Source organism: Corvus cornix, chromosome 3 (assembly GCF_000738735.6).
Source record: "Corvus cornix cornix isolate S_Up_H32 chromosome 3, ASM73873v5, whole genome shotgun sequence".
Lineage (NCBI taxonomy): Eukaryota > Metazoa > Chordata > Aves > Passeriformes > Corvidae > Corvus > Corvus cornix.
Window position 1 is genome coordinate 54,734,283 of NC_047056.1, and position 285,483 is coordinate 55,019,765.

At 39.9% G+C, this 285,483-nt stretch overlaps 1 protein-coding gene across 3 annotated transcripts; it reads right to left on the reverse strand.

Moving 5' to 3' along the window:
- Positions 1 to 46,676: 46,676 nt before the first annotated feature.
- Positions 46,677 to 200,558, reverse strand: SCAF8 (SR-related CTD associated factor 8). Of its 3 annotated transcripts, none has more exons than XM_039568858.1 (21): positions 200,134 to 200,558; positions 179,212 to 179,295; positions 177,670 to 177,714; positions 173,947 to 174,108; positions 171,017 to 171,173; positions 169,724 to 169,854; positions 166,684 to 166,860; positions 163,283 to 163,362; positions 162,764 to 162,881; positions 159,960 to 160,091; positions 159,722 to 159,834; positions 159,044 to 159,237; positions 156,736 to 156,836; positions 154,998 to 155,111; positions 154,199 to 154,355; positions 152,887 to 153,017; positions 151,751 to 151,895; positions 151,148 to 151,228; positions 150,333 to 150,554; positions 147,965 to 149,687; positions 46,677 to 46,751 (listed from the first exon to the last, which is right to left on the reverse strand). In XM_039568858.1, the coding sequence occupies exons 1-20, from the start codon at positions 200,161 to 200,163 to the stop codon at positions 147,979 to 147,981; spliced, it is 4,083 nt and encodes a 1,360-aa protein (XP_039424792.1). In that variant the 5' UTR covers positions 200,164 to 200,558; the 3' UTR covers positions 46,677 to 46,751; positions 147,965 to 147,978. The 3 variants fall into 3 exon arrangements, with proteins under 3 accessions (XP_039424792.1, XP_039424791.1, XP_039424790.1); XM_039568857.1 differs by lacking the exon at positions 46,677 to 46,751 and adding an exon at positions 110,030 to 111,194; XM_039568856.1 differs by lacking the exon at positions 46,677 to 46,751 and having other exon boundaries at positions 139,495 to 149,687.
- Positions 200,559 to 285,483: the final 84,925 nt, after the last annotated feature.

Genomic DNA, 285,483 nt, shown 5'->3' on the forward strand with positions numbered 1-285,483 from the left:
CACTTGTGTGAAGCAATTTTATTTCTGTTACTTCCAATTAGTGGGAGAAGAGCAGAGCAAGTCAGCTTATACCCAAAGGCTGCATGATACAGGAGCAGGGTGGTGGTCATGGACAAACTCTGGCTGTGCTCGCTCCGAACACTCATGTGCTTTATACTATCTCTGGAAGCCCTGGAAATTACAGTGCAGGGGACAGAGTTCAGCTTCAACTGTATTTCTCACAGCTATCCACTGCTGCAGAAGACATGCTTTTCTCGTTTCCTATGCAGAGGGATGAACACTTCTTGTAAACAAAACCAGTTTCTATGAATATTTTCAGCAATTATAATCAACACAATTAGAAAGCAGTTCACCGTGCCTGAAGATGACTATTAAGAGTTTATTTGCTTTCAATTATAACCACATTCCCTAAAAAAGAAGTTTTCAATCTTTACCCTGGTTCCCCTTGACACATTCGAAAAAACCCAGCTATGCAAACATACTAATCCGGGAATCCCATGATCCCCACCACACCCAAACATTAACACCAGTCATAACCCTAGAGCTAAAAATGTATTTCCCCACCTTGAGGCTTCTCCACATAAAGCTCTCCTAGACTTTTTTCACTTCACAACACAAACATACAAGCTCAAGCGCTGTTTTGAAGAAGCGCCTGCAACCTCTATTCCCTCATTATTACCACCACAGCTGGACTGCTTTACAAATGCTAGAGGAGAAAATTACTTTCTTTAAGGTGAACACACATACAGGTAGTGCTCAGAAATTGCGGGGGTGCTTTCCTCTCCAGTCTTAATCTCCCAAAGGTTTCCAAACTTGACTCACTAACCATATTTCAAGCAAAACTGAATCATAATAATAATATCCCAGTACTAGGTTTGCTTATGAGATATAACAAGGAATTATTGTCTTATGAATTGGTGGGAGATCTGAGTCAAGGGAGACAGGCTCCTGCACTGCTCTCATCTGCTATAATGGGAACACATACCAAACATGATTTTGCTACTGTCACACACCTGCTTCCCATACAGTCACACTAACCGGGCTGAGACTCTCCAAAACTACAGGTCAGAAAATGGCAAACTTCCAGATGGGAAGACATCAGTAGGCTGAGTGCTCTACAACCACAGTCAGCATCAGACTGTGGCCATAAAAAGGCAAGAGGCTGTGGAAGCATCTTCCTAAGGAGGTTCAGCAGATTTGCCTGACTGGGACTGTCTCAGTCCCACCACCCAGGATGTTGAAAGAGCTCAACTAAAGTCAACCCTAGCAATGTTAAACTTTAGTCTGGATCATGAAGTTACCCACATGAGACAAACACATGTACCAAAGCTAAGTGTCTGATGCATTTTGATGCCTTTATTCCTCTGTGTGGCTGGTGAAAACAAACTTTCACTGGTAGATGAATAATAAGTGATCTTCAAACCACTTACCCCTGCTGAAGTTTCCCCAAAAATCTACTGAAGAGTCACAGAGAAGTTGAGTCTCACTTTACTATACGCCATCTGTGCCAGAATGGCAAAACCAATAAAAACTAAAATAAAACAAAACAAAATAAAAAATAACAGTATGGATGAGTGCAGATGAGGCTAACATCATCCCATCAAATTGGCACCACTGAGGGCTCATTAAAAAATGCAGGTACTCCTGACACTCTTTAGTGCTACCAAGAACAAAACTCTTCATGCACAGTAGAAGAGCTTACATTTAATACCCCCTATCATTAACAAGGAAAAAGCATTTAAAAGGAGAGCTAGATTAAGAGCTAAAAAATAGTTAAGAGCTAGAGCTAGCTGTCTCATCCCTGTAAAATAAGATCCTACATAGAATCATAGAATCATTAAGGTTGGAAACTATCGCTAAGATCATGTTAATCCAGCACTGCCAAGTTCACCACTAAACCATAATGTCTCATCCACATGCCTTTTGAACCCTTCCAGGGATGGTGATTCCACCACTTCCCTGGTCAGCCTATTCCAATGCCCGACCACCCTTTCAAGTGAAGATTTTTTTTTCTAATATCTAATCTAGAGTTCCCCCTGGCACAACTTGAGGCCATTTCCTTTGGTCCTGTCACTTGTTACCTGGGAGAAGAGAGCAACAGCAGGACATAGTTTTAACTTTTCAAGAAAAGCTTTCCTTGAAGAAAGAAAGAAAGAAACTAACCAAGTATTTTATTTTTACTTGTAGCTTTAGCAGCAAGCACGTACCACAAACTCATTGGACTTCCTTCACGAACAGGACTCCTCTCACCTGCCCTGCTGCAGTTCCTTTCAAGACAGGATAGGACCAATCCTGGAATACCTGTCACTGGTCAGTCCCTCACAGCTACCTACCCAGGTATGAGCACTTACCAAAGAAAGGCAGAGCTTCAACTCACCCTGCAGTGACAAAAAGACTTATACAAAGGGCCTATACGGGCAGTGTATATTCCATCAACTACTCTCTAGTGATGAAGCAAGAGGAGTCACGTGCTTTCTGCTGTGTTTAAACCCCACATTTCTACAAGGACAGGTAAGGGCTCCCAGCCATGGAGTGGGGCCAGTACGGCCACCTCTGGACTGTGCACAGAGAGCGGGGAGGCACAGAGAGGAAAAAAGGCAGCACCAGGGTCCTTACACAGGCAGCTGCCCTCAGTGCATGGCTCCTAAGTGCACCTCAGGAGACTGTCATCAGAACTAGAGGAACTGGGATAATGGAGAACCTGAAAGTATTTCAGAACTATAAAAAATGAAACAGAAAGTCCCCTGATTTTTAAGAAATTACCAACTTGTTTTCCTTTAACAGCAGATAAGGTTAGAAATGTTGCAGGGTTTGATGTACAGCAATTACGCTGGCAATTTATTACATCAGGAAAAGCTTTTTGTGTTATTTTTTGTTTGTTTGAATTGCCTGAGCAATTCCTGTACTTTCTTTCAAACTACTTTTACATCCTCTTTCACCTAATGGTTAAAACGCTGTCCATTTTAAAAGGCTTACAAAGTCTTTGAGATTGTATATAACTAACTTCCAGATATTAATGTGCTCATAAGTTTTCCAAGGAATCGCTGTGCTTTGTGAATTCTTACAGGGATACAGAATTACAGGTTTGAAGCTTTAATTAACTTTTAATCTACTTTGGCTTTTAATATGAAAGTAATACAGAATGCTAGAATGTGACCTGCCCTTCCCTTCCTGCATGGCTGTGTATGGACGGATATGTGAAATTAATGAGGTTAGCACAACACTGTAGCTGGATTAAATGTGGAGTTTATTACTGGAAACAATCTACTGTATTTTTTTGAACTACGCACTTTGGTCACATGCTTCCACAAATCAGAAGCAGATTTCTTATTCCTGCAATCTCAATCACATTCCTATTATAAAAATATACCATAATAATTATACCACGGTACTCTTGGCAGGATACTTTGCATTATAAAAGAATGAATAACCAAAACACCACAAGTATGCCTCTATTAAAAAAAAAAATAGGACTACTTTGCCTTAAAAATTCAATTTGAAGCCAGAATACCTCACTCACTCATTAGTCTCTGTAGAGTTCTAGTCTCCTCTATTAGGAACTGTTTGGTAGCTTACACATCAAATTAAAGCAGATTGTTTTTCTCATTAAACATAAGTAGCCTTTATGACCCCAAACACTTCTTTTCACATTGTGAATTATAACTACATCACAGATGGACTTCTAATTTCACAGTTTAAGCAAGAAAGGGACACTCTCCTTTTCTGGTTTCTTCTCTTAAAATAACATTAATTCCAATAGCTCTACAGTGCTCCACATCTATATCACATCAGAATTACACATCCCGTACCTGGGATGTGATTCCTTCTTTCACTCAACCCATCACTCTAGGTCCAAGACACTGGCAGCTTTATTAAATTAGGCTTTATAGCTTTCAAGTTAGTGCAATATGGAAGGTTGAGTCAAGCCTGAAGATCCTTATCATATTACACCAGCACTGATACAATCTAAATCTCTAGGGACTTTTTTTTCTTTGGCAGGAAAAACAAATTTCACCATTTGTAAATGTTATTGAATTTATACACAGTGGCTAAAGTGCACATCCATTTAAATAAAAGCCATTAAGCTTGTTTGGAAAAAAAAAAAATAAAACCCACCAGAAACACCAGCTAACATCTTGGCTTAATGCAGTAGCTGCAGTAGTTAGAGAGTTGATATATCTAAGGGTCTATTTCCTGCGCTCAGAAGGAAAATTAACTCAGTGATCTGAAAGATCTTCTCCACCTGCTTGGGTTGTAAGCACACGGCCAGGTCCTGGTGCAGGTTAACACCGTGCTTTCAGGAGATTTCAAGGCCTGAGGCCTCAGGTGGGAAGGATGGTGCACCTGGAAGAAGCCAAGATACTCCAAGCAGGGGAGCCTGGGCTCCAGCATCGCTGCCCACCCTGGGCTGTGGAGCAACAACACTGTGGAGACTGGCCTCAAGTCTGCAGGCTTTGCTTAGACAAATTCCTGAAGAGGTCTCTGCCTCAGCCCTCTTTACCTACAGTAACACCAGGAGGCGAGACTTGGACTTTCTGGTCAAGCTGGGATTCCCAATTCTCCACTAGGAACATTTGCTCTTCTCCTCTCTTGTCTGTTTCAGCAGCAACCAGTTAATTCTATCAAATACAGCCACAGTCAGCAGGCAGCTATGGGGATATTCTCTCACATACATCTCCCAAAAGCTGTAGGTGCCAAAACATCAGCTTTGGAGAAGACAGGATAAAGGTTATTTTTTGCCTAGGACACAGTTCACAACACCATGAGAAGCCCCATACACCCTACCAAAGAAGAGAAGCAAATGGCAGAAAGGAAGAACAATCCAAGACAGGCACATTAACACATTCTGCCCATAAAGACTCTTTCTGGCATAACACATTCCAAGTCTATTGGAACAACTCTTAACCCACAGAACCAGAGAAAAGCCTCCTTTAAGAGCTGGCAGAACAGCATGTTTCAGGCTGAGGGACAGGGGCTGGGGTGGCTGCAAAACTCCCTGCTTGTCACCTATTACACAGCCTGCTCCATAAGCAGGAGGGGGAAACCAGGCTACGACTAGCATGGTCTTTTCTACTTCTCGGTTTACACATTCATAAATACCTGAGCGTGTCAATTCCAAAGTAAATGCTTTCCTACCTTCAGCCCTGGGACTTCCTGAAGAGGACAGAGGATCTGGGAGTTTGACACCAAAAGTAAACTTGAGACACAGTCCCTTGGAAAATTGAAAGCAGACCTTGATTTTTGCATGCCAAGAGCTCTACAGCAGTAACACAGCTTCAGGCTTCCTTTCCTGTACCCCTGTAGTACCAGCATGTTACTCGCACATTAAAAGAACAAAAAGAGTACACTGAGAATTAGGTTTCCTCACTAAAAAACTTGCTTTGTAGCTTCACAGCTACAGACTGCCCTATTCAGAGTCCATCCTCCCATGGTACGCGGATACCCCCTTCCCATTGAAGGTGAGCAGATAGAAAAAATTCCAGCTCTTGCCTCTAAATTGTAACTTGCTATGCATTGTACAACTTTATCAAATCATCCATCCTAAAGAGAAAGAAATGCATGATTTCCAGAGTGAAGTCGCCAGTGTACAAAATTAACTCAGTGTCCACATCAGCAACAAGCATAAACAAAGTTGCAAACTGTGATTGCATTGCAATAGCAATTAATCACCACTTGAAAAAAAAAAAAAAAAAAGGAAATCAAAGGAAACCAAAGGAAACCAAAGGAAACCAAAGGGGCAAAGGCACCTCTCCATTTCTTGGGCATTTTCCTCATTTTCATTTTGTGTACAATTGTGTATTAAAAAAAATCACGTAGAAAGATCAAAACCTGTGCCAGACTTACCTCTGGCAGATGCAGAAGCTTTGGTTTTCCATACCATCCCAGTTCAGCAGTGGTAGTAATGCTGACTGAAACTTTTTCCTCTAACACTACAGAAACATAACACCCTTGCTTGGGCACACTGTTTATTGTAAGTCACGCTAAGTATTACTGAGAGTAGACAGAAGAATAAGAATAAGAATAAGAATAAGAATAAGAATAAGAATAAGAATAAGAATAAGAATAAGAATAAGAATAAGAATAAGAAAGATTCAGAGGGATTATTCAACTGACTTCACTGGAACAGTCACTTTAACATAACAGAAACCGTAGTACTATTAAACACACTTTTTCATACTTTGCCTTAAAAAAAATCCAGCCCTGTCATAACAGAGATGTAAAATAATCCCAGCAGTGGTTTATTTAGCAATTCAGGCATTGGAGTTCGACAGATGACCACCAAGAACTGTTTTCTGGAGGAAAACCATTCACCTTTGCTGTAGCCACCGATAGCGGAGGCAGCACAGGGGCTGCAAGTCCTGGCACCGCAGCAGCCCAGTCTGCCCTCCGTTTTCAGAGACTTCCAAAGTCCTTCCCCACGTTTCTTTCAGTGCTCCAACTCTGGCCGGCAGCCGGAGAGCAGAGAACTGGCGGCTCTCCCCCAGCATCTCCCTCCCGGTCCCCAGTCCCGCTTACCTTCCCCAGGGCGCTGCCTGAAGCCTCCCGGGCGCCCCGCGACTGCCACGGGAACAGGGACACGCAGACACACAGCCTCTCCCTGCCCTGGGCATGCCAGGAAACTGTGCCTAACACTTCAGAACGCTCAGCCGTTGGGAACTAAAAACAGACCCTGCGCGAGGCTGGATGTATTTTTGTCTGCAGGCTACACACCCTCCTCCCGTTCAATTTTTTCCATTGGTGGAACAGCATGATGCAGGCTTAACCAGAGGGTGGTTTTCCACGGGCCGCCTGGAACGATTATGCGGGCCGGCCTGCCACGATGCCGGGCAGCCGCCGGGGAATACACCGTGACTGAGCTCTTGTCTGACCCCACATTCCTGAGCCTCCAAGCTGCTTCCACAGGAAAGCTGCTTGGAGCTTGGAAATCTGCTGAATTGCAAGGCGTTTGTCTGCCTGAACGTAGCTCCAGGGTCTCCTCCTCCCTTTTTTTTTTTTTTTTTTTTTTTCCTGGTCGTCTTTTGTGGGTTTTTTTCCTGGCTTTATTTTTTTTTCCCCAGAAGCTTGTTAGGAGGGAGTAGGTATCCCTAACGTCCTTGAGTGAGACACCCTGGCAAAAATGTAATTCCTCAAACCACAGCAGAAATGTTGTAGTCATGAAAACCCACTCTTAGCAGCAGCTCCCGGTTCTGTTTTACAACTCTGCACAACAGCATCACGGATACAACCACAGACTGGCGCTCTCTTCCTTGCCACCTTCTTTTGTTCGACATTTACACTTTCCCATGGACAGAATTAGTTGGTTTTTAATAACTGACCTTAGATAAAATGTGTCTCTTCATATACAAATAGCATCACCAAGTTTCAATATACAGAGCTAGGCTATTAATCTGTAGTTAGGTGCATGAACAATTGCTTTATTACCATAAAGCTCAAAACTTCACTGATTGCAGCAGGGGTTGGTGAACAAACTCAGCCAAAAACCAATGTATTTATTCAAATATTCTAATAAAATTGCAGAGTTACATTCAAGTGCCAAGTGTGAAAATACAGCCAAGTTACACTGCAGATGACGTGTTCATTTGAAAAGAAACACATGAACACTGTAATAAAAAGCATTAGTAACCCACAAAAGCCCAAATCAATATATATGTTCACAAAAAAGAAATAATGATTTGCACAGTAACAGAGCAATTGCCACCTGAAAGTAGACCCCTGTTTCACTGTGTCCATTATTCAGACTCACTACAGAGGAAACTCCAGAACCCAGTAGCTTTGAAGTAATTTGGAACAAAATTCTATTTAATCTCCAAAGCCCAGTTATAACTAACTCATCCACTGGAAAACAACAATTTGGATCTCTTCTCAAACTTCACAGGTTAACAATATTATCACTGAATACACTCTCCTCATCATGGCAAAGGTCAAATTCTTCCTTGAATTCTACTGACCTCCATTAAGTTTTCCATAAGCAAGTTCCACAGGCCAGTTTTTGTAAAACTTAATAGAGCAGTACATGACTTATGCCCATACTCCTAAATTCTACAACTGAAAATAGGTCTGCATATAGGGCTACATATCTGCTTGTTCTGGTAAAAAACTTCTCCCTCTGTGCCAAGCAGACTATTTTTCTTCTTCATGTTCCTGGTACAGTTACATTCCTTTCACTTAGAATTGCTGTGGTCCCATTATTTCACTAACAGGCCAGATCCAAATCCTGGGGCTAACATGGAAGCAATGACAGTTCACGAGAATAAGTACCAGGTCTCTCTCAGGAGAAACAGTTGGCCTCTGGTCCTATCCCCCCTTCTCACACAGAGTACAGCATTTCCCCCCTTGAGCCCATCTCTTAGGTCATTAAATAAACCATGTTCAAATGATTCCTTAGATAAAATTAGTATCCAACCAGTCCAGAAGCCTTTCATCATCAGCTATTCTGTTGAATTTATCTTTCTTAAGGATGAATGTTCAGAAGGGTAAATAGTATTCCCAAAGATGTCTCTCCACCACCCTTTTCAAAAAACAGGGATTCTTCCTCAACTTAATGAAAAATACCTAGATCAACACAACCTAGGACCCAGCTGATTCCCATTAATGCTTCACAATCTTTCAGTAACAGGTAATAAGGTTGTCTATTCCCTTCCACTTCCATTTGCAGAGGGTTACCCCCAAATGTCGACAGACATTCTTACTATCAGTGCAAAACACTCAGTCCTGTACTTTCTCCTTCTTTAAGTTCACTGCATGTGATCATTCTAGCCCTAGGGGTCGTTCAGCTATTTACACCATTATTTCTAGTCTACCTGTGTATTCACTATGCCTTCCACTTTTTATCATCCAGTTCCATCAATGTATTCCCTCTCTTTATGACAAGACAATCAACATTCATTAAATTTGGTCTTAAGACTCCAGTTGATACCCTCAAGTTCTCTTATTTTCAAATAAGGTTTATTTTCAAAATTTCACCTCTAATATACCTGACTACTTTTAGCACATGGACATTGCATGCTAAAGGTGTACTTTTCTGACTTGTACTTTACTTTTTTGACAGAGTCTAGCTTGTAGGTTACAATATGAGGGTCCTTATTTATTACACTCCCAAAACTGACTCTCCACATCCACCTTGTCCCCCTTTTCTCACCTGCTGCCTTGCCATTATCAACTTGGGACAACCTGATAATGAAACATTCTCTGGAGAACCACAAGGAGTAGGCAAGCCCCAAGGTGAGAACAATAGATTAATCTCTTACTACTATGAGAAGTATTTACGCACCTCACAATCTTCCACAAATGTATTATCATCACAACATTGCTGGGAAAGAGAAGGGTGTCATTATCCTTATTTTCTAAAGAGCTGCTAGGTCACACAGGAAATTAAGGGGTATTTCAGTACAGCAAGAGGAACCCCCATAGCTTGTGTTAACGTATGTCTCTGATAGTTTAATGGCTCTTAACATCTCTGTTTTGCAATAAAAACAAACTGCAGTTTGTGCAGAGAAATCCATAACGGAATTAGAAATAAAGTTGTGTGTATTAATTTTGAAAATTCATTTCTCTCCATCTATAAAGATGTTTTAAAGCCACTTACTTAATTTTATAGATGGAGAGAAATGAATCCTCAAAATTAAAGACAGGAATTTTAACCTATCTTTCATGCCAGTTTTACACTACAAAACCTTAGATTTTACTTCAAAAGTGCAAAGACACACCACTGTCACCACAGTTTTGTTTCCTAAGCAATTGAAATCCATGAAGAGAAAGATAGAAAATGGACATATCCCCAGCATTCATGCTGAGATGATCACACGCCTCCTTCCCTAACGTCAGCCTACTTTCAAATAACTATGCCACACCTATAAAATACCTTTTCCTAGACATAGTCCAATCTGTTTCTGAGATGCCAGTTCTCCACTTTGCCTCTTGCCCTCTCCTGCCTGGTTCACCTGACATTGATACAGCTGAGCTGTGTGAAAATCCCTGATCCATAAGGTCCCTCAACTAATAATCAACAGATGGGTGCTGGATGGGCACACGTGGAAAGGTATCAGTGTCTTGCCAATCAAGGCTTAACCACAGACTGTTACAGTACACAGATGTGTAGAGAGTCTTCCCATGAAATCCAAAACAGGTTCCCATGCTCTCTGAAACAGAATCTGTGTAGGAATTAAAGAAGTTTGAAGTAATAAATCTGGGTTCTCAAATCAGAAACCTCTAATGGAGCTCTCAAGAAAGCTGGGAAGCTATGCCATACTAAGTGTAACTAATGCTAAAAAATAATTGCTTGTTATTGTCAACAGGATAATAAACAGAGATGAGTTTCAAAGCCTTGCTGATCTCATGACTGAAACATCTGAATCATGTAACATCTGCTAAAGGAATATTCTCATTAAACTGTACTTAAGATCCATTCTTGATATGTTTGGCCTTGAAGTGGAATGCACAAGAAACACAGTGGTCTCCCATTCAACCAGCAGTGAAGGCAAACCTTATACCCCATGAAATTCTTCCATAAAGACATCAGTTCAGTTTCTGAGAACTCAACTTTCTGCAAGCCGGTGGTCACACACTCAACTTTCTGGTCTCATCTCAAAATGCTTATCAGATGCAAAATGACAAAAAATGATTGAAGTCATTCACTACTTACTTCTGATTCAGAGGAGTTTGGGAAAAGAGTAAACAGGAGACTGTGTGTTAGCCCACTCCTGCTTGCCAGAAAGCAGTGATGATCTCTTACTGAATGAGATCATCAGCACAAGTTTAACAGCTCTGGCTATAGGTCAGAAGAGATGTTAAGCAACGAAAACATGATGTACATGACCACAGTTATGTACATCTTGGTTATCACAAAGACTTAAAATGCCCTAGGTGCCTACTATGTTTCTGTCAGTCTCCTGTTCTCTCTGTGAAATGCTGTGATGAAAGAGATCAAAGGGATTCTCCCCATCCCCACCTCCCTGTGGAGTCAATGTGCCCTTGCCCAGCTCAGCAGAGGGGCTGCTGTACAGACACTCTCCACACACACCTTGTGTCCAAAACAGGGAGAATCCACTGCCATTTAAGGCATGCAATAAAACACATGATGTGTTCAACATTTGATGTTGAAAGCGAGATGGAATTTTTCCTTTCTTTTTATGTTGCACGGTTCTTTAGCACTGCCATTGACGAGGGCTTACTATTTGTGGTTATGATCTATTTTCAAGTGTTACAGAGAATAGTTGGGGAATCGAAGTGCCTCTAGTCACTGTCTTATTCCTTTCAGCACAATTAAATTAAGAAAGATAAAGCATGATCACATGATGGCAAGGCACATGGCATGAGCGTTACTGAAAAATGGGAAGATAGGAGAGGGGAAAAAAAAGCTAAACTATGCAGCACACTTATCTCTTCAATTTCAACAACTAAGCATGCTGGATTTGAGAAGCCTGGCATGCAGTGATCCACCAGTAATCCTGCACTTGGGACTGGCTGGGATAGAGCTAATTTTCTTCATAGTAGCCCCTATGGAGCAGTGTTTTGGATTTGTGACCAAAGCAGTGGCGATAGTACACGATTGTTTACGCTGTTGCTGAACAGTGCCTGCACAGCATCAAGGATTGCTTCATTTCTCACTCCATCTTGCCAGGGAGCAGGTTGGGGTGGGCAAGAGGACACATCTGGGACAGCTGATCCCAACAGACCATGTAATCCCACACCATATAATCTCATGCTCAGTAATAAAAATGAGGTGCTGTTTTGACAGGGTTCTCATTGCAGCATCTGAGACCAACAAGGCCCTCACAAGGGTTAACCCCTGAGACAAAGGTTGCCCGCAGAAGCAGTGGTACCCACATTGACAGAGAGGCTTGCCCTGCACAACTGCAAAGGCTCACACTTTTTAATAGTCTTTTTTTCTTTAGAACTAACAGTAAAAGCTGAATTTTTGAAAAACAAAGTGAGAAACACTGATACACAAGAACAAGGTTGGAACCTGTCCTAAACAGTACTTGCTACATCCAGTATCACTAGAGCAGAACTGATACATCTCTTTTTGACAAGCACTCTACTTCAACAATACACTTTTTCAATATACAACAAACAGTAACAAATTTGAGTTAACCAAATCATTTTAATTAACTAGGCATTTGTTTCTTCTAAGATGTAATTAAAAGCTCTTTTACTGCAATAGATACACATAAAAAGGTTCTCAATTTAGGACAGTTAATTTGTAGGAACAAAAATCTAAAGCTTGGACAAATCTCATAACAATATGAATGCAAATGTTTTTGGAATACATTATGTTAAAAAATGAGAACTGATGCCTTCCCACATGCCATTTAAAAAAACTTTTCTATTAAACATGTAAAAATATTTGAAGGTGGAGTCATTTGTCACAAGAATATACTAGGAGATCTTACAAACATAAATATTTACAAAGCACACATGTTATTTCACATTGCATTACTACCATTGCTTGTTCCATTAACTGATCCAACAGACCAGCTAATTGCTTGTGCAAAATTGACTATTTGCTGTCACCCATTCAAGACAGAAGCACAAACATTTGCTGGGGGCTAGGAAGCTTTAAGGGGTTGTTTTCCAACCAAACCTATTAAATAATTATTATATAATTTTTCTTTAGAATACTGATCATTGGTTCATCAATTAACCTAGAAAAATCTTAATACATAAATAAATGTTACAGAAGGATAAGTACAGCAAAGTTTCTAAGAAAATTGTGTCAAAACACTGTTTGCTTCAATAGCATGAACCAAAAGGCATATAAAACAGATTGCTGCATAATGAATTTCAACTAAAGTAGTCCTGAATATGCACATGATTTTATGGGATGTTTCAAGACATGAATGTTTCCCCAGAAGTTTCAGATCCTAGAAAATTCTGCCTAACAATACCTCTAATAATTCTGTTTGTAGAGAAGCACTTCAAAATGCAAAATAGGAAATTAACACAACAGAAGGAATATTAAAGAAGTCAAGTTTGAGGAAGGGAGGTTGTTTACTTTTTTCGAGTCTTGATAGTGGTTTCTCATTATAGCTAGCTGGAAAACATACTAAAAGTGGTAAATGGCAGTGTTAGCAGCTTATTACAATATCATTAAATTAACTAAAAGAAATACTGGGGTGTAAAAGCTAGATGAAGTCTGGCTAACATGTGTTGCTTACACCCACACGCACTGCCTCAACAGAGCAATGCACAAATCCTGCAAAGCTATTTGCCTGAAGCAGAGTGAACAATGAGAGCAAGTTCAACATCTGCCAGGGTGTCCAACTGCTCAAAACCATTTTTCTGGTCAGAGGGGGCATTGTTTAAGTTGACAGGTTCCTAATGGCCTGAATTATTTAGCATTTCTCAAAAGACTCTTTCTACTCATTAGAGAGGAAAATGCGAACCACCCCAGCCAGCATTCCCTTGCTCCCCGGGAGCCGATCATGCTAATTGAGGAGAACATCACAATGTGTCCCATTTTAATCACATGAGTTAAGCAGGCAGGAGGCTTCTATTATCCCCACCCTACAACGAAAGATGGAGGGCGCCAGCTCCCACAATAATATGCACCTCGGTTTATCATCATTTCGATGTTTTTTAAAGCCTTCAGTTTGAACAAAGAGGGTAGATATGTGTTGCTGCTAAGCACTACACCCACCAAACTAAGCAGAGACGTAAAATACATTAAAGAGAAAATTGAAACACACAGCTTGAAGGCCAAATGCTAAGTGAGCAAAAGTAAGCATCTCAACATATGGGAAGTTAGGGGAAGGCAAAATAGCTGTTTATTGATTTTTTTCCTTCTCATCTACCATATGATAGATGACAGGTATAAACAAAATAGAGTAGCAGCACAGTGGTTACAGACAAGTGACACTCTTAGCTAAAGATCCAGATCTTTCAAACATATTCCCACTTCTAATATACATAGAAATTAAGGGGAATGCTACGAGTAGCAGCAGATTTACCTATAATGGATTCTTTCTCAGTCACTTAGGAGCAATCAAACACACTCTGCAGCAGTAATTATCTCATCTAATCCTAGCCTTTCTCAACATGGGAAAAAATGCAAGTCTTACCATCAGCAAGAGTGTCTTATTTTCTTCACAGCCTCCAAAATTTGGAATCTCTTCAAAACCTAAGATCTGAACAGAGTTCCTCATGTAAACTTCGTAAGGAATGTTAGTGCAGTAATTAGGAATGCCTGCAATAGACCTCTTTTACCAAAACACAGACCATGTGTGAGAAGAAAGAGATTTACAAATGCATTCAAAAGCTATAAGGGAAGAAATGTAAATATTTGGTAATTACCATACAGAACACAACAGCTATAGGGAATTGCCAATTTGATGGAAGGACAAATGGAAGGAGAACACTTCCAAATTAATATTATTACTTCTGTTCCTAAGCAACCACAATATGAATAAGAAACAGCAAAAATTAATTACTTTAATGCATATAATAGGAATTCAGGAAATTCCTTTCTTATTCTTTAAAGAGGTGCTACAAAGATAAGCCTTTCAATTAACATGATCAAAAAGTAAGCCACCAGTTTACTTAAAAAATCTTTATTTTGTCATCTGCATATAAACATTTCCAGAAGCAGAAGACTAAGTCAGCGAGCTAAATGGAAAAACATAAAATCTTCTGCCGGCATGGCATTGGGATTAAATAACTAAAAGCCCAAAAAAGCAGAGAGACAACATGATGCCGGCCTATTCAGCCATAAAATTCATTTCCAATAACCACATTTCAGCATGCAGCTTAGATCATACATAGTATTTTCCTATTTGAGAGCGTGCAAGATTGATTGTTACAGGCACAATTGTCCCATACACAGGCAAGCAACATGTAAGGAATGATTAAATCAGCAAGATTCCCCCACTGAGCCTCCTACACAAGCTTACACTCAGGCAAAGGAGAGGTGGGGTCTCTCAAGAAACAAAAGCAGAGGATTATGCGAGAAGCCCAAGACCATCTGCACAAAGTCATGTGGCTAGGGATTTCCTCTTCCCCTTGCTGTGTGCTGGCCATCCTTTCCCACTTCCAGTCTGAGCTGGATGGTGGGCAGCAGAGCTGGACTTAATTCCCAGCTCAGGGACAAAAGAGAGTCAGGGACCAGGGGTTTTTGAGGCCCTCTTTGCCCATACTTACTGCCTTCCAAGCTAAGCCACTTAGGGATGTAATCCTTAATACCCCAATGTGCAGAAGTTCATAATGTCTGGGTCATTGCAAAATTCTGCATACCCTCGTCCCAGCCCAGCCCCTCTTGCATTCCTGAGAGTGGAGTCGGTTGGGCATGGTCACCCTACTTCCACCCACCTCCCAGGCACAGAGCAGGGGGCTTTTCCGTGCAACCATTCTCAGAAAGACACAAGCCTTTTCCCATGTGTATCCCAGCTTCATGTGAATTAACAAGTGGAGCATCAGAATTTTGTGTTTTCTATTTTCTCTAACTCATATAAGTTCCTTTCTCCTCACCTGAGGTAGAAAGATCTGGGAAGAAAAAAATTGTTCTTGACCTCAACAGGATATCTTGTTAGGTTATGGCAGCCTCAAGGACTCCTTCCTGGCATCTGAGAAGGGGGTTACAACTAACATTCCTGTTGTTTCGCTTTTTCCATGAGGCCCAGAGGGTAATTCTACTGCATTTTTCCAAATATAATGAAACATTAACTCTATTTGCAGTAAAGGCAACTCACAAAGCAATCTTCGGATGCTCTTTGACTTCAGTATCCCTAAGCAATGTGCTGCCGCCGACCTGTTTTTCAAAAGTGCTCAACACTTTCTAAACAACACTCATGCTGTGTGAACAGTCTGCTCTGTGGCAGCAATTTCTGAGTCCTGACTGCTCTCTCTCTCCTTATCAAGCTGCGTTTTCAGCTTCCTGAAGTATTATTGCTGACATAATAGCATTGCTGAGATAGAGCCCAATCCAAGCCAACCACAGATAAGAGAAAGACTTCAGTGGGCTTTGGATCAGGGCGAAAGTAGTGAAAGTACCCAGAGGAAGAAGTCCCTGCTTTTCATTTCAGAATGGTCCTTAGAACATGCCTTGCTTGAGGTATTTTATTCTTGACCTTATGGCAGGCTGGTAAGATACACTGAAGCAATATATTGAAATGTATCCCTCATCATATCCTTAATTCAGATTATTGCAACTTTACTATCTCAAATTTGCAGAAAAATAAAGAAAATTTTAAAATTAAAATAAATATTACATTAAGCAAACTCTCATCTTGTTTAACTGTGCTAAATACAGAAAAAGAATACTCTGTTCACCCAACACACTCACTACGTACTGAGTTTATCAATGCTGGCATCAGTTTTGCAATACACATGAGACAGTCTGCAACCTCTTCTTGCAGGCTGTATCTGTGAAATGCAAGATGACCTCAGGATCCTCCCCAGGAAATCCTTAACTCCTCTCTATTCATCAAAAATATTAAGCAGTCATTACCTTCCAGGTCAAATCAAACCTTGTTAAATACCCCCCAGAGAGATATACAAATCGGTCAACCTTCCAATGCAAGATTCATGTCTGGACCTAGATTTTGAACAATATTCAAAAACAAGGAATGTCTGGATCTCAAGGTTTTACTTAATTGTGTCTGGAATAAATCAAATCCACAGTCTAGTTTGCACTTCAGCTCTACATTTCTGAACTGCTTCCAGCATAATATTTTAATCTGGTCAAATCACTATTTTTAGTAAGTAGAGGTAGTAAAAAGTTTTCAAAAATCGTGTGTTTGATAAAATAATTTTCTTGAAACGTGAAACTGGGGTGGAGGAGGAAGTCCATATAAAAATCTGCAAGATGTTTTGGTAACTTATCATTTTTCATTTTTCCACAACAAACTTCTATGGCTGACAACTATGGTTTTGATAAATGAACACATACACAGAGAAAAATATGCAGAGTGCCTCATTTTCCATGTGGTGGTCTGTATTGCAAAGTTAAGATCAACTGTCAAAGCTCAATGTCCCTGACAGGCAGCAAGCCCTCTCTAGCAGGGACACTTGTTGGGCCCACCAGCATCTGAAGAAGTGAGCAACACTACAACAGTGTGACAACAGCACAGTGCTTTGAATATACCATGTCAGTCCCAGTTATAAAGTTTGTAGCTGCTACAGCAAACTAACACCTCAACATGAACAAAAGTGAAAACTCAGCAGTGACCCCTTGCAGAATTCCAAACATTTTTGAGTTTGTTCATTGTTACTTTGTCAAGGTACACACAAATAGACAATTTTAACTAGGAGGAATTCCATTACTAGGAAATGAGAATGGCCAATTAACCAATGGTCATTCCTCACCGTAAAAAAAAGTGTTTCCCGATTCTCAGAGAGACCCTCCTGTGGCTTCAGGTTGTGCCCATTGTCTCTGGTCCTGATGCCAGGCAACACTGAAAAGAGCCTGACTCCATCTTCTTTGCACCCTCCCCTCAGGTATTTCTACATGTTGGTGAGACCCCCCCTGAGCCTTCTCTCCTTCAGACTGAACAATCCCACTTCTCAGCCTTCCTTAATCCAAGAGGTGTTTCAGTCTATCATCCTTGTGGACCTTCATCAGACTCTCCCCAATACCTCTATTTCTCTTTTGTACTGGGGAGCCCAAATGTGGACACAGTATCTCAGATGTGGCGTCACCAGACTTTAGAGACAGAAAAGCAGGAGAACTGCTGGTCTGGTGTTTTGGGGGGTTTTTTGTTGGTTTTTTTTGGTTTTGTTTTTTTATGGTTTTTCTATCGCTACTATTGCTTAAGAAAACTGTTACTGCAGAAGAGGTGAGGTTCAGAAGTAGTTGCACAAACATGCAAGAGAAGGAGGGAAACCAGAAATTCATCTTCACACTTTCTGGCACAGAGGCTGAGAAGCCCTTAAGCCAAATGCCTATCACCTTTTGCTAGCCACAGGCTGATGGGGAAATGGAGATGACGGACAGCACCACAGCAGGAGTCTGACTAGAGCTTTCTGGCCAAAAGCTCAGCTGCCAAGCTCCCCACGAGGCCCGAGCTCCTCTGCCTTGGCATGGAGAGAAGCCCAGCACCACTAAAAGGCAAAGCTAGTAAATGTGGCTCACCGGCTCACCCATTTAGTGCCCTTTATCATGCCTGCTTCCTACAGGTTTCTGTGATGGCCATTATAGACAGTGAAAGAAAGCAGCTGCTTTATTTATATCCTTTGTCAGGAACAGGCAAAATGTCTTTCTCTCCTTGGCTCTGAAATACAAGGAATTACAAACAAACACAAATGGTTGTATGTGCATTTCCTAAGGACAGAATTACAAACCCAACTTTGTTCCTGTGAAGGAGATCCATCTCCCTTTCAAGTAGTCCCTACAGAAGACCTTCTCATTCTGCAAGTACAGGCTGAGCATCAAATTTGACCTATCACAGCACGTAGCACTTTCCCCCTGCTTTGTACCATCATAAATGAATGCACAAGACAGAAGGATCTTGAGAGATGTTCCCTGCTTCAATCACTTTTTGTTCAAGAATAAAGTGCAAACAGCAGATCTGGTCATGCCTCTGTCATTCATTCTTATTGGTTGAGGAAATAAGAAGTAGTTATAATAAAGCTTGTCTCAAGTACAACCGGCAGGGAGAATAGTCTTTCCAAAATACTGGAAGTTGTTTTAATTAAACACCTGAGTTCAGAGCACTGACTCAGAGGATGGCATTTCTGGCAAGCATACAACGTGGACTAAGAAACATGTGTTGTTACTCTGAGAAACAGAATTCCATATGACTCCAGAAGTACCATTTACTAGCCAGGAAATGCAATTTCTGTGGAGAAAAGCATTGTGTGGCTCTTTGGCTATGCAAAGATTTATATTTAGAACTATCAAATTTTCCTTTCTTTCTGTATCATTGCATTTCTCATAATACACCAAGCTTAATGTAGGTACTCTTAGGAAGCCCATAAACAGCAATTTTCTTCCTGTACTTGGCTGGTACTGCTCAGCCATTGTACTGCTTTTTCCTCTCCCCTCCCTGGGGACTAGAAGCACCAGGTCCTTTCACTTTCTCTTATAATACAAGTCTCACTCAGTATTGTTTTTTCTGGTTTCTATTGCTATTTTTTACTCTATGAGGTGATGTAGCCATTTTGGATACAAATGAGGTGGCAGATGAAACAGTAACTTTATCCTGCAAGTTCCAGGTTGATAGCAGAACCGGGGGCAGCTAAAACAGTGAAAAGATGAACCCCTTCTCAGAAAAACTAAGTGCAAAACCTATGAATTCATATTTGGCTGACTCTAAACCATGAGGTCATATGTAAGATTTTTCTTTTAAATTAATATTAGGTTAGTCTTAAAAAAAAAACCAGAAAAACTAACTCTTGTGCTATTTTGAAACAAATTGGCTGGTAACACCTGAAAGTCCAGCTGCAGGACAAACAAAGACAACCACAATGCCAGACTGTCATCCCTACATCAGGAGTAACTTCAATGAAATCAATGCAATTATTCTGAACAAAAGAAAGAAACGCTGGGAAAAAAAGGACAACCAAGCTCTTTTGCTGAATTTAATTCACCTGTTTCACACAGTTTCATCTGTTTCTCTGCTTTCTCTGTATATTAGATGAAGACTGAACCTGTGAGCACCCTGGAACATGGGAACTGAGAAACCTGCATTTCAAGAACACATTGAAGATGTTCATGACTTATGTAAGTTAGTTACATTATTCCCCATCGTCACTGTTCCCTATTTCCTTCCAAAAAAATGGTCACACCAGATTTTTCTGAAGACAATGAAGGCTATGTGAAGTAATGGACTATAAGGTCTCCTTTTTCTTTGCTAGAGTATTCAATTTTCAAGCTGTGTCTGTCCCTTTAGAAAACACAGTATAAAGCTGACAAGTGGGAAAATAAAAACAAAACATTTCACTTACAGAGTATTAATCCAGCAGGAGCTTCACGAACTGAACAAACTGAAACTGCGGCAACCCCCCACTCATCCCAAAAAAACCCCACAACAAATGACAAAAGTATTGAAATTGTCTCATTTTCTCACTAACATTGCCTGAAACCAGATGGGGTTTCCCAAAGACATATGGTCCTACTTATATTAAAGTAAAATTCAGATCTGATCATTTTAATCCCCCATAGCTAATCGTATTTGCCTAACCAAGAGTTAAAATAACTAGCACAGCTCTCCTTCCTCTGCTGGTTCACTGGGAGGCATCTATTCTGCTTTCCCTTGCTTTAAGCACTCAAGATAAGTAGTTCTTAAGGGCCACAAGACATTACCCTACAGATCATATCACTTGAATATTTGTCCTTCTTCAGCTTTTGGGAGAAAAGTTCTCCATTTTACTTTCTCTTCTGAAGTAGTCCCTTAAGAGAATGCATTTTGGGGTTTGGTTCTTGGTGGGTTTTTTTGTGGTTGGTTGGTTGGTTGTTGGGTTTGGTTTTTTTTTTTGCAAAAGCTCTATCTGTTTTACTTACAACACCAGCAGACAGAAGAGGAAACCTGCAACTACAGCAACATAGGTCATTAATCAGTCCATAAAATTGTTGCCAAGACCTGGACAGAATTCACAGACTGCTCAGTGTTCACAAAGTTTTCACCAAACATCTGTAACAGCATGGGGTGGGGGGAGTCTAGAGCACTTAAGACAATTGACTTTGCCAAAATTATGTTATGAAAACCCCAAAAAACTAAATATACAGTCTGAGCACCTTGTATCTTAGTGTGCCTCCTTTCTATTTACTTAAAAAAAAAATTCCACCTGGCAAATTTTAACTTTTTTATTCAGCTCTGTCCCCAAATACTCATCACTGTCCTACTTGCTCCTTTTCTCCCACAATAAATTCCTTTTAGACCAACATCACATAGCTTCCAGGTATCAATAGTTGTCTCCACACTTATCACTTAGACTTTTCTAAGGGACTGAAGGTTAGGACATCTTCAGTGTCTATGCATAGTGGTCCTGGAGCACTAGGGCTCTGCTGATTTCTAGCTTCTCTCCCCACTGGCAGCAGCCTGACTGAGCAGCATGAACGGGGCTAGTAAGGAGGGCAACAAAGTCACACTTCCGTGAGGCTTTTGAATTAATTTCTGTTAGTTCCATTAAATAACTGTGTATTTTGAGACACTTTCTCCATTCTCTCTTGCAGCCACCACATTTAAGACATTCTGGACAACAAAATAGAATAAATACATTGTTTGTCTGTTTTATATATAACTTGAATCTCAAAAAAAGTAAAACTTACACTTAGATTAGGAAGCCATAAAAATGTCATGTGTAAATGTACACCAAAAAGTGCCAAATTAAGAATTGTCTAAAATTAGGTACAATCATACAAATGTTTAAATAGGAATGGTTCCTTATAACATGACTTACTGATGTGCAAAGAAGATAACTATGATGACAGCTTCTCAGTCGCAAAACAAAATTTATCACAGTAAATAACCCTGGAGAACCAACCCAGCCCTAGGAAGACAGCTTATACCCAGTACAAAATGAGTTTAACACACTCACTACTACCATATGTAGGTGACTCTCAGGATGGCAGCACAAGTCACTCTAAACCCTCCCATGCTGAGGAAGCCCAGTTTCCACAAACATACAGGATGTGAACACGGCAAAAGCCTGCAGTCAGACACACCAGATGCTGGTCTGTTTTTCTGCTACCCCAAATCAGTTCACATTTAAAACTCTGGTTTACCACCAGGGAGGGAAGTGGGTTGGTTTGTTCTGCCCTCCCTTCCCACTTCCCTCCCAGGCCACACATGAAGGTAATGAAAATGCATAATAAGAATCAGACAAAATGCCATTTACTGCTTCATGTTCATACAATAGCTGCACTCAGTCGAGGGCCTCTTTGCACAGGCACGTAATGAAGAGGAAACCCCAAACCCCTCTTTTTCCAAGGCTGTTCCTCTCACAGGAGCAGTTATATGCAATGCCATTTAACTCTTAGGTATCTTATATCCACCTGAAAAGTAGACTAATGTTTATTGTTGTAATTTTTCCATAACAGAATAAACCCAATTTTGAAAAGAGAAGGGAAGATTGAGCACAACCCCCAAGGGCAGGGTACAGTCTCTTTATGTCCATTCATACAGCAAGGGAAGTGATGAATTCATGACACTCCTACTTGCAAATTAACTTTCTAGATGAAAACAAACATTTTCACATGCAGCTAACTACTCAAATACAGATGAGATACCACAGCAGCAGAGATAAGAACATTCCAGGGCTCCATCTTGATACCCTAGGAAACAATTTCACTTACAGTGAAGCACGTACACCAGCTTTTACATTACAACGAACCTGCCAAAACTAAGGAAATAAAAATATTGTTGAAAATTGCTGAACATAATTGCCCTCCATCCATGTACAGCTCTTGGAGTAAAGCATTTGAGCTGCCAGGACTGCAAACAGAGACACTTTAGCAAAGCCAGTCAGTGGCTGGGCTCTGCTTCTGCTGGGAAGACGACCACATCAAGCCTGAAACATCAAGCCAGCAGATGGAGGAGTCTTTAGAAATTCAAGGTCATTGAGAGAAATGCTTTTATCCTGGCCATGAGATAAATCAAGACAGCACTGTCTCAGTAAGGTGATAGTTGAAAAGTGGACTGAGATATTAAGGAAAAGCAGAAGATCAATCCTACTACCTCCCGCTGCTGGATTCCAGCTGCTTGCTGAAGGGAGGACTTTATATATTCACCATAAAGGAACAATTCTTCTTAAAAGAAATACTTCATTCTAAAGGTCACTCTACTTCCTGATGTAAATAACCAAAATAGCAAACCAGCACCAAAAGGCATGCCGGTATTTAACACAGGAAATGTTACCGAGATCAACTGCTGACTTTCATTTAAAAAGCCCAGACAGCTTAAGGACTGATATCTGTTTGTTGGTCTGACCTCTTGGGTCCTTGAATCCACTTGATTATGTCCAAAGAAAAGTCTTTTAAGGACACTTGAAAATATAGTGGCACATACTTCATGATGGAAAGTTATTCTTTTGCTCTTCATTCCTCTGACAGACAATTCCAGGAAGCTGCAACTCTTGAGATCTCTTGATCAGCTTCTCCTGTAATCACAGTCAGGCAGCAAGGTCAAAAAGGAAACTAGCTATAAACAATTTTTAATACTACTTATATATTTTTAATTATTTTTTTGTTTTTAATAGTTACATTATACAGAAGACTAAAGAAAATGTGTACAGTTTCTTGCAAAAGGGAAACATTTATCCACTTCTATGTTCTTACTTTTTCGCTTTAATGCTTTCTTCCTTCCAGTGAGCAAGGAGAAGAGGTAAAAAAATAAATAGAAATAAGTGATGCATTGTGATCCCAGACAGCTTCCTGTCCTGGTTTGCATCAACAGTGTCATGAAATGAAGAATGACACAATATGCAATAGTTCTCTCAGCTTTGAAAAACATATGTTAGGGTGGTGCATACACTGCAGAATACTGCAGCCAGAGTACACAACTGGACCACTCAGGTTTCTAGATACAAAAAATATCAGAAAAGCATTTTAAGCACAAGCTTAACTTTTAACTCATCTTTATCCCACTGAAGTCCTGTACCCTGAACTACTGCTTAAGGCTTAACTGATGCTTACCCCCTTCAAAAAGCACTGGTTTTTTTTTTTTTTCCTAAGTTTCTTTCACATTCCTGAAGGTGAAATCCTAACTAGATCAAAGTTGGCATGAGGTCACTTCCTGCAGGGCCAGGATTTCACTTCCAGCTATGAATTTTCTTCAGATTAGCCTGGGACAAACTGTGTTCCTACACTTGTGAGATTATTAGGTAACTGGTACAAAAACCTCTCCCTGCACTCCCTGTGGAGGGGTTCGACTATGCAGGGAGAAAGCAGCAAGAAGTCCAAGGGACAGCAGTTAAAGCACATTAACTGCACAAATTAATGACAAGCAGGTTTTTGTCAACTTTGTTTGTAAGGTTTCGGCCCTCCCGCCTTTTTTTTCCCCATTAACAAAGATCATGTGTGAAGTCCTTCAAGAGAAGAGTGCAGAGACTCTCAGGATGAACTGGTACCTCTTCCTCATCCTCTCCAGGCAATGTCCCAAGAACTGGGGACCCAAACATGGCAAAAATCAGTATAAGCCAACAAATTGCACTTCTGAAAAACTTTTAATTCTTAAAATTCTTTTTAAATATTCCAACTAACTGATGCTGCAGCTTCTCCTTTTCATCAGTAGCAATCTTGATGTATCCTTCCTTACTGAAGTCTGACGAGGACTAGGAGACAGCAAAGGTAGTCAGACTATCACTTAACAGCCCTAACCTGCAGAATCCCTTATTTTGATATGGATAAATTTATCTTGCACATTATTTCCTGCATTATGTATCCGTTAACTTGGAGGAGCTGCAAACAGGGAAGGAAGCAAGGAGCATGGAGATAGGAGTGCTCCAGATGATGATTTTTGCAAGGCTGCAAAAGTATCATGAAACTCAGTGCATGTGCACTGTGTGGGGAGGGGGTGACAGAGAGGAGGTGACAGCTTTAAGTCCCTTCCATCCTGCCCAATAAATCTGTGTCTGACAGATCCCCACAGGCCTATATATCATTTTCTTTTTCTTTAATTAGGAGACCAGCTGCAACTCCTTGGCCAGAGCCCAGCCAAGCTTCCCATGCTCCTTCTATAAGTTTCTCCAGCAAATAATGCTAAGAAGCAAAGAAACTGAATACAAAATTTAGCATGTGACAAACTCTTCCATGTGTGACCTCTGTACTACCAGGCAGCCTGAAAATCTACATCAGACTGACTTTCTGCATAAGGTCACGACAAGGCAAAAAAAAGAATGGATCTAGACAGTCTATGAACTTTATTTCCCACCCAGTCTTTCCCCTTTTTCCATATCTCCACACATTATGTACCATTTTTGCACAATCTGAATGAACAAGAAGCACAGACTTCATGATAAGTATGTGCCATCTACAGTGAGGTAGTCCCTTGTTTATTTCTGATGAATTTGCAGTTAGTTAAATATTTACTGGAGGGAAGCACACTGTCCCAGAGAATATTTTTGAGAACTTAATCCCAGAAGCAGGGAGAGGCCATTGTCACAACTTACTTCTGTTCAATATACCCAAGATAATGAAATACAGCTTCCCACAACCCCTTCTCTTCCTCTTTCCTCCAAGAGAAAAGTAACTCTTTCAGAAATTTGCTGGCTATCTTGGGACTTTCCACTGGAAGCAGCAATTGCCTGCAAGAAGCTGAAAATCCAGACCAAATCCAAACGGCGCATGCCAGTCTGTTACCAGTGAGCTGAGGAACAGAGAAGCTTTAACTGCTGTGCCCTGTGTATTGCACATCTGCTGCGGCTCCTCTTCCCCCAGAAATAATGTTTTGAGAAACAAATAATCAGGAAACAGAATCATTCTGCAGCAGGCACTACAGTTCTGTGCTATACAGGCACCTGAGGTGCAGAACTGATTAAAGCTTGTGAGCTCAGGTTACCCTCGAAGCTTGGCGCCGTTTGCATTTTCTTCTTTCAGAGAAAGGTAAGGAACAAGGGGCTACTGCCACTGCCTGGAAACCTCCCCAGCCTCACTGCTGCCACTTCCAGTTCTGCTCTGCTCTAGTGGCACAAGAAGTAAGATGTACCCATCCAAGTCTATCCTCTTTGGAAAGCAACAGTGGGGATGCTCCTAAATCCATTTTGAAGCTTATTTCACAGTAAGTCTGTATAGCTTCCTGGAGAGGCTGCATATTGTATCATTAGCTTAACTCTGAAAATACCAGACAGTTCTGAAGTAGCTTTTTTAGCAGGACAGTGAGCTGGCAGTGCAAACAGGAACAGCTGAAATCATCACTCTTTCCTGCTCTCATTCTGAGTCCCACATCCCATTTCCTCATTCTGTCTTCAATCACTGTGTCCCCAATATGTTCATCAGGGAACAGCAGTCAATATTAAATGCAGAGCCTCTTCAAATGTAATCAGATGGATAATAATAGGTGGCATTATAAATTAATCTAGCGAAAGCCATTCAGGACAGTGGAAGAAAAAAATGTGTGCAGTAAACAACCTTTGATTCACCTTAACCTTTCAAGATAGTGATCAGACTGGATGCTAGTTTTTACAGGACACAGTGGGGGGGGAGATCATGCTCTACACTCCTACAGACTGGTTTGATGTTCTGCTGTTACAGTGATAGCCTCAGTAGCCAGAATGAGTTAGAGAAAAAAAATAAAAGAAAGGACCGCTGTGAATGACAAGTCTCTCAAGATGGTAGGGAGCACATTAGGCTGTTACCAAGTAAAGTGCACTTAAAACCAGTCCATGCTATGGTGCTTTGTTCTCTCCTATAACAAGGCATGGCAGGTCAGAGGTTTGGTGTAGACAGAAAATACTGGTAAAGGCTCTTTCTAGGTTTCTTGACAGAAGCTTTAGCCTCTCCCAGAGCACCACAGCAGGATGGTGAAATAGTGTTGCTGTGTTCCCCTGGAAGGTGCATGCTCTGCGCTGGGGCACCGGCGTGGGCAGGCTGGACCAGACTCTTCAGCTGCTGGACCCCTCAGGCACCGGGATGGGCAATGGCTGTGTGGCAAAGCCGGTGCCTGCTGGAAGTGTCACGGTGTGCCAAGAGGGAAGGCCACCACGTTCAACCATCAGCAGGACTGGCTGCCTGGCAGGAGCACACTCACAGGGGAGCGAAGGGTGAAGAGGCAGCCAGAGGGTGATGAGGGGCTGGGTGTGCCACAGGAACGTCCTGTCACCACCACCCCACGTGCACCAGGGGTCCATGAGCAAAGGTGCCAGCTCCTGGTCTTTCCTATAAACCCTTAATTCATTACACAGCTCTGGCCCTCCTCAGCTGCACACAGGCAGGGCAGATAAGAGGGCAGAACACATTAACAACAGCAGGTTCCTGGGGTGAGATTAGGCTCCACCTATGCCTTAGGGGATATCGGTCCCATCCAAAATTGCCCTGAAGTAGTTAGCTGAGGACTTAGATAATCAATTTGGTTTGCTGCTCAGACTGTCCTTTGCTCCCAGTTATTCATCACTGCCCTGCTTAATTCACCATAAAGGAATTCCTGAGGAACTGCCCTGCCGTCAGGAAGGCTCTGTTTATTCAAAGGGAAGACCAAAAGTGCCAATAATTGAATGATTTCACTTGGCACCGACTGCTTAATTTAAGCAGATTTCTTTAGCAGAGAAACAGCTTTGGGGGGTGAAAAAAAGAAAAGAAAAGGGAAAAAAAAGAAAGAGAAGAATTAAGATCAAGAATAATGAAGTTTTTTGTTAATTAGCCACCAGAAAACAGGCTCCAAAGCTACAAAGACCATATGCAGTAAGTACCATGCTTTGCTGTGGACTCATTGGTGTTCCTGCAGAAAATACACAACGAAGCAAGAGGAACCTCCACTAGGTCAACACTGCTGGTCCCCTTTGGCTTTACAGTTTATACCATGTTCCTGGAGAGCTGGGGCTGACCAGTGGAGAAACTGGTTCCTGTCCATATCTTTTGATTAAACTTCTGCTATTTTCCCTTATTTTCAAATGTTAACCTGGGTCCCTTCCTGTCACAAAATTTCTGAAATATATTGGCTGATACTAGCAGAATACAAATTATTATAAAAAGAGCACATGCATTGACAATCATATTGTCTTTTTAATGTATTATAACAGTATAACAGTATTTCCTTTCCCAGCATTTTCTATCCCACTCTAAGCAACAACTCTACACTGCAAAAATATCAGCTGCTATAAGACGAATAAACTGTTGATGCTTGGAAATGATATCAGAACTCAATATTTGTAGAGCCGACGTATAACATGTTAAATAGAGTTTTCATTGCTCTACTTGGATGATTTCTGTTTAACCCTTTTATTCTCTCCTCAGAAATTCAGAAGAAGAGTGACGGAGCAAACTTGTAGCAGAGCTGAAGAAAGAAAGGTGTACATTTAAAATATTTCAACTCCAACCCAGTGATTACAGTACAAACCTAGCATTTTATTTCTCAAAACGTAACACAGGACAATATGAAACTGAAACTAAATAAGAGGACATTCGATATAACTGGAAGCATAGCCCACAAGTTTTGCAGCATAATGATCTCTCTGATATCTTTGTCTTTCTTGCAAAGTCACATGAAAACATAGGTTGCACCGACACAAATAGCTACTCCTTTACCACACACACTTGGCTTTCTTTATATCACTGAGTTTAGCATGTCACTAGTCACATCTCCAAAAAAAACATCACTATAAGAATCCTTTACAATAAATCCTTCTGCAACATGTTGTTCCTGGCCTGTACCATGTACTTAATGTCAGAGACACAAAAAAATCTTTTCCAAATTATTTGCATGAAAGCTTCACACTCTATCAATTAAAGCAGGAAATGGGATGTTTAAGAAAAAGCCCACATTCTGATTTTCCATAAAACCTCTGCTATAAATACACCCAGATTCACTTCATGCTGTGTTTGTGATTAGAATCCTTTGCGGAAACATTGGCTGGTTAATAATCATCTACATCTGTCACAATATCCCATTTATGCTTCAGCCTACATCCTTCCATTGTTTTATTAGCTACCTTCGATAAAGGATTGTCAGAATTATTTCCTCTTTGTTTGCAGGAATAATCTGAGGATGAAAGAGGAGAAATTAAAACCGGAAAGGTGACACTGACTTGTAGTAAAACTGGGATGGCAAATAAAGATTTTTAAAGGTCTTGCACATTGTTCAACCACTAAAGCAGCATGTTTATTAACTAGAATTTACAGCCTAGACCACCCCCTGAGTTTTTAAGGGTCTGACCTGACCAACCCCAGGTGGTTTGCCCTTTCTCAGGGTTCATCCCAGGAGCGAAGTCCTGAGACCCTGGTGGCAGAGGGCACAGCTGTGTCACCCCGATGCAGTGCCGGCTGCATTCCCAGCAGCTGGCAGGGACCTGAGGCAGCAGGTCTCTGCAGGGCCCTAATCAAACCTCTGTCCTGGGGCTACTTCTGTATAATCCATGATGACACAGCTACTGAGCCTGCAACAGGCACAGGGACCAAAAACCTCTGCAGATGTTTGCAGCTAAATGTACAGCTTGGTTCATGACCAGCGTCACAAAAAACACAGTTCTGCTGCTGAATTCATAAGTTAAAAAAAAAAAAACCCTACAGATCTCTTTTTGCACAGATTGAAATGAATTGGTGGGATAAAAATGCAGTCTCTAACATGAAAAAGGGGTGAGAAACGGACAGTGTACATTTTACAGGCAACAGAGAACTAGGATCCCATTTATAGCCAGGACAGTTTCCAAACTGATTTGCCCCACTGCAATTCTTGTTTTGATATATTAAAAAACACACACTACCAATTTCTTACCAGAGGTAACATGTCCTCCCCTGATTGCCCTGGGTCTGAGGGCTGCCCTAGTGGGCTGAGGAAAGCCCAGAAAGACTGAAGGGGAGCATGTAGGCACAAGGCTAGACAGCCTTCAGCTGAAGACCTGCCAAAACCTTTGCAAGGAAAAAATCCCCTCATGCCTACCTTGCAGGGACCCCTGCTCCCCACCTTGGGGAGGTGTTGGTTGGTTCTTGTCTTGCTGATGTCCAGGGGAGCAAAGAAGCTGGGGTGCTCTGCTCTAAGGCAGACTGGGCTGACAGGTAATATTACCCACCACAAAATACTAGAAGAGAACAATTAGTGCTACTGAGAGTTAATGAGTAGCAATGATAACAGAGGTAATGTTGCCAGTTGGATGCCCTCCTTTAAGCAGCCAGATTGCAGAGTTAACCAGAGGCAAAACACATTTCCAGCTGCCAGGTGAGAAGCAGAGGGAAAATGTTTTTTGAACACATATAACAGGCATCTAAGGGTGATCCACAGTCTTCTGGAAACTTGTTGCTGAAATTACTCAACTGATCTGGCTAGCTTTTGATGGTGCCTGCTGCATATTAAGGCATTTGATGCATCCAAAAGCACTAAAAGGAAAGAAAACCATAACAGTGTGCCAAGTATTAATCTGACCCTTCATTTCTGAGCAAGACACACACTGGCTCCATTCAAACTGCCTCATGATTTGTTTTGCCATTGGAAAAGGCAAGCTCTACTTCAGTTAAATTTGCCTGAGTGCTTTAACTAATCAAGACTTACACATTAACATTTGACTAAGTCAGAAGAAAGCATGACGACAAAACAGCACGGCGCAGACCAGGAGAAATATCTGTGAGGTACAAATAACACATGAAAGAAAACAGCATATTCTGTGCTGGGGTGGAATTGCCATTTTCCCCAGTTGGTGTGGGATGCAGCCCACCCAGTCAAGCCTTGTGCTGAGCAGTGAAGGTGGTGGCATTGCCTAATCAAAGGGTACTAAGAACAGATTGAGTTTTCCCCCCTAAGCAGAGCTAGAAGAACACGCTGCCTGAAACTGACTTTTGAGTAAGTCCACAGAAAGGGTAAAAGCACCTTGCCCGTTGCCTGCAAAAAAAAAGTAATCACTAAAACAAACACCTTTGCCCACATACTTGAGAAAGAGAGGAGGAACCGAGGAGGAGAGAGAGGAGATGAAATAGGAAAAAAAGAGACTGTGGTTGTCACCTGGAACCCAGCAGGGAAGGACACACAGAGTCAGCTGTACCTCAGGACCTTGGTGGCACCAAGCCCTGTGACTGGCACAGCACTCACCTGCTGCTCCCATGGGACCACATGGCTGTGCTCCTGCTGTATGTTCACTTCTGGCAACAGGAGTCCGTGTTCACTTCTGGCAGCATCACAAGCTACACCACTAAGAATAAAACTACTTTTTGTTCATTCCTTAATTATATGTGCAACAATGTTCAAGTCCAATTTCCATCAAAACTTATATGTCTCTAAAACAAAGACGTTTCATGCTGTTGCCCACCCCTCCTTCTCTCTGTTTCTCTGCAGTCTGATTGAGCAGCCCCACAGCAGGAGGACCATGGTTCCCAGTGATCAGGAGCCAGGCCAATTAGAGGAACAGGCAGCAACCTCTAAGCCAAGGACGGTCACCAGCTATACATTGGGTACAGCCACAGCCACTTTTGCACTATTACCTGAACCCAAGAGCTGGCTTTTGGAAAGGAAAGCAGAAGCTATTGGTGCACTACAGACCTCCCCAGGCTGGGCCTAGAAGCAACACGGCCACAGTAGCAGATATCCAACTCCTGACTGCAGCAAAATGCAAGCAAGAAGCCCATCAGAACACTCTGAGGCCAGGATTGCTCCTCTACACCTCGTTACCCCTCCAGCACTTCTGCACCATGGGGGTGGCGCAGCAGCCCACCCAGGCTTCTGTCCAAGCTGCACAAAAACATCCTGGGAACTGCACTATAAACCAGACAGTCTGTGAAAAATAAGAGCTGAAGACTCACTACCCCACCAACCAAATACTGTACCTCTGAGCACCATAACTACATCAGTTAATCCTGCTCTAGGATCTTATGAGGTAAGGAGAAAGACAGACAGCCTGCAACAGTTAAAGCTATCGCTTTGATCAGTATTTCACAGAAGTAAACTATAAAGCCACATCATCTATTCAGACTCATGATGTCCTTGTCAGTTTCCAAACAATTCAGAAGAAACATCCAGTTCCCACATGCCTGCTCAAATATGCAGCCACAGCAGGCAGCGGAGGCTGCTTTGCACACAGCCACTTCTGGCCAGGCAAATGAGAAAATATCAGTGTCCTACAACAACCACCCACATTCTGGGTTTAGATTAATTTCACTTTAAAGGACTTAGATTTGAAAAACCATAGCTACAAAAGTGGAAAACACAAATGAAATAGTAATGACTTGCTAAAAATCCTGCCTATGAGGGAAGCAGCTCCTGCCTTCATATACCAGATTCAATACCACTGTTTTGCATCTTTGGTTACATTAACCTTCTCCAACATCGAATTGAAAAGAACATTACTTAATCTGTCTGTTAAGAGGGTTTGATTAACAAGCAGGTCTGACAAGTCCAGCCAGATAACTGGACAAGACCACCTCTTGTAAATACAACAGGTAAGCCCTTCTCTGTGACAGCATTAGTTCAATAGACATAACATATTCTGCAAATAAAATATAACTCATAAGTCACACTGTGTTCACATTCATACTGTAATTCATTTTAAATATCTCTACCACAGTTCATGTAGTCTATCAAGAGGCATCTCAGCAGAAGTGTGATTCACAACTTCACAGGAATGCTGGGGGAAGGTTTTTGCTAGCACTGTGAATGTTGATAATTGTATCACTACTGAGAATAACTTGGAGGAAGGCACTGCACAGTAATACTAGATGAGTTTTCTGCATCTAAAAAAGGGAGAGATTTCCTCTTTTGAGTCCACCACAAATGTATGAACCTCCTTGATCAGTTCTAATCATCAGGTTCTTGACACTATGTGCAGATCTATGTTTGCTGCTAACATACCAACAAGCTGCTGTGGTCCATAAAAACAACCCATTGGAAGATGTCACCTTGGTAATTTTCAAACTTCTTAAAGAAAAAAAAATCTCTGTTAACCAAAAGCTTTGATTAAACTCTGCTGGTTAAGCCCTGTAACAAGTAGAGAGTGATAGATCACAAAGCAAAAACATATAAGAAAACTAAAGCTTAAAAAAACCCGCCAAACCCACTACATCTTTGCACCATTTCTGTGCTGTCCCTGTGTCAGACAAATGCTTTGCAGCCCTTCACACACCAGAACAATGGCTCCCGAAGTGACGGAAATGGCATTATCCAAGAATTTCAGCAACATTAGTAGTGCAGTGTTTCCTGAGACCGCTACAAGCCATAAACAACCATGGAGAAGTCAGCCTGAGATGCCATTTTGACTCCATCTGTGCAGCAATTAAATGGTGCATGAGAGCCAGTATTCACTCCTACTCAGAGACAGAAGCTCTGCCACACAACCCAAACCTTCCCAAAGCACTGCCTGGACACCCACTGGATGGCTCCTCTGCACTGGGCACCTCCAGTGACAGGCAGGGAGAGGGTGGGATTCATATTCTTTGATCAGAGCTAACTTGGTAAATTAACCAGTACTCCAAGTTCCTGCTGCAGTTAGTGGAATGACGCAGGCATTTCAGAGACTAATTCATCTCCTTTTCAATAAGTGTCAGAGATAGCAGGGTGCTCATATTAACTCTCCTCTTCTTGCAGCTAGAATATGTGCATGCCTCCTCTCTTGCCATGAAAATATGAGATGCAATCTATTCTGCGTGATTGTTTCAGATTTGGTTTGTTTTGTTGTTTTGTTTTTTTTTTTAATCCAAATAACATACTCATTGACATTTTTAACTGCTACTTTTCCTGAAAATAAGCCTTTCCTCTCTACTGACAAGCTGCACATCTTGCAGTAATTGAAAAAAGGACAGCACTAGATAAGTGCATCCTGTCTGCCTTGAAATCAGTCTGCTACTTCCTTTTCCAAGAAGATAAGAAACATCTGTATACAGGCATTACTACACAAAAGCTACCTCTCTGTCAGGAAAAGCCTAATTGAAAATTCAAATAACATATATACCTCATGGACACAACCCGGTGTAGCAATTCAGGTAGGTATGTTACAACCTGAGCAACGAGGGGGTGCCATCGAGCTGTCCAAATTACATACAAGAGCTGTGTCTCATTCAGAGACACAAATCTCACAGTCACCTTTTTCTCACCACATAATTATAAAACATAAACTACACCATATATTGATTCCTTTCCTATGTTTCCTATATTCTTTTTCTAGCTATTCTTTTCCATCACCTCTCCTCTTCCTATCTTCCATTATTCTCGCATCAACATCACAAATTTTATCTGCTATACAACTATTCTTCATCCCCATTCTCCCTCCTGCAGATGTGTCTCTTCTTTAATACAAACCTGCTTCCTCTGGTTCATGCAAGCCACCCCACTCGACTCCCCAGATCCCTGTTCCTGCTCTGACTGCAGCCCAATAATGAGTCCCCAAAACCCATCCAGTTATCCATGTGAGGCAGGTCAGGTGATGCCCCACTTGGTTCACCAGCAGCAGTAGCTTTCTGCTGCAGGCACTGTTCTGAAGCTGGATGCTCAGGAACATGAGCTGCAAGTGGGGTTAGATCCTGTCAAAGGGGAGGTACTCTGTCACACATCCTCAGCTATCACACCCGCCTAGCTCTCCCCACTCCCTTATCTCACTGCATCACTCTCACAGTCCATGTGACATGCCTTAGGAGATGAGTAACGTTGTCTGCTACAGCTGCCTGCTACCAATCTCTCGGGCACAGAGAGCTGAGGATGTCCTGGGTCCATGCCTGCAAGACAGACGGATGGCCATGCTGCCATCCTGCAGGTTTATGTGGGCTTTCTTCCACTCACATCCTTGGACTTCCAAGTTCCTCTGCCCACCCTGACTAGCAGAGCATCCACTTCTGTTACATTTCTTTATTCCACCTGTGCCATGGCATCAAAGCTAGCTTGGAGCAGTCTTTGAACAGCTAGGTTTTCTTCCACTGTAACAGTTTATTACAGAAAACAAAACACAGCAGTGAATATAAACTAGTTATTACGGAGTTATTCACTGATGCGCTGAAATCAGACAATCAATCAGTATCAGTTTTCCCCTGCAACAAAGTTATTTGTAGCTAGCTGTCTCCCTGCTACAGAAAGTTTCCTAGGCTAAATGCACTGATGACGCCCAAGTCAACGGGTGTTTGTCACCCTGAAAATAGAGATGACAAGTACAAACAGGTCCTAACCACCAGCTGAGAGGAGCAGGAGAACTCTGCAGGTGATACAAACCATCATGCAACCATGTCATACAGGAGAACAGAGAGAGCAAGGTGCTGCTTGCCTGGCCCTGCCTGCACTCCTTACACCAGACCCTTCCACAACCACTTCAAAGATTTGAACTTGGGAGAAGGCCACAGCCAAGTCCTTTTCTAAGGACGTTAAGAGTAGTTCACTCAGAAGACAACTCTTCATGTATTTGAGCACCCCACCTTCCAAAGAGGGTTATCTTCCCACCAGCCCAGCCCATCTAACAGGTGCTCCAGCAGATGCCAGCACCAGAGGGGCAAACCTGGGAGGGAACCCCTTTCCTGCAGATGCTCCAATGGCTCCTGGCTGCTATCTGGTGATCCAGGCAGGCCCTGGCACCAGCTGCAGCTCCAGCTCCAGCAGGAACCCCACCCAGGACCACTGCTCCTCCCTGACACGCCCGATCCTGCACAGCCTGTCTCCAAATGCTCCATTATCTTAACCAAAAATGTCTGAATGCATTTTCATGTGAAAACTCTACAGCAGCACAACATCCAAAAGCCACATTCTCCTCCTCGGAAGTGCAAGGAGGGAGATTTGATTTGTAGAAGTCAAGTACAGAAGTGTAAGTCCCATCATCCAATTAAACAGGTAATGTATTACAACTTTTTGTAACTTCATTCATTTACCATCTTCCTTTCCTTATCCAGCAATATCCCCACTGTGTATTTACAAATTAAGTTGCTGATTTGGGGTGATAAGCTCCTCTGAACATGTGATACATTCTTGATCTTCACCAGAAAAACAACAGCTCCATCCTGTATTTTTCATATTGGTGCAATTGTGAAGCAAAACAAAATCCACATTTTTCTATTTGGCTGGAAAGCCTGCCTTATAAATAGTCACAGAATAAAACAGAATGATGACAGCAGGTGTGGAAAAAAATAATGAGCTTTGAGAATGGCTCAAACAGTTTTCTTAAATAAGCAGCAATTAATTTACATTTCTTCTCCATGTGCAAATCATTACTTTTGTGTTGTTAGTCTTATTTTTTCCTTTCAGTGTATTTTTTTTTCAGGCACACATGAGGAAAGTTGAAATGACACTACAACTAAAAAGATATAGTCACTAAACAGTATGAGCCAGCAATTTTTAAACAAAAATAAAATAATCTTTCATTTGTTAAAATGTTCAAATACAATCATTCTTTAAGCAATATTGTTGGAACTTTCACAGAATTACTTTGTTCAGTTATTTAAAAAGAAGACATAGACAATTTGAAGAAATAAAAAAGGAAGGACAAACCTCTTTGGAAAAAGAGAACAAAAGTAAAATGAAGAATATTCTTTCTGTATATAAAAGGCTTGTATAAAGAGATTTTGCATCAGCTCTTGGTCAGCCTCATCAAGAAGACATAAGAAATCAATCAGCTTGATTTTCAGCGAGGAAGCTTTTGTAAAGATGTCAAGGAAAGCTTTCTAAGTATAAGGACAGCTAAGGCCAAGCTACTTGAGGAAGGTTAAGCATACAGACAAATTAGCAAAAAACAGCAATGTGGGAGGAAAATGACCTTATTATCCCTTACAATGGTGCTAAAAGCCTCCAGTAACTGACTGTGCCAAAATGAAACAAAAAATGATTGTTGCAAGTGTCAGCAGGTTGGATTAATTTTTACCTGAAATAGGCAAAAGCAATATTTTCCATATAAATAATGCACAGTTTAAAACTAATGGCTTTGAAACTTTTTAATATTGTATTGCTTTAGAATAGCCTTCTCAGATTTAGACTACATTTTGGGAAAATTCACAGTATAAATTTTCCATGCACTCCTTGCAGAAGTGTTTGGAATGAACATTCACTAGCTGACAGTACAGTTGTGCATTTATATATGAACTGATCTTCACGACAAAGATAGTTTTCTTAGGACATTTTGTTACTTCTTGCCAAAAACTAAGCTACCACTTCACAGTGTAACACTCACTCTTTTCTTTCTACAGTCTAGACAGAAGCAGTGACTCTCTAACTAAGCTTTCCAAATCCTGACAGTTATAAAACCTCGGTATTAAAATTTCACAACATTTTAACTAATGAAATGGTTCTGACCAATACTGTTAAAAACCCCGTTTGTTGCAGGAGGCAACATTCAGCAATACAATCAGATTGGCATCTCTGTCCCAGGAGAGCAAATCTTCCTCAAAGTTGCCAAGGTCAGGGGGAGAAAGAAAAAAAATTAAAAAGCAGTGAATGAGTGCTGACCCAGATCCCTTTGATGGTGGTAAAATCCCCACAGTGTTCAGTGATGCCAAGACTTTGTCTAGGGAAATTATTACAGTTTTCTGCTATGGTAACTAGTTAAAAAAATCAGGCTGTTTACTGCAGAATGCCACCTGCTACTGCTTGGCAAAGTACGTCCAAACAATCACATAGGGCATATTACCACAACAAATGGGAGTTTTCATTTACAAACCCAGAAGCGCTGTGCTGAAGTGGTATCCTTATCCCCAGTCAAAGGCAGGGGGAAAGACAAGGAGAAGAGAGATGGGTACATGGACAAGAGAGCTTCTCCAGGCAGAATGATGGCCAAGGTGTGGATGGGGCTCAACTCCCCCAAGCACTATTGCTGCATCTTCTCCTATAGGGTGCATAATTAATTCAGCAGGAAAGGATTTCATGTGGTGCATTGTCTGTCAAAACACATGCAGAAAAGCAGAAGCTGGTAAAGTACCATATACTGCTTATTTCAGCACATTCTGTGAGGTTCACATAGTGAACTTGGAAGGGCACGCAGTGGGCCAGGCTCACTGGTCCAGTTAGGAGAACCAGCCTCCAGTACTGACCAACGGCAGCAGAAGCAAAACAGGGTTTGGGGGGAACTGCAGAAATACAGCAGTCATGAAGTGGTCTATCAAGGACTGAAGTCTTTTGGTTTTTCAACAAAAAGATGGGAACTAATGTTTCTTTAGATGTCGGGGTCCCTCCCCTACCATGTAGCCCTGGCAGAGGGGCCCTGAGGGCACAGACACGGGGTTTCCCTGTCCCTGCTCAGCCTCGTTCCCATGGGTTGGTTTGTGTTCCCTGCGCGGGCAGAAGGACCCTTGGTCCCGTGACTGGAACAGTTCCTCAGCAGAGCTCCGGCCATGCGGCTGGAGAAATAAACATCTCTCTGAAACAGCTATCAAGAATCGGTCCATAGACATTTCTTTTCCACAGCCTCCTTGTTTGATACATCGTGTTACAATATCCCCACTGTAGCATTTAGGAGGAAAAAAAATTTGGTCACACAATCTGTGTTATTCAGGAAATCAAACGAGATGATCACAGGGATCCCTTCTGGCCTCAAAATATATTGATTTTTAAAATATTGTCATTCTCTCTGTTTTTCCCCATGAAATCCAAGGAACTTAGGAAACCCACCCTTCATCTCCTGCATTTTACAATACATCTTTCTTTACTGATTCTACAGAAGACTTGGAAATCAAATATCTTTTCATTTCCAGCTTCTGGGAATAATCAAAACTTGTTCAACACTATGGCTTTTATTCCAACACACATAAATAGCTTCTTGACTTGCACAAAACCTGAAACCACTTTAATCAATCAGCTATATATAGTCTGGATAAATACTGAGTCTGAGATACTGGGTAAAAAGCCAATCCTGTGCTATTTGCTAATACTTTGATCTAATTTCACATTATTTTAAGAAGAAATGAAAAATATTCTGGTGAGGACAAAGGCAACAGTAAAAAAATTACAGCATGTAAAAGCTAGAGAATACGTACATTAGCTAAAAATTCAACTTGTTCCAAAAGCATTTCAAAAGACAGAAATACATATAGAGTTATCAGAAAATAAGACAAAAATGTCCATAAATTTGTTATTTTGTTACTCCCAGAGGAATTCACTCTTGTTTTTCCAGAAACCTACCACTATATAAAGTATATTTAATAGCGTTAGTAGACAGCACTACAGTCTCATTGTGTGTATAATGCACTGCTCCATTTTCTATGGAAGCATTATGGCACAGGTGATTTATGCCTGTGCCACAGAAAGGGCTATTCTGTAGAAATATCACAGGAAATGACACATGGGAAATAAACCAACACAGACATCTTACAATCATTTCCTAAGCTCTAGCACAGCAATCTGCTGAGCTCCTGAAACAACCCAGATGCTGCTGACGCAAGGAATGAACAAGCACCAAAAAGGCCTCCCTCTTCCCAGGCTTCTGGGTCCCAAGAGGAGAAAAGGATGAACGAGGCAACAAGGTATGGAATAGTTGGTTATTTGTGACCTGGAAATATGCTTTATTGGGTACTAGCTGCTCAGTCCTGTCATGGTTCATCTACAGTGGGTATGGACAGATGGGGGGGACCTGCCACAGCTGTGAAAACAAGAAAACTGAAGATTAGTATGTGGTGAAGGCTCCAGCAACAGCTGGGGAAAAGAAAGTCGTGTAGAAGCCAAGTGGCAATAAGCCTCCTGCCAAAGCTTTCTCCTCTTCCTCCCTTATGATAGGGGGCTTATAAGAAAAATGAAAATAGACTTTTTTGCAGGTCCTGCAGTGACAGGACAAGGAGTAATAGTTTTAACCTAAAGAACAGCAGATTCAGACTAGATATAGAGAAGACATTTCCTATGATGAGGGTGGCGAAACACTGGATTGCCAGAGAGGTGGTAGATGCCCCATCCCTGGCAACATTCAAGGCCAGGCTTGGATGGAGTTCTGAGCAACTTGATCTAGTTGAAGATGTCCCTGCTCATTGCAGGGGGGTGGACTTTTAAGGGTGATCTTCAAAGACCTCTTCCAACCCAAACATTTCCATCATTCTGTGATTCTATGAACTAACCCTAGCACAATTCACATAACAAACATCCTGTTAGCATGTGTTATTCTGCTAAGGCTCAAAAGCATCTGTTCCCTTCCCACAAGCTCCAACTGTGTCAGGTAATGGATAGAGCAAAAATTCAGTTCCTGTCCTCAAGAGCACTTATTATTCATGTTACAGCAAGATATCAACAGATGCAAAGAAATAATTGTGTTTCAGTCAGGTTTGCCAACGTGCAACAGAAGACCACATCCTGGAAACCAGATGAACTCAATAACATTTTAACATGAATTTTATTAAGCAATGCTAGGACATATCTCATGAGGGTTTAACTGAATGCACACTATAGAAAACTGCTTTTCATCCAAGTAAAATTTACCAGTTAAAAACAGCCAGAAAATGAAGAAATAGCTCAGTATACTATTTCATTATTATTTAATATTCTACAATTCCTACCCACCCTTAATAATACAGCCTTTTAATGGAAAATAATACAGACGAAAGTCACATATGCAGATCTCTATATAGTATATTAAAAAATATATCTGATATTGGTGTCACACACTAAGAATCTATGAGGCATCCCTAGGCTATTATTTTCTATGGAAAGTAGAGCAGAACTATTCTATACTAATTTGAATACACAGGAGTCTACACAAGCAGATTACACTGACTTCAAATGTAATTATTTCTTGTAATTCTTTTTTTTATCCACTAGAGGAATTAGGAGGGCTGGTTCAAGACTGCAATCAGGAGAACATCTATATCATTCCACAACACTTTTCTTTTTTTTCAGACAGATGTTTTCCTCTAAAGTTTTCATGTCCAATTTTACCATTAAGTACAGTGAAGTCACACAGCTGGTGAAATACCTAAAGCATGTCAGCTAAGCAGAAAATAAATAATACTTGTTTTATTACTTATGTATAACTTAAAAGTCAAGATAGTGTTAAGTTTTCTCTTAAGTTAGTCTGCCAGTAAAAACGCCCTTTCCTGTAGACCAAAAAAAAAAGGAAGTTTTCAGAAAAATCAGTACAAAATTTGCTGTAATTACATGAAACTTCCCACTGCAAAAATAAATATGATTTTCTTAAGGTAACTGAAGAAAGATACCTAATACTTACACTCTTGCCTTCAAATCAAGTTATTGTAAAATACAAAGATGCTGTATTAATGCTCAAACCACCTCAAAACCTGTAAGTGAAATCTTGGTCCCATTAAAGCTGATGTCAAACTTCCTGCTAACATCAATAGCAACAGAATTTCATCTATTGTGCCAACTCAGAAAGCAGAAAAGGCTTCGAGACGGAAAACTAAAGCAATAAGTAAGATTGCTTTAATTACTACTTCTGATGTCTTCGACCATGCAATTTCTGGCCCTCCCCCTGCTATGCCAACAAGCTGAGGGTTCGGTGCTTGGGTAGTTGATTTATCACTCCCTGTGACAAAGTTTTGGACATTGCCCTTCCCACTGTTTCATGGCCAGCAAAACACAACACAGCAGCTCTTGCACCAGTTGCATTTTAATAGTGCAGGAAAAGATCATTAAAACTCAGCTTCGCAGCAACTCAGTCAAGAGTACTGCACTTCCTAAAACTGGGGTGGGTTTGGTGGTTTTTTGTTTGGTTGGTTGTTTTTTTTGGTTATTTTTTAAAGGTTTGAGGTAAGTTCCTCAGTGATCAGTGTGCAAGGGATCTTGCAGGAACGTGGGTGGCACCATTTGGCTCTGGTCCCAAGCCAAAGGGTGTTTTGCAACTATATTGTCACCTCTTCAGATATGCTGCGGAGACTTCAAAGGAACAGCATTTCTGGAAATCACATGGCTCGGTAAGTCCAACAGGAGAAATATACCTAAAGGCCAAATATCTTTCATAAGACACTGGACTCCAGTGGCAGCTGTTATTTATACACAAACTACCCACTCTGGGCAACCTAAACAGCAGCTGTATCCGTGTATGAAGAGCAGAGCTTTCACGTGAGGCCTCAATGAATAAGCTGAGGCAACACTTAACTGGCCCAGCCACCTGAAAACCAACTTCTGCAGGAAGTTATTTCTGTAGAAATATCTACCAGATTAGCGTCACTACAGGGAATTGTAGTGAACTCCAGTACTAGTGAATTATATGCATTAGGTTTTCCTTTTTTAAAAAGAAAAAAGTACTTTATATTAATTTTATAAAAACTTCATATTTGGCACACCTGTTCTGATCAATTCCATTACTAATTATTTTTTCAATGCCAAGAACAGGCAGACAGAACAGTGATTAAAATTTTGGTTCACACAAATGTATGCAACATTAGCACTGGACTAAGCACCAAGTTTGGTTGCAACAGCAAATACAAAGAGGCAACATTTTCTTAAATGTTATCCTTTAGAGCAATGAAATCCCCCACAATCTGCTTTTTGATATTGTCCACAGCGCTCTTATAAGACATCTAAACTGCGCAAGGCATGAGCATGCAAAGAAGAAATACTGACTCAGTTTTGAAGTGAGGATTCTCATTACCCACTACCCATGATTTTCTTTTCTGGATCTCCAGTTTCTGAGACTATTTTGATATCCTATTAAATATTATCCTGTACTACACAGTCAATGATTTTAAAATGTCATTCTTCAATATGAACATATAACATGGTTTTCAAGAGCCTACTCTATATGCAAATTCAGCTGAGGATTGTAGGCAATATTTGATGTACATAATTTCAAGAAAAAAAAGAGACCTCTCTGATATATCAGGGTAGAAGACATACACCAGTAGATCACACTGCAAGATTTACAGGACACCGGAATAGTGGAGCACAAATGACAGTCCATTCTCAATCAGGGATGTACATCTCTGAGTAAAGAGCAGCAGCTGTGAGAACATTGAGCAAGGATATCCACAGACTGCTGATGACAGTGCTAAGGCTCAGATGGGAGAACAAGCACCTATCCAGACTAACAGTGACCTCAGTTAAATGCCTCTCAGAGAAATATGAACACAAATACTCCTTCTGCTCCTGTGCTTAAACACGGAGCACCACTCCTTCTGCTGAAGGCCTGGCCATACAGACCAGGAAAACCCTGGGGTAATGCTTACAGCATATCAGCTGCACTCCCGACACATACCTTGCCCCTGCCACCTCTTGTGATAGCAGGGGAGGATGGGCTCTCCAGAATGATGGATGAGCTACATCCCACTGGCTGCAGAGTGATAGCAGACACACTGCTAATTATCCCAGTGGGGTCACGGGTCAGCACCCTGTGTGCTCCCCTGGGAAGCAGTGTTCCCCCTTCCCATGGTACCATGGTCCACAGACCACGGTCCCAACAGCTCCACAGGGAAATGGTGACATTTTGATCCTTTCATCCCAGCAGTCTGTCAGAAGTGCCAGCTTAAAGAGGTGTCAAACTGGATACACGTAACAGAGACAGCTGCCCTGTGGATGGAGGGTAGCATCCTTAAACTTTGTCATGCACACCTAACATTTAGTGTCATCTTTAATAAGGCTGGGGATCCTTGCTGATGGTGTAGACCAGCTGTGGATGTGCCTGTACATGTGTAGGCCATGGTGCATGAGGTTGTGACAGAGAACACCAAAGAAATGGGGAAAGCAACATACAACTAGGAAATAAGGGTAGGCAGTAACTACAGATAGCTGGCTTTGGATACAGTAATATTATCTTACCTTGAAGCCTTAAGGGCCTTATAGATTTCTTACAGGATAATACTGCAAAAAATGCATACATCAGATTGATTTTCTTAGGAAATCAGTTTCTTAGGAAATTACTGAGTTTATCCACTGTTGTCTGTCAATAAGAAATTGTTTCCTGGATACAGAGCTTAACAGCAGGCCACAAGACTTCCATCAGTACACCAATGTTTTCTTCTGCTTCCTCAGCCTGTTTTGAACATTTCCTCTTGTACACTACACCTGAACAGGCACAGGGGGCTTGCCCAAATAGCCACAGAGTTTCTTTCTGCAATGTCCCTGCTTCATTTTTGTATGAAGGCTGAATGCACACTGTCGGTACCAACATTATATGTTACTGAAAGAGTTTTTAAGATTACTCCATTCCATAGTTTTCATCAAGATACTGGTGGGTCGTCTTCTTCTCACATTTGATTTGCTTCCTGATCATTCCATCACAAACTTGGTGGGGTTTTTTTCCTGCTCAGTCTACAAACTTGTTTGGCATTTTCTCCTGCAATCAACCACATGAGTAACACTTTCACTTGCAAAGGAGATAAATAACCAGGTCTTGCTTTTAATTACATTAACCAGGGAACAATTTGTTGCAAAAGTCTACAGATGGAGTGCTGCCCCCTCTCCAGGCATTCTCTAGGCTGGTAAATCAGTGCAGGGCCTTGTAGGGTATCAATGCCTTCCTCATGAGATTAGCTTTTAATCCAGCACTATTTCCCAAACATACTTTGCTGGAATACTTCAGGAAGCCCAAGCAATTACTAACACTAACACAACCTGCACAACTCTGCCTGTATGGGTGGCTGCTGTAACAAAATTCAGCTACAAAAATGCAGGAACAATCAAACTTGTTACTGCGATTCACAGAGTAATTTCAGGTCGAAAAGCTGAACAGATGGCATTTGTGAGCTTTATTCAATATCTTGGGCCTTTTAATTAGATTCCTGTTCTTGTCAGTCTGCTGGTTTACAGCAGGAGACCCCAGATTTCAAAGTAACCTTAGGAATCCCATTGCTCTGTCTGATAGAAACCACTATGCCAGGAAACTGCTGCAGGCACAGCTCCTGCTGCTTCCACCACAGGAACTCATCAGCAGGTAATTAAAAGAACCGAATTAAAGGGATAGTCCAAAAATGCAGCTACGCCTTAGCCAAAATGCAAATTAGAGCTTTAATGCACCACACTGCTTTATAATTTTAGGATGCTCTTGGTATGTTTATCATTAGGAATCTGTATGCCATAATTTTCTCCTACATGCCTTCACGTGGTTCTCAAATTTACCTTCTGCCCCTGACAAACTCACCCTGGATTTTCACTGCTTTTTGGAAAGCTGCATGTGGGCACAATGAAACAAAATGAAACAAAACATACCTACTGCTAAAAAGCTTAAGAACTTGAAAGGGAATAAACAGCACATTCCCTCCCAAAGCACTGAAACGTGGCAAAAAGCACCAGCAGGCTCCAATGGTTGTGGGACCAAATGCCCCAACAGACAGTAGCATCATTAAATTTTAGAATCAGGTTCAATACTTCCTTTTACCAAAACAGATCAAACAAAACCAATCAAACAAACAAAAAACACCCAAAAAAACCCACAAGCCCCCAGCAGATTGACTAATACAGCCAATTAGGACTTTTATGAGTGCTGCAGTGCATAAAATCTCAGTGACACTTTTAACCTATGGCAATAAAGAATGGCACAACACACTGGAATATAGTAAATCTAATTGTATCAACCAACAGCACAAGTTCACAGCTGTCCTTTTACCAAAATCAGTTAGAAGTTGACTATTTTTGAGTTGTTTGTTTGTATTACTTTACCTTTTTGAGGAGGGAAACTCCAGAAGTTGGAAGACCTTCTAGACCTGTTATAATCTTGTTCAGCAGAACACTGACCACACCTCCAAATCCATTTTCATTTTATAACATATCCTGAATGTATAAGCTAGTATTAAAACTAGCCTGTTTTACAGAAGAAGTGACCAAATACTCTGCTAGCCAAATAACGGCAAATGCAGGGTTCGTGCATATGTTTGTGCATCAGTGCCCTAAATCCCTTGCATGTGGCAAAACTCTAAGTTGTTACAAAATGTAGCACTGCTCCATTATGCACTGTTTAAAGAGATGAGTGGGTTACTACGTAAACTGAATACACACATACTAATTTTCAAGTGTTTGAATACTATGTAACAATCAGCTCTAATAGTCACCTGCCTGGTATGTGTCCATCAGGGAAAAAAACCCTGTAACTCTGCAACAGATTCTCCTTGTTTATTCAGCACAATTTTGCCCTGACATATTTTGTCAGGAAAGAAAAGCAATTCTGTCCTAGCATGGAATGAGACCGAATCCCTCTGAAACTGCATCCCTTGCCAGTGGATCTGATTGCATTGGACAGACTCCTGGGGAATGAGAATGAACAGGATGCATTGAGGTCTAACCATTTTCCTTCCCTGTGATGCACAAACTGCCCATAGCCCTAAACTTCCTAAAAGGTGGCTTTGTCAGGGTTGTGCAGTGGATTCCTGCTACAAAGTCCAAACAAGTCTGGATTTTGTGATAACTAGCAGCGTATATGGCGTAGTAGATAGCACAGTATTAACAACGTGAAGTTTCTTCTATTAATAACAACAAACAATGCTGAAGCAATTAAAAATAATGAAAAGCTGAATAAATGCTCTCATCACCTGTTTACAAAACATCATGATTGAGTCTTTTAAAATCTCTAAAACAACCCCTTTATTTCAGATGACAAAACTAAACAGGATGGAGGAAACTTGCCCTATCATAAGGTAAATTGCATCAGGTCTTTCAAACCCTCAACCAAAGCACCTCCCTCTCTCTCTCATGTGCCATTCACAACATTTCTAACTACAGCAGACAGACTCCTGATGATCTCTGGAATTAAACTGCAACACCACTCTGTCCTTTAGGTGAGACATCAGGAGCAGGGCTCTCTTTGCTGATAATTTTCTGTCTAATTCTGGAACAATGCGCTCTACACCAGAAACTGCTCATCCATTCCCTCTCCTTTGATAAATTTACCACATCATAACACTCTTGTGAGCTAAGCAGAAAAAAGCCCAAACCCCTCCCCTTCCCTGCTAAGTATAGAAAACTGCATCTCTGCTGTTTACAGATTTGGAGGCTTGTCTGGACTGAAGCTTCGTCAATACAACCTATTTTGAAGTCATGGGCATTAAAATTTGGATTAATGCCTTGAAAGAAACAGTTCACATAGCCTACATTTCCCTCTGTGCTGATGTTCTCTATTGGTTGATTCTAAAGCCTCAAAAACACCCAACCAATACAAAACATTAAGACTCAGGGACCAAAACAAATTTTAACCTGGTTCTATCTGGCTCTTGGCCTATAATGTTTCATAATGCAATTTACCCACTCAGAAATAAACAAACCAACAAAATATAAACAAACAAACCTTGCATGATTTATTTGCTCTCTAAATGTCTTCTTTCCCTCTGCATCATGAGTGAAAGCACAGAGAGGGGGTGAGGTGTCCTTTTGGCTTCAAGAGCTGAAAAACTTCTTGCTGGAAGTTCCTATTTTTGTAGCGCTGGCAATCTGAAAAAAAAAAATTGTTTTGTTAACACTTGTATCCCTAGATACAGAAAACAGAAATAAGGTTTGTTCTGAACCACTGCCAACTACATCATTAACCTCTCCTATGAGCAAGGCAACAGCTCTCATGCAAAAAAAGCAACTAGAAACATCTCCAATCAATTCATACCTCACTTACGCATTCTGCACTGACTGCTCACAGCTAAAAACTTCTTTCTACATACAAATGGAAAATAATAGAAACCAGTAAAACAACACATTACAACCATGTGCTTCAAGAAGAGCTGTTGCTAAGCTGTCCAGGTTTCCATCTAGGAAGCACTCAACCAGGAAAACAGGCTTGAAACAGGCAAGCACCATCACAGTCCTTTTCTACAGTGGTGGCACTAACCCCGAACTGTGCCTGTACCACAACAGGATTGCTTGTTTCCATGTGTTCATATTTAAAGCTGCTATCAAATCCCAGCCAGGACTTCTGCAAAATATCTGCACATCAGTTACAAAGATCGCCCATGGAAGATCTTGCACCAACCAAGCCAGGCTCTGAAAAGCCAGACACTTTTGGGGAGACCAATATGGAGCAACCAGCTGCTCTTGTGCCCATGTTGCCTGAAAATGCTAAGACCGACACCATCCTCAGTGTATGTGCCCTGAACAAGTAGAGTGGCTAACTGAGCTCCCAAAAGCTGGCAAGGAGAACTTCATGCTCTACAAAGTCTGTCATTTTCATTCTGCAAAGTGTCAGACTGTATTATAATGTTTTCTCTGATGTTCAAATTGGCACAGCTGATTTTAAACAGCTTCTTCACGGCACACAGCACCTTGTCACAAAAATATCTTGATTTCTACAACAGTTAAGCTGACATACAACAGAATTAAAACTAACACAAGAATCTTATGATACTCATGCTTCCAAAGGCAGTGGAGTTAGAGCAAAGTCCTAAACTGACTTCACTGAAAATAAAGTCTGTTCCATTAAATAAAATGCAAACAAAATAGCAAATAATACAAGCTGCATAACTACCATACAAAATGGACAAATTAACAGCGGGCCAGCAAAGTAAAAAGCACTATCAGGCTGCAAGTTATGCCCAAGAGGAAACGTGACTAATAAAATGTAACTAAGAGAATGTAACTACTAATTCTTAGTTGTTACACAAAAAACTACTTGTTAAATTCCAAATACAATACACAGACCTACTTTGCTGGTGGGGAAAGGTGTGTATGTATCTACCCAGAACATTTAGAGCACAGACCACAAAAGCCTTACTAACCATGGCTGTAAGAGACACAAAGCCAAGCGCTGCAGGACAAGGCTTCAAGTGCCATGATTATGGCATCCAGATAACACCGTCGTGACCATGCGTCACAGATACCATCTTTCCCAAAGTTCATAGCACTGCTACCATGCCCAACCTTTATTTTTTGTCATACTTCCTTTTCCTACACAATGGCACAGCATGGATCCACTTCTCAAAGCCACACAGGGCTTCCTTCACCATGGGCCCAGTTCCTGAGCACCAGCAACTAAAACTCAAAAGACTAGGGCAATAGCTTGCTCTCGTCTGCAAAATCCCTGAACTGAAAAGCATCCTTCTTCTTCCCATGTTCCAGCTCACTGAAGAGTGCAGCTCGAACATTTTCCTTCCCAGCTGGAACCACATTTCCAGCTCTTCACAGACATGGCTTCTTTACTAATGGTTTGATAGACATGAAATGACACCTAGTACACAGCTAAATGCAACACCTGTGTCAGGATGTACGTGTCATTTCAACAATGCAGAGTTAAACTCTGCCCTCATGGGCAAACCTGACCCTCCTGGATTTTTGCTGGCCCATAACTACAGGGGAATGCAGCTGGCTGTTAGCTGATACAGCCAGGGTGACCTCACAGTACTCAATCATCACAGATTTGTAAATGTACAGCTAAAACATTTCTATCTGCACTGGAACAGGCAGAAACAAGAACACAACATTTATAGCAGGCAGATGGTATACTACTTTTGATACAAAAGAACCAGTTTATGGCAAAGTATTACAAGAGCTCCCTACCAGGCAGGTCTTACTTGAATACTCATTAAGGATGATACCCTGCTCTGTTTGAAGAAAACTTCCTGGCCAGGGTAGAGGGCCAAGTTTTTTGAAGTGCTTCCAGCACTCCCAGTTAGCGACCTCTTAGGGAGGTCACAATGCTCCCCCTCAAGCAGCCCATCAAACATTGAAGGAAGTTTGCCATAGTGAATACAAACTTCCCAGCAATGCTCTGCCAGATCTGCAATATCTATCTCCCCAGATCTTCACAGTTTTGAATAACAAGGCTTAACATAAGAAAAATCTATAAGGTAGAATATTGTTCCATACATACAGATCTTTACACATTTAAGTATCTTTTTCTAGAAGTCTAGGAGGAAACAGGCATCTTATACCAGTGATCTTACAACATGCCTCTCTTTTTCCTTTCCCCCAAATGTTTTTAATAACAACAATTCCCACTAAACTTCTACCAAGGGCAAAGCACTTCCTAAGGAATCAATTTGAAAAAAACCCAATCTTTCATGTGTCCAAAAAAAAAAAAAAAAAAAAAAAGTAGTACTTAAAAGAGAAAGTTACAGTCACATAAACCTCACACATCCCAGACTGGGATTTTTGCTTCCTGCAAACTAACAAGGACAAAAGTCCCGTGCACTAAACATGGCATGTGCAACACCTAGACTCTGTCATTTATTTAAGGACAGGTAGGCATAGCTGTGAAAATCTTAACAGCATAAATTAGGCAGTATGTGCTATGGTAACAACTTTGGTTTGTCATTCATCTTGTACTCACATTTTCATTTTCCCGCTGAACAGGGGGGTACACAAAAATAAACACCAGCAAATGGCTAGCAGGCATGGCGCTGAAGCAAAGTCCTTAGTACAAAGCTACCATGGGCCCTTCCAGCTCTACTGTAAACAAAGAGTGAATTACATTATACACACAATAGCAACACTTAAGTCACAGATGTAGCTCCTCAGCTGTGATCTGGGAAGGGCTGTACAAACTCAGGGCAGGTGCCGTCTGCACAAGCAGGGAGCAAACACTGACTGATGAGTTTTTTGGGATTTTTTGCTGGGTTGCCAGACATCATCATTATAAACTATAGCCCCTGGTTAAAGCCAGCGTCCAATGACGAGGTGCTGCGCAATTCCAGAAGACAACTCTACAGACACCTCCATTCCCTTGAGCTGTAGTACACCATCTGTGTGGAAAAGGAGGTATGAGCTGCTACCAAACCTCAACAGGTCTTTCAAGACAGGAGCAGAGAAGTGACGCTTATTATTCATGTGGTTCCCCTGAGGGTTAGCCACTGGTAGCTAAACCAAGTACAGCACAGTGCCCTCCTATAAAATGCACTGCAAATAGGTCTATAGGATATACATCCAGACCTTGCCTTGTCAATCATGAGAGAGGTTTTAACTTCTTCTGTGACATCTGTGTTCAACCAGTGAATAGCTCGTGGCAGCTGTTGCAGCTGTCTGTAGCAGTCCATCAGTTTGCTGGACATGGTTTCCTTGGGTTGCCATCCCTCCCCTTTCCCCTACAGAAATTTGGGGATAGTCTGCAGATCAGATGTAATACCATGGAAAGCTGCTCCTGCTTACAGATAACAAACAAACAAAAAATCCCACCACTTTTTCAGCCCTGTTGAACAACTCTAAATGCACCACATGTCATACTGGACACAACAGAGTATATTCACACATTCAGCATATAACCAACTCCTGGGAGCCCAGGCTGCCCAGTGGCACACTGAGCTTCAGCTCTGCTCATGGGCAGCAAATCCTCTGGTCCTTGGGAAGGAACCACTGACTGAGCACCTCCATTCAGCCTGTCCACAAAGGCAGGGCCGTGCCACAGCATGCAGCTCTGCCCAGAAGGCAGAAACTGCCTGCACAAGGAAAGCTGGACCTCACTTCCCTGTGGTGGGTGTTTGTTTCAGGAAATTTCCCATTCCCAAGCCAAGTTTCAGGATCTACCCTGCTCTGTCAGATGCAGAACAGAGCCAAGCAGATATGTATGTCTGGGATGACCCAAAGCATTTCTTTCCCCACCTTTCTTGCTATTTTCAAAACATATTTCTGAAAGCGCTTGAATTTTTTTTCTTATTTTTGTTGATGATTTACATTTCAGAGGCAACACATGAACAAAAGTTCTGACCTTTTGCCTAACCTTTGACTGATCCTATGAGAGAAAGGAACATCTTTTTAACGCTACTTTCCCTTAATTCACTGATTCTACACAAAACTAATGATCATCCTCTAAATCCTCTAACTCTCTACTCAGCAGTTTAATTAGAAAGATGATCATTGATTAATGCACTTGAGTTACCTGAAGAAGGTGTGACTGAACACAGATCACTCAACCCCAGAGAAATGTACATTAATTAGTTCTGCACTGAACTGCTTTCCTCTTTATTCAACTTCAAATGAAGGAGCAAAACCCCACAACACAGCAACAGAACACCAAATTTTCCATCTTAAACTTCTGAGATACTTTTAATTTTACTTTATTCTTTAGGGAGTCTCACATTTTCTTGCCTTGAATTTCATAGTCATCTACCTTTTTTTTTAATTATTGTAATTTTACAAAACAAACACACCAAGTCTAGAGGTTCAATACACATTCACAAAGCTCTGCCAAAGACCTGCAGTCTTGAATTAGTTGGCTCGGGCAAGGAGGTAGGAATGACACTGATACTCGATGGGAATGTGCGCAGCATTAAGTGCATACCACAACTGAAACCAGGTATACTCCCATCCAGCCAGCAATTTCAGCATCCCCACCTAGGAAGACATTCCCTAGAAAGGGAGAACATTATTTAAAGGTTTCCTCACTCTTTTTTAAGATCCCACCAAAATTCCTCTAGCCACAGCCTGATCATGAGACTTTTAGCCCTGAAAAGCAGGTAAGCCTTCCTTGATTATATTTCTGCACTGTAAGTCACACTGCCCTTGGTCTGGAAAAGCTCATGCTTCACCTGCCCTTAGAGCCACAAATCTGTCTGCAGATGTTCTGAACAGCCTCAAGGACTGGCTAACTTTTCTCTTTCCATGAAAATCCCCTCCTCATCTCTATAAATGATTAGAAATCATTCCCATATCATGACTTTCTCCTTGCCCACTGCCCTGTGACCAGGGTAGACACCATTTCCTTACCACAGGTTGAGTGACAAAAGCCCCAGGTGATTTCAAGCAAATAATCCTCCTGCTGCTCTGTCTCCCTTTGTCCAGGAAGGTCTCCTGAAAAGTGGCATGTAGAGTGATGACTCAGCTTTAGGAGCAATCTAATCCTTCTCCTGGTCACCAGAAAGTGACACTAGGAAGACAGACATGGGGCAGACCAGACAACCACGCTAGGCAGAGGGGGAAGAGCAGAGCTTTCTCTTCCATGTCCTAAATTATATGCTTCATATAATCCCTTCTCCCGTGCATGCTTCTTCCCATATTTGGCATTATTTATTCACTTTCAAAGCACAAGCCACCACACAGAATACAACACAGCCCCACAGGCTCCTGGTACGTGGTTAGAAAGGATTTTTACATTGGCCTCTGTCAACTTAATACATAATCAATACATGGCTCCAGCAAAAGTCAAGCAAGAAAGCTGATGCTGCATTTTAAGGTTTACATTTAAAATTTACATTTTTAAGAAAACTGATGCATAGCATTTTAAGAACATCCAGAAGCAATCTACTGCGAATCCCTTCACTTCTGTCACTATCCCTGATGGTGGAAAGGCTTTTTCTCAAATTGTTTATTTCAAAGTTATTTCATCATCAACTATGGAGAAAAGAAAATAAGCCTGTGTTATTGCAAAGGACTAGGAGCAGTAACCAAATCTTACTGAGGCTTCTGATGGTTTTGCCAACACCCATAGATCAGTTCAATGATACGGTTTTAAAAACTGGATGACCGATAGGGAAGAGACACAGAAATACCAGAATTGAGCCTGATCTATGTGAGGTCCATCACAAAACCATAGCTTTCTAGTGCTAAAGGGATTAGAGCTGCATAGAGCACAAGCAATAGATGCATAAACCCCATCACCAGCTTGGGACTCTCAATTTCAAAACATTTTTGCAGTGAGGCAACTTAAGAAAAATAAACATTCCGAGCCAGGCAGAGATCAGTCATAAACCTTTTCTGAAAGGGAGATGAACACTCTTATTGTTATTTAAAGCAACATTATAAATCAGGCCAGATCTATATAAAGCAACACTATGGGCTTAAAGCAACAGTGGCATTATTCTGTCAGAGCTCGGGCTGAACACCCCAGGAAAGACAGACGATATCTGGTAATCTTCAGGGCCAAAAAAGAAGATAGCCCAAAAAAACCCAACTAACCCAAAGTAACAAAACCCACAAACAAACAAAAAACCCCTCCCCAATTAAAAAAAAACCCTTCAAAAGAACTGAAAACTGAAAAAAGATGGGGATTTCTGTGAATTCTGCATGAAGCGAACAAAAATCAGCAAAAAAGCTGCATATATAGAAAGGTAAGCCTCATATTTTTTGTAAAGCTACCAACGTTATCAACAGCTCATTGCTCACATTTGGTGATGGATACCATATTTCACACTTAGATATCTACATTTTACAGATCACATGCAGGGATATATGCTTCAGAAAATACTCTATTATCTTACATTTTCCCAAGTATTTCATTTTTCCTCTTCCAGAACAGTCATCTGGTAAAAATTTTTGGACCTTACATCATGCACAAGAAAATAGCCTAGTATTTTAATTCTGCATTTACATCAGGACATTCATAATTGATCAAAAGCAACAGAAATGGTGGGAAAAAATAGCTTCAAAGTATTAACCTGAAATATAGACTCAAGTTCAGTCTCTTTTGTTTAAGTGTTTTGAAAAAAATTCAGCACATCAAGATAAACATTAAAGTGAAACACTGGAGCCCTTCCTTCTCACTTCAGCACCCAAACTCCCTGGGTCACCCACCATTAATTCCATCTGACAGGCAGACAAACCTATAATTTGTCACACTGATTAACTCTTATCTACAGTTTTATAACACAGGATCCCGAACTGCTTAATTGTTTTAGATAACTCCAACAACCCTTATGTTTTTCTTCAAAATAAAGAGACTGAAGTTGTCGCAGATGACATTTCCACTCACACAAGTTTTAATTAGTGGCATTTTTGTTGGGAGCATGCTTTGAGATGGGCAGTCGTAGTGTTAAGGGACAGTCTACACAGACTATCCTAATTATCTGAAGAGGCTGAAAATGCTAAATAGTGTATCACAAATACTGCAAGGACATCCATGGCAACATGCACCTTTGGGTGTGAAATGTGAATGCATGCTTGAAGGGCGACAAAATATTTTTCTTTATCATGGTTAGCACAACAAATTAGCAGAAAGATTGTAAGAACAACCCAGTCATTTACACTCTGCAAACAATTACCTATTTGCTGCAATCCTGATCTACTTCTTAGCCTGCATACCTGGCCAGCACTAGAGGCTGGAAAGTGCTTCCCTCTTCCTTTCCACCTTACTTGTGTAAATATAAATTTTCCCTTTCAGAAAAGCTCCTGTTGCCTCTCAAAGATCATGATTGAGAAGGCAAAGATCTAAAGCACTTCTCACTATTTTGTGTTTTCTGAGCAAGATTAATATTTTAAAAGGGCTTGAGATAGGGAGAAGCAAGACTTCTCAATGTCCTTATAAATTATAAATAATTTTCTCGCGAGATCAAGAAAATGGGAGGAGGTAACGCAAACTCCATGAAGCCTTTAGACTCTGGCTATAGCAATGCTGATATATCAGCAGTAACTTCATTCCCACCCTGCAGAATGACTAAGACATAACCTTAGTCTTGCCATCACCCTCAAGTCATCAACCTGTGTTATCCTGATTTATTAAACAGCTTGAACATATCATGCATTAGATTCTTGGTTTTGTTGGTTTATTGCAGCCTTCATAAAATTCCCCAGTAGTATTTTTATGCTTAGCTGTTTTTAAACAAAATAGATACATCCATCCCCTCTACGGAAGTCAAGATTCCAACAGTTGCTCCTTTAAAGTAACAAAGAATTATCAGTACAATCCTATATAGTCTCCTGCAACCTGGGAGAAAAAAACGTATAAGACAGAAGTTCTTTTTTGAACCTTGTTCCCAAACTTTGGGCATCACACCTCTCAACCCTGGCACCCCTGAGAGCAGTGTAAGGACTAAAGCATAAATTCTACTCTCAGCTTCATTGGAATTAACTATATGAATGATGACTAGTAAAACAGTAGCAATTTTTCAATTATTGCCTCAAGTATGCCTTGGCATAAAGCTTTACTGAATTTGGAAGACTATTAAACACCCAGATACCTTTTCCTCCAACAAAGCAGAGCTAGCAGGAATCACGGACCTACCCAGCTGGGTGTTCAGTACCACCCATCATAATCATCACCCCAGGCACAGACAGAGGCTGGTGAGGTTGAAGCCCTTTTTATAACGTGGGAGTATTCAGTGATTGTATCAGCAAACCTTTAACCTGCTCTTGCGAGCATGTGCAGGTAACAATTTTCACCAACTCTGGTGGGTTGGTAGATCTGTATTAATTTCCACTGGGCTGCAAAAAGCACCCTGACTCCTCCCTGAAGGTATAACAATGCTTTGAAGGAATGATTGGCTAAATAAAGTTGACAAATCTCTCTAAATTTTTGTAATGCATTCTTTTAAAAACAGTTGGAGTTCTTCTGTTGAAAATCTTTCCAAGAGGTTTCTGCCTGAAGCAAGAAAAACACTCCGGAAATTTTTTGTCTGAATGACTGAAGGCTGGCCAGAACTAAACAGGTGAAAATATGATGTTAGGATATGTGAGGCATACTTAAGGGTGCTCCTACTACCTCTATCAACCATATTTTATATAAAATAAAATGTAATGCAGTTGGAAATGTAAAGACTTTAAAACCCTAATGGCCCACCCTTTCTGCTGTTGTTCCTTCAGTATCTTAAACAGCAGAAGGCTGGATTACTGCAATTTTCGCAATATAAAGTATAAAACATCCAGAGTCTGTGCTGAAAATCCCTCTCTTGGGATCTGAGGCCAGGAAGGGACCACCTGGTTCAGCCAGTCCTGCTACAAGCAGCCAGGCACTGCAGGCATCTGGTCACATAATCCATCAGTCCACATCACAACTCACAAAACACTTCATGAGATCAGAACGAAACCTGCAGCCTTCAGAAGTGGACCAAGGCCAGAGACATAAAGCATACAAGAGACCAAGAGAGACTGAAGACCTCACAAAGGTCCCATCACAACATGAGATTTTCTATACTAAAGAGCACAGCTCTACTGCAAATCCCCATCATCCATGGAGCAAAGACAGACAAAAAATTAACCTGCTAGCTCCTAAAAAGGTATTTTGAAACAAATTATATACAACTCATATCATAAATCATAGAGGTCCTTTGCCAACCAACCACATCCCTCAGGGTTCCTAAACCAGTGCACGCTACACCATCCCTGGGCATAACAGAGTCACATCCAAAAGAAAACATTGAGCAAAATCCCCTCTGGATATAACCCTCTCCACTGTGCACATGGAGAGGCTGGAAGACTAAGTTCCTAATTTAGGCACCTCAGTAGGTTGCTTGCCTAAGGTAAAATAAATCTGAGCCACAGAGTATCTCTTCTACTTCTTTTCGAGGAACAAAAAAAAGGAGAAAGAAACAAAAAGGAAGAAACTGGTTTTAGTAAGGAAAATGTAGTTTAAGAGGCTGAGACCCTGTTAAAAACTTAAAGTTATAATGAATTCCAGGATTCATTCAAGTACTCCATTCTTAAAAAACACTCTAATGAAAGGCTTACATATGAAATTTAGTAGTAATAACTTTGGGGTCAGATCCATAATGATTTGTTTGGCAAAGCTTTCACTGACGACACTTAAATGTGATTTCAGTGGGTGTTCTGCCTGCGAAAGGGCTTCGAGACTGGCCCACACTCTGTATATTTAAGTCACCTCAGCCCCAGCATTATACAGCGCCAACCAGACACAAACCCCAGCATTATTTAAACCATTTGCACACCAGAGCCTCCAATTGTGGGGTGCAAAAGTCAGCAGGAAGCATTGATCATTCCTTTAGCAGCAAAAAAAAGCCATCTTTTTTACTTGGCTTTCTTATGATATCATTTACCTTCTGTAATAGCAGTTGCTTTTTTTAAAATGTGGATTTGCACAGTATTCAATTTGCCAGTTTCCCCATATAGATGTAAATTTACTGAAATAGCTGTTCACAAAATCCAAAGCCCAAGGGTGGAGTCCTAAAAATAAATATATGTAGTTTAAGTTCTTTTATATCCACACATGATAAGAAATCTGGTTCTATTCTGGTGAGCCATAAAAGGGGAAGAATGGTAAAACCACAAACAGGAAAACAGAAAATAAAAATCCGTATCTTTTGCTCTACCCTCTCAAATTTGCATGGATACTTCAATGCAACCATTTGGCAAAATGTTTCACATGTTGGTTTTTCAAAGTATTTAGCCATATAAACTACCCTTTTGTTTCTGTTGGCTTCAAATGTTACTAGGCTCATGAATTCTTCCTTACGTCTTATTATTCAAAAAAATACAGCCAACACTGCCTTTATGGAGCAAGAAAAACCTGAGTATCATTTTCCAGTTAACTCTTCTGGATCTGCATGAACGTGAAATCAGCAACAGCAATTTTAAGCCAGGTTTTCTAACCACTGCACCTAATCACTACCTTTTGAAGTATTTTATTTCCCAAGCAGTACCACAGAAAAATCTCTGCAGTCACAACACAAACTCAAGTCACAAGAGTGGCAGAGCACATGCTCAAAAAACTTATAATAGTCTAGGTACCAAAAAAACCCAAGAAGTAGCAGTAGGTGAGACTTACTGCCCTGCTGAATGCCAGAATGCCAGAAATATTTCAAATAAAAAGCAGTCCCTTAATTTGAAGGACTTACACTAAGCCAGACCTGATCTCCCACTTTCCAAATGCAAGTATTTCAGTGAATGTAATCGTCAATGGCACATTATCATAAAAGGAAATTTTATAATTGTCACCTTCTTAATCTTTCAAGTATTCAGTCTTTTATCAGGCTTCTGTAATCTGGGATATCGGTGACTACACAAGCAATTTGTCTGCACTTCCATATTTTCCACTTATTCCATCTCACACTCCAATTGCCAGCAGGTTAATGACTTCACAGACAACAGCTGTCAGTCACTATCCTTTCAACAACTCCACGAAAAGGCTTTTTCAAACACCAGCCACTCTAGAAGGGATAAAGAAAAAGCAAAACTGAGGTCTACCCCCTTAAATACCACATGTACACGATTTGCAGGTCTTTCCCTTCATTTACCAGGACCTTTCCTCCTGTTGTGTTCTTCAGGACCAGAGTAGCCAGCCAGGAGGAACTCCAGATGACTCCAAACAGAAACATATTTTCCCTTGCAAGCATCTAAATTTCTCCACCCGAGCTGAGGAATGAACGCCACAACACAGCAGTGAAAATGTGCACGCTGCTATTTTTCTCAAGAAGCGCTGCCCATCCCAACAATTCCTGGATGAAAAAACAGTATTCAAACAACAAAACCATAAGCTTATGAGTTGAATCTTTAGTGAGAGAAACAAGATTTCTTCCAACTTTAAGGAATGTGACAATAACAGCAAATCTAACGCTGCTTGATAAGCGGCAGGCAATTCTCCATATAAGGTGAAAAATGTGCTAGTGTAGCTCATGCAACACTGCTAATTCTCTCCCTGTTCTCAATATTCAAGAACATAAATGAACATATAAATCAATTTTGTAAGTAAACCTTTTGCTTACTTGCAGCTATAAACTATCTAGACCCTGCTCGGCACATAAAGAATTTTGAACTTAACTATTTAATTCCTTTTAAACACTTGGTATTCATATCATAGCAGTGCATAAATTAACGTGAATGTGAGAGGTTCCACCCCCATTTGATTTCTGAATCCCCTTTATACTTTACCACTCCCCAGTCAACTTGTGCCTTCCAGCCCCTGACTAATAATGCTGCTGATGGCAGGCCAGGAAAGCAGCCAGGGGAGGGCGAGAAGGGGTTGAGGGCTGGGTGAAGCCCGGCAGCCGAACACAACCACCACTCACACTCCTTCTGCAAGTCCCCAGGCTGATGAGTGGTGGAAGCACCAGGATATCGGCACAGGACCGCTGCTACTACTGCTAAGAACTTTTATCTCGGCTCTGATTGTCCCACAATCCCTACGTAATAGCAACAGAAACACAAGCAGCATGTACCTAGCTGTGCACTGCAAGAAGATTGCAGGCATCACTCATTAAGAGACTGATGAAAAGACCTCCATTGATTTTGATGAGCTCTACATCAGAATGTAAGCCCAGAGGAAAGCTACTTTATATGATCCCTTCCCCTAAAAGCAAGTTGCAACATCTGCAAAAGATGTATCAGTCCTGGTACTGAAATTTGCTTTATTTTGTAGTTAGTCCCACATCCCAACCCCTCCCACACTCCCCTTCACTGTTTTTTACACATTATTAGTTATTTTAATGGTCTGACAAACTGGCCGATGAACCCTCTGGAAGGGTTTTTTTCCTCAGGAATGATGTACCAATGACCAATAGGGCATAAAAGACAGGAGATTCAGAACAAGATCCTGGAGGTCTTTTGAAAACCATTCAAAACTAATGGGATTATCAGGGGACAAAAAACATCCTAAAATCTAGTTGGCAATGGTGAGAGGAGGAAAAAAAAGGATTAATATAATTAAGCTATTAAAAAAAACCCCAAAACCCCCAAAGTTCATTAACTAGTCTGGAGGAGTTGTACTCTAGAAGTCAGTGACTTGTATGAGAGGCACAGAGGGGAAGTTTCCACACACACTGCACATATACATATCAAATGGAACAGTAGGAAAAGGAGCTCACTATTTTCTTGATCTTTAACAAGAAGACACAGGAAAGTTTGATTATTTTAGCCACTGAAATTTCAGAAAAATCAGATGATAGCCTCAGCTTGCCAGTCTTCCTAGTTTATCCACATTCAGCCATCTTGTAATAACTCCAAGGCAAGAAAACGTAACATGATGTGCTAAGAAGGCACCGTAGACCAATTAATTGCTACCAAAAATGTAGGCTTCTGTTAGTCAGAGATTCTGTTTTGCTGACTTTTTTTGCATATCATCATCTATTGCATTACCATGTAAAGTAGCATAGCCCACAAAAAACTGAGTCAGCAAATTATAATAATGATATGCATCTGAATTTAGAACTTGAATTAAACTGTTTACTGTGTTCTGTAACAGAAAAAAAATCAGGAGAATTAACTCTAAACGTTATTTAATTCTTACAGAATGACCCTTTTAAGCATGTTTACAGTCATTCACATCTAAGACTCTCATTTCCTGGAACCTTATCTAATCTAAATTCCATATGGAAGATTTTAGTGGTATATAAAGTTGCATACAAATTAACCACACTCCAATTCATTCAGATGAAATAAAACTGTAAATTTAATAGTGATGAAACTAGACCTGTCAAATTACATCTGAACTAACAACAAAAAGTTCAGACCTTTTTGTACAAATTTAGTTTTAAAGGACCTATTATATAGCCTTAATTCAGAGGCTAACTCTGATGTGGCTTAGTACAAACATACTTCTAGTTGACTTGCTTTGTATTCGGGGAATGCAAAAGGGAATGTCTATTATCCATGTGATAGCAAAAACCTCACATGGCTAAACCACGAACTTGGAGCTTTTCAGGGTTTAGCGCTTAAAGCTTCTGAGATTATGGCTCCTTATCCAAAACCAGTTCAGAAAGCATGGCAGGAACCAGGATAAGATATAGTAGAGAGAACTTTAGTGTATCTTTACAGACATGGCTTCTCCATAAACTTCCCATGAACTTTCGAAGACACCATTTAATCATTCCTATGTTTTCTCTGCAAAACTATACATACATATATATATATATACTCAAGAAAGTGTGTACATCAATAATACATGCAAGAATAAATAAAATAATATGTACAATTATTATAACATGCCAACAATGAATGGAAAAAATTTAAACCAATAATGAGTAATTATGAACAATAGTCTGTACCATAATACTAAGCGCAATATGGCAAACAATGTATTATAGATTCAGTTTCTACAAACAACCTCAACTACAATAATTCTACAAAGAAATTCATAAGGATGAAAGGAAAAACCCAACAACAAAACATAAAAGTTCCCCATGAAAAGGTCTTTGTCTGAGGAAGATAACTGTACAATAAGAACTTCCTATCTCAAGAGGATATAAAGAATACAAGTGAACAAAAAGTTAATGTCAAGCTCTCATCCTGAAATCCAAAACGAGTTAACTCCACATAGCTGCCCGAAGTATTTACCAAACAAGTTTTATTTGGGAGAGTGTCTTCCCTATAACACACAAGTCCCACTGAAATGCAAAATGCTGCAAGAAATAAAAACAACGTCACCATGTGGGCCAGAGAAAATAAAGCACTGTTCCAAACTGAAGTATATTGTTATAAAAGAAAATGTTTAAATGGGCTTATTGGTCAAGCACAGCTCAGACCCCGGAAAAATCTTTTATTATGACTTTGTGGTGGGGAAAAACTAGTAGTAAAGGTAAGTATTTTAAATAACCTGGACACTTTTTTTGATGATTTAGCCCCATTTGTTACTCTTCATAGCTGGCAATCTGGAAGTCTTAATTTCTACACTAGTTTTATACAAGTAAGAAGTAGCCACTGATTAAGAATCATCTCAGTCTGAATTCAGTGATTGGAATATCTCCCCTCCTTTATGTCTGGGATTTAATGTTCATAAAGCTCAAGAGAGCAAATGTAATTGACTAAAGGCAAACTTGAAAGCAGCAATAAAATCCACCCTTTTCACCTGTTCTTAGCTCTGAATACACACCCATTTACAATACAGGGTTTAGTGAATGATTTATCAGTATCGGCCTTGGGTGACACCCTCTCCTACAGAGATACCTGTGCACGTGGACATCTTGCAGGACATGTTCTCTAAAAAAAATGTTGGCTCAGAGATTTGACAGTGACAATTCATCACAGATATTTTCACCCCTAGAAATATACCAACAAAACCTAAACTGTTTTATGGTACCAACCTCCCCATGTATCATTCCAGGAAACATTTCCCAATAATAACATTGCTGATGGCCAAATACTGAAGCCAATCCTGATCCTGCCAGTGAAGAGTTGCCTCCCAGCAATGCATATTCTGATCTCCTGCCTAGCCTAAATTTAAACTCCAGGGACAGAGCTCCCATCCCTTCCCCGAAGAAACGTTCTACTACTTACGAGATCTGACTGTAAAGATGATCTTTTTATTCAGATTACGCTTCCTACTAAGCTTACTACTTTCAATTTTTACCCTTCATAATCCCTCACAGTGTCTTAAGTAAAAGTTATATGAATAAGAGTATATTCATAAGAGTTACAGCTTTCAGGGATGATTAGCATGTGAGCCCTCTCCCCATGCCCATTAAGTTAAGCTATTCTACATTCACATCTTATTTTACTCCACCTGAACCAGCCTTCAGTGTGTAATCATTTGTTACTCTCTTACAAACTCTGCCCAAAATAAACACGTCCTAAACACCACAAATTTTCAGACTGCTGAGAAGGGCCTGATAGTTTATATACACTATATTCCTTCCTACTTCTGCAATGCCCAGACCTGAAGGCAACAATCCACATGGAGCCCTACAACAGCTGCAGCACCCAGCAGTGTTATACCCTCCCTGATTTCTGTAATTCAATTTCTGGTGGTCAGTCTACGTTTCCATAAAATGCTAGTTTGCTGTGCAAGAATATTCTATGTCCCTACAATCACTGCTGCCAGACCTCAGTCCGGTCCCATCTTCTCGTTGCTCCAGTTATTCTCAACTTCAGCAGCATGCCTCAAATTCAGCTCCATCTCTTTGACACCTAGATCATCCTGAAGGATTTGCAGAGCATCTTGAACCGTTTAGAAGTATCAATCATTTTCCTCATACCTCTGCAGAACAATCTTGTGTGACTTTTAAAGAACACACTGGAGACCATCAGGCACGTCCCTCCATTGCCAACAGGGAGGGCAACCAGCACTGGGTGCTCGGGTCAGGCACAGAGACTCTGCTGAAGCCTCATCTGATGCCACAAAATTAATAAAATCTTTTCCATTCCCAGTGGCAACAGGCAAAATACAAGGCAGCAAAAAGGATCTGTGGCTTTATAATATGCTACTCAAAATATCTGCTGATGGTCATAAGACAGAAAGAATATGCCAAAAAAACTGTATGATGTAGTCAGTTGGCAAATGCGGAAAATCACACACAAAATGAAATGCGTTCAGCACTGTAAAAGCAGGGCTGTGGGAAATTGCTGGTTCTCCATATAAGGATCCAATATTTTTTCAATTTGCCAGCATAGCATAAAGCACATAAAAAAATCTTAAAATAAAATTCTAAATGTTAACCATGAGGAACACTTTTTACAATATTTCTTAAGAATGTTCATTCTGTACACCCATGAGTCCTGATTTTATAATTTGCAGCCAGTCTAAATGAAAAATAAGAGTTTTTAAAATTCTCCATATAAAATGTCAACCACCTTTTTAATTGAGAGCTAGAAAAGTGTAATTGAAAATTACTAACCTCAAGCGCTCATTAGTGACAAATCCAAACCCCAGCTGAACACAGCCCTAACAGGATTAAAGAGACATTCAGGATGATGTATGTAGACCTGGTATGCAAGAAAAGCTGAAGAAAAATCTGACTTATCCATAGAGCAAGGATCAGACAAAGCTCTGGGAGGAGCGGTACTTTGGTAGCAGACATGCACACGCACTTCTCCTGGTGCCTCCCTCCCTCTGCTGTTGGAGATGCCGCCCACAGGAACCCTCAGGACCGCAGGAGGTCGGAGCCTGCCTCACTGCAGCCTGGAGACATCACTGCTGGGCCCAGATGCTGCAAGGTCACCCCAGCTCCTCCCCGAAGGAAGCACGGAATGGCTTGCCATGCACCTCATGAGAAGGCATTTCCAAGAGCACAGCCACCCTTTGTCCATTTTTAACGGCCCTTCGCCACTTCCCCCACCACCATGAAGCTCTTCAACAAGCAGGCAGTTCGGTCCACCACAGCTACTAAAATCGCACATACAAGTAAACAGGACTCAGGCTGAATTTCATGGTCTCAAGGTCCTTCTGTGAGCATCAAAATCATTGAGCATGAGATTTCCTATTGATCACATGCCACTGGCTGCACATCTAAGGAGGCTCAGGAGGGTAAATGATTTTTTCCCAAGTCAATTTTAAATTGGCTTCCTAAATTGTCTCCAGATTCTTTCCAGACAGCAGAATGGAAATAATTAGAGGTGGTTGGAAAATGGAATTTTTTTCCTGTGGGGAAAGTCTGATAGCCCTGTACTTATTTTTATGCTAACACAGGCCAAAGTGTAAAAGCCTTAAAATATTTAGTAGAGCAAAATACTGTAAGGTATTTGGAAACAACATCCTGCATACACTTTGACTTATTTTGTTGCTAGAGAAGAGCCCATTCCTCACATGGGCTCACCAGCAGCCCACATAAATGGCTTAGTTTTAGCCCAAGATTCTTTCTACTCCCCAAGACCACATGGCAGTGACTAGTACTGTTGACACAAGCTCTCCATACATCCTACTCCTCTCACTGTATGGGTGAGACAAGAAGACAGCAGGAACTGCACTTAATCGCTGCTCCCTTGCTCATCTTCTGAAAACAAATTTAAATGACATGTTTTGGAGGTTTGGGTGAGGAGGTCCCCCCATTTTAAAACAAACCTTTGTCAGTCTGAAGTGGTTTATCCTATTTTTTTCTGATGCTTATTGTGGAGCCAACAGTTCCCCACCACCCAGATGCAAACTGAGAATAGTCATAGAGCTGGGGGCTGAGACACCATGGGGAAATACACAAAGAAGTGACCTGTAAAAGTCGTACACAAACTGCAAACAAGAGTAAAAGGGACATTCACTCTCAACACCTCTTATAGACAGGAATAACACAACTTCCCTCCTGTTCATGTACAGCACTATGCCTTCTACTGCCTAACCAGAGATACACTGTCAAGCCAAGCACCTAGATAACTAAGTAAAACTCTTTCTTCCTGACACCATGGAGATGGCTGCTTTATGCAAGTCATGCAAGTCATCCAAGTAGAATGCCTCATGGGAAAACCTTCAGTACCATCACTCTGTTAGGGTTCTTTTCTGCAGCTGTTTAACTGACAGAGCCATGGAAATCCTGAGTACTGTGAATTCTACATCATTTAATTCCTGGCTTCAAGTGCCTTTGACTAGTGCTCCTGATGAGGATGACACCTCTGTCTGTAACTTGCTCTAAGTTACCATTCCCTCAATGCAACTTTCCACTGTACAGCTAAGGAGATCTTGGCATCTCTTCCTCTCCAGGTCATCTGGCAACTGTTCCCAGAGGAACCTGCAGCATGCTGTCCAAGCACAGCTGAAGCAGACAGAGCCTGAAGCACAAAATGGCTAGACATGAACACCAGAAAAATTGCTTATCCCATTGTATCTATCTTTCCCCAAATTATCTTTCCAAGCCAGACCAAGGTAGCAAGGGAAACAAAGGAGCCCTTCATTATGCATGGGGAAGGGAGTGATTGCATCATTTCAAAATTTTCACCTCTGCTAACCTTCCCACAAGGAAATGCTGCTTCCAGTAAGCTTTATACTGAAGACTGCAGAATCTACAAGTACAGGGCTCAGAAAAAAAGGCTTGATGAAGAAGGTGAAACAGTGAAGAGAAGTTTTTTTTATGCTTTTGACGTAGCTGGCCACCAGCTCGGGAACTGGATGGAAAGCAGCCCAGCAGAAAAGGACCAGGGGGTGCTGGCTGACCAGCCAGCTGACCATGAGCCAGCGTGTGCCCAGGTGGCCAAGAAGGCCAGTGGCATCCTGGCTTGGATCAGCAATAGTGTGGCCAGCAGGACCAGGGCAGTGATTGTCCCCCTGTACTCAGCACTGGTGAGGCTGTACCTCGAGTGCTGTGCTCAGTTTTCCCAATTCAACAAGAATATTGAGGTGCTGGATTGTGCCCAGAGAACAGCAACAGATGTGGTGAAGGGTCTGGAGCACAAGCCCTATGAGGAGCAGTTGAAGGAGCTGGGGTTGTTTAGTCTGGAGAAAAGGAGGCCCAGGGAGACTTTACTGCTCTCTACAACTGCCTGAAAGGAGGGTGTATCCAGGTGATATTTGGCCTCTTCTACCAAGGGAACAGCAACAGGACAAGAGGACATAACCTTAAGTGGCACCAGAAAAGACTGAGGTTTGACATGAGGAAGAATTTTTTCACTGAAAGGGAGGTTGAGCATTGGAATGGACTGCCCAGGGAGGTGGTGGAGTCACCATCTCCAGAGGTTTTCGAGAAATCACTGGACACAGCACTACGTGTTGTGCTGGACACAGCACTTAGTGCTATGGTCTTGACAAGGTGATGTTCAGTCAAAGGCTGGACTCAATCTTGGAGGTCTTCTCCAACCTTAAGGATTCTGTGATTCTGTAATTGTTTCCTCCTCTTTTAATTTTTCTATACAGTGAGGCAAGTTTTGCAAAGTTAAAAAAAAAAAAAATCATTAACAAGCTCAAAGACACTCAAAGAGAGGCAAGATACTAAACCTTGCCAGTTTCCTTTCATCAAAGACACAGATCCACAGGATCTATCTATAGGTTATAACACCAGCAGGCTCAAACTTGTTCTGAACAGACACAAGAAATCCCTGCCCACGCTTGGAGATAACCAAAAATCTTTTGAACACTTCGCATGGCTCTGGGCCAAACTAATAAACTCTGCTGAGCCGCAGGGACATCTCCGTGCCCTTACCTCAGGCTCGGCACAGCTGGCAATGCTCACAGTGCTTCGTGGTGGCACAAACCATAGGCAGAGATCATTCCTAGCTGTCTTCACCACAGCATGGAGAAGGAAATGCCACCACACTCACAGCTTTGTCTTCAAGCCTTGACTTCAATCTTGGGACTGTTCATACCCATTATCTGCATTATCCATCTAACAAGAAGCATTTTAGGCCAGTTTTTGATTCAAGTGTCAATATTTTGATATGGACATAATGTTTTTCACCTGAAGCTGATGAAAAGAGTTGCAATGAGAGTCTAACTAAACCAATACACTTGGTTTTAGCTTTGAATTACACTGTTTTACAACAGCTTTTTCTGTTTTTCTGTTTACACATTTGCACAACGCTTCTTAAACAAAACAACATTTTTTTACTCAAGTTTTTCTTTGGAATGCTTCCTCAACCCTTTGAAGAGCATCTTACTGGGTTGGGTGGCGGAGCAGAAAAGGGAATGATGAGACTTACACGTTGTTTACAGTGGGTAGAGCTGCCAGGCTTCTATCCAGTTTTAAGACGTACAGCCTTTGAAAGCCCTTATGTCTGGTCTTTGACTCAAAAATGACATCTCTACAGACAGAGGGGTATGGGGCTGTAAAACCAAAGCATATTTTCTTAACACTGCTCCAGAAATATCCTCTGCTAAACGTGTAACAGATGCATGTTCCTCATTAAAAAAGTGTTGCTATACATTATGTCTTGGCTGCAGACAGATTCTGGCAGAGATTGATACACTGTGGACATATAATTCATGTGTCTAGTATGTGAACTCTGGACCCTGCTTAACCTGCTGAGGTCCTGTTGTGGATCTTGGGCCATGGAAATGGGAGCAAAGGGAGAAAGCAGACAGACGTGGAGGACCAGTGCGGAACTGAGAAAACAACAAAGCTATTGGACGTACTTTTCTCAGCGCCATCCCCAGGCACCCAGCTTTTATTCCCATTTGTATAATGAACTGGAAAAGCAGCACCAATTCCAGCTACCTTTCTTTGAGAGGAAAAAGAAATCATCACTTCATGGTGACCATTTTCTTCTTTGAGTAATCTCTTGCCTTTTGTTGAAATTTAACTTTGGGGTTTTGGAAAGGTAAGTCCTCATGATGAATTACAATATATTTTTTTGGCTGATTGGTGCTTAAAACCCGCCCATGCTAATCATAACTTCATAATCCACAGGGAGACCCTTAGTTTTATTCCTTGCCTGGTATTCAGACTTCCATTTAATTACTGGTTACTTAGATTTATAGGCAGATTTGCTAAAAACAGTGACTCTCTGTGTGCAGACAATAACCTTTTGATGGGTAAGGTAGTAAAACTGAAATTCCTATGTAAACAGCACCAAATTTTAAAAGTAGCTGGTTTAGCTCTCTAATGAAATTGGCAGCACTGTGTGGGTACTTTGTCTTGGAGAATGCTAAATGGTGCACAGCCAGCATTTGCTCCATAAACTGTCAAACAAGAGAACCGCAACTGTTCAGTGATTTGTTTTTCTAATGTAGTTCTCTACTATGGGAAATGTCTTTTCCATGACCAAATGTAGAAGCTGTCATGATCCAAAAGAAATAGAGGGGAGAAAGATGATGTCTAGAAAGCATCTAGAGAGAAAAGGAGAAGGAAAACATTTCTCAAAGACCCAGTTTTGGTAGTATTATGAAAAAGCAAAACACTTAGGAAATAATTACTTCAAGGATGCTATCATTAATTGTTGGGCATCAGTTACAGTACTATAACACTCAAATTTGTCTCTCTCTTCATCAGGTAGTACTGATGATAATACTGCTGCATTTCTCCATAGGAAGAATAAACAACTCTATATATCTGGTAAATTTCTTCTCAGGGCCTTCTACTACTTTACAAAATGAAACTGACTTCGTCACCTTAGAAAGGTAGAAAGCCCCCCTTCCATTACTGAAGAAACAAACACTCTGCACAGAAGTGATACCTGAGCTCTATGCCTCAGCAAACAAAGCAGTACATGAGCACTGTTCCTATTTTGTTCTATATTCCTTGCAGCATTTCACTGCTGTTTTAGCCTTACGTCAGTACCACAGGCAACAAAAGCAACATCATTTTGTTCATAATAATAAAGGGTAGCTAAACAGGTAAAAGTTTCCACCACTGATGAAAGGACATCCCCAAATCAGAATTTTAAAACAAATCAATATGGACCAACTATTTCAGACAGGTGCTCTGGTGAAGTCTCTCTCTCAATAATGGAAAAAGCAGCACAGCTCTCCTTTTCCTACTTCTGTTTGGACCAGAGGAAAAAAAAAGAAAGAAAAAAAGACACAGATTTCATCATCTGAATTCAAACCTCATCTGATCTGGTCCTCAGGAAGACACACAGCATTTAAATATATGCAATGGCTATTAAGGGATTGACTCTGGAGAAGTAATCAGATAGACAATCTTTTTACCAGGGTTCAAGTGTCCACAATACCTAGTAAAATAATCAAGGCAACTCTGAGCAGACTGCAAGACTCCTCTGTGAATGTAGATACTTCCCAGTGGTGCAGTTGTAGCTGTTAATCAGGCCTTGCCGATATCTGTTGCACACTTCCAAGCAGCTGATGTAAGAGTTAAGTGCCCACTACCCCACAATTTCCCTCCCTGCTGCCAGCCTAGGAACCAGTTGTTCATAACAAGAGCAATGGGAGGACGGGACTACTGCAAGGAACTTGGGAACTATCAGCAGTAATATGCCAACTACATCAAATCTGCTCTACAAGAAGAGAGTGTCAACACACATCAGTAGCCTACATAGCAATTGTCGAGAATCAAAGCTCACATCGTTTTATGTCCCTAAAATGTCAACTCAATTGCAAATTCAAAACCAATAGTTTTATCACTTTGCCAGCCATAGGACAAATCGTACTAATCTTGGTTGTGCTGACCTTGACCAGGCTTGAGACAAGTAACTAACAAATGCAGAGAAAACCAGAAGCCCAGAGAGTCATTACAAAAAATAAAAATCACAGCCATGGTATGACACACTAAAGTCCTGTTCAATCCCTACTACCCATTGCAATCTGTATTACTCTTAGGGAATATTTCTAGATTAAGCTGACTACTAGCAGCATCTTTTTTTATCCATAGTCTAAAGCATTATTGCCATTCAATAAAGAGATAAACCTTATGGGTAGGAGAGTATTGTGAATGTTCTGCAGATATTTCCCTTTACTGTTGTTCACTATTAGATTGTGATACAACTTAAAAATTGTCCCCTCACTTGGAGCTACATGAGTCCAATCCACCTAGTTAAGGCAAAGCTTTTTTACTTTCAGTAACAAAATCAATGCTATCACTAAAAAAAACATGAAGGGAAGGGACAAAGATTCCTAACAAGACCATGATCACGAGGTCACAAAAACACCAGCATGAATATTTATATTATTTTAAAAAAACCTTTATAATTATTTATGATGACTTAGCTTTTCAGCTGCTATTTGTGCTTTGTGATAACGAGAGACTACAATAGCACTTAGCACCATTTAATGTTTTTCCATACAGGAAGCATTTTATAGGTACAGTATGCCAAATGGGGATCACGGTTACACAGGTAAATAGCTACACCATAATCACTATTTGTCTGTGAAAATGAATCTCAAAAAAAAGCAGCCCCATAACTGTTTCACCATCAGTTTCTGGCTTTAGCCTGTTACTTATCTGAAAACTTGAACATCTTTAAGCAAATATTTTTCCCTGGAGAACTGATAAAGTGGTATATATACAAAGTATTTTAGTTCAAATAAAACATTCCTGTTGGTTTAAAACCACAAGAAAAAAAGTTAATTATTGTAACAGTTTCTTTTTTCAAACAAGGTGCCTTGCAGTCAGTTGGTAAAGCCTGAAAGTTGATAACTGCTTAACAAGCTTTGTATTCCAAACAAAAGGATCTTAGTGGTTCAAGTTTCTCTTCTTTCTGCTGTCCTATATACAATGATCAAACAAGTTAATTATAGAGCATTTACTCTGACAAATATCTCATACTAAAATGGTGATATAGTTCTATTAGAAATCACAAAAACCCGCTAATTATTGGTACTAATACCATGTTTGAGTGTAATCTCTCTGTATCTATGAGCAGATCACATCTATGGATAGTCAAGATAAAATTTGTACCATCTGACCTAAAGGAACACTCTGCAGTGGGAGCATGGCTACACCAACATCAGTTCCGGATCCTGGACTCAGTCTTTCCACAGTAGGCTAGTTTCTTGAACTAGAAAGAGAAGTGAATGTCCTATTTTAACAGGGCTGCATTAAATGTTGCCTTCTAAAAGCTATTTTAATAACATTGTGGTGCTTCACAAAGGAAACTCATTCAGCATATGGTTAACGCATATGAACATGCCTCCTACCTCTGAAGAGACACAGGTTTTTTAAGAGCATTTTCAAGTGACTAATATCAAAATAAATCAGCAATTTAAACTTTACAGCATCAATTGAAGATGACATTTTGGCATGTAAGTACACAAACTCTTCCTGGTATCCCTGCAGAAGCCATCTATAACTCAGAAGATGCACAGAGCCTTTCAAATGACAGCAATGGAATCTAAATTATTTAATTAGAATAATATGCTCTAGTCCTTGGCCACTCTCTCACTATAAAGTAGGAATTTCCTCTGGGCAGGCACAGCACACAAACCAAGCTGCGACTGTTTGTCCCAGCTCCAAAACAACGTAGTCTTACTTCCCAGTCCTGTGAGACACCAGAACGGTCTGCTAACTTCTTTTGTCAAGTTTCCTTTCTTCACTAGGTCTAAATCCATTCTAACAGTACAAGGAAAACAGAAGCAGTTGTTACCATGACACAGAGTTTAAATACTAATAAGAGCTACTGAAAAGCATGCACATTTGTACTACCTTCTGATTTACTTTTCGAATCAAAAGCAGAAGTTCATTTCTTCTGCCAAGGCAGTTTTTCTTTTTTAATTAAGAGCCTTTAAAATCTGAATCACTCTTTTTCTGGGGAAGGCATGGAAAAAAAAGACAAGGCAGACTATTACCAACCCAAATTTACCTCAAACCCTATTCCTTGTAATTATTGGGTTCTCAAAAACTGGATACCAATTTAAAAAAAAATTTTTTTAATTACAGTAGAAAACTGTTTTTACAACCTTTCCTCTTTAGTGATTAAATACTGAGAGTACCAAAGTTGAATTTAACTTACTACACTTTCAAAAAGCAGTAAGGAACTAAAACCAAGCAGGAAGACCAGTTTTCCTGCTTTTGATTTTTATTAATGATTCCGAGAAATTCTTTTTTTAACCTATATGAGAAAGTTGCTGACTTCAGTGAGCAACAAACTTCCGCAACTGACTTCAGTGGAACCCCAATTAATACCCTCAAAGAGAACATTTGTCTGCTCTTTCCTTACTGGAGATAAGAAGTTTCCTTCTAAATTGCATCCTAGAGACATTTGACTAAAACTATTTTCCTCCAGGCAAAATGTAAACATCTATAAATATTTTATACCAACACTGCAAAGAAAAAAAACAGACTAAGCACTATTAATGTGCGCCTTTTTTTTTTCATCACATTTATAAGAAACAGGCAGTGATGCACGCCACAAGGCTGGGATCTAATCAGACACAGTAAGGCCCTGTCTAGACAGGTAAAAGTTATTACAATCAGTTAGCGTGGTTGAAGAACTCCATTAAGCTGCAGGCCAGCAAGAAAGAAACCACATTAGCAAATGACACAGCACAACCAGGCACCAAGGCAGCCAAGGGGCCTCCTGGCACCTTCAAAATCAAGACTCTCTTCAAGTAATTGGCAAGCTGGCATGTCACAGCGCTGGCTCCTTCATCAACACTGATGTGACAGACACATGAGCGGTGGGCGACTGCATAACCCCACAGTGCTCTGACCCAGCCACAGCATCACTCAGGGAAAAGGAGCTCATGGGTGAGCAAAGATGAGCCAGAGTGCTATTCCATGATGCTCTGCCCAGGCACTGTCTGACCCAGTCCCCATAGCAAGGGACCAAGTGCCCACAACAGAAAAGATAATTTACTCATGATCACGATTTGATCACGTGCTGCGCGTGTTTTTCTCACCCTTCATTCCTTGGGATGATGTCACTGTTGCTTATGGAGAAACACACTTCCGTTATATTTGGGATATAAGCACACATGCTAGGAGTAAGAAACACTATACTAAAGAAGAAAGAAAAGCAAAACTAAACAAACCAAGAAAGAAATGAAGAGTTAAAAATTAAGTGATAAGAATTACATATAAAGCAAAGCAAACTCGCTTCCTTTGCTGTCATCTTCCCCCTTGATCAAAACTTTCAAGGCTTCTCAATAACACCTATTTGCTTTGCAAATGGTATATCACAACATACTTGATACAATGCCAGATGCAATAAAAAAACCACGCACAACCTATTTATTACTCTTACTTGATAACTCTTTTTCAAATAACTTGGTTTAAAATAAAGAAAAAAATACACAGTTCTAAAGAGAGAAATAACACAGTGACATCACCTAGGAAATTATTGTCTCAACATCTACAGACATTAGAAACACTTCTAAATTTAGACAATCCAGCATTTAACATGGTCCAGAAAAAAGAGAAACAAAGCCAGAAAAGTGTTCATACTTTAATTACTATCAACAGTAAACCCTGTTTTCAACTATGCTATCCCAAGCAATGGACTACAAGCTTTAAAACTGCCATTAAAGTCCTCACAAACTATTAGCTGAAGAGGAGCAAGCATATATTTCTGTGGTTGCACAATATGACACATACGGTTTTGGGATGGGAGAGGAAGTTATAAACTATCCACAATCCACCAGGGAAAATCTTTCTTCTTTGAATCAAGAACAGGCTTCATAATAAACTCCTTCACTATTGTATTATATAATCTCATTGGTAGCATTTGTCCAAACTTTTACAGTGCATTACTTTGTGTCACTGCAATTTACTTTCCAGAAAGGGAAAAAATCCCACAGAGAATTTAGGAGTATACATAGAAACTGTTAGAACTTCTCCAATCCATTATCATTATACTATTACTATTCTTAAATTTTTAGAAGCAATTACTTCACTTTGGCACCATCAGAATCTCACCTTTGGCTCTAAACGGTAAGGCAACCTGTCAATCCATAAAGGGAGTTCCACAGCAGCATGAAGGATCCTTATCAATGTGCCCAGGCACTATCAAACGCAAGGTCAGAGTAAAATTGTAGCTGCAAATGTGAGTAGACAGCACCTGGAGCTCACCTGTGCAGTCAGTGGGCAGGGCACTCACATGACCCCTGCAGACATCCTACTGAAGGAAATTCAGTGAGGCCTCCAGCAGTGCTTGATGGTAACATCTTTAGCTGAGCATGGAAGAGCTCAGACCTGGATAACAAATGCAGGTTTTGGAAGCACATCTGCTATTAAAAACAAACAAAAACCTGTCTTTCAATCAGGTCTTAGTCAGCTCCTCTATGAGCTGTACTGTGATCCAAGAGGAAGAATATCCAAATCCCATAGATCAATACCATCAAGTCCTGGAGGTAAATGTATCATAGAATCATAAATTAGTTTGGGTTGGAAGAGACCTTAAAGATCATCTATTTCAATCCCATGGCCATGGGCAAAGTAGACTTCCTCTCTTCTGTAAGTAAAAACTGACAACTAATTAACACTTGCACTTGCAGCAATTTATTCCAATCAGCCAGAATACTTTCAGTAGGGATCCAACATGAGACAGTGAGGCATGCCCAGGACCTGAGCACCACACGAATACCTTCTGCCAGCTTCTCAAGGGACTGCAATAACAGGAATGGAAAAAGTTACTGCACCATCAACTCAACATCAGCTAAAACTACACTGCTACGCAAAGGGGAGGTCTCACAATATCCTTCATCTCTGGCCATCAATTGCCACCTCCTGTCTTCAGATGACACTATTGCAAGTGTTGAAACAGGACAGCAGTTAGTATGCTGATGGTTTTTTCCCCAATCATGAGCACTAATTTTCAGCCTGATCAGTGATCTGATCCAACTCATAGTCAGCAGAGCCAGTATAAGCAACATGTGCGGATGGTGTAACCAGGAACAGAAAGAACAGATTCCCCATCTTCTGCTGCAGCAAACACCCTGCTCTCTTCCACTGGGATTCAGTTTCTACTTTTCCATCAGCCCCAGGATTGAGAAACACATACATCTTATTGCATCTGGCTGATTAGCACCCTTTCCTGTCACAAGCCCATGAGATAAACACTTACTAATGCAAGTTTCATGACTGACTGTAAAACATCTGGCTCGCCCTGTGCATTAAGTGCTAGACAGACACTGCAGAGAGCAGCAAAATCCAGTAAGTGCTTACAAACTCACACACTTTTTATAAAGCCCTGCATGTTGTGCTGCTCTACCTACAGCACTTATTGTTGTCCAAAGCAACAATTATGCAAACACTTGGGCACTTGCTTAATTTTTCTGTTACAAACTACTCCATTACACTTAATGGATTAATTAGCAAAGGCTCATCTTTACCCAGAGAGTGAAGGCTCCCAAGGCTACATGCAGAGTCATGGGACAGGCTCCCAGAGGGACGCAGGGAGGGGAAAAGGCACCTGGGAGCACCTACAGTCACACTGCAGCTCCACAAGCAGTTTTGGCAGCAGTATCAAGTTTTCCCAGTAAAAAAAGCTACCCTACCTTCTCCACATCCATTTTCCTCCTCTCTTACCTCCTAATGAACCAAATCATGGAACTGACACAGATTAAAATTACACCTGTATTTTGCTCAGTGCCTAGATCCAGATCACCACAGGGCAGCCTAAGTGTTTGTGCTGTTATGAATGGGGAAAAGAATCAGAGGTAGGCAGGGGCTGCCAGGGCAGCCCCAGGCTGCACCAATTTAAACCACCCAAAGCACAATCAGAGCCCAACTCTGTAGTTTCAGCCCTCCTACAGTTACCTGACACTGAAATTAGAGCAGTAAGGGTGCTCCCACGCCCACCCCCCTTCCTCCCTCCATCTCCCTTCCCTCTCCCCACAGCACTGGGGCTCAGCGTCTCTCCCAGACACTCCTCTGGGAAGGCAAAGCTGCAAAGAAATCTTGCAAAAGAAGCTCTGGGGCTGGGTTAGGTTTCTGCTACACTGGCTCCTGGAACTGGCTGTCCATAGGGTTGGATGAACTGGCATAAAGGAGAGGGTGCACTGGGTCCACAGCAGAGCACCCAGAGCAAGAAGTCTATATTTTTCCCAACTACAGAGAGCAAGCCTGGCCAGGACCAACCACTGCCTCCCACAGGGAACAGCCACAGAAGTAAACCCATTTGCCGGATTGGAAGTCTCACTCATGCCAAAAACATAGAAGCACATTATTGTAAGTTTAGTTAGATAAAAAAGGTCATACAAAGTACTGGTTTCCTTTCACATTCTTTGCATATACAAAGATCCCAACGGTTCCAGGAGGATTTTCTTGTATAGCCTTACTGAAAGCTGATTAAAGAAAATGACCATTAATCCCACTAGTAACTTAAAACAAAACGTTAAATTAATTTCAGTGGGAGTTCTGGATGCGTACAAAACCCAGCATGATACCCTCAGATTCATACACATTGCTCTCTTGGGAAATGACAAGAACTCTACAGACATACAAAAAGGCGAAATTTACTCCACGTTATTAGAACTCGGTACAAAAATCTCCAAACGATCTGCACCAGGCTTAAAACTACTTCCACAAACCCGACCTTTTGAAATTGTCATTGTTCACGCCGCTGTTTCCCTTTTCACCTCTTACTTTAAAAGCTCACCCCCCGCGATCATCTTTATCCAAGATCCGCGCCAGCAAACCTTTTCATTTTGCTAAAATCCTGACGGGCGTTTTTCGAAGCTGCTGAGCCCAGCGCGGCACTGAGGGAGCGAGGTTCCCCTGTGAGCACCCCCTGAAGTGCCGGGCACAGCACCAGCATGTGGCAGCAGCCGGACTCCCTGCAGGGGCTCCAGAGCAGCCCGGTTATCCCGTCTAGAGCCGCCGCCGCGGGTATCCCGCCGGGAGCCGGGGACCCCCGCGGCCGCATCCCCGCTCCCGCCGGGCGCCTCAGCGCTGCGCGGGGCGCGGACCCGAGCGCGGCCCGCGGCTCTTTGTTCGGCGGCGCCAGAGGCAGGAGCGGCCGCGCCCCGCGGAGCCGGGGGGAACGCGGCTCAGCCCGGGGCACCGGGGCGCGCAGGCCGGACAGGGCGGCGGGAGCCCGCGGAGCCGGGCGCGCCCAGACCCCGACCCCGACCCCGTCCCGCGGCCGCGCAGCCGCCCGCTCCGTGCCGCAGGGACGCGCAGCGGCGGACAAGCTCTCGCCACAGACGGGCACGTGGGAGCGCCCGCCGGGGGCTGTCAGCCCCCTGCCCACCACCCCCTTACCTGTCCGCGGGCGCGGAGCAGCCCCGAGGACTTTGTCTCCGCGGCGCGCCCGGCTGCCGGCGGACAAGTTTCTGCCCCTACTTCGCTCCTCGCAGCAGCAGCGACACTTTCCCCGCCCGCTCCGTCCGTCCATCTGCCCGCCCCTCTCTGCCTCCCTCGCTCCCTCCCTCCAGCAGGGGCGGGGGCGGCGGTCCGGAGCGCGGCCCAACCGCGCCCCGCGGTTCTCGGGCTGTGCCCGGGCTGGGCCGGACCGGGGCGTACCCGCGAGTTGTGTCCGAGCGGCGGAGGCGGCGGCGCAGCACGGCCCGGCCAGCGGCGAGGCTGCCGGGCTGGGGGATGCGCCCGCCCCGGTGGTGCTCCGGGCAGGGCTGGGCGTGCTCACCTATACCTGCCGGCCCCTGCAAGGGCAAGCGAAGGGTGCGGGATCCAGGCGTTGCCACCCCATCCTCCTCTGTTTGCCCGAACAAGCCCTCCTGTCTTTTAGTCTTCGTTTATTTACAAACTTCCTGCGAGTTACCTAGCTGCTTAATGCAACAGCAGGAGAAATTAAATCCAGGAGGAACATCACACCTCTTGGGTTTTTCCACACACAAGAATTTAATGGAAGAGAAACCACCTGGGGAGCTCTTCTAAGAGGGGTTACACAGCGGAACGAATTCCAAAGGGAACGGCTCCAGCAGCACAGTTACAATTCTTGCAGATATTTAGAAAGGCTGGGACAGGCCCCTGTCTCTGCACAGCGGAGGTGTGAGAGCAGAGAGGGGCAGGCACACGGCCTGCAATTGTCTGCTGCCTTCGATTCTCCTGGTGTGTTTATTACCACTATCGCACCATGCAAGCACGGCTCTGATGTGTGTTACATAATTAACCATTGTTATGTTGGTAACCCTGTCATTCTCTCTGCGGGGCAGTTGTGAGTATGAGCAGAAGGGCTTGATGTTGGGATAGTCACCTGTTGATCCCCTGACAATTTTTTTTGTTTTCCCTCCAAGAAAACTAGATCAAAAAAGTTCTTTGCCATAGAGAGCAACGTGGTGAATGTTGTGGTAGTCCTTTGTTCCTCAGCTAGGCAGTGCCACAGTCAGGCCTTAAAGTTTTGTTTCCTCCCTGGCAGGCTACACCCTATCTTCAGAGATGCCGAATGCATCAGAAGAGCAAAACTGGGTGGAAGGGAATCTCTACAGGACACTGAAATGAGAAGAAGAGGACATGCGTTCATAGTAGGCTCAGCTGCTTAGACAATACACTGTTAAAGTTTTCTGCTGGCTTCCTGGCTGCAATATTTTTTCTGTAATGTAGTGAGAGATGGAGTCATCAGAATTGTAGTCTGTCAGGACAGAAGAGACTCTTCTAGCCAACAGTTGTTTTCTGTCAGAAAACACTGCCTGTCCATCAGAGCACACCTAAGTGTGCTGTCAGTGAGGGATACTGACAGCACTCCTGCCCCACAGCCTGGCTTAGCCAATTGTGATTATGACATTTCAATGAAGAAATCTATCCTGTGACTACAAACTCTTTAAATATGAAACATTAAATAGTTATAGGATTAAAATGAGTGGCAACTCCCACAAGTATGGTTTCTCCTACTGATCTTGCAGAGCGCATTTAAGCTAGATGTACTGTCTAGAGAACTGAGAATATACCTGTTTGTCATTGCTGATGGAAGGAAGCAGAGGAACATTGCAAAACTATTATATTATAAGATTTTTTTATTGTTTTGGGGAAAAAAAGAGAGGTATTAGGTCAAGTATCAGTCAAAAATCAGGCTCTTTCATTGTTCTTAAGGTAATCACTCAGAAATAAGTAGACTTTACTCACAGGGTGGAAAGAGTCTGCTGAAGGTTATGCAGGGACCCATCTGTACCATGCTCTATTTTAACCAGTGTCTCCATGGATAGGGGTCTCTTGCATAATCAGTACATTTACTTGGGGGTTGGGGTGTTTATCCTGTTCCAGATCACCTTCTCCCCCTCTGCTGACAGCTTTTCTTCTTTACACAACTGCAATTAGAATATCACTTTGCCTTCGTGCAACACCCCTCAATAAGGACTCTAGTGACAGACTATCAGCTGGTGACCATGGTGTTGGCTCTGTGCACTGAGCAGGAGATGGAGTAGAACAAATCCATGGAGAGCTGTTGGAAATAATCAATGGCAGTACTGCTAATATGGCATATGAAAAAGTCATACAAAAAGTCATATGGAAGCTCTTAAAAAGTATTTGTTCTTCAACAGCTAGCTCTCGAACTTTTGGATTGTACCAGGATTGTGTTCCCAATTTATTTTGCACAGGCCTGAGAGCTAACTAGTTACTTTTAAAAAGAAATAGAAGCTTGAATGGTCTCATATTCAAACAATTTCTGGAACCAGGAATTTAAAAACAAGCCGAATATCATTAAAAATGCTCATATCTGGCATTGGCAGCACTGCAGAAGTGGTGAGGGAGGCATTATTGCCCCTCTCAGCTATACACCTTTGTTTTGCTGTAATGGATTATGTTTATGGTAAATTCATATTAGTGGTAAATCCAGTTTGTAGTGTACTCCAGAGATTAAAATCTTTACATTTGCAAAGTGCTGAACGAGTTGCCTATCAAAAAAGACACAAGAAAATGTCATACCAGAAACTATCATCTGCTGTCATGAATATTTAAAGCTGGTGTCACTGTCACATGCTACATACTGTAAATTTACTCTTAAGGCCACCATTAAAATTCCTGAAAACATCACAAAATAATACGTCCCTTGCAGACTTGCATATTGCAATGTTTTGTAGTCTCAGGTCCAGCCCTTACCTCATGACTCACTCAAGCAAAACATCTATTGAAGTAAATGGGAATTTGGCAGGAAAAAAAGATGGAGATGGGCCAAAATCAAAACAGGGATGGAAACACTCTGGTGTTTTAAGGCAGTTGGATTCCTTATGCAGACCCAAAGTTTGCTGTTCAGAGCTTAATTCTCCTGTGAGATTACCGAAGGACTTCTGATGGGCCTTCAACTGGCATGTCTACCTCACTAAGTAGGCTTTAGTGAGCACCATCTGTGGTTGTTCCTCATGCACACCAGGTTCCCAAGGCACACAATAAAGTCTTATTTGTGTAAGAATATAAAGTTCCCCCTTTTGCCCCTGTATTCCTTGGCTTTCCCTCTCAAGGAACTGTTACATTAGAAGTTTCTTCAATCTTAACCACTTTCATCCTCCTGCCTTTGGTTTGCTCTGGAGCAGCATGTCTGACTGACTCAGTGCTTGCATGGATTTCCTCTCTGTGGTTGGTGTTCCTGTTTGTCCTCCAAGTGTCTCTCTCTCGCCCTTTTAAGTACTGAAATCCTTTATCTGTCCCTTCCTGACCTCCCTGTATGTCTGGCTTCTGGGCATCTGCTTTACTTTTGTCCTCTGCTCTCCGGCAGCCGTCCATGTTCCATCCGGCTGCAGCAGCTGGGCATCACTGGGTCTGCCTCTGCCTGTCGCCCTGGCTGCTCCTGGGACCCCACATCCCCAGCACAACTGGTGCAGACTATGGAGATGGCTGTTCCCTAAATTTCAACTTACGGTGTTCTGCCAGTCAGGAGCCAAGGACCCCTTAAGTATTTGGGATCCTTCTATCCCTCCTGCTCTCCTTGTCAGAAGAAGCACACAGATAATTTCTAGGTCTATTATTGAAAAATTATATACATGATGCAAACCATCAGATGGCAAATGCTCTACATCCTCTGCAAATGCACTTTCTTTCAACATATTTAATGAAGCACAGTTTCTAAGAGTGTAATTAGAAGAGAACACATTTTCACTGAGGGTAAATTAGTAAAGGTAAATTAAGGAATATGAAATGTTTCTCTTCTATTCTCTGCATGAGCACACATGCACAACACACACAAACACAGGTAGGGGAAAATGCCCATCTCTGATACATCCCCAAAGCAGTGTTTTGGCTTCTGTGCCCCCTCTACTGGCTGGCTCCTTTATGTATTAACAAATGTACTTTAAAAAATTATATTGAAGTTATTGATGATGCTGGTGCCTTAACAAAATTGGCCACACTAATAAAAATATTGCAAAGAATAAGTATCCTTACCAATCCTGCACAATGCTAATTCATGATTATTTGCTCCAAACATATATTCACACTCAAAACAACTTTAAAATATTAAGAGATGTTGAAAGCTGAAAGATCAGTGCAAAAATTCCTACAGATAAGAGCATCTTCAAAACACAGATGGGTGTGAATAGGAGATTGTATTAATTTTCTTCATAATTTCCAAGTTTTTGATGTAAAATCTTCCTCCTTTTGTATTTTTCCCCATCAAAAACAAGTTATGTAAACTTATTCATGACTCTGTATGCTATATACATCCAAATATACACATATGTATATTCAAAGATAAATTATAAAAAAATCCAGAGAGATAAAATTAAATATTTGATACAGGCAAAAGTATGTGCAGAGGGAAACAGATGAGGGCATAGAACATTGTTCCACTAGAGCCATGCTCAGCATCTTAAAGGCCTGCACTGAAACCAGCATGGGTCTTACTGACATCAGCGTGACTGGGCTTTTCCAGGCAGAAGCTCTCAACAGGAAGGCAAAGCAATAAAAAGCATATCCAAAGCCCTGCGGCCCCACCAGCTCCAGTGCAGATGTGGAAAAGGACCAGAGATGACCTAGCTGCAGGGCTGAGAGGACTGGAGAGTAACATCAAGCTGTCTAACAGCTTGAGCTGGGACATTTGAGAGAAAAAAAGTAGATTGTCCCACTCACCAAGTAGTTTTCTTGACTACTGAAAGAGAATGTGTGTATTGTTCAAACAGATGAAGTACAGTTTAATTCAAGATGTTGGGTGTCAAGAACGAAAGGTCTCTTTCTTGAAAAATGTACATAAATGGAGGTAGCTGTTCTTCAGCTTTATAATTTTTAAAACAGCTGAAAAACTAGAAGGAAATAGAAAGCTGATGGCCTTGAAGGGAAAATGAGCAACCTCCCTAAATCCCTCTTGTTCATGCCCCTCACGTGAGACTTACCGCAGAGAAGGCCCATGGCCATGGCATTATTCTCAGGGAATATTTTTCATGTGACTAGGTACCCAGGACTATATCACTGCAAGACAAAGCCTCTTCTTTGCATTGATGATGCAAATGAAAGCAATGATGCTGTGATCTTTAAAATAAGCAATACACAGGCTAATTTCTGCTGAATTGACTAAAACCTCTTGTGGTTCCTGCAAGCACAACCCCTCCTCCCCTGCGCTCACCCTGCAGCATACATGGTTCAGCTCACCACCAGTCTGGTATTATTTCAGAACCCCTTGCTGTTAATTCATGCAAACAATACAAGAACAATTTTTTTTTTTTACTGTCCTTTAGCCACTGCACCAGCCAGGGCAATCAGGGAGCAGTGCACTGCAGGCATGTGTGGAGTCTCTCAGGGACCCCCCCTGCACGACTCTTCCAAGTCCACGTGTCCTGCCTCGGGCAGGAGAGGCTCGCCGAGCCTGTCAGGTCCTTCTCTCCTCAAAACTCATTGTCTGCACAGAAGATGCCCTGGCCAAAGTGTTTGACCAACTGGCGCTCCAAGGCCGAGCTGGGATGCTAGCGTTTTTCTGGCAGAACAAATCCCACTCAGTCCTTGTCTGAAGCCTGTAAAGCCAATGCAGTTTTATGCTGAATTGTCATGTTCATCTTAAGCTCAAAGAGGAACATCTTTTCAAAAATGACTGTTACGTGACTGCAACCTCTGGTGAAGACTGCTTACCCTGTTTGGAAATGGCAACCTCTGGAAAAGACAAAGTCATCCCCAATTTCAGTTTCCAAAGGGCCTGCTTAAAAGCTTCTTGTGTACAATGCAAAGCTGGGCCTCTCAGCTCATTCAAAATGCTGATTTCACTTCAAGATACCAATCTTACTTTAGGATACCAAAACTTAGAGTTTAAGCACATTCTCAAAACATTTGAGAGATGACTGGTGAGAGTCCGTATCAAAGTCTTTCTCAAGCTTTTATCATGTTTGGACATTATCATTTTTCAAGTCAGAAGTGGCAGAACCACCAGGACTGCTGACCCAGCCCCTCTCTCCTAACCACTTGGTGCTGATACCATCACTGGTACAAAAGATACCACAGTCACATCATATCTTATCTTCCAGGGCAGGGTGTTTACAGACTCTTCACTTGCCTTATTGTATTAGCACATGCCAACCTGCAATACAGCTCCTAAAAGTGACTGAGCTTTCCATCACTTCATTTACTTGTCAGCATTTACTTTCTGCACTCATTCTGGTCTTTTCTTCATCCCCTTCCATTGATTCCTGTTGTTACGTTGCCAGTGTATAAATCCAGTTCCCGCGTGAATTTATTAGCCCCTTATTGCTAGGAAAAAGAAAAGAGTAGTCTCTGCTTTCTCTCTTGGTACCAGCAGACATGACTGCAGGTAGAATGAAGGTGCAGATCTGTTATACAGAAATATGGTATTTTTTTACACCATTAACTTCATAAAACAAAAATATGTTTAAAGGAACTTTGTAAAAGTGCTTTCTTCCTTGCAATTTCAGATCTGTATTTATCTGTGAAGAAAGCAATGTTATATGACTAATGTTCTAGATAATTTTCCTTTTGAGTCCTCAATATTGCCAAAGCATGTTTAAAATATTATTTTTAAATGCATAATCAATGTTTCTTGAACATATCTTTCTTCATATAGACATGTCTTTGTAAACTGACTAGAACAAGGTCTCACTTCTTTCTACAATCAACACCATCTGGCCAAGATTTTTGGCATGAACTTTGAGGCACAGTAAAAAAATTGTAACGTTATCACTCATTTCCATGGTTTTCGTTCCCTGTTCCTGTCTGTTCCAGCTTCACAGTCAGGCAGCTGTGACTTGGTTTTTACATTAATTCACTGCTGGCTCAAAAAAAAAGGGTGTGTTCTAATTAGGTTCCAGGTTCTAATAGACCAAAGCATGTGCCTCCGTGTTGTCCTGAACCAAGATGTCATCTGCAGTCCAGCCCTAAACTGCCAACACACAGAGAGTTTCTTTGAAGGCCTCTTAATCTAAGCAGTAACTGTCTCTGAACCCTATTAGCATGTGCAATGCAAAAAGTAGGAAAAATGTTGAACAAACTCTGACCACTTATATATGCCAAGTAGAAGGCTGTGTGCATCTCAAAAGCTAATGGTTGCTTAGAAAAGTTAAAAAAAGAAACCAACCAACCAAAACACCTCAGCCAGATACAGACACAGGTTGAGAGATGCAAAACTGCGCATATTAGAGGAGTTCTAGACATGCCACATGTCCTAGCCTAACCTACAGTACATGACAAAACTTCTTCCTGGAACAGGAAAATTATGCTATAGCTCTTTCCTATGTACTGTAGCATTTGGACTCATAGAGCTGCTCAGCGGTGACTTATTTCTTCTGTTTGCCAGCAGTTGCTCCAGAAGAGTGCTTGAGCAGGGAAAAGGGTCAGCACTATGTGCCTGAGAGCAGGCTGGTAATCTTTTAGATAACAAGCCTGTGCCATTGAATCCCAGACCACAAGTTTCTGCACAAGGCAGATTTTTCAGAATTAAATCCTGATGAGGAACAGAGTCTTTGAAAGGGTTGTGCTGGTCTGTGCAGTTGCTTTGCAGACAAGCATGGAGCACAACAGTAAGAGTCTAGTTGTGTGTGACAGATGACTCTGACTTTTACTGATTTGCACCAGGAGATCAAAAATTAAGGCAGACACCCAGTTTTCCTGCTGTTCCATTTTGGATTCACACTGTAGTTGTCATTTTAGTCCTTTCGAGGGCTGCCAAAAGGCAGACTGGCTGGTTTGTTTGCTTCCCTTCCTTCTTAGGGATTTTTTATGGGTTTTCGTCACCATAAAATCTGAGTACCTATTTCCTTTTTGACTTTCAGAGGAAGAAAGGGACATGTGTATAATTCTGGTAGGAAGTTTGATGGAGTCCTTGTCCGCACAAGGAATTCCTAGAGGATGGGAGACAAGGACTGACAGTGGGTTCAAAGAAGAGCATTTGGCTGGAAGCCAGGGGCAAGCTGGAAGCCACAGGCAATGCTGTAATTAAAGCACATCCTGAGCAGCAGCAGTGGATCGAACTTACAACAACAAATGAAGGTCCTGTCAACATGGAAGAGATGACACGTCATGGCACTGACCACTTGTATTAGGTGACCTGTGAGCCTTTTTACTCACTGTTCTCTGTGTGAAGGGGGTAGTTTTACTTGGAATGACTCACAACCCACAATTGCCAGCTAATTGCACCTTCAGTGTCTGGGCCAGGAGGAGGAGTTGGTGCGAGAGCAGTCCCCAGGAGTGTAGGAGGGAAGGTGCTGCTAGGTAATCCCACACAGGCCTTTGGTAGGCAACTGCCTTTTATCTTCCTTTTATGTTCACTGAGCTTAATTTACCAGGTTTTTGTCTCCTTTGCTGTTCTAATCATTCATTACTTCATTCTTCTGTCAATTAGAAACCTTGAATAACAAGGTTACAGCCATTCATCATCAGTTAGTATTTATCTCTTCTTGACTGTGATGTATTCTAGTTTAAATTTCTTTTCTGGTCTTTTTTTTCTCACATATTCACAGACAACAAACACATCACTCCTCAGAGGGACGGATTTTAAAGAATCTTCTTTGGGAGAAGATTTTTTCTCCACTTTCTGGAAAGATCAGCATTGCCAGGAAGGCACAGCTTGCTTGTCTTCCTGATGTGGTAGGAATGAGCATTGCTACTACGCCTTCGACATTCCAGCAGAAGTACCCCAAGGCTGAGCGAGCTTCCCAGGCTCCTTTGAGGGTATGCTGGTGAGCAGGCGGGTCAGTGCTGCTGTGCTCCACCCAGGGCTCAGTGAGCTCCAGCACACCCAGAGGGACACGAGGCAAGTACAATGTCTGGCCAGAGAGAGGAGTCTGGACAGTGTGCATGACAGGAGAACTTGGCCTCCTTTTTGCTCTTTCTTGGGAGCAGAGAGGAAGAATGGACTGTGGTAAAATGAAGATGAGTACAAAAATTTCTGGATTTAGCAGGACTGGCTTGTGCTAGTGTTTCTCATGGGCCAGGGCTGATCAGAACACATTCCGTGCCTTTCTCTGAACCACAAGTCAGTTGAGCATGTTAATTTGAGATTGAGGCATTTGAAGTCAGCATTAACTAGAGCACAGCATCATATCCCCTGGCCTGCATGGAAGTTGATGTGACAACAGACCTACGTCTTATCTCCTGGCACTAACCCTCCCTGGTGCTATTATATTATGGTACACAATAACAATGTCCCCATAGCAACAACAGCGTAAACCCCAGATCTGTTAACCACAAAGCACAACCAATAATCACTTTTTTAACATTTCTAATTTGCTTTCAGTCTGGTTCCTAAGGAAACAAGACTTATGTGAACTGATATCTATCTACCCATCCATCAGTTTTCCTCATCATCCCTGCTGCTACTTGCAACACCTTTTGACCTTTTTAACCAATTTCAAACAAATGTAGTGAAAGATATTTGAAAACTGCCCATATTTAGTGTCAAGCTCTTAATGAGATGGAGAAGTGGCACACTGACGCTTCTAGTAACGGAAATGCAGTCATCACCTTTTTCTTTTATTTGCTCTGAAGGGATTTAGGAGAAGCAGTTGGCCAATTAGCAGTAATGTAGGTGGCTGCCTGCACAGCAATTTCTGCATGGCTTCTGAAAAAGCCACAAAACACTGCTTTTTGCTCAGTTGATGGGATAAGTAAAGGTAGAAGAAGTGAAGGGGCTGGAGGTGGTGGAGAATTGGCCCAAGAGAACTGTTAATGATACGAGAATGGTGGACTGTGATGGGGACACAAAATGAGCTGCTCATGCTGTTTTTGGAGGTGGAGTTGAATATAAGAAAATATGATGCAAGTTTATAGGGAGGATACAGCAGAGACCCAGAAAATAAACCCCTAGAACCGATAATCTCTCTCCTTCACCTGCCTCAGATTCATTCCCTTGCAGAATTCCACAAAAATCCTTCTTGCTATGTACCACGGCTTTATCACAACAACTCCAGTTGTTGAAAAAAAATACTGTCAAGATTTGACTGCATGTTTAATTTTCCATCTTGTATGTGCTTTGGAAGCTCTTGAAAAGCATCAGCCTTAAATATTTTATGTTGGCTGGAGTTCAAAACCCAGGAGCAGTTCAGGCCCTTTGGGTTTTTTGCTTCTTTTTCCCGCACTCTCTCAGACTTGTGTAGTGAAAATAAAACTATCTGTCAAATGAATATATGCTACTTACTTTGCTAAAAAAGTTCAGTTCTCAAGATGGTTGTTAATAATTACATACACAAATAAATATATAAATATTAATATATGTATATAAATATTAGAGATAGGTGGGGTATTGGTTGGGGTTTTTTTCAAGAGCACCCCTCCACGTGGCTCTGAATGGTTTCAGGAGGAGGAAACAGGTTTGCACACATTTTCCATCCATGGGTGAGGCTTGGTTTGACAGGAGACAGCTTGAAGCAAAGACTGAAACGCCAAGTGTGTCAGCACTGGCCTCCTCAAGGGTACAGTCTCTGCATTGAGAACAGCAAAGGCTGATGAGTTTTGTCTCCAGAAAGCCCCAACCACAGCCTCTGAGTATTTATGGAGATGAAACAAGAATGGTAGGAGAAGTAGGAAACAAGCACACAACACCCCTACCTATTTCTGGGAGCCTTTGCTTCTTCTCACAGCGGGGGAAAAGGGACCTTGTGCTATTCAAGGCAGTTTTAAAAATAATGGAGTGTAACTGTGCCTCTTGTGCTTTCATTTTATAGGTGTGCATATATCTAGGGGGAACAGTCCGTGGAGATAGGCAGCCTTTTAATGCTGCATTAAGAAAATCTAATCCTTTATGCACAGGACACAAGCAGCCTGAAGCACATTTCATTATCAGATCCCTTTGCAAACATTTGAATAACCAGTTGTCACAAAGAGCTACAGGGAAAGACAATCAACCTAAGTGATTGAGATTTTTCCAAGCCTCAAGTAGATGGTGTTGCAAAGTGTTATCTAAGCTCCAGACTATCTACAAATAAAGACCTCTAAGATTTGTGTGTAATTTGTGATCACACAGTGGATTTCTGAGAAAGGGTTTCACCATGTAAGTAACAGGAAATGCCCTTCCCAAATGTATCATTTACCACTGTAACTGACATTAAAAAATCATGCCAATGTATGATTGGACAGGGATGGATCTAACTCAGAAATGGTGTGAAGATGCTGATATCTAGCACTGTTGACCTTGTAGGGTTGGAAACAGTTCCTTGCTTTCTCCAAGCAATATGCTGTAAAGCCCATGAGATGGATGAAAAAGCCCCTGACTTTAATGAAAAACTAATCAAAAAATTTCTTTGCTTAGCTAGGAATATTTTTCTGTTGTGCTGGTATGCACGTGTTAGTTCAGTAGCATCATTATTTTTGGTCACTTATTATTATTCCTAGACCCCACAAGGGTAGAACAATTTAAAAATAATAAACTGTTGGTTTCCAGTAAATTTCTTCATGGTGACAGAAAAATGTTCTTGTGTGTACCAGGCACATTTCTAGTTCTCTCACCCTATAAAACTGCATAAAGTGTCCAAAGCCATTTTACTTTTCATAACTCTGACTTGAAATAGTTCTAAAGGAAGCTCTAAGTCTCCCTTGCCTAGTGAAGTTCCCCTGTGCTGAGTTGCATTATTGCTGCCCTTCCCTTGGCTTGGAGAATCCTCAATTCACACTCTGTCTTCAGTGCAAGGAAATGCACAAATAGCTTTATTGCAAAAGGGCAGAGTGTAAGTGTCTGAGATATGTACATGTGAGCATGCAGCTGTGCCTACCTTTGCTGAAGGTACTGATTTAATGCACTCTTTATGGTTATTCTGCAATAGCTTAATGGGCCATAAAACCAGTCCCACCTGCTAGGAGGCCGTCACAATTATCTTGCTGCCCAATACCCAATATCTAAAATTAACCAGAAAATAAACAGCCTCATGCACAGATAGAGACTTCTTGGCTAGCCAACTTCCTCCGCAATCAAAATATTTCCCTCGTTTTGTTTCTTTACACTCTGCTCCTTCTTCCTCTTTTGCATGCTTTGTTGTCTCTTCTGAAATGTCATGACAGCAGACAGCCCACAAAAAAATCAATGCCTTCTCTTCAAGCACTCAGAAAACTTCTCTTCTCTTGCCATGATAATTAATTTGAATTAGATGACTAATCATAGGGAGTTCTGCCTAGAGCAGGAGGACTGTGAAAGGGCTATATAGAAATGCAAGTGTAAGTGAAATGTGACTCACAGTCACACTTGGACTTTTTCTGCAAATGTGTCAACACAATGCCCTTTTTATACATTAGTGATGGTGAATTTAGCTGCTCAAGTACAAGGATAATCTAGCCTAAAGCCACATACATGCATCTTGTAAGGTTATACACCACCACACTTTGGCTTATTTACCTAATGTCTGCTTCCTTTGCTCTGAATAGACACCAGGGTTTGCAGAATATAGCAATGATGTCCTAAAATATACAGTGGACCTGAGGTCTTGGGCCATGAAAAAAGAGCTGGGATTCAGGAGCTGTGCTCTGTCATGGCACAAGCTCTCTCTGGTTGTGTCTACATGGCTAAGTTAAGCTGCAGCAGGAAACTCTCCACTGCAGTTGGTTGGTGGGATTTGAGCTTGATTTTATTAAGTCACTTGAATCATGACCAGCACAGTTTTGACTCCCAAACTATCTCTGGGCACATGTAGGATAGGCCAAGCACCACTCACCATAGGCAGTTTCAGTCCAGCATCCTGTTTTTGGGAGCAGGAGAATTTAAGACCAGGGACATGGGTGGCTTCAGTCCAGAGAGTGGTCCTGGGAATTAACTTACAAGTATAGCTGTAGCCCATGCCCCCTGAATCAGTGAGTATACAGTAGATAAAGAGTAAAAAGGTGGTTGGGCACTGGAACAGGCTCCCCAGGGAAGTGGTCACAGCACCAAGCCTGACAGAGTTCAGGAAGCATTTGGACAATGCTCTCAGGCAGGTGGTGTGACTCTTGGGGACGGTGGTGTGCAGGACCAGGAGTTGGATTCAATGAGCCTTGTGGGTCCTTTCCAATTCAGCTGATTCTGTGATTCTGTGGTGAGATTCATGTTGCTTACCTACTTTACATGACTTTGGGAGCATAATGTATTCAAGTGCTCTGAAATTTTCTGTCAGGAACTAAATAGTCACTATTTGTCCTCAAATCTGTTTCATATACATATATTATAGAATACAGTGTCTCTTCCTAAGTAAAAGCCTTAAAGGGAGTGATACATGCTGCTGTTTAAGTAAGGTTTCTGTGAATGCTTATTTCCTGATAAAAATCCAGCCATTTCCAAGCAGGCATGCTCAGTTACTTGCTTATCTTACATTTGAGTTAGTTCTTTTTTTTCCTTTTTTTTTTTTCTTTTTCTTTTTTCTTTTTCTACCATGCAAGAACTGTGCATAACAAAGCCTGCAGGTAATTTATAGACTCAAAAGGAAACATACTAAATTACACATATCAGCAGTCTCCAGCTCCTGGCAAAGCAAAAAGTAGGGTTTTTGGAAGCGGTGAACAGTAACTGAATTCTGCAGTGTGCTGTTATCTAGAGAGATGGGAAGTGGAGAGGAAGGATGTTGTTGGATCACATGTTATGCTGCACCCAGGAAACTGCAGATAATAGTAGTGATCCTGATATTTGTAAGGGCTCTGCAGCCCTAAGATAGGGCTAGGACAAAGCAGAGGAAGAAGAGGAAAACTATTGAATAGAGCAATCAGATATTACAGGGGTGGGTACTAAAGAAATTGCCATTAAAAAAATGTCAAAAAGCACCCTAGTCTCTTGTCAGCATATCTTTTATACAGCTGAGATCACTGTAGTAATTTATATTTTGTCTTTGCTTAACATGGCATCTGCCATTCTCCCTTCCTGCATGTGCTGCTCGGTTACTCTTGTCAGACTATCAGAGAAGACTTTATGGGTGAGCTGGAGCTCATTGCAGGTGTTGAAAGGCTTAGAGCTCACATACTTTTGTACTTAAGAATAATTCAGTTGAAAGCTGGAGTATGGACTATTTTTTGAGAGAGGTAAAGGGAACACACATAATTTGTCTGATTTATTCGGATTAATGTATGGCTTCACTCCCTTCCCTCCTCCCTTCAATTTGGTTTTACATCCAAACCAGCCTGGAAAGGAAGGTAGCACACTGAAAGAGCAAAGAAGCTTCATAAACAAGGAAACTATATAAGAAATACATAACTACAAACAGGTGGGTGGGAAATGATCTGAACATTTCCTCCTCCTTCTTCTTTCCTCATTTTCTGCATGGGGCCAGCCTGAAGAAACTTAAGAAATCAGAACAAACTCTGGACAAGACATTCCTCATCCTCAGGTGCTTTGGGGGACCCTAATGAAAAAACAACTTGTATGCAAGAGTCTTTGCTCTTACAAATCACCACATGGCATCTGCTTTGCATTCTCTTGTGTCCTCTCTCCGCCTCACTCTGAGCAGCAGTTCCATTACAAGGAAACCACAGAACAGATACTGCAGAAGTTCCTTCTTTCAAACACTTTGTAAAATGCTTTTATCCGAGGCTGAAAGGTAAAAGGACGCAGAGGTGAGGGGAGACATTGCTCTGAATTGCTATCAGCCCAGTAATTGCCACCAGTCATCGGGAACAGGCCATCACTTCCTCTTGTAACCTGTGCCTCCCATAGAAAACTGGACCCAAATCAGGACCTGCTATAACACAACTACTGCACAATACCTTGACTACATCCTTCTGTTCCTTGCCCTAGAAATAACCATGCTTCAAAGTGCAGTGTCTGGCTCTACTTTTCATTGAGGCTGTACTTGGGAGCACTGCTATTAATGCAGCAGGGCCTTGGAGCTCCATCTTCCATCCTCCGGAAGATGAAGAACTTGCATCTTCATGCTGTCATGCTGGTTTTAGTCTTGGTGGAGCTCATCAGTACTCAGTAAAATTGCACCAGCATAAAACTGGCATAATGGTGCAGAGAATCAGGCCTGCAGGCTGCAATTTGTTCTGACATAATAGGATAAAACGATTTGTCTTCTATGTACTCTCAAGTGATAGCGCTGATGAAATATGTCAGAATAAAGCCCTGGAAAGTGAAATCCTTTTTCTGTCCATTAATCAGGCACCGAATGGATTGGAAAGCAAAAGGTTCACCAGCCAGGCTACGTGCTGTTCTCCCAATATGCCTGCACTGAGACCTGAGTGTGCCCTCTCCCATGTGACAGAGTAGTTTTGTTTCCTTGTCCATTTATTTCCTGGCATCTCCGTGGATATCCCCAGGGGGAACACCAATCAATGTCAACGTCAGTTGTGTTGCTGCCTTATTTTGCTCTGGAAATGTACCCTAGAAGTGGATGGGCAGCCCTCACCCCATATAACAATTGGATAACCTACTTCCACTCCTTACTGACCTACTTATTTGCACACTGGTGACCTAGATATGGTCCCTCTAAGGCTCCGGGTCCTTCCACCATGAATGAGCTGGGATGTTACGTGTATGCACACTTCACCAGCATGAATTTGGTGCTACAGAACCACCCACTCAGAGAGAAAAATCACATGAAGAAGAGTAGCAATCAAATGAAGGAAAACATTATCTTTGCCTCCTTATGTTTTTAGACAGGGATCATTTGCAGCAAGAGAAAGGACTAGGATGTAAAGAGTAGTGATAGATTAGCAAACGGTAGAGAAGAGTCAACAGAACATGAGAAAGAGAAATTGTTATGATTCTGCAGCTGAGTAGTGCCTCACTCATACAGAGTCTTTACCAAGTATTATCATGTTAAGTCTGAAGACCATTTGTAGTTCACAACTCAAGTTTTCAACACCAGTAAATTATGAGGAAAAGTCTATATGGTGCAGTTTCACACCAGACATACTGCTATTTTAGCCCAGTTATCTATTATCTGAAGCAATTATCTTTCTCTGTTATATATTGAATTGATAAAAGTTCTCTAGTTACTGACATTCCTATTTCTGGGTGGCATGCCTCCTCAGGAAGTGGAAATTAATGCCCTTCCATCAGTCTGGATTACTGGGACAGTCTGGTTGTTGCTACAGGATATGCAAGAAATTAGACCCGTTCTCAAACACTGACCTTTCAGTATTTGATGTGAGAATAACGATCAGTTCTGTACTCACTGTATTTACATCAGGAGCAGGTCTACATCAGGGCTCACAGTGTCAGAACTGCATATGCAAACCGGGGTCTCCAAACCTCCTGAAGTCTCACGGAGGGAGAAAAAAAATGAGTTTCTAAGCTTTATACGGACTCATTTCTGTACACTGTGAGAAACAGATGCCCACCCTCCCCTTTCTACTTTCCAGGTCCTTGTCGTAAAGGAGCAGTTTTTGTAGCTCATGGTATGTAAGAAACTGGTACTGCTAAAGCATCGTATCTGGTGGCCCTTGGTGGCCCAGATACCTGTATCAGTGCTCTCTGGAGAAACCCTTCACGCTCAGCAAGCAGGGGGCTAGCTTCGGGTTTGTGGTGAGATAATTTCACTACTCAGCCAGTGGACTTCTCACTTTGCACTTGCTACATGCAACCTTTTTACTGTTCATCTCTCTTGATTTTGGAACACATTTTAAATCCATGTTCTCTGTAACATAATTTAAAACAGGAGCTGGGAGCCAGTAAACATCAAGCTGGCCAGAATGACCTCAGGTCTTTCTGGCATTGTCTGTTCTCATCTATGTCACTGGTATGATGTTCATACATTGTCCTGTGCCTTGGCTGTTTATATATGCTGAACAGGAGCTCATGAGATCCCCTTGGGTTGGCTGCCCTGGGATGCACATGGTTATCCATGGTTGTGACCATCCTTTGGGGTGAATGTGGAAGAATGCAAAGGTGAACACTGCCTTTTGTGTCCTCATAAGGCTCTAGAGCCAGATCCAAAGACAAATCCAATCTCTTTCCCCAAACAGTAACATTTGCTTCTGGCAAAATTCTCCTCAACTGACTTGCTTTTCCTGACAAGTACAGCTGTATTATTTTGAAGAAATTCTAAAAATTACCAGATTGTTACAGCTTCTCACCATGCTGCAGCACTGTAATAGTGAATGGGAGAGGAGATTGGAGAGAGATGTTTGTTTACCTGCTTCACTATAAACCGTCATCCCGAATACACTTTGAAGTACTTTTTCCAATTTTATGCTACTCCACTCTATTTTCCTTATCTATTTTCCATCTACAGTTATTCATTCACAGAATTTCAATGTGTAGTCAGGGGGAAATGAGTTTTGCAAAAGCCATTTTTCCGAAGGCACTGGCATGTGCCTGTAATTTGATGTATAACTTTGTGAAAGCTGTCACAGAGGTATCCCACATGCTCCAGCACTGATGGATCAGCATGCTGGCATGATGACACAAATACAGTCTTTCACCACTGGCAGTGCCTTTTGACTCTGCATTTTAAACACAGACAATTACAAGCCCTGATTTTCCATTGGCCTCTCACGTACCCTCTGCCTGTGCTAGAACAGACTTAGGGGTATGAGTCATACACCAAAAGCCCAAAATTTTGCAAGGCTCACAAAATGCATAATGGGGTGGCTCTGCATCACATGGTGACATGCTTTAGGATTACATGCAAGGGAAGTATTCCTGCTTCTATATCACTCCACAGTAAGGACATAAGATTTTCTTTAACACTTTTGCCCTAGAAACAGAGAGCTGTTGTGACAAGTGGTCAGCCTATGGTGAAAGGTTTCTTCTGCAAGATGGAAAGCTCACCACAATGATCTCCTGTCTGGACTTTAACTCTGGTCACCACATGTCACTCCGCTATAGTTACTCAGACACCTGGTGTGAATTGCAGTTGTATTCTTTGGCAGAAAGTCGACCTTCTTTATAACCAAGGTGAAGCACAGCCCAGAGAAATCCCTCCTGCAATTGCACTATTGCAATGACGTTCCCTGTGACCTGGCAGGCTGGGGCACTGCAAAGAAATTGATGTTCATGGAAATAGAAGTCTCCCCTGAGCACCTGGGGTGGCAGTCCAGTCCAACAGCAGCACATGCTGTGGGCATCTCCAGCTCCTGCCCCTGGTACCACTGCGTGGCAAGTGGTATATTTTTAAACCAGAAGCAGGACAGGGTACTGTCACAGCAGCTGGTTGCAGATATCAGACACCAGACTGCTCTCAGAAGAAAAAAGAAGCCCCTGTTGCCACTGAGTGCTAACTCAAAATTGCACACAAGTCTTCTCAATATCAAATGCTATTGCAACTTCCCAGCAGCACTGGCACAACAGCAAGAGATTCCCTTCGCCTCAGACAGGCTTTGTCACCTTATCAAACCAGACACAATTTCTCTACTCTTTTCCCAACACACACATCTCCCGTTTTTTTGTCCATTTAGTTCAAACAGTGTAGGAGGTGGGGGCAGCTTAAGCAAAATGAAAATCTCCACTCAAGTTGCCAAATAAAGCCAGAGCACGGACACATGAATAAATTTGCTTTCCCAAAATACATTTGCAACAAAATAAAAAGGAAACAAAAATCTGCTGGAACTTTTTACCAGGGGTAAACAGATATTATTAGTATGGAGTAAACCTATCCCTGTTCAGTGTCTACCGTATGCCAGGCCCTGCAGACCACAGCTCCACAGCTGGCTCCCAAAGGACTAAGCACTTAGCAGCTCCTCAGAAATGCAACACTGCCTGCACTGTTTCTATATCAACACATCTTCCCCTTCAGCAGTTCAGCAGCTGGACATCAGAGCCTGACCCCTGAAAAGTCTGCAGCCATTGTCAATCCTCCCATGCCTGCTGCAGGGATCAGTGGCATTGCAAGGAATGGCACCAGGCAGCTGCCAGCAAAAGCCAAGGTAATGTCACATGTAGCAAGCAGCATAAATGTCACCTATTGTAGGGAAACAGAGTAATCCCAAAACAGTGTTTGATAAATGCACTGCTTTGAAAGTGAAAAATACTGCAATACACCTGGCATTTGTAACACTGCTGAGCAGGCAAATAATGAGTGGTGCAGTTGCAACACAAGTGTACAGATCTGTACAGTTTCTGGGAAAGGAAGGGCAATGTTCCTCTGCTGTTCTGTGGAGCAATGATTATAATAGCATGGCAAATAAAATATGAAAGGAACAGGTGTTTTGTAATGTTACCATGGGGAGTTTAGTGCCAGGACAGTGCTGTGGGCTGACACAGAGGTCATTGTTCATAGCACATGCATTTTCAGAAGAGGATGGGCTCTGTGTCTCCTTTGTTACGTGCATTTGGCCTTTGTTCTTGTTTAAAGGCACACAGATCATAGAACCACAGTTGGAAGTGACCTTAAAGACCATCTAGTTCCAACTGCCCCGCCATGGGCAGGGACACCTTTCACTAGAGCTGGTTGCTCAAAGCCTCATCCAAACTGGCCTGAAACTCTTCCAGGGAGGGAAGCAAAAGTTTTTAACTGGCTCAAGTGATAGTGGCTGTCAAATCCTCCCACTGATGGGTTCATGCTGACCACCTAAAGGGGTTGTCATTGGCTGAGAACACTTGGACATAGTACTGCAAACTTGACAGAGAGGCCTCGTTCCTTTCCTTTGTGCCTAAAGTCAGTGGTGGGATCATTGAAAATGCTTTCTGGTCCTACTGTCTTGGGGCAGACAGGTTCAAAGTTTCTTTTTCTTCCTGTGTTATGTCATTTCTCTGTTAGGTGCAGGAATAGGTACTGGAGTCACTGTCTGGCATCACTACTGGAACTGCTTTAAATTCAGCACAGGACTGGGGTGACACTATATTTGACCTGAGAGAGACTCAGAAGGTATTTTTGGTTGTCCTGGCTCCTTCATGCTGTGACAATTCTGCTCAGTACTAACAGCAGAAGGATGAAACAAAGATAATGTTACCTATTGCAACTGAGATGGGCTTGGACCCTGAGCTTAAAATTAATTTTTGGTCCCTTCTGCTTACATACTTCATTACAGTGTGGTTCCAGAGTAATGTGATGGGTGTTCAAATATCATGGTACTGCCTGTGCAAAACACAGCCAAAAGCAGGAAAGGAAAGGAGATAGGTCAACAGGATTCTCATGAGAGAGCTGAAAAATGTATGTGTGTAAAGTAAATCTTAAGTAGTTATGGAGAAGAGAAGGCTTTGGAGTAACCTAATTGTGGCCTTCCAGTACCTGAAGGGAGTCTATAAGAAAGGTAGAGAGAGACTATTTACAAAGGCATGTAGTGATGGGACAAGGGGGAATGGCTTCAAAGTGGAAAAGAATAGGTTAAATTAAATATTAGAAAGATATTTTTCTCTGTGAGAATGGTGAGGCTCTGGAACAGGTTGCCCAGAGAAGCTGTGGATGCTCCATCCCTGGAAGTGTTTCAGGTCAGATTGGATGGGTCTAGTGAAAATTGTCCCTGCTCATGGCAGAGAGTTTGGAACTAGATCATCTTTAAGATTGCTCCCAATCCAAACCATTTTATGATTCTATTATAAACACTGATTCAAAGAATGAGAAAATTCAATAGCAATGTGTTTCAGAGTGCTGCTGGTTATAAATGAAACTATTCACAAAGTTTCACTAAGTTCGCCGTGAGCAGTTCTTAGAATGAATCCTCACCAAGAAATCCACAACTAGGATGAATAAAAATTATTTAATATTAATTTTCATGGTTGTATTAATTTAAAATGCAACTAATTATTTTGTTTGAAATATTACATGCAAAGTGTTGGTTAAAGAGAATGACAAATATCCTGACTTTTCTCTACATTTTTTTCTTGCTATATCAAGCTCAATTTGTCATTAGAAAATCCCTGTTAATTAAAAAGTTTCACTAAGTTTGGTTCATGAACATCCTTTCCAAATGGAGGGTTGAGCCAATACCAGATGGATCAGGCCCTCAGTCCCACAACACCAACACTGAATAGCCAGGGAGCACAACTCTTAATAAGAGATGACACGCCTGCAGCATTCCTACAGGTTACTCAGTAACTACCTGTGAATAATGAAGGTATCCAGAGAGAATAAAGGTCACTTTGCAAATGCAATTAACAAAGGGAGGCTGAAATTTCTCATGAACCTATTTGGGAGTGACAGCTTGGAGAAGGGAAGCTTGCAGCAAGCAACAAAATTTGTGTTAATTAGATAGTGCACAGGCTTTGCAAATGAACTGAAACGAAACACAATGAGATGGTTAATGGTAGATGAGTGGGATGTTTAAGCAAAGACTTGATGCAGGGGACTTTTGAAGTACAGTCCTAAAACACACAAAACATTGAGGAATATTTTTAGCTCTATGAAACAGCAGCTGATTATGTATAGATGAAAAGTAATGAACCACTATGCTCAGAAGTGTCTTTTTTTCTAGATATGGCTCTGTAACTTCCATTGGAATCCACAGACTCTTAAATACACAAACATGTTAGTCATGCATCAGATCACACCGTACATTTTAAGTATCCAAAGACTGAAGTGACTCATACAATCAAAATTTCTTTTCCCATGTGAATCAGATGCAAGGCTTGATAAATCCCCACTGAAAAAGAAGGATGGTGTCTTTTGAGTAGTATTTTCACAGCACCTTGCTTCTTTAGGACCCTGCCTGCAGAGTAGGCACAGCGGTCTCAAGACTACATCAAAAAAACATATCAAAACATTAGGCAGCACTTGTCAGTGAAAGAAATGAAATTGCTCAGCATTGTCCAGCCCACATGCAGCCAACGTGCTCCACTAAAGATGAGTGCCTGATGTTACCAAACAGGGATGGCCTTGTTTTACAATCACATCACAGAGCATTAATAAAATTGTATCAAAGGCTGGAGTTAAAATTGTCCTCATTCTTTTGCAGAGAACCTGCTTTATCCAACATTTTTCCTTCAAAACCTCCCTTTGGTCTCCAGGTTGGGAATGAGTCATGTCACGACTCCCACTCCCGAGGAATTAGTCAATTCGACGCATTCTGTGGTGATTCACTGACAGTGGTTTTGCCATCCTTTGCATGTGTTGTAACTCCAAGCATCGACAATTGTCAGAGGATTTGTGTTTGGCTTTTGTAATTCCTAATTCTTGTTTCTTTTTCTTTTTAATTTTTCCCCAAAGCTTCTCAATCTGTTGAAAAAATTCACCATCTGCACACCATGTAAGAGCTGCAGAACCTGGCAGCCTTCAAGTGTGTCACTGTGTTTTCAGAAAAGGCAACTGGCCTCCCTGTGTGCATACGTCACATTCTGTGAGGAGTTTTGGTTTTTCTGTGTAAACATGGCCTGTTAATGACGCATGTAACCCTCTCCTTTTGCTGGAAAGGTGGCCACAGGCACCCTCTGGCAACATTTAGAAAAGGTCCATGTGGGGCTTGGTAAAGCACAGCTGTGCTGGTGCCACTGGAGGCAGACCAGCAGTGGGACTGCAAAAATAGATGTGGGTTGGGTAAAGGAGATCCCTACGCCTACAGTGCTCCTGCACTGGAAGGCTGAGCCCTGGGGAGCTCGAGGGGTTTCACTCACATGAAGAGAACTTGGTCTGTGGCTGCACTCAATCTTTCTGGGTCTGGGGGAGACAGCTGATATATTTTCACAGCTGAAAATCCACTGAACCTGCCATCCTGCCTACGTGCTCACAGCCATCCCTCTCCTATGACATGCAATAAAAGCCATGGAGCCAGCCTGTGTTTTCACTGATGAAAGAGATGGTTCTTTACCCTAAGCACAACACACGTGTATACTGAAACCTATCTGGTTGTACAAGAGCCACATGAAGCAACCAAAGGGTTCACTCTTGTGAGTTCTCCTTGGAGCTGACCTACAGACTCATAAATGAAGGCACAGAGAAAAGTTGTTTCTGGAGAGAGAGGAAGGCCAATTTAAATTCAAAATACTTTAAATGTGGTGATTTGGTATAAAGATGGAGGTGCAGGAGCATGACAGAAGATGGTACAAAAGGGTGGAAAGAGAAGAAGTGTGTTGAAGAGGGCAGAGAGGAACACAAGAAGGGGAAAGGTCTTGGTTTTGCTAAAGCATGAAGGAGACCACTGCCTTTCTTGCTGCTTAGCCTGTCCCTGGCTTCCCAGCGTGGAAAGTGAGAGCTACAGCAGCTGAGGAACATACAGCAAAGCAGACAGAACCACTGATTAAATGGAAGAAAATACAAATTTGCCCAAGAGAATGAGTATTACTACCCTGGCTGCCACCCCTGCTCCAAATAGGCATTTCTGCTAGCGGTTTAGCCTACCCTTAGCTGCTTTAGCTTCAGCAGCCCAATGCTTCTGTGTTTCAGGTTTAATGCTTTCTGTCTGAAACACCCCACCTGACAGAAGAGGTCTCAGTATTTCCTTCTGTTCTGGCTGATTTATACTAGATCTCCTCATCCGCTTTTCTGTGTCTTCCTCATCTGCTACAATCAAATTGGATGGTCTGCTATTTCAATCCGTCTTTGGACTGAACCTTGCCTGAAAGCAGTTTCTAACCAGTGTGCCAGGGACCTACATTCCTCAGTCTCTGCCTGACTGCAGCACTTTCACTGCTCACATTACAGCTTGCCCAGTTTGAATATGCACACTCACTTCTACTTCTCCAACAGTGAAGGTCCCTGGGCTGTATGAAGATAAAATGAAGTTTCTCTTTTGGGCAAGTTCCTTTTCTCTTTTCCATTGTGAACAGCTGAGTAACTCCCCTCTCAGTTCTCTGGCTCCCACTCTTCACACAGACAGCAAGGTGACAATAAAAGTTCTCTATAGACATCCATAGCCCCTGCTTTCAGGAAACATCTTTGCTCATTCTCAAATGCCCCATAAATGCTTGCATACTCTGCAACTGTTAAGTATTGTGGCATCTCAGAGAGCTGATGATGGGTGAAAGATTTGGCTTCACATCTCCTCTCAGTCTTCCTTTACCAGATGCCTCAAAGGTCATTTCAACTCTTTATTGGCCATTTCAAGAAATATTTTGGTTTCTTGACATGTGAAGAACTAGTCAAAATCGGCTCATCTGTCAAGCTACATCCACACAGCATGAGGCTAAGCCAGCTCTGACCAGCAGCTCAAAGACAACAGAAGCAGTAGCAGGGAGTTCATGCACAGCTGTGCTTGGGCTAAGCCATCCTGCGGGAAAGCACCTTTGTCACTCTGCTCACACCAGGAAGCTCCCATGTGGGGTTTGTGTGCTAGGGTAGAGACAGAGCTTGAAGTCAGCTAAGACAGGGCTCCCAGGTATTGCTGTGTTTACCTGCTTTTTGTCTTGGCCTCTGCATTGAGCCATTCCTCCACGGCCAGCCGCACAGGCTGGTTCAAGTAGCAAGGGCTGTGAACACCCCAGTGCCCAGGCATAAAAGCTAATCTCTTAGCTAGCTGCTAATCCCCAGGTCCAGCTTTGGAGCACAGAGACATGTGCGGGTGTTTGCTTTTCGCTGGGCAGCCTGCGGATGGGCTCAGCTGCAGTGGAATCCTGAGGAATGTAGAAAATTTCTGCAATAAAACTGCTAATGGTAATTGCAGGAGAGTAAGTCACTTCCCCTGGAAGTAATGACAGAACGGGCTGTAAAATACAGAGCCAGATTCAAAATGACATTTTTCTGTCTATTTCTTCAATATTTTTTTTTCCCCTCCACGTGGCTGCATGAGAGGCTTCCTCAAGTAACAGGGGAAAGGTGTGATGGGACTGGAGCATGAAAGCCATGAGCCCGCCTCGGAAGCACAAAAGCTGTTCGAAAACCCTCTTTCCCCCCACACCCCTCGCCTCCCCAGGTTATATTTTCCCCTTTTCTTTGAGTTATTTGAATAGTCTGAAACGGGACAGACAGGAACGGCCGGGAACAACCCCAACGTCCCGCGGCTGCGCGGGCTGCGCGGGCTGGCCAGGGCCGCCCTCCCGTGGCCGCCGCGGGGAAGAGCAGGCGCCCGCTGCCGCCGGGATCGCTCCCGCCCGCTCCCGCCGGAGCCTCGGACGCTCCGGCACGGCCGTGACCCGGGACAACCGCCCGCGTGCCAGCGGCGCTGGGCACCTGCAGACACCCTGACAAAAAAAAAAAACCAAAAACAAAAAACAAAACAAACCCCAAAAAACCCCAAAAAACCAAACCAAAAAAAAAAAAAAAACCAAAACCAAAAACCCCCACAAAACAACAACAACAACAACAACAAAATCAAACCAAAAAACCAACCAAACTAAACCCAAAAAAAGTGATCCAGGAAAAAGTAAAGGGAAACCAAAAAATCTAAAGTCCCTTTGATTCCGAAAGTATGAAAAGATTTAATAGTGCCATTGCACAGGGAAAAAAAAAAAAAAAAAAGAAAAAAAAAGAAATAAAAAAGGGAAGAAGAAAGGGAAAAAAAGTGGTAGATTTGCATCAGCTAGAAGGAAAATATGCTTGGGCAAACAGCCCTTACTTTGGAGTAAGAGCTCTTTTGAGAGGTCTCCCAATGAATGCAATCAGTTACTCTGTCTTGTCTGAACTTCGACTCAATATATAATTTCATTTAGCTTCTAATTGGCTTCCTTCACCTTCATTCAGAGACCCGGGAATGCTGCCACAGATCACTCCCGTCTGGAGTCCATAGTGGCAACAACCCAGATCCCAGGCTCTGCTTCAGCTGTTTAACTTTTGGCAAATCCATGGGCACAGACTGTCTGCTCCTGGCCCAGCAGGGATACCTGCCACCACGGCCCACGGATCTCAGCGGGAAGGGTAGCGAGTGCTGGAGCTCAGAAAGGAAGGGAAGCTGCACCATCCTGCCCCTGAGCAGGATGGGCACGAACTGCCCTAGAAAAACCTTGTAAAAACAAAGTGCAAAACGTGGCAGAGAACTGCTTTTAAACTCATCCAAATGGCAGTCCTCATCCATAAGAACATAGAAAAATGCCAGTGAAAAGTACACTCTAAGCATGTATGGCACCTAAAAAGATGATCCGAAACAAATATGAAATGGTTCCTAACAACCTGGACTTTTTAGGAACAAGAATGAAGAGTTAGGCTGACTGGAATACGTGGTAGTAAAGAGAACAGCAAAGAATCTGTATTTTATATATAGCATAATAATCTGAAAAGCCTAAGACTGAAGTTAAAATTTATTACAAGACCTTTTCATCTGCATTTGGAAGTTATATAACCCACACTTCCCCACTGCAGCAAGTCAGTAGACAGCTACTGACTACATCAGAATGCTTTTCTGTGCTTGCTGGAGCTCTGACCTCAGAGGTTCCTCTTTGATTTACCCTGGAACATGGCAGCGCTTTGCTAGGAGTGTGCATCGAAAGACCAGAGGTGGCCACATATTCACACTGGCTCTGCTGTGGCCAACTGCCCCAGAAGAACCTACACAGCTTTGCCACAAAGCACTGACCAACACTTCCAGGGCCAGCAACACTCATTATAGCTTTAATGAAGCAGAACTGGTCATTGACTTCATAGCATTGCCATGACTCAGAGCATGGTTTTACCTTTCCTGTGCACAGAAACACAGCAAGGATGGGAGGAAAGACCTTCAGGGCACCAAGCCAGGTAAACATGTCATTGACTTTGAAGTTGCCTTTCCAAACTCAAATGGCAGCATTCATCATCTGAAGTGCTACCGCTGCTGAAGAGGCTTCATCTTTCAAATGACCTCCACGTGTTTCTATTATTTTTTATTGTTCTTGAGTAAAGACCACGAATCTTAGGGGCAAGAGAGCTTTTGTTTTGTCTCAAAGCCTGGTGTGCCCCTGTAACTGCTGGAAACTTATTTAAGGTGACAACTGAATTTTCATTTTGGGATACAGAAAGATTAGAAAAAACAATTATTGCAGAAAAATGAATTGTGCCCTTCTGTATCTCTGTGTTTGCTTCTTGTGTCTTTTGGGTTCAGTTGTTGATAGCCTTGCATATTTAGGACGAATTGATTCCCATTAACTTAACTAGGGAAAGAACCTGCTGTGTGACTGTACACACTCACAGGACATGGATATCTTCATCGTCCAGGACACTGTTTTCTCCCTCGAGTTTCTGTTTACACTCGCTTACAGCAAATTCAGTTACATAGGGACGTCATCATGATGAGATGAGAGTTTCCATATGTGGCAAATATCCGTGATTTTCTGCATAGCAGTTTGTGTCTCTGCTGTGCACTGATACATATTTATCATCCTGAGCCATTGTCCCACTGCAGTTTGTGCAAGCTTTGCAATGAACTCCAAGAGGCAATTGAACTACAGGAACCCAGTGTGTAATTCTTAGCACAAGTATATCCTACAAATCAGTGCAGGCACATACTCTGTACTATTACAGGAGGAGATAATGCAGTGATTACACACAAGAAGGGCCCAGGGCCTGGAATGTAATTCATTACAGAACTAATTTGCTATGTACAGGTTCTCCTATTGATTTCAAAGACTGCTTTGATTTATCACCTAATATATGTTGTTTAGTGCTTCTGGAGCTCCTGAATTTATGCCTATGAATAAAGAGAAAAAAAATAATCACCATCTCTGGGTTCGAAATCCTTAAAAACATACATGGAATACTGACAGCACAGAAAATGGAGTCTTGTCACTGACTGTATTTTATAAACTGTCGCATTTGGGAAATCCAATGTTCTGGCCTGGAGATGGGAGGATGGGCTGCCCTTAACGATGAATCACTGCTCTGGTATTCCCTGCAGAACTTGACTGTAAAACTGTCTGAGAAGCGGAGCTGGAATAGGAATGAATAGCATTCTCTTTGGACATTACATTAACAGCTAAGTAAATGTCATGTTTTTCTTACTGTTACAGCACTTGAAATCAGTTATGTGAAGTTAAGCTGCATTAGTGAGTGAAGAGATGACAACAATTTCGAAGCTATGCTAACAAGCCTTTCTCTTACTGTGTCACTGTGGTAAACTCAGGGAGGCTGCGAGAATGCCCATGGAAAAAGAATTGGCCGATGTACACAATATGCACTCCAAAAAAGAATAAAAAACCCCCAACAACAACAGAAAAGATTCCTTTGAGTGTCTTCCAGATGGAGATGACAGTAATTGTTCAAACTCTGCAGGGACGGTTTTACTTACACTAGAGGCCATTCCTGCTTCCCCTGCTGTGGAAAGGAGTGATTTCAGGAAACAAACATGACAGGTCCCATCTCTGCCAACTCGTGGCTTGACTTCTTCAGAAGGCCTATTCCCCAGGTCTGCTAGTGCTTCAGTTCTTACCCAAGCTAAAGAAAGCCAAGGTATTTGCACCTCCCGTCAGCATCTCACATGGAGAACCAAGCAGGGCTTTCAACACACAAACTTCAGAACAGCACTTATGAGTTGCTTAATATACCCACTGCTGGGGAGTGGGAGGGGGTGTGTAACATCAGACAGGGTCTCCCAGCTGGAAAGCATGCAGCTCTGCCTTAGCTTACCTGGACTCACTTTTACATTCTGATGTTTATTTTGCAGCTCTTCTGTTGACAAACAATAGAAACAAAACCAAAATAAACTGAACAGCAGAACCTGGGCCTCATGAGGGCTTTTGATAAGAAATCCACCTGACAAAATCTGCTAAATACAAGGCTCAGGGGAAAGAATTCCTGAAACTGTCCAAATCTGTATCGCACAGGACACTTCAGTGTTGCAGCAAAAAGCAAGACTAACAAACATATTTTATAGCACTTCTGTGGTAGGAATCTGATCTGGATATGACATATAATTTTGCCCATTTTTCAAAACAAAACTTCTTGCACACAAAGAAGTAAACACTCTCCTGGTTTTGGCTAGCTTCCAGAATTTTACTGAAGGCAATAGGTTTCAGCAATTTTGAATATCTAGTTACTGATTTTCCAGTTCAAAATGGATTTAATAGGACACTTTGTGCCTAAGTAAGAGTAAGGATTTTTTTTTGTTGTTCAGTCTGAACTTACACAGTTGGGATTTTAATAAAAACTTCATTATTTGGCTGACTTTTACAAGGTACAACTGAAATTGCTGTCTTTCTGATACCCGCTGATGGTTACAGACCCGCACTGCCAGCTCCCTATGGAGACAGAGCACAAACTCTCTAGTCTGAAGGCAAAGTGAATATTGGCATCAAAAGAGAGTGGTGGCTGTGAAAGGAGTCTGGGATTAGATAACAGAGAGCTCAAGGTCATTCTGATCACCAGCTTTGAGGTCCTCCTGATCCTCCAAAGAGCACATGTCAGCAACAAGTCCCCACATCAAGCACATCCCTTCTGCCTGCACCAGGATTCACCACCCTTTGAATGGTCACAAAGCTTGACTTAAGTATTCCCACTGATAGAGAATTCACCACACGCCCTGGGAACTCAGTACAGTAATTAATTATTGCTTTGAAAATGCAGCAAATTGCCAATACAGACAGCTTCAGTCCAGTTCCCATTCAGTGTCTGCTATCGCTGTGATGGCTGTGCTGTCACCAGGAGTAACAATGAGCTAGGAAAAGCTTTCCTTCTCCTGCCAAAGCTCATCTGCCACAAAATGTGCTTTGTGGGGCCATGGGAGGACAGTGCTTTTTGCCTCACAGTAGCTCTGGCAGCAGGTCCCTGCAGGCAGGTCAAGCAGGGCACAGCTCCCACAGCCCTCTGCAAGCACTGCGTCCTGCTTCTACATTCAGGAACATTTCATTGAACTCTTTGACCTGTTTCCCTCTGAGTTGGAAGGTGGCAACTTTTATCACACTGGTTTTTCTTTTGAAGTTGATCAAACATTTTTCTGTTTTTTTCTAGTAACACATAGGTAGAAAACATTTTAAAGCTTTGTGCTGGCAATAGGGAGCCTTGGTGGAAAGGGGAACTTCCAGCTCTGGCATGGAGTTTAACAAAACAGTGATAAGATCTGGCTCTTCACAGCGAGTCCTGGAGGGCAGTTGAGGTTATCATATAGAGTAATACAACATAATTGTTTCTTGCAAGATGTAGAGGGGATGGGTGCAGAACTCTCAGAGCAGCTGAGGTGAAGTGAAGCTGCTGACAGAAGAGCTCTCTTCACATAGAAGGCAAGCACAACAGGGAGTAACAAAAATCATGTGATAACTTCTTAAGATGTTGGCTTCCTTACATGACCATTAGTTTTGTTTATTGTTGATTGCAGTGAAGCAACTTCTTGTGAAATATCCATGAAGTTACTTAGCTCTCTGGTGAGTTGGTTTATCTACTTACACATTAGAATAAATGATACACTGCCTGCAAACTTCTGTGAGACTCCCTTAGATAATATTTGACAAGATTTCACAGAATCATAGAATGGCCTGGGTTGGAAGGGATCTTAAAGATCATCTAGTTCAAATCCCCTGTCACAGGCAAGGAAACTTCACTGAACCAGGTTGCTCAGACCTCCATCCAACCTGGCCTTGACTACTTCCAGGGATGGGACACACACAACCTCTCTGGGCAACCTATTCCAGTGCCTCACCTCCCTCACAGTAAAGAACTTTCTCCCACTATCCAAGCTAAACGTAGATTCCTAGATGAAGGTTGCAACAGAGAATTTTAAAAGTAAGGTACATAATTGCTTATGAAATATGATCATAGTTTCTAAAAAACTTGGGCTTTTTTGAATAATAGCCAACAAATATAACCATTTGATGACTACTGGTGGGGTTTTCTGTGTATGTATAGGATGAATCAAAAGCAGCATATACACACACACATAGTTCAAACCCAAGGGAATGTAACTGAAAGCAATCTAAAGCAAGCTGATGTTCGTAAAAGCCTGTGCTATCCCAGCAGTGCAGACTAGCAGCAGGAACAGAACTGCAGTCACAGGTAAGATTTGGTGTGCTCAGCTGTAGCAGAGACATGCTCATACTTTGTCATCGAAATCCCAGCTGTGACCTGGAGTCAACTGTTTCTTACATGTCTAGTGCCCAAACAATGTTGGACAAAAGATCTGTCTCTAAACCTACAATTTATTTCCAGTCTGGGCCCTGAACAGATGTTCTTATTCTCGGAATGGATTATTGTCTGCTAAGGAAATTACTTAAGACCATCTTATTTGAATGTGAAATCCATATTCACACATTACATTCAGTCAGCAAAACCAACACCCTTGCCTGCTAAGCTGCACAGACCACATTTAGTATTTGTTCTAGTTGAGCAAATACTGAATTGCTCCAAGTCATCAAAGTCAGCTCATACTGTTTGTAGAGCCAGCACTGCTCCCATTCAGATGTTTAAAGTTGCCAGAAAATAATGACTTTTGAAACTTTCCTTTGAAGCAGACTGAAGAGACGGGTGCACTGCAGGTCTCTCCATATTCATGTCCTTTCACAAAGAAGGGCTTGTCCAGATGCCAAGGGAAAGCACGGTGAGGCACCTCAAAGGGGGATTCATCTAAAGAACAAAAAGCTTCAACTCTTGCCCTTACTGCAGGGCCAAGAGGTTTGCCTGTTTTGTTGTGTTTTGTTTTTTAATCACTCCTTCAACAGATGGGCAACAGTCACACTTCTCATCAGAAAAGTTCACCCAACAGGATGGTCAGACTTCAGCAGCCTCTGACACAGACAAAAAGCCATTTCTTCAAAATAAGGCCCTGCTCTTGGGGCAATTCATTCTTGCCATTCATATTCAAATGGTGCCATGGTCAAGCTGAAGAATGTACAGTTCTGGTGGGTCCAGCTGCCCACATACTGAGCATAAACCTCATTAATAGCTAAGGGTCTGCTAGCACAGCAGGCTTTGGCTGCCCTGGTACTGTTATGGCCCACAGCTTTCGCTTCTCTCTTTCTGAAAAAGTTTTGATATTCAGAGTAATTTGAATGGCAGGAATATACTACTTTTGTGGAATTGTGTTTTTCTGGTACCTCAAATACTGCCACTGTGCAAGTAGTTTTAAAGATGCCATTAGTATTATTTTCTAAGGATTTAGTTAATTTCCAGTGCTTTACTTTGTGGTGTTACTGAATTAAAGAACACCTCGGCCATAGTGAAGCAACGTGCTGAAACAAAAAGTTTAGGTAACAAGATTAGTTAAATCACAGAAGCACCTGAGAACATGGGTCCTCTATCAGTGTAAGCCAACCTAAAACTAAACCACCCATAAAAAGGTTTTCCTTCCCACCATCTCCCTGGTGTCAGAGCTGGCACATGAGCGAAACTCTTACACAAGGATGTTTTCAGTCAGACCAGGAAGCCTTAGGTGTGCAGCTCTTGATGGAAGTCGTGGGAAGGTGTGAGCAGGACAGAAGGTGAGCAGGAGCTCAGCCTTAGGTTAGCTGAAATTGATCAGGAAACTGCACTGAGACACTGGTGTCTGCCCCTATTTGTGTCTAAATGCACTGGTACAGGTGTCACAGCAGCGAGCACTCTGCCATCCATATGCGACTACATAAGATGCAGGACAATAATGATACCCAACTAAAAGGTTTCAGACATGTTCTGTTCAGATATTTGCTATGAGCTAACCATAGTGGGACTAACCCCTGCTATAATGCAGCATGGCTAAGGCAGCCTCGTCAGGACCACATTAATTTTTGAAATGCAATGTGCAGTTTTTGCTCCCACAAACTTAATTGTTACATGAAGAACATTTTTATAATTTAAAATTTTCTCTTCCTTTGGAGAAGGAAATAAGGAGGAAGTAAAACAAATCTGATTGGCTTTTGAACTCTGCTGTACAGAACAGCTGTGTGTTCAGCACAATATATCACACACAGCAAATCAAAGCCAGCTTAGACTCAACTTTTCTGCAGCTTTTTCCTCCAATACTTTTCCAGGATTACTAATTAATAGAGACCAGATGCCAAATACTTGAACATGGCCTTAAATCTGGGATGCAAAGAGCCTGATCTCCTTATTGTCCCAGGGGCTCAAGCAAATTGAATTTAGGCATCCCTTTTGATTTGCTAACATTTTGTATCTGCCCTCTAATCTGTTGTAAATAATAATACAAAGGAGAACAACGTTCAACCATGCAAATACCTTCCTCTCTAACATTTTTTGCTTAATATTCTAACCAGTGATCAGCAATGAGCAGGACTCCAATTAAAGACTTGCAGATACAGCATAAAAATAGAGAAAATGATGAGAAAAAAAATTTTAAATTTAGATCTTTATTATACAGGCCCAAAGCTGTGGTCACCATGCAGTTACACTGTAAAGGGAATGATTTTGCTGAAAGGATCTCACTAAACAAGTGTAAAGAGACCACAGACTACAGCATTCCAAATAACTGACACTTTAATTTTTGAAAGAGCAAAAATAAATAAAGGAATGGCAAGTATGTCCTTTTCACATATGGTGGGGCATATTCATATTCCTTCTTTTCTATAGCTATTCAAGAGACAAAATTAGCAAATACAGCCCAAAAACACAGACCCTTCGTGTGATGCCTCAGCTAACTTTTAGCTGTTTCTCTCTCCTTGGATATTAGATCAAACACACATTTAGATATGTGCATATGCCACAAAAAAGAAATGCAATGTGGGGGTTTTTGTATTTAATTTCTACTTCCTGCCTTTTCCTTCTCCTTTTAGGACACTAACAGGAAGTAATTGGAAACATCTGGTCAAATAAAAACCCTAGAAGTTTTCCCTTCTAGTTTGTCATTATACTTTTATAATTTAAGGATTCATCACAAATTTTAAAAGGTTGAAGTGTCTTACAAGGAATTCATCATCTCTGGAATACAGACAGCCACAGTGAAGAGCTGCACATAGACTGCACACATAGTGTTATGTAAAAGTGGTTATCTTTAAAAAAACAAGACTTCTTTAAAAATCTGTAGATCAAAACAAAGCATGTCTTACTCCCTACAGGATTTTCTTGCAACCTGTTCTTCAATTATTTGCACTAGGAGATTCTACAAATGGTATTAGTTACAATATACAGTCCACTGTCATCTTCTGGTCCAGCAGAAGAACCTGTCTCTTCGATGGATGCAAAACTGTTCATCTGAGCAGATCATCCTCAACAGCACAAATATGGTCTAGAAACTCATAGAGTTTATTGTTTTAATTTATAAAATTAAACCTGCCCCAGACAGGTAATACTGGTGTGTAATATTGCCATCCCTGGGTTCTGTCAAAAACGGGGTACTGAGGTGCTCAGAGCCGTCTCAGAGCGCAGCGCTGGGATCCTTCTGGCACTCCAGACCCAAGATCGATGTGATGTGATGCGTGCTAGAACATGGGCGCACTTCTCACTTAGCTCTGCAGAGCCCGGGACATGGTAAGCTGCCAGAACTTCCTTCATCTTGCCTGTTGACAAAAGGAACAATAACTAGTCATCACTGGTTGCTGGAGTTGAATTCCAATTTTTAAAAAGCCCTATAAATGAGACTTTTTTTTTTAGCCATGCAATAGCAAATGTTTCATTAAGAAAAGATTTGGGATAAATTTTACAGTCTCTCTGTTAGCCACACGATGCTTATGAGGGAGAAAAGCCTTATACTGTATGGTTCCTAAAACATTACTCAGGATTAAACATACAATTATTTAAAAAATAAGTGTCCAGTACCATACTACTTTGAAAACATCAATAAAATGTTATCCTTGTAAAAATTAATTTTGTATAGCAGATTTTCTGGATTAAAGTGCTGTATTGTCTCTAACACACACCGTACACAAGACACAGAGTAAACAATCTAGAGGATTAACAGACAATGAGTGAGAATTCAACAGGTTAATAAGTGGCCTATATGAGTCTGTTGTAGAACTATCTCTAACACATATTGGTCATGTTCATTATGTATTGATAACAACTATAAAACCTTCATAAATGACCCATTGAATGGGTTTCACAGAACCAACGGTCAAAACTGACCTCTACATTATCTATTCTGATTTCCTGCCAATTACAATTTTTTCAGATAGTCCTCTGTGAAATCCAGAGAAAATCAAACTTTTAGTATCACAGACTAAGATACGAAAGACCAAGAATATATCTCCAATACATATTTGCTGCAGAATATGTAGAAGGGGAGGCAAAGGTACCCCCAGAGGGTGATTCCCCCACTCCCTAGGTAATCTGAAGAAGTCCATCTTTTTCCATGGACTGTGAGTAGGTTAAAGACCAACATTTCTTATGAGTAGGAATGCGTTATATCCTACCACAGACATTTGACTATGTTCATATATTTATTGCACAAAGACCGTTCACAAAGCTATCAGACCCTATTAATTTCAAGCAGTACTGAATGGGCAAAATGATGAGAACTATAATTCTTCAATCTAATGTAAATACAAAAGCCATGCAATAAATTCCAGAACCAATGCTAGATTTTTGGCTACATACCCTGAAATTTTCTGGAGCTATACAAATTACTTTTTTTATGTATAATTATTATTCTTATAATTATCACATAAATAGAAATCACTAAAGGAACAGAGGTAGCAGGTGATTTGAGAGATCGCTTTGCCCACCCTGACCAATACAATACCTGCTGATGTTTGTCTAACCTATTTTTAAACATCTGAATGGTTGATGATTCCATTAATTCCCCCTATACCACCTATTCCAGGGCTCCACTTTTCCTTGATGCTTACATTTTTTCCTAATGTTTATACTAAATCATCCTTGCTGAGATCTAACCTATTACTGCTTTCCTCTACCAACAGCACACATGGCAGCTGAATCCTTTACTCTTCACAGCCACCCATTGCTACAAGAAGGTGTCTCTGATGACTTTGTTTTCTCTGCTCTACACTAAACAACACTTCAATCTTTCCTTGAAGGCCCATGTGCCTTAGATCTTTGAGCCCAGACTGAACACTTCTTGGACCCTACCTGAGCTGCAGTGCCTGCAAGTGGGGGAAGCTCTTCCACTGAGGCCTTACCAGTGCTGACTGAAGCAAAATAACTACATTTGATGCTTTGTTACTCCCTTTTCTAGAGCCTGGCCTTTGAAGTAGCACATCAACAGCACATGTTCAGCCTGGGACCAGGTCATTTCTACAGAACTGCTGCTTGGCCAGTTGTTTCCCATCTGCAGCTGATTTGTTGAGCTCTATGTATAGTTCTGCATTTGCTCTAATTTAACTGCTGGAAACCCCATAGTTTCTAGGGTGCTCCACTACTTCATCTTTACTTTGTTGTTTTCCATAGCCTTGCTTCCAACACACTTGTTCTGCTCTATGAATTTATTAAATGTATGTTCTAACCTTTCATCCAAGCTGTCAGTGAGAATACTGAATATTACTGGAACAAGAGAACAACAATTTAAGAGCTTCACTTAATGGTGTATCACTGAGAACTGCTGTTTGTATATGGTTTCCAAATAATTTCATGTATCATGTAATTTCACATAATTATCATGTAATGATAATTTATTCTAGCCCAGTTTCCCTAGCACACATAAGAATAATAACAACTGAAATGTTTTGCCATACAGCCTTGTTAAAATAAAGCAGCTAATATTAGCAAATATATTTTAAGAAGAATTGTATAGACTTTGAAAATAGAACCATTATGGAGAAAAGATTTCAAGTGATAACACAGTCTTGCTAACAATTGATTTCACATCTATATGGCCACTAGTGTGAAGTATGTGCTTTACTGAAATATTGTTCAATTTAGACTTAATGGAAGTCTTTCACAGCCTTTTAAAATTGAATTTTGCTCAATGAAATGCTCCACTGAGAAAACAACTAACACATACACTACAGTTTAGAAACAAATGAGTTGCACAACTTCACAAACTCCAGGCTGCAAAATTACTGTTTATTGCTTATCTTGCAAAAGATATCATGATCAGAAACATACTGAACAAGACTGCTAAGACCAACAGGAATGGTCATATTGGGCTATGCAAAGAAAAAGTTACCATTTACATTAATCTTTATGGAGATACAGGCCGATTCCACAAATACAGGAAGCACAGATTACTCTTCATAACCTAATCTGGGTTATTAGCAGACCTTTTCTATTGTTCACTCTACGATATATTTTGTTTGTGCCATCTGTACTACTCAGAAAAGTGAAATAACTTGCTTCCCAAGGTTGAAACAGAGCCCCCAGTTCCTTCTGGACTGGAAGAATTGGAGGCCAGCAGAAGCTGAAATACAACACAAAGCCCACCTTCAATTAACACAAAATTTGATTTGCTATTTAGGGATATATCCCATTGGATTTCCAGTAAAAGAAAAGTGAGACTGACTTCCTCTGAAATATACGTGATGACAGAGAGACAGCCACATAAAAAGTGCACACAAATACTCTCAGCTTTCTCCAGTGGAAAAGAAGGAAATAGGATAAAGGATGGGTGAGCCAGTCTGGCCCAGGACTGCTCATTATGTACAGCCTGCTGTCTGACCAAGGCAGAGAAAGACTCCCACAAAAAACCTGCTTGTTACAGCAAGTCAAAAGTCCTGAAGCTGAGACAAAGCAGATGTCTGCCCCTTAATGAGAACAGATCTAGGGATTATAAATTATAGAGATTTAAGAGATTTTATCAATAATTTTAGACATACAGATACCAAAATTACTTTTGTCTTTTTGTCAAAAGGGCTAGGACTTCTGAGAGTCAAGATTTTGCTAACAGTGACAGGGAAAGAGAGACAAACTGTTCAATCAGAAGCATAACTGAAAGTCCAGGCAGCAGCTTGCTCAGGACCAGAAGAGCTGATACCTTGTTGACATGGGAAGATGTATCATGGTCACTCCTGTCTTAAAACATCATCATTGTTCTCTTTGCAATCCATGGCAAACAAACCCATGATAAATGTCAGTATCCAACCAGAGTTATCTGGAGCCACTCAGTGATGGCAGGAGAATTTGTGCCAGTCTCGTTTAAGTGCCTAACACAAGTGCCAGGAGCAGCCATGAGAGGTGTGTGTGTGTCCCACCCCCACTGCACAGCTCTCACTCTATACTAGAGGCAGAAGTCAGCTTAGCAGTGTAAATGTACTGCAAGAGTAAAGTGAGATGAGTCCCATGCCTTTTTTTCAAAAGGAGAAACAGGAGTCTGTATTTAAATAGTGAACGTTAGTGAGTTGGCTGATGGGGAAAATTAGTAACATTCACTGTAATTAAGACTGCAGTTATCAAGTAGAGATTCATAGAAAGTGCAAAACTTCTTCATTTTAGCAAGCAGCAAAAAACCTACATAATTTAACTGACTTTAAATTTCAGTGAAAGTTTATGGGTAGAGACTAGATTCCTGATAATGAAATACCTCAATCTGTTTGTTCCTTGAGGTCAGACATCTTAAGCTTTACACTACAGGAATGCTGATCATTGCAATACTTGAATTACATTATGAAGCCCTTGTCCCTGATGTTAGAGAAGCCTCTATCAGGATAATAATAATACTTGGAACATCATATGATGTTTTATATATTGTGCTGTCATACATGAAGAGGCAGTAGGAAATTTGAAAATTAAGAGGGTGTTTTCTATGACTCAGCCTAAGGGGTCTTGGGGGAAAAAATTGCAGTGATGTTCAATATCTGAACTGCTGTATTATTTCTGTATCTGTACACAAAAGATTCTTATACTTAATTTTTTAAACAAATTAAAAGACAAATATTAAGTATTAGAATATATCTGAGTCTTGATATCATAAAGTCACTGGGGATATAAGACTAAAGGGAAGTAACAATGTGCTTAATTTAAACTATACTTAATTACAATGGATAACAAAGTCTCTAAACTTTCAGAGGATTTATTTAGAAGTGTATTTTTAAATTAAAAAGAATCTGCTAATTTAACAATCACACAAAACAGTTTAAAAAAGTAGCATATAGTTTAAACACAAGCAGTGTGCCATTTAGAACAATTAAAAACCATTAGAAAAAAATCCTATGTAACACAATTTAAAAATGTGAAGAACTTTCAAGGCTTTTCTGCACTGAATATGGTGGTGTATGTGGTATCAGTTAGAAATGAACACTCCAGTGGCACACTGCATTCTGTAGATAAAACCTGATTAGGGTACCAAGTGATAATCCAGTTGCCAGTCCTCCAAAATAGGCTGGGATCAAGTAACTTTTTATGGGAGTGGGTGAGTTCTGGGCTGAAGGAAGAATTTGACAGCCTTGAAGCAGTTTCCCTGGTGGACTGAAATGCTCATACTGCACTGCACAAGACAACAACTGTAGTCCCCTCTGACCTTTTTTACTTTCTTCCGTTCCTTTCAGGTAATCTATACCTGGTGTTTTTCACTCCACATGTATCTTCTGTCAGCAAGAATTCTGTAATCTGAACTATATCATTCTTGCAGCTGTGCAAACTTGGGCCACTTCAGTCCCTGGCTTTATAAAATCTAGCATTATCAGCTCCAGAGAGCATTTTGTGAGCTCCACGATGTGATGTTTTTCTGCAAAACTCCTCCTTCTGAAGAGAGTTGTTCATGTATGAACAGGAGTTTTCATATTTTAGTTCATTTTTGTATGCTCATAGATGCAAAGTAAAGGTGGAAAATGTGATTTTTAGGTGCTGATAGGCTCAGAAGGATCTGAGAAAAGCAGAAGATAAAAGGGATTTCTAGAGCCTTAATTTTAAGATTACACTATTTTAAAGCCAGTCTCATAATCTTGGAAGGCACAATTTTTAAATATTTGGCATTTGTATGACAAGAAACATCCAAATATACTGTCAGCTTTACTGGCTGATGCAGTTATCCTGCTCTTCCTTGCCACAATGGGGAGAAAGATTTAAGTTTGTTTGGGGGTATGTCTACACACTTACATGACTGAAGCTTGGTCATGAGCCAACTCTTGACATACTTGCTAGAACACTTCATCTACATTCAAGCCAAACAGTGCTCATTGGTGTGGCTACGGAATGGCAGACGGTGTGAGCTGGAAACTGCAAACAACACTTCAAGGTGTCAATGAAGAACAGCCTTAATCTCTCCTCAGCTGAGCTTGACTGCAGGAATGCTTCTGGTTTGCTTCAAGGAAAAGGCACATCCATAACACAGCAGGGGCAGTTCAAGAGAACCCTTTTGGTATGCACTGAAGCTGTGAAGCTGTGAGGACAAGCTCAGGGTGGGGTGGTGCCAAAAGCTGGCAGGAATGGTGACAGCATCCCCACCACAGCCACAAGTTCCGTGGGAGAGCTGGGAGCCGACAGTGTGACTGCTGCCACGCTGCATCAGTCCTGCAGGAGAAGCCTTAAAATAACCTGGACCTCTTCAGCTTGCAGGAGTTGGGTCAGCCTACAGGTACCCGTGGCTGATTCAGGGAGCTGTTTGCTGCCAGGTTCCAGAGAATGGAATTTGTCCCAAGGTGCTGTTTTTGCTGGGCTGTGAGCCAGCAGCAAGAGAGCACTCAGCACCAGTACCTCTCTCACCCACGAGGTAGGGTTGGCTGTTGCTGCCTCCCAGCTGTGGGGCTGGTGTGTTCCTATACATGGGCATGCTGGGACAAAGAAAATAAAAAGCCACTGCACAATCACTGAATATCAGCTGGAATTGGCTAACAATTTTTGCCACCAGGACATAGCAGCTCCCTGTACTGTCTCAAAGTAAGAACTCCTGGTTGGGCTTCAAGCAGCATGGAAGAAGTGAGATGAAACCCAAAAGCAGTACCCTTATCTTGAGATGGACTTGAAGTTCTTAAACCTCTCTGGGTGTTTGTCAGGGCTGCAAGACACTGATGGCTTGTGGCAATCCTGAGACAACCCGAACCCCCAGGATTTTTCTTCTTTCTCACAACTGAAGTCTCTTCATTTTTTACTGAATACCTATGAGCATCTGGTTCCTGACAGCAAACTCTGGAGCAGGCAAAACACTCCATAGTCCTTTACTATGTGGAATAGGAGAGGTACAAAATAGGGGAACAGGATACAGAAAGGTTGCATGCAGGCCTCTCCTATTCCTTTCCATTAACTGCATTAACTGGCCAAGCTCTATCCAATTTTTTTTTTTTTTTTTTTTTTTACTTTTTAACATCTTTTTGCTTACTGTTCCAGAAGTTCATTGCTCTGATGACTAGAATAATTTTTTCCTAACTTGAAGCCTACATTTTCATGAACAATTTATAACCCTGATGTTTGTGTTGACAATAAGGATATTTTCTCTTTTTTGGGGGGTGCACTACTTGGAGGTTCTTAGAGAGACCGTGTTCACAGTCTCTTTCCCAAGTTTTGATTTATTAGGTTAAGTCAACATCTGTTAGCATCCCCTTGCCTCTTGGCTTTCCTGTTCTTTCCCTAGCTTCTTCTGAGTGTCTTCCATTTTGATTTAAACTTACTGGAACATGAGTCTCAGGGCATAAGAGTGATGAGACTTTATCCTACACAGTTCTGTTTAGGAGACTGGTTGACAGAGTCCCTTGGAAGGCAGTCGTGAAGGGCAAAGGAATTCAGGAAGGCTGGACATTCTAAAAGAAAGAAATCTTAAAGGTGCAGGAGCAGGCCATCCCACATGTCAAAAGATGAACTGTTGGGGAAGAAGATCGGCTTGGCTGAACAGAGAGCTTTGGCTGGAATTCAGGAGAAAAGAAAAAGTTTATAACCCTTAGAAGAAGTGGCAGAGAACTCCAAATCACTACAGGGATCTTGTGAGATTATGCAGGGAAAAAATTAGAAGGGCTCAAACCCAACTAGAACTTAATCTGACTAGAGCTATAAAATACAATAAAAAATGCTTCTTAAGGAGAAACTCCATCTTTTACTGGATGTGGGGTGAAACATAGCAACAAAGTCTGAGGAAAAGGCTGAGATTCTTAATGTCCTCTTTGCCTCAGTCTTTATTAGAAAGACCAGTACTTCTTGGGGAACCCAGACTCCTGAGCTGCAAGACAGGGATAGGGAGCAGAATGAAGCCTCTGTAATCCAAGGGGAAATTGTTAGTGACCTGCTACACCACTTAGACAGACCCAAGTCTATGGGCTGGATGGGATCCATTCAAGGATACTGAAAGAGCTGGCAGAAGTGCTCATCAAGCCACTTTCCATAATTTATCACCAGTTCTGGTTTACCAGTGAGGTCTCAGATGGCTGGAAGTCGACAAATGTGATGCCTGTCTACAAGAAAGGTCCAAAGGAGAATCCAGGGACCTAGAGGCTTGTCGGCCTGACCTTGGTCCTAGGGCAGGTCATGGACCAGGTCATCTTGAGTGCCATGATATGGTATGTGCAGGACAACCAGGGGATTAGGCCCAGCCACTGTGGCTTCACGAAAGGCAGGTCTTGCTTGACCAATTTGATCTCCTTCCATGACAAGATGCCCTGCTAATGGATGAGGGAAAGTCTGTGCATATTGTCTACCTGGACTTTGGCACCATTTCACACAGCATTCTCCTGGAGAAACTGGCTGCTCCTGGCTTGGGCAGGAGTTCTTGCACTGTTCACTGAGTTAAAAAATAGCTGGATGGCTGGGCCCAGAGCAGTGGTGAATGGAGTTCATCCAGCTGGTGGCCGGCCACAAAGGGGTTCCCCAGGGCTCAGTGTTGGAGCCAGTCCTGTCTAATACCTTTACTGATGTTCTGGAGGAGGGGATCAAGCGCATCCTCAGTCAGTTTGTACATGACACCAGGCTTGGTGGGAGTGTTGATGTGCTAAAGGGCAGGAAGGCTCTCCAGAGGGATGTGGAGAGGCTGGATTGATGGGCTGAGGCCAGTGGTATGAGGTTCAACAAAGCCAAGTGTCACATCTTGCACTTGCGTCACAACAACCCCTTGCAGAGCTACAGGCTGGGGCAGAGTGGCTGGGAAGTGGCCCAGGGGAAAAGGACCTGGGGTGCTGGTCAACAGCAGCTGACCATGAGCCCGCTGTGCCCAGGTGGCCAAGAAGGCCAAAGGCATCCTGGCCTGAATCAGAAATAGTGTGGCCAGAAGAACCAGGGCAGTGATTGTCCCCCCTGCACGTGCCACTGGGGAGGCACACCTCAAGTCCTGTATTCAATTTTGGGTCCCTCACTATAAGAAATACACTGAAGTGCTGGAGTGAGTCCAGAGAAGGGCAACGGAGCTGGTGAAGGGTCTGGAGCATAAGTCCTGTGAGGAGTGGCTGAGGGAGCTGGAGGTGTTTAGCCAGGAGAAAAGAAGGCCCAGAGGGGACCTCACCATTCTCAACAACTCATTGAAAGGAGGTCGTAGCCAGGTGGGGTGAGTCTGGGCTCCCAAGTAACAAGCAACAGGACAAAAGGAAATGGCCTCAAGTTGTACCAGGGAAGGTTTAGACTAGATCTTAGGAAATTTTTTGTTATGAAAAGGGTTGCCAAGCACTGGAACAGGCTTCCCAGTGAAGTGGTTGAGTCCTCATCCCTGGAGGTATTTAAAAGACATGTAGAACTGGTCCTTAGGGACATGGTTTAGTGGTGGACTTGGCAATGCTGGGTTAATGGTTGGACTTGATGAACTTAAAGGCCTTTTTCCAACCTAAGTGATTCTATGATTCTATGATAAAGACACTGATAACTTCACTTTCTCTGCTGGAGTTACTTTGCTTGATATGTCCTAAGATAGCATTTCACTTTTTTTTTTTTTACACAACTGCACCAATGGCTCAGAAGTACCTCACAACTATGAAATACACTTTTTTCCCCCCTCCCTTGTTTTGCTGTCTTCAAAAAGTATTGCAGAAACTGTACTTATTTCATTGAATGCTTGACTTCATATTTGTACAACTAAATTTTATCCTGATCTTGCAGCATCTCCTTTGGATGAAAGGTACCCACCCATCGGCAGTTGTCTGCTAGGATTTTGTCAATCTGCAGAATGAATTAGTTTCCTGTGTCCCTTCTTCTGTCTAACAATTGTGTCTTCTGCCTGGGCTTAGCCATGCAACGGAGACCATTAGCCTGCTTTCCACATGTCCTTCACAGTTCTCACTTTACAGTGGAAATACTGTTTCCAATTGCTACAGTGCAGGAATTATGTCCCTGATGAATTAGAAATGCATGTCTAGGCAGGACAGGTGAAGCTTACAACAAGGAGCTTCTCTTAAAGATCCTAAAAATTGCTTGAAAATATCAGTCTACATTTAAATGCAATCATTTATACTTAGCTTTAATTAATGACTTAAATAATCTTATTTTAGGTCCAAGTTATGATTTGTCATTACTTGTGGTTTCTCTGTGAGCTCAGCTGCTATTGATCAGAAAGTCAGTAATTCCAGTCTGATTCTGTCTGGTTGGGCCTGGCACTAAAAATATTTTGGCAACTTAAATAGAATTTATAAATTATGTAAACAGAATGCTTCTTACTTCCATACTCTTGTTATTCTATAAATGTCTCTGTATTGATGGTAGATCAGTCCAGCATTAAATAAGCAGAAGATAATCTTCCTGTAGGTCATTTTGTTTCAGATCATTAACTCCATTTTCTAGTCAGCTGCCTCTCTGCAAATTCTAAAAACATTGATTCAATCTACATTGGTGTTACTGCTCGTTCCCTTCAGTTATTCCAATCAAATGCCACAACATATAAAAAGTGCATTAGATAATCATTATGGGACGACAGAGCTCCAGAGCACTGCCAAGGCTCTTCCTGTTGAAGACTACAGGCTGCTATGATGCCAGCTATGGTCTCCCAATGACTTACTATTAAATCCATCCTGGGGGGGTTAACTGGATGAATTGTTAAACAGATTTTTTTTTTTTTTTTTTTTTTTTACATTCTCTCATATTACATTTTAGACATTTTGGCGTGCTTGAATCTGTCTCTTAAAAGAAAATTGTAATGGTCCTTCTTAACAAAAAACAATGGAAATAGCTCTGTATAAAAAATTATCACAATCAGCAAAAACTTATTATTTTACCAGCTACCAATCCCATCTTTCTTTTCTGAGCTACAGACCCAGGCACTCTCCATATCAAGAAACCTCTCCATCACCATTATTCTTCTCCATTAGCTCTGACAAAGACTGATCTGTTTTTCAACACTGGTAGTTGCATTCTCTTGATACCTCTGCTTTTAAAATGATCTCTTTTGCACATGTCCACTTCTAAAATTTTGTGACGTTACAGAGTTATCAGGCATTCAATATTAGGCCCTTCAAAATTTGTAGTTTTCTCAAACATACTATTGTCAACACACACTATTTTTTCCAAGAAATGGGGAAAAAAATTCAACTTCAGTTGTGAAGAGACAGTATTTTTTTCTAAAAAAAGACAAGAGCTAGTGTCTGCTCCTTGGCTCCACCACAGACCACCCAACCTACAGAAAGTTATACATCAGATCCAGTCAGCTGGGGAATGCAGCCTGCTCTGGATGCCAAGGATCTCCAGAGAGCAACACAGCCAAATTCATATAATTTCTCTTCACCAAAGGATTTAAACCAGAAATATTCTTGCAAATTACTATAATATCTTCTTACTGTAACCACCACCATTTCTGAAGAGATCTGACATTAGAGAAATCATGAAATATATTAGCAAGTTGTTTGAGACAGAGAAGATAGAGAAACTTCAGAGGATAGTTGGTTTCTGATCAGATTCAACTGCCAAGAATATTAAACTAAAAAGTAATCTGAAGATCCTTAATGCTATATTGAAGAAATATTCTGTTTCTTGTTTTGAACAAAAATTCATCACAAAGAAAAATTCTTTCACTGTAAGTAAAGCTTTCAGTAGGCATTGCCAAAGAAGGTATTGCAATAGAAGGTTTTTAAGATTTACAGAAAAGAACAATCTATTTCAATACCAGGACAGTATTAAAAAAACCCCATAAGTAAAATATGGTAAATAACTTAGTATCTGTTAGGTTGAGTTCTTTGGCTCATATCACTAACAGAAAAATCTTGCTGTCATTATTTCATTAGTAATTCTGTTGTTATAAAATGAACAAGTATGTATTTTTTTCTCTAATTGCAGAACATATTTCTTCAGTGATCCAAATACATGGGAAAATGTATGTACTGCAGAGAACAAATGCACCTGACCAGAAGTATGTACAATAAAATGGAGATAATTGAGTGAGAAGGCTTAATCAATCCATAGAAAACTTCATGCCCACAGCTACTTTGATTATTGAATTCCTACATATGTTGGTATTAGATTGTTAAAATGCAATATTCACCTAAATTATATACTTACTATATTTCTTGTACAGTTACAGCCTAGGAAAATTGAGTCTGGTGCCTTTAAATACCACTTCTTTGGAGATTCCTAGGAATGTAGAGGACTTTCCAAATGTAAAGTTTTGGGGTTTTTTTTTTGCAAGTGCAGTGCTGCCAAATATTTTTAACACTAAATAAATGCTATTGCAGCTGCATTTGAGCAGTAATAGTGGTAGCTAATGGCCTATTCAGTTAATCATAGTTATTCAATCCTTTGAAATGCCTCAGAATATAATAGATGTTTTGTTTTCATTGTGGACTCTTAAATTACAGGCGTTATGTAACACCCATGATATATAACCTATCTGAATGAATATAAACTGAACCCAAAATCACTCCCCTAAAGTATTTCTAGTATTTGGAACCTCCAAAGAAAGAAAAATGCTGCTGTTACCCACAGAGCTACTGAAATAGCACTAAAAGCAGGGCAAGAAATGGTTTTAAAGGAAGTTCTGGTTTAAATAAAATGTGGCTATTTGTCATCCATTTACAGAGGTCTGAAATAACTATTACAGAATATTTTTTAAACAAAGAAAATAAGAGACATGATCAAATAGCTGAACCACAGCAATCTTCCTTAAAGGAAAAACGGGCTGCAGTTGTAGGGTTTCAATCTGCCCTATAAGAGACAGATCAACCATAAAGTCTTCACTCTGAGACCAATGCTCTCTTTGGGTGTTGTACCAATATAAGATTTATCATCTTCACCTCTTTTTTACATTTATATGTTATATGCTGTAGAAGTCCCTGCCAATCTTAGCTCTGCTCTGTTCACTGCTCAGGAAAGATTATATGTATCATGCTGCACAGTGACAACCTGTCCCAAGGGTATTATGAGACATATATATATATATATATATATATATATATATATATCTATCTATCTATATCTATCTCACAATATAACAGCTGGCTCTATCTCATCACTTTGTGGTTGCCATTATACTGATGAGGCACAGAATCCCCTGTAGTTTCTTCAGGAAGTATCTTCCAGATGTGTTTTAAAAAGCTGCAGAATATGTTTTAAAACAATGTTCAGCTTCTGAGGTCAGGCTGTGTTTTTCAGCTGCAATTGCTTTGCAGAAAGGATTAGATTAGTAGGTCATAAAAATATTCCCCCAGCTACTTCAAGGAGTGAAGACAACGTTTGAAACAGTCTTCTGTTGGCTTCCTGGATTAAAGAACTCCTCCATGAGAGCATACAAAAACTCAAAAGACTTTCAAAATTCGAATATGGATGAAGGTTGGTATTAAAACGTCTCTTTTATTTCTCCTGGAGAAAAAGATACTCAAGTATTTGCTGAAGAAGTAATTTGGCAGGCCATAAAAGACATGGGAGGGTGTTCTAGTTTCAACTTTAGTTTTGTAGAACTTTTTAGAATTTAGTGATGAAAAGGAAATCAAACCAAAGTGATTATAAAATGAGAGATTTCAGGATTCCTAGGAAGGAAAGAGCAGACCAGCGCCAGAGAACCACAGGGAATGCAGCCACAGCCAGCTCCAGAGACTTATCAAGGACACCCCCAGGCAAAGGCAATCCAGAGGGGGAAAGAGTTCAAAAGAGAGGACTAGTTTACAGAAGGGCAGCACTAAAGCACAGCAGCAAATTAACCCAGTGCAGAGTAAGTGAGCAGTACTCTACACCAGGAGATAATTAACTACCTTAGAGCCCTAAAGGAGTAATTTAAGAGGTATTGGTAAGTACACATGCTGGGAGAACTGCAAGGAATTCACCATGCAAACATTCAGGGAAAAGAACGATAGAGAAACATAAGAAAAATCCTGAAAATGTGTTAGAAAAAGAAATGCAGCACTGAACAACCTTGCTAGTTCAAAATAAACTTTGCATGTGAGAATACTGCTGCCATCACCCGTAGCTCTGCAGAGATCAATTTAGCACCTGAGCACTGTCTTTGCTGGCTGAAATGTCAGTGGCCTCAGGTCATCATATGCTGGCACAGTGACAGGCAGAGAAAAGTCTGACTACATCCTACAACATAACTTCTGCATGTTATTAATCAGACAAAGGCCTTTCATGAGGTTTCTCAAAACAAGTGCGTTGTAATTCCGATGCCTTGTATATTTGACAATCTCATACTTTGGTGATAAAGGAGATTTGTTACATCTCATACAATATATTAAACTGGGTGAGGTTGCAAGCAGTTTACAAGATTGGATTAGAACTCATCATAATTGCAGTAATTTGGATAAATGTTCTGAAATTAATGCATTAGACCCACAAAGAGAAGGGCAAATTACTATAGAAAGGTCTCCAAGGGAGTTACAGTGGTCTACAAGCAAACCCTAAGTCAGGATGCTATCCACTGGCAGAAGAGGGCAGCCTGATACATAGTCGGAGTAATACTGTAAGTAAATCGAGCAATTATTCTTCCCCTACCAGCAGAGGTAAGGTCCTGACTGCATTACTGTATCCAGCTCTGCCTACTGGGCTGTTGAAGGATAGAGACAGCTGGAGGGAGTCCAGGTAAAAGCCACAAAAAATTGATAACAGATGTAGAAGAATGGAAGGTTGAAAGAAATAGATTGTTTAGTCTAGAAAGAGTGAAGACTAAGGGAAGACATGATAACATATTTAAAATATGTAAAAGTTTGTTATGAGAAGAGGATGATAACTAATTGCTCTCCATGTTCATCATGCAGAAGACAAGACTTAGTATGCAGTTGTGGAGAAAAGCTTTCTAACACAAGGCCAGGCAGCCAGGCAGCAGGTTATCTACAGGTATTGCATGCAATGGCGTCACAAGCAATGATGGGAGCGGCTGAGAAAAACCCACGTGGAGATGAGGAGAGGTGTGCTTGGCTCTCCCTGAAAGCAGGCAAACAGCCCAGGTGTGACATCCCATCCAGCCTCATGCTCAGCCACAGAAACCAGGCACAGATCGGAGCTTTCCATCAGAGACTGAATACTATGATGCAAACGATTGTCATTTGTCTCAAGATGCTTGCCAGGAAGGATGGAGCCTGCAGGACAAGGGACGAATCTCTCAAATCCATTTAGCTAGTTAATTCAATTGGCTGGAAGTAGCAGAGAGCACCCACTCAGTCACCGCTGGATGCTCTTCTGTTTGTTTAACATGCTTATGCTTTGTTGTACCTTTACTCTACCTTTGCTGTCAATAGCCCTTTCCAGTGGTTTACAGGAGTATTTACAGGTATACAGGAGTGGTTTATCCAGAGGATTTAGGTATACACGCTGTGGGGCCACTGGAGGGATGAGTTAGTGAATGCTTTAAAAGCAACAGGCAGGGCTGAGGCTGTAGCGATGCCTGGCAGGGACCAGGCTGGTCATCAAGGCTGTACCTAGAGAAGGCAAATGGCAAGCAGACGAAAAGGGGTGACACACCAAGAGCTTGCACTGTGGAGATTCTCACTATGGGGACACAGATGGTGGCCAGCAGTGCCAAATCTCTGCCAGGGAGGAGAAGCTGTGCAAGGCCACTGCACTGGCCCATCCCAGCCACCAATGGGGCCGCTATTCCCAGCTGGTTGAGCAAACAGGATCAGAAACCCCAGTATGACAGAGAGATGGAAAAATGGTTTTCAATACTGGAACACCCAGAGCGAGGCCCTCAAGTTTTGCTGCCTTTAGAAGAGTCTGAGGAGTAGAGATTAGGGAAAAAGATAGTGAAAAGTCCTATCCCTCACAGAAGGGCAAGCCTGAGTGTGCAGACCCTCAAGTGGTTTGACCTGTACACTGGTGGATTCACAACAGGTCTCTTACTATTATTAATTTTCTTTTGTTAAGTAGCATAGAATTTAACTGACATTAACCGGAATTTTCAAAACCAAAATCCTCATGTGAACTGGCAAGTGGGGCTCACTGATTCACAGAGGGAGACGCTGCATGGCCAGCAGGAAGAGTTTGGGTGTGCTGGGTCTTGCACGCTGCTGCCAGGCCTGTCCATGGGTTTTCCCCTGTACTACAGTCAAACACACTGTGCCTTACTACAGCAACCCTGGCATAAGGTGCCCTGCCTCTTCCTTCCAATGGAGCAAATCAATTTTCCAAACTACAGCGTGCACAGAGTGCAGAGCAAAACATTTCCACTTCTCGTCTCTTAACCTTAAACAAAATTATCTATAAAAACAAACTACTCTCCATTAAAATAAAAAAGTGGAGAGCAAGGCAAACATAGCCAAAGGTCTGTTCTTATGCTTGATCACATGTAAAGACTGGATAATATACTGTGTATGTTGGAACGTTTTTCTTGCACGACAATGCAGACCATAACTATTGTCCTGGCAAAATCATAATCATTGATAAATGGGATTAAACAGATTCTGTCAATTACTTAGTTCTTCTTTCTACTTTCCTGTCAAGCCAATAGCTTTCTGAAAAACTTCCTCAGGTTGGAGTAAAATAAAGGTCATACTTCAACCATTTTTAATGATGATTTGTATAATGTTCCTGGTATGATGTCAAAATTGCTGCATATTACACCAGCTTTTACTTATAAACGTAGAAAACTAATGAGACTGTACAATTTACCAACATTCAGATTTGAATTTTTTTAATGATCCCTGCAGGGGAAAAAAAGTAAAAGAAATAGTACAATACTGACACAGAAATGTTTGTAATGCAACATCCTGATTACTCTCTATTTATTTTCCAAATGTACTGAGGTAGCACTAACATTTCATTGCCTAATGCCCTTTGAAATTAATTTAAATTTAATAGCTGTTTTCACCTCTAACTACTTCAGTGAGGTGGGTGGGAAGGGGGAGGGGGAGGGAGCACCTGTAATTATAGAAATTACCAAGAAAGCAACATTCAAAAGAGTTATTTCCTTCTTTGATTCCACAGTCACTCCAGAGCCTCTGGAGACTGTATTGTAAGGATGACTCATGAAGTAAAATAAATCTGAAGGTGACTTCTCTACCAAATGATGTAACTAAGTGGGATATAATCAATTTCCACAAAATACCTGCTTTCCTTCATTTTGTAAGAATGCCCTATTGGGCATCTACTTCAGCGTCTCCACTGAATGGCGGCTAAGTGCTATAAATGTAGTAGATATTCCTCTTTCTGCTATGCATCATGCCATCTTTAGGTTGCTGCATGTTGAACAGTTATTACAGACATTTATAGCAGCATAAATACTGAAGAAACTATGCTAACTAGGGACTGAGGATACTGAAAATAATTGTGAGCTTCCAAGGACAGAAGAGTTGTCTGTAACATCCTAATCACACGAAAGCATCCTTGTTATTGTTAAACAGTTAGTCAATCTCTCCCTGAATGCACACAGGTTAACGGAAAAGGCATCACAAAACTTCCCATTACCAGTAGTAGCAGCAGGGCCCAAATCTGTTCCTAGCACTTCTGTTATGAAACCTATCACACTCAAAACAAGTAAAAGCAAGAATTGGAAAAAAAAAAAAAAAGTAAATTCTATCACCCCTTTATGATAAATGGAAAACCAAAATACTGAGACATAAAGCAATTTGTTCACTATCACACAAAGCCTACAGTAAGCCACATGAAATCTTAACTTTAGAGCACTCAATCCAACTTCCATTAAACTGTAATTATTATAATGGATCATATTCTTATGAATTAATGATTTATATGAGAGGGTGTCAACACAGATCGAAATTCCTGATTCCCCTGACTTTTCTGAAATTTTATCATTGATGTGTTTATATGAGAGGTCCAGATCCTCTCCAACAAGTAATAAATCGGGGACACATCTCATCTGGAATAAGAAATGCATAGCATGGAAACAGGAGCATGCTGGTCAAAATGCTCAGGTGATTAGATACAGTAAGAAGGAGAAAAATAAAGTTGCAATGAGACATCATGGAAGGTTTATGGAAGTTAATATTGTACTTTCCTCTGATCTCCACAAAACAAGCAGAAGAAAGAAGGCATTTACAGACAATCTGCAGGCACAATAATTGTCACCATAAAATTCCATATTTTGTGACTTTTCTGGGTTATTTTACAAATATCCTAGCATGAGAGCTTGAAGGATAAGGTAACACATTTTTACAGCTGACCATGATTCAAAAAGAATACAGCCTTTCTCCATATTGTACTTAACTATGACAAGTTAAAATCTCTGGACACAAAGTTCAGTCCTGGCTTAAGTGCCTTGAGAAATAAGGTGATGGTGTGGGCAGGAGCTGGACAGTTCTAGAAAAGAAGGAAGCTTGAACATAAGAGATATTACACTGAGTGGGAAGAGACAGGATAATCCAACATGAAGGACTATGGACATGCATATTTATAAGCACACACAGCATGCTTATTCAGTGTTATTCTAATCCTAGGTAGGTTGATTTCAGCACAATTACCAAGAACAATCAAACATTTTGATTCAAAATGTACTTTATGTCCGAGGTGCAATTACATCGGGATTTACACCCACCTGCTGGGGAACAATATTTGTGTCTTTGAGAACTTGTGCTTCTATACAGTGCACTGTTTCACACTCAGGATGAACATATGCCTCAAAGGAAGGGAATGATGGACTTGGGTAACCTCTGAGACTAAAATTATTATTTTAGTTTTAGTACTGGAGGCCAGATTGCTGTGTCTTATAATTGATTACTTTCCACAGTTATACAGTTATAAGCTAAAGAGACAAAGTCAGAACCATTTGTTTCCCGTGCAGAAAAAAAAAGATTTTTCAGAAACCAGGAAATAAACTGGCACTTTCATTTTCTGCAAAACAAAAATAATCTATTATGGTAGAGGAGACCTATTTTGATGTGATGACACATTGATTTTTGAATGCAACTACAAGACAGCTTTATTTTGTATAGCAACTTCCATACAAAACATGTTTTTGTTTGAGCCTTCTTATGTTTAAACAGTGCAGTAATTTAATAATACAGTTTCAATGCTCATATAAAATAAAAGCAGATAAGGAGACAAATTAAGGATGCATAGCTATTTACATCTATATCCTGACTGTCCAACAGGGACTTGATAGTGCTGTAAATTTTAGTCTGTTTAAAAGAGTCAAGCTAAATATCATACTGGACTAAAAGCAGTCAGATACCTGGAAGACTGTAATTGAAACTTCAAGGATCTTGGTGACGAGATATTTACTCATATCTGGGCTCATGGACACTCATTTGCAGTTATTAAAATATGGTTTAGTAATAAGTAATCTGTCTCAGTTAAAAGCTTGCAGCCTGGGAAACATACTTGCTTCTTGAAAACTTAATTAAAAGCCAAAGAAGGTATCATATCTCACAGTGCTAATGAAAAATCTACTGTCTGCTTCTATCAAAAATGTGAAGTGCTACTGAAAGCAAACGGGAGGAAGAAGAATCTCAATAAATTATCTGTGAAAGACACTGCACAGAATATTTCAGAGGATTAAACTCCTTTATGTGAATTATTTTTAAATTCTTGAAAGGTAACTAACTCCACCAAGTAAGAGCTTGGTGGTAGAAAGGCAGTTTCTGTGTAACGTTTTCCTAACTTTTAATATGAAACTTTGGGAAATCAACCCAGTTTCAAGAAATGTCAGGTTTTAAAAAATATTTGACTAACATTTCACATTCTAGAATAACATTCTAGGATAGAAAAAAATGGTTTCATTAGAAAAAACAGAATAATCTCACAAGCTCCTCTACCTTGAGCCACAATGTCAGGAAAGAAAAACCTAGGAAACAGAAACATTTACTGAACAAAAGGAAAACCTAAAGGCGTGTTTTAACATATTAGACTTTAAAACTTGTCACTGCTTTATCAATCGTGCTTACAATCAAGGAAGTAAATGATCACATTAACAAGTGTTGTTACATTATTTTCTGTTTCTCCATTTTTGCCTTATTTCTTCCTTTTCCTTTAGGCACTAACACAATGATGCTCCCACATACGCTTTAAATGTAAGCACATCCAGTTATTCTAAACAGACTAATCATATTTTATGTGTTTTGCTGGATTAGTATCTAGATTTTTAAATTTCATAATAATCATAAAAAGAGTGGTAAATCAATGGGGGAAGCAATTCAATCCACTTTTCAAAGTATTAATGAGAAATCAAAAGCATTTATTATTATAAGAGTTAAAGCACTCCTGAGTGTGTAAATGAGCACTCTCACAGAGGTTATCACAGAATATTCTGCTTTGGAAGGGACCCATGAGGATCAGTGAGTCCAACTGTTAAGTGAATAGCCTGTACAAGGATCAAACCCACGACGCTGGTGTAATTAGCACCATACTCTGACCAACTGTGCACATCTCAGGGTCTGATCATGTTTCCAACAGACATATTCCAGTGGATTATTTTTATGATTTCTCTTTTTGTCAGTGCTGCTTTTCAACCTCTTCAAATGTGTTTTGATCCTGAAGTCTGTCAAGGATGAAATAAAAAGGTAGAAAAGAAGGCAGGAGAGCTTTAAATTACACACCACATTCAAATAAAGTTTAATTATTGCTTTCAGATGGTCACTATTGAGACCTTAGATACACAAAGCAAATGTGCAATCAATAGCTACCAAAGCAGCATCCACCTCATCTACTTACAAAGGAGACAAAAGGAAAAAACACGCTATCTGCTCTGTAATAGTAGCATAATTTGAACTGTCAGGAACTTGTCATAAGTTTTTTTAAATTGACCTGCCCCCTGACAAGGAATGACATAATACTTTTGAATCTAGCTTTACTAGAAGAGAATCTAACCTATGCATAAATACTTAATTTTTAAGTTTATTAATTTCTTAAGTTATTTTCCTATCTACCTGTTAATTATGCTTGGGCAGCATATTTTTTTCTTATTACTAAAACCAACTGTAGACTCTCTTGAAATGAGTATGGATGGGTACTGCTTGTGAGTCAGAGGTGACTGCTTGGACTCGGCTCTCTGGTCAGTTTGAGGGGTGCCTTCCTCACCCTCTCAGGGAGCTGCTGAGCAGGATGAACGTCCGCTCCTGACACCACAGTTGATGGTCCCATGTGCCACAGGAAATTACCAACTGCTTCATTAGACATCCAGGAGGAATTTGGGAAACAGGTGAGGTAGACATCTCGCCAGTCCAGGGACAATTTCTATCATAACTCCACAGTAGTCTCTGAGTTAATGTAAGTTAGTGTGTCTAGCTGTGTCAGCATTGAATATTTAAGAATGTTTTAGAATAATTGTTTTAGGGATACAGAACATGCCCGGAGCAACAATGGGGAACCACAGTGCCCTGATAACCACAAAAACCTGAGTGAAGCAGACCCTTTTCTGTGTCGGTTCCTTTCACACTTTCACAAGAAAGCACAAATTTTCAGAATGACAGTGAAAATCAGGACCAATATATAGAAGACACACACTGCTCCTGCTCTCAAAATTTCACCCCATTTCTTGGCCGTAAAAGGTTTGCCATGTTGGAGGTTGAGAATTGGATACAACGAGTAATTTTGTTGACTACTTCCAAATGATACTATGATTTCTCCCAAGTCTCTCAGATTTTTATGAGCATCTTAAAAGAAAGCTAGGAGAGCTATAAAATAAAATGAGAAGCAGCAGCTTTTTCAAGGTTTGCTAAGTTGCCCAAAGAACTGTTTCTCAGCAGGATGAGTCTGAGGTTTTGTTTCAAGCAACTCCTTTGGGAGACATCACCTTGCCTTGTTAAAGGCATGCCCGCTTGGAGATAAGAAACAGTAGAGTGGGTGGCCCATAACCTAGTAACATGAACATCTGGAAAAAACCTATTTTCTTGATACTTGAAGTATCTTTAGTAAAGCTGACCTTTGGAAACAGATACTATTCACCCAGCAGTGTATCCTCCCCTGGAAGAGCCCAAGAAAGCCTGTACTTTGCTCTGACAGGAATGAGAGCTTTCTGCACTTGCATTTACTTGGCCAGCAAAGAGGTGGACAGACGACTTCCTCGTCCCTTCCCACCCCATTGCTATGGTAACTTTCACACAGAGTCACAGAATATTCAGAGCCAGAAAGGACCCACAAGGATCAATGAGTCCAGGCCATTAAGTAAATGGCCAACAGAGGGATAGAATTCACAGCCTTGGTCTTATCAGCACCATGCTCCAACTGCCTTTTCCCAGGACAGCCCATGAAGGGTGGCAGCTGCTGAGCAGCCACATCCACAGCAGTGACACAAGGTGCACAGGGTGCCCCTCCTGATGCTGTGGCCTGACACCGGGGCCAGGAAACTTGGCAGGGAACCTGTCCATCATTATGCTGCCACAGTGGCAGCATAAAACATGGAAAATTTTAAATTACCTTTAGAAAGACTGTTTAAATTGAAATTATTTTAATTTTTATTTTCAAGTTGTTTAAATCAGAAAAAAAAGAGAGTATTTTGGTAATTTATTTAATCTAGTTTCCCATTTGTAATTTTTGCTGGTTTTTTGGGTTTTTTTCCCTGTAGCTAGGTTTACTCTTACTAAAATGACCACCTAAACATTCTGATCTGGAACGAAATAGAACCATATTTTTTGATGAGAGAATATAGTATATCAATATAAATTTGTTTAGTAATGATATAGTTTAATACATATTCAGATCTTGATTTCTTATAAAGAGAATTCTAGATATTATGTATCTTATTTTCAAAGTGACAATTTTTAGTTACCTTCAATTCTCACCCTTTGAGTCTATATGCAGTCATAATTCGCAAACAATATTTTGAAGACCTAATCCAATCTCCATTTGTTTTGTAGTCACTTATGCAATGAAACTTGTCTTTTGCTTTACATGTGCAACACGGTTTTCTTTGGTACACCCACAAGTATTCCTTCATCTGCCATGTGAACAGAGTGACTGTACAAAAGTCCATTCATCTCCTTATTGCCCCGACTCTGCTGTGGAGAGCAGCCTTCACGCTCCCATTATGAATGTGGCTGCTGTGTTTCTCCACCCAAGCTGTCTTTGAAGCCATCCCCCTCGCCACCTCTCCAGTTACTATTCACTGAACATTCAAATGAAGCTTCTCTTCCATCTCACCAGGAGCTGGATAGCCTGAGCTAGAAATCTGGAAGCTGGGAGACTTTTCCTTCTCTCTGGTGCGAGAGGAGTGCAGAAGTGGAGCTCTTTACAGGTGAAGGGACCACATGAGATTTACTGACGTGCCCCTCTGCAAGACGGTGGCCAGTTGATAAAGGAGTAGTAGAATCCAAGATGGACAAGTGACAACATGAGGTTATGAATGACACATGCTACCCCTGGCTCCACACACAGGGAGACTTGTCCAGAGGTTTGTGCTGGACCAACTGCACTACCCTGATAAAGGTAATTCAAGCAGCAATCAAACAGCGTAACTTCTATGGGATCGAATCTGGGTATTGCTACATGGAAACCACTCTTTGACCCATCTTCACACAACCGATTCTAACAAGAGAAAAGGACTTAGAGAAGTTTCTTTTTTTGCTGATGTAAATAAAACTGAAAAAACCCCTTTTTCCTACTGTTTGGGACAAATTAGGATTTCTGTTAAGAGATGCAGTGAAAAAATCTACTAGCTTGTTCTCTTTTTAAGCAATAGTTTTAAAAACCAGCTTATTGAACCTGTGTTTGATGAACCTCATGTCCATGTAAAAACTGAAAGGGTATTTATACTGTAAAAGCCCCAAAAGGTAAAAAAACAGATTTGCCTTTACTTCCTTCCTTTAATTCACAGTAAAGAACATAATTTAAACCACACTCTGTATCTGCAGAGAATACTACAACCACATTGTTTTTGAACAGAGTGAAAAGATATTCGCTGTAGTACAGGGAGAAAAAAACAGAAATGAAAACTTCAGAGAAGAGCCAGGAAAGATTCTTAATAGAGAGATGAATAAGAAATTAGTCACTCATGAAGAAGGTTATCACATGAACATCTACAGTTTTCTGGGATTTCCTTTCACATTTCAACATTCTAAGGCTAAATCCCTGGCTTCCTCTCAATGTACTGAGTACAAATCAACATGAAAAAACTGAAATATAAAATCCAACTAGTGTACAACAGAGGGTGAAAACTATCCCCAGTGTGCATGTAAACACAGGAATTGTAAGGAAAGCAGTGTACTGAGGCAAAAGAGCGAATTATTCTGAGAATTGTATTGAAGATATAAAGCACCTCACCTGTACAAGGCTTAATGCAGCAGCTCTCTGGTTTCCATAGAGCTGCACCACAGTGGGCTTGGAACAAACAGCCACGGCTACACATGTCCTGGGCACCCTCTGCTGGTTTCACAGCAGCAAGTCACCAGGCTTGGGAAACATATTTAATGAAGTGCAAGCAAAATCCAGGGAAGAAAAAGCATCATAACTACAAGCAAGATTTAAAAAAGAGGTATTGAAATTTCTTTCAAAAGTTAAAAGAAATAAATACCTTTTTAGATTTCAAACTACAAAAAGAAAATTTATTATTGGGTAGTGTCCCTTGCTCAAAGGTATTCATTGCAGGTTGCAAATTACTGCTGCTAGGTTTCTACCGAACTTCTTAATAGTTACTTAAGTCTGCTTGCAGTTTTCAAAAATACTTTAAAGCATTTGGTTAGATCTCAGTTTTGTGTTCGTTTTCAAAAGAACAAGTCAAATAGACTAAACATAGAGATTTTAGCAAAGAAACTGGTCAGTGATTTTTTTTTTCCCTTTAAAAAGTAAGTCAAGTATTCTCCTAGCAGCCATCTCAGCTGTTTCTCCTTGTAGCTTCTATCAAACCAAGAATGACACCCTAATCTCATAAACAAAGCATTCAGCATTTCTTGCTTTCAAAATCACTTTTTTTTCCCTCTAACATAACTCTTATAAACATCATGGCTAGCAATAATTACTCCTTAGTTTACAAGACTCCTCCTGACTGTTGACAGGGTTACATGTGACCCTTCATGGTCTGCAAAACTGACAACAAAACCAAGCAAAACTCATGTTTAAAATTACCAAAACCAAAAGCAAAACAAAATACCAAAGTATAATAGTGTTACCCTCAGCAGCAGCCAGCTAGTTAGGTACCAATTCTACATTATAACCAAATGAAAACATATATAAATCCCAGTAAATTCACTTAATATGCCTCACAAATCCTTCAGTTTCACAGTTCTTTAAAACCACAGTACTCTCCCTTTGGGCATTGCAGCCACTTTAAAAAACATTTTCAATCAGTACTAAACCACTAAAGAAAAGAATATCAAATCTCAGCTTTGCTGCATCAGTAACAAAATCAGCAAGTGCTTAGAAAATTTTTCAAATCATGCAACATTTGCACCTGTGTGAGAGGAGTTGCTACAGTGTTTAATTTTAATTTTCACAAAAAGAGGTTCTCTCAAAAGAAAAATCCTACAATACTCTGACATTTGACAACTTGCTACTTCCTATGGTTTTGGTTACAAAATTGTTCATTGTTTTAGAATGCAGAATAAAATATTACATCAATAACCACAGGTAAGGTGATTGAGGTTCAAAGATCTCTCCTTTTCTTGCCCACAATTCACTCAGTCCCACTAGAACAGATTTCCCAGTTCCTGTCCTGTCGTCTGGCTGCTCATTTTTGCATCCTCCTCTAAGTCCATTAGGTTGTGATACATTCAGATGGAAATAAATGCAGAAAACATATTTTTTGAGAGAAGAAAGTTAATAAAGTACTAATGTATTTTTTCAAAGAGCACACTGTACACAGAATCAATGTACAGGTACACAGGATACAAAGAATAAAGATAAAATATTAATGATTTAAAAAAATATCAAATTTCTTATTCTGCAGTTTATACAGACAGAAAATACGTGTTCATTTACAGAAATACCATGATCCAAGAAATATTTGTTAAATTTTTCACCAATAAAACCAATAAAATTAATGGCACTCTGATGCACAGCATACCATCCTCACCATATTCATAAGCAGGGGATATGAACTCCTCCCACCATTTTTGCATTCATCAAGCTCTCTTTTATGCAGGAGAGAATGAAATAGTGGAAAAGCCATAGTGTTGTTTTCAAAGAAACGACAGAAAAAGGCACATGTGAAAGGGAGCGTTTGCTACATGTCACAGACGAGACCAAGCAATTCCTGTACTGCACAGGTGCCAGTGGAGTTTAGGGCTTTGCTTGGTATTTCAAGTGTTCAGAACAAACATGTCAGAAGTGGCCATCCTTCACAAAAGGCACAACCACCTGCTGACCTTGCAATTCATGTCAGCTCCCTGAGCACCAGTACAGATGATAATTAACAAGGTGATCACCTCATCCAGCTGCTATTCTCATCTTCCTAAATCCAGAGGTTTGCTGCAAAGAAGTGCTCAAAAACTGAATAAAGTGTCCTGGAAAGGCAGGCTTATTCTTTTTGCATGCTCCTCCCACTGCACACAACCTGAGAAGGTGCTCTTTGCAGAAAGTGCCAGTATGTTTTGGGGACACACTGGACTTTCTTAAGAAGGTGACAAAGTAGACCGCAGTGGCAGCCTAGACACCACCGCTCTATGTAGGCAGGAAAAGTATAGAGGAATAGTAAGAGTACATAGAAACTGTTCCTTCAAAACCCATCAAAACTTCACTTTCAGACTGGAAACCATGATATAATAACCAGCTTTGAAACACTCACTGTGAAGAGCTTTTGCCAAAGGAAAGAAATCAGGGTGAAAATAAAAATTGGGGAAGTATTTAATCACTCCAGTAGAGGTTTGTGCCTAAAAAAAACACACTAAATTTCCTATTTCAATGTCTTTAGAAATGGGTAACAGTGACACCTGAAGGATTCAAAAGAGCACCGCAGGAGACCCAAGAACATCCTTGTTAGGAACAGTGATGACAATGAGATGTAGCACGTTTGTGCTGGCTGTTTCCTAGCATGGTCAAGACTACATGAGGAATGGGAAAACAAATGCAGATATAAGGTGAATTTGAGGTATCAACCTACTGATAGTATTTTGGAAAGTCAGAACCATGAAAAGGCTCAGGATTAACTTTTGGCCTTTTCCCAGCAAGTGAGACCTTGAAGTAGGAACCACCTGCCTATAGTATCTTCAGATACAATTCTGTTCCAGAACAATCCAAAAAAGCACCCACAGTGGTTTTATCATCTTACGTCTTTCTTGCTTGTAACTGGGTTCCCTCCAAGTAGAGCACCTGGTTCACAAATCTGATTTGGCAGTAACTATACTGAAAAACATACCAACTTTAAATACTTCTCCTACTTATAAATATTAACCATGTGACAAAGTTCAGTATAAAAAGACTATTTTGCAGCCTGCTGTAGTAATATCACTATTGTGGCTCAGGTAGAAAAGACAATCTTGAGCCCTGGATGAGCCTTGTGTCTATACGGCTCAATACTATCCCACTCTCAAGGTGCCTGCCTGTGCACCTGGCAAGACACAGCAGTTTGCCTGGATGTATTTGCACTCCCTGTGCTACCTCCCACCCTGAGATGAAAGGTTGTGGTCAGTGTTTTTCCCAGCCAAGTGTCAGGGTGCTTAAGGTTTTGCCCGTCACAGTTCACCAGCACATCATTTTCTGTAGTATAAGACTGGGAACCTGGTATTCTCTCATAACAAGATCAACCACGAACAAGACTGAACCTTTCTTAAATATGCAACAACATTTTGTTTTCCTTTACTTTAAAAAAAATTAGACACCAAATAGTGGAAAAAAAACCTGGTGTAACCAACCAAATGTTTCAGAGCAAGCTAAATTTAGAACCCCAACTTAATATTTAGATTTTTAAATACTCAACTGATTTTCAGAAATGATGTGCACTTAAATCTGTATGTGAACACCCCCATATCTAACTCCGACTCCTTTGACACAGCAAAGGTGGAAGACAAAACAAGTACGTGTCAGCTGCGGGAACACCTTAAGTGTGATATGTACAGCAAAAGAAGAGTGAATACTGAAGTCTGTGTTTCCCTTCATAGTGTAACCTGTAAATTCTCTAGCTAAGCTTTCCATAAGCTTCTGTAAAATAGCTATATAAACATACACTGATAGTTCCACAATAATAAATTTTAATGTATTGCGTGTTTTGGGCTATGTCGCTCAAGTCAACGCTAGACTGTTACTGTAAAACAGGATGTGCCATTTCAAAGCTGCATTCTAAGACACTTAATAGGTCCCAGTTTTGAAAAAAAAAAAAAAAAGTGAGACAAAAGAACAATGATGAAATTTCTTGAGAAGGGCCACTAAGAAAACGTAATTTTCAAACAGCTGTTTTTTTAAAAAACACCAATCAGATGGTAAAACAGACCATGAATTAAAACCTTTCCAGTTCTTTGCAGACTTTATTCCTAAAAATGCTAGAAATATTTTAAAAATTGCTTTAGAGATCCTTAGAACAAATTAATTCTTCAAGTTGGGAAAAGTGAAATTCTTCATGGCTTTCAGACAATTTGTTGGTTGGTTAAATTTCTTCACTCAGAATAAGAAAAATTAGAGTATTTGGTGACAAGGTTAAGAATGGAGAAGGAAAAATCAAGACTTTGGTATTCACTACTATGTACAAGTTGCATGAGCTTCTGAGGCTGCCCTAGCTTGTGCACAACTTTTCCAGTTGCATATTAGAGACAGGATAATCTGCCAGGATGTGTGAAAAATGCCATTTTAGTTACATTCTTGAACATGCTAGAACCAGACTATCATGACAAATATATGTAATTTTGAAAAAAATTTTATTTCTCTCTCTTTTTTTTTTTACATGTCATTCAATACTTCTATTCTGGTTAATACAGAAATATAAGAACTTTTCATGGAGAAGGAAATTTATTGAGGAGAGTTAGGCAGCACATTCTAAAATGAAATCAGAAAACTTTATTAACCTAGTGCATTCATTTTTTTAAAATCCTTTGAAAAAAAAAAATGCTATTTAAATAAAATATAAGCTTTCAAAAAAGGAGTATGCAGATGAAGAAAAGAAAGCTAGAGGACATCATGGATTTTGAACAAAGAACAGTGACCATGTATCAAAGGGCTGCTCTACATGCTACAGTGAAAAGATCTACTTAGAAAGTACAATTGTTTTGGGAGAGCCAGAAGGTAAGACCAATGCATTTAAGTAGCTTTAATTTGCTCGCTTTCTTTCACTCTATGAATTACCTAGCACACGACTAGACAAGTATAGTGCTTGCAATTTTTTTCAGACATTTCATACAATCTATTTCATCATACTCTTACAATACCAGTAAAATCTTTGTAAGGGCTGCCTGCTCATAAATACTTGCATAGGGAAGAGAATTTGAAAGGAAAAAAAGTTATACCCAAGAAGGCTTTGGGCTAAAAGCAGTAGAAAAATCAAGGAAAATAGAACCATATAATCTTCTATCACCTGCTCTTCTAAAGAAGAAACTGAGATATCCAAGACAAGAGTTTGAAATCCTGGACCTAATGAAACAGTCACGTCCCATGGGCAAACAAGTGAGGCTGTGATACTGGTTTAGACTAAAGCAGCATTATTTTAAATTCTCTAGCAATAACATGAAAGAATGTAATAACTTTAATCAAGAAAATGGTACTTTCTGCAGATAGCAGAAAGCAAGTGATACTGCAGCCAGCACTTGTCAAACTGGGATACTATTGTGACATCCACCCTTTTAGCTACCGAGATACTTAAAAGTAATCAGTCATTATCTCTGTACTAAGTAGACATTCCTCAATAGTGATGTTTGAGATTGGTGATTCACACGATTGGGTAATCTCCCCTTTTGCTTCTGCAATGGTTTTGCCCCAAACAGCATCACTCCCAGCTTCTCACTAGCATCTGTATTATAGTGATGCAATACATTGAATGCACTACTTATTGAACAAGTTACACAGGCACTAATCAGAACATCCTCTAATCAGCATTCAGAGTGGAACCCCAAACAAGGGCAGTATTTGGACTGGGAGATAACAAACAAGGAACAAAATAATTTTGGATTTTACACTAACACCTCAGTTTAGCACATTCCCTGCAAGTGAGACAGCTCTTCATCATGGTTTTGGCTGGGTTCTAAAGTATTTACTACTTAAAGAAACCCAAACAGGTATATTAACATCTGTGTCAAGTTGTACCTCCAAGAACCTTGTAAGCTTACAAATATTTACACCTACCTGAGTTTTGTGGGGTTTATTTCTGTTGTTTGGACAGGGTGAGGGGGTATTCATTTTTAACTGAGGTATGAGCAATACTAAGAAAAATGCTCAGGAGTACTTAAAATCTTTGGATGCTTGCTTGCTTGTTAATTAGTAAATATTTAATCAGAATGCATGCATTAAGTTCTATTGAATCTAAAAAAAGAGAAGGGGTTATTCATGCTTTCTAACTGTATTTTTTCCTCATTTCAAATTAGGCTAACAAGCTATTGCAGCTGAAAAAAACATTATCTATCCACTGGTTTACACATAGATCCAGTCTGTACAGTATTTTTGGTGTCTGCTAGAATATGCTATTTCATGCCACTTTCCCATTTTCCACAGTGCTCCTGATCATGAAATGATTACTGCAGGAACAAAGCATGTATGAAGTGTACACACAGAAACTACAGGCAGTATGCACACAAAACTTAAGAACTGCACTTCAATATTTTGTAGAAATAACATTTATCCTAATCACTTCAAAGTTTTACATTCTAACAAAAATAATGGGTGCCTCACTCATTTTATCAATTCATAGAAATTCAACCCTCCAAGTTCATAGTTTTAATATGGTGTTTCTAAATCAACATGGAATTTGAGAGATGCCATTGTTTTGCTTTTAATAAATAGCAAAGTTCCAAAACAATCAGCAATCATTTAAATTTGTTTTCAGTATTTTACTTTTAATCACAGACAGCTTTACCACTAGGGTCCTCAACAGTTAATTACCTACATTGATAGTCATATTGTACAAAAAATACGTGAGATTCAAGATAAAGTCTTAGGGGTGTCCTAGATTTAAACATCTCAGTGATGTAACAGAATGACATAATTCAAAGAGATTTCTAACTTCCTGTAAGTGAAATTCTGTGACAGAACTGCCTGACAAAATAATGTAATACAAGCATGTGAAAAAGAAATGAAAAGGAACAGGACAAACTACTACAACCTTCAGTAAACATTTTTATAATTAAGTGTACACTTAGTATTTATGTATTTACACTACTGAAATTACAAAGATTTTCTGGAAGAAAATCACAGAACCCAAAATTACATTTCAAATTCTACAGACAAAAATTTATTGATTTTCTCTATATTTTTGTCTGAAGTTTGAAATGGGTGGTCCTTTTCAAAAGGAAGAACAAGGCACACTTAAAAACTGCATTACACTGCATTGCTGAATGAGATTTGATCACCTCAGAAACAGCACAAATACAAAGTATTTTTTCCCTTGATCAACTGAAGTGGCAGTGACAGAGCTTCCTTTGACTAGATGAAGGTGAATAGATTTTTAGAAAGGACTTTATACAGTGAGATTATTTCTACTTAATTCCTGGTGTTACCAAGAAAAACTACATTACTTACAATACAATCTCTATTTAGTGTGGAAGTGACATTCAGATCCAAAGTCCCTGCAACCATGGCTTAGGCGAATCCTACCAACCCTACATCTGAGTTAACAATTCTATATCCATTTAACACTCTTCACCTATTCACCTAGTAAGGATTTCATGCACTGGCTTGCACACAATTACAATGTTCTAGTGTATGAATCAATATGGCTGTGAAGTTACCTGTGAAGTGTTTGAGAAACACATCAAGTCATCTGCCTTAAAGAATCTGCTTTCTGCATTTCAACAGAAACCTTGACACATGCTAATGGGAACACATATCCATTATGACACAGATGTGCATAGAGAAAATCATTCAAGAGGAATTTTGCAGCATTAAAACATTAAATCAGGGAGGAAAAAAATCTTCAACTAGCCTATTTACAAGTTAAAATGCTCTCTGACCATATTAGTTTTTTGCAAAGCACAAAAATAGTCCCTCGTCTAAGGGCTTTAGTATGATTTCATTAGATAAGAAAATTTAAAATTAGCATTAATGACTTAACTTTATAAGAAAAATGAGAGAGTACAGAATAAGATTAGTAAACCAGTGACACAACTATTATCACTGTTACTATGCAAGTGCTGAAGTGTGCATCTTAAATTCTTTGAGAGAGAAAACACATTCATCTGCAACTGTACAATATATCTTAACAACCTCTTGATTTTTAAGAGTGCTTAGACTGCTAGAACTGCCTCCTCTCTAATCTTTGGTAGCAGAGCATCTAAAAGATACCAAGAGTAGGATATCCCATGAGACAACCCTTTTTCATCAAGTTTGTTCAAGATAGGAATAAAAGAATAATGGCAAATACAATTTTACAGCTTACCAACTTCAATGAAAACCCTATTAACAGACTCTCATCACTGACAAGAATCACTTTTCAGATCCTATATGGAAGTTATTATTCAGAGAGATGTCATGAATTTTCTTTTTAGTAGGTCTACTTGACTTTTCTTGACTATGAAATATCATGTACGTATACTAATTGAATTATGTTTATGGTGCACCCAAAGAACTCGTACCAAATAAGTGGAGTGAACATCATCTTTATGACAACCCTACAAGGAAAAACATAAGACTAGTAACAATTAAGGAAAGATGCTTTTGCCATTCTTGTTCAAATAAGCAGCTTCAAATCAAAAAACTTTCTGCCTTTATGCCTTTTAAAACAATCTCTCATCTATACCAGTAAATGGCTTCACACTGCATGCCTACTTGTGGAAGCTCAATACTTGAAAGGAAAATGTGGTTACTGCAAAATTCAAAAGAATCAGCAGTATACATCACAACAGGGAAAGAAAGATCCTTTAATAACCTGAAACAACAACAACAAAAAAGGGCAAGAAAGATTCTTTAATAACATGAATTAGTAACAAAAATTTGTCCCAGTTACTCTTGATGACTCCTGATATTCTTAATAGGCTTCAAAATTATAAAGCTGGAGTATGACTTTTTACAAGAGCATGTAGTGATAGAAGAAGGGGCAATGGCTTTAAACTGATGTGCAGCAGACTTAGATTAGATAGAAATTCTTTACTGTGAGGGTGGTGAGGCACTGGACCAGGCTGCCCAGAGAAGTTATGGATGCCCCAATTCTGGAAGTATTCAAGGCCAGGCTGGATGTGGTTTTGAACAACTTGGTCTAGTGGAACGTGCTGGCATGGGCGTTGGAACTGATCTTGAAGGTCCCTTTCAACCCAAACCACCTGATGATTCTGACTGTTCAGCTCTCATTATCAAGCAACAAAAACGTCACCCTTATATTATTTTTAAAGACATTACTGAAGAGACAGAGAATGAAATTTAGGATCCATTTCTATCAGTTTAAAAGCAAATTACCCAGTGAGGTAGGGGAAAAAGTCAAGAGTACTTTCAGTTTGACCAGCAGAAAATACCCTTGCACATGGTCAAAACTACTCCAACTGTATATTCAGAGACTTCTGCAATCAACTGGCTTATCTTATAAATACCTTCTACACATAAGTTCATTTTATAATTTTCCAACTGTGCTTAAGTAATGCCTGTGCATGCCACACTACAGGCTTGATTACAGTACTCCCATCTTGACTTACTCAGGCTAAAAGTTCCTTAATTTCAAAAAGTCATTTAAATCACTGAAGTGGGTCTAAGTATGGTACAGAGCTCTACGGAAGCAAAGGAATCTAACAGAATATATTCCCGAGTCTGTAATGAAAGGAAGTACCGCATATAAAAAGAAAGCGTACCAGTATTTCACAGAAAAAAGCTTCAGCAAAGAAATCATGTCCTTATAGCAAACGAAGGCTACATTTCCTCTTTATGGATGGAGAGTTCTACTCAAGTGCACTAGTGAAAGAACCACAGCCTGTTTAAAAAGGTAAATACATCTAACAACTTACTGATGCATAAAGTTTTCAAATAAATGTATGTGCCTAAATACGTTGTGTTGCTTGCAAAGCTACCTGAAATATTTTTCAATATATCTGTTACTTATGTGAATCATACATCAGCTTCTTCAGTTGCTAGAACCCACCACCTTTCATCACTACAGCAAGCTTTAAACAGCCATAAGCCACAACTGCTACCCCAATGCCTGTGCCCCATCTTCTTTCTGTCCCAATTTCACTCTCTCCTTTGCAAAAGCAGAAATTAAAAGTCACTTCCATGAATCACATCAAAGAATTGGTCTGGGTGTCAGGACAGTTCTTTTGAGTGCACACATTGGGTTATGATGGCATAATCTACAATAAAAAAGGAAAGTCTTCACTCCAGCTCTGAAACATTTAAAATTTCCTACTGGCAAGAAAAAGAAACCAGACTGTTTTGCTAATATAAAGTCCCTTCAAATTTCTAAATATGGCTATTTTTGGTAATACATGTCTGCATGCTACATTAATTAAATAAGACATAGAATAGTTCTAGCTGTAAACATGATGCAACTGAAGACTGTACAACAAACTTTTATTCTACAAAAAGACAGTGTTTAGAAATTGATGGTGTAACACATATGTACAGTAGCCAATTTATTCATGTTTGAAAGATATTAACAAAGATCATAGATTCATTAAATACATTGTTCTATAACACTACCAACCAAATTGTTTAAGCAACTCTCACCTGGTAATTTACCTAAATCTTCATACTATGAGCAACTTGGCACACTGCCAGTCCCAGTTTAGAAGAACAACAAATTAACTTCTAGTTTCCAGGAGGCTTTAAACAAAGTGCTTAAAAAGTAAAGCTACTGCCAATATGTGTTTAAGTATTTATTTCTGTGGTCTATGACTGAAGCCCTTTCAAACTGAACATATTAAAATGAAATAAAACCCATTAAGTTCATAAAATATCCTTAGAGCTATTTTGTGCTTTTGGACTCTCACACAATCAAATCTGCCTGACCAGAACACTACAAGTAGGTGATGCAGCAGCATCGGTCAAGTTCTTCGAGCCAGAGACTGCCCATGACAATACATTTACCTTAAACATTGTTCATCTCAACTCCCAAGACACGTTCTGGTAATAAACACATCAGCAAGGTCCATTACAAAGCAGTAGTTATTTAATGCATACCTAATGACTACTACTTGCACAATAGATAGTAATTCATTCAAGTCTGCTCTTTCCAAGGGCTACCTTCATTAAGCTGTTTACTACTCAGAATAAAAGTCCCTGGAACTGAAAAATTGAACCATGACACAGCATGAAAAAATACCCCACCTTCCAGAGGAAGAGGACAACACACACGTGTAACTTGCTTCTAGGTTCAAAGGCATGCTAATGCTTTACACTCATGTGATGTTTTCATACTTTCACCCCTTTGAGGGAAGCAGAAGGGGAAATAAAACTTGCATGTTAATGCTTTAATGTTAAAGATCAAAATTCTAATCTGAGCTAAAAGTATTTCTTTTACCAAAGGGGCATTCATGTAACAGAATCTACCCTTATTACTTATTATGCAAGAGAAAAACAACTTTCTTAAAACTAAGTGAAAGGATGCTTTCAGACACAGAATTTTAACAAAACTTATTTTGAAAGAAGTTGGTGAAATGCACTTGAATGGAACAAACTGAAAATCTGACATCATCCTACAGCTTAATATTTCACCAATTGAAAGGATACACAAGCAGCAAAGTAGGTGAAACAGGAGAGAATAGCACTACTAATTTACCTAAGCAGCCAATTCATCTCAACAATTTAAAAAGAGGCTCAACTTCAATGTTATTCCATCAAAGCACAACCCCCCAACTCTTATTCTGTTAAAAACATGTAGGGCTTTTAGACCAACAACAGCTTTTTACTTTTCATGCAACATTTCTGAACTTTGAGTCATTAAAATCAATTAACCACAAAGTACTCAAACACTAACACTATCTATCCAGAACACCAAATATATTACAAAATAAGAAAATGCAAATATTCGCTTAAGTTTTGGCTTCATGCATATCTGCATTTTAAAAAGTAAGCTAGAATCCTACTGCATATTCTTACAGTATATATGTTCCACCTTCTAGAAGTAGTAAGAACATTGTAACAATGAGCATGAGCAGATAAATACAAACTTGACAGTACTGCAGTGAAGTAAGTTTTATCTTACTACCTAAAGAAGGTGAAAAGCAAATTTTCACAACCTAGTTTCATTTCAATTTTATTGAATTGCCTACAACATTCTGTGAGTGCTTGCACATACACAGGCACGCACAGAAAAAAGTGGTATCTACAAACAGTTTACACAGATATTTACATACATGTTATTTACATAAACTAATAGGACTGCATGATCTTTGATGTAAAAACCGTATGCTTCTTGCACATGTAACTGTTGCACTGGTTTTACAAAAGTAATATAAACCTTTTGCAACAACTGGCTAAGCACATATCATAGCTGATTCCAAGTTTTTAGAGCTTGCAGGTTTTTTAAAAAAATACAATACCTAAAACACTGTTATCAAACAAATATGCTTTATTGGCATCTAAAAACAAAATGCACCCAACATTAAAATGTACTTTTTCATTTTTTAAACCCACTGCAGTACGAGGAACAAATCACAAACACTTACTTTAGAGAAAACAGAGACTATAGTGTAGATTTTACAAAACCACTTTTAATCTCTGTGTTATGCTCCTTAAGTAACATGGGCCATTTTTTTTTCTGCCAAATTGTAGGAACATAAAATATCACAGCTTTATCTATACTTTAAAATTCTGCAGCAGCCTAAAAACACGGACAAGATACACCAGCACCTGTTTTCAAGTATAACAATTTCGATAGCCAAACTAAGGGTAGTATCTAAAAATTCCATTTTCTTCCATAGGAAGTCTTTGTTTGACAAGCTGTTAATTTATCATTGTGAAATTAAAAGCAACTGGGGGCAAGTTTATGCTTTACCAAAGAAATAAAATAAAATTTTAAAAAAGGAAAAAAAACCCAAAAAAAACCAAAAGCAAAAAAAAACGTTTACCTACCATGTTCAAATTAAGAACAGTGTTCTATACAAGTCAGTTGTACAGTTATTTAAGTGAAAGATGAACATGAACATCAGATTAACTTAATTCTGGCAGACAAAAGAGAACTGCTACGGTCCAGTCAGCCATTTATCTATTACAGAGAGATGACAACTTTACAAAAGGTATCTTTTACCTACTGAGTGATGATTATGTCCCCTCAGTTTCTGTGCTTTCTACCACTGGTTCACTCTCTATATCAGCTTCTGTGTCACTCTTCTCTTTGTTTATCTCGACGGAAGATGACAGTTTTTCATAAAGTTCTGGATCATCCTGCACCTGTGCAGTTGGTGGCTGACTTTCTGTCTCTGTATTTTCACCATTTACCTGAGGCATATCATCAGCTTTGCGTTGAGAAGTGGCCCCATCAAAATACTCAAACACCCGTGGATGTGGAGGCGGGATCCAGTTGTTTGACATTCTGTCTCTTCCAAACCTGTTCCCATTAATTTCTCTGCAAAAATTAAAATCTCTGTCATCCCTATCCCTCTGTCTTTCCCAGGGTCTTCTGCGGTCATCAAAATCTCTGTGAGCATCTTGTTCAAATCCTCTATTCCAACTGGGACCACTTCTACTATCAAACCTATAGTTCACATGCCGAAACCTCTCTCTGTCTTCATGGAAGCCTTTAGGGCCACCATAAATAGGGAAGGCATGGTGCTCTCTTTCATCATAATCTCCTCTCTGTCCCCAGTGCTTGTCTGAATTGAAACCAAAATGCTCTCTTCGGCCAAGGTTATCTATACCTGGTCTTCCAAAATTTTCTCTCATGTCTATATGTGGTCTTGCAAAGTGCTCTCTTCCGTCTACTGGAGGCCTTCCTATACCCTCTCTTGGATCAACTGGTGGTCGTCCAACAGAATCTCTGACATCCACCGGAGATGGTCTGTTAAGATTATCTCGGTTTTCCACTGGAGGAAAGCGATAATCTCTGTCTCCCTCCTGTTGAATGTTATCACCTCCAAGTGGTAGTAGTCTTTTCTCTGGATTAGAAGAAATGTTATCGATATTTTGTCTTCCTGGTGTTCCAAAAGGTCTTTCTGTTTGATTAAAAATATCTCCTGGAGGAAAAGGACCTCGAGGTGGTGGTGGGTGAAGAGATGGATCAAGGATTGCGGGAGGAGGAATACTACGCTGTGGTGGCATTCCTGGCTGCATTAATGGAAACCTTGGTCCAGGCGAATGGGGCATTAGGCCTGGACGGATATCTATAAGAGGCATTCCTGGCATTCTTTGATTACTGATATTTAAATGAGGCATGTTTGGAACTGCAGCTGGATGCTGCATTGCCAGAAGTCCAGAATTACTTGAAATATTTGGTGGTGGCACTCCCATAAGTCCAGAACTAGTTGAAACATTGGGTGGCGGCATTATGAGAAGCCCAGAGTTGCTTGAAACATTTGGTGGCTGAACTCCTGCCAGAACTCCTGAGCTGCTGGACACACTGGGTGGCTGCATTCCTGTCAGAAGGCCAGGGCTGCTTGAGACACTGGGTGGATGCACTCCAGCCAGAAGCCCTGAGCTACTTGAGACATTTGGTGGTGGCACTCCAGCCACAAGTCCAGAGCTACTTGAGGCATTAGTTGGCTGAATCCCGCCAGCAAGAGAAGAGCTACTGGAAACAGCAGGTAGCTGCATTCCTCCTGCAAGACCAGAATTGCTGGAAACAGTTGGTGGTTGCACTCCTCCTCCAAGACCAGAGTTGCTTGAAACACTGGGTGGCTGTACTCCCCCTGCAAGTCCAGAGCTACTTGAGACAGTGGGTGGTGGCCCTTCTCCAGAAAGCCCAGAATTGCTTGAGACACTGGGTGGCTGCACTCCTCCAACAAGTCCAGAGCTACTTGAGACATCACTTTGCACTAAAATGCAGCAACAAGAAGAACAGTTAACAGAAAATACCAGTGTAACACACAGCATTCAAAACAAAATGCAGTTTAATCCATGTTCAGGTAATGCATGCAGTGAGGATACTGCTGACAAGGTCTGTTCTAGTTTCTATAATGAATATATATTACTTCAAACACATCGATGATACATGGACATTATGCCACAGAAATGAATGTCTCTACATAGTAAAGACTGTACAGCAGCTTAAAAGTGACAAACCCCATTGCCATCACCCAATTTATGCCACGAAACTATTAAAATCTTTGATCAAATTCTATAGACGTTACACAATCCTACTCTCTCCTGCTTCTTTCCATTGCTACTCGTGTAATAAAAATGCACTTTTAAGAAGTTTTCTAATGGGTTCCCAGACTCAGCTTTACTTCTTGAGACTGTGAGAAAAACACATTTGAGCATAAACTGCTAGAAGTCAATGATCAGATGATGACAAAGATAGTTCTCATCACTTCCCCAAATTAAATACAGAATGATACCCTACGCAGGCCAAAACTTCCTATTCTGTTGTTACTAGTGCAATGGACTATGATTTGCAAAAATCTCTCAGGGTGTGATGCTTCCTATACACGATCACATCAGACAATAAAGACATTTCTTACCAGATCTATTGTTTTCACTAGAAGAAATCTGAAGGTCTGTAAGATGTGATCCTTTGTCATCTGATTCTGGTTTGTTGATTGGCAGGGGATTAAAAACACTTCCAGCAGATAATGTTGGAGTAGCTAGATTGCTAGTAACTGTGCCAACTGGTAGAACAAGGCTAGTAAAAGGAACATCCTTCATTGTCTCTTGTGCAATTGGTAATGGAGGCTGTACCAAAGCTGTAAAGAAATAACAGAAGTGTATCACAGTAATCATATACTGAAGCCTTCAAATTTAGTTTGGTAGAAGTCAGGCAGGTAAATCAAAAGAAGTGAAATTAATTACCCTAACTGGTACATTTTTGGATAATAAATTTCTTATCCTCAATCAGCAATGTAATATTTAGGGGTTTGTTTTCTAGAGATCATGAGCTGCAGGCAAACCTAAGCAATCTAACATATCTTTAAATGTTAAATGAATACAGTTAGAATGCTAAACTAAAATAAATTATTACATATTATCAGTGACTAAGACCAAATAACTCCAGTAACAGCTACATGTGTTAAAGAGGTCCAAATATTGAAGTATGCATACAAATAATTAACAATTTGTCCTAACCTTTTTCAGTAACTCCATGTTAGGTATAATTTTTCACTCTAGAAGCTCTGTAAGTCTTTTTCTCAATGCCTGCTTAAACCAGCTGAGCAACAACTTCTGTGTTTCTGTTTTCCATTACACAGGATTAACTTGCTTTTGATTAAGTAACAAGGAGTATACAAACAAATTAAACTTTTCATCACACACAAACAATTGTTAGAGGAATCAAACTTACGTGTTGGAACAACTGGTGGGACAACAGGTGGTGGGACAACAGGTGGCGGGACAACAGGTGGAACTGGGGGAGGCATATAACCTGTACGGAAAAAAATGACAAATAATTACATGAAGAGCAAACAAACTTGTGCAGTAAAAGACTGCCTGCATTATTTATCCCAAAAAGCTGCACCACTGAATACTAGCAAACGACGAATTAATAGGAAGAGGCAACAGTGGTTGTTGTGTTCAAAAACAACCTCATCTTCATTAGAGATGATTGCAGGCGCATCCTTAAGTGATTTCTGCCAATAGTATCCGAAGAAGAAAAGCAAAAGTTTCAAACTTTTCAAAAGCAAGGAGATTGATTTTAAACATTTTTAAAGTTCAATTTTTAGCAAAGGTAAAAAGCTGTGATTTCTATTCTCATTGTATTCCTATTTACATTGGTAAAAATTACACCAAGTTAGAGATAAGTAATTTTAATCTAGTTTGAAATTTAAGACTCAAAGGTCAACTTGCTCAGACAGTAACCAGTAGCTGACAGAAAACTCAGATGTACACAGATGTATATGAACTACCTATGCTCATTACACACTGCATTTCGTTTTTACTGACTTACCTGGAGGTGGCTGTGAAGGGTTGAAACTTGCTCTCAGGAAGGGTGGAGGAGGAATTGGGCTATAACCAGGAGGAGGGACAGACATTGTGACAGGAAATGCAGGTGGAACCAAGCTAACAGCAGGCACAGCTGGAGCTACTGGAATCTTTTTTCATGGAAAAAAGAACAAGCAGCTTCAATACTTAACAGTATTCAAGGACATTAAAAAGGATAAACTGATTTAACTGCAATTCACATTAAGCACTAAATGTACCAAAAGGCTTTGTATATATTTCAAACACTCTGAAGAATTAGATTGCATTCTGAAATGGTACACCACAGGCAAACAAGGACACTGGAAGAATCCTATGTTATCTTTATTCTCAGATAGCCAAAAAGACAGTTTAACACTTTATCTCTTCAAGAGTAAAAATTTACCTATCGCAGAGGGGTGAATGCAGAAATGCAAAGAGAGAAAAGGAAGAAAAATGTAGACGGCGTAGCAATTTGAGAGCACTTTGAAAACAGTGATTCTAGTTTCACTAGAAAAACTTATGTATTAAAGAACAGTACTGAAATATTAAGTTTAGTGTGTGTAATTACAAGGCTAATAATCATGATGAAATCCTGAAAATTACTTAATATTTCTCAAACTTCTGTTTGAGCTATGCATTTTGTTACAGTGCATCATATTTACAATGATGTAATTAGAAGCAGTATAAATGCACTATATACATGTATATTTAAATATATACTGATCACAGTGTACATTAGGAGACAGTTGAAATAAGACTGAAGACAGTATTCGTGAGGAGAAAAAAGCTAAAAATTCAATCCAAGTAAATGCAATTATATTAACATTCATACAATTTTATGTCAGTTCAAGAACTGGAAATGTCTATACACGTTTGGAAAGATAAAACACTAATAATATAAATACAAAAACTTTTGTATTAAGCAACTGCATGAAATTAAACATTATGATCAACGATGGCAAACGATTCTATTCAAAATATTTCAGAGATGAACACTGATGGATGCAGGACTTAAATAAAAAATATTTTATCCCTTAAACTCAGCAATAAAGTTTACCTGTATTGAATAAAAAGTCTGCCCACTGGTTCTGTGGGGCTTTTGCAAACTCAGACAATACCAACCTGCAGCATAGTGACTGGTTGTGTGTAAGCTTCTGTCTGTGTTGTAATAACGGTACTCTTATCAACTGCAGCACTCTGCGTCGTTTGAGTATTTTCTTTAGCAGCTTCTGAGCTTCTGGCTGTTTCCCACTCTTTAAAAATGATGTATTTCATTATAGAAAGATAATTAATGTGTTATTTTTATTTAAATATTAAAAAACCCTCTTCCTTCTTAAACAATAAATTTGAATCTAGTATCTACATAGATTTATTACAAATAGCCCTCAAACTTATTATGAAAAGAGCAGAGTGCAATTATTTATTATTACATATTTTAAAGAACATAAAATATCTTTATCTACCTGCAATGCCGTTTAATTATGCCTGTATACAAACTGTTTTTTCAAAACATGCCAAATTTTTTCACCAGTCATTCTGTTAACAATTTGCAATATAGAGTACGCTCCTGTTTTCTAAAAACTGCTGTAGCCAATATGTGTTATCACCTGGCAACTGTACAATGAGAAAGAATCCTCATGTAAATAAACCTCACCACAATCTCCATTTCTTCCATCTGCCCTCTCTTCAAAAAGTTTTGTACTTTAACTGTAACATAGTGCCTGTATTTCAGTAATGCTACGTTTTAATTTTTGTCATTTATACTCATTTTCTCTTATATCAAGACTGTATTTTGACCTGAAGAACACTGTCACTACTGTAAAAGTCTTAATCTACTGTTTCTTTCGGTATAGTCCAGTCATTTGGTGTTAGATCTGTTTCAAGGAAATACAGTACAAGTAAATCTTTCATAAACCTAACAAGCTGTTCAATTGGATTTCAGAAATAGGTCTGATTTAGTACACAAAACAACCAGTACTTGTTTTTCTGTCACTCTGACTTTATGGAAAAAATACCATAAGGTTTTGCTAAGGTGTGCCTATCTGGACAAGTTCTAATTTCAACTCAATCTTATACCTGAATATAACACTTTCCTAATCACAAGCAGATAACAATTTCTACACAAATTAATATTTCACATACCAGTGCACAAAAAGTTCATAACTCTTAAAATATGCCAACCTTTATTAACTGGCCTAAACTAATTACCCTCTGTCACCAGTTCCTCATTGTCAAGACAATCAACAAGTTACTAATCTAAAAATACAGTCTAGATTTCATTATTACAGTGCCATTTATATTATAAACAAAGAGCTAGAAAAATTTATGTAAATGAAAAAAAGAGTATGTATTTCCTAAATAATAAATTTTCTAAGAATTTGCAATTACCAAAACAAACACATTGTCTAACTATCAGAATTGTTAATGCCTGTACCTGTATTTACTGTTTCCTGGTCAATCATGCCACCTTCAGCAAAGCCCTCCAAATCATCCAATTTCACTTTCTCCCATGGAATATAGGAAACTCCCAGATCCACATCCCAGAATTGCTTGTATTCTGTTTTCACACCTTTATTCAAAGCCCAAGCAATCTGAAAATAAAACCCAATCAGATAATCTGGTTAAATGATATAACCTGGGAATAGAATATTTCAGATTATTTCCTTCAAGTGTCTGTCACTGCACATCAATCCTCAGTGTTTATTTATTAAAGTTTTAACAATGTTTGGATTTTAAATTAACCTGCAGGAAGTTTACTTAGCCTCTGCAACAGGTATGTGTAAGATTAATTACATCAGAAAGCTTAGATTTGTTCTACATTAATTCTAACATATATATGGGGAAATTAAAAATACAGTACTTCAAGGACTTACCCCTAAAGCACCAAGAAGGCAGGAAAAAACCCCATAACATTTAATAAAATACTTAACTCTGAGAATACTATAAAATTTAATATTAAGTGACCCACATGGTCAGTTACAGGACTTAGGCTGTACGTACATAAGTGATTGTCCAAGTGTTTCCTAAATATCAAGTCAATGTCATTTTTCTATCTTTCATACTGACTGTTAAAAGCTGCATTTTACACAGAGAGAAAGCAATTTACACCTTACTGCTTCACTCTTCTTCTCCACATTGTACATGTGAATGAACACCTACTGAAAGACAAACCACCATAGTAAAATTGTACTGTATTCCAAATGGACAGCATCCTTAGATTAAAATCACCTTACCTTAATAATTTTAGATCCAATTTTATAAGACCCAGAGCTAAGTTTCTGAAGAGCACGATATGCATCTTGTCTATGTACCATACAGACATAAGCACATCCTCTTGGGGGGATCATCTATGGAAAAACAGCAGTGGTCTTAAAAAGTAGGAAAATCAGTACTTCAGATTATGTAACTACACTAACTGAATACTAATACTACAGGAGGAAAGGCTTACACTGTAAACAATTGTTACCTTAATCGGCCATATTAACAAGTTTGGGCATCAAGAAAACTTAAGAGTGATAATGGCAGGCTACTTCAGTTACAACATTTTCAAGAAGCAGCAGCAAGCTGAAGAATGTGTGTTATAAGTGACATGAAAGATTTAAACAACATGGAACAGACAAAAACTGGGAGCCACATTATGACAACTTCAGAAAAGCAGAGGTTGCTACCTCTTCTTAAGCTCCAAATTCGCTGTGAGCTGAGCACTAACCTTTCACAGAGGAGCAAAATAGTGATCAAAATTATATTGCATTTTTGAATGGTAGAGTTCTCATTCCTGAAGGTGATTTTTTTAATGTTTTATTGTACGTATGTATGTATAGCATGTTTTATTTATTGTATGACATTGCATGTAATTTTTGCAAGCTTACATATTATGTATGACAATTGCTTATACCAGTTTTAGTCAAAAATCTTGGTGTGCTTTTACACTGTTTAAATGCACACAATAATGTGACAAACACAGATAAGATGACAGATTGTAAACATATTTTATAAGAACTGCATTAAGATATACATTGTTATTCTAGGTACTTCAGCTTTGTGGAATGCGTAGGATGAACTATCTACAATATGGTTTGCCTTTGAAATATAACAGGCATTGGGACATTTATGGCCTTTACATTACTTTCCTTAATTGATAGCTCCTGCAGAACAAAATTAGGTTTAAATGTCTGTCTACAGGATTGTTTTTTTTAATTTCTGAAACTTTTTAAAAGATTTTGTAAAACCACAAAAAGTATTCCTTATTAACTACATATTTGAATATATTAACATGACAAGAAAACAGTAAAAGTATGATCTGAAATGAGTGAAATTGCACAAGAAGCATTTTAAAACTGCTGAAGCAAGAGGAAAACCCAGATTTCTCTCATGCAGATATGCCATTTTAGGAGAAAACCCCTGTATCTTGAAGCTGAATTATATGCAACTGAGGTAATTCTCTAAACACCTAACTCTAAATTACTCTAAATAATGAGAACTGTATCTCCCAATTATAAGCATCTTTTTAACTGTCACATTTTAGAATAAACTTTCGTTCATAGTATAATTTCTTTTCTTCTAAATGTTTTATTGAAAAGGATTCTACTTAAGGAATCCTCTGTTTGGAAGGTAACCAAGAACAATGTGGATACACATCAGGTGTCCTTAGGCTAAAGAAAAGTGATACCTGCTCCATGACACACCACTAAACCAGAACCACCATGACCTTTTGGTTAAACCCTGGTGTAAAAACTGCATAAATTGCTAGAGCTTAGGAAGGAGCTTTTTACCATTAAGTGTACTGTCTTTAGTGCTTCAAAACAGAGTAGATCAAAACCAGGTGGCAAATACCATGACCACAGTTTTTAAACTGTGATAAAAAAATCTCCTAAATACAAATTTAAGCAGCTACAAGGAATTCAGAGGCATAAGCATGCTTAAGTTTCTAGTCTATAATTCCTGAAAAAGCATAGCAACATGCTTACTTACATTAATTGACTCTATTTGTCCAAATTCTTCAAACAAGTTCGTTAAATCCTGCTGTGTAGCCTTCTTGTCTACTTGACCTACCCAAAGAGTAGTACTGCAAACTGTAGAAGAGACACATTCACATCAATCAAAATACTGAATGTTAGCTTATGAAATACTCTACAGCATGAATGTAAAAAGTTTTAAAATTACACAGAAATCACTGATAAAAACCTAAGAATAGTACATCTATTACTTACTGTAGAGAGATTTAGTACATTAAGAAAAATGTTAAAGAGTTAAACAACACCAAACATATGCACTACAAGTGTTCATTCTTGTTTCATTTTCTTTTAAACAAAATAGTTGTTTCAATAGAAATAAAACCATAGAATTCTGTAGATTATCAGCTAAGGTAAACTGAATTATAAATTAATTCTGGAAAAAAACCCAAAACATTTCTCTTCTACTTTCCATTAAAAAACCCATGCCTTTAGGATTAAAGTCAATTTTAACAAAGTAAGATTAAGTTCTAACTGGCTGAAAGTGTATTACAGATGGAAATTAATACTGCAGTACTATACACTGCATTTTCACCTGAAAGAAACAGCAACAATACTATTAATTTACCATGAGGAACAACCCAGAAAGATAAACTTATCTGTGGCCCATCAGGCTGAAGACATCCATGATACTTCTGATTCTTGTCAATTCCACCACAAGCCCAGATCCCTGCAACTGCCTTCCAAATGTCCACCCATTGTCCTCGCCAAATACACTCACTGACGTGAGCTAAGACTTCCTTCTCCCATATGTACATGGTTCCAATCCCTCTGTCTCCCAAACATTGCCCAATCTATGTGTGCAACTTTGATTTCTTGGCCTGCCCTATACTTAACCAAGGAAGCATTCTTTCTTCATCATCATCTTGATACATCAAATCTCTTTCCTGTACCAATCCTGCTGCACCAAACTGGAAACCAGAGATGTGCACTCCTCTGTCAATTGACATTTTCATTTGAAATCAGTACCCTGCAGTGCTGAGAATGACCAGTCGTAAGATTTCTTTTGGACAAAACGTGTTCCTTACATGCTTGTAGATATCCCTTTTGTATCTCATGGTGTTAAGCTCTACGAAAAAATTCTTCAGATCTCAGCAAGTAATAATAGTGGCTGTCACTGAACAAATACCATTAAGTAGAACACTTGTCAGGTGAATTACTTATTTATTTAATCATTTACCTCCCCTCTAAGCTTCCACACTTCACTCAGCCTTCTTAATATCTCCTTTACACTTCACAGGACCTCAAATACTGCTGCTGTTCATTAGGTTACGTTAGGTAACATCTCTGTCTCTCAGCTCCCAACTATTCTGATTATAGCTCCCTGTCTTGTGGATTACTGGGAGAAATCTACACCATAAAACCGATTTGCCTCTTTTCATGTGAAAAACTAGAGAAGAAGGAAAAAAAGAAGCATCTAAACCGTAGTACAGTCCCCAGTTTAAAGTCACCTTGGAATTATGTAAAATATTAATGTGAAGAGAACAGAACACTCTTTCCTTTATAAAAATGAGTTGTGAGCTGCTTGGCAAATCAACAATATAGTTCTAAGACACAAGATAAATGCGAAACTACATCAGAAACAGGTTATAAACTATATAAACAAAGTTAAATTCTCAAAATACATCCCCTTTGATTTAAGCAACTGTGTGGAGGAAGTTGTTTTTCTCCTTACTACCTTCCTTTTTTTTAAGTATGTGAATTCTCTATAGAAATGCAGGTGTGCAGCAGCACCCTGCAGAGGCTGAAATCCCCTTGGTTTTTGAATATTTTCTTAAGATACCACCATTATGGTCTGTCTTACACTAGCAAATTCCACCTGCTTTGGCACTACATTCCTCTGAAAATCTATTAAAAAAACCACTGTAAAGGTTTTAAAACATGGGCTTTTAAGATATCTATCAAAGTGTGTACTACACACTTTTAATGTTTTACCAGTCTAACAATTTTAAGATCAGCTGCTGGATATCTTCAAATGTCCCGTTAAAAATGGCATTAAAGAGAAAGAAGATTGTAACTTAGAGACAGCCCTTGCTGCTCTCTGCTTAGAAGCAAACTGGTGCAACAGTGTGAGTAAAAACATCAGTAGAACAGTATGACACTTGCTCTCATCTAAGATGACATGATGTACCTTTGTAAGTTGTAAGAAACATCAGAAATTAAACTTATTTGTAAGTAGTCAACATAAATCTTGTTCTGTCAATGAAAACTAAGCCTTTTTCCCATTTAATCCTACATTTTTAAAACACTAAGTAGGTGCCACTTACCGCTTAGTGTTTTTGAACGTATAGGAGGCAATCCCTTTTTCTGACGTTCTTTTTCCCTTTCCCGAGCCCTTCTTTCACTGGAGTATGACCGAGATGACTTTCTCTTCCTTTCTCTTGATCTTGAGCGTGAACGCTTTCTGTGTTTCCGTTTACGAGAACCAGACCGTGATCTAGACCTTCGTTTCCTTGGTGACCTACAAAATACTTAATTTTAGTATGCTGTGTTAAAAAAAAAAATACTCTGACTTAGTTGTCCTTTAACTACAAACTTTAAGCACTACACAGATATTTCCACTATATTCACTAAAACTGCTTCAGGAAATAAACTTAATGCCATTTGGGTGAGGAATAGAATGTACACCTTAAAACAAAACACATTCAAAATGTTCTATATTTACACTACCTAATTCTCTGGCACAGAAAGCCTGCCCAGCTGGCTAGTGTTAGCTATTTCTGTAACCTAAACAGGTCTTAAAGAATTTCAGTTAAACCACAGATATGGCAAATGACCTGTCACACAGTCTGCATCTAACACACAAATACTTAATGAAAGCATCTTTTCATTGCCAAAAACTACTTATGACAATTTTGGAAAATACAGAATTGAGACTGACAATCACAAATTGCAAGTTTTTTTCAGAAAACCTTCATTTACTTAATACAAGGTAATTACAGAACCTTGAACGAGATCTTGAACGAGTTCTTGATCTTGAACGAACAGCTGATTTCTTTTCTTCTTGTTCAAAAATCTCTTCTTCAGCAATATCCTGACCTTCATCTATATCCATGTCCTGAGATAAGACATAAAAGATGTTCAATAACACTTAATAAACATACTCACAATATATACAACTTGAAATCATGTTATTATGTGTTTTCCTTTCAATTTCTGTAATAAAATTTTAAATAGTTTTACCTGTTGTTGAATATCCATTGAATCATCTACATTAGTTTCCACTTCTAAAAACTGCTGTTGACTGCTCCCTTGTGATGGTGACGCAGAGTGCTCTGAACCAAAATTTCCTTCTTGATTCTCCTCAGGGCTTGCCTAAATAACAGTTAATAATATACCATAAAGCCCCTTGCAATTACAAATGCTTACTGTCAAAATGTGATACTATATGAAAAAAATATTCCCACTTCTCATTAATATGAAAGCTGAACTGGATATCAATCCATTCCATTCCTTCTTTTATGGTATCATCTTTAAACACAAAACATTGAAATAATTAGTATTCCTGATTATAAAAGATTAGTATCTATTTGCTGAATCAAAAAACCACAGTACACAGAATACACAAAGTACACAACTTACTGCTTAATTCAGCTGCTTCAAAACAAAAATTCACAGGACAAACTAGCCATATGTAGTGACCCTGAAAGATACCCACTTGTCCACCATCCATATGTATTAATAAATGTTATTTTGATTCTAACATAATAAAAATATTTGCTATACCAATTGAACTAGTTAAAAAATTTACACTAGTCTGAACTTTCTTACAGTGCCCAGTTTCAGACAAGCAATTTCTGAAAGGGAGGAAATTTATTGCCATTTATGTCAACATAGCAATTCCAAGAGACCTAACAAAATAAGCAGTTCTGAAAAAACACCAAAGTTAAAGAATGTGGAATACTAAAGGTGTTGGTGACTTGCTAGAGAAAAAACTGTAATGGCCTGTGCATTGCCTGAATGTACAGATTTGGAATAAATATCTCTAAGATTAAAGATAAATTCAAGAACTAGAATAAATGAAATTAAAATATTAAGAAATTGTATGAGAACAATTCTGATAAGTAATTTAAGATCTATAACCCATTAATGCAGGTAAACATTTCAGTGATCCTCACTATACTTTAACTTTTAATTAAACAAATCCTACCTGTTCTATGCGCCCAGAGAACGACAGGAAGTTAGCAGAATGACTAGTAGTAACAATTTTATCTTCATATTTTTTAAACATATTATAACAAGTATGTAAAAAAAATTCTCCTATAATTCAGTTAATTTATTTGTCTTCTGACAGTATGTTTTGTCTCATTTTCCTTACATTTAATTATTCTTCAACAACCTGTTTCTTGATATCAAGGCCTACATTTCTTGTTGCTCCTTCTGTTCTTATCTCTGTCCTCTCCTCCGCTCCCTCTGCTGATCAGATGCCTAGTAATTTTGTTTTGTGCTTTACCTTTCCTTCTCTTTCTCTTTGATCTTTCTCAATGAAACTTACACATGGAATTAAAGAAAATATGACCCATAACGTGCTGCAGTCATTAAAAAGTAGTTCCAGAAGAAGTTTGTATCTTTTAGCTCTTATCAAGGTGAAAAGAAAACTTTCTCTCCATACTGACTAGACAAGAAGACTGGATCTGAAGGGAAAATCCTTCAGGTCTTGGAATAGAAAATCAAATAGTAAGGGGAGAGTCAAGTAAACATTCTTCCCATAAATGTATTGTAAACTTTGATTTTGCTTATTTTACAATAAGGTAGACATTCAATATTTTTATATTCAAATTAGACAATTACTTTTTGATATGACACATCAAAAGCTCCTCAAACAGAAGCATTCTTCAATGCTTTATTCCTTTACAACATTTTTAGTGTTTAAAGATGGAAATGGCTAGATATCCACCAACATCCAAAACTATTTAGTCTCTAGCTATGTTGTATATTCTTTTTCATTTACTACACTTAAATGAGAAATGAAAATAAAACTGTAAATAAATTGGAATGGATTAGATTGCTCAGGGAGGTGGTGGGGTCACCATCCCTAGTGGAGTTCAAGAGATATCTGGATGTGGGCTGGGTGATGTGGTTTAGTGGTTCAGGGGTTACAGTGGCAGTGCTGGTTGACAACTGGACTTGAAGATCTTAAGGTCTCTTCCAACTCTGACTATTCAATGGTTCTACAACTTTGCCTTTGCACAGCTTAAACTAAAATCTCCAGCAGATGTTTGTTAAGTTTGTGATCCCTTGTCTTTTCTTTCAATCTGAGATTCTTATTTTCCTGTGAAGCCAGATCCAAACACTCCACATGAAGTCCACTTTATACCTGGCCAGTATCAAGACAAAATACTTCTGTTCTGTTTTGTTTTGTTTTTTTTAAAATGGGATCAGGAGGGGGAAAAGAACAGTTAAGTACTGAGGACTAACCTCAGTAGAAATAAGCCAAGTTACTTCAGCGTAGAGAGGACACAATTCATATAGTTAAGAAGGAACCTTGGGCTGTCTCAAGCACCAGTTCTTAATGAATAATTTCTCAGGAAATATATGACTGTATTCTTTAGCTCAGATTCTTCAACAGAATGAGACAATTATTAGTCAAGACATTAAACCTGGGGAAATTAAAGTTATCCACAGTCTCTATTCTGTCCTCCCTTCAGAGACAGGAGCATAATCGCTTCAGTGCTCACCTTACTTTTTTCCCCCCCATACAAAGAGCTGAACAGCCAAAGCACAGTCATGTCTAGCTCAGCTAATGAGTACTCCTTCCTAAGAGAAGCAAAATGTATACCCCACACATTTGGTTGTGGGCTTTTTCTGCTTTAAGCACTCTTTTCCACTTGTCCCACTTATTCTGCAAGCTTCTGTTACATGGTCAGCTAGTGACAAAGACTTTAATTATAAGAAAACTGTCAGTAACAACACAACTTTTTTGTCCTGGAATACTTTATCAGCGGAGAACATAAATTACTACAATGGCCACAAGATGGAGTTCTTACCTTTTGAGGCTGCTGCTGCTCCAAAAGCTGTTGTCTGAGATGTTCTAAATTTTGTTGCTGTAGCTGTTCAGCTAGTTGGTGAAAAAGTGAGTTGTTCACAGATTCTGGTACTAATGGCCTAAAATGAAATAATTTTAATTTTAAAAAAAAGCCTACAGTTTTTCTCTTGGTTTAAACAGTTAGTAAATAGGTCTTCACAACTGGGTTTCGAGTTAACTAAAATGTGAAATAATGAGGACAATGGAGCTAGTTCCACTTTCTAATAGTATCATTATACCATCAACTGTATAAATATAACTATAAAAAGCAAAGAACATGCTAACTTGAAGATAAAGTCATCAAAAATTCAGGCACACAGACTTACAGTAAAGTGTGTATGTTTAATTTAGTAAACTGTTTTTTCCAACTGTTTTGGTGTACTTATGCTCTGAAAGAAATATTTTCCTTACTTAATCCTAATGTTCAACTAACATCACGCAAATTTTAGCATTTTCCATAAGAAACAGAGCTTGGTCTTACAATTGGGAAGAGGGAGTTTCCTTTTTAGGCTCTTCATTTTGTTCCGATTCTTCGCCAAAGTCAAACCTGTCCATCAGCTTCTAGGAGAAAACAAAATAGGCATTACTGAACACTTCTTATATGTCCCTTTATGTATATTTCCTTTTCAATAGGAAGATGCTCTTATTTCTCAATTTAAGAAAAAACAAAAAAACTTTGGCAAATAACCTGAATAGAAAATCCAATGTCATACTCCTATTGCTATCAAACTCTTGAGTGCATCAAATCTTGCCCCAGCTTTCTTGAGCTCTGCTGCTGCAAGTACAACCACACGTGCTTTCCACAGTAACTCAGAGCTACTTTGGAGTAAAGCTTAAATAAAGATTAATTTTATGTAATGGTACCTTTAATTAGAAGGAATTACTACGAAGAGGCCAACTATTCAATCCTTTGGTTATCAGCAAACTGCTCTGCTCATATCAAGAGAAGACCTACAGCTTGATTACTTCACAAAGAATTACTGTATTTTCACACACGTGTCATTTAGACAACCTGAATTCCTTCAAATATACTGCTCCTTGAAAACAACTTCTCACATAGTCTGCAAAAAAAATCAAAGCAAGCAGTTATCATGTAAGAGGAATAAGCCTTATAATGGATAAAAAGAAAGGTATCTGACAAGGAGAAAAACTTGAATAAACTTCCTGTTTTATCTGCGAAGATGTCTAAACTGGAGTTCCGCTTAAGTAAAAAAGTTTATCTATTAATTTTTAAAAGTCCAGAAGCATTTTAGTAGCACTTTACTTTCTTGAAGAGAAAACTAAAGAACAAGCATGAAGAAATACAACAGATGTTATTTGTCAGTGAGATTGGCTTTTTTTTCACTACATAGTGATAGAGCTGTGCTACTAAAGCCATGTTCATGCATCTTTGCCCACCTTGGAAGTCTTCTTCTAGCTAATGCTATACTAAAAACCACCATAACTTCTTCTCAAACCTTAATCTCAGAAGAAAAAAACCAAGAGGATGAGAACATAAGGCAGTCATTTTGAAATACTAAGGCAAAAACATCTTCAGCAACAAACCACGGTGATTCAGTAGCCCATTTTCTCTCAGGATGTTCTATTTATTCTCAATTACTGGAGTCCAGCAAGAAGAACAACGCCTAAGCTAACTAGAAGACTGATCAATCAAGAATTTTTAGAACCACTTTTCCCAATACAATATTTATGAAAGCAGGACAGAATATGACTCTGAGAAAACACAGTAGAAACACAGACCATCAAGCTTATGTGAGATGGGATGTTAAAATCCAGAACAACTTTCACCATATATATACCTAATCTATATAAAGCAAGGCGACTGCCTTTTTTGTTTGTACTGTTAGAATATTTTCCAGTGAAGCACTTATAAAATGCTGCTGCTCTGAAAAAAACTGTGCATTTTAAACAAACAACCTCAAACTTAAAATACTACTGATCATCATGTATCTTCCATCATGACAAAGTAGGAAGGAAAATAACAGAATATATACTATTTATATATCTGAGAAAAGAAATAAATAGAAAATAGTCAACAGTTCATGACTAACAAAACAAACATTTAGATTAACTGAGGCCAGAGAAAACCAGAGAACTTCCAGCCAAGACAGGTAAATGTCCAGCATGATTTATGTTTACATTTGTTTGAAGTAACATCGTACATATAGAAAGCCAAAAATCTGAACTGAAAGATCTTGATTTTTACATAGTTTGTAAAAGAATACTCTCTACAATGAAGTAATAGGAATTAAACTAAATTAAATACTAGGATATCAAATTTAATGTTACACACACATGCATATAAGAAGCACAGAACCTTCCCTTTATGCTACATATGTTACTTTAATTACCTAAGAAGAAAATATGTTCCAAAAAAGCAACAGAAAGAATTAAAGACATGAAAAAAGCTTTTTATTTGAAAGGAAACAAATTTTTTTGTAAGGATGAGGATATTCTATTTGGAAATTACAATAAAAAGAGTAGGGTAAATGCACAGGAAATATTGATCAAATTTTTTTTACCATAACACAGGGATATGGTTCTGTAGCAAGGTCAAAAACATGCACATTTGATGTTGCCAAAAGAATTTTCCACATAATGCATATTAATTTGCACAATTAAGTAACACAAGACAGTACAGAGACTGAAGAGCTTGAAAACAAAGGATTGGAAGAACTGTCAAATGTATTAGGAATAGGGTTTTTTTAAAAAAAGATAAACTGGATACTTATGCATTGATCAAAACTATTTTCCTGCATGGTTCATATTTTTTATGCAATTCACCAACATTATGTCATGGAATGAAAACTGTGCTTCACTGTTTCCTTTGGATTAGAATACTAATAAATGTTTTTTTATCCTAAAAGCTGCCTCTTTTTTATGTCTGTATATAAACATCTCATCAGAACGTGAATTCCTTTAATTTACTTCATTTACGCTGTGCAACATTCAAGGCAGCCATAGCTATGAGTACACCTATCCATGGAAATGCTGGAATTGAAGTCTGCAGAATAATGCCAAATTATGAAATACTTTCTGTATGTAAATATTATGGCACTCCCTATCAGCTGATGCATTCATTCCCTGGGGCCACACCCTTCTTGAGTTGATGGTAGAACAGGAGTACAGGCCATTCTTTTCCTGACTTATTTTTACAGCTGCATTATTTTTAATAAGAAGAGATTATCTGAGTTAAGAATAAAAAAGGTTGTTTTTCTTCTCCGACTTCCTTTTCTTAGTATTTATTCACTCCAGGACAAAGCTACAGAGATTATGTACTCACAAACTGTTTCTTCCAGTTTATTTATTTAGTTAGTTATAATTCTTTGAGCAGAAGTTCATCCTTTTTTTTATTATAAGTATTATACTACTATGACTGCAATTGCCTGCATGGTTGTTACCACCTGGTATTCAATTACATTAGTTTTCTTAAATTTCTGGGTTTGTTTGTAGCTTGTTTTGGGGGTTTTTGGCTCTTTTTTCTTTTTTTTTTGGAAATATAATTTCTGCATATTTTCCATTTGTTACCTTGTAAGAAACAATTCTCACTGCTGTCTTACAAAGGGTGAGAAAACATATGTAACAATGGCTTACCTTTGCTAAATCAAATCCATTACCATATTCAATAAACTTTATGGATCCCTTCCAACTCTAGATATTCTACTATGTGCCATTTAGCCCTAAACTAATATGCAACTAATATTTTCATTTACTCTATTCTGTCTAGACACTTTTTTTGTATTTTCAAGATGTAAGCACTTTATAGTATATTAATGTATTTTTAAAATGTTCAAAGTCAAACAATAAAATCCAGGAGAACTTCTCATATACATATATTTTAAAAATAAATACTTCTTCAAATTTCTATTATTCTACTTCTACCTTATTAAAAGAGACACTCTGTTCCAGTGGATTAAGTGTGTTAGCAGCAGCAGCAGCAGCTGTGAGTTGTGCCGTGAGGGCCTGTAACTGGACGACAAGACCAGCATCCAGGGCTTGAAGTAGTGAAGGCTGAGGTTTCTGCTGCTGTATCTGCAGTGTCTGTATCAACTGCTGAAGCTAAAACAGAAAAGATAACAAATACATTGAACAAGAGGTTTTTTTAAGCAAAAAACAAAGTACAAAACAGACTTTTCCCCTTCCACTTAGTAAAAAAACCCCTCAGGAATGAAGTATCATCTAACCTATGGCTATTATTTTGTCTTAATTTGTTTTCATTTACAGCAAATTTTTTTCCCACTTACTGGCTAATTTGTTTTCTGGGGCTGATAAGATAGGCAGATGCTTCTTCTTCCTAACTTGCTCTGACAGGTTGCATGATGATGCCAGTCACCACTCAGGATTTCCTGCTTTCTAGGGTTCCCCCTCTTCTGTTTCTCCAGTTTGATTCCTTTTGACCTGAAAAAAATCTGTTAGCCTACTCCAGCTTCCTAAGGGCCCACCTATATTAGGAGAATCTGTGTCCTGTAACAGCATTTCTACAGAGAAAAGACCTGCACCGTGGCAAGCTCCACTTCAGGCCAATGCAACCTATTCATATGGAGAGCTTGCACCAGTGTCTCTGCACAAGACACAAGCAAAATCTCACAGTGAAACTCAGGTTTGGGCTGATAGAATGCAATGCCCTTGCTATGTTAACAAAATATAAAAAGCAAATGTACAAACCAATCACCTGGTCTATCTTGATTGCCTTACTTCCTATCTTTCTTTACAAATCCCTATCTATACATAATCTTCTAGGAAGCTGTCCTAAAGAGGAAATCAAAGGCTTTTTCATGTGCAGATCAACTTATCTGTTGAATAGGGATGCTTCAACAAAATTTGCCTTAAGGAAAAATATTAACCCTATGGGAAGAAGCTCTCCTAAAGCACTGTGGAATTAGAGGAAGCAGTTCTTTGACATTCAAAGAGAGAAATCCCTGGAGCCTTATCTTCAGATATTTGTGGAAAAAAGGTTAAGCAAATCCAGGCAGTTCAAACTATGCTGACCTAAGTCCCTGATTATCCTTACATTCATATTCCAACTCCTTATAGGGTTCCCTACTGAACTCTTAGAGGGTTCAATCCATCCCTTCTTACTAGCCTCACTAGAAACTTCATAAGCTGATTAGGTTGAATTTCTTTTCTACAATGCATCAAAAATGTGTGACCCTTTTTCAAGATTGTTTTAAGAGTTACTTTCTGATAATGTGAAACAATTCTCCCTATTCTTTTACTTTTAAAAACAGTTATACAGATTTCTTATACAGCAGAGCCTCTGAAAAGGCTTCAATTGTTGTTCTACCTCAGCAAGAGCTTTCACTGATTGCTGCAATAGGTAAAGCTGAAGAGTTCCCCCACACCTCCCCACTTGGCTGATACAGCTGGTCCACCTTGTGCATTGCTCTCAGTAGGAAGGAATCAAACTGAAGAAGCAGAGATGGAGGCTCTCAAGTGGAAGAATCCTGGATGGGCACCATTCTTGCTGTTTTCACATTCTTGTTGGTCACATCTTTCTTAGTCTGCCCTCTCCTGTGTCTGGACTCTCAATTTACCTGCACGCATTCTCACCAATAAAACACAATTGTAGGATTAAATCAAGGTCTGTGGAGCTGGGGAGCCAGGGAGAGGCTGTGGCAGATGGAGTGGTTTGGAGAACAAGAATAAAAGAGATAGACAGCATGTAAGCAAGTATCATAGTTCATCTACCAATCCTATGTACATATTTTTTGTGTACCCAGTCTGTCTCCACACTTCTGCTTAAGACTATTTTCAGCTAAATATCCAAATGTTATTTCTTCGTGATCTGCTGTCTTTAAAACGGTAATTGCTTTGTCATCTTCACTTTTTTCTCTTGCTTCATTTTCTTTTTTTGTATTCTCTAAGCAACAAACTTTGAATTACCTCACTGACTTTCCATGCATTTACCATTCTCACTTCATATCTTTTCCTTGTTTAAGAGCAAGCCCACTATTTTTCCTCCATATTTCACAAAGTATCCCACAAACTCACTTTCCTTTGCTTTTCAGTTTCTTCCAGTGTAATCAGATGAAAGTATTCCCTCCACTTCATTTATGAACAATTACAGATAACTCTGGTTAGCTAAATAGTGTAAAACATTCTCACTAAGTAAAGTTCTTACTGCCAGCACCAGAACTTTCACTGGCCACTGCTTCTCATTCATATGTGTGTATTTTTGTTTAGTATGCCAGCAGGTAAAACAACCTCAGTCCAAATAAAAAGCGTAATGCCAAAGTTATGCAGGTGCCATAGTTCTAGCACAGATTGAAAAATTATGATCTACATTTTTACAGAAAGACAATTGTGTGTGACTGAGTTAAGAGGACAAGCGGTTCTTGTGATGCTGAACATCAAGACACTTTTTTGGAGTTGAGCATTTAAAAACTGAAGAACATAGTAACTTCCAAGTTCTTATTTTTGAATGCTGCAAAATGAAACCTATGTTTAGCTGATGGAAAGATAAAAAATTGAATCAACACACAGTACAATTCCTGAAAAAGTTTGCTCCCATCCTGTAATTCTGTACAATGTTTAGCTCCTCTTCAGGCTTCCAAAAGAAAAATGTGCTTTAACTTGCATTCTATTTTATATCTGTATCCATGAAATATTATTGTTGCTCTTGACTTAGTCATCTGCAATAGATCCATACTTGTCATCGATATAGACATGTATTACAGACCATCTTATCTGAAACCACCTGAGACACTTTTAAGGAACAAACAGGGTTGGCTACAAAAGGTAACATGGAGTTTTAACTAACCTGGAACTTACTCGTGATGAACAGCCTCATTGGACAGTTAACATGGATACTGGACACAAATCTAAGAGATACTCCTGAAAGCATTCCTTACCTGTACCTTAAAGACACAAAGTATCAGACAGTCTACAGTGTCTACAGTGTAACTGTCTACAAAATAGTTACCTGCTGGCCTTGAGGACTCTGTAAAATCTGTGCAACAGCAGCAAGGGTGTCTGTGTTAGCAATCTGGGATACCCAAGGATCAGGTAAACTCTGCGCCACATTGGCTGGGGTAACTGGAGTCACAGGTGTACCTAAAAAAGAGAAAAACCAATATGCCAAAATATTTTAACATAGAAATTTAAAAATAGTGTTAGAGAAGAAAAAAGCCTGCTGTTATTAAATACTGAGAAAGCACATCAATTGAAACTATTTTTCTGACATACACAGAGAGCACACAGAAATAACACAGACTCACATGAACATTCCTAAAGTAGCAGAATTACTTTGTATTAGTGTAGTTCACAGATCTTTTCATTATTGACCTATTGGGGCTACTAACGAAAACACTGATGAAGGCAAAATAAATAGGTTTCACACAGTATTCCAAAACATTCAGTGGAAACTACATATACCAAAAGATAATTGTTAGCAATCTACTCGTCTGCTAGTCTAAATCTCACTGGACTCGCACTTTATCCCCAGGAGGAGTCCTAAGGATTCAACTAAAAATTTCAACCTACATCAGCTGGATTCATGAGGACTGCTTGTTTTATTGCTTTTTCTCAAGAAAAACACTGAGACTAAATCAGCACTCTGATAATTAGTTTCATGCCATAATCCAGAAGAATCCTCTATACCTGCAAGTACTTTTGCATTTATAGCTCAGAAGTAGAGATACACCAATGAATGCTAAATATGACTAGACTACTGTTTTAAAAGTCAATTTGCATCAGAATCTAAGAACACGTTAGAGCAGACTTATGATTCCAACAATTTAATGAAGTCATACTAAATAAATAATACTGAGCTAGAAGATGCAGAAAAGGCACTCCAGGATCTGAAAATTTCACAAATTTGCTTTCCCACTGAAAACTAAGGTGAATGTGTCCATCCCATTGCTTTTCAGCATGGGATCAGCAAAAGGTGGGTTACAAAGGCAGGTGCCAGAAGCCATTCCTATCTGGCCAACTTCCCATATATCCCAACCTCGAAAGAAAAAATTTTGATGAAGTGACAAAGTTAAAAATCTATTTTCCTGCCATCTACCTACATAAGCAAGGCAGATGCTCAGTGTACAAAATGATTAAGTCCACATTTATCATAATGTTTTCCTGTTTCCCTGATCTTGATGATATCTGTAATATACTTCTTTCTAGCACTCAAGTGAGATACTTCAGCATGTTAACAGGCAACATACCAAAGCTGACAGAAGTGTTTTGATTCAAATTATGACTTCCATCTGGTTTTGTTTACCTGGCGTATTGTTGCTCATAGCAGCTGTAGTGCTGGGCAAGACAGGGGTCACAACGGGAGGAGGAATTCCTGCTGCCATATCCAAGAGAGGCTGAATAATTTCACTCTTGAACACATTATTCTTCTGCCATAAATTTAGCACTCTAACAATTTTACTCTAAAATGAAGAAAAGACAACAAAAGACCTGAGTCATGCTTATTTTTCTTGTTATTATTGATTATGGAATTCTTAGCTAGCAATGTTAATCTGTCTAGACTGAAGGACCTTCAGATTTGCAGAGAGCGAGGACAGTTATACTGGATCACACCAAAGATGTCAGAACTATCAATCTGAGACTGACCCTAGGCAACAGCAAGGAGCTACTACACACAGGTAACAATGTTCTCTCAACCAAAAACATGCCTCTACTCTTGGAAGATGACATGGAAGGAAAATTATTTTAAGGAAGCATTTTAAAACATGGCTAGTAATTAAAATAATGAATTACTAGTCTCCTAATTTTTTATAGTTAACATATATAAATGTGATTCTATTCTGCCTATGAATCAAAATCATTTATGTGCACTGAAAAATGGGCATATACCAATAAGACTGCTAAATATTTTTATTGGAAAAGCAGCTTAATATTTTGCAAGCTCATTTCTATTCTCATTTCCTCATGAAGTGAGGAACTTAGAAGTTTAAACTGGAACACAACTACCTGCCTATTGAAAATACATAGTAATATTAAAAAATGTGGATCGTGGGGAAGGGAAAAAAAAAAAATCAGAATTAAGGCTTCACATAATTCCATTAGCTGTAACTCATTGTTCAGCTTACATTTTTATTTTATTTTTTTCTATTTCAATAGAAGCATTCTATTACATCATAAACAGATCACCATTTTGATTTGCTTCCAGACTTTTTTTTTAATAAGCTTCACTTCCACCAAAAGGAAAGATTTTGCTTTATTTTGGGGAAAAAAGTGAGTTGTATTACAAACAGCAAGAAATTCTTCATAGGATCTGGTGTTTGCTTTCACAAAGATGGTTTAATTACTTGAATTCTATAAAACAAGAACATGAAGTACTTAGCCACAGTGCTCAAAACAAAGAAACAGAAGTCTGTTTGCCCAGAACTACAAGAGGATATTTAATAGAGAGAAGTGCTGAACTTTCACTGCATGGAAAATGCAATTTAGAGTTCCCTTAAAGAAATCTCTGATGGCTTCCACTCAGAATTCCGGTATCCGAGCCTTTCTTCTTTGAAAGGCTGTTTAATAAGCAGTCCTTGACAAGTCCACCAGAGGCTCTAACTTCCCTCATTTCTCCAGAACAGAAATGTAAAACTGTTCCTGTGGCTCAGTATCTACCTGCACCTTGCACTTTCTCTGCGCCAGACAGAGGAATCAGTGACGTGTTTTTGTTGTTACCTTAAATGAAATGTTACTGCATTTCTGCTTGATTCAAAAACAAATTCCAAGTTTGCTCATATAAAGATAACTGCTGTGTTTCTCCATTATGTCTTTCAATCAGATTAAACACCAAAATGTTACCAACCAGGTATATATCTTGGTCTCTGACAGCACAGTTTTTTGCCGGGCAATGTATAGGATAATTACTTTCACAGCACAAAGACCTTCATATTATATTGAACCCATATGCAGCACAGCAGCAAGACTTCCAATTGAAAAATACATTTTACGCTGAGGTGAAAAATATCCTAGAAGTGAACCTGACAGGTCTTTTGTGGAGACCCTCAATAGACTGTTTTACTATCTCTCTTCACATCAAACACCTCTAATGCAATAAATTAATTGCCATGCATTGAAATATCACAGGACAAGTAGTGCTATTTCTTAGCCTACAATAAATTTACTATGTATTTTTTAAAACCAGACCCAAACTGAGTACTTGCGTCCATCCTTGTTCCAATCTCTCCTTCTTCAATACATCAAGCTATTTCTGTATTAGTATACTTCCCAAAGTAGCAAGCTAAATGAGTTTACAAAACACACTAATACTGCTAAAGGAATACAACTAAATGAATACAAATGTAAGTTTAAAAGTTGTGCCTATTTATTAAAAAAAACAGTAAAAAGCTGTGGAATTGAAGCAGCACAAGTTAATCACACAGTTAACCTAAAACCAGACTGGAAAAATGTCATTTAACTTAAATAACCTGTTCAGCAACACCTCAGAACTCAGTTGCAGAGAGAAGACAGACATCCTTAGCCAAGTTTATCCAACCAAAAAATGCAGCTCCTGACATTTTCCTGCAGAGGTCCTAACTACTCTAAAAAGGCAGGAATCCTAGGATAACACAATGACTGAACTTGCCTTAATCACCTTCCATGGATGCCTTGGGTTTTCAGGTCTCTGGTTGAAAAAAACCGCTGTAGGAAGGCATGTAACTATTCAAAATATAATTATTCTCTTCCTGTAGCATCCTGTCTCACTTACTACTTTACTTAATGACTCTATCACACAAATTTCTGTGAAGACAAAGCCCTTAGCATTCCCCACCTTTTCATAGTTATTCAATGAGAAGAAACACTACCAATTTTACAACCAAGGACAAATATGAAGGAAGTTAAACTGCCTGCACTCTGCTATTTCCAGCCAATCTTTTAGAAACAGGATTTGGTAGCTATCTCAACTACTGCCATCCAAGGGAACAGCTGAACTATTGAGTCAAACTATTCAAGTTAAATCTTATTTAGCTGCTGGATGATCATAGAATCATAGGGAAGATCACTTTCTCAAAACTCTAATCTATGGAATGTATCTTTCCAATCCCTACACTAAGACAAGCAGCATTAAGAAATACATATACAGGGCAAGTTTATAAGTAGGTCCCCTCCAGCAAGTAGAAAGAGATCAAAATCTTTACTCTTTATAGATGATATGCTAAAGATTGTTTTAAGTAGAAAGATCTGTAAGTGGTTTACCTTGTCATCACCAGGACAACGGTACAAGTTCTGGAACGTGCTGATGATGTTATTGCTGAACCTTGGCGCAAACACATCCTTTTCTTGTCCAAACTGATGCCGGGACTGTCTCACAATGGAGTCAATGACATACAGACCAGGCACCTTGTACTCTGGTTTGCACTATAAAGAATGGTAATTTAAAATGAGCATATGTGAAAAATAACCAAAATCATTAACAGCAGAGTAAATACGAACAATCCTCTCTAATTTTTAAATGGGTCCAACTACACTGAAATGTTCTCTTATTTAATAAATTGTCCTGGAAAATGAAACCTTCTCAAAAACATCTAACATTTAAACATCTAATGCTTAAATTATCACACCTGCATGCATTCCACAGGCATGTAAATGGTGTAAAATCAATTTCTTACTGCCAAAAAATTAACTATTTAAAATCTACCCATTAAAAAAATTAACACACAAACCACATACCCTTTTAAAATGCACACTCTATTTTCAGAGTACTGCATAAATAGTAATAGTACACTTAATGTACTTAATAGTACATTTGGACTAGCTGTAAATGTAATTCAAGATATTTTTTGTCCTTCTTTAGCATCAAAGTAAACATTAAAGTTAAAATTTGTTTATTTTATTTTTTATTGTTGTAATTAGGGTGTTGTATATCCTGCCCTGCAGAAGAAAAACATATTTATGGGGACATCTGTTTGGTTGAGAATATACCAATGATACTTATTTTAGAACTCTGGAAAACTTGCATAATTTGCAAACAGCATGATATATAAGGCATGTCTGCTAACTAAAATACTAACTAGTTATGTAATTTTACTTTTTTAACAACTAATGCTAAAATCTTTGTCTTCTAATTGCAAAGTAGTTACACCACATTACTGCAACCAGTTTTAAGACAGAACGAATAGTGGTCCAAAAATAGAATGAAGTCACCATCAGAATACATTATGTTATGGATTCACTTAATAAATATTGGGTGTACACAGTTATCACACACGGTACTGTGGAAAACATGGGAAATGACACCCTTTTCCTCTCTATAAACAAATTATGCAACACACTAAGTTAATAATCTTTAATAAAGTGCCAAACACTTCAGAATATTAATTTTACTATGCCCTGGATACAAATGTTCTGTTTTGAAAAGTGTTGATTTGCTAACACTTGCAACCTTGAGAAAGCACTTCTTTAGTTTCTAAACACGGTTCAGTGTAATTAGGTATGGCATTCTTTATTTTTAAAAATGTGTGTGGAATACATGTGCATCATTAAGCTTAAATTGGATATAATATGCTGTCTTCAGAAAATCACTTCAACGTATTGTAGCTTCTGAAATTTAATTTAAATTATTAAAAAGGAGTATTCTTCATATGGAACAGACAGCTATACAACTTTTCACAATATTCAAATTAATAAAGCTCACAGATATTCAAAAAAACTCAGGAAATATATTAGGTGAAGTATTTTAAAACATGGCACATAAAGAAAGCAAAATATGATAATTAGTGTAATAATATAGATTATATGAAAAAGGCAATAAAATACGATTAAAAATTAAATAAAAATTAACACTGGGGCTTTGAACCTGCATATGCCTAATCTTAGACGGGACAGCTTTTACACACAAATATTTACTTATTTTCTGAGTGAGTAATCAATAAGGTAATTTGATTACTCAAAGAAATTAAGTCTGGCTCTCCAATGGAATCACCTCACATATATGAAACGTGATCATTTGACCCCCTAAAGTGATCTTCTGCCAGAGAATAAAACAGTCAACCAAAGTAACAATAGACCAATGAGTTAAGTGTCACAAAATGAAGAATGCCATGGGCAATTATTTCATCTGAAGTTTCAGTAACCTCATGAAATTAGGAAAGAAAATACTGGAGCTGTAAAGGATGAAGAGCAAACTAATTGAGATGGCATTGACATCACTCTGGTCAGGTCTACAGCAGATTTTAATGAAAGATTCAGTCATCTTGAGCTTTAACTTGAAGTGACTGCTTTCAGAAAAATACTCAATTGTTCTCCAAACATACAATTTAAGTCCTTTAATATCAAATACCTAGCTATCATCTGCTTATCTCTCAGTCTACTAAAGCAAGAAGTTATTATTTAAAATTATTAATAAGTTGTACATTTCACTAAATTGTTCATTAAATAATTTAAAAACCCTCATCAAGACCACCAAAGGGAATCATCTAATCCAGAGTGATCCTTAAGAAGGATATCAATAAGAATATACCTCTGCCTTCTCTAACCAGCAATGAACAGTGCAGAATTTCCTCATCGAGCAGTACTGGACACTGAAGGGCATATGTGGAAAAGATAACTCGATAGTTTTGGTAGCTTGTGGAAGGGTCATGAACAACCAGTCCCATTCCTGACAAACTGCCATTCTTCCATGCAGAGGATAAAACTTCTCTTGTGCCTATGAATACTGAACTGCCAATCACAGCCACTGCAACTAAAACGCAGTTTGGAACTCAGACAGTTCTGAACTAATTTCAGGATGTGAAACTGCAAAGTGCTACTTGTCAGAGATGGATAGGATGTATACCGGCTCTCCTACTCCTGTGTTCACCTGTAGCATTGAGCAGGGACCAGAGGATAGTGATCCCTTTCTCAGAGATGGAAGAAGTCAGAGTCAAGGCCACAAAAGACAACTACTTGATGACAAACTAGCAGTGTTCATGAAGTATACTACTAGTTTTTACTACTGCTTGAAACATACATGACTCTTTTTTTCACATAGGACTGATGTATGAGTACCTAAATAATTCATTCAAAAATACTTCTGAGACACCAGGCTGAAGCTGAAAGCCGTTTACACTGTCTAGCCACTGGCAAAAGGCACTGCAGAGTACACTGAGCACCAAGGAATAAAAGTCAATGAGCAAGACAGCTTACTAACACAGGGCAATCCAGACTGCTTTGTAAAAAGGATAACAGAAAGAAAATTGCATCCAACATTGCAACATTAACAGCCTAACTTTTCTGGCTAGTTTTTCAAAACTAAAATGCAATTTAATAATAATTTACTGCTATTTACAAAGAGAGAAGAAATTCAGTACCAAAATAACCAACTGAACAATCAGGTACAACACAGATAAGCAGGGAAGACTCACAAATTTGAATCCATGCATTTCCAACTGGAAGCAAAATGTAGTTTTACCCAAGAATAATTAACTGTTGCAAGAAAAGAAAGTGCTATAAATTTCTTTGCTATTCAGAATCTTTAAATTAATATTACCATCTTCCCAAAAAGTAATTCTAGCCTAGCCAAAGAAATACTTTTTGTTTTAATTTACTTGCTAGAACCATCAACTGAAATACTGCATCTCCTGCTACAAAAAAATGAGGCTGAAGGTCATCTTCCCTTCAGCTTTAAAATCAATAGGAAAACCTGGCATAAAAGCAAAAGCAACTGTCACTAGCCAAACTGCCAATTGTTTTGCTGTTAGCTGTTCACTAACAGTCTCTTTTAACATTAAACAAATACATACAGAAGCAGTCTTAAAACAGTATCAACAGTGACTCAGACCAAAGAACAAAATGAGAACAAAGTATTTGTCATTCTGCATGGGTTATGATCTGCTGCTGATTACTAGCAGAAATTGAATGTGACTAAAAATGGAAATAAACTAATATGTGCTAAAAATATTAATCCATATGTGTACCCAACCCCCCACTTGACTGACTTACCTTTTGAATGAATTTCTCAACACTCTGTACAACATGCTTGTAGAACTGAAAAATAAAATAGTACTTCAATAGAGGAGAAAATCTGAAGATGTGTATACTTGTTCAAGTATGTTGATACATTGATAGCAAAACCAAAAGCAGAAACTTTGGATCATTAAACAGCAATCCAATATCTACAGCTAAACATGCAATCTTCCTTAAAACACTTAACAACATATAATATCAGTGTTTCTTCTTTTTCTTGAAGGTTTTTTACACTGGATGTTTTGAGTAGCATACTTACTTATTGAGAACTAGGGGAGTAATATAATTGTTCCACCAAAACACATGGTTATTTCACTGTGCACTTCTGAAGATATTCACCTAATTTTACTAAACATGTGACTTCTCTGCCTTTCATTAATTAATAACATCTACTGAATACTTTTTCTTTAAAGTTGGCCTGTCCTTTGTGGAATTGTTTTTTAAATCTCACATATAATCACAATAGCTCTAAATCATGACAGTAACTGAGATAACCACTCTACACAATTAAATGTTGTTATTGAAATGATAGGAGTGGAAGTAGGATTTCCAAGCTGAGTACATGATAAAACATTTTGGTATCATTTAACTGCTTAATTAACAGAACCATATATTATGATTTATTACTTGTTTAAGTTCAATACAAGTTTTCAGCGTTTTCATTATACAGCAACACACAGGCTTTAACTTACACAGACATACTTAAGAAAGCCACTGAATTTCACTCTTGAGTCATCAAATTGCTCTTTCCCACTTACACAAAACAACAATATAGGCATATGAAAATATATCTGCATTGTCAGCAAAGGAATGTAGATAGGAAGAGCATAAGTTTGGTCTGTCCTCTTTTCTACCTCTCCTGCTCTCACTGAGTTTCCATTTGTTTTAATGCTTAACACTAGTGACATACTTGTTTCCCTCACCCTTTTTCAGTGACTTTTTCTGCTGTGCCATTGTTGTTTGGCAATTAGTTTTACTTTGTGGCAGGAATAATCTTTAATAAGTGCACTAAGACTAGAACTTAAAAACAATTTGTATCCAAGCAACATGAAAACTGAAATCTATGAACAATATCCATGAAAAGCTATGTGAGGAATTTAGAAAAATGAACAGTTGTATTGATCTGAAGGCATGCATAAATTTTGGGGAGGGAGGAAGGGAGAGAGGGCAGAAGGACGGGTGAATTGTAGTTTTCTATTTATTCATCTGTTAACAGGCATGTCAGTGTCTCCTTTTTAAACTGAGGAAAAAACCCTGTCTTTCAGATCTGATAGAAGAGTCAAACTGGCATAATTCTTTCTCACATATGACAACCAGCAAATGAAAGTCACACAACAAATTAAGCCTTCTGCTGCATTCCTGAAAATCCCCTATCACATTTGATTATAACTTGGAAATTGTAAACACAACAAGGAAGGTGGAAAGTTCTGAAGCAAATCCTCTAGACTATTCCACAAAATTATTTTGACATATATGAGAAATGTAAAAGAGGTCAAAATAAGTTAACTGATTTCTTACCTTTATAGCCTTGATTGCTGCCTTGGTGATCTGTGTCATTTTAGCTTTAGAAATGGGTGGCTTATAATCATTTAGCGAGTACAACTGCCAAAAAAAAAGAAAAAAAAAGTAATCAGAAATATAATCTGCAGTTGTAAGCAGAACACATTATTTTTCCACAAGAAAATACCATTTTTAATTTTCACTGGATTTTATGTATTAAGCAAGAAAAGGCATTCCCATTTAAGAAAAAAATTTTAAAAACCTCAATAACATATAATGTAATATCCAAAATTCTTAAAAGAGAGCAGTTTTTTCTTTGCAATGGTCCCTATATAAACACCTAGCTTTACTAGCACTAAATACTGGAGGCACTTCAGGTGAAGTTACAAAATAAATACATACAACATACAAATACGGTAGCTCTTACTAAGTTTCCCAGAGCAAAGACATTAATATACTTGAATACCTTTATGGAAGCATAACAAAATCTTAACTTAGTATATTCATCATCATACGCCTGCTGAATCAAGTCTTTTCATTTTCCACTAAACAAACAAACAACAACAAAATGTGAGCACAAGCATGTAGCAATTTTGTCACTGAAAACAGCTTGGTAATATATCAGAAGTATTAGAAATACTTAAGCAAAAATCCAGCTGTGTTCTCAATTTCAAACACAGCTTCTTAACTTCACTAATATCTAACCAGCACACCAACCACAGCACACAGGTAGTGAAGTTTTGCACCAATGTTCTCCCTGGACGCAGTATTAACTCCCTTCGTTTGGCTGGTACATACATCTCCCAGCAGAAGCAATCCAGCATGACAAGTATTCATCAGAAATTTGCTACACAGGGAAACTTTACAGTAACTTAATTCATAGCTATGACTGATGGGTAGTAATTAGAAACAACTTGTTCCCAAGGCTATTTACTTGTTGTAAAACTCTCCAATTATCCACAATATATGATTTTGAACAAAATGTTGCTCCTTTCTCCTTCAGCTCTAAGTGTTATAAGAGAAGGGACTGGCTGGTATTTGCTACTTTCAGACATAAAAAGACCAGACACAAAATGCCAAGCCAGATTCAAGGACATTCTTGACTTACATTTTATTTTTGTTTACAACATGTTTAGAAGCATGTTAGTTCAAAAATGGAGTTCTGATAAGGACCATCCATAAACAAAATTTTATTTCCTTCCTAGAACAGGAAGAATTGGAGTTCTTCCATAAAACACTAACTGAAACAGAAACAAAGCCAAAACCCCCTCTCCTCTCCCACATAGCCTGAGAAATGCAATATATTGAACCAAATTAATACCCATACAGATATTTACAATATCTTTAACTTCCTAATATTTGCTATATTTGTGGCAAACTGCTAGCTCAGAAAGCATAGTTCAGAATTGTTTATATTTAATAAAGCAAACTGTAAGAGTAAACAGGATCACACAGTGGAAAGGATTAGACAATCTTAAATATAGGTCATGTTCCCCCAGTTGCTTATAATAATTTATCACTGATGATAACAAGTAGATATTCTTTCTTCATATTTGAGTTTCCAAGAGACAAGGATTTGTTCTCCTTCCAAACATGAGGCGCTCTTTTTTTTATACTTTCCTGTCAAAACTGGTTTTAACCAAAACTTCCTATAGCTGTCAAAACACAAAGTGAAAAAAATTGGTTTGTCCATGCATAAGTGTCTGTCTTCTCAGCTTGAAAGGATTCCCATTACAACTGTAAAATTACAACCAGTTAACAGCTAGACATCCACTCTTAAAACAACTGTTACTACTTCTCACTAATGCTAATAGTTGTTGCAAAATATTCTGAATTATTTCTGTGCTGCTCACACAACAAAAACCAATACATTTCTAAAATGTAGATATATGAATGCTCTTCACCACCATGAGGGAAAGGGAGAAAAGAGGCAAAACCCCAAGAGTCTCAAACCAGCTTCTTCTCTGTTTTATAGCTCACTGTTCAGCTTCCAGTTACTCACGGGTAATTACCAAAACGTAATCACTCATCCTGGCTACTGTTTGGCTGGATGTTGTGCAACTACAGCTAAACTACTTCTGGGAACACTACAGCACCAGAAACTTTTTGTTTATATACTGTTTCTTAGCAGAGCCAGTTTGGGCATTCCTGGTCAGCATTCTCAAGCCCGAAACACTAATTAGTAAAAGCAAAAACAATTACAGGTATGTGTGTGACGTCAGCCTAGATTCAAGAAGCCACCTTGACAATCTAAAAGCAATCCCAGATGAGACTGGCACAGGAGCTCCTTCACCTACAACACACACAGCTGTAAGGAGGCAGAACCACTGACTCAGGTAGACAGTCACAGGGACCACAGCTGACCAGGCCATCAGCTTTGAAATAATCCAGGCTTTAATGGGGCAGTTCAAAGTATCAAGGAGGCCACTACACAGGACTGGGAAACAAGCAAGAGCTGCACACCACTGACACCTGAGACATCAGCTGTGTGCAGTCAGGTATCTTAACACCACTTATCAGGAATATGCCAAAAGCCAAAAGGATAGCATGGGCTGTTGCTAACATCCCGTTACTTTATTCCAGGTAGCAAAGAGGCAAATTCAGCATTAAAGACTGAACATCCAAGGGGGAAAGGTGGTGGTGGTAAGGAACCAATAAAAAGAGTAAAACTCAGCACTTCTGCAGAGAGAGGCTTTTTGGATAATGGATACACCTGTTACAGATTTTAACAGCTATTTAAAAAAACCCCACAGATCCCAAATTTAGTACCTGAAAGAAGCCAAGAAAAGAAAACACTCTTCTAAATTATTTTTCTTTAATTGTCTTCAAGAAGCTTTTCATTTACTGTAAAACATTTCATTTTGAAAGTTTATTCACTTGGAAAAACTGGTGATTGCCTTGACCCAGGTGCAGAAGGACCATGCAGTCAGCCTTGTTCAATACAGAGTTTGCATGGGCTCTTTCCTCAAGCCCGTCAGGCTCCTTCTGGATGCCATCCCTTCCCTCACACGTATCAAATGCACCTCAATACTGAGGTTGCATCCAATCCCACGGTTTTAAGTCATCAAAAAAGATATTACATAGTACCTATCCCAGTGTGGACCCCTGAGGGACATCACTTCATACTGGTCTCCATTTGGACACTGTAGCCATTAACTACAACTCTTTGGATGCTGACATCCAGCCAGCTCTTTATCCACCAAACAGTCCTTCCATCAAACCCATTTTCTCTACTGCTAGGCTGACCAGAGAAGCAAGACTTGGTTGCCTCCCTAGTAATGAAAGCTTCTAGTTTTGATCCAGCATAGATGGTTTAGGACACTTGGAATTTGAAGAATAAGGAGTTAGACATACATGTATTATTTTTTTAATTTGTGCTTATATCCTAGGTCAATTTTTCCTGTAAGCCCTTTTGTACAGATGTTTAGTTAAACCAGTTTGCTCTCATTAAATCCTGCTCTTAGTTTTGTAAGATGCTCACACTCATTTGCAGAAGGTAACTGCTTGCCCTCACATAAAACAAGCCTTTAAATAAACCAGAAGACAAAAAAGGCAACACAGCTAAATAGTAAAGTCAAGGAAACTCTCTGAAATAAAATTAAACACTTCAGAAGATCAGTAATAATATTCAAAGGGGATGGGAAGGAGTGGGAGTGACCATAAAATCTGGCTGGTAATGTACATGCAAAAGATGGTGCAATCAAGTTTGAGAAACAAACAAGAGAAACCATGAAAATCAGCACTTTTCAGGAGAGAGAAGGAATAGCAAATCTATTAAAGTGTTTCTCCAGGACAATCAGCACTTAGAGAAGGACTCATAGGAGATAAAGCCCTACAGCAAAAGAACGCCTCCCCCTCCTCCCCCCCTTTTTTTTTTAGCTCTACATACTAAGGAAAAATTGATTCCACACCAGAATCCTCCTGAAGTGTGTTTACAAGAAGGTAAATTTCCACATTGTGAAAAATAATGAAGTATTAGAACAGAATTGAAGAATGAAAAACTTGGTAGCAGCTGTGATTCATGAACTCTCATTTAAAACAGTCTCAATCTTACAGCTCTGAAAGACAGGAAAAGCAACATGAATTTCTGACAAGGGTTCAAGGGAAGAACTAGGAAACAATGGATCAGTTAGGTTAAATGTTTGTACCAAAAAAAATAGCACAAATTACTCGAAATAGAAGTATTAGTTGACACACAGAAAAGTCCATGCAGCTGCTCTAAGGAAAAGACACATCTCAGCATACTGTTCTTCTCTGAAAGACTCTATAAGCACAGTGAGACCACCTGGACTACCAAAACACATTTACCAAAGATCTCTCACAAAAGGCTCCACAGAAACCAAGCTGTCCTAAGCCAGCCCTTGCATAACAAAAACCCCAACCAATTACTCCTTAAATACAGCCAGCAAATAATTTGAATGAACAGTCATTTGGTGCATGGTAAAGGGAAGTCGCAAGAGAGCCCACTTTTGCCTCCACTGTCACCTATATTCTGGTTAGGACAAAGTCAAACTGTCAAAAGCTGAAGAGGAACATCAGCGACACTACCGAGTAATAATCAGGCAGACAAATTCAGCACAAGTACACACACAGTGGACACTGGCTTTGAAGCTGGCTATTGCCATCCAGCAAAGAGATCTGGTGATAGGTGAGAGATTGCATTGAAGGTATCAACTCAAAAGTAAACCAGAAAAATCTCAGTAGTAAATGCAGTAAATGGACGTTCAGACTCACATTATTTAGGTGATGATACTAACCTACAGGGCACTCTCGACTCTGTATCTCCAAGGCTGGCATGAAATCATTAGAGATAACTAAAACTGTGGAGAAGCTTTTAAGCGAAGAACAAAGGTTCTTCAGCAGGTGAACAGGATTACTAAGGGGAGGCATATGTCAATACAACCTCAGTAGTGAGGATCAATTGGGAAGGATGGGACCCGAGGAGCAAACCACATGAGATGAGCAGGGAACAAGCAAGAGTCAGGCTGGTGGATGTGGTTCCAGATTGCCCACTGTGGTTGTCCTTAGCCTGGAAGGCCAGCTCTGGCATGCCTTAGAGGGAACTGACTCACCCCTGAACTGTTACCATGAATTTGCTAAGTCTGTGCCCTGATACCATAATGAAACACACCCACTCTTTTAAATAACTGTATAAATTACAGTCAGTTATCTGTATGTTAGTATAAAATGTAGCTCTCCATATAAAAGATCTTATTCAAATGAAGCTTGAGCCTTATCACATCAGGCAGCTGCATTTTTTTTGCAGTAGTAATACAGTTCATTTCAGAGGGTCGAAAGTGAAACACTGTAATCTTCAAGTGTCAGATGAAACCAGGAGAAGTTTCAGAGGCTTTGAAACAGGTTAGTTCACATTTACAAGCTGGAAGAACAAAGAAAGGGAGCAGACAGAAACCTTTATGGAAACTTCAAATAAACATGCTTTAGAGCTGAGCTACCATATGATTCTGTGAATTATGAAGAAAATCTGTCATTTACTAGCCACTTGCTTCTTTTCTGAATAAAAATCAACTCACATGAAGCATTTGCTCAAAAAGACAAAAACTGATCAGTATCTTTAGATGTTTGATTACTATTGAAAGATATTTGACCACCGACTAAATCTGTTTTTTCTAGTTATCTTCCTAAGTTCCCTGTTGTAAAGATTTGCAAAGTGAAAGTATTTGCACCATTTCTTATGTGAAAACCCAGTAAGTAAAGACATTTGCTGTTGAAATCTGAGGCATTGCTGTGGAAAGCACCACAGTTTGTGGAGTCTCTTTAAAATGTACATTAAGAATTTCTCTCTAAACACTACACATCTATCACCTGCTGGTGATGTACGTACATAACAAAACCTAATTTAAAAACCACCTTAAAAGTTGATGGATCAATGTATTTTTCCTATTCGTTTAGTAACTGATTTTGACCAGAAAAAGAATATGCTTATCTCAATCAACCCAAAATTTATCTCCAATCTATCCTACTGTCTAGGGAGAAGAAACAGTCTGCTGATACTTGCCCAGAAAAGAGCACTGCTCCAGTGATCTATGTATTCACCCAAGAGACACTCTGACACAGACTCTCCTAAGCAGTCACCACAACACAAACACAACATCTGGGAGAATGCTGCTTCAGTTAAGATGTAGTGACTTGGAATAAACTGAAAGGTTAAACCTTGATTTAAAAAAACCCCAAAACATCAAAACTGCAAATATCCATTAAAAATTTATACTAAGCTTTTTTTTGTACTGTCCATTCTTGAACTATGGCACATTACTCAGACAATTAAAGGTGAGACATTCCCCTTCTAAATGTAGATGGCATTATCACACAAAGATAAGGAAGGAACAAAGACTAAAATTCTACAGAATGGGAAGGGGGGGACAACGGAGGACGAGGCCCCTGTTATGTGTTACACAATCAGTGACAAGTCACAAGGAGTCTGACTGTACTGGTAAGGTAAACCATTCTTAAAGTCTTAGCTCAGGTTTTGAAAAAACAAGTGTTAAATTATTAAGTTAGAAAGAGCATTAATGCATGATTCCCATATGACCTTTTGGGAATAAGTTTATTTTCCTCTGAGAGAAAAAGCATAGCCAAAGTAAAGAGAATACTTTCAAGTTACTGTAAAAAATGCCAGTGTTTTTTCCAAGTCAGCACACTTAATAGTAGCATACATTTGATTTCAATGCCAGCGAACATTTAATGATCTATCAGTTTATTCTAGAAAGCTGTGGACAAGACTCTATACTGCCTCAAGCATTCTAGATGACTGAACATGCTCAGCTCCAAATACATTGCCAACAATACAGGAAACTACAAAGTAAAAATGAACATTAATCTTCTCAACCCATTTATAGCTAAAGAAAACACCAGATTAAATTAAGAGTGAATTTGTGTGGGGGGAAGTTGTTTCACTGGTTTTCTGTGTGATGATTCTACACAACCATGTCCTACACACACTGGCATTTTGATAATTGGGTAGGGGACAATCAGTAAACTTTTGATAGAAGTATGCATGCTTATTTAAATGCTGAATATAAATCACAGGAAAAGCTTACAGGGAAGACCTGAATCTGAATGGCACTTCAGGGACAAAATGAGTCCACAAAGATATACTTACTACAAATCCTAATCTGTCTCAATGAAAGTAATTCCCAGGGTCATGTTCTTGCAAAGAATCAGATGACAGCCAAGTGTCCATGTAAGGCACATAACAGCTCATTACACAGACAGCATTGGAAGTCTTAAAGATGATCAAAGTTGTAGTGTTAAAGGTGGATTCTAAGACTATTTCTAAGCCTGTTTTGTTACTGTCTGAATTGTAAAAATAAATGTTGCTCTAAGTTTGAATTGTTTGGTTGTTGTCTCCTTACTCCTCTTCCTTTTCTTTGTGCTAAGGCATGGTAGAAAATTCATTGCTTTCAGATGATGCCACCAGTTCAGAAAAAAACCTAACAGAAACAGCCTTCAACAGAGGATGTTAATGAAAGCTAACATGCAGTTGTTCTTTTAGTGATACTTTGTTTGCAGATTATTTTAGTCACCTGCAAACTACAGTTCAGTGATTCCTGAGACAGCATCAACTGATATTTTCATAAAAATCTCTGAATTCCCTCCATATAGGGAATTCAAATCTATTTATTTTTCCCTACATGTAAACCTTCAGCATGTGCAACATCTTTTAGCAAAAGTGCATAGTTTAATCAAAACCTGTGCAAAGACACTCCCTTTTCTTGATTTGAACCTGTGCTCATTAGTGACACTGGATTTACTTAGCTTCTGCACTGGAAAACAATGATTTGCCCCTTCTGTATCTCCAGTACAACAGATCCCTATACCCTCATCTTCCAGTCACCTCTGTTCTAGCCTGAAAAGAATATTGATATTTAACAATTTCTTATACAGACCTGTTGCATTTCTTTGACTTTTTTGTCCTCTGTAGATACAGTTCTGCCAACATGGTCTTATGAGGTACAAACCAGACAGCACGTGGAGTAAGATAAAATGGTACAGGCAGTATAGTGACTTTCTGTTTCTTTCCTACTAGTTTCCAGGACTCTTAACTGCTATTATGACTACTGCTGATCTTTAAACAGGCATTTCCATTTTAGTTGCAAGATTTTATTAATTAACGTATGATATAATTTCAGTGCCCATAAAGCCAGGGCTGCCTTTGTCATACTCTTTACCAACCTGCACTACCACATTTAACTTTATGAAACTGCAGGCTGCCATCTAACAGTACAGCAACATCCTTTTGCAATCCCTTCAGTACCAACATCCTGCGTAACTTAATACCATCAACAAACTTTTTGCCTCAGAAGACTCCATCATGAAAAAAGACAACAATTTATTTCTATAACTTTTCCCCCATCACCCTTTTTAGCAGTCATCCATCAATGTAAGGATGCACTCTCCATTGCAATTCAACTTCTCAAACTTTTGGGAATGGATCTTTTCAACAATTTTTGGAAATCCAAGTAACACCACCTGATTCTTCCCTGCCCACATGCTTCCTAATTCTCTCAAAGAACTCTCACACATACATTCAAATTATTTTCTTACATAAAAGTCGCAGCAGTTTTTCCTCCTTTCATCATATTCACCTACATAATGTTTTAAACAAAATCAAATTCCTCTACTTACTTCTCATCACCTTCAACCAAGGCACCTTGTGTGTTCTTACATTGGGTAAAAAATCCAAAAAAAGCCTCAAGACTCAGATTTTAGTATCATATCCTAAAACAAGCACTTCTTCCATACCACTCTCACTGATGCACTCAATCAGTATTATCTGGAGATACATGGGAAATTGTCCTCACAGTGATTTTGTATACATTTGTTGGGCAATGGGAAAAGTGCCTTTTCCTCACACACTTCCTTCAGAATTAAGAGGTTCAAGTGCAACAAGCTACATGGATTTCCTACAGAAATGTACATCTATGTATCAGGACCAGGCTAGCAATTAAAGCCAATTATATTCACAATTCTGTATTTTCCTCTATCTGATAAAACAATATAATGATTTGTACAGCAAAAAGTAACAATGGTGAGAGCTAAGACACTACATATAAGGCAATATTCCGGACTACATAAAGGTTAACAGCATTATTAATACTCCTTTTTCCCAATATAATTTTAAATAAACCAAGTCCTATTTCCAAACTTAGGAGAAAAAATACAGGCTTGCTTGAAGATCTTACAAGCCATATGAATTATATGTTGGAACTGGGGGGAAATGTAAAAGATCAGGTATATGCTATACATGAAGCAGAGAATTTCTGCTCTGTATTTTTTTCTTTAACTCTATTAGGAAAAGTGGTCTTTAAGAGAAGACTTACTGAAAAGGAATTTATCTGCGTATTTCAAATTTTCATCATTCAGTAATGTAAACAATAGTTTTATCATTTAAACCATCATTAAAGAAGTACTTAAAGTGAAATCTACTGTAAATACATGTAAAAATCAAAATAGCTGTAGTTTACAAGGCAGTACTACATGATGCTAAGCTACAGCCTAAAGCTTCTCAAGTGAAGACTAGACATCATGCACACGAACTTACATCCCCCAAGGATGGGCAGTCGCTTACAGAGCAAGTTACTACAGATACCCATGGAAGGCAATGGCACACTGCACTACTACAAAGCTCAGCACTCACTTCCAACGTCTTTCAGTGCTCTTATTTAATAGGCAAAAGAGCCAGACAGCTGTTCCTGAACCAAAATTTTGAATAAAAAATAGAAAAAAGTACTAACTTCATTAAAATTAAAAAAGCTTCATAAATAATACATCCTTTCTTTTTATACCTCTGCCATATCCTATAAAGACAAGAAAAGTAGCTAGGAAATAATTTTTCATATGATTTTGCCACTAGAAGGGTTGAAAGCTGTGAACAGCTCTAGTCTCATGTGATACAAAGGAAGAGATATTCACACAGACAAATCTCTGTAACACTGATACAGCAGCTAAAAGAATAAACATTTTGATGCTGATATTCCAGGACTCAGCCCATCTCTTAAGTATGAAATTATGACCAGTGTGAGAGATATCAGTTACAAACCTCTCTACAGAAATATTTTTAAAGTCTTCTCTGGCTGCTACCAGGACATAACACTAAAAAGACATCAAATAATGACACGACACTGACCAGACATCATATATACTAACAAGTATCTGCAATTTCAATACAAAAAAACCCCAAAATAAATATTTAGAAGTCAGCCAAACACATACTATTTTAATAAATTAGGTTAACTTCTTTCATATTTCAATGGCATTAAAATAAATCAAATCCAATTGTTTATACAGAAGTAGTCACTGAATGGCTTACCAAATATTAATAACACCACACTGTAAAGAACAAGAAAAGAGCACTGTCATTTATTGCTTTAAAGCAAAGGACACTTATCAACAAATTTCTATTAGGTACATTTTACACACTCTCCTGAAATTTAATTTCTTGGAAAAGTTGCTCAAATTGCATGCCCTCATCTCTCATTGAGTAGGATTTTAACTTGATGCTGGGTAGGACCTACCTATGAGAACTGTTATTTAAACCCTGTCAGCACTTTGTTATTCTCTGAGCTGCGCATAAAATTAAGTTAAAATATACACCACAGATGTGCATGCAGGATGACCAGAATGACAGATGCTCCTTTCAGCATAAGGTATTTCAATTTGGAGGGAAAAAAAAAAAAATTATATTCTTCCAGTAATCAACCAAGATGAGTTGCCAAAATCCAACATTAAAAAAATATAGAATGAGAGGGCTTCAAAACAACTACCTCAAAACAACCGTTTTCAAAAACAAAGTGCATGACACGTGGTTTTAATTAACTAATTTAAAATAGTAGTCAATTTTCGTGATATCTAAGTGCATATTCCTTCAAAAAAAATTTAAAAGCAACCAAGGACACTCACATGAAAAATTCAGCCCCTCCCTACACATAAGCTATATTATACAACCCTGTTTATGTTTAAAAAGGACATTTAAATATTCATGCCAACTGCTGTACAAGCAACTAAGTGAAGTAAGATGCAAAGGTAATACGGCAGTCCCTCCAGCCCATCACATACCAGCACACCAGAAGTCAGGTGTTACCACCACTGCATTTGTGTACTGCTTCTCTTACTTCTCTAGGCTTAAGGAAACACAATTATGACTTTCAAGTTTACTGAACCCAAACAATTTGAGATGGAATGACAAAATTCTATTTTAGTTTTCATATATTTAAGCCACCAGCCCATTTACAATTTTCTTTAAACCCCCACCATTACTCCTTTCAAAGAGAGCTTCTAAGTTCTCTTGGTACAGTCTGCTTTGTACAAATATGAACATAAAACTGGAATTTAAAGAAACCACCTGGATTTGACTCCAGTCTCCTGAACTCCAAACAACTGCAAAACAAATGCTTACTTCCAGTAGTGTCTAGAACATACTCCACTTGCTCTTAGCCTTTTATAAGTCATAAAATACAATTCCCCTTTTTCTCTTCATAGTAACTTGGGGTGTTTACTGCATGGGAACAAAAAGCTTAGAAAGACCTAAATGGACCAAATGAAATAGGTAAGAGTGAGCACTTTACCAATGCCTGAACTCCCAATAAGAGAAAGGAAGGATTGAACAAGATAAAAGAGTACCACACATGAAAACAAGGAAAATAACAGGAGCATTTCACTTCATGCAATTTTCTCATCTTTCTTGCCATATGGCTAATTTCCATCATTAACATTTTATCATTATTATATAGATAATTCTAGATCACCAAGAGGAAAACTGATCAGCTTCTGTCCCAATGTCAGTCTCCACAGATTTCCAGACGTGAGCTTGGGGGCTGCCCACACTGGCGAAGTACCCTCTGACCTTGTTCCAACGCACTAGTTTGGTAAAGTGTGGCACAACACGGAGTTAAAAGCCTTAGAGAAGTCGAACTACAATCACACCTCTCCAATTCTGAGATATGAAATATAGGAACAGATCTTAAACATTTTGAAAATCAGACTCACACATTTTCTCTGCCAACTGTTTTTAGAGCTCATGACAAGAACTGTCTTGTGTTGATTTCAAAATATCTCTCTGGATGTAGTTTAAAACCCCTGCATTCACAATGAAACTTACTGATTTAAAATTAAAAAAAAAAAATAATCACAGTTTGTATTGGATTGAATTTCTCCAACCAATATATTTGTCATATAAATGGTCTCATTTCCTGTTAAGTGCTTAAGTGCTCCACTCCACTCTTGTGAAAATTAAGAAGCAAGCGGTTACTACTGCATATCTGGTAACCAAGTTATGAAGATCACATGTTACCTGAAGCTATTCCTTTTCATGCGAACCATCTTTGTTTTATTAATATGTGCAGGAGATTTGGTATTCTGAAAGACTTTGATTTGATCAGGTCTTTCCACTGGCTTCCAACAATCTGGTTAATTTATTCTAAGCTCTTTGGACTTACCCTCTGAAAAAGCCAGAAACATTTTAAGTATGGTTATTTCTCTTTCTAAAACTGCAATCACATCAGTAGCAAAATATTAGAATTGCATTTTTATCTATCGTACTAATTTCTATATTATACACTGAGAGCTCCATAAAGTCCTGCCACATGGCCAACATTTTTAAACCAACCATTTTACAGTGAGAGCAATTTACAGTATTTTGCACTTTAGAGAGAAAAGACAAACTATAGAATAACAGTGGTGGAAAGCAAAGAATGCACATAATTAATTCTACTTAAGTTTTTGAAAGTAACTAATAAATGCTGAAGATGGAGAACAAAAAAAAAGTAAGGAACCCTTACCACTCAACTCTAAACTAATTACTTGGAAACACTGAACCCTAGACTGAACCGCACAAAATGACAGATATTCTAAATTACCTTTCCCAAAAATGCATGCTATTTCAATAATAAATTCCAATTCAAATATGTAAGATAGCTATTCACTTCCTTGCATAACGGCAGTGCACCTTGGTCAGCTGTTATAATTTTTTATAAAGCACAATTTCCTTCAATCTTTCAAAACCAATGTTATAAACAGTATCTTATAATAAACAAGCTCAAGGCTACCAAAATAGGTGGCTTCAACCTCTCAGGTGTTGTTACCCTCCACTGTTTTACTGCTCAGCCACTATCCACACAAACCACTCCTCTTTTCAGCTCTGCCACTCCTCTCTGGGGCACTTCTTCTTTCGTGCCTTCATTTTAAATGGGAACCAGAACACTCTCTGCCAACCCTCAAAACCATCAACAGCAAACACATTAACAAAGGTGCCAAGCCTCACCTTCCACACACGTAGTTTAGTAAATGAAACACGCGCATTATATTTCTGGATGTCAAATTATCAGCCACCCACTCATATAACCAAAGACAGGAGAAAAGAACAACCTCATGCAAACAAAAACCTTGCCCAGTAAAACCAGCTATGTAGGCAAACTCTTGCAAAAATAAGTGGAAAGAAAATGGTCAATTGTTGCATATCCGTAGTGGTCACTTTTCTAGAAATGCCAGCTCACTTGCCAAATGCCTAACAGCAGAAGCAGCGGGCTACTACAAGAAATATGCATTTCTGGTAGGGATAAATCTGATGGAGAGAGGGTCACGGTGACAGTGCACTCATTTCGTCTTACTTCTTCCAAATGTTTGCAACTCATTTTAAAGTCTGTTTATAAAAATGTCTCCTCCTGATCATATGGGAAGAACAGGTAAAAATGAGTACTCGTACAGAAGTAGCTGGACATTGTGTTTTTGCCTTAAAGAACATGTACCCTGAAGTGTAGAAGCAGCTCCTGAATAAAGTTAATAAAATTACCTACCTGACTACTGCTGTTGTCAGTGCTCCTGGAGAAATACTGCAGAAAAATAGATCCAAAGAAGTGAAGAAATGGAAGAATAGAAATACACATGCAACTTACAAAAAGTTCAGAAACAGGAACCAGGACCAATATTGTTTTGAACTTTTTTCATTCAAAGCCAAGCTCACTGAAATCTGGATGCACATATGAACAGCCAATTATGCACCACTGTCCCAGGCCACACAATGGAGTTACACCAGTGGTTGCTGAGGCCACGAATGTGGGCTCTTAACCAAGGCTGAAGGAGCCATTCAGGATGAATATTTTGGTGGCTGTCCAGAGGTAAAACGATGAACCAATTTTACAGACAAGAAAATAGAAGACTTCTTCCTAAGTGAAAAAGGATCAATATGAGAGTAATTTAAGTATCTCAGAGTATTTTAAGACCTGCCTTATCAAAAACTTTTGTTCTGAATGGTTTTTTTCCCATAAGAAAGCCATCTGGATTACCAGACACTACTTCTACAACTGCCGCAGGAAAACAAGACTGTTGTTCATAGAATGGTTTGGGTTGGAAGAGAATTTAAAGGTCATCTAGTTCCAACCCCCCTGCTATGGGCAAGGACACCTTCCACCAGCCCAGGTTGCTCTAAGTCCCATTCAACTTGGCCTGGAATGCTTCCAAGGATGGGGCGTGACTAAAATAGTGGCAAACTCAAGTAAGACTTGTTAAGATAATTTCAAGTACTCTGTTAAAGATTGTGGCCCCAGGTATAATCTTGGTAAGCAGGTGACAATCAAAGGATCTAAAGTTACGAGAGTTAAGAAGGGTATTTGTTTAAACTGCAAAATGGCTCACTGCTTTCCAAATGAGTAGCAAATAGGATTGATACTTGTAACTATCCAGTTACAGCTCCAGAGTGTTTGCAGAACCTGGAGATCGACACAACCATTCCAGGCTCACAAGGATCTAATCTAGATCAGTTTAAGAACAAATTGAAAGTCTACGCATCTAAGACTGAAAACCTATCAATGTTTGTCCTATATTCCTTCACTAAAGAAATGAGGTTCTTGAGCAAGACATGCACCAAAATAAAACCAAACCCTAACATTTTGGGCCTTTAACACACACCTGCATGATCATGTCTTTCAAGGCCAGAAGTCAAGGTTCTATGGCTGGTGAAAATCTAAGGTCAGATCAGTCTTTAAAAGTGTGATATTAAAACTGCAAACATTTATTCAGCACACATGGAGACATTTAACCAGGTGAACATCAACTTACTATTTACTGTATCTCGAAGAGAAAAGGACTTCCTTTCCCTATACTCTTTAAAAAAATAGTTGAGAGCCAGCAAAGTTCAACTCTTGCTGGGAAACAACACAGTAAAATACTGACATTTCACTGGTACTACTCCTAATGTCCCTGAGAGCAAACAGGAAACTAACAAATTCTTACATATTTTGTTGCATCTTAAGGGAATTCATATAAATATTCACGGGTTTTTTTCTCTGAGAAACACTACAGGATTATACAGCAAAATAAAATGGAAGACATTTTTCACATCCACCCCAGAGGTTAAGAATGAAAAACAGAAACAACTTTTCAGATGTATGAATGTCCACATGCAGATGCACATATCACTTCTTCTTCTGACAAAAGACAAAAGTAAACCAGAAGCTTGCATCCCAATTTGCTACAATAAAATTTAGAAGTATCAGACTGTAAATGGGATATCAAATAAACAAAAGGAAGAAAGCTTTAAAATTATCACAGCTGCAGAATCCTTCAAATAGCAGAGGATATAAAAGATATTCTTTTTTATGGCTAGTAAAACATAGTGACAGAGAAGAAAAAATAGATACAGGTTTTCTCATTGTCACAGCATAGTCAAAAAAAACCCCTGCAGATGTTTCAGGTGCTTCGGCCAACATGAAACATGCAGCAGAATCCAAGAAAAGTATCTTGACAGGGAGTAGCTTATGTGTCTTTTCACTGTTCCTTAACATAACTGCTACTATCTACTTGCAATCATGAAAGCCCTGGCTGCTCATTTTAAAAAGCATCCCTTTTTCCCCCACTTTCCCCAGCTATTCAGCATCAATCTCTATTTAGCATCTTCATGAGGCATACCATTTAGCTTTTTTTAGTATCAACTGGCATTCTTTCATGAAAAAAGCCGCCCCATTGACTTAGAATATGTTATTTAAATAAAGTAGTTGGAAATAGAATATTTGGTTTAGCCTTCTGTACTTTTATGCACCCATACTCCAATGCTTGGTATTTAAAATGTGGGTCATTTCCAAGGGTCACATTTCTGAAATTGCAGACCACTGAACTGTTCCTCACTGACCCTTAAAACACACCTTCCAAAGAATTGTCATGAAAATGGTGGCCAAGATAAAACGAAGTGCAAATGACGTATAGAGACAACAGCATTACCAGTAAATGATCAGCATCTGCTATGTCCCTACCACTGATCAAATTTCTGAATGACAAGTGAACCCAAAAGTAGCAATAGGCACTTTATATATAATCTTACTTGACTCTTAAAACCATTATGCACACCAAAAGCTCAGTGTACTTTATGATGAACTATGCAAGGACAACCATTTTCATTGTCAGTAACAGATGAACACCAACCTAGCAATGCTGCAGAAGTTTTTATTATGACTCTCACACTGTAGAAGATATTTAGGTAACAAGAGAAAAAGCACAGGAACCCACATCACTTTAAACAAACTGTAATCACTGCCTTAACCTTACAGCACTTTATGTGCATCCTCATCTTTAAACACTTTAAGATGTAGGATATTCCAAGTCTTCACGATGACACTTGGTTTTCTATTCAACTCCCTTGTATATGAAAGTATCAGCACCCAACTGTACAGACAAGAGGAATTGAGCTTTTCATACAAGACACACTCAAGTGAACAAGGCATTTACGAAAAACACATTACTTTCTTGTTCCAGAGTTCCAAGGGACTAGCTTTGCTTTATTCTATTTTACCTTTTTTTAAATATACAATTGTCCTTTTCTCAATTGCCTCTACAATGTCATAATATACTGCCTTGCCTGACAAGTACAAATACAGCTGGAATTTGTAGCACTGGATGCCAACAACTATTGTGCATTGGATTCAACAGTGTAAATTCCAAATCCAGATATGCTATCAAACTCTCCTGAGTAGGTTTTACCCTTACTAACCTTCTAAATGGCTGTAAATCAAAGATGCAAGTACTAGTATCAGCAACTCAAAATGAAAACAATATTCAATGATTTGACCAAAGCATGCATAGCTTAAGCAGGAGATATTTTTGCTTTGTTTCTAAAAAGAATGCAAAACCAAAGATATCAGTAAACACCATGAACAGCAAGACTTGATGAAGCTCATACAAGGAGAGATGTATGCCTGTATGTGAGTAGAGATATTGATAAGCATTAAATTATTAGAAACATTATATTTAATTGAAACAGATCAGTGAATTACTATTGCAGCTTTTTAAAAAAAAAAATCTAAGTCGAATATGCTCTTTTCAAGATTTCTATTATTTAGTTCTTACAGATGCAGTTATAACGGCTACACAAAGCAAACTTCAAATATTCAATTCGTGTTGTATTTAAAAATGAATCTGCGATCTCCGTTCCCCCTAAAATAAATTACAATCCTATGACTATTTATGTGGCTTTAAAATTATTTACATTTATTCTACATAGTAACATAGAAATAAATTTTAAAATAATTAAATGTGTTTCAGAATTAAAACATCCACTGGTCTCCTTTTCCCACACTTCTGTGAACACAATCTTCACATTATAAAGTGAAAAATAATTTAGCTTGCCACTGCAAAAAGGACAAGTATTGCAAGAAAACTGTGGAGTATAGCACCCAAAAGCAACTTCAAGTACAGTAACTGAAAGCAATGTGAGAATGGCCTGCTAGAGTTGATGATGACAGCAGGACTTTAACACTGAGCTGACTATATAACAAAAACTGAATTTTAATTACATACATCTGCAATTAAATCATTGTCATCTGAACACTGGAACTGTGAGGACACACATGCTTGCATCTAGTCCATTTCAATTCCTCTTTAACCAAATACATTTTACAGAACATATAGAGAATTTGAAACACTTCAGACATTTTCCTCTGTCAAGACCTGTTCTTGAATCTGATTCTGTGCTTTACTGAAAAAACTCAGGGCCTGAACTGAGGCCTGGTGGAAAATGACTCTGCAGCGGTAAGTCTTCATGGTGCCAACTGTAGCAAATCATAAACTCTGTGCTACAAAACATTGCAAATTACCTTAGCACTATACTAAGTCAGTTGTATATTATTCCAATTTTCATCTGCCAAGCAGTTTTAATCAATTAGGAAAACGTCATGAAACCAATACTGAGCATATTGTATTTAGGAGCTTGATTATTTCTCAGCTTTAAATTTACCTTTCCCAAGACTTTAAATGTTAGGGCTAATTTTATATATACAACTAGGTACAGCACAGACAATGATACGTATCATCACTAGACATTGAACAGATTTCTGCAATAGCCACCATTATTTCCAGTAGTTACTGTTCAAATAAACTTGAAATTCTTCTTTCTAATCAAATTAGTGACGAGCCTATTTTAAGTACTTCAATCCTGACTGCCATATAGGATAGTTACAATACAAGATACTGCTCAGCTCACATACACTTTTGGAGTAAGCTATACTCCCTAGATGGACAGCTGCCTTTATTTTAGCTTCACTGCAGAATCCAAACACAACTCCTTCCTTTAAAAAAAAACCACCCAAACAAAAAAAAAATCAACCCCAGAAGTACCCAACCTGCAGACTTAAGTGTTTAAATGTATTGGAATGTTCTTTCTAAAGCGTCATCTGGTTTTCACCAGTAAGTTACATAAACTGTTGTAAAATTATTAACTGAATGCAAACTGCATAAAAGAAAGTATGGTAAAAGTTTTAATACTATTTAGTCTGTCCCATCTGCTGCTAAACTTAATTTACATGTATTTCAAGCCAAAAAACTCTAAAACAGAATTCAGACATTGGTTCTGGAGCTTAACATGACCTTAAACATAATATAAACAAAGAACAGGATTTTACAAGTGAAGTACCAATATTTTCTAAGTTAATCAAAACCATTTAGGAACAGCAATGTATAGACTCATACACTTTAGCTAATTTAAATATTTAGTGATCATTTCACAGTTTAAGTTGCAAGGTGTGGACAGGTAAGTTCAACCTGAGACAATGACGGAAAGGTAAATTAAAGTCAAGTTCTGCACTGGGTACAGAGGTGTTAAGAGTGGCTAGTGATGACACTTGGGATTCCTTAACTGTAGCAAGTCTTGTACCATTTACTTCCAGGATCAGGGGTTTGTTTAGTCACGGCATCTTTAGAACCTTCCCATCACGGTAGCCCAGCATTCAAATACAAACACAGGTTATTATAGATACTGTCTATTTATAGCACAGCAGATAAGCTGGTCAAAATGACACTGTCAGATATTCTGCATTTTCTTTCCCAACAACCTACTGTCTACCATTTTTTAAGCATTTAGAAAACTTAAGGCATAATCTAAAGCTCTCCTCTCCAGCACAGTTGCCACCTTAAGTCTCAGACTTAAGTGCTAAGCAAGTCAGTCAGAAGCTGTTTTTCAACACGAAGAGGAAGACTTCTGCTCCTACTGATAGGTAACAGAAAGAAAATGTTCTGAACAACTTAAGATCTTCTGTTCTTGTGACCAGATTCTTCCTTTTCCCCACATAACAATATAGTACATACACCAAACAAATAATAAAATACGAATAAAAGTTTATAGTATTTATTTTTCTTCTAGTGGCCACAATGTGCTTTCTTCTGCTTCAGAAGTCAAATCGCATAAAGCGCAACACCTAGAACTGTACATCAGTAAGGGCTGTACAACTGCTCCTGAGTTACCGGAGAGTACCTGCTCATTTTGAAAACCTATCTTACCGTGCTTGTAGAAACAACAACATGGTTGCCATACTGTTCCACCACAGGTCAAATGAAACCATATTACTTAAAATCATTAAAACCGTACTACATCCCTGCTGGGGCTAGCAAGAGGGCAGCTCGGAGCTTCAGCATGCGAGCAGTCCGTATAAGTATACACTGTAACCAGAGCTGATACTTTCTAAGGTCAACAGAAGTTAAAATCCACTTTGCAAGATGTAGGACTCGGTAAGAAAAATATGTACTTGTTTTTCTTGCTCGTACATTAACTTCAAAATATAAATGACACAAACTCTCACAATGAGAGCAACAAAGCAGAGTCGCCACAAGAACCATCTTGCAATAAAATAAACATTAACTCTCGGCACAAAAGAGAAGGCAGGTGCCGTATGAACACACTTCAGCCTATGTGTATGTATGTGTTCTTGGATGCCATAGCCCACTCTCTTCACAATGCTTCAGTGCAGCATCTGAGCTCTGTGCAGCATGTAGGGAATGTCTGCTTCCATCCTGACCACTGCGAATATACTACTCTCAAACAGGGAGACAAACCTCCGGCGCCTTTGTATTCCCTTCCCGAGATTTAAAGCTTAGCTGCACGAGGTGTTGAAGTGCGCGCTGGCGGGGTTCGGATACACAGGTAATTAGCCAGGAGGAAGGGGGTGCCAGGAGAGACGAGGGAAGGCCACAGTCCCCGTGCCCAGCGAGTCTGGAACCCCCCTGCCGCCCAGCGCAGCCTCCTCGGCCGCTGCGTGAAGTTGGCCGGGCATCACCCGCCCCACCGTAGGCCAGGCGCAAGGAAGAGACCTCTTTCTCCTCCTCTTCCTCGGCCTCCTCACGCGTTCTCCTCTTCCCCCAGCACGCCGCCAGATCTATTCTTCCCCTTCAGCCGCCCCCAGCCTCAAGGCGGAAGGAGCTGGGGGGAGGGGGACGTCTCCATTACCCTCTCCACCCTCCCGCTTCCCAGGGACGGCGACAACGGCCCTTTCCCGCCCGACGCGGAGGGGGGAGCCCCGGACCGGCCTGCGGCAGAGCTCCCTCACCACCGCGACCCCCAATTCCCGCAGCCTCCCCGCTGCGAGGAGGGGGCAGGGAAGGCGCCGGGGCCCCGCCCGCTCCCCGGCCCCGAAGAGGGGAGGCCGCCGGGAAGGGGTTACACACCTCGCTGTTAAAGGCTTTCACAGCCTCCATGTCGCGGCGGAGGCGGGAGCCGGGCGGCTTCTCTCCGCTGATGGCGGCCGGGCCGGGCTGGGCCGGGCGGGGGCAAGTCTCGGTCCGTGCGTGCGTGCGCTCCTCGCTCAGGGGCCGCCCGGCCTCCTCTCCATGGCGGGTGGCGCAGGGGGCGGGCTTGGGGGACGCGGGCCCCGCTCGTTTCCGTCTCCTCCTCGCCCCTCTTCCCGCCCGGCGGCGCCGGCGTTCCCTTCCCTCCCTCCTTCCCTCCCTCCCGCGCTGGGCTCCGGGCGGCCGCGCCGGCAGGAGATGGAGGAACAACGCGCGGCGGCTGCGGCGCGGGCGCCAATATGGCGGACACGCGGGGGCTCCTCGCAGCGCAGCGCCGGAGCGGCGCAGGCGGCTACAGCGCCGCCTGGCGGGCAGCTCCCGCACCCCCGCCCGCGCCTCACGGGCGCTGCCGGGATGGCGGCGCGTCCGCCCCGCCCGCTCTGCTCCTCCCCTTTTCCCTGCTCCCCCTCCTGAAACCGGCGGGAAGGAAGGGGTTACGGGAGCGAGGTGTTAAACCTCGTCACAGGGGGCAAATCCAGGAGTTCTTGGGACACCGTTTTCGCCATTTCCGGGTCCCCGAACCATTCGCCTCCTCACGCCCCGTCTCCCCCCAACAAGGCGCCGGCGAAACCGGGAACGGCATGCTGGCTTGAAAAAAAGCAACGGGAAAAATAACCAGCGGGACGTAGGAGGGAAAAAAAAAATCGTAATTAGATAAGCCCAAAAGCAATCAGTATAATTTATCAAGAGGAAAGGAGAAAACCCACACAATCGTTATGCAAATCAATCACAAACCCCAGTGCACTTACTACATGAATGTTATATCGACACCAAAAAGTCTCCAAACCCAGCACCAGGCATTAAGGCATTTCTGTTTGACTACCCAGGGTGTATAGCCAGGTTAAGTTTCAGATAGGGTGCACTTCCCCACGCCCCCACCACCATGCCAGACCGGCAGAGCACCTGCCTCTCCCTGAAGCACAAACACCCTGCTTAGCTGAGAAATCCCAGCAGGAGCAGCTCTATCAAACAGGAGACCTTGCTTCCAGGGCATAGATTTTTTGTTCCCTCAAAACACAAAGTCACCACATGACTCACCTTTGACAGGAAGAGCCTCAAGGAGCTCAGAAGCACTGAAGATGAAACCTTAGGTTTGTCTTCAGCAGCTGCTTTCCCCCACTTGGTTATGTTCTTTCAGGTCTACTGACACAGTAGAGATATGACAGCTCCCATCTGAATTGCATTTCATAATTTTCCAGTCACAACTTTAGGTCATGCTCTGGATCTATCCTGCTCTCACAAACGACCCTCAGACCAGAGCCACAAAGGCTCTTCATAGACAGGGAAGATCCCACTTGAGGCCTGAGTCAGTGACTTCAAACTGAAGTGGGCTTTATTCAACAAACAGGGTAACATAAATTAAGGCAAGCCCAACATTGGAGGGAGACCTGGAATCATACAGCTCCATTCTTACAGAAACGAGAGAGATTACTAAGTCTTTATACAAAAGAAATTAGAAGTTCCTCCTGTCTTACCCCCCCAATAGGCTTACTCAAGAAAAAAGCCCATCTCTAGCAACCAACGTTGTTGCAGTATCAGGCCACCAAGAGGGTCAGTAAACAAGAGCAAATATCCTATTAGGATGAGAGGACTGTGTCTGTTCAGACAATTTAAAAAAATGGCCATGGGGTAGGGAGGACACCCAGTAGCAGCCAATACCTGCAAAGTATAATGACTGAATTAAGCTTGGTGACATTTGAATGTTTTTAAACAATTGAGTGAGGCTCTTTGCAGACCTCCTACACAGCAGGAGGTCAAAAGGTAGTTTTCATTTAAAGCAGGGGAGGTTCTGACAACCCAAGAAAAGCCTTTTCCATTGTGAAGATGGCCAAGCAGTGGAGTAGGTTTTCCAGAGAGGCTGTGCAATTTCTAGTCCTTTATGAAGTCCCATGGGATAAAGACCTTAGCAAGCTTCTCAGAGTTCACAGCCTGACCCTGCTTTGAGGCAGAGATTGGACTAGACAAGCTCCCCAGCTCCCTTCTAATCTGAGTGGCACAGGTACTCTAGGAACTGCAGAGCTCAGTGCAACCTTCTGGCAGTCTCTCTTCACAGATGATTCAGGAGAAGCACACTGTGCTTACCGGGAGAGACAAGGCTTCTGTTTTTCTCTTGGTTTTTGTTTGGGTGGTTTTGGTTTTTTTTTTTTTGGTTGGGTTTTTTCCTGTGGGAATTAAGAGTAAATAAAATATGAGGAGACAACTCTATTCGATTTATTGTGAAGACTTTACAGGGTACTCATTTTACTACTAGAGTAACTGCTCTAACTATTTACCTTGTACTCCTCTGGAAAGCTTACTGAAGTACTGCAGTTACAAACAATCCTCCAGGATCTGGTAACTTCCCTTTTAGGTGAAATTGAAGCAAGACTAGTTTTCCCCAGTAAAATGGATGGAATAACACGCTGCAGAAACTTTGTGAAAAAAGTTTTGAAATTGGGTTCAAAGGGATCATAAGCTACCACTCAGTTGCTTTTCAGGAATATTTTTTTCCAGAAGCATAAAAGTTATTCCAATAAAGGAGGAACCAGAGAAGGAGGGGTAGGATTTTTACACTTAGAGACACATACAAAAAGCTTTGACCTCAAAAGCAGAGTCTGAATTTGTAACTAAGTGGTTCCCCTCTCCCCACATTCAGCCTGCTTTCTGTAGGTCTGTAATAAACATTTAAACAAGTATTTTTACAATTTAAAATATTGAGGTAGCAAAGCCTTTTAACAGCCCTTTTTAATTCCAGCAGTAGAAAGAAGAGCAGCACAGTACATCCTTGATCTGAGAAGGAGCCAGCTGTCATCCAAGAATGAGAACTAGGCTACAGAATGAATACTGAAAAATATCTCCGATTATATTTATATGGTCTAATTAAGCAAACATACCAAACAATGTAACATCTAAACAGTGCTAGTGCAGAAACACTGGCTTATTTTGGGGCAAGGTGGCCTTGCCCCACAAGGCTCTCTAGTTCAGTGACTTGCCCTATCACTCCTAGCACACCAAACCTGGGAGATTTCCAATTGTGCTGCACAGCAGAGTAAGTGCCAGCTTCCTGCACAGCACAAGCTTTCTGCAGTTCCAGTGCTCTGCACAACTGGTCAAACTCATACCAGAAACATTAGTTTTGCAGATGACATCCCGCTTATTTTCCAACATGTCAATGAATTATATGTGGGATTTGCAATGATGGGGCATGCTTCCCATGTGGGTACAAACACCTAGGTTTGCAATTCTGAGAGAAAAGCAGGAATAGATCTTTAGTCTGTCTTTACTTTTTTCCCCCCATAAGAGAAAGTAAAATAGGTATGCTTGCTTTTTTTTATACTTCAGACATGTCCAAATAGAGATTCAATAGATCAAACAAGTGTCATACTGGCAAATGCCCTTAAGAAAGCTGTCATTCAAGTAAGTAGTTCCCTGTTTCCTCTCAGCAGAGGAAACTACATGCAAGTGTCTGGAGGGAGAACTGGTGTTCCAGTTGGCAGAGAACAGAGGAAAATAGATCTGTTATTAGTCACTTGTAGCTTCAGGTAAGAGGACGTCACTCAGTTTCCCTCATACTAACTCCACAATTTTTTTGAATGCACAGCTACAAGTCATCCTCCATGCACCCTGCCCATTTCTACTTAATTTTTCAGTGCATTCTCAAGGACTATCTTACAGTTTTTACTGAACTTTAACTCATTTCTCCCCTCTGTCCTTCTTCACTAGCTCTACCTCATCTTCCTCTTTCATTTACATTTTCAGTTCTCTTTTACTGTAAACATTGTAAAAGCTTAAACTCTAACTAAAAAGTATGGAAATAAATTTTCTGTTGAATTTTTCCTTATGTTTGTTACAGATATGTTCACATAAGGAGCTTCTTTTCAAGTTTTAAAAATTTCAGAGGTCGAAAGAGAATTTTTGAATCATTTGTAACCACACATTACTCATGATAGCCTGATAATTTGGAACTCCAGTTAGTTTACTACGCAGCTCCTTCTGGTCAAGCTTGACTGACTCTTGCACTTATCCAAGCATGATGGTGTCAGACTCTCTCAGCACGACACCACAGAAACAACCTCAAAACAACTTTATTGAAAAAGCAGTTGGAGACTTAATTTACAGGCCAGCTACTTCTCTCAGAGGCACACTCTATAAATCTGTTGATTTCAAAGCAAACTGCTTTAATCAGGAAAGGAGAACAGTCTTGGAAATTTCCTTCAAGTAACATTTCTCAGACTTGCCCATAGGAGGTTTGGATAACCTGATGCAAAAGTGTGTTGGCACTACAAGTCACACCAACCTTGGCAGTTTTAATAAGCTTAGCCAGAAAGCATTTACTAATGTTTTCTTATTCTGTGTGGTGTTCTAATCCTGAAGCTTGAACTTTGTGGCATCCTGTTTATTGATTGTAGTGTACAATTACAAGGTAGAACAACCATTGTTTCCTACAGCTGCATAGTTGCATTTAGTTCTGCTCCTAACAGGACAATTATTTTAAAATACAGGTCAGACAATGGTTTTACAGTAGCAACTATACCATGCTTGCATCGTTTTAATGTAACAGCAGAACTACAGGGTTAGAAAACCCATGTTTTCAGCTTGCAAATACCATAGAAGACATAAGAAATGTTTTATATTAAATTCCAACTGCAAACATATCCACTTTTTTTTTTTTAAGGGAAACTCAAATTAGTAAAAAAAATTATGGTTTTTTTTCATTAAATATGTCTATAAAACATATGTACTGAAATTGCCTTGAAGAATTCAATCCCAGCACAAAAAATCTTAAACTTTCTAAAATATACTTAACTATTTCAAGGAAAATTCAAGGATGATTCATTAATAAATTTCAGACATTATAAACAGCAGAAGACTGCTTATTTGGGGTACTGCTGTTTGAGGAGGAGCAAGCAAGCCTATGGTCTAAAACCTGAAGAAAGAACATTAGAGATGATCAACTCTTCTACTAAAAAACAAGAAAAAAAAGAAAAAAACCTGTTTACTAGCTGTCTTTTTACATACAGGCTAACAGGAATGAGGGCAGACCTTAACCAGCAATTTGGATCACTCCTTCATATAAAGTTACTTTTTCTTTCCTGCTCATGCAGATCAAATTTCCGACTTGCATCAATAAGGCTGCAAAAGCAGAGTTATTTTTCCCATCCTGCTAACTCGGCATAAAAAAACTGAGCACAATACACTAAGAATCATTTCCATAATTTCTCTTTACTGTCTCTAACAAATAACAGGAAAATGAGAAATTTTGGTTCAAGCTTTTATAATTTGCTTTGAGTTCAACAATTTAGATTTAGACCATCGCATTCATTATCTTAAAAATCTGCATAGACTTGAAATCAAAATTTTAGCCAATGCTTAAAATGACTTTTTCTATCCAAAGTAGAATGTGCAATACCACAATAAAGACAATAAAAACAGTAGGCAGATCTCATAGGCACAGGCCTTTGCCACAGGTATATATGGAACTGAACAAATTTTTCTGCAGTGGTTGGTCCAGACTCACCACATGCACCTGTACTCTGATAGCTACCAAAGCCTCAATCTGCAGAGGACAAGAAATGAAGGAGTAGCCAAGGTTTATTTTATGCTGGTTAAGCCTAGCAATCTTCAATGCCTAATTAACTACTGATAAAGAAACTTGAGGAAAGTATTCCACAGAGATGAAATATGCCTCCTATCACACTGATAGTTTTTTCATCACATTCAGCTGCTAAGCCTGATTTTTACAGTTTCAGACCTTCTTTTCTATCAAGTTATGACCTCATTGCAGTCATATCATGTACACTTTTTTTAAATCTAAAGAGATGGAATTCTTGTGTCATCCATTGCATTTCAATAGAGAGTAATTCCAGTTAGCAAAGTAAATTATTTCGTTACACTTTCTTCTTCTAGTAGATCTAAGACAGTAAGGCTCAGCTCATTAGCAATTCACACAGCAATAGGAGAGACACCAGAAGCCCATGGTGGTACAAACTATACAGAAAATCTGTTTTCTTTCCAAAACCACGCTTGTGACTTAGAAAAGAACAGCTCAGTCAAAAGCTTTGCACTGGAAATGTTAAATGGGAACAAGCAGAACAGAGATGATTGCACATACACAAGGTGTGGGCCAGCATGAAAGTCCAAGGAATTTTAAATAACCACCACCTTACCCAGGGTGATAAGGAAAACCCTGGCAGAAAAAAAAAATCATTAGCTACTTACAACTGTTGCAGGAGAAACTTATACAGCTATGCTTTCTATATACTTGTGTGCTCCCATTTCAATATGTTTACTGAAAATATATACTATAATGACAATATTTGCTATTTACACTATTAACTCTGTTTTGTAATAGTGTATGTTCCTGGCATGGCCATTAGCTTTTTCTATGAACCATTAGATGTCTCTCCAGATGCCCTAGAAAAAAAATTACTCAATTCAATTAAAGTGTATATGGTTAGGATAAAACAAGTAAAAGAAGTGATCTCTTGAGTGTAATGCTCAAATTCTACAAGAGGAAACATTGTCCTTCTTGAACGCTATTAGGCAACAACATCAGCATGCTTCAAGTAAGGCATGAGCACATGCTCACTAGTTTTAAAAAAGCCATTATTTAGACCATCTGCAGGACTGACAAATCAGAACTGGATGAAAGGAATGATGGCAAATCCATTTCTTCCTCCTCCAAGAGTAAGACTTATCTGCGTAGGCTCACAAAGACAATACATTTAATAAATAAAATTGCACAGGAGATATTAAAAAAATATATCACAGAGTATGAAGGTCATCCAGGTATTGGACCCTATGCCCTCTATGGAAAGCATAGGCAGAAGAGAGTAAGCTGAACCTGCAGTCTAGCAGATGATAGTGTGGCACGCATGGAACTTGGCAGGAAGAAGTAGAGACAACCCCCTGTGTGGGCAGAATCCTTCATCCACTAAAGTCTAGTGGCTAATAATTCCTCTTAATCCTTCACCTATCCAAGAAATTCAGGAGTCCACAGACACACACCCCTTACTCTTTGTTGTTTCTTGGCCAATAACTGGCACAAGACAGGAACTAACAAAAGTTATTCATAAACTCCGTCCAGGGAGGGAAATGCTCACCACTTGAGTATACTTCATTTTAACACTCTTGAAGCTACAGTTTCCTAAAGACTGTGCTTGCCCGATCAGAAACTGTACAGAAATCACCCATCTGGTTAACCCTGACCACCACCTGCTTGTGAGCCTTAAACTCAAGAATACTATAAAATAGTATTTGGAACAGCATGCTGGTTTCTGGTGCCTGAACTAGTGGAATGGCTGGGGAGAGCAAAATGTTCATTACTGCCTCTGTAGGAGCACTGGTATGGACTTCACAATACAGTCCAAACACCTCTGCTTGCTTTAGCTTTGCTACAGGACAACTTGTAATCCACCTAGCCTTTTTAAGTAAATACCTTTACTAACAAGGTATGCATTGCCATGCTTGATATCCCTATATACATTCCACCTTTACCTCTCAGGCTTTTAACTTAGACTTCTTTAGAGCATTTATAGCCTAAATGGAAGATGAGAGGTATGTGGCCCATACAGCTGTTCAATTCGGCATGAAACTATGATATACAGGTGAAAAATTTCTGCTAAAAGGATGGAAACACTGAGAAACTTTATATGCACTTGTAATAAGACTCTCAGTGTAATAAAATATTAACTTTTTTATTTACTAAGCAATAACAGGTAGATCTTACATTGGTCAGAAGTTACAGGATAAGGTATTCAACAGCTCTTTATCAGCTTTGTTGAGACTTTGTGGCTGTAAGATCTGGAGTGTATACTCTTAGAGGAAATTATCTTGTCTGGCAGAAATCATCTTGTCCAGTCTGATGTGTTTTACAGTGGTCACTGTCTTTAAGGGCAAGCTTTAAGAAATTAACTCTGCTATACCATGTTTTAGCTGGAAGACTGTTTTACCTAGGTAATAACACCGTGACAAGAACATGAACATCAAAGAACATTTTGTATCACCAAATCTGTTCTTGATGTGAACACATTAGGTGAAGAATTGCTCCCATTAATTCTGAATAACTCAAAAGATGCTAAATGAGGCATTCAAAAGCACAGTAGGCCACAGCAGAGACAAGCTTTGGATGTACTTGTGAAGCTTTCCAACTCAACATCGAAGTGATGTTAAGAACAGTGCTTTAAAAACACATTTCCCCAGAATCCTTCCAGAACAAAATGTAAATAGTAAAGCTTATCTCTCCAGATTAGAGCTCAGCTGCTGTTACAAGCCAGTTGAGACTTCTCAGTCTTTTGCTTACCTTGCAAAATTCACAGAACAAGATTATATCAGTTAAAACGTCTTACACAACCAGAAACATGTTATGTGCCCAACTGGCAAGAAAACCTTGACCAAACTGAGTATTAAGTTTCGTATGCATCTATTTAGGTATAATTAAATTGACAAGGAACTAACTTGTAATTGGCAAAAATATCAATCCCTTAGATGTCCAATCTAAAACCACTGTGAGGATGGTACAGATATTAGTCAAATCCAAGAAGCAGACAAACAGCATAAAATAATAAAAAAGCTTAATGTATTAACTTTTTCCACATTTAAAAAAGTTTTCAAATGCAATCTTGTCTTGGTTTAGCTGTGTCAAAATCCACATGGAAAGATGTACTAAGATTTATACTTGTGTCCTTCAAATAAAAGATACTGATAAAGTTGCTTCTGATAAAAACTTTCTCTGAGCCACAGCTTTCCTGGCATGCTGGCAGTGTTCACCAAATGCTTTACAAATGCATCCCCGAAGGAAAATTTGCACCAGCAGTTGCGCTTCACAGGTTAAATATCTGAAACCCCCCTACTGGCTCCTGACTTTTTGGGGACACAGCCTGTAGTCTCTTCTCAACTTTGTGTCACTTCTTTACCAGCCAAACTTTTGTTCAAAAGCCTCATGGAGAAACAATTCTATGGAGCTTGATAAAGACGTCGTGAGCCATCAGCAACAGATATCCAAACTCGAACACTCGAAGCCGCAGACCGGCAGCTGAGCAACGCTGATGGCAGCTTCACAAGGGGAAAAGACGGTGGTAATAGATTTTATTGCGTTTTCGCTCTGCACTTACAGCCCTGAAGGTTTTTTCTTCCCCTCCCTGCCCCAAAAGCCTATAAGCCAGTCCCGGTTCCCCGCGGAGGCAGACCTGCAGCCCCCGACAGCGACCTCAGCGCTTTGCTCACAGCAGCGGTACGCGTCGGGTGGTCCCCATTACTCGTCGTTCAGGCAGCTGCTTCCAGCCGGCTGCCAAAGCCCCGCAGCCGCGGCATTTCCCATGCCTTCCGCAGGCAGGAGAGCACCCCGGCCCCGGAGCCGCGGCATTTCCCATGCCTTCCGCAGGCAGGAGAGCACCCCGGCCCCCGGAGCCGCGGCATTTCCCATGCCTTCCGCAGGCAGGAGAGCACCCCGGTCCCGGAGCCGCGGCATTTCCCATGCCTTCCGCAGGCAGGAGGAACACCCCGGTCCCGGAGCCGCGGCATTTCCCATGCCTTCCGCAGGCAGGAGAGCACCCCGGTCCCGGAGCCGCGGCATTTCCCATGCCTTCCGCAGGCAGGAGAGCACCCCGGTCCCGGAGCCGCGGCATTTCCCATGCCTTCCGCAGGCAGGAGAGCACCCCGGTCCCGGAGCCGCGGCATTTCCCATGCCTTCCGCAGGCAGGAGAACACCCCGGTCCCGGAGCCGCGGCATTTCCCATGCCTTCCGCAGGCAGGAGAACATCCCGGCCCCGGAGCCGCGGCATTTCCCATGCCTTCCGCAGGCAGGAGAGCACCCCGGTCCCGGAGCCGCGGCATTTCCCATGCCTTCCGCAGGCAGGAGAGCACCCCGGCCCCGCAGCCGCGGCATTTCCCATGCCTTCCGCAGGCAGGAGAACATCCCGGTCCCGGAGCCGCGGCATTTCCCATGCCTTCCGCAGGCAGGAGAACACCCCGGTCCCGGAGCCGCGGCATTTCCCATGCCTTCCGCAGGCAGGAGAACATCCCGGTCCCGGAGCCGCGGCATTTCCCATGCCTTCCGCAGGCAGGAGAACATCCCGGCCCCGGAGCCGCGGCATTTCCCATGCCTTCCGCAGGCAGGAGAGCACCCCGGCCCCGCAGCCCCGGCAGCGCCGCCCGTCCGGCCCCGGAGCCGCTCCCGCGCCCCCTGCGGCGCAATGGCGCCACCTGGCGGGGCCTGGCTGGCCGGGAGCGGCGGGCCCGGGAGCGACGGCGGAAAGGGAAAGCGCCTTCCCTCGGGCAGCCGGGGCTGTCTTCACACCCCTCTTTCCTCTTCTTTTTTGAGGGAAATACAGTTCCCTTCCCAGCCCGCGGCATTCCTTGTTTCCCTGCTCAAATAACGCCCCTACACGCGTACCACTGAGCGCAGTTTGGCCGCAGTCAGGAGCCAGCAGCTCCCCGCGGCCCCCGCTCCAAGTTCTTTGCAATAAAAATCTGGAAGCAGGCGAGTCCCTGCTCGCCCACAGGTGCTGACCGTCCTCTACTCCCGGCTCTTCCAAAAACCAGTGCATCCTCTCCAACAGCATGGCTGTAACAATGCACCTGAAAAGAGGTGCTTTGTTCATTAGCCAATCCTTCTATCTCCCTCTACCATTATCCGACTGGTGGAAGTGATTTTAAAAAAATAAACAAACAAAGCCCCGCCACTATTCTGCTAACAACCTATATTAATAAGAGATTGCCTTGCATGCTGCTATGCTAATTATATATGCCACATCAAAACCAAAGCCAGATTATTAGCATATGATTTATGTCTCAGCTACAGTTTTTGCTGATTTTTATTCAGTTTAGGTACTCACCCCCAGTGTGCTTTGCATATTGAGAACCATAACTTGTGAACTCAGCTTTTGCCTATCAATTGCCGTGTTCAGAGCTCTGCTGAAATAAATGCAAGTGGTGAACCACCTTTCTTAGAGATATCCTGCACTATCTCCTCCTAGTCATTTATGGAGAAATGATACAAAGTGTGAGTAGATATGAAATGGGAACCTACCAGTTCATTAGTGCCTTTATAAGCTCATTATTTTTCTTTATTTAATGCTTCAGTTTCCTCTTTTTAAAATTTTCCTGCACTCTGAGTAAATATGGTTCAGTCACAAACTACCTAAAGCCTAGGAAAATGACTGCCTCTTACACAACACGCAGAGATGGGACTTCAGTCTTAATTTTGGCCTCTGAAAGCTCCTAGTTCTAAGCACTGGTGAATTTTCAGACTTCTTTATACAACTCTGAACCCCCTGATTTAGCATCGGGTAGGGCTGTATTGGTAATACAATGTAACCAGGCTGAGACTATACATGAATAAAGTGCATTATAACCGTAGGCATATGGTCTGTCAGCTATAGCACCTGTATTTGCTTAACAAGTCTGACAATCCTGTAATTAAAACACTAATTCTAATAAAGGGAACCCAGGCACTAGTCATTTCTGCCTGGTGGATTTTCTTCAAAGTGTGGCAAATGATGATCTAAGTACAAAAAGAAAGCAAAACTCAAGTCCTCTCTATGTTCAGTACTCAACAAGTTGTAGTTGATGCTAGAAAAACTGGCAACAGTAATCAAAATAAAAGGAGAATCTTTAGTAACAAATGCTATGACAGACAACAATAAAAAGGAAACAAGCCTATTTTCCTGTCCAAAAATACTCCCAAAATAATTGAGTTTACAGTTACATGTTCATGAACTAGTAAAAAGGTAATATATGGCATTTGGATCTTCTAGGCATGCTGAGTAACTGTAAGAGATAATTACTATAAGCCTGATTCCTGCATTCATAGAGGAATCAACTTTTGAAAGAGAAAAAGAAGTACAATATGTCCCTAACTCAACATGCTTTTCTTATACTAGAATGCTTTCTGAAACAGAACAAACAAACAAAAAAACCAACCAAAAAAAAGCACTTAAGACAAAAATTTGGTCCTAATAAGTCAGTACAGTAATGCTTCTCTAACATCAAGTTGTCTGCCTGAGTTTGTGGATCTGAGCAATCCTCCGAAGTTTTACAGAAAGGAATAAAGTGGCATCCAATTATAGGATCAGACTGCATGACTGTAACTGATGTTGACAATTCCCTGGGATTTCTCTTCAAATCTATTTGAAAAAAGGTTGGCTAGACTTGGAACACAAGGATTCAGTCATGGGCAAAGCTAAATTTCATGCTTCTGTTGCTAGGGAGACTAAAACAAGCAACAACTGTTCCTCTAATAAGGAATGTACAATAAATGCTATTGTGCACAGTTTCTTTACCACAAGTTAGATGTAATCCTTAAAATTTTGGTAAGTTGCCAGTGTCATCCTTCACACAGAGGTTACCTACCAAGAAATTAGTGTTGAGTTTTCATCTGCTGTGACTTACTATATATTGTTCTTTCCCTAATACCTGAATTCGATATGAGCTTTGAGGTTTGAGGGAGATCTGGAGAAAAGTGGAGAGAAGAAAATGCTACAGTAGAAAAACAACTTCAGAAAGCAGGTTAACACTAACTAGACTGTAGTTTAATACAAATAAACCAACATCATTTAAAAAATCATTATATTTATATCACTAATTCTGCATTATTTCTGTCCAGAGACCACTTCTATGTAAGCTTTACTGCACCAAGTATAGGAGTCAAAATAGCTTGCATGCATTTTACAGTTATTATTAACATGGTTAAATTCCATTATCTTGAAAGAGTGATGCATGGTTTTTTTAGGCATCATTACTAGTTATACACTTCCTCTCCAAAAACATGACTCTCAAAACCATAATGTAACACCTTACATTTCCAGGTTAGCCAAAGTCCTAATTTCACTTTAAACTGTACTCTTAATGCTAGGTTTTGTGGAGAAGAGAAATACTACACCAGTTTTTCCATGGAGGCATATAAGATAATTACATGGGGAACAAAAAGAGATGGATTTAATCTGTTCATAGCATAGGAACATAATGAAGAGTTCTTCCTCCTGAGCAAAATGCTTGACAAAATTGAGGTATAGAGTAAATACTGCTTTAAGAATAAAGGTCTTGTTGTTTTAACCAAAACATTAAACAAAAGTGACACCTAAGAGGTAAAGAGCCCACTACAGGATGATCACTGTGTTTCTGTTATGTGTCTATCCTTTTTCCTATTCTCTTATTGGGCAGTTCCCTAAAAAGGCTGAGCACTCACCTGAAAGAAAAGCCTCTCCTAGAATAGGTAAGAAAATTAATGCTAATTAATTAGCAGATTTAAATCACTGTACAAGGAGTGGGATTTATCCTGTTACACAGCATTTCCCTCTGCTAAAACACAGTGGTATTTATCATGAAGTATGGGAAACCAGGGTAGGGTGCTCTGGTTTATTCAGAACAGAGGAATTCTAGTGCCCTGGTTCTAGAGAGGTAGACACCAGAAAATTGCAACACAGCCACATAATCATAAATACAGTTTACACAAAAAAGAAAAATAACATGTAGAAAAGCTTTTCCAGGACTACTTTTGTATTTGAAAGCTTTAATAAGGGCCTTTTTGAGTACATGTTCAGCTACATCTTTCTTCATCCAGTCTATCACATACAAAGGCTTCCTCAGTAGAAGTCAGAGTAAGTGAAAGAGTCGGAGTTTCCCTAGGCACAAGAAACAAGAGAGGAGCTCACACTCTGCCTGAGTTCCCATGAGAAAAACCCACTTTTTTTCACTCTACATAATTTATGTGTACAGCAGCACCTATGGAAGACAAATGCTTGTGTCCTCTTATTTTTTAAGAGAGAACAAAGAAAAAAAAATCCACTTAACTCACTACCTTGACACCCAGAGCAGATGCAGCACTTTTCTTGCCTCAGACACAAGTTACTAACATCAACTGCTTCTCTGAAAACACCTGAGGTACTTTAATCCCTTCAGTGATGTCAGTCAGACACCTCCTTGACTCATAATCACAGGCAGACTTAACTCAGGAGAAATAATTCCACCCTGAATATCTATCCGAGCCTTGGAGAGTACTACTGGGCCACAAGTAAACATCTTTTAGCCTACTAGTTTATAACTCTGCATATTAAATGCTGCTTGACCTTAGCATGGCAGACCCTAAGCCACAACTCTTGGAGTCTGACTTGACACAAAGTTCAGCTTTTCCTGCCGTGGGGTAACAATCACTGCAAGAGAGGAAAGAGCAAAATTAAATTGCTTTTTCATTTCAGTTCCCCTTGTTTTCTTGAGTTTGTACACTTGTATTGGATTGTAAAAGAAGCAAAGCTAATTACAAATTCTGTAACAGCAGTAGAGTTAATAATAAAAATATCAATGCTTTAAAAGGTCTTTAAAATTTAAGCACTTGAAATTCTTAGCATTTTTATATAGAAATATTACAGTAATAAAAATAGCAGCTCTTTTTTCATCACAATCAAAATACTTACTGAACATTTTACAGCTTAATTGTACTTATAATAGAGAGAACAAAACAGTAGATTAAGTACTTAAACCACCTGGTTTTCCTGCTTGGCTTGTCTTCTAAGTGGCTGTGTGAAAAAAACCCACCTTAAATACCTAACTTAATCTTCTTGATAAGAATAAGATACAGGTGACAGAAACTTACTTAAGGTAGTTTATTGAGAAGAGGTGGTGTACATATTGTGAAGGGTAAGCTATGAGAAGAGGTTTTTATTACCTCATGTAAGGAGGCTAGAGGGGCTTGGTTGTTGTAGCGTGGGGGTGGGCTGATTTGTTTGTTTGTATCTTTTCTCTTTTGCTAAATATCAAAATCCTGATTCTGAAGTTTTGCAGCTAAGAGTTTCTGATATGCTTGCTCCTGTTAATAAAAGATATAGCTTGCCTACTTCTACTTGAAAGGTGTAATTAGTTCAGGGACAGAGGAAAACATGCTGTGGCTATATTGAAGATTATGTTAGTCTGTAAGTCTTGTACAGAAAGAAAAGACAGTAATGCTTGAAGCTACTGTATTATTGTAGTCTTCTATGCTGTGCTGCTATGTAGTCTTCTTGCTTGTCACTGAACAAGATGGATGCTTTGTCTCAAAGCCTCACATAAAGGAATGAAGTGGCTTACAAAAATTGAGCATGTTAGAAAAATGAACAGGAAAGGGAAGTGCTAAGATTGTCTAGGGTAAGAATTTGTATTCAAGGTAGAAAAAGAAAAAACCACTTGTGCTATTTAGTGAGCTATCTCTTATGTAGTTTAATCAGTTTGTGACCTCTGTAACAAGTAAAAAAATTCTGATTAGTACTTTCAAATTAGATTTCTGTAGGGACTTGATATAGTAGAGTAGGCTTGTATTGAAAAGTTCAGGGTTTTTTAGTAGCTTGCATTGCTCAAGCTGTTTGTGTGCTCTGTGTACTTGTCAAGTTCTGTCATCTCTAAAAGCTGAGATGGGACTGTCTGAAGTTGTATGTAATGAAACTTTCAGCCCTGAAGTTTATAGCAACATATAAGTTAAGTAAAAGCTACCTGAGAAAAATTTTCTTCCTGATCTAAAACAGAGCATTTTACATGGAATTATTGACCTATTTTCAAAGGTGGCATTGTTTTTAACCTAACTGAATATTATTGAATTCTATTACCTGTGAGATAACACTTCCTGGAGACTTCAGTTGTTTTTCCTTTTTCTTTGAAATCTCCATGAAAATAGTGAAAGTGTGATGTAGAAAGTTATTAATATTTCTATAGAGGTATCTAGTTCATTACACTATAGGAGAAGTTTAGAGAAACTAGCTTAATTCAAGCAAAACTTGATATCTGTTGAAATACAGTTATATTTCAGTTATCAAATGTAAACTTAGTAGTAAAAAAAGAAGCTATATAGTCCTTGTTTCAGTTACCTCCTTTTGGAACAGAGCTGCAACTATACTATGAATTGCATGGCACGCTCCTTGTAGAGTTTGAGATTTGTATATAGGCATTTGCAAAACCAGTGTTCTTCCCTTTTCACTGAAAATTTTTTATACACAGGTTTGTCATCTTGAGAGCTGGTTTCTTTTTGTCATGGAGAGTAAGCTGTCTCCAAGAGTCATTCTAGGAGTAGTAGGAGTTGGAGATTTAGTTACAAATCTTCACTTTTTCTTTGGTGTGTAGCTGTCTCCTATGGGGATCAGGCTGCCCCCAGGATAGTGTATGGTTCAGGTGTCAGACCCCTGGTGTCATAAGCTTCAGGCTGCCCTGGGGTAGGGACCAGTGCTCAGGTAAGAGGCAGAGGTGGCTGCTGGAGTTAGTTAGCCCTGAATAGCTGAGTCTTTTTGCCAAAGTCCAGCTGTCAGTGAAAATGCTATGTAATGCCTGCCTAATTTTTTCTATAACACTTAAGGCAGAGCACCTCCCCATCTCTTTTTCTGCCTGTGCTGCTGAGGGTCGATTAAGACAGTTTACACAGAACAGGTCAGAATGAGTTTTCAGTCTTGGTTATCTGGAGATCCTCACCCAGTGACCCCAAAGACAGGGTGGCTGTTACACTTGTAAATCCAGTCCACCTTATTCTCAGTAAAACTTGTGTATTCAGACTCTTAAAGGGCTTGCATGTAACTTGTGTTCTGTTCCTTTAGAATAAAACCAAGAAAATCCTGCTGAATAATGCTTATCTGATGGAGAAAAATGAGAGAACAGAACGAATCTTGACACGCACACTGTAAAAATCTGTTATAGGCCCCAATAGCGGTGCATGGGTGTGCTCCGGCTTGCTTTCCCTCCTCCAACTTTGGAAGTAGATAACCTTTATTTTGATACAATGTTACTGTGTTAGATGTGAAAAGGTCCCCTTGACATGACATGGCTAATTGGAGCTCCTCAGTGAATAGGATCTAGCCTTTTAGCTGTGTTCTGAATGCTCTATTGACTTGCTGACAGGAAGCCCTGTAGCGATAACAAAAGAAGAAATGATTCAGCAATCACCGGAAAGCCTCCCTTGATTTCACATCTGCTGGTCCATCTATTTCCATGCTGGTGGAGCTGCCTTCACATGAGTGCAAAGTCTCTCTTTGTTCAGCGCTTGTTTCCTCCATTTTTCTTCTTTCTTTTTCTTTTTACTTTAAAATGTTTCCACATGCAGTATCAAAACCAAAATAAAACAGCTGCTAGAGTGATGGAGTGTCAAAAAGTATTAAATACTGCTGGTTGCAGCAGTAAATGAATATGTGAAGACAAAGTGCTGCATTATGAATGGCAGAGTGATTTCCAAAATTAACTGAAGAAAGTTCAAGGGATTAGGGTATTGTCTTACTGAACTGTGGCAGGCCGTTATGTTTCTAGTGTGACTAGACTCCAGCCCTTTAATAGCAAAATCCCAAATCCAGCTTTAGATAAGTTGGTTTTGGTTTGTCACTGTAACAGAGGCAGCATTCAAAGTTTAAAATGCTTTTGCTTTGTATTACAGAACCCAATGTACCTAAACAGGTAAGAAAAAATAAGGAGATTATTTTACTTAATAAAGAAAGTAATAAAGCTAGTTTTTCTGTTGACTCATGTTCCTTGTGAGGATATAGTGTATACCAGCATATTTAGCTTGACTAGGAAAATTCTTTTGCTGTATTTGAGCAATACATACACCAGGACATATTTTTACTTATTTGGATAAACTTAAAACACAGATGTTCTGGTCCAGATATTGGAGTACAGTCAAAATTAATAAATACATTAGGAAGTGCATAAATAGTAACAGTGGTCTAACCCAAATATGTTTATTTTCAAATGTGTCTCACACCATAAGAGTTGCATGTCCTTGTTTTAATGCACTTCATAATGTAAGATCTTCCAAATTACTGTATGATATCAAAGCAGTTGTCCATATACTTTGTCATTTAATCTCCTAATTAAAGCAACAAGTCTGAGGTATCCCTGAAGTTGTTCTTTGCCCTAGTGAAATCAGAGGGAAAGTACAATTTGCTCTGCCTGCTCACAGAGAACACTGTCTTCTTTCTGAAGCAGCTTATCTTTTCCACACTGTGCTTGGCTAACTCCTTTCACTCCTCCTTCTCTTCCAGCTCTTCTATTTTTTCCAAGTGTCTGTGTTTTCTGTGGTGCTGTATTACTGCATGGTTTCTGAGGTTTTTGTCTCTGTGATTTAGGCCTCTGGATTAGTTTCCTTTCTGAGAGGGGATGTAGGAAAGGTAAGGATTGTTTGCAGAGTCATCCTTATGATCTGGTGTGAGATCTTTCTGAAGGCTCAGGGAAAATCCTGGCAGACTATGTCCTTTTGCAGAGCTGGTGGGGATGCAGTTCTGTGTCAGAGGCACTGGAGCCCAGCCAAAGCATGGCAAGTCTCTGGTTGATCTTGTCTGGGAGAACATAAAATGATTATATTCAAAATAATGAAAGTAAGTCCTAACTTCAAGTCATACCTTTGGAAAATGGTTGTAGTTACTTGCCACTGTCAGATTCTGCACAGATGGATGGAGGTGACCTGGGGAAGGGCAGAAGGCAAAACACTTTTCTCCATGGCCTGAACAAGATGGCAGTCCCTGTAAATATTTTCAGGGTCGATATGAAATACAGTGTTAAACTGGTGTTAATCTACAAGTGAAAACAGTGCCCATATACTCACTCCAAGACAGCAGTGTCACATCCAGTTGTGATCATTAATGGAATTTTTCTGGAGAACGTCTATGGACCCAGAAGGCAGGAGGCATTTCTAGTGTGCTTTTGCTGTTCCCAGCAGAAGTCTTAAAATTGTTGTGAAGTGTTGTAGGAGTGCTTTAAAATTCTCACAAGAGTTTTATGGAGGAAAATGTGACTCAGGAACACAAACTCCTAGCTAAAGGGAGTGTCAAGCTTTAATTATGGCTTTCTTGCTGTGTATAAAAGGCCAATCTGTATCTTATGGAAAGTTGGGAGTAAAAATAATCATAAAAGCTTAGGAGAAGAGTAACAGAGAAGGGAGGGAAAAGGGAAAGAGCATGTATTTACAGAACAAGATGTTCCTTGTTGATGTGGAATTCAGCTGTGAAAATGAAAAGGGCGTGTAAAGCACCATCTTTATCATGTAAGAACCTTAATTTGTCATAGATATGAGAATGCATTAATTGCTGTATTGTTTGTCCCCTGTGCCGATATCTACAAACAAAGAAAAAGTACAAGTGCATTGTGTATGTGGAAAGGTGCTTTTTTGTGAAACAAGTGTAAATATTTACTTGTACAGGGGAGTGTATATATATACATAATAAAATATATATTGCTGGAGATATAATCATAGAATGCATATAATTCTATTTTCTATCTGTCTATCTGTATATATATATATCTATAGATATATTAGTAGACTATATCCAGATCTGTGAGCATATAGATCTCTATATGTCCTTACCCTGAAATTATGATTCCAGGAAAGACATGTACGGTCTGGGAGCCGCCTCTGGCCGGGGCTGAGCGCAGGCGGGCGCCCGGCGCTGGGGGGCAGCGCTGGTCCGCGGCTGCCCCGCTGGAACCTCCGATGCTGGAAAAACTCGTGAATTTGGAGTGCTAACAGTGCGCCGAGGGGCTCCCTGTATCTGTAGGGCAGGCAAACGCAACCCTAGGCAGATGCCCTGCGTGCTTCGCCCCTCTTTTTTATTTTAAATGTGCAGTCCTGTTTTCCGTGTGCATCCCTCACGCACTCTAACCTGTTAGTGGAGCCGGGGGAGAGCTTGCAAGCTCTGGACTGGGCTACGAACAGTTCTGAGCCAAAGTCTTCATGGCCCATTTTTGCAGAGTTATGTCTCTGCCAGAAGACGATGGGACCCATGGAATCACAACAGTCCAGTCCCGCAGGCGCCCTAGAAGGCCTGGAGTGTGTGGATTGCACACGCAGAAAAGTCAGGGGGGTCAGTCTGGTTGTCCCAGGCAGTAAAAGCATTGTCTGTGCCCAGTTCTCTATGGGAAATAGGTGATTCCTGTATGTCTGTAGGAATACAGTGATTAGTTTTGTGCTTCTGCATGCTTCATCTTTACATGTCTAGCAGCCCAGTGAATGCTGAAGAGACCCACTACCTTCTGCTGGATTTGAAGGAGCAGTCTATTACAGGAAGTTGCACATTATGCTCTCATGGAAACATTTTTTCCCCTCATACTGCTATTTTTTCCATTAATTCAAAGTGAAACTTGCAGCTCTTCTCTGACTGTGTTAAGTATTAGCCAATGTGACAGAAGATGCATCCCATATAAAGGAAATTCTTGATCACTGAAAGTCCATTCTAAAAAAAGCTATTATTGAATGCTGCTCCTAACATGAACCTTCTAGCTGTCCTGGGACAAGAGGACAGCAAGCAGTAGTATATGTGTTCTATAAAACTGAATATGGCATCCAGCTTTTTTTCTGTCACTGAAGAGGCTCAAGGAAACGTACTTTTTTTTAATTGCCTCTCTCAATGAATGTCTTCATTGATGACTTTGGTTTGTGTCACTGGGAAATAATAGTTTTCTCTTACCTGCTGTTGATGCTTTCTTTCTCTAAAGTGCCCCATGGAAGCAGATTCCTTGAGCTTGTATTTGCTAACAAAGCACAGTGGTTGCTTATGGACTTCACTTGGCTGTGTAAAGATTGCTCACAGTTCTAAGATTGCTGTGATCAAGCCATTTCTGTGTGGGTTTCTTACACTGTGACAAATAACATCTCTCACCCCTCTGAGTTTATAAATGTAGTTCTTATTCCCAAGTGGGAAAATGAGGCTGTGAATGAAGTGCATTTACTTGTTTTATTTTCTGATGGAAGAGGTATGTAGTCCTTATTCATTTTTAGGGCATTAGAACTGCAAAACCAAGTGGTGAGTGTTTCCTTTGGTTTAGCAATAATGATAATATCTGGTTCCGATATCACGCTGTTGGATAATGTTATTTCCATTTCATACATAGGGAACTGAGCACAGCAAAGTAAAATGAATTCCTGGAAAACACCCAAGAGGCACATGGCAGAAATATTCTCAGTACTAGTAATCTGCTTTGTGCACAATGGTTCTCCTTCACTAAAACTGGAAGGATTTTCTTGGGAATGAGGAGGTCAAACACTCTGTGAGAGGCATTTAGAATGTAATGTAGCTCCAACAGTTAAAAAGAGTACAGCTGAAAAAAGAGTACAACAATCTACACTTTTTGAAATGTAGTTAAACATTTTACCAGAAGATAATTCTATGTAATGGGGGAAAAGAGGGACCAGGAGATGAGAAGTTAAGGGAAGGGAAGAAAGAAATATCAGTAAAAAAGTGAAATTGCTGTTACTGTATTGCTACAACTAAGCTGTTCAAAGGGTTTGTAGGCTTAATAGAACTAACCTATTGAAGCTTCCTTGGCCTATTGAAAGGACACAAAACTCAGACTAAAATACACCTTATAGGTACATACAGTTCCAGATTCTCATTATTCTTTACTTCCATAGTAAATGGGAAGATGGCCTGTACCATGTCTCCCTGCTGTAGGTGGTCCTTCAGCCACAGTGTATTCTGAAAGGCGAAAGACCCTATTTACAGGACAGGTGCCATAAAGCACGTACTTACCAGCCATGACTGAATAACACTTTTGATCTTGGCCGGTCACATTTTTCCTCTGAACCTACAAGCCAGGGAAAGTGCCTTGTGATGCTGAAACTGCTTTTTGCAAAACATCAAACCTCCCACTTTGGACATCAGAAAACAGACTTGCTTTGTCAGACTGAAAATAGAAATCTCTCTTATTCCATCATCATAATCTGATCTTGTGCCAGTAGGTCACAGCAAGGGAGGTTGTCATTACGATTCTCCCACTTTTCTTGTCCTCCTCCCCTTGTGACTTGGCATAGAATTCTCCAGGACCAGTAGTCTACCCTTTTTGTAGCCCTGCAAGAATTTTTCAGGGGTGCTGGTATTTCCTACAACACTTCATGCTCATGTTAGCCTGGGCCAGGCTAATCTGCCTTTTTGTACATCATGAGGTGCTTGCTCTGAGCATCCAGTAATCCCCATACTGTTGCAGGAGTAGACAGCCAGCTTTCTTCAAATGTTATTTCTATCTGTCTGTGGGCTGATATTTTTGGTATGGACACTCTGAAAAAAATAATAAGAGTGCAAAGAGATTCACATTATGGTTTGGCCTTAATTCTTTTGAGAAAGAAATGGATATCTCAAAGAGACTCAAACGACTCTCCAAAGAAGTACTCACTTGAGGGCAACAGAGGTTCAAGACTGCTTTGGGACTACTAAAAAGTATTAGTACTTCTTTCTCATGATCCTTCAGAAAGTGAAAATATATGCCAGTCCTGTGGGATTTAACAGTCAACTGGTTGATAATTAAAACCTTGAATAACACACAATGCCTATTCGCTGAGAGAGTATGTAAAAGAGAAACTGAAATTTTATTCCTTCTCATTGGTGTGATTAAAGTTGGGAGTTATCATTTGTTATGTTAGAGGCCTCCATTCCTTTCCTGTAATGGGTCATGTCATAAAGAAGACTTTGGTAAGTGGAAACTCTCCAATATTCCAGGATATTACAAGATGGTGCTCAAAGATGCACGAGACACTGAAGGCAAGAGGATGTAATTTCTAAAATTATTTCCTTTTGCAACAGGTCTTATCTATACTGTTATGGCCCATGTGCAACACTGGCAAGACTAAAGACAAATACTTTTCAAATGGACTTGGGTTGGGACACAGCTGCTTGGCTGTGCTCAGGCAACCAGGGAGTCTGCTGGTGTGCCTTAGTGATGGGGAATGGAAGGGAAAGGCTGCCCTGTGGTGTTACATGCTGGAAATTCATGGTAATGTTTGTGAGTTACTAACTGGAAAGGTATGTGCTGCTTTTCCAAGCAAATTGAGCTAGAGATCTATTGTAGTTATTTCTGGTGATCACATGAGTTTGCTGGTTTGTTTGCAATACATCATTATTTAAGAATGTAAAAAGATGGCTGTTCTGTTCATTTTAGGAATAATTTGTTTTTTACAATTTTAGTGTTATGTTTCCTACAAGCCTTTATTTTGACTGTCAGAATATAGTTGGAAAATAATGTTAGTCCCTTTGGTTTTCCAATGTTTCAAGCATTATTCAGCTCTAATAAAATCCTCTAATATATAAATATCTTTGAACAACCACTGCTGCATATGGGAAAAAAAAGCTCAAGTTCTTAAAGACACAGTTAAGGGAGGTGTGTGGAGGTTTGGCAGATGACGTGTCTGATAGCAGACTGAATGTGAATTTTTGAAGGTGTAAACCAGTGCCAATGTAAGCATACTTGGTTTTAGTTGGTCAGTGTACATACAAAATGCTTAAAACCTTAGTCATAACTATTTAAATCAAAATATTGCAAACATAGTTTTTAACTTGAGAAGGATGGTTTGAAATCAGGTTTGATGAAGGAAGAGAAACTGAGGGCTAGAGGTGAGAGAAAATACTGGGGTGGGAGCAGGGTGGTGAGGAGAGGGAAGGGAGGGAAGTTGTGCCTGGCAGAAGACAGTAAGGAAGACTTTGACATTGCTGCTCAGAGGTCAAGGTGCTTAGAGGCTTATTTTGCCTGTAGGTGCACTAACACACTGAGCCCAGGTGACACAGAAGGGCTGGAGGTCCAAATGCAGTCAGCAGGATGTGCATGGACAGATTGTGCAGTGTCATAAGAGTGCTCCAGTGCCTCTTGTGAAACAGATTTTTGAGCTGGTCAAGCATGTCCGAGACCTATGACTGCGTTGGGTTAGTCTGTGGATGGAGAGGATGCAAGCATCATTTAAAGCCTTTTCTCCTTGTCTCAACTTCTAGTACAGCACTGATTCAGGCCAAAGAATCTACTGGATTTCATCCAGATTTCCCTTTTCTTAGGGCTATATTTACTAGAGTTCAAATAACAATGAAATGTGAACTGATTTTGTCAATCTGGCTTTTCTTTAGGTCTCAGACCTCTTCGTCTGCTTCTACTCTTATAATAAAGAGCCTTTTCCAAAAATGATGCAACTACAGGTCTGGCAAGCCAGGATGCTGCTAAAATCAGAGCATGTAGGAATTAGACCTCAGAATGGCAAAACTGCTGGCTTCTGGTCTGTGCTAAAGATCCAGCAATGGAGAGTTGTGGTATTCTTGCACTGGTATCAATCACTCTGGTTTATGGCTTATGTGCTCAGACCTTTGCATCCAGAATCTTCTCCAGAGCAGTGGCTGCCACTGGTGAGCTAGAAACACAGCCTAAATATATTCTTTCTGCTCTGGGCTAGCTTGGCCAGAGGGCAGCCAGAGTAATTATTCCAGTCCCTGTTCAAGGAAGGCTCCTTCTAAGCAACACCAAGTAGAACAACTCAGTTGGAAGAGAGAAACAACAATTTTCTTGTTACTCAAGTACCAGCTCTGACCAACCAGCTGAGGAATACTTGGTGGTGTTTCAGCCTCTCCTGCCTACTAATGACCAAGCCCCTGGTCAACTCTGGAGGAACTCTGGAGATGTGTTACTTACGTGAGTGTCCTTATGCTCCATGTAGCTGCTGAAATATGTGGGATGTGTACATGTGATGACCAATTTCCTGGAAGAAGAGGTGAAAAAAGTTAATATTATGAACAATGTGAGCTGGGGTGACAGCTCCTTTCTGAGCACACGGTGAATGTCCTGTGAGAATGTCTGAGCATTTGTAGGGTGTTTACATCCTCTTTCCTCTCCAACCAGCTTGCTAACTTGTTCAGAGCACTGAGATCGTGTTACAAAACTGACTCCTGGGAACATTCAAGTTTGTGGAAATATCTTTAAATTCTCCTTCCCAGCCAGAATTTTCCAAACCTAGTATCTGCTCTTTTTCTCCCTAATGTGTTTGGGGCTTTTTGGAAGCTTGGGTTTTGGTTTTGTTTTGTTTTCCTGGTACTTGTATGATCTGAAGCAATGCAAAGGGAAGTTGCTTATTTGATTACCAAAATTTTAAAGAGTGCTGTGATATTCACAGAATTAATTATGGCCTTTGCAGGGTCTGAGGCATTAGTTAGAAGTCAGGGGGATGGAGGTAATTGGCCTGCTATGGACAGCCAAAAACTTACTGGTGGTTTTTTTCCCTCAGCAGTGGATACTTTTTAGCATCTACTAAAGGGAATAAATTGCAAGAGATGCAGCATGGATTGAAGTGAGGCTTTTTTTTTAACTTTTTATCAACACGTGAAATAATGCCTTGGTAGAGGAACCAAAGGTTTTAACAATTTCTTTGATGAAGTGCAACATGTTCATGGTCACCAGTATCCTGCTCTTTTCGGTCTAAGAACTGCTGTCCACACATGCTTATCTACCGAGCAAGTTCTGACCAGGCAAATGGATTTCTAAAGTGTATATAATTTGTATACAAGTGGGGAGGGTATTTGGAGAGGAGCTAAGTTTGTCTCAGAAGGGTTTTCCAGAATACTGGATTTTCCATGGTTTTTTGGAAGCTGAGGGTGCCAGAGTAAAGATGATGCAAAACAACCTCTCCTTGTTGTGTGGGAGGCTGGGCACACTGGCTGCCTCTGGTGTCCAGTCATGGGGAGCCCCACAGGGATCTGTGTCTGGGACCTTCTGCTCTAGGGGCCATGGATGCACAGTGCCAGCAGGCAGTAACTATTCTAAAGTTAGAGGGACCTGTCTGACCGGTGATGTTTTCCTGCAAGATAAGTCAGCACTGGATTTGTCTCTTGTCCTTTTTCTCTTGATGTTTTGATTGTTCTACTAATTAATACAATGAAGGTTGATACATTGCTCTATTCTATTAGTTTATTTCTAGCTTTGAGTTCCTTAAGCCAGTATCATCTGCTTGCTGTACAAAAGCTGAAAAGGTAGGAAAACCTCTAATGGAAGGATGGGTTTGAGTTGATGGGCAGGAGATTTTCTGGGTTCTAAAAATGTTTTGTTTCATGGTTTTGACCAGAATACTGCAGCATGTGGAAAACAAAGATAGTTTTTTTGCACAGCAGCAACAGTGATAATGTAGTGTTGCTATCTGGAAGTATCATGTTTAGTTGGAATCCAGGTGAGAAATCTACTGTGCAAACTTCCTGCCAAAAAAACCTCAAGCCACCAGAAAGACCTTCCCTGCTTTCAGAATTTTCCAGTTCAAATATCTAAGACAGAAAGGAAGGCAGTCATTGAAATGCCTTGGAATTGCTGTATGTACAAGAAAGTTTGCTTGAGCTATATACCAGTCTATCTCTTAAATGGCTAGAAAAATATAGAACCTATAAACATGTATCAATCTATCCTTTCCATGTTTATGGGGCCTTTCTATGACCTGAAAATACTTTTCCTTCAAAACAGACTGCACTAGGGTGAGCATTCAATTACAACACCTGTGTCCAAAGAGCTCGTAAAAGCAACATTTCCTCATTCGGTTAGCATTGGATATGGCTGATGAAAGTGATAAGGAACCTCTGTGGCCAAGGAATAGGAATGGCTCCTTTATAGGAACATTTCCTGTATGGATGTTACAATCTGGTTTAAACCCAGAAAAGCAAAGAAGGCTAAGTCTCTGTGCATAAACCAGAAAGAACTTAGAAGGTTCAAAATATTCCCAGAAACAAGATTAAAACCAAACAAGGTTGGATGTTGATGCCAAATAATTGATGTATTTTATTTAATAGTAAAAGAGGCAAAGAGAAGGAAGAGAAAAGAAAGAAAGAAATGGAAAAAAGAAGTGCATGGTTGGGGGAACAGGGAGAGGTGACAGGGATTAGGTGGAAGCATATCACCCATGTGAGGGTCCCAATGATGTCTCGTTGCTCCCCTCCATCTGCTCTGCTGGTGGTGAGGGTCCCCCGTCGCCACACGCCGCCACACCACGCGCGGAAGAGTACGGAATCCCGTGGATTAATAGACACTGTGGGCCAGGTGGGAACACCCACGTGTCTCCTCTTGCAGGGGCCGGCTTGACACTGTCCCTTGCAACACTGAGGGTCTTGTTGCACCATCTCTGGGGCTCCGGTGCAGGGTCTGGGCACCCCTTTGAGGGGGCCCCTGTGATGGGCCATGTCACCCCCTCCTGCTGTGGATAAGCTTCCACCTCCCAATGAGGACCCCTCAGCTGGGCTCCTCTGCACAGTGGAGGATGCGCAGTCACTGCGCCTCTGACCAGAGGCCTTTCCAAGATAACCAAAGCCTCTCCTCCCCCCACCCTTTGGTGGAGGGTCTGTGCGAGCCTGGCAGCTGATAGCCCTGGGGTTGTGATCTCCATTTCTGAGGTGTTAAGCTTGTGCTCTGTGAATGTCCCCAGCCCTGAGTTGTTACTTTATCTTCATCAGCGAGCGGTGCAAGGCCTCAGTCAGGGCCCATCCAGGGTGCAGTAGTCTTCTCTGCAGCTTTTGTAATACAGTTTTAAAAGTCCTTTTAGAAAATGTTTAAGTCATAGACTGTAATATTTCAGTCTCTGACAATGAGGAGGAAGGAACAAGTATAAAATTCAGTTGCTGTGTCTGAAAGCACTATTATTTCTTTGTTTTATGTTGTGTTTACCAGGAGTTGTCCAGAATATGAAAGGATGGAATTGTGTGGGCTCTAAAATGATGGTCAAAATTCAAGCAGAAGGCTAAGAATTATTTTGTTCCTTTTTTTTGGTACATGTAATGTTGCTTTCCCAGTCATCATCACATGTTGGTGTGTATTTAACAATTCTTGTCTGCTCTTAAGTTGGTTTGGGGGTAAGCAATCCAAAGTTGTGGAGATGCTGGCTCTGGTATTCATGCAGGAACACAGAACTGTTCATAATCCTTTTCCCTAACTCCCTTCTCCTCAACATGGAAAGAAAGTATTCCAGACAATAGCTTCTGTGTTCTGTAAACACGTCAAAGGTCATAAAATTATACAGTACTAACATTAGCTCTGGCTTTTCAGCCTTTGCTACCCTCATTTGACCCCACATGATTGCGTAAAAAGGTGAATGAATAGCTGTCTTCAGCCTTAGCAGTGAGGGAAAAGTGAGTTTGAGCACTTCTGTAGCAGAAAAAACATTTTCTCTGTTGGTGTTACTGGCTTCAGAGAGTTTTGTTTGCTTTTTATGTTTCTATGTCCTGCCAGCACTGAGGACAACTATAATAGGCTTCTGCCTAGAGTATTACTTGAGTGGTCAGAAAAAAAGTCTTCTGTTACCTGTAGTTAGACACAGTTGTCCTACCCCTTGGTTAAAGTTTGCATGCTCTGCTGTCTGGGGTCATTCACTGGACTGCATAAGTGGCAAATATAGCAAGAATGGAGCATTTAGCAGAGTCTAAACTTTTAATGGCACAGGCTTGCCCTTTCCCACTCTGTGAGGCTTTTTATTCTGTAAAATGAAAGAAATTTGTGCTCTCTTTAAAATATTTGATGAGCTCTTTCAAGAGAGGCACTAAGTTACATGTCAACAAACTGAAGTCAGGCCTATAAAACCGAGCTTTGTTTTCTTGTAGCATTTACTGATTTCCAGGCTCTGTTTATATCTGTCAAGGCTGGCAAGGCAGTGAGGACATCTGTTTCTGCAAATGAGCAGAAGGTGTATTTCATACTATGGTATCATATTTTTGCTGTAAGAGCTTCAGGACATAGCTTCTGTGTGTTTAAGGCGGGTGGCAAACAATGTGAAAAATAGGGAAAGCTATTCCTGCTGTTAAGTTACCCCCTCCTTCTCTCCTCTCTTGTTAGAAGTATCTTAACTACCCTCTTAAAAGAACAGGTAATGTGAAGGTGCTAACTTGCCCCAACCTATATAAAAGGATTTGGAGTTCTATAATCTCACTGTAAGTTGATGTGTTCAAGTGGGCCATTGGAAACAGCTGCATTCAAAATTGGCAATTAGCATTTTAAATCCTTGATTTCAGTAACTTTTGTTTGTAAATGTATGATCTGACATCTGCTGTTTTATTTAGGATTGAAAAGTTTGCCTTTTTAATCTTGTTTCCTCTGAGGATGCCACCCTGACCCCATTGCAGCCAAGAGTAAAACCCTTATCTGGCATTAGTAAGAGCAGAATTGGACTCCCAGTGCTCTCTGCATCTTGATTGCAGCACGCAGTCAGCTTCTCAGCTTCTCAAAAGGTTGGTCTAACAGGAATAAATCTGAAAAGTCAACAGGTTTGGGGACCTCTTGCCTCAGCCAGGTACCTGGAGTCCCAGAGCCATAATTTAGGCAGTGGCTTAACCCCAGAGCTGCAGTCCAGGGCAATGGCAACAAGACTGCATCCCTCTCTGGGCAGCAGCACGTCCAGACCGTTTCCCCTCGCATGGAGCTGGGGAGCCTGGGGCTCTCTTGAACATACATGAGGGTGAAGGTTGTCTCACCACCCAGGCTGCTGCACAAAATGGGCAGGAGTGTCCTACTGTATGACCATTTTTGCTATCAAACAGTGCCATTCTGCCCCATCTTGTGTATTCCTTGCTCCTCTGGAGTCAGGGAAAAAGAATGGCTTTGCTTAGGCTGTCTTAAGCGTTGCAGGATCTCATTCCTTTTATTTGGCCAGGTACTTCTTTTACGTAAGTCTTGCAGTTTTTTGAGTCCAGCTCTGTACTTCCGGCTTCCTTCTTAATTCTGCCTTTGCTTTTGGACTGACTTGAAATCCCAGGCCATCCCATACTGCTGTTGTTATTTAAAGATGCAACTCCCCATGCTCTTAAAATTCTTTTAATTCTTTAGTTTTGCACTAAAAGCAATAATAGCTTAGAAAGAAAAACAAAAAAGAGAGCACTTCATGTAATCCAAACTTTGGCTCCCCTGATCATTGGCTCCACTTTCACAGCTTGTGATGTCAACACAAGTCTTGAAGATTAAGAACTCGTATCAAGTTTCACTGGCTGGCTTAAAGTTACCCTACTGGAAAATGCGGCACACCTTTTTTCTCTCTGCCAAGTAAAATCTTAGGAAGTTTAATAAATAAATAAATAAGGTCTGAAGAAAAGGATTCTACTGAAACAAAATGGATGTGGGCCTTCAGAGCAAGCTGTACAGTCTTCTGGCCAGGACTTGTCAGCATACTACCTGCCCACCATCAGGAGTTCTGCTGTATCCCATGGTACAGCCACAGCCGTCACTCCCTGCTGCTTAATCTAGACTTGGACTTCAGCTGCTCTGGGTCCTTGCCTAGCTGCTCTAGGTTTGCACTTTCTCCAAAGCTGGGATATCTGTTGCAGTTTCTCTTTTCTGTCTTCTCCCCACACCATCAAACTAGAAAATCCAAGCTGCTACAATGTGTCTCCTTGGCTACTCCTGGGCTTTAATATTTTGAAATGATTGGGACTGGGTGGAGAATTTGATTTCTCTGATTCCTCTAATTAAATAAGCCTAAATTTTGGAAGATCTACAAATGAGATTGTGATTAATTTTAATGCAGAATGGAAGCAGTGGTGTGTTTTTACTTACAATGTGTTTGCATACATCCAACACAAGAACTTAAATTGTTTTTTCAAAGGAATTGCATAGTCAAAATACAAACTTTCTTGAAAGTCCTTCTGATGTGGTGAAAAATAGACCCAACCCTTGCCCTCATCTGCACTCTGCCACACTGTGGTAAGCAAGCAAGGAAGCTCAGTATGGGTGTGTTTTGGCAGTGGCACCAAATCTCACACCTTTGCTGTGCGCTCTCTACTAATCCCACAGATCGCTTGTTTTCTGCTTGCTCCCATACTTCAGGACTAAAATTGTGCCTTTTCGGGATTAAAACACATAAGAGGAAGGACTAATTTTAAAAGTGGTTGGGAATAAAGGGTCCAGCTTCTGGGACAGGGTTCCTGCTTTCCCTCTCTGATCAGGCACTGGCTGACGCTCATAGAGGGGGCAGAGCCTTCATTTCGTGTTGTATTTGCATCAGATGAGGCAGTAATTTCTGACTAAGTTCTCCATGGGAGCAAACTTTCACTTCATTAACACTGGCGTCATTAGGGGGATGGGGTAATTCACCGTGTGATCCAGACCCGGCTGTGACCTGCATGGGGCCATCCAGTGGCAGTGCTAATTAGTGCCTTACTGCCATGTGAACACTTCTTCGCAGTCCCTTTGGCTGAGGTCACGGCTAGTTTCGCATGAATCACTAAGCAGCCATTGCCTGGTAACTAATTTTGACCTCTAACTGCTTCAGCAAGACCTCCAACCCTGCTGCCGAGGACAAATGACATCCTGTTGTTATCTGTCTTCTGGGCAGCTGCTAAATTCCCACAGCAGCTTTGGTTTGCCCTCGCTGTGGAAGGATAGAGCTCCAGGCATTGCAGCATGTCCTTGAAATGAATGTGAATAACGACTGTGATTAGGGCAGAGACCCATCAGGCCGTGGTGGCAGAAGCTGGATCCTGGAAATATTTCTTCCTTTTTGGTCTAGTTTTTGGATGAAGGGGGAGAGGAGCTAGGAGTAGAAGTACTGAAGCAAGGCTAACAGCTTTCTCCTGTTCCCAGGATACACAGCCAACACTTTAATGCATTCAATTCTGCCTCCCATCATTTGGTGTGACTGTGCAATTTACAACTACGTGCACAGCACTGTGAGGAGCTGCAGGGGAAACACCTATGGTGAGGGATTGTTTGGAAATGCAGGGGAGGAGAGCAGTGTGTTTTGTCAGGGTGCAGACAGAGTTTACCCAGGAGATGTGGGAAAGCTAATTTAAACTCTGTTTATCTGCATTTTGTAGCTGAGCAAGACCTTAGAGTTAGTGGTGATAAGTGAGCTGGTACCTACAATGAGAAAGTATCTTCTTGCCAGGAGTCCAGAATGTTCTCTAGTCTTGTTAAATTATAGTTTGGTGTCCATCATCTGTTGGGGTTCCTCCCCCCTGGCGTGGGGTCCTGGGAGAGGGGCCCCGGGGTGGAGGCACGGCGTTTCCCTACTCCCTGGTCACCCTCGTTCCCCATTGGTTGTTTTGTGTTCCCCTGCCCGGTGAGGACCCTCTGGTCCCGTGATTGCTACAGTTCTTCGGCAGAGCCCGGCCATGAGGCTGGAAAATAAACATCTCTCTGAAAACATCTATCAAGAATCGGTCCTTATTTTTTTTTTCCACGGGCCTTGCGGTATATACATGTTGTCAGAATCCCCACTACAACAATCCTCAAGGGTTTTCTAGCTGTTTTCCTGGTGTTTACTGTGTAAGACGCTTGAGGCTGCCCTGGTTGCCTCAAGAACAGCTGGCTCTGTGTGACCTGAGTGAGCTTTAGTGTGTGCAAGCATGTCCTGACAGCATGTTCTTACTGCTGGCGTTTCACTGAAATGTGCCACCAGAGTCATCTTTATCTGACCTGCTGACAATGGCTAAACTAAATGCTGTCTTCATTAAACTTTTGGGGAACACATCGAGAAGAATAATGAGAAACTTTTTATTGGAAAAAAAAAAAATCAATCAAACAAAACTCTCAAACCACCCAAACTTCAAAAAAAGTCCCCCAAACCCAGTGTTAGTACAGAAATAGAAATTGCTCCTCTGGCACTGGTTCTTAAACATAATTGCTGTTACGAGTGGTCTCAGCAAGGCAATATTCAGAACGCCTGCTTTGGAAATATTTCCTGAGGATATACTCTCTAAGCTGGTGGAGATTTGGTGGTGGGGTGCTTTTTTTTTCTTTCTCAGGTGTTTAGCTTGAGTTTCCCCATGAGAAATCAACCCTTTTCCACAGAAAGCTTCAGAATTGTACTAGGCAATTCAGTAGTAAGTCAAGGAAAGAAAATTAGGGAAGTGGAAATTCATAGTATCTTTTACAGACAGATTATCATGTAAAGGTATCCACACAGTTCAGTAAATCTGCATATCTAGCATTCAGGCTGTCAGGTTTCAGCTATGGGACTGTGCTTTACCCTGAGGTAGATGTTTATCTACTGCTAAAATGAGATATGTGGGTTTGAACCTTTGCAGTGAAGCAGAAAATCAAAGCCCTTGACCATTTGCAGTCAGTAAAACTTACACGGCCCTGATTATAAGGGACCTATTCTGTGATTTGAGATATATTTCAGTTTGTGTTGATGCCTGACCTGCTTAAAATATTTTTTCCTCCTGGTTTCTGTATTTCACTGAAGTTGTGCTCTGTCCTTTGCTTTACAGACCATCACCGTATAACATTTAACAATTCCAAATCGATTAAGTCTAGTGAAGGATGAAGTGATCCCTATTTGTGTGTTTTTCTGAGGCACTGCTGACAAAAGCTATGTAAATGTAACACATGACTGCTGTTTATGGTAGATTAAGCTTGTTCAGCTTTTGTCGGCAATGTACCCAGTTTGCAAGTAAAATAAAAGGATTTCATGATGGGGTTGTTTTTGTGATTTGTGTTAATAATTAACCTAATCTGACAAAAACTCTCTGACAAAAATAGTTAGACTGGACATGTGGCAGAAGGCTCCACAGCAAGAAGAAGGTGACCTTTGGAAGTGAACAGCAAAGCCAATATGTTAACTAGCAAGCAGCCTATCTAGACTTTTTTTTTTTTTTTGGACAGTGAAATACAGTTTAAACTGTCTCTTTTTCTCTTGTCCCTGTCAGCAGTAAGCTCCCATTTGCAGACCCCTCCAAGAACATAGCTCTGTGTGATAGCACCCAGACTATGTTATGCAATCAACTATTTATTACTGCTGTTTATTATTAGAGAATTTCTGGACCCTGGGAAGAAAGCCCTGTAACAGCTTTGACCCATGGAATCACATTAAAATTTCTATGTTTTTGGGCTAATTTCACTTCTGTTTTACCTGTGTAGTTTCCTTTTAAGAGAGGTAAGCGTCATGGGAGAAATGGAAGCTACCATGGTCAGTGTCTAGCAAGCTTGTGAGAGTAAACTAAGTGGGAAACCAGTCTGGATCTTGAAGCTGCAATGTGAGTGGAAAAGAAAAGAGGATTCTGTGACTGATGGCACACAAATTGAGAGGAAAGGCAATGTGTGGAGGGATGTCTTGGATTTTTTGGCATTTAACAAATTCTCCTTGACCTGCCTTTGCATGTAGCCCTTTGTATACAAAAATTAATAAAAAAAGAAAAAGCTTATGTTCTTCATTATCAAGGGCAGTGCAAAATCCAAAAAAATTCGGGACTACAAAAACAAGGCAGATGAAGTTAGTGGGTGGTCTGTGTTCACTGAAACATCTTCTCAAGTGTCTGGACATTGAATTTTCTGTAATCACTCTCTCTTTATAAGCATATAACTGGGTGGGAAGGGAGTTGGGGAAAGAGAAAAGTAACAAATGTTGTTTACTGAGACTATATGTTCCTACCAGTATTGATCTTAAAAAATAAAGAATTTTTTTACAGAAAGGAAACATGAATCAGTGTCTTGTTAAGAATCACATTGTTTATACTTTTATATCACAGTCCAGCCTTTTGTGTCACTGAATTTAATTTCAGTTTAAATTTTGCTTTTGTTTCTTATTTAAATGAAGCTCATTTTAAAAACTTCTGGTTCCTTTTAAAAATGCTGATCAACTGTAAGTGCTAAACCCATGGATACTTCATTTTTTTGTTGGCTAGAAGAGGCAGACTTTGCTTGCCTTTGGGTTTTGGGGAAATGCCTCCATATGTGGAGGCATAATGTGCGTTTGCCAGTAGTGAAGGAGTCTTTTCAGAGGCAGAGTGATGGACAGCGGTGGGCAAAGCTTTTTAAGCTTTTTTTCTCTCTCTCTTTGAAGAAGAACAATGAAATTTTTTTAAAGGAACAGTTGAGAAAGCCATTGTGAAGCCATTGCATTCACTTTCTCTGCATAATAAATATAGTATTGAGATAATTTTCCTGTGCCAGGGATGGCTGTCCTTCCTTGGGGTCACTGAGGAGTTCCCTCCCTACTGCCCATGGGTGCCAGGCTCTGTGCAAGATTATCTGGAGAGGCCTTTAGCAAACAGGTTTTAATCTGACTGCCAACCTGTGAGCCTCCTGAGCTTGAGTCTGGGTGCATCTGCTGGACACCTCTCCCTGCAGTCATAGGAAAAGACCTGGTGAATATCTCCCTCCTCCTCCTCCATGGGGAAATTCCCTTGTGCTGCAGGCTGGGTGGGGGACAGCATGGTATTTTCTGTCACACATGCAGTCTGATGAGACAAGGAGATAAGGTCCTGAAGCACATAGTTTCTGCCCACCCTGAGCATTTTGGGGCAACCTCTACTGCATGAACTCCTCAGTAGATAGTACCATGCTTGCGGATACCATGCCACATTTCCAAACACCTGCTGTACTATATCACCATCTACATTATTGTTATGATCTTTTTTGACACTTTCTCAAGGAGTTATTCCTTATTTTTCACTTTTTAACACAGCAAGCTGAACTGTGAAGGTGAAATTGTATTGGGAGTATTTTTGTTCTAAGGTAATTGGACAGTGCTCTCCATTGCTGATAGCTGAGTCTGACTGCCTCGCAAAATCATGCTGTGAAAAGTTCCTCAGACAATGTAATTTTGTTTACTGTTTCTTCCAAAGGCAAGAGCCAGAATTTTTTTGTGTCTACATCCTCTGTACTCCTCTTTCCCTCAGCTTACTGGATAAAGGTGAACTCAAGCAGAAAATCTGACTGCTTCACTGATGGGTGAGGTTTGTAGCAACTCTGACCTAATGCAGAAGCCAATTACGTTATTAAGTTGCCTCCTGAGATTGTTTTGTTACTAACTATTGCTACTATGTGCCACCTCAGAGCTGATGTTCAACTCTCAGACATTTTCGCACACTTTCCTGGTTGGGTTGCTTTTGGTTTTAGCATCAACAAAAGCCCTTTTGTACATTCCACAGTGCAAAGCAGCTTACAGGAATATGCAGTATGCTGTCCCTGTAGCTTAGTAACCCTCCCCATCAGTAGCAAGGCCATGTCCCACTTTGGAGACCATTTTCTCTGGGGGCTTGCTGAAGATGCAGAAGCAGCTTCCAGTTCCTTTGGACTATCTTGTGTTACATGCAGGGATGTGTCTACGGCCCATGTCCTTGCATATGTGCAGCAGTCCTGCTGCTTCTGAGAGAGCTGCTGCAAGCACAAGAGGAGACATTTTCTGCCTGGAGAGTTTTCCTTTGGAGAAAATATAATGGGTGAGGGAGGAACAATCCATATTCTTGATGTGGGACAGAGGTTATTACATCTGAGTAAAAATAAATTTAATTTTAGATGAACATTTCATTCTTTGTAAAGGTTAAATGCCTCTTATGTTATTGATATCACACAGAATTTCAAAATTCAAATGCTTTTAAAGCATTGTGTGAGTGAATTATGGGATGTGTTTTATGCCATGCGTTATATAACAGCTAATGCAAAGTGTCCTACAATTTCTCAGGACCAAACAAATGGATGTGAAGCCTTGTATATAACTCTCCTCTTACCACGTGCAGAGTGTTGTAGAGTTGTTTGGATTTTTGAAGTTTTTGTTCTTTTGCTTTTTTGAGGTGTTAGCTCTTTGTTTTTCTCGTTTGGTTTTTTTTAAACTAGTGGTGGTCTGCCCTTTTTATATTATATAGTTGCATGCAGTTTAAGTGTTCCTTCTTCAGTTTCGTGAAGGTGTCCTTTCTTGCATGGTCTGTATCAGTACTCAGCCCTCTATATTACCAAAATGATGCAAAAGGGTCTTAAGATGAATGAAGACCAAAGAAAACAGCTGGACTCTACAACTCTTCCTTCTTTGCATGTTACTGACTATAAAAAATTGGGATTTATTTATAAAAACTTCAGGTGGATTCAAATTCAAACTAGTCTAAGTCCCAAAGCTGTGAATTTAATTGTAGGGTATATCCCTACAATTTATAGTAGAAGTTTAGTTAACTGTAGAACTAAATTACTTTGTTTTCCACTGCTGTGGGTCTCTATTGTATTTGGCACAAGTTCAAACAGCCTTGTAGCATCCAGCATTTGCTGGATCATAAAGCAAAGACCCTCCCTAGGAACACAAATGGAATTTCTTTCCACCACTGCAGTGAGATTAATGATAGTTTTAGTAGGGTTCTTTCTCCTCCTTTGTCCTGTAAATCTGAACTCTATTCTACTGAACTGCTTTCTAAAGAAAACAAACTAAAACCCAGTTCTCCTGAGGCGCCATTCAAGGGCTGGTGTTTTGCTCACCCTACAAACCTTTCAAGGCACTGAATTTTGGGTAGATGTATACAGGATCAGGCATGCTGGCAGAGACTACTGGGGTTTGCAGTTGTAGGCAAAAGGGGCCACACATCAGCTGATGCTGCTGATGTGGTGATGGATTAGTGAACAGAGAAAGGTTTGCATTGTGCTAAAAATGGAAGGATTAGCAGCTGCCCTTGTTGAGTCAGGCTAGAGAGAGGAGGATGAGAAGGACAGCAACATACTATGACACCGGTCTGTATTAATTTGCTATCAGTGCCCTTTGCTACCACTAATCTCCCTCCCCTTTCTTCAATGAGAAAAATCTGGGAGGACTTCATATCAGAAAAAGAGAATTTTATTTATTCTTTCCCATTTCTTATGCTTTTTCTTATTTCTGTGCTTATTGCATTTTAAACTTTTCAAATATTTTTAATACGAAGTAATTTCCAGAGAGAAAAGAGTCGGTAGTGCTATCTTAACTGCAAAGGCAGATCCCAGCCTGAAGTAACAACCAGAGATGGTTGTGCCTATGGGTTTATTAAATGCAATAACATGTGGCAAGACAGTATACTCTCATTGAGGTCTGTTCCTTCCATGTGAGGTTTGAATTTAGATCCGTCTCTAGAATTCATAAGCCATGGTATTTTCTTTTCATCTCCTCAGAAAAAAAAAAAAAAAAAAAAAAAAAAAAAAAAAAGTAAATTGGTTGCTTATGTTGATTTTCATCACCTAGTTTCTTAGGACTCCTATTTTGATGCAGTTCAGCAATTAAGAGCCTTATGTTTGGCACAAGATCTGTTTCATTTAACGTCATTGCTGATGGACTCTAGTAAAAGTCAAGAAGCTTTCTCAGACATGTGCTACCTCTTGCTGTCTGCTCTCCCCTCTGCTGAGGGCTGCCTCCCACACAGATTCATCAAGAGGTCACCTGCTGCTGACTGTGTTGGAAGGGGCTGGAGTTGAACCTGAAACAGTTTCTGAGTAAGGCTCTGAGCTCGCTTCCCGGGGTATGAATGGGAGCAGCTGTGTGACTGTGTAAATCACCCCTGCCTGCTCTGCCACCAGCCCGCAGACCCTGATCAGGTGGTGGGGTGTGCATTGTGGCTTACACTTCCCAAAACTACTGCAGCTCCTGGGGCTGTGCTTAGGTGCTTTACTGAACTAGACTACTCTCCCTTCAAGTACTTCCCACATTTTGAATGCTATTTGGCCAAAATGAATTGTACTCCTGAAGGAAACAGCTTTGCTTCAACCAGACACCTTTGATCTTAGCAGACAGCTCAGTCTAATTGTTGGAGTTGAGTGAAATTCCCCTTTCAGAACTGCATTGCAATCAGTGAATTCTCTCTGACAGATGAATCTAGAGATAGGGTTCCTCTGTAGAAATGAGGACTAAAACAGGGACTTTAAGTTATCTGACTGTCAAGTAGTGAGACAATGCAGTGGCCAGAGCACTCACAGGGCTCACTGTTTCTAACCCCCCACAGCTCCCCACCAGGTCAGCAGAACACAGAGTGTTCATGGGGACAGCAGATTTGTTAAAAACCCGGAACTTCTACTAGGGGCAGAAAATTTGGCTTGTACTAACACTAGCTAATGATTTGTGGTATTTTTTAAAAGCAAAGAGCTTTGTGGATTAATATTAGATCTAACTATAGGCAGCTTTTACAAAGAGAAACCATGAGATTGCTAAAAAGTGTTGTATTTTGGTACAGTAGGACAAATTGATCTGGACAGCTTTACATTAGCCAGTGTGCAACATCTCCTGACACTTCAGATTTCTTTTAATTTAAGGAAAAATACAAGCCTAAACTTAAGTGCTCAAATTCTCAAAATGAAGTACTTAAATCAAATGCACTTGCTCATAAATTTATTTTATCCTGTATGGGTTAAGTTCCTGGGAGCTCTTCAGAAAACAGGGCCATTTTCTTCAATGTCTCACTGTGAATTGAATGCTTAATTTGGGTTAATCCAGTTGAAAAACATTGTCTTTACAAGAGAGCTTGCTGATGTGAAGAAGTGGTCAAAGAAAATAAAAGAAGCTTTTTGGAAAACAGCTTGATTTAAAAAAATACAGCAGAGGAGAATTTAAAAGAGTAAGTGCTGTTCAAAACAGATGATTCCTCTTGTTTGAAAGTAGAGTCTCCTTGCAGCACTTGGGGGTACTTGCCATGTGGGGTCTGCTCAGCCACATCTCTTTTGAGCAAGGACAGAGAAACATTTGAGATGACTACCCCATGTCACTTGTTAGAATCACGATTTGCTGCCTTATTTTGTGTCACCTAATAATCTAGAATATTTGGAATCTCCAGCTGAGAGGAGGAAGAGGCACTGTGTGTACATGTACTGTTTAGAGAAAATGATAAGGACTTGCCAAGTAAGAAACCTTTTCACCATTTTTCTTCTCAGAAAGTTACTTGTGAAGTTAAGGCAGAAGGAGGCTAGGAAGAATTTGGCTATGTCTCGCTTCCAGATTTTTCTTCTCCTTTGGGGAAACAAATCCATTTTAAAAGCAGAAGTTGGAAAGAAGGGGAGAGTTCACTTAATGTCTTACCTTTCTTTCTTTAGACTGCAAGAATGAGTTTTTCCCCATCTCTAAACATGTTGCATGAGGCTGTCATTATGATGGGCACAGGTCAGAGCTGTAAAGGACATGCCTGAGAGACAGCTGAAATTAATACTGTAAACCCACCAAATCTTAAAGAGTCTGAAGGGATCTCTGGTATTTCCTAGTTCAAACTCTCATACAGAGAGTAGGTCATGCCTTTAAACATCAGCTGAGGCTACTTCTGGACAAGATTTTGGCACCTTCTGTGTGGAGATTGCACAGGTGCTCTGGGTGCTTGTGCCAGGCCTCCAACACCTTCCTTGAGAGGAAAGTAAGGAATTTCTACAACACTTAGAGCAAACACACACTCGTTACAAGTATGTACCAGTCATCTTTATCTGCAGAGGTGAAGGTGATGGAGAAGATGACCTTTTTTTTTGTTTTAAATCCCCAAAACACAAGAAGGTTTTGTAGCCTCAAAAAAAGGGTGAAGTTCATTTGGAAAACTTATTAGCTTGTTCTCATTGGAGTATTTATACCATGTAACTTATTGAAATGTAACTTATTTACATGGCAATATTACTGTGTTAGTTAAATGAGTGAGGGCAAAGAACATGTCAAGACTGTGAAGTTTTACACATGCTGCTAAAGAATGGCTTTTATTGTAGACAAGGGATAAAATTCACTCTCATGCATATTAAATAAATACACTACTTAAACCAAGGTCCATGGAGCTTGTTGAGGTACTCAAGTGGATATGATGTTAGGGCTACAAGACTCTTTGTTCAATGATTCATTTAAATTAATCCACCTAGAAACCAAAAGCAAAATCAGATATTATAATTTCCTCTTTAGAGGGAGAACAATAATTGAGATCGCAAAGAGGTATACAGAGTTCTTATTGCATCCTGCTATATACAATTTTCAGGAAGGTGACTTCAAGAATAAGTTTGACAGAAGAAGAAGAACAACAGGAGTTCTACAGCTCTCATGGTCAGTAATCTGAGTTGAGGGATGTAAGCCAAAAGAAGTCTTTCCAGGAGTTACCCATGGGATCTCAAATTCATTCCTTTCTCTGTTAAAGCTCAAACCATTTTATAAAGTACTCCTGGTTGTTTTTGGTTTGGGTTTGCTTTTTTTTTAACAGCTCATAGCAGCTTAGCATCCCTGCTTCCCTTCCAAGGTACAACAGATTTCCTTCTCCCTGTGGAGAAAGAGCAAAGGAAAGAAGCCCCTTCAGCATACACTCCTGATGTACACAAGCTCCTCCCCATGCTCTGACAGTTCCTCTCCCAGGCTGGGGGAGCCAGCCTTCGTGCAGATGGCTGCATCCAGCTGGTGTCTGAGTACGTCAGGAGCTTATGCTAAGATTAATCACTTTCTAACATTAATCACTTTCTACCCCTTTAAAATTCTAGAGAATTGTGCTGAATCCTGCTTCCACAACAACTTATGGAAGCTCTTTAATGCATGGGCCCAGCATGGCCTTCAGCTGGGCTGGTAGAACAGTGACATGGTTTCTCTAGGGCAGGAGGGGCCCCCTGAACACCTGAGTATTTGTGGCACCCTGTGAACTGTGTCTCGTCATGCTTGTTTTGGCTACCAGCGCCTTTCAAACAGCTCGAGTGCTTATGCTGTACTGCTGAAAATGCTCATGACATCTTGCATTTCTGCTGACTTCAATGCAAAACTGGCCTTTTAAGCAAGTAAAAGACTATGTTAACATCTACATTTTATTTCAACTTTATTCCTGTACTATTTCAAGAATAGTTTGAAATATTGTGACATAGCCTGAGATTTACCTGCTTCAAGAAATGCTGAAGATTTGCTGGTGGCATTTTTTTAAGTCCTCACAGTCATCTGAGAAAATATTCTGTATTTCTGTGTTCTAGAAAGTTTAGATATGACCTTTTTGAAAATTGTACTTATGCACAGCCCAGGCACCAAAACTGCTGGGATTTCATGACGTCTTCTTTCACAGTCAGAACTAAAATTTTGAACAACCTTCTTTGATAGATTGATAGCAACAAATTAAATTTTCAGCAATGGATCTCAATTCCTTCTTCTGCATACAGGTGCTATCTGTTAGGACTGCTAGGACATTGTGAACACAAAAGGCCAGTTTCTTTGTCAGGAAACAACTTTTCCTGAATAATTTATAGTTAACCTCATAACTGAACAAAGTATGAATCGTCCATTTAGTTTCAGTGACAGTGAGTCACTTCCCTTCCTTTTGCTGGTCATTCAACAGCAAAAGATAAGAAGATATCTTAAACTCTGTGAAGTTTCCATTTTTTTATTAAACGGACTTGTGCTTGCCAATGATCTTTCAGCATTAACACTGGACGTGACTCCTGTCTCATGCCACTCTTGAGTTTTTAAATTTGTACTAAATTATCTCCAATACATAATAAAAACATTGTTTGAGAATAAATACATTTTTAAAAAAACCCAACAATTTTAAATCTCATGCCATGCAAAAGACTTGCTTTTGCTTTAACTCCAGGAACTGATAAAGCTACAGCAGTGATATATCTGCGTAAGTTTTCCATATGAGGTACATAAGCATGTCTAAGTCCAGTTCGTACTCCTTTAGGGTAGATCACCCCCCTATCTTTCAAAGCCTCACTTTCCTTCTTCAGATAAATGTATTCTGCAGTTGCTAATAATCAAGTACTTTACTCCCAGGCAAATGGAAGCAGGGAAAAAAAAGCACTAAGAATTCTGAAAACCCTCACAGTCTGTGGGCCCTTGACCAGACTCACAGATGCCATTTAGTTAACTGCCACTGTACAGTGCTACAAAGGTGATGAACTTTTAAAGTGAGGTTATAAAATCTTCAGGAGAACAGCAGAAGATACTATACCTCTGATGATAATACCAATTCTTCATTTTACTGACTTTTGACAACCAGCTCTGGTGGTTGAACCTCTGAGCCCTGAACAGCCTCCTTTGAAACACAGACAAACAAAAGAATAGCATTTGCACAGCATACTTGGCCTTGTCTTGCATTGCCTTTCATTTGTCCTTCAGAAAGCTCTGGACAAGCCCAGATCTGATTGAGGTCCCACTTCCAGCCCTCTGCATTTACCACACTCATAAAATCATAGAATCATTACAGTTGTATAAGACCTCTAAGGCCATTGAGTCCAACCATTAGCCTAGCACCACCTTGTTCACCATTTCCCCAAGTGTCACATCCACAATCCTTTTGAGCACTTCCCTGGGCAACCTGTTCCAATGCCTGATCACCCCTTCAGTCAGAAATTTTTCCTAATATCCAATCTAAACCTTCCCTGGCACAACTTGAGGCCATTTCCTCTGGTCTGGTCACTTGTTACTTGGGAGAAGTGATCAGCTCCCACCTGGCTACAGCTTCTTTTCAGGTATTGTAGAGGGTGATAAGGTCTCTCCTGAGCCTCCTTTCCTCCAGGCTAAACAACTCCAGCTCCCTCAGCTGCTCTTCAAAGGACTTGTGCTCCAGACCCTTCACTGGCTTCATTTCTCTTCTCTGGACATGCTCCAGTGCTTCAATATCTTTCTTTTGGGCCCAAAACAGAACACTGGCTTTGAGATGTGGCCTCATCAGTACCAAGTACAAGGGAATGAAAGACTACAACGTTTCCTTGTGTTGTGCTCATGCAAAAATGATCACACCAAGCATGATGGATTCTCTGCTCTGCAAGAAAGTTTCCTCTAGAAAACGTCCTACTCATGCCTATGGGATAGGTATATGTTGAAAAGCTTTTTTCTAGCTTGGGAAGGAGTGCAAACAGATTTCACCTTGTCTGGCTGAGATGTGCAGTAAGTGTACTTTAGATAAAAATTTGAGAAAAAATATGAAAGAACAGTGGAGGAAGAACGTGCAAATATGCTAAGGCCTTGATAGAGCTTGTGATCCCCTCCAAGTGTAATAACAAAAATCATCCTCTTTATTTCTGCATATCTGTGGTTAGAATTAAAGGAGTCTTTGATAGGAGTCAGGCTAAACTAAAGCTAGATATACCAGCTGCTTCATCAAAAGGCACCACATTAATGCTTTTCATTTATCAAAGTATGTGCCATTGATACATGAAGTAGACAAATGTTAAACAGAAAGTCTGTATTATAAATACAGACAAGAAGTGTGTGTAGCCTTATATGTTACCAAAGACTCAAAGCTGGAGATTGTTCTCTATTTGTACTAATGATCTATCTCAACACTGACATCCTTTCAAGAGAGCTTAGTTCAAATGCTGTTTGGGATCTAGAGATGGTAGCTAACTCTAGTGAGCAATGCTATTGCAGGAATCTGGCTCAGATTCAGGTATGCAGGAACTTAAGATTGTTTATCCAAAAGCTTGAATCACCCTCACTTGCATCTGAGCAGCCTTGGCTGGCAATCAATCAGGAAAGCAGAATTCTTCATCAGCACAATGCTACAGGCAGGGATGTATTTTATGGCTAGGGAGGATGCAAGATGTCATTGCTGAACTGGGAGGAAAGGAAGCTGTTGCTATGATGAAGGAATAGAAACAATCAAGTGACTTTGTCTTTGAAGATAACAGCATGACTGTGAACCTAGACATGTCTTCAGCCTGGGAAATGCTGTAGTTGCCCTTCTGGCAGCTCTATTAGTTTTACTGCTTACTTGTGTTCTTGGGAATCTGTTCTCCGTAAGGTTGCTTGTCCCCCTCAAGTCACCAAGCAAAATTGTTGCTAAGGGGATAGAATTTGTGTGAATTCAGATGCCATTCAGATATGGAAAAAGAAATTAATATCTGATGTTTTCTGGGGTTAAAGTTACTTTGAACTATGGAGACTGCAAAACTGTAGAGCACCGAGTTCTGCAAAGTTCCTTGGCAGCCCAGGGACTGGATTTGCTAAGCACAGGGGTTAAAAGGCTTCAACAACATTTCTTTCTATATTCTTTAGTAAAGGAGGGATTTGAGTAGTGGTCACAGTGTGGAAAGAGAGGTGAAATATAAAAGAGGAGAGATACATTTGGGTTTCTAAACCGGAATTCAAGCATGCGATGTCTGTTTTGGCTCAGCTATTGACTTGTTGTGTGGCCTTGGACAGCCTGGTTTATAAAGTGGGGAGGGGAAACTGGCACAGGAACATCTGAGGAATAAAAGATGTTTACAGAGTGCTTTGTACTAGCATCATTTTATCCTTTCAAAGTGTTTATTATTTTGGACTAGTCTCTTATGCCACTGTAATAGCACTGAACTGCCCTCAACCGGATCTGTTTCTTCACAAAAAACCCTCTCATGTACATAAATAAGACACAGCACTCTGCACAAGTTCTCACCAGTTATAAAAGCCTTAATATCATCTTGTAGGTATTCAGTGTTGAAAAAGATTGGAATCCCAAGGAGGAGAAAAACACTTATGGGATAGCTGTCTCATGAAGGTTTTCTTATGACTGCATTTCTTAACTGCTCAGTTAAGGAAATATTCATTTGACTGAGACACATACCTTATGTATTTTTTTAACTCTCTGTCATTTTATTACATATTAATTTAGTGACATCTTCTGTGGCACGAAGTCCCACAAGTATATTAGAATGGATGTTTCTGAGCATCCAAGCCTTGCTTTTCTGGATGAGAATGGAGTGAAAGCAAGTGCTAGTAGATCATACTGCCTCCAGGCATTGCTGTTCTTGTTCGAGAGACAAGAAGCCACATATTAATCATCGTTTCAGTGTGAAACTGCTAGCTGAAGTCAATTTCAGGATTTGTGCAGAATGATTCCCCTAAACCCATTTGTCTCCATGGCCTGGCTGTGTTCTCTGGGAGACACTGGCTCTGTAAGCCACTGAGGTAAGTTAACCTTTGAAGAGCATATGAAAGAGAGGAGAAAAACAATGCTGAAGTAATGCTGGTTATTGGTATTATGGTGAGCAAAATGTGATAAGTGAAGGGACTGAAAAAATGCAGAGACAGGTGTTGTAATAAATATATGCTATGAATATTCAAGAAAAATGGAAATCAGTCATAAAGGAAAATATGAAAAATATGAACAGGAGGAAGATTGTGACCAGTTGCACAAACATAGTCTATGACAGAAATTATACTGCAGATACAGGAGATCACATTTGTTGCATGCATATATTGAAAGTCTGGAGTTCTATGTACAGTAGCTGTAAAGGAAACGTTTCTGTGCTAGTTTAAATGGCTGATAGAGTTCAGGGGCTATAAATGTCTGAAAGTGGTAGTTAATATCTGCCACTGCTAATTACATCATACTACTATTTGCTTTAACAAAGCAGCTCTGAATATACAAGCAGTTGTGTGGCATGTGTTTTGGATGGCTGGAGCCCATAGTAGGTTTGTGGTGCCTACTTGCACTTCACTAACTGCAGAACTGCAGGTACATTTTCAATAATCTTGGGAAGCAAACTAGCAAGGTCAGGGAATGAACAGGTACACCTGGTTCCCTGCCTTGGATTTTTCAGGTGTGGAGTTATGAGAAAAACCCTTTCAGACTCAAGTACCTTGGGCCAGAGACACACGTTCAATGTGATGTATACAGATAAGCAGTGTGATTTCCAGGAATGGCAAGAGGCACAGCAAACTACAGACATAGTGAGATTTGTGTAACAATCAACAGCTCTGAAAACCAGGCCCCTGGTATTAAGTGCTTGCCATCAGGCACCTAATCTTGAAAATGTTGGCCAAATGCCACAAAACTGTGCTCCTTTTTGAAAACAGAATCTGGGGATTTTTTTTTTTTAAACTCTAATCTGTAGTACCGGATCCTTGTAAGCAATCTCAGATATTTCCGCTATAACATTAATGATTAAGTCATTTACCAATGGAGAAATAGGTTGGCTTAGTTTTTCTCTCATTGCCCTTTTTTCTGAGGTCAAAGTTGAAACACTAGAGCTAAAATGATTACTAGAGGAAGAATGTTCTCTGCTTCTGCCTTTCCCCCTAAAAACCTTGTAAGAGAAAGTTTCTCACTCTCAGTTCTCATTCCTGGGAGTTAGGCAGTTCTCCCCCCAAAATGCTTTTCAATTTGCTTGAAGTACTTCCCTTGTGCATTTTTATTTAGTGTCTGTGTACAATTGGAACAAAATATTCTCACAGGTAGTTAATGCAGGTTGCAGAGTATGAAATCTTCATGGTCTAATGATATTCAAACACGGATTGAGTGAGATTATTACAAAGGAAGCATGGCACTTGTGCTGAAAAGTGCTGTTCAGTCGCAGTGTCTGTTACTCTTGTGGTATCTCAAACCACCCCATAACTTCTAAAGCCTTTTTCCACATTCAAAACATTTATTCAGGAGTAAAATGAAATGAGAATGGGATGGAGCATAGCATTTCCAGTAGATACATGTGTTGGGTTTCTCTAATGTGCTTTGTCATTTGACTGTTTCTTCCTGGCCAACAGGCTCTAGTAAAGTTTAAAAATTTGCTTCAAAGCTTTCTGCCAGTTCCAGGTGCCTTGGCATTTTTCAGTAGTACAATCACCTTGTTATTCATTGAAATGATTACAGAAGATTAACAGATTTATTAACTAAAGACTGACGGGAATGACAATGGTTCTGTGGGAGAGCTATGGAATTTCATGTGGCAGAATTTAGACATGGAAACTGAAAATGGCCATTTATTCACTTCCTTGACACATCCCATGGAGACCTTCTGAATCTTGATCTTGCCTGCAAACTGCTGAGATGCTCACCTATTACTTTTTAGCACTGCTGCAGGCCTGACCAGCACTCACGCCACTGCAGAGAAAGAGATCCAGCTGACGTCTTTGCCGGAGAAATATATTCTAATATATAGCATTAGCTGGGCTTAATGATCAAATAAGACTTAAAACTTATCAGGGTGTGCAATATTTTGTCTTAGCATGTGGCACTAAACCACTCTGCAAAGCTAATTGCCTCTCTTTCCTTTGAGTGCAGAAGCCCTAGTTTGATAAGAAATTCGAGGTATGCATACATGATGTTTGCCACCAGCTCAGTAATGTCAGCAACATCCTTGTCTTAGCAAAGCTCTGTGAAGACATTCTAGGCATGCTGTTCTCAGGGTCCTCAGCTTTCATTGCTCACAAATGTCCATCACTTGGCAGATTAGATCAGTTAGTGAAGAAAAAGGAATGAGGAAAACTGTTCTGGCCAATAAAAAAAGGAAACCTACAAATGGAAGTCTCAAGGTCAGCCACCAAAACAATAACTTGAGCATTAATTCTTTGGGATCTCCTGTGAAAGCAGGAGGGCTCAAGGAAGGCACAGACTTCCTCTGCATGGCAGAGGGAGGAAAGTCCCCAGAGCCTTTCCCTTTCTTGCCTTGCATTTATTTTCTGTTGATCATCACAGGGGAAGACTTTCATGGGCAAGGATGTTTTAGTGTAACAGGAAAAGAAATGCAGAAGCGAGTCCTGCCTGGACACCTCTCCTTTCAGAGCTGGCATTGCCCAAAGAAATCTGAGTGTAGCTTCTGACTTGCCAGCACACTAGAAACAGGTACACACTAGTATATAACCAGGAGCTATTTTTCTCAGCTGTTTTCTTTCCCCAAAGCATCCACCTCAGTGGCCCTACTTTACTTCATCAGGCAGACTTCATGATGAAATGAGCCACTGTCTCCACATTCCTCTGGCTACCACATAGTAATTTTTTTCTCAGACAGGTCCTTCTTTTCTGTGCTTTATGTCCATTGTGGTTAACAATATTTTAGTCCCTGCTTGCTATTTATTTATTATTTATTGAAGTCCTACCCAGACAAAGCAAGTCTGGGAATACCAGGCTGTTCTCAGATAGATAGGAGGTAGAAGGAAGTGCCAACCTGTACTATAACAGGTTGAAGATGAGCACCTCATCCACATACTGCAAATGTAGAACCTCTGACTGGGAGCTTTACAACAGAACAGAAGGACCTGGGAATTGAGATAAATGGGAACACCCAAAGCCGTGAGGGAAAAAGGAGTTGCAAATGGGAGGTGCTTTGAGGCAGGGCTGAGGACAGCAGGTTGGAGAAAAACCAGAACTGAAGTAGGGTTTAGGGAGCTGAAAAGAGGACATACATAAGGCCAGCAAGAAGAATGAAATAGGATATATGGGGTGAGTGAGCTTAGGCCTGGGTGGGTTAGAGAAGGAAGAATGGAACGAATGGAGGAACACTGGAAAAAAAGGAGTACAAGGCTGAATATTCAGCTTGGGAAATACTGGGAGATTCTGAAGAAAGAGCAAGGGTGATATTTGATCTCTTGGGCACTCTGGGGTATGAGAAGCTGGAGAGAGAATCTGTGAGACAGGAGCATTGCGACCAGCCTCTCTGGAATGTGAGGGACTTGCAGTTCGGGGGGGGACCAAGGATACCCTGCCAAATTTCCCTTCAACTTCTGCTGTGATAGGAGAGGCATCCACTGAAGAGCTCTTCATGTGTTCTCTCAGTTACAGTGCTGCCCGACACTGTCCCCCTGAATGTTTCCTACTTTCATTGTGATGGTCCAATTAATTTTCAAGCATGTAACATCCCTATGGCTAGAAGAGTGCTGGCTTTCCTGTAAAGAGTTAGAGATACATTTTAGCTGCTAATTATGAAATATTATGTAATATAGTATGCACTGTAATCCAAACATAGTTTAACTATACCATTTAGCAACTGGAAACAAAAAGAGACAGCAAAATATCCCTCATGTAGTGGAACAGAAATCCTTCTTCTCCTTCCCCAGACTGCTTATCTGCAACCTAAGAAAATTATAGAAGCAAATCTCTAGGTCACTGGAAATAAAATTGCAGACAAATGCCCTACATTCAGAGAGATTTCTACAGATGAAACTGAGCCCATGGAAGCAGAAATTCCATTTTATAGGCATATGTGAAGCTGTATTGGAGTCACCTCCTACTCTGTGGAGAGACCACCTGTTCTCCAAAGACACTATCTGGGGAAATATTGGCAATTAATATGAAATCTAGTTAGTTTTCGGCAAATTTTACCAGTTTTGATGAAGCCAGTATCACTCAGAGAAGAAAGTTTTGTCTTTTTTTTAAGAGCATTTCCCTTCCCAAAGACTGGGAGCCCATCTTCTTACAGGAGTGGCAATCCTGTCTCTCTGTTCCAGAGGAATGAAGCTCACCCTGAAGGAGCAGTTTGGAACCCAGCTTCTGAACTCTGCCAGTGGTAGCTGGAATGCTGCTGAGGCAAATGCTCTGGCGAGCGCGTGGGCGAGCGCATTGTCTTCCTGCTACCACTCAGCCTGTAACCACTGTGTGTTCCTCTTTTTTTGCCTAATTTGTAGTCTCTTCACCTCAGGTTTGTTTATACTGAGCAAGTCGATTTATTACTTGTTCTTACTTTGCTTGCAGTTTGTTTGCATCAAGATTACACTAGGCTTACTGGAAAATTATTCCAAATTTGTGATCTTCATATAATTAACTGATTCGTTAATATGTAGTTTGTTATCAGTTTACAAAATTTGACAGCGTAATCTTTTGATATCATGCAGGTCCTAATGGGGTGCTTTATACAGGTTCAGAATGTGCAAGAACTTGGCCTTATTTGGCTAAGCTCTTGAGTAGACTGTCATGTTAGTGGAATAAAGAAGTGTGCTATATATTTTAAATGGGGAGAATATTAATAATTCAACAGTAAGGGTCAGCTCATCTTGCCAAGAAAAACCTACTGAAAAGGAAGTACACTGAGTTATAGTTATTTGCATTGTAGATAATAATATCAATTATAGTTCCCAGCTGGAATCAAGCCTCTATATTTTGGCTTCTGTACAGCCCCGGAATAACCCTTCCAGTCACAGCAAGTTTCAGCCAAATAAAGACAAAGCTCAATTAGCAAAACAACACAAATTTGCAGGAGCATAGGCTTGAACAATAGGAGACTGATGTTTGGACATAGCTACTTATGGCATTTCAGTGACAATTAGAAACTCTAATCATTTATAGTTAATGTCATTTTGCAAACACAAAATTTTAACCCTTCTCAAAAGCCGTATCAAAGAAAATCACTTGTTGGGCCCACTAGAAGCCATTGGCACAGGTTTGAGTCTTTGGTCTAAGTGAAATTGCCAGCCCTCTAGGCTTTGTTGTAAATGTTATACTATCAGAATACTGTAAAAACCCCAGCTTTTGAAATCCAATTATTATCAGAAAATAACATTTTTCTTTAAAAAACAAAAGGAAAGTCGGTAGCAAGGAGCACATGCTGGCAGGTGCTGAGGTAAAAGGGGATCAGACTGGCTTGAGGCAAAGGCAAATCAGGCTGTTGTGATGGCAGACTGATGGGTTGTTCTGCCTGGCAGAGAGCCCCAAAAGCCAGACTAACACTGCTATTGTCCCAGCAAAATACTGGGGGGTCTACAGTAGGAGTAATGTCAGAAGGGTTAACCCCACCTCCACACCTGCTGTGACAACAGGAGCAGCAATCTTGGCTTTCTGAGGGTCTACTCATCTTTTCCTAATTTCCCTACATTTTCCTAGTTTCTCTACATTTTCCTAGTTTCCCTATGTTTTCCATGTCTTTCACCATACCTCTTCTCCCTCCATAGAAGTAGCTTTGGTCCCTCCCATTTGGGGTTGCAATATTCATGTTTGCCTACAGAACTGAAAAACTTCATGCAGTTTTCTGTCCCAGATGAGGGAATTAACTTTTCTATTGGATTGAGCTGAGAGGCCTTCACAGAATTTAGGAGTCCCAGAGCTGGCTGAAAACCAGCAGCCTCCTTTATGTAAATGAAAACACTGAGCGGGGATATCAACCTCCTCAGGCGAGACACCAAGCATTCATTCATACATGTCACTGGTCTCCATGGAGATGGCAAAGTGGTACTTCTTGTACCACTGCTCAGTAGAAATAACCTGTATACACTTCTAATGGCTCTGATGGTCCAACCATCCCACACAGAGTCCTCAGGTCCTGGGAAAACCCAAGTATGTGTCACCAATGGGACAGAGGAATGTACCAGGAAAAGACGAAGAGAGAAATAACTTGTTCCTGTGGAAGTACATAGAACTGTGGTCAATTCTCTGAAGCAGTTAGTATTGACTTCATCTTTGCGAAACTTTTTGGTTTTTAGATTTTTACTTGATTTTATTTCAGCGCAAACCCAGCAAATTCTAAAAGGTGCCATCAGTGGAGTAGACAGAGGTTTTCTGCCTTCTTATGCCACCTATCCCTGTCCATTGTGTAGTGTGCTGGTTTGCACCATGCTGATTCTTTTGTAAACACCCTATCTTGCTAACACCTGCAAAAGCTTCTTTTCTAGGACAATAATCCATGATGTAATCACAAGGGATTGTCATTTTAATAACCCATTGACAGAAGAATAGAAACACCTCTTCGTGCCTTTTTTTCTAGCTGGTAGAAGAAGACATAGTCTTCTCTTCAACTTCCCATCTTTTGAGCAGAGGAAACTTATTTTCTTCTCCTGCCTAAAGGATACAGCAAGAGGCCCCTTCTCCTTTCCTTACTGCAGTTGTGGTCATCCAGAAAGGTGACCTATTTTTGTCTCCCATTAAGGCAACATTTGGGAGACAGATGATCTTGGCTATCTCGTCCCACTTGGGGGAATCATACATGCTCCCAATTTCAGATTACATCTCAAGGCTTCAACTTTCCTGCTTCCCAGCAGGGTTAACTCAACAGGCCTAACTGGATTTGGCACATATACACCCTTTATCTCTGTTGTGACAGCAGTTAATTAAAGTGACTCAGAAAACAGCTTCTCCAAAACAAAGTTGTGTTTATTTGCCAAAGAAGTACCCAAAGAAGTGGTGTAAACAGCAAAGAGCCATAGCTTAGCTTGACCTGCTTGTAGGTCTGGCTCTGCCCCAGACTATAGGGCAGCCTGCTACCTGCTACACCACCTGACTGCCCAGAGCTCCTCTCTGGTCACTATTAGTGGCAGGTCATCCCTCCTCCTTGCCTAGCCAGCAACTTTAATCTGTAAAGTCCACTGTGATGTCAGCTCTTGGCCCGAAGAAGCACCAGCACTGTCTTGCTGAGAGAAGCAAGCCTGGAATAGATCTCTTTTCTTCAGAGACACTCACATTGCCCTTACTCACATTGTCTTTCTTACTTCCTTTCTATTAACAGTTTAATTGAACTTTAGTTTGGTTAGTTTGTATCTCAGTAAGTCTAAGACACTAGTGATGGGCAATGCCCTAATTCTGGGTGTTTGACTGCCACAATTTCAGCCATCATTAAAAAGCATAGGACTGAAAACGAACATCCCATTTTGATTAGGAAGATGGAGTGCCATTCCTAATCACTGCACAAATAAAACTGATCATAGTACAAAAAATACAGTTGCTTAAAGAAAACATACCATTTCCTCTGCATGAAGAAATTAGGTCTGGAAACTCATGGAGGTATTGCAGAAAGTGCTTTCATGATTGTAACTTCCACACATTGCAAAGCAAGCAGGTCAGAGTCTGTGGCTTAAAATAAAGAGGCCTGAGCTCACAAAAAAAAGAAAAGAAAAAAAAGCTTCATTAAGTTCCTCTTGCAATGCCTACCTAGTCTTGTAAAGCTTTGGGACAGAAACCTGTAGGACCAACCCTTGGAAATATTTCTGGATTTATAAAAGAAAACAGTCTTGTCTTTTCTGCTCTGTTTATTCAGTATGATAGCTAATTTTGATGTGTGAAGAAAGTAGAAACAGAAAGACAACAAATAAAGCAAGATCTTTCAGGTCACTGAGAAAGAAAGACTTTAAGCATATAGCAACTTACTGGTGATAGCACATTTGAGGTCCCAAGAAGATTTTTATGTTTTACAAATGATTGATGCCTGTTAATAAAATAATAAGTCATTAAGGAACTGTTTTCTTTGTCCTTCTCTTACACAGTTTCCTTGGATATTTGGCTCATAAATTTGTGGAGGGAACGCTTCACTCATGTTAAAAACCTTACTTCATTTATTAAAAGGCAAAACAGGGTTCATTTTTTTTTTAGCATTTGCCTTTTCATTCTTTTTATTGTTCTTGGCGTATTTGCATTGCTTACACTTATGATTTTCAAGCATTAATGCCAGACTATGAAAGCAAATATTCTTTTTATATTCCAGTAGTTAAAAAAATGCAGTTTATTTACTTCCTTTTGAATTTTTTTTTTCAGTTTTCAGTTTTGGGCACTGAGTGTATAAAAACCTGTATTTGAGTGTCTCAGGCATTTTAGTGTTCCTGATATAGTTATATATAGAGAGTATAATTCTGTATAATTCTGCATGCCCACTATTAAAATAAACATTGGTATTTGTGACATTCACAACACTACTTTCCTCAAGTTGTGACACTGGGAATGCTTGAATCATGATACTATTTTTGGTCATACTTTCACCCCTGGTCCTTTAAAAGTCCAAACCCCCTTACTTTATTGAGGTATTAGGGGATGCTCAGAATCTCCTAGATCCCAGTGGCAAGTAAAACCCACCAGGGACATGGTAACACTCTAAGAACAGATACATTTAAGAAGAAAAAAACCATTATGGAATAATAGTTTTTAGCTGTGAAAGAGATTGCATACATTGACTTGTAGACAGCAATTGCTCTATACCAGGTTTACTGTAACCGGTTTGAATCTCAGAGCAGTATTTGCTCATGGGGTAATGAAGCCTATCACAGGATCATGGGCTAATTTCAGCTTTAGTTTCTGAAGCAAGACTTTAAGTAATTAGCTTCTTGGAACTGAAGTTTGTAGGTTTTGGAAAGCAATGTTTTAATCTATTTTTTACAGCTTGCTCTCCTACTAAAATGTAAATAAAGTTTGTACCCTAAGGGAACACTGTTGAACATTAGCTCCTGATTGCCCTCTAGTTCTAAAGAAATTATCTTCTAATAATACTATTTTTGCTGTTGTTCAGGAATCTGCTGGCCTTTATGAACTGATGTAATTTGTCTGAGAACAAAATAATTCTTACCTGAACTGTGACATGGAAAGTTCTTGGCTTGGAAAACTATGATTTTCATGTGTGGACTTTATTTCCACGTTGATTTTTTTTTAAAGAAGAAAATAACGACAGAAATAATAAATAAAACCATTATTTATATTATAGTTTATAGGAAATACCTTTTCTAGGAATTAAATACAGAATTGAAAGTTACTCTATATGGTGATGAACAAAGACTGATTCTTCAAGGACCCTACCCTCAAAAAAATAAAAAAGAAGAAAAGCAAAATAAGGATTTTTTTTAATGCCTTAACTCACATTTTATGTTCAAATTGTCAAAATTTAGTTTATCTTTTTGACAGAGAAAGAAGACCCCTTCCTCGGTACTTGTGATGCTCAATGTTTCATGTCAGGACATCTCCCTGTGCAGCTCAGCAAACAGCATGAATTGTTCTCAGCATGTAGTTCAGATTCAGGTAAGTTAATAGGCTTGCTACATTTTAAAAACATTTAAAAGTAAAAGAAGGAATACATTTCCACATGAGACGTCCTGACCTCCATTTTCTTCTTCCCTATTTCTGAGCAACTGGAGAATCACGTAAGCTTCCTGATTGCACAAACATTATCTCCAAATCTCTAGGAAAGCTGTTGGGATTTAAGCACTTTAGACATCTATAGAGATGTCTAAACTTCTGTACAATTCTGGTCTAACACGGGGGTCGTGGGGCATAAGACGGGAGACATGCAGTCGTGAATCAAGCTCTTCTCAAATATTCTTCATAGTTTTTAGTGATGAGTGTTACTCTGTTTGTGTCCATGCTTGTAGGTTCTTTTGTCTGTATATATGTATACATTCAATATTATTTATATATTAAATATTTCTCACTTTGCTGTGATGTGCATTGCCAAATCAGCACAGAACACAGTTTTTCTTTCAGAATTTATTCATGGTCTAAAACCATTATTGGTAATTGGAGGAAAATGCCATTCTCCTGATCTTTACAAATGTCCTTTGCAGTCTGCAGTGGATTAAATTTGTTATGTTTATGGCTGATAGCTAAATGTTATCATTTAATATTAATCTATATGGCAGACAGTGACCTCTTCAAAAAGGTTTCCTTCCCTTCTTGTGTCCGGAAGCTTCTCTGTCAAACACTTTAAATAACATTTCTGTAACAATGTAAACAGAGCATCATGTTTGCAATAGGAGACCTAACAGTTAATCTTAGCAGATGTTTCTTATGAAAGTTTTGCCAATTTCAAACTTTCTTTCTATCAAATACCACTGGGACAACATCTCAGTGACATTTCAGCTTTTGATTTGTTTGCTTGCTTAATTATTTACTTCCTTTCCCTTTACTGAAAAAAATACAGTGAAATCTGGTTTGCAGGAATGTAATTTAAAAGAATTATTGTTTTTTCCTTATAACTTCAAAGGTTAACCAATTTTAATTTTTAATTATTTTTTTTAAGATACACCCTAATCAGAAGATAAATTTTTAGAAATTAGTTATTTTATATGGGAAAGTTGCATAAAACTGGTTGGTTTTGTTAGTCTTTCAGTAAAGGTATGTCATAACTGGCATATAAGGGCTGCTGTTCATTGTATCGCAAGGGTTATGAGAAATATTTTTCTAGCAAATTGCATTCACTGCTAGTGTAAGAATTATGCAGCAATAGCTTCCCCCCCCCCAAAAAATTCCTCCACCATACCAGTACTGTTAGCACTGGAAGCAGTAACATAGACCAAGTACAGATGGTTTCTAGTGCTTGACTTAAAACATTGCCAATATGTTGTGTAGATGGGCAGTTCACCACTGGTAAACAGTTCTTCTTTTTTGCATGTCAAGTACCAGAATTGTGTGTTGGAAGTACATCCACGCCGTAACGATCTAAGCCTGGTTATCCTTCGCTATGACACTTTTCAGCGACAGAATTTAGAGCATTTTAGATACTGATCTAACCTGGTTAGAAAACAGTGAGATTTTGCACCTTCGCTTAGTGCCTGGCCTGTGCATCTGTTGTGTGGTAGATCTCCAAAGCCACACTTATGTCACTCATGTGCGGTTCCTGACTGGTAGGGGAAGAATTCAGGACATACTACAAAATTTTCAATATATAAAACTTATTGTTGATCCTGTGTTCTCAAATTTAGATTAATGAGATTACTGCATATTAACTGCAGAAATCTCTTACCATTAGATTAGGTAATGAACTAAAATGTAAGGAAGCATTTGCAGGGCAAGGGAGAGTGGCTGGGTTGTCTCTGGGAGGCTCTAAAGAAATCGCCTTCCTGCAGCCCAGCTCTAAGCTCTCTTTCCCCTAGTCTTCAGGCATCCTGCACAACACAGAGGAAATATTTCCCTTTCCAGGGACCTGATGTGCCTCGTTATTTCTGTTAGCAGATGTGACATTTGTGGGATTTAGCCATGTGCTACAGTACTGATTGTTCTATAAATGTTTTGTTTCTAGGGTTCAATGCTAATGACAAAGCATGTTTATGCTTTGCTGTCTTTATGGAAGCTTGAAAATATATTACAAAAGACATGTCACAACCTTTACGAAATACTTAAGTGTATTATTATTGCACTAGCAGTGTCCCTGTCCCTGCCTGTACTTGAGCTATGTCAAGTTATGGTGACAAGCACCGAAGGCCTGAGAGGGCTCTGAGTGCTCTCAGCTGGTGAGTGGCTCCAAGCTGTCCCACAGAAGGAAGGAGCCTGGCTTTGTGCTGATGGTAGGAGAAACTTGGTTGCCGAAAGCCTTTTTAAAAATAAAATCTCTTGTAATTTGTTACTCCTTGGTTTACTATGGAGAAAAATGTAAACCGAGGGATGTTGGAATGGAACAACAGCCTCAACCCACAATGTGTCCTATACCTTCATTTGCAAAGACATATTGAGGAGCACGTATGGACACCTGCAAATCCTAGAGGGACAATGAAAAATGCAGTGAGTCAGACTTACTTGTGCTATAGTGAAACTTGGAGACTTCAGGAACTGGGTATTGCCAGTTTTATGATACTCACTCCTGTTCTCAGTGTGCCGGTGCACAGAGAGGTATTTCCCATGGCTGAGGGAGGTACTAAGTTCTGTGAGGAAGAGTAGGACATTGTGGGAAAATATGTGCCATGTCACACACCTAACACTCGGCAAGTCTGAGGTAATAATTATGCCTAAGATAACAGCAGCTAACACAGTGGAAGTAGGTTGAGCATGCAAAATATTCACTATGCCCTGAGGTCACTGAACACTCCTGTGGTTAGGTATACCCACCCTCAGATCAAGTAAGGATTAGAGGAACGGTGTAGCTGGCACATGTATCAAAAAGGATAAAAACCCCAACCAAAACACAAAAAACGCCAGCCCTTAACCTATTGAGGTCAGAAGCTTAGGGAAACAAAAATATCAAACTGAAACTCTTCCAAAAAGGACAGGTGTGTGAGTAGTTCCTGCTGAAGGGAGGTATAATGTTGTATACATTGCTGCTCTTAAGCAAGACTTCACTTCGGCACCTCCCAGAGCATAAATATTGAGATTTTTAATGAAAGCAGCTGCAGGACATTTAATAATAAGGACAGTATCTTTGGATCAGAATATATTGACACAGGTTATGTTAACCCTGTTAATGAAGTAATGTTCTTTTTCTGTTTCTATACTCAACAGCAGGGTTTAGTAAGGCAGAAATATTTTAGGCTTTTTTCCTATGTGTAACTCCCTCTACATTCTGCTCCCTTACAATATATGCAAATGAGTAGTTGCTATTGTTGGTCAAAATGTCCAGCTGAATAATTTGGCAAACCTTGTTTTTAATTAGGTCCCCTTTTTCAACAAATTGAGCAAATAATGGCAACACACTGGGTACTGTAAACTCAGTAAGGAGCCCAGTTAGTCAATAAAAAACTTATTGAGGAGAAACCTCTTAGGAAAGTGTTGAGCAGCTGGAGTTTTATGCAGTGAATGCTACAAGAGATTGCATTTGTAAATGGACAAATACAGTGAACTTGTAAAAGCAGATGTTAATTTCTGTGCACCTTCATCTACTATTTGCAAGGTGTAATATCCAGAATAATAATATGGAAAATAGTTCACACAGGAAGCCATTTACTAATAATTACCAATATTGCAGTTGAATTCTACCAAGTTGCTTACAGAACCAACCAGTCTCAGCCCATCCTCATCCCAGGGAGGCATCCAAAGCCTGGTACTGGGGCTGGAGCTGCTCTGCTGCCTGTGGCTGCTTGCTCCTGGCTGGGCCAATGGGATGGGTCCTGGCTGCTGGATCCTGCCTGGCTGCCCACGTGGGGAGCTGCCATCATCCCGGACACCCCCTCTTGTGAAACCCACTGGTGTCAGACTCGTGCTACATTCGTTGTGTAGGAAAGGAACAAACAAGGTAACCCAGCACAAGCTACCACAAATGTCCAAGAGAGATGAAAACTCGGTGCACTCCCAGCCCCTTGCAAGCCAGGCAGACATCTCCATTATTTGTAGCCTAAGAGCCATTCTCTATCCAATGGCAATAATGATGCTCCCAATTATCCTCTACTCCTAAATATGGAAATATTTTAAATAGAGTGCTTGAGAAGGCATGAAACTGGAATTTTATTCAGTTACTTGTAACAATTCTTGAGGTAATGAAATGCTTGTGCTGACCCTTCTGTATCCCAAACCAGTTGTCAGTGATGAACAGGGAATGAGTACTCCCTTGCTTACAAACATCACTACACAGCTGGCATTAGCAGGGCAGAAGAGAACTTGACTTCATCTAAAGCAGACCACACAGATCCAACAAGAGACTGACAAATGCAAATATTAGGCAAGAAGGACCAGTGACTGCACCCACTACAGCACAGCCCATTTTTTTAATCTCATATGCATACCTACCTCATGGGAAAGAAATAGACTGTGTCAGCTAAGCTAACACTGAAATCAAACAGCAGCTCTTGCTTGGTTAAGTGTCCTGAAGGCCTGGCACAGGCACTGTTTAATGGGGTAGCTCCCTGGGATACCTGAGGAGCATGAACTACATTTCAGTTAAAAAGTGATGTAAAAGAATTTTGTTTTTCTTAAAAACATACATGTTAATATAATTTTTAAAGCAAGGTCATGAACTGGGTGGAACATTTAAATTCAAGGCTTCCAAATTCAATACAGCTTTTTCTTTTCTTTCTGTATTCCTCAGTGGCCTTCTAAAACCTTCAAATCATTTCAGCCACCTTGAAAAAAGGCCTAAAGATATCAGAGACATGAAACTTCCACACACTTTTGGAAAGCCAGTGTTTGGAGAGTGGAATAAGACTGAGAGGGGTGTCCCTGTTGAGGAAAAGGCTGGACCATAAGGGTGTCCATTGGCTAATGGTGATTTGGGTAGCAGCTGGCTGGCCAGCACAGAGACAGGCACAGCCAGACACGGTACATCCTGTCCCTCCCCCTGCCCCCACAGTTATTAGTGACGAAGCTGAGGGCTTTTTGAGGTGTGGGGAAGTTAAATGTTAAGGGAAAGGGTAAGCTATAAAAAGTTGAATTGGAAAAGTTCAAATTTAAAAGGAAAAAAATGATTCAGCAGTTTTCTCTTTGTGGAATCGTCACTTGTTGGTATTTAAAATTATCACAGCACAGGAATAATAAAAAATTCTCCATTTGGTAGTGTAGCACATTATCATGCTAAGTTACCATGATGCCTTAGTGAGCAAAAAAAGTGTTTTTCGAATTAGTAGAGGATTCAGAGGACCATAATTAACACTGCCTGAAATACAGCTCAATTTCTTTTTGAAAGGAGCCTTTCTCACAAGATTCCTGGCACTTCTTGGGTACAGCTGGATGAGAAATAAAATACAAATAGCCTCTCTTTGAATTCAGTGTTCCTTCTCTGGCCACAATGTCAATTAGGAAGTCAGCAAGGGTGTGTACGTGTGTGGGTAGATAAATGAATAAGTAAGATTGCTTGAGTTATTCCCATAGATTTAACTGCCACCTTTGTGATGATGACTCTAAAAATCTATTTCCAAACTCTCCCACTTTCCTATATAATACCAGACGCGTCATTGGTGTCTTCCTCAATCAAATCCTCTTTATCTTAGTTCTTCCCTGGGCTTCTGCCAGGTCACATAGCTTCATAAAAGTCCTGAAACCCATTCCCACAGCCACCAATGTGATTCATCCTGTGACTCGTTTTTATCTCAGCTGTTGCAGGTTCTTTGTTTCTATTTGCAGTTTGTAAAGCCTGCACTTGTACAACTAGTCATGTTGGTTATAGGCACTAGCAACATCCCATCCTTTCACTAACATATGAGAAAGGAATTGAATGCAATGAAAGTGCCAGTTCATTTTTTTTTCACCTTTGAGAATCTAGTCAATTTTATTAACTCTGATTTTCTTAATTAATGCAGCTTAGAGGGTCAGAACACGAACAAGCTTATTTAGCTTCTTCAGCTTTTTATAATAGCTGGTGAGTTGTGGGAAACACAAATTTTCTTCCCATCTGATGGCAGTGCCCTGAGGGGCTCTGATAGCACTTTGAGTGACAGAGGATGGAAGACAGGATTCAGGTATAGTATATATCTATAAGGAACAAATAGATTTTAATTTATTCCCAACCTCCAGCTATCTAATAAATACCTTTTTTTCCCTTGCTGGACATTCACAAAGGGAAAGCAAAAAGCATATTCACTCAGATCATCCTAACTGAAGTGATTCATCCTCATATCCAATAGATAGTCTTCTATCTGTTTCTTTAGGTTGTATTTGGGAATGGCTTTCAAAAGAGTTACTGTGCATAATACAGTATTTCCTGAAGATGATGATGAAGACCCTATTGTGCTCAACAGTGTTCATATTTCCAATATCTCCAACAAACTTGCCAAATCAGACAGAAACACAAAGAGCTGAAGGGCATTGTTGAGTCAAGTACACCCCATGGCTGGCAGCCCTGGTGAGGGAAACCATGACCATCCAAATCTCTGTTGCTGGCTTTTTCCACTGACTCAATATCATTGACAGACCCTATGGTTTACAATTCCCCTTAAAAAATAGAGAGAGATAGATGGGAAATGCATTTCAAAACAAGCCCATAATAGCATTTTCCAGCCTCGTCCTTCTAATTGTCCTGTTACACTTGTAGGGTTAAAAGACAAGAGAAAATAATTACTACAGAAACAGACACATCGTAGTATTTGCATTCAGTTGATGATTTTAGGTAAGGCTCAGGAAATAGACCTCAACTTCCAGGCTGTGAATGCATCTGTTTTTTCTTGCCTGTTTCCTGCAGGAGAACACAGGGAGCGGGATAGCAAACTGCCAGTGTGCAGACCTTGGACTCAAGCATGGCACTCCCAAGTTAAGCTGCTTGCCTTTTTTATCTGGAAGTGTCTCATTGCTCTGAAAGGGTTATAGTCCTCTGCAGGCACTGAACCCAAAGACTTGGCTTGGCCGTAGATCAAGCGCGTGAAGAACGTGTGACCTTCTCAACAGAGAAAACCTTTGTCGTGAAATGAACTCAAGTAGCAACACAGAAATTTGTACTGGAAACAACTAGCGCCTCTCTGGTTCTTCCATGAAGGGAAATATAGTTCAGCCAGTGTTTTTTCACAGGCAATTGTTACTTTTTTAACCTAAATTTTCCGGGGTTCTTCCTGAGTCCTTGAGTTAAACAGTTATCACCACATAAAGAGAGGACACGCAACTGTTCTCACACATAGAACCAAGGGAGGAATTAATTGTTTCTTATTATCTGCTTCCAAAGGCAGGCTCTCCCCTCAGTGAATGAGACAAGAAACAGTGTTACAGCATCACAGTTTGAAAGGGTAAGAGCATAAACCTTACTATTTGGATCATCCTCTCTTACCCCTTCAACATGACTTCAAACATCCGGATGTCAATTTTTCCTCTCTAATGAGATAGTTTCTGCAAACGAGAAGTACTCCAGTGCTGTAATAATATTGACCTGGAAAAGGCCTGTCTGAAAAGCTTCTGTATGAAATTCTAAAGCCTGCTTACAAACATTAATGAAAGGTATTTCACAACTTTCTTGTCAGGCAGGTAATTGTTATTATCATCTTTTGATGTCTTGCACAAACTGGGAAAACAACTATGTGAGTTGCTCAAAGTGACAGAGCTGAGAACAGCATCCAGCTTCCAGTGCCACAAATTTATAAGACATGGCAGGTCCCCAGTCTAATTAATTTCATGAACAAAACATATTAATGTAAAGATGAGGAGTATAAAAATCAATTTTAATCTGTGTGGTCACTTGGATAACATTGCTTTCAGTAGGAATTGTATGAGAATGCTTCAGAGAAGCCACAGCTGATACAATGGGTGATGTGTCTTGTGCAGTGCCCTTGTGTAAGTGGGGACACTGAGACACTGGGCTTCTATTTCTGTGTTCTGTGTTGATCTTCTGGTGAAAGCCAGTGCTTAGCTGTGCAAGGGTACTAGCCGAGCTATTGCTTGATCCTTACTGTTGCTGGAAATCTTAAAACAAGTCTGTGTCCAGGCTACTGACAAACTTGCTTGGGCTGGCACTGTCCCTTTTCCTATATATAGGAAAAGATAGCAAGACATGGTTGGTTCATCCACACCTGAATTTTCTTGCAGCAGAAGTAGCAGTGGTTCCATTCGCATGTAAGAGTTGTCATATTTCACTTTGCTTAGAAAGAAATGGGTGAAGTTCCCTCAGATGCTAGGCAAGTTGCCATCACAATGGGTTAAAATGACAGCTTGTTCTACAAATCCTTAAAGATTAAGAACATCTATTTCTAAACATTAAATCCCAGCAAAAGTACAGGAGGAGTTTGTTTTTGGCTTGGAGTAATATCACAGCTGATAGCAGAGACACCAAGTAAGAATATAGTGAACAAGGTTAGGAAAATGTATAAAAGCAGAATTAAATTTATTTCTTATTTAATTTATTTTTACTTTCTTTTGTTCAACAGGTTATTGCATTCCTATATATTTATAGTAAAGAGTAAAAACGAAGTTATACCTTCATTTTGATTTCAAAAATGCTTTATATTTTGTTTTGAGTTTATTAAGAAGTATATTATAGGTGGAAATTTTAAAATATTGCGTCTACCTGATCTGTATTTTATTGTTATCAAGTATTTGTAGTTCAAGAAAATCTGATATATTAAGAAATTACTCAGCAGGCAGGACAGAAAGAACAATGAAACCTAACTGTGGAAACTTCTGGCTATGCACAGTCAGTGTGCTTGTAGCAGAGGTCCTCTTCTATGGCAACGTTATATGGCTCAGAGATTGCAATGTTCTAGATACACAACACCCACGGTGTTTCGTTTGCCTGCAAGCACTCTGACATGATAGTGAAAGAATTCCAATATCTCCAGCTGATGAACTTTCAGGTATGTTGCTGCACCAGCTTATTCAATTTTTTAAGATTTTAATGTAATTCTACAGCTTCTGTATGCCCCTGCCTGGCTGTGATGTGACAGCATCCATAAAGCATGGAAGCAGATATTCAGTATTTAGCAGCTACTGTAAGAATCACCTGATGGCAGGGAAGACATTACTTTTGCAAACCATATGTATCACACAACTTGCCCTGTCACCTTCCTGTGGTTCTCACAGTTGTCCTGCTGTTTTACTTGGGAAAGAGGTGGCAGGAGGTAAATCACTTGGCAACGATTGATTTGCCAAAGGAGTTGTTCCGGGTGTTGAGGAATTGTTGTTCACACCCTTTGAGTGTCAACACTGATGTACTTTAACAAGATTCTTGTGCTTTGACAATTTGCTTCTGAAGTTAAAGCTTTTCCAAATGATCAAGCTTATGTTTAGACTGTGACAGAGATGCATTCATGGCACCTCAGTGTCTTGGGTTTTTTGGCTGTCCTAATTGTCCACCACTGTCTTTTGCCACTCATACCATGGTAGTTATTACTACACACACAGTTCAGTTGTAAGTACTCTGAAATAGGCCATTGCAAGAAATCTTGCATTCTCACTCTACGCAGTCAGACATTCCTCTATCAGATGGCTCCAGAGGGATACAGTCTCTCCTCCACCCATGCTGGTGCCTGTCCTGTTCAGCTGCTGTTGTGCAGCTGTAGCACTCCTACTGTACACAGATCAACCAGTCCTCTTTGCAGAAATAATCCTGCATCATCAAATTATCTTTGCTAAATTACCTATGATTTTATATTTCTTGTGGAGACTACTGAAAATCCCTAAAACTTATGAAGGCAAAATAGGGATGCTGTTATACATAATAGCCTCATTCTGTGAAACACAACAGGTATGTGCTCCAAATACAGTTGGAACATCTCTTCTGCACAGAAGTACCTTTCTGGCCCTTAAACACAAAGCAGTTATGGGGCTGGATGTCCTTCCCTGTGTTCCTGTACATCAGCATGTTGACATTTCATCAGTGACATGAATTTTCCGTGTGACTTCTATTTACTCACTAAAACCTGCCTGCATATAACTGTTTCAACGTTATCTACTCTCAGAATCATTATTATGCTTTAAAATGCTTGCAACTGTGAAAACCCATAGACAGATGTTTCCTATAGAACAGTGTGTGCCATGGCTACTTGCATGTGAACAGCAGAAATGCGAACTTTTCAAAACAATACACATTTTGTGGTCGGGTTTCTCCAAACTAGTTAGTGTCCCCACCAAAAGCAGTTTCCTGGCAGAACATAAGGGTACAGCAGCTGTTTGAGCAAAAAACAACCCACCCTGTTGCTGGGGTGGTTTTGTATAGCCTCAATTTTTTTTTTTAAACTACACAATTTCACATTGGGAATTCACAAGAAACATGCAGAAAAAGATCCTTCACATGCACTAGATATAGGATGTCACTGCATTTTTGGCGTCATTATTTCCATATGCCAGGCTCCTTGTTTGGGAAGCTGAGTGAAAAGTTACCTGTCTATGAGCCAGGTACATTTATCAGAGGTAAAGATGCTTTTCTGAGTCCATGCTTGACTCAGAAAGCCTGACTTCGGAGGACTGCATAAATTCAGATACCATTAAATGATCCAGAAATATTCATCATCTCAGCTTATTCTCTCTATAAAAGCAGAACAACCAGAAGTGGCAATGTCTGTCAAAGAGGTGCATTTTTTAAGAGACGGTTTTTGTTTGGGTGCTTTGAGGAACATAAATATATTATTATTCCTTAAAAGAACTTTAAAATTAATTTCACCCATCATTAATTTTGTTCCTTGCCTATGTGTTTGTCTTAGTGCCTGTATTTATCTCAAAAGATTAACAAAGTCAATGTACTACATAGGATGCTTCACTGACCACCAGTATTTTCCTAATAAATACTTTTCTTTTCTTACGGGAAACAGGAGAAGACCTACACCATGTTGGTACTATGATGTTCTAAAGTGCTGGCTCAAGGCATTCCCTTATATACCAGAATTTTACATATTTCTTTGGTTCTGCTTAGAATAGAGAGGTTTTGGAATTTATTTTTTTTCATAAGAAGTGAAAGACATGTATTTGTTTGTATGCTGTATTCTAGGAGGCACACAATAAGGAAAACAGATTTAAAAAATAATCATTATGCTTCCAAGTATATTTAATATGTGTGCACTTGGATGCATATTATTCACTTTTATATTTTGTTTTATTACTTGCTTTCCAGAACAAAGAAACTCACGAGTATCCAAGCCAAAGAAATAGCGTGTGAGAATGTGCATCTGCATACAATAATTTATATACTAACTACATTACGTAGTAACATGAACCATCTAGCCAGCAATGCTCTCCTGCTTCATTACACTGTGCACAGAAAAATTGAGCTTTATGCTAAGGATCTTGTTGTATTCACTGCCATCTGAATCTTATGCCTCTTTCATTGTTCTGTTCATCTCAATTTAAAATGCAGTTCTGATTTTGATCTGAGTACTATAAATCCAAAATAAGTGTAACAGCTTCAAAGAAGTTTATTTCTGCTTTACATAGTTATAACTAAGATAAAAATCTGACCCATAGGCTCATTCATTTTATAGCAAGTTGGAACATGTGCCCTTACTGTTGGCAAATCCTCAAGATTAACAGACATACATGTGCTGCTAGAATAGCAGCTACGGAGCTGCTTTTCTTTTTTTTTTCGTATGCTGTGCTATTTTTGGTTCCTTCCCCTTTGACACACATTCCTGGTAACAATTAAAAGCAGCTCTTCTTAGCACAAAATTAAAGCTGATAGCTGAACACTTTATGTATCAAATATGTTTTCTGTGTTATGTATCAAATACATCAGATGCTGATTGTCATAGGTGGAATAGAAATGGGAGGTCAGATTGTCCTTTTACTTACAGTGGTGTAAACCAGCAGAGTAAAAGATGGATAGAAAAATTATTCTGGGGATCTATTGATGTTTGGTGCTTGGCTGTAAAAAGAAGCAAGTGATGCAGAAACAAGGATTGTTTGTGCCTTTGTGGGCTCTGAATGATCCCTGTGCCTGCCTTCTTCTTGGAAGGAAAAGCAATACACCAGATCGCTCACATCTTTCCCCTCTTGAAGGAGCCAGAGCTGGCGTTGCAGGACATTACACTAGTGGGGCTTGCCTTGACTTGCTGTAGAGGGCTGCTCCCATTGTGACACTGGAGTTACAGGTCCTGTCTCCCCTTTGACAGCTCTTGTCCTTTCCGGTTGAGGCGGACTCAGTATCTGCTCTGTCTGTGGACAGACTCTGCACCAGAGGTGTAAAGGAGAAGTGGATGACCTTCACAAATTCCCACAGCCTTAATTCCCAGGTGCTCTTGATGACATAAACTACTGAATGTCCCTGCATCTAACTGATTTCCTCCAGGAAAGTATTCCAATATTTTTGGAGTGAATCTTGGGGCCTCAGGGCTCTTCTCTTTTCATATGACCGGGGCTGGCGCATGAAATTTCCCAGGATGGCTTCAGGCTTACTCCCCAGATTTTAATTCCAGGTGCTGCAACATAATGTTCTCAGTGGAAAGTCCCTGGGATGCTAACTCATTTCCTCTTTTTTACCATTGGGGTCCAAATTTTCTGACTTCCAGTGTGCACAGCCAGAAATACTTACTTAATTTAGCATTCCTTATGTCAGCATTCCTGGAAAAATCCCAGGAATTTATTATATCAGTGGGTGGGGAGGGCAGATGGTGGCACAGGTCAGAGCTTTTACCACTTTTCTTTACCTGTGCACTTTGCCTACACTTGGCATTATGATTATGGGGGCAAATAGCCATGAATAGTGATGAAGGGGATTAGCTTCTAAGAAGAGCTCCATTATGGTGAAAGGGTGTTAAACTCACAGCCTACAGTCACCTGCAGGGACTCCCTGCAGCCTATTACCCCAGTGGTCACTGCAAGGTGGTTAAAGTATCAAACCCCTGCTGAGGAAAGGTTGACCTTCAAGTGTAGTATGAAGGCTTTAAACTTGTCAGTGGGATTTAAGCATACTCTTATTTCCTGAAGCAAGGCTTTACTAAGTTTCATTCCTTCTAGCTAAACCATAGCATTGCTGTCTAGTCTTCAGAGAGAATATGCAACCATTTTTCACTGAGACTTGCACCCAGAATCACTGGGTTTACAGGAAGACATTTGGAAATGGACAAAAATACGGGAAAAAGGTTCTGTTTCCAGGGCAGTTGCTGTGATACATGCTGACAGTGTGGTTACCAAAGGATAAAGAAGATTTGCAGTCATCTCGTGATGTTTTGCCAAATATGTATTTCATTGCAAGAGCATGGGTACTATACAGTAAAGAATACAAGAATAATTTAGTTATTTACATGGCTGTTTTTCTGAGTGTTGCAGGAGCTGTGATCATAATTCCTGTAATACTCCAGCTCATAAATACTCAGTATGGTATGTAACCAACACTGTCTCGTGCAGCTGAACCGTGTGTTTGCCTCATGGTAGTTGACATTCACTCTATTTTGAAGGGACAAGCCTTCTGTTTAAGTTGTATCTTTCATTAAAGACTCTGTTCAAGTGAACGCTATGATGTCCCATACCACACCATCAGGTGATGGCTGCTTTGCATCACTGGATGTGGTGTAAAACCACAATGTCCAGTGCAGCCCAAAGACAGTGAGGTGCTTAGTCTAGAGCTCATAGGAGGCAATCTGCCACAGGAAAGAAAACCAATCTAGCTAACTTATTTAAAATGAAACATCTGAAGTCAACAACTCAAACCCCTGTTTCCCTCAGAAAATTACATTTAATGTTCCTCTGGAAACCAACAGCTTTATGGGAACTGCATGTTCTGTTGGAAAGGTATTACAGTGAGAGATCCTTGATCAGCTCCAGTAATTTCAGCACTGTAGCTTTATGGGGTATTATTGACTCTGGCAAATAAGAAAATATGTCCTTTGCTCCCTTTTTTTTTTTTTTTTTACCAGCAGTTCCCTTTTTCTACTTCCATGGCATTGGCCCCAAAACGCTGACTAGACAAACAGATCATCTGACCTCACCCATCTAGCTATTTTTCAGCTAATTACTTTGTGTTCCCAACCCCCAAGCAATTTTCATGTAAACATATTTCAGGAAATACGTTTCATTGTGGGTAATTCCCTTGCCACCCTCAAGTTCAGGCAGGTGTTTTATCTGTTTTTGTACAGGTTCTTATTCTCTATCATTAGTCTTTGCAAGTCATTATTCTTGTTTTAACTGCTTTGATCTATTTACTAACTTCAAACTAGCTTAAGTAAAAGTTGACTCCTGTATGTTTTTACTGATTGATTTTCATATTATAATAATGTCCCTAACACTGCTTAGTTTCATGCAGCTTTTCATCTGTGCTCGAATAAATGAGAGTTCTGCCACAAATAGGACCCACAGACCTTTCTTTCCCACAAGAAGAAATGCACATGATCACATGGCAGCAGCTCTTAGGTAAAACCCCAGCCTACATCTCACTGGGGATGCATGAACTGTGTGGTGAACTGCAGGAGAACTCCTGTGGCTCTGCAGGATGTTCAGCTGCAGCAGGTCGTGCTGCAGGGGTCCAGATGTTTCAGAAGAATATCTGAGATGTCCAGAGCTACAGCCCTACTCCCAATGACAAACTTCAGCTTCCACAAGGGAGAGACATGAGCTCAGGTGAAGCCAGTTTATGTCCTGAAATCTTCTTTCTTACCTCCAACTTCTACCTCTCATCTCTCATCTCCAGCTGTGACTAAGATTGGCTTACCATTAAAATAGGCAATGTTACTTGATGATTATATTGATGCATGTAATTGCTTCTCAGTATTCTCCAGCAGATCATGTTCCTGTTTTCTTAAAAGTAGTTCTAAAAATGACACGATCCTAGAGAACAGGCAGGGCCTTTTGTTATACATATTTTATGAAGAAGAGGAAGTAAATACAACACCTGAAATGTGGATTATCAGATATCAAATCAAATGATAAAATAGACTCCAGGGAAGTAGCTTGTTGAGCTAGCCAGTGAACATTGAGTCTTCTCTTTCAACAAGCTGAAAGTGAGATGTGTCAGAACATTTCTGAATTAATTGGAGTTTTGTGTTTGATTTACCCAAAGTCCCTTTAAAAACAGAAATAAAATAACATTAATTTCTCTAAAACTTCTGAGGGGAAGGTGTTGAGCTAAAACATTGTCAAATTTTATTGTATTTAATGAGGAAGATAAAGAAAGGATGCAAAATCAGTGACGGAAAGAATAGCATCCGTCTAAAGCCTTTGATATCTACACCTGGCCTGGTCAGGTATACGTGAGCCTGTATCAATGTTATTGAGCTTGTTCTTCCTGGAATGAGCTAGGTGGGGCTTTTTGTAAAGGAGAAGCATAGAACAATGCTTAAGATGGGAATGCTCCATCATAACTGATACTAGTAGCATCTTCATGGACCCCTGGTGGGAAATCCCTTCAATCCTTTGTAGAAATCCTGTTGGCTTCAGCCGGGTGAGCGCTGAAGGTTTCCAAGACCCGGCTGCCAAATACAGTTAGTAGAAAGCTATAATTTAGAATTTCCTCTCTAGGGTTTCCTGGTAAAGGATCTAAATACAGAGTGTGACTTAGGGAACCCACATTCTCCCCAGGGAGATAAAACAAACACACCCAACAGTCAGAAAAATAATCTGTTCTCATAGTATTCCTAGCTTGTTTTCAAACCAGCTGGGATTTCCATGCTGTGAAACTCGGATCCATATGGAAATGATGGCATACTCCTCTGACCCTAATTTTACTTTCAAACTTTAGAGTTTTGTCCACCTCAGGGAATAGTGCAAAATGGAATCAGGATGGACCTGGAGGAATAAACAAATCTGTGCAACATATTTGCTTTCACTGTTAGGCATTCTTGCTGCTAAACTCAGTCAGCAAGTCATTCATGGTTTTCATGGGAACTTTCGCCTCTCAGTGCAAAAATAAATGAATGCAAATATTTCTTCCTTCCCAGAAACAGAAATTATGTGGGCATGATTTAACTTGACAGTAAAAATAGTGTTGACCTAGCTGTACCACCAGGGTCTAATGGGCTAAAATTTTAATTCACTAAGCCACCATGTCAGCTTGGCTTTCCTTTCCAGCTGTTGTGAAGGCAGAACTACTCATCTAATTTCTTATGCCAGCCTGGTCAATATGCCCTTTGTATGAACACAGCAGACTCCAAGGTAGATCAGTTCATATTTTGTTACTGCTGCCTTCAGGTTAGTTCAAAAATGGAACTTTGATGTCTTCTGCTCCTTTGTCTTGATTCTATATAGTTTGTTGGGGTAGGTTCTGACTTTCTTTTTGTAGGATGCAGGTGGGTCTTTCACAGGTAAGCATAATAAGTCTTTTCAAAGCATAATATAATGTATTATCAACACTGTTTGTTAGTACAGAAGTAGTAGCAATACATTTCTGTAGCTATGATAGTTGCAGATAGGAGAGGGTACTTTCTTGAGTACTTTGAAAACTTTCAAAGTGCTTTGGGAGCAGGTCTTCTACCTACATCACACAAATTAATCTTTTCCTGAAATGTTTATTCCTGTTTGTTAGTAACCGTATAAAAAAATGTCAACATAAATTCATCTCTATCTAGGATTTTAGTTTAATCTCTTCCCTACGCTTCTGAAGCTAATTAGGACTTTAATTACTAATAAGGGGACTCTACTTTCTCCTCAACTTGCAAATCTGGAAACAGAGTGGAAACAGACTGGAAACAGACTTAGCTCAATGTAATCTGTAACATTACTTTCATTATCTTTTTTTCCCCTTGAAATCTAGTTCCCCAGGGCTTACAAATCTGGAGCAAATTGTCTGGTGATATTTTTCAATAACTTATTGATAGAAAGGGGTGCAAAATGATCCATGTAACTGAGTAAGTTAAAATAAGTCTTCTACGACATGCAAACCCCTGCTTTGTCTTCACAAAATTAGCTTGTTCTTGTAAGCAGGCAGTGCTTAAGAAAACACAAATTGTTTTTTAAAGTGTATTTTATTAGTATTATAGTGTAGTGTTGTAAGGTCACAGCATCAGAGACTTGCTTCAATTTACTCCACATGTTGCTGAAAAACAACCCAAGAAAAACCAACCAAAAGCCTATTGATTTTTGGCAGCTGGTTGAAAATAAAACATAGGCTAAGAGAACTAAGTACTTTTGAACATTCAACTCTTCGTTATAAATGTCTTATCAAGGTGTAAAGTTATTTGGTACAGTAGAGGAAAATTTGTGCCCCTATTGAGGATATTTTCTATAAATGAACTCAACTGTAATACCAGCCACTAGAAAATGCCATGAGGGAGACAGATGATGGAAATTCAGAAACTTTCTGATCAGACACTGCACTTGGTTACAAAGGAAATGAATCACATGTCAGTACAGAGTTATAAGAAACTGATCTTCACAGCTCCCACTACCAACTAGTCTCTTTGATTTACATGAACTATGTGGCATACATCACTGTTCAAATATTATTTTGGTAAAAACAGAAAAAAACTGAGCAGTTTACACTGAAGTTTAAAACGAGACAGTTGTATAGGATTCTAGAAATCTGGAACACTGTTTAGCCGATCTTTTATTGACTTTTTTTAACAGTATGAAACCTATAGAGCACCTTGTCAGGCACTTCTGGGACTGATGCTATGACTAGTTTCCAAGTTTCCAGTCTTCACTTGAGATTTTGACCAATGCTTTGCACTGAATGAATCTGTTTCCCCTTCTGTGTCCCCCCACCAGCTGTCCACTGCACCACTCTACTGGAGATCATGTAATGTGCTGCTGAGTTGCTGTGCTGCCTGAGTGCTTGAGCCTTGGCTGTCCCAGTGTGCACAGATAAACACGGCTTCAGATAGGGCTGAGATGAATTTCAATGTCCTAACTTAAACCATTTTACCTACAGTCATCAGTAGATGGTGGCCACTCTAGTGAAATAAAGATGATTTGTCTTCTTTGGTCTCTCGTAGTCATGACTGTGTTTGGATGAGGCCAGAGACTGAAGCTTTTTTGTTTGCTGACTGAATGGGTGGAGAAGTCCATTGTAGTACAAGGTTCACCAAGTTCCCTAGCAAACAGAGTTAGATCATGATTCAGAAATGTGCTTAGGTATTTTCTCTGCTTTGAGCACCTGAGTAGTGCACAGATGGTCAAAATGAACCTTGATGCTCAAGCCAGGCATAGTCTCAGTGTGCTCATGAATCAGTAGCGTGACTGTTGCTGCAGTCAGAAAGTGTGAGCTCTGCCCTTTCTCTGCTATTGATTTTTGAATGATTGTGTATAAATCAGTCAGTGTTTATCACTTTCTGTATTCTCTGAGACTCACTTAGTCATTTGTGAACTTCCTTGAACTCCTTGGATGAAAGTCTGTGCAAGGACAAACAAGTCAAAATACAGTATTATGATGTAATTCAGTGAAAGGAACATATTCCTTTTACCACTCAGATATTTGTGAACTTCCTTGAACTCCTCAGATGAAAGTTTATGCACGGACAAATCAAAATGTATTATCATGACGTAATTCAGTGAAAGGAACATATTCCTCCTGCTTATCTTTGCCTCAAAATGTCATCATTGCATTTTCCCTTTCCTGTGGAAACCAGACTTTTGCTGATGTCAGTGAGACCTCAAAGTGCCTTTTGCAGTAATGCTTTTGAAATATCTTCTAATGATAAAAATAAAGTTGATGCTCTGCTAAAAGGATTGGTTTCAGCAGATGATCCTCATGTTTGTAATATCACAATTAAACCAATGAACTAGAATCCTCTTTGCACTTTACTAAATACTTGTGACATTGAGATATATATGAATCTTCTTTCTTCCCTGCCAATATACAAGTGATACAGATGTCCATCTCAACTTGTTGTACAAGAATTTTCCCACTCTGTTTCCACTAGCACAAGGAATTCCTTGTGTTTTTCTGGCAGCACAGATTTTTGATCTATGTCAACACTGCTGAAACATTTTGAGGAAAAAAAATGCATAAAAGCCATTATCTTTCTATTTAAACTTGAACTACATTCTGTCTTACATCAACTGGCAAAGATAACCATATTTCACTGGATTGCTGAGCCCAGGATGAGAAAATGAACTTTTAGAAAAAAAATTTACATAGACAAATGGCCAAAGATCATGAAAAACACTTTATTTCTATTACCTGCTTGATCAAAAAGCAAATTCTCCTTTTGATTTCTCTGATCTCCTTTCTTTCCCTGTAAAATTATTTTTTTCCATGCATTTTCAGAATTATGGGATGTAATCCAAATGGCTGTCTTGCTCACTCCTCATATGCATGACTCATATGCATGACTCTTTCTGGGGACTAACTTTTACATTGTCTCTTTCCTTGGGATCTGGATGAAAGGGTGGCTACTGGGAGACACGAAAGTTTACATTGTCAAAAAATAGGCATTGCAGGCTGAGTGCCCAGTTGCCCTGCTAGATATTATTAGCTTATTCTGCAGTATTTCTGGTTTTATTTACATGCTTTGCTTTTTTACTATTTGATATGTTGGGCCTTGCATGTCTCTTCACTAGAGTTTCTCCATTCCTCTATCCTGGTGTCTCTGGCAGCCAGAACACCCTCCTGCCATGATTGCTCATCCCTCAAGCCTTCACTTCCTTCTCCAAAGCACATAAATGTTGCAAGATCAGTACCAGCTCCAGTGTACTACTAACCTAAACGGAACAATCCTGCCTTCTTTGGGCACCTCCACAGTCAGGAAAACCTGACTTCTCCCCTGCAATGCCAGGCAGGTTCTTACAGTTTGGGGTTATCTTGGTCTGGTTAGAAGATGAACTCCTTGAGGCACTGGTGAACCTTAGGCTGTCGTCTGTATCAGCCCAAGTACGCCACTGGCACACAGCTCCATGGAATAAACACAAGACCTGTCCAGAAAAATCAGGAACTGTTATGGTGTTAAAATATTTTCAAGCTGCAGGTTTCAAAAGTAAAGGGCTTAAGGAATCGTGGGTCATACTGAAGGAAGAGGAATAAGTCAAGTTTAATGGATTATTAACATCTATGGAGAAAATATTTTAAATATTAATATAAATTCATTCAACTTCTCAGAGCTGAGTACAGATTGAATATATACTGGCTGCTCTGACTGGTTCATTGAAGCACTTTGCTGCCTCAAGTTCTTTCTTTTTCCTCCTCAGAGGTGTGTAAATAGCCAGATACCTAGACAAATAAAAACAGATCAGTCCTTTACAGTCTTTTGAATAAGTTGAACATATCAGGATTGCACAAGAACTGTCTGGATAGAGATGCTGTCACTTGTATAAAAGTCCTAAAAAAGATCTGCCACGTCACCGCTGAAGCCACAAAGAAGACTGTGGTAATTATTGCAACCTCCTGTTTTACGCAAATTCTGTAGCACAGTTAAAACCACAAAAACAATATATCACATGCAAAGTGAACCCAAAATCTCAGTAGATTTGGAAGCTCTTAATATCAGCTATTGGCCAGTTATCAGAAGACTGAGGAGGTAAATGGGGAAGATAAATAGGTGGGAAATCCACAAGGATACTTAACCAATGGTAGCTAAAGATTCCCAAAATATTCAGAGGCTTCATTTAATTAAATTCATAAATTGGTTATTTGTCTATAACTATCTCTTGAAGTCCAAAGTGCTGAATCTGATTTTATCTACATTGAAATCAGTGAAAGATCACTAATTTTCTATACAAAACATTATTTTGTGTCAACAGAGGCTACTATGAAATATCCTTACTTCAGCATTTGAAAAAATGATGGACACACTGCCACAAATTGTGACAGCAAATATCACTATTAATAATCACTATTTACAACTTTGACTAAGTTTCAGCAGACTTCAGCAAACAACAAGACCAATACAGGACGTCTGAGATTTGCACCAAATGTGGATTAGTTAACTTGAAAGGATCCAAATAAGACCAGCAATCCTTAGAAACAGTGGTTGCTTAGGATTTTTACAAGGGTCTCTATACCCAGGTCTGTATACCCAGAAGAGTCTGCACAGAAGTTGCCATAAACCACACATGTGATATCTCAAAGCTGCCTGTATAAGAACAAGAACACTGGATGTTTTAATGGACTATGGGAAAATTTAATATAGTGGTATATATCCAGGGTGAGATTCATCTGACTTTCAGCAGATTTCATCTTATTTCTGTTGGATTGAACAGTTAAAGATGTCAATAAGAAGTCATTCAAAGGTTCCAAATATCTTAAAGACTTCATACCTTCATGTGTAAGCAAATCTTCTGAAGCACAATATTAAAAGGTAAAAGAAAAATGCTAAGAAAGATGGTAGGAAAAAAAAAAAAAGAAAATGCTATTGTTCTGCTGCCATTAAAAAAAAAAGTATAAATTGAAATATCACTATCTCATGAACATGTTCCTGTACTTTTGGAGTTTTCTAAGAAAGATTTGTGAAAAATAGCCCCACAATGCAATCATTAGAAACTTTTGTTTACTTGGCAGAGGAAGACAGTATTACTTAAACAGGGAGCTTTTTCTTTGGTTTGGTTTGGGTTTTTTGTCTGTTTGCTTTTTATTGTTATTATTGATGTTGTTCACCTGCACTTTTTGTTCCTGCAGCTACAGTGTTTGGAAGAGCTACCTGTTGTAAGTGGCATTCATGGAAAAAGCATGTGGAATGACAAAGAGCGGAGAATGCCTTACCTGTTTATGTTTCTGTAATATTTTGTATAGAAAAATAAATACTAAGAGTAAAATGTCCACTTGAGCCCTACAAAGTTTTGTAAATGTTCTCAAATGCAGTGCTAAGAATTGTTCACACAAGTTGTGCCAGCTGCTTAATGGCTAAAGACTTTACCTTCACATTGAAGCAGCAGTGAAGACAACACATAGAGGAGGAACTTGCAGTCTTTGGAATTTTAACAAAAGCAGCTATTTGATGACTTACCAGGAAGTGGCAATATTTTTTCACATGATATTTTCCCTTAAATGAGTCATCTCAGTTTAACCCAGAGAATTAAAGTTTGATTCCACAAAGCACTTAAACACAAGTACAGTTTTAAACATATGACTAGTGGTACTGTTTCAAAAATAGCTCCATCTGTCATGCCCCCAAATTTGCAAATGCTGAAAGACCTTGTTGGATCAGCAGCTTCAGTAAAACTGGCAGATTTGTGTCTGGATCACACTTAGTTTTCTTGTTTTCTTTATTTTTCTTTTTTTTTTATAGCATAGGTCTTCAAAACAAGAAAACCAGTGGGAAAAATCCGTGATTTAACTGACAATAAACAGAGGGTATAGTCATAAACAGTCAAATATACAGTACTGTGAAACTCTGTCTATTAGTAGATGGTTACACACAGAGGTAGAAAAAGACTCAAGCCTCACCAGGCAAGTAATCCAGTTCTAAACCTATTTTGTTCAAAAACATTCAGCAGCCTTAACTACAGATTGAGATACCAAACATATAATAGTGCAATAAAACCAGAGCAATTGGTCATGATAAAGCTAGAATTTTGCCAAAAGATAGTAAAATACTGCTATATGAAAGACTTTGTCAGTACAGTAACACTGAATGCAAAGGGAGTCACGAAGCCTTTGGGATACGTATTTTATTTTTCCATTGAATTTGGCTCCTTTCAGAACACAAAGGATGCACAGGGCTGCCTAGCTCTTCCCCACTTTCACAGGGAGAAAGGTTTCTGTTGATTGCTTTCATGTGCAGCATACATGTTGGCCTTATTGAGAAGAGGTTCGCGTTTTGACGCAAACACTGCAGAGGAAATTGCCTGGGATCCAAAGGAGGCAGGCTTCATATAAACCTGCTCTAGGCAGTGAACTAAGAATCCATTCATGTTAGTGTCAATTAGGGCTTTATAGGGCAAATCCTGACCACAAAAGGGGTCAGTGAGTGGAGAAGCTGCTCCTATGGCTTTCACAGCTGGAATCTACCCCAGACAGCTGATGGGAATCCCGCATGGAAACATGCCCTTTCCACTTCTGTTGTTTAAGTCTTGCAGCATCTTTTTTGGTCATGGCTAAAATTGCATCTGCTTTGGTCCCATGGGACCTGAAGGTGTTCACCTTGGAGATTTCTGCCCACTTTTTCTGTTTTCAACCACGGAGGGCAAAATAAACAACAAAAGGGCTTACAGGAACACTGGCTTCTCTTTCTTCTTCCACAAATTTTTATCAAAATCTCTTTAGTCCTCCCTTGAAACCATCAGAAAATGTCCCAAATCAAGTTGTAAATTAAAGACAAGTATTTCAAGAACACTGGAAGGTCTTAAGTTAATAAATCTTGCTAATGGTTGACAGGAACTTCACATATAAACCAGTGGAGGAGGAATTCATTCCACTCCCTTCTCAACAGAGCACATTTGCAATCTGGTGATCTCTCCCCTTGACTTCAGAAAGGGAGGGAAGCCATGAAGAAAGGCTGACCATAAGTTAGATCTGTCTTCCTCTTGGACTTCTTCTGAATACTGATGTTCAGATGCTCACATGGGATTTGGTATTAAAACAAGCATTTCCCAGTAGCTGGGCCAATTCTCTTCTGCTTTCTTGTAAGGGTTCATCATTTTGGGAAAACATAAGCAGAGGTCCTTACAAATAATTGTCTGTACGTAGCAGAGCTGCTGTGCTTTGGCCAGGCTGTGTAGTGAAAAGAGCTTTGATGCGAGCCTGTGCCAAAGGCCACTGCTGCTGATGTGCTCAGCACACCACACCTTTCTGTGCTCTGCTCAGTTAGAGCTTTGGTCTCTTCATCTTCCCATGACCATGAAAAATAGATAATTTCATAAACTAAACCAAAATCACAATTAAAAAAAAGTAGGCCCCAAACAAGTATGTAGCAAATACATCTCTGTCTGTGTGGTGGGGATGGATAATTGAGAGCCAAATGAGGATTTTGAATTCCCACCAGATCCTTATACTGCTGTTTCTCTTTCAAGGAGCATGTGAGAGGTGCCAGGCTTCCAATGAAACACTAAATATTTAAAAACAACAACTCCACTCATCTGGTGGCTGGGTTTGAAGAACAAACATCAGTCCATTGTCTGGTTTCTGCCATCATCTTGTACACACAAAAAGCCAAAGACTCCAAATAATTTTGTGGCCTCAGGCATCAACAACAGTGTATATTTGATGTATTGGCCTCATTTCTGTCCACTGAATCTGCTGTTTTAAAGCTGTTTACATGACTGGTTTTTTGGTTTTTTTACATTCAGGTCCTTCTATGCCCTGGGATTTTTTTTTTTAACCTTTCTCAAATTTTCCTGCTTCATGTTTAGGATGCTGTTATTGAGGAAGAGGTGACCAAAGTGCTCTTTTACTAAAAGCATGATTATTGCAGAAACTTGCTACTCCAGTCTGATGAACTTGACTGTTGCTACACTTTCTAAATAAATTATCAAATTTTGAAGAGAAAGTCCTGAAAGTGGGGGGAAAGGAAACATAATTATCCATGCAGTGGAGAAAAAGAATACTTACTGAATGCAGTTTCTAAAGCTCTCTGCCAGACTTCTGCTATGAAAATTATTGTCCAGAAGGGAGGCTGTAAACCTGTTTTTGAAGATCAGTATGTTTCAAAAAGGACTATTGTACATCAGATAATTGTTTTAACCTTTCTCATATGATTTATAAGGTCTTCCAACACTTGTGGTGCAACATTTGTTTGTGACTTTTATTACTCTCAGAGCAGTCATTGATTCAAAGGACAGACCTAGTCTTTGGTCTCTGCAAAGCCATATTTTCAGAGGATTAAATGACCACTTTTTCCTCTCCATTCCTCAGAGCTTCTCTTCCCTGGGGCTTCATTTTGCATCCCAGGATCAACACAACCAATTAGTCAACTCTTTACAGAAGCAAGAGTAATACACAGTCTAAGGAAGCAGTATGTATAATGTAGTAATTTATTAAAGGAAAAAGCTTGTGATGAATGTACAGGAAATATTTCAATGTTGCTCCTCAAAGAAAAGAATGACAGGTATACACTTCTCAGCAATGATGATAAAAAAGCTGTAATTTTCCAAGCAAATTGTTGGGTGTGATTTACCATTTTATTTTCAAGCTGTGTTTCATAATAGTGGAACTTCTCCAGTACCAACAGCACTTGCTGTCAGGGCAAGGGCCACAGAGGTGTGTGCTTTCTCCTCAGATTGCACACACAACACGTGAGGAAGGCTGGCCACATAAACGGTATAAACCACAAAATCTAAAAAGCTTTGGAAGAACTAGTTGAGCAAGTCTGTTAAGAAATATTGCTAGGGCTGAACTGGGGAGTGAAACCTATAGCTGTACACGGCCCCGGGAAGCAAATGGAAATCCCGTGGGGCAGAGCGGGGAGCTGAACTGAGATGCCCCTGAGGCTGTGGCTCACCCAGGTGGTGAATGAAGCCCCAGTGTTTTCACCCAACAGGTTTGATCAGACCTACTCCGAATATGCCTGTTATTTCAGGATCCCCATGTGCCACAGGAAAGGGAGCTAAGTTAGCACCTGAACCCAGAAGAGCCCTTGGTCGAAAAATAGTCACTGCTCTGTAGAGCCAAGCCTGGACCCAGGGCCTGGGCAGATATGTGACAAGACAGCTGTGGCAGTAGTTCAAAAATTGTGTTTTATGATATTATTGCTTTTCCTCCTACCCCTGCTCTGTTTCTTCGAGCAGACCCTCTGCCACAGATCCTCCCTCTGCAAGGGAGTACAGGGAATTATTTTTGGAAGCTCCTCAGGTGCTCATGTACAGTCAGGGGTGAGGCTATTAGCAGCTGCAGGATGGTTGTTTGGACTTTGAACCCAAAGGTATCCTTAAATCCCCTTAATCTGAAAACATTTAGGCACATTCTTCACAATGAATTGAACAGAATTACTCTCATGCCTAATCCTAAAGCATTTCAGGATCAATCTTCGTCTTGCAGGAGCTGGGCTGTGACAGAGCAAGGCTTTGAACCTCTTTCTTTTGAAACTGTGTTGGGCTGTCTTAACCACAAGACCACAGGTATTTTGAGAGGCTGCTCATTAATGTTTGCAGCATATTTGAAGATCTGAAGATTTGAGAATTCTATAGAAGGTACTACAATAACAGTTGGCTTTCTAGCTTTCTAGAGAAACTGTTGCTTAAGTTACTGGGGATTTTCATTCCTGATTAGGTGGATTTTCTACAAAAACCAGTTGTGATACTGCTGCCAATTCTACTTAAAAGCTTTAAATATATGACAACTAGAGAAAAAGAAATTTTAAAAATCAAATATTCTTCTCAGATTTTAGGTATTACTCTTAAAGCTAAGCAGATAGTCAAATGAATTGTTTGAATTCCTATTACTCTTTTTGTCTTAAAAAACCCTAACTTCCGTTTGCAAATAAAGCTCTAGCAGGTAGAGTTAATGTGCCTTTCTTACATTTCAGAGTCTGCAGATAAATTTAGGCTATTAAGAAAAATGGGTGAATTAAAATACTTGTATATCTAATATCCTCTAAAAAGGAGGAGCAAGAAGACTGCAAAAGTGAGCAAAACGTTTCTTGTCAAGGTCAGATAGCTTTTTAAAAGAAATGTTTCTAGCTCATGGTTCTACTGTTGCATGTGCACATTCAGCCAGCCAGGCTTTAAATCCCTTTGGCTGTTGTTTTCTGATGTCTGAAGATTTAAGTAAGAGGGGGAGGAAGTGTTAGTGTGATTTAGGCAGAACATAGTCTTCTTGAATAAGGGTCTTCAAATACAATATACAAAGGACTATCAGCATGCTCCGTGTAGGAGTAACTCTTGTTTTCCTTCTGTAAATTCCTATCTCCTAAGACCTTATTTTGAGCACGTTTCCAGGCAAATATGGCACAGGTTGTGCAGACAGTACCACTGATATATGAGAGATGGCCTTCTCTGCCTGGGCCCACAGGTACCCCCTTAGCAGGAGGAGGTTTCCACCACCTGTGTGTGGCTTCAGGGGTGGTGGAGACATCCCATCTGCTCCAGCACCCCTCTTCCTCCTGCACCACCTGCCCATTGCACCCTCATTCCCTACACTTCCTCAGCTCTGAGCAGTGTGGTGCCTGAAGGGAGCTGAATGGTACCTCAGCCCCCTCCTCTGGTCCAGAGCCAGGAACTCAGCCATGCCATGTCTGCTTCACCTGCACTGCGCCACATCTCGCTCCCTCCGCCCCTCCAGGCACCAGGCAGGATTGGGTCCCACTCTGCCTCTTCGTGCCTGTGATTAATGACTGCTGGACAAACATCCACAGCTGGTGGGGCAGACACTGCTTCTGGTAAGTTGGCAAAGTGGTTTTCCTGCTCTAGCAGCATAAATGTCTCCTTGCTAGTGCTAAACTTCCAGAAGTTGTTTGTTTTCCATTTGGGAACATCAATCTTCTGCAGCTGATCAAACTCACTGACCAAGTATGTTCAAATCAAATCCTCCCTCTTCTGTGCCTTTTGGGCAGGGAAATGAAGACCAGATAAAAGAATTTTTTTATTTTTCTATACAAAAATGCTGTCATTGGACTTTAAGTTTCACTTTATATGTTGATATTGGTGAGTTTTGTAATTTTACACAAATCTCTTTTGTGCTTTGTTTACCTGAGAGTTAGGTAGTTTCATAGCCAGGTAAAGGGACCTGAGGTAGACCAAAATAAATTTATAACCTAATTTCTATTAATTATGAAATACATGTTTAATACATTTATATTTTGCAAAGCAGGTTTGTGATCCTCTTCTTAAACATGCTACCTTAGCACAAGGTGCATTGGAGGAAATGATTTCTATCCAGGGATTTGAGATCCACTTAATAAAACCACCTAGGGGACTAAAAATGCCAACATATGGCAATTCAAGTCCCATATCTTCATTCTTGAAGGAAAAAAATATACTCAATAGAGTTTATAGGATTTTGCTCTGAGGAAAAATTTCAGGAGAAGACCTTTCTCCTTACGGCCTGTGTCAGTTTCGTGCAGAGTCATCAGTGTACATATACATACATGTATGTTTATATGTAGACATATATATACAACTATAGCAGCAGGCAGTGGCAACTTTCACCCAACCAGGAGCTTTGTGTAGGTTGTTTTAAAGCTGAATGGAAGGTAACAAGCACAATCCAAATACAGGATTCAAACTCTGACCCTTAGGAAATAAGTAGTGCAGGAACCCTACTATGGGGGAAAAAAAAAATCTACAATAAATCTGATAGAGACTTTAAAAATACAGCCATATATATAGGTCTTCCTAACCTACTTTGGTTACTGATAAACCAACCATAACCTTGTATTCAAAATATCACTAGGCAGGCCTATTTCTCTCATCAGGCTACACCAAGATCTCCCACACTGCCATGTATAGAAGAGATCCATCACTAATAGTACTGCTATCAAAGTGAGAAATAGGATGTTGATTCTTGTGCAACAACAGTTTCCCATAGTGTGAGTTTTTTTTAATTACATGCTTATAGAACCAAACCCAGTTCTGAACTTGACTCACTCTGACTCAGTTAAGTTACCTGTTGCAATTTCCGAAAGAACTTTAATACTCACTGACCTTACCGGGAAGTTCTCCATTCCAGGTATGTAGGGTAAGATTTTCTTGCTGTTGAGCAAAGAAGTCCTACTGACTTCTGTGGCCTCTGTGTGTGATTAAGGTAATGCCTGAAAATGTAAATACTAATTTTTTTTTTGTTTTGTTTTGGTGGGGGGTTTTTTGGTTTTTGGTTTTTTTTTTTTTGTAGTGGCAGTAGTTCAGGTGGTCTCTGAAGCACTATGACTAACAAAAGGTCAGGGATGGTCACCTAATTGCTCATCTGTGGATTATCAATAGAGGCAAAGAGTGGATTTTCTACCCATATACAGGCTTTTGTTCTGGATACTTTAAATTTGTCAATTTTCACAGCTTTCAGCTATGAATATTAAATAAATAAATCTTGAGACTTTAATGAATAATGTAATTAAAATGTAATGTAATGTAAAACTTTCTTAGACAATGCTAATAAACATCCCTTCCACTCAAAAATACAAACTGCAATATGCTGACGCCCCTAAAAATTTTTTCAAGTTAATTGAAAATTAGCTTCTTGTGGCCCTGAACAAAACCCACACTTTTTGAACTTGGTATGTGACTTTTGGCTAAACAGTTGTTTATTCATCCCTCTAGAGATGAGTAGCAGCAGTTACCTCTCTTAGAGAAAGGGGCTGCTGCTGTCTGTGCAAATCTGCACAACACCAAGGGGCTTGAGGCATAGCTCTGGTGAGTGGTAGTAAGTCTGGCAATAGACTGAGATACAGCAGCCAGGGGACAAAAGCAGCAATGTAATGTGAAGAGATAGCCTGGTCCAAACTCACTTAACTCTCAACTGTTCATGGAATTTTGGTGTGTTTTCTCTGTACCAGCAGGTCCTTGTGCTAGATCATCTATTGCCTCTCACCCTCATGCTAGTTAAAAACTTGGATGCCATCCTTGTTGTCGATTTGGTTACTTTGTCAAGCATGTGACTATCTATATGTCACAAAAAAATCAGGTCCAGGCAGGTAACCTGGTAGCTCACAGATTTGGTATGGAAAACTATGGCCTTAGCGGCAGGGTCAACAAGATGGTGCTTACATAAAATGATAAATGCACTGTTAAGCCAGAGTACAGCCAATATAGATGATGAAATGATGCTAAGCTTTTCCAATTATCCAAATACACTTTTTTTTTTTTTCTTGAAAGGGTAATTTATTCCCATAGACTTTCTGTTGCAGAGAGTCATCTGCCCTCCTTTTGCTGATCAGCTGTCAGGACAGAAGCCTGAAGGTGACAAACACTGTGTAGCTTCTTCTGCCATCTTGACAGGGGTGTGGCTGTGGGTTTAGACAAAAGATTCTTTTGTCTCTCCTCTGGGGTGATGGGAGTGCATATTGCTGTGTTTTAGACTGTGAAACCAAGATCATGGTCCATACTGAGCTCTGTGTTGTTAGGCAAACTAGCCTGAGAGCCCTTTGAAAACCTGGCCTGCAAGAGGAAGCAAAAAGGACAAACAAAACAGGGAATCAGCAAACAATTGGTCCAAATTGTCTTCTCAAATCAAATCACTTTTACCACTGGAAAATGGTAACAAAAGAAAAACCGTGCACTTCTGGAGAGCTGGTAGCTGGGTCCTTGGCAGAGCAATGAACTCCATGCAAGGCTGCAAGCAGAGAAAAGGAATGGATATCTTTCCTAATAGCTGATACTGGCTAAAATCTCATAAACTAACCTACAGAGCATCTGAAGACATGCAAAGGATTTATGTAATTTTTTAATCTGGCATTGCCAGAAATCAGACAGAGTTCGGGTTTTTAAAAATTATTATTATTTCTTTCGGCAATGAGTATTTTTTTAACAAAAATATTTTATAAACAGAACTTCTAATTGCATCATGCCAGTTGATTACTAGTTAATCTCATCTCAAATAAAGATCAGATTAAGGTGATGCAATCATGAGAAAGATCAACTCAAAGGCAGCTGCAATCTGGGCTTGAAAAGAGTAGCACAGGCTAGGATCCTTTTGAGAAACAGGAGACACACTACCTTTCCCTGTCAGCCCCATTTCATTTGTCCAGAGCAGGCTGTAAAGCAGTTTATGTTGGGGGGCATAATGTAATAAAAGAACAGAGAGGCACTGTGATGTTGTCCTGCTTAAAATATA

Coding starts and splice junctions, on each gene's coding strand:
- SCAF8 (XM_039568858.1), bottom strand. CDS start 200,163: ATGGAGGCTGTGAAAGCCTTTAACAGCGAG. Junction 179,296..200,133: donor TGAAAGCCTTTAACAGCGAG/GTGTGTAACCCC, acceptor TTTTTTTGGCAG/TTGTACTCGCTAAATGATTA. Junction 163,363..166,683: donor AGAGTGTCTCTTTTAATAAG/GTAGAAGTAGAA, acceptor GTTTTCTCCTAG/AAGCTGATGGACAGGTTTGA.